Source organism: Trichomycterus rosablanca, chromosome 17 (genome assembly GCF_030014385.1).
Source record: "Trichomycterus rosablanca isolate fTriRos1 chromosome 17, fTriRos1.hap1, whole genome shotgun sequence".
NCBI classification, from domain to species: Eukaryota; Metazoa; Chordata; class Actinopteri; order Siluriformes; family Trichomycteridae; genus Trichomycterus; species Trichomycterus rosablanca.
In genome coordinates this window covers 20,740,842-21,029,199 of record NC_086004.1, presented here as the reverse complement: position 1 = coordinate 21,029,199, position 288,358 = coordinate 20,740,842, and the positions used below count along the sequence as shown (strand labels likewise).

Below are 288,358 nucleotides of genomic sequence, written 5' to 3'. Positions count from 1 at the left end.
TGTCTTTGGACTGTGGGAGGAAACCGGAGCACCCGGTGGAAACCCACGCAGACACAGGGAGAACATGCAAACTCCACACAGAAAGGACCCGGACCGCCCCCACCTGGGGATCGAACCCAGGACCTACTTGCTGTGAGGCGAGAGTGCTACCCACTCAGCCACCGTGCCGTCCACTTACTAGCCCGGTACCTTAACCGCTAGGCCCTAAAAGATTCTTTTACATTTACATTTTTGCCATTTAGCAGACACTTTTATCCAGAGCGACTTACAGCTGTGACTGTATACATTGCAAGCAATTGCGGGTTAAAGGCCTTGCTTAAGGGTCCAACAATGGCAACCGGGCAGATGTGGGGCTTAAACCAGCAACCTTCTGATTACTAGTTTTAGACCTTACTGCTGTGCCACCTCTGATTAAATAAATTATAGGCTTCCAACTCTGTGCCAACAGTTATTCCAGCATGACAGGGTCCTCTGTGCAAAGCCAGTACCATAATACATGGTTTAACCTCATGGAATGAGGAATGAATTACAAAGCTGATGAATTATAACCTTGACTGCTAGCCAGGCCAATATTAAGACCTGACCTCATATATGCTCTTTTGAACAGGCACAGATTCTCACAGATACACTTCAAAATCTTGTGAAAGCCTTACAAAAAAGGGAAGGCTGTTATTTAAATCTGACAACTTTTATTAAGGCATAATAATAATATTAACAATAAATTTAATATTAATAATAACAATAATAATTTATTATCATTATTACTGTAAGGTATATACTATATATTTATAATTATTATACTAATACTAATTCTACTACTACTACTAATAATAATAATATAATAATAATCAAATTTTATAATAGTAAAAAAAATTAAAATAAATCTTGTATTATTATTATTATACAAGAACAATGTTTTGGGGGCAGATTTATTTAATTACATTATGTATTTTATTTTCTATTTTATTCATGCTTTTTTTCCCCCATTTTCTCCCAATTTAATGTAGTCAATTTGTCTTCCCTTGCTGGGGGATCCCCGGTTGCAGTCGAGGTGGGTATATTGCTGCTCACACGTCCTCCGACCCACACGCAGCCGTTAGCGGAACCCTTTTTCACCTTTGCACTCTGCACAGACGCCTCTCTATCTGCCAATCAGGGTCCTTACACAGCGTTTGAAGACCCTACCCACATAGTCCGGTCATCCCGCTCTAGCAGAACCGCGCCCAGCCAACTGGTGGCAACAGCGAGTTTCGAACAGAGTTCAGAATCTTGGGGCTTGGATTGTAACCAGGGTTCTCCTATTTTGCATACCTTCAGCATAAGACAACAAATTGTAAAGAGCAGAAATTCTTAGCTCCTTTTACCTCCTAAGTGCCATACAGACCATGTGCAGCTAAATAACAAATAAAATAAATATTTAAATTATATATACCTAAAACGTCAACATGCAAACAAGATGGCATAAAGAATTCATTTATAATAGTGAGCACAACTGGGGATGCACAGTGGCAAAACAGGTAGTTTGGATACAGTACCAGATACCGGTACTGTCTGTGAGGAGTGTTTGATATTATGCTTCTATTATGTCTCCGTGTCTGCATGGATTAATTCGTATTTCCTTCTACCTGCCAATATCATGCAGAAGTGGGACTTGGTTGCGCTAAATTGCCCCTGTGTATGAGTAAATAAGTGAGTGTGTGTGAGTTGCCCTGAAATAGAGTAGTGTCCTGCTCTGCAATCAATGTTTTGGAATGGTGCCAGACCTTGTCTCGATGAGAAGCCCAATGCTCGGTTACCAATCTCATGAAATGGCCAATGTGAATGAATTTGTGCACTTCTTTGTGCACTGGCCTTTCCTAAAGGAAAAGGAAAATGTGGAGAGGGATAGATGAGGTGAAAAAAGTAAATTAGCAATCTGCTTTACATTTGAAGGTAATTAGAATTCTTCATTTCTTTTGTGCGGGCAGAGGCAGAAAGACGCTAGGCGCTTTGGGGTGACAGGTTAATTGAGGAATAATACCCTTCAGAATGATGGATTTTGGTGACTTGAGATGTCAGAATCCATTATGGGATATTTAAATTTGCAATTAAAGTAGGAGGCGGAGTGCGAGATGCCCCACATTTTAATTTTCCTCACTCCAGTCCCCCAGTCTAACTCATGTTATTAATGCTTTGCATTAAATATTCTGTCCCGTCTATTACACTATTCCCACTCCTTTACTTTTGGATAGAAAATAAGGTTTGATTAATAGTTTAACAAATAAGTACAACAGTGTCGGCAGAGCCACAACACCGGTCAGCAGAGGAATCACTGATTCAGTATTCAGATTCATTTTCCTTTCACACTTGGTTCTTTTTATGCATTGATTTACATCGATCAGGCATAACATTATGACCACCTCCTTGTTTCTACACTCACTGTCCATTTTATCAGCTTCACTTCACACCTTCACAGCCTTCTTTCACCCTGTTCTTCAATGCTCAGGACACCCACAGGACCACCCACACAGCAGGTATTATTTGGGTGGTGAATCATTCTCAGCACTGCATTGACACTGACATGGTGGTGGTGTGTTAGTGTGTGTTTGGCTGGTATGAGTGGATAAGACACAGCAGCGCTGCTGGAGTTTTTAAACACCCTACTGTCACTGCTGGACTGAGAATAGTCCACCAACCAAAAATATCCAGCCAACATTGCCCTGTGGGCAGCGTCCTGTGACCACTGATGAAGGTCTTGAAGATGACCAACTCAAACAGCAGCAATAGATGAGCGATCGTCTCTGACTTTACATCTACAAGGTGGACCAACTAGGTAGGAGTGTGTAATAGAGTGGACAGTGAGTGGACACGGTATTTAAAAACTCCAGCAGCACCACAGTGTCTGATCCACTCATACCAGCACAACACACACTAACACACCACCACCATGTCATTGTCACTGCAGTGCTGAGATCATCCACCACCTAAATAATACCTGCTCTGTAGTGGTCCTGTGGGGGTCCTGACCATTGTGGAACAGGGTGAAAACAGGCTAAAAAAGTATGTAGAGAAACAGATGGACTACAGTCAGTAATTGTAGAACTACAAAGTGCTTCTATATGGTAAGTGGAGCTGATAAAATGGACAGTGAGTGTACAAATAAGGAGGTGGTTTTAATGTTATGGCTGATTGGTGTATTTCTTCATGCATTTTTTCCTTAATTTCTCCCAGTTTGGGCAAGTCCAACTCCCATTACACTTGGATACACAGGGCTTCTACACAGGGCTCTCAGCTATGAAGGGTTTTTGCTATGTCCCTTGTGTCAGCATCTGAACAAGACAGTAGGCGTCTCTGTTGCAGAGGTGACTCCCAATTCAGCCTTTTATCCCTCAGACATGGTCAACAGTGACTGTAGCACACCCAGACAGCTCAGTGTAACTGCTGAGACTCAAGATGCAAATAATACGGCAAAGATAACTGGACCAATCAGTGAAATAACTCAACTGCCAGGAATTTACACCAATCAGGCATAACATTATGACCACCTTCCTAATATTGTGTTGGCTCCCCTTTTGCTGCCAAAACAGCCCTGACTCGTCGAGGCATGGACTCCAGTAGACCCCTGAAGGTGTGCTGTGGTATCTTGCACCAAAATGTTAGCAGCAGATCCTTTACTACTGTAAGTTGTGAGGTGGGGCCTCCATGCTTTTTTGCTTTGTGGCAGGGCGCATTATCCTGCTGAAAGAGGCCACAGTTATCAGGGAATAGCGTTTCCATGAATGGGTGTACATGGTCTGCAACAATGCTTAGGTAGGTGGTACGTGTCAAAGTAACATCCACATGGATGGCAGGACCCAAGGTTTCCCAGCAGAACATTGCCCAAAGCATCACACCGCCTCTGCCAGCTTGCCTTCTTCCCATAGTGCATCCTGGTGCCATGTGTTCCCCAAGTAAGCGACGCACATGCACCTGGCCGTCCACGTGATCTAAAAGAAAACGTGATTCATTAGACCAGGCCACCTTCTTCCCTTGTTCTGTGGTCCAGTTCTGATGCTCAGGTGCCCATTGTTGCCACTTTTGGCGGTGGGCAGGGGTCAGCATGGGCACTCTGACTGGTCTGCGGTTATGCAGCCCTATACGCAACAAACTGTGATGCACTGTGTATTCTGACACCTTTCTATCAGAACCAGCATTAACTTCTTCAGCAATTTGTGCTACAGTAGCTCGTCTGTTGGATCGGACCACACGGGCCAGCCTTCGCTCCCCACGTGCATCAATGAGCCTTGGCCGCCCATGACCCTGTCGCTGGTTTACCACTGTTCCTTCCTTGGACCACTTTTGATAGATACTGACCACTGCAGACCGGGAACACCCCACAAGAGCTGCAGTTTTGGAGATGCTCTGACCCAGTCGTCTAGCCATCACAATTTGGCCCTTGTCAAACCCGCTCAAATCCTTACGCTTGTCCATTAAAACAGACAATAAATGAATGAATGAAATAATTTTTTCAGTGTAAGCTAGTCTAAGGAGTCTATTTGTTTTTTTCTATTGCTTGACAGACACTTTCATCACAAGTCCATTTTTCTCTAGCTTTTTCTCATATCATGGTTTTGAGGAAAAAATAATACAGCTTTTTAAAAACCAGCATCAAATAGCTCCTACTTCTATTAAAAACAAGTCAAACTTGACCATTAACCTTAAACACATCGTCTTTGTACTGGAATTTCAGACAGCAGCTGAGGTGTCCATGCCAAACACTGTCTGTCTGCACATTTTTTCACGACTCACATGTAAGTGCAGAAACGTTGCGTGAACTGAACTCTGGCCTACGCATAATGGCTTAAGGGACGGAGGTGTAAGAAAGGTCGCTGACAGCAGAGGCCAGTCATGTGCTACAGACAAAAAGGTGACGTACGCGTAACACTATCGGCTGTTTTTAGGTCATCCTGTGCTGAGTGTTGAGCTCTCTGAACAAGTGGCTGATGACAACACTTGTGTCCATAAATTCTATCTATAAAACAGGAGCTCGTTTGACCATCTGATAGGCTATACCGACTTATTTTTAGACTGTGCTATTTCACTCATTTGATTGATGTGATTGGCTTGTACTCTTACTACAGGGATAGGCTTTACTCCATCGTATAATTTATTTCCAGCAGGGTGAAAAGAACACTTTGTGCAGTATTTGGGGCTAATGTAAATATGCCTTTAGGTTTTGATGCTGAGCTTGGTGACAATGGGAAGTCAAACTGCAAGCGTCGGGTATAAAAACTGAAATTCACAAATACAATTCTATCACTATGCTGTCAGAAATGTGACTTTTTCAAATGTAATAATTCTTTAAATAATTACAATTAGTGCATTATTTCAGCAATCAACTCTTAAACCAGATTTAAAAATGTGTACAGCTACTGTAATTATGCAGCTTCGTCCTGGATAATCCAACAAATAGTTCAGATTTTTAACATATAAACACTATACGGACAAAAGTATTGAGACACCCCTTTTTTTATATGCTGCTGGGGATCCCCGATTTTTTGCAGTTGAGGTGGGTACATTGCTGCTCACGCCTCCTCCGACCCTTGCGCAGCCCTTTAACGAAACCCTTTTCCACCCATGCACTCTACACAGGCGCCTCTATCCACCAATCAGGGTCCTTACACAGCGTTTGAAGACCCCACCCACGTATTCCGGGCATCCCTCCCTGCAGGCACTGCCAATTATGCCTGCTAGATGGTGCCCAGCCGATCAGTGGCAATGCAGAGTTTCGAACCGAGGAGTTCAGAATCTCGGCGCTGGTGTGCTAGCGGAATATCCTGCTGCGCCACCTGGGCGCCTGAGACACCCCTTTTAATGTTTGTTGCGTATAGGGCTGCATAGCCGCAGACCAGTCAGGGTGCCCATGCTGACCCCTGCCCACAGCCAAAAGCGGCAACAATGGGCACGTGAGCATCAGAACTGGACCACAGAACAACGGAAGAAGGTGGTCTGGTCTGATCAATCACGTTTTCTTTTGTTGGGCCACTGTTGGGCCCTTGAGCAATATATACGCTAAATTGGGAGAAAATGCATAAATAAAATAGAAAAAAATTACTTAATCTGGACATGAAAAAATGGTTTTATTAAAGAGTATGGTTGTACTGTTGTGTTTAAGCTTTACGTTTGGCATCCTTTGTTTCACAGAACTTCTTGACAACATCTTGCAATGGGATCAAGTTATGTTATGTAATGTGGCATTTCATAGATGCTTCATAGATGCTTTATATACTTTAGGTCTAAAACGTGAATTTTGGGGACCAAAAATTTAATGATTTGGATTAATTATCCTGCTAATAAAAAGCCAGAGTGCATTTTCCACACATTATCATGTTTTTTTTTTTTAGATTCATCACATTATTTTTTCTATTTTAATCACAATGATCCTGCCCAGTCTACTGGTGGTCTTCATTGTCTGCCTGTTGTCTAAACAAATTTTCTTTGCTTTATTTTAAACAGCTATGTTTTATTTTTTATACTTTAAAACCACCTTTTCTGGAAATATACCAAGTGTGGTTTAAGCACGCCAACACTTTTTGGGGGATTGCATTTGTATATATGAAGAAATTTTCTGTGAGTGTATTACTGTAAAGACAAAAGGCTAGCTAGGTATTTTCTTAAATAAGCCGGAGCATAGAACAATGTGTAACCCTCACCCTTCCAGATCGGTGGCTGTCGTGTGATAGGAGTGGAAAGCGACTACATGTCCACTCAGACACAACACTACGGATACGATTCTGAGAAGCAATCAGCACCTGTGTCATTGTCGGCTAATATATCACCAGTCAAGGTGACGGATGGCAGACAAACGCTTCTCAAATATTCAGACCATGGTGGTAGTGTTGGTGCTGGTGGAGGGGGGGGGGGGGGCTACAGGGTAGAGCTGAGGCTACAGATTCAGCATAGATGGCACTGTGAATGGATTGTTTGTGCAGTGTTTTTGCAGTTGCTACCTGCATGTAACAATGACAGCATAATGATCTGGAGCAACGACAGCCCCTCCCAAACCCATTTCTGTCCCTGCAATAAAAAAAAAAAAAAAAAAAGAAACCACCACCCCATGCTGCTCAGTCGGACAGCTGGAAACAGAAATCATCCGATTCGTTCAGCTGTTTTTCTCTCTCGACTCATTCCCCTCTCCTTGCTCCCTATCACCCCTTTCCTTTCCTCTGCTCTCATTGTCGTAATAAGACCTGCAGGAATCATTCAAAGGCTAGATATAATTTACCGCTCGGCGTGCGCGGCGCACCCGCACCCCGCCGCTGCCCCCTTTCTCAATCGCACAAGGTGCCCTGCGGATGAACTAATCATACTTGAAATATTATTTCTGCTTCTTATTCCTCAATTTCATGTACAGCCTCAGTTTTATGGAGCAATAGATTTAATCCTTGCCTATGCATGTGGCTGAGTGTGTAATAGTGCAGATGAGCTGTCAGGGACATTACGCTATGTTTATTACTTACATTTAAGTGTGTTGTGACAGGGACTGAGTCCTCACTAATTTTTGTTGCACCAACACCTTAATCTCCCTGGAGAATCCTCTGTAGGTGTAATGAACGTGATAGCATTAAGCTACAGCGTTCTCCAGGCGTGCGGTTATGAAACCATGGACACAGCTGATAACGCAAATCCTCAGAGCTTCTCTTCCCTCCAGCGCTCGCACATGTGCTCACGCCATTAAGCTTCCAGAAAAAGCAGCAAAGCTCTTGTTAAAGCAAGCAACTGTGCTGTTTTTAACAGAAATCGACCACTGGAATTAATAAAGCAGTAAGAAAATACATCCCAGCCTTTACAGTTGCAGTATACTGTAAACAGTGGATTCAGAAATCCACCTTGACATTCTCACGCACTTTCTTAACCGCTTATCCAATTAGGGTTGGGGGGGGATGGGGGGGGGGGGGGGGGTGCTGTAGCCTATCCCAGCTTTTCAATGGGCGCAAGGCACACAGTAACACCCTGGACACATACATACACCCATTCACCTATAGGGCAATTCAGCGTCTCCAATTAACCGGACTGCATGTTTTTGGACTGTGGGAGGAAACTGGAGCTCCCGGAGGAAACCCACCCAGACATGGGGAGAACATGCAAACTCCACCTTGACATTCTTGTAATCATAATACTGTTGATGTGATTATTAACTGAATATCACTGTCATTTTTGCCAATCAATCTACATGCAGTCGACCAATATGATTAAAAACTGAAATGTCTGATTCATGAAAGTATTTAGACCCCTTATTCAATTAAAGCTCCAAGATTTGGACAGATGTTCACACTACAAGATTTTTGCCCTGATTTTCGTTTGCTGACTGGTCACCAACAGATGCGCCAGTTCGGAGGCAAATCGGCATTCCTCCAGGCCTCGAAAATCGGCTTTCAATTGCTATGTTTGAACTGTTTAACGACCCGATCCGAGCGGCTCACCAATCGCTCACAGACTTAAGAGACATCTGGACCCGTCAGCGACTCCAAATCCTGTAGTGTTGTGATTGGCAGTGAGTGTGGAGTCGAGCTCCAGCCAATGAGAACGCAAGATACGAAGCAGGGGGAAACCCATGGGAGGAGTTGTAAATGTATTGGGTAGGGGCATAATATATTTTCTACCAGAATGCATTGGCACACACACAAGCTTTACAGTATTTGTGACCTTATCGTCCATGCCAAGATTTGCCCCAAAGTACAGGTAAGTCTGTCTTGCAATCAACCATACAACTCCCAAAGGAGTTTGATTTGGGTTGAGGTCAGGGTGCTGTCTAGGCCACTGGAGTTCCTTCACACCAAACTCATCAAAATATGTCTTTTTAGATGTTTACGCCAATCAGGCATAACATTACGATCACCTTCCTAATATTGTGTTGGTCCCCCTTTTGCTGCCAAAACAGCCCTGATCCGTTAAGGCATGGACTCCACTAGACCCCTGAAGGTGTGCTGTGGTATCTGGCACCAAGATGTTAGCAGCAGATCCTTTAACTCCTGTAAGTTGTGAGGTGGGGCCTCCATGGATCAGACTTGTTTGTCCAGCACATCCCCCAGATGCTCGTTTGAATTGAGATCTGGGGAATTTAAAGGCCAAGTCAACACCTCAAACTCGTTGTTGTGCTCCTTACACAATTCCTGGTCCAGTTCCGATGATCAGAAGTCCATTGTTGGCACTTTTGGTGGTAGACAGGGGTCAGCATAAGCACCCTGACTGGTCCCATACATGACAAACTGTGATGCACTGTGTATTCTGACACCTTTCTATCAGAACCAGCATTAACTTCTTCAGCGATTTGAGCTACAGTAGCTCGTCTGTTGGATCGGACCACACGGGCCAGCCTTCGCTCCCCACGTGCATCAATGAGCCTTGGCCGCCCATGACCCTGTCGCCGGTTTACAACTGTTGCTTCCTTGGACCACTTTTGATAGATACTGACCACTGCAGACTGGGAACACCCCACAAGAGCTGCAGTTTTGGAGATGCTCTGACCCAGTCGTCTAGCCATCACAATTTGGCCCTTGTCAAACTCGCTCAAATTCTTACACTTGCCCATTTTTCCTGCTTCTAACACATCAACTCACATCAACTTTGAGGATAAAATGTTCACTTGCTGCCTAATATATCCCACCCACCTACAGGTGCCGTGATAAAGAGATAATCAGTGTTATTCACTTCACCTGTCAGTGGTCATAATGTTATGCCTTGTCGGTGTACCTTCCTCACCTGAATATTGTTTCTCTTAAAAGTAGTCAATAAGTCTCTGTTTAAAATGGCAAAGCATCCATTGATAACTAATTTAACAAATCTTTGTGTTTAGGTTAACCTACTTATGTCCTGTTGGGTTGTTTATGCAGCGTTACAGAGCTTTAACAGAAGGAGAGAGTAAGAAAAAATAGATAGAGTGAGAGAAAGAGAGAGAGAGGGAAGTACTTGGCACTGAGACAGATCGTGTGCCAGCGCCGTTTGTGGGAAAGTGACAGAGATTTGTATGTAATTCTATTGATCAGGCACCACCCCCATTGATCTCCAGAGAGACAGCGGTGGTCTGGATTAAGAAAAAAGTCTTTTAAACCTGTATGGGGCATTACATCATCAAAGCGCTCTCGGGGCCTCATTGGCCAAACATGGTAAATGGATTTAGAGGGGGGAATTGACTCGATTACAGGAACATCATTTGGAGAGGTATAAATCAGCTTTATTGTTTTGAATCCGTCTGAATGCCGACTCGGCTCCCTCCAAACGACGCCCACACCTCCACTTCCTCCTTGCAATATCTCTCTGTTTTCTTTAAGAAGTGAAAGGTTCCCCGCTGCAAACCTGAGATGTTGTTTTTGAAAATAATTGGTTTAACTGTGGCTCCTGACTCCTCAGGGGGAGAGAGAAGCTATGAAAGCTTTCTCCTGGGCCCTACTCTTCCATCGTACTGAACATAAGTTACTGTGTTTGGATTGCACTCCATGTTGCATAATCCTGAGCTGTGGTTTCCTTTGGTATGGTTCTTAATGTTACACCAATGTCAGCGTCTACTGCTCGCTGGAAAATGATGCTAATCTTAGTTTTTAAAATAATGTTTGTCAAAAAAAACCTAATAATGTATTAAAATCTGCACCATAACATACTGCTTCTCCTTAAATAAAATTAAAATTGAATTCTACATACATTGAATTGATACATCGTCATCGCTTTGTTTGACACAATAAATCACAGCATTCTCCTATCTACTCTCGCCAACCTTGGAGTAACTGGTTCGGCATAGCAACGGATGGCCTCCTACCTGGAAGGGCGCTCCTACCAGGTGTCTATATCCCATCCATGCACTTTCTCAACTGGTGTTCCTCAGGGCTCTGTATCTGACCCAATTCTATTCTCTATCTATACCTGCTCTCTTGGTAAGGTCATAGCCTCCCATGGCTTCTCTTACCACTCCTATGCAAATGATACTCAGCTCATTCTGTCATTTCCTCCTTCAGACGCACAAGTCTCAGCTCGCATCTCAGAATGTCTGCGAGAAATCTCACAATGGATGTTGGCTCATCATCTAAAACTTAATCCCAGCAAGACAGAGCTGTTACTTATTCCTGGAGATCAATCTCCAACTCAGGACCTACTCATCTCTCTTGATGACTCCCAGATCAGACCATCTGATAATGTAAGGTGCCTTGGTGTTGTCCTGGATAACCAGCTGACCTTCTCTGCTCATGTAGCCAACATGACAAGATTGTGCCGGTTCCTCCTCTACAACATCAGGAAGATTCGGCCATTTCTCTCCATGGAAGGTGCTCCTATGTCCACTATTAAACCCTTGCAGCTCATTCAAAATGCAGCTTCCTGTCTGGTTTTTAACCAACTTAAACACTGCCACATCACCCCACTGCTGCGTTCTCTTCACTGGCTTCCTGTAGCTGCACGCATTCAGTTTAAAACACTGATGCTCGCCTACAAAGCCAAAAATGGACCAGCCCCAAGCTACCTTCGAGGTCTAATTAAATCCCGCTCTGTATCACGCAACATCCAAGCCACTAGTCATGCCCGACTTGATCCTACACCTAGGACTCGAGGAAGACGAGCATCAAGGCTCTTCTCTGTACTTGCACCCAAGTGGTGGAACGAACTTCCCTTGTCTGTCCGAACATCTGAGTCTTCAATGTTGTCATGTACTGTAAGTGCCTCGTCACATGCCTAAAGTAACAAAACTTGCAAGACTTCTGTTCTGGCTATCAGTGGTCATCATCTTCCTCCATAAGATTTTCACTGGTTTTCTGATGCACCTGAAGCTTCAATGCGTCTTTTTTCCACCCTCTCCAGTTTGTCCAGGCCTCACATCCATGTATGGCTACTGGCCAGACCAAGGCTTTCATCAATCGTAAATTGGTGATGGTGCGAATTGACTTGTTTTTCCTTACCATTGTCAATTTGATTATCACCACCTTGCCCATTGCTATTCTTGACGTTACTCCACCAGTACATTCTGCATTATTTAAAAATCTACTTTAATAATCCAAATATTGTTCTAATCTTGTACCTTTCACCATACTCTTCAGTACTTTGTACCTTAAATGTTTGCCATTGTTTTTGTTGTTGCTGCATTTATTAGCATGTTATATTCCTTTGCAGCCTTCTTGATACAAAACACCAGCTCCTGTAGTTCTTCTAAAGATGTGACCAATAACATAATAATAATAATAATATGATGTTATCAGCATACCTGAGATTGCCAATGGTCTTTCCACCAGTCCTTAATCCTCTGTCAAATCCTTGTTGCATCAAATCCTTGTCTCATAACTTGTATATGTGAGACGTTATATCCTTGTCAGAATCTTTTTTAACCCTGAACCATGTTGATGTGTGATTGGCTGTCCTGAAAGCAGCATGTTGTTGGCTATACGGGTTCCTCGGTGGCTGGACGGGGTTGCAGAAAATAACCCATCTCAAGCAAGGTGTCCATACAGTGCCTAGTTTCTTTCTCGTTTTCTCCATGATAACATAAAGGTTTATGATCTGATCCTGCGTGCCTCTTCTTGGCCTAAATCCAGGCTGTTCTTATTTTCAAACTTCGTTTGCATTAGTTTCAAGAATCCTTGTGACAGGATCTTGTTAGCATGTGAGACCAGTGCAGTGGTCCTCTAGTTGCTGCATTGGAGCATGTCGCCTTTCTTAGGCAATGGAATAAATACTAATTGTGTCCATTCTTCTGGTCAGACCGTATGCAGCTTGTTGAGAGTCATCTCAAACCTAAGCCAGACCTGAGCAGTTTAACCGCTATGTCATCTAGATCTGATGCATTCTGCCTAGCCAGTTCTAGCATGGTACACTTGTGTGTTACAGCAGTGGAATAGCTCAACAACAAGGAACAGAACTGTGGGCCTCCCTTTATACTGCTCTAGTTACATCACATTGGGTGTTGGACTTTGGAACCTCCATTCTGTGCTAACTGCTGTTTCTTATTTGCTTACAACGTTTTATAACAGCTTAATGTCAGACATGTTGCTCATCTTTGTACTTTAGGCTCCCAGCCACGTCACTGAGAGCGGTTAAGGTATTGGACTGGTAATTAGAAGATCGCTGGTTCAAGCCCCACCACTGCCAGGCTGCCTTAAACAAGCAAGGCCCTTAAACCTCAATTGCTTAGACTGTATGCAGTCACAGTATTGTAAGTTGCTTTGGATAAAAGCATCTGCTAAATGCCAAAACCTGGGTCTCAGAAGTGGCAGGCTAGCATAATAGTCTGCCATGTCACCCAAGCGCCTATTACACGTTTTTCAAGCTTATTCAATTATGCTTCAGATCCACATTCCTGTAACTGTGTATTTCAGCCAGAAATGTCCAATTACAGGCAGGTTAAGCTTACAATGAATTTGAATTAAATAATAAATCAAAACTTCATCTGTATTTGTGAGAACAGGATCAAATTATGATCAAGGCCTACACAGAGTGCACCAATCCAGCAACTCTCTCTCTCTCACACACAAACACACTTCTTCAACGTGAAGTTATCTGTATTTAGTGTTCCTTTGCTGGCCGGATATTGACCCAGACTACAGCCCAGAAAAGGAGAGAGGGAGAGCGAGAGAGTGCGAGGGAGAAAGAGAGAGAAACTGAGAATGAGGAGAAAGAGAGAGAAAAGAGACAGAAGGTAGCTCTCAGCTGTTCACTTGTACTTAAGGAGTGCATTTACTTGCCATTGATTTCCAATGCTTTAGTCAATTTCCTGTCACTTTTCATTGCGAGTACATGGGATCTCAGTTTAGCTGCTTACTGAAACACAGGAGAGGAAGTGTGCTGGGATTTCACTCAGTCCACAAAGGTTTGCCTGTTATTCCTCCGGAATCCGATACAGCACAAACATACAGCGGCAGTGAAGGGATGAATTATGCTCCCTAACAAGTCGCCGCTACCGTTATACTCAGAGCTTGTTAGGCCTGGTCCTAATAAATGGCCATTTGTCTAGATATTTGATTTAAGCTTTCAGACCACCACTTACCAACATAAACATGGAAATGGAAACGGAGAGGGGTCAGAACTATGAAAGAGTCACAGATCTCTTGACAAAACGTTTGCTAAAAGATTTTCTATACAACACGAGTATCTGAGAGCTCTTTGTATTTGTATAGGTCGATCTAACACAAACACCCTAATGGAAAGATGGACTTTCTGCAAGCTTCTGTTGCCGAGTTATGCCCAACAACATTGTTAGTTATTATCAGATGTGAACGGGAATATAAAATAAGTCAATTTTAATCTTATTTAGCATTTCTGATCAGTATCAGACTTGATACCAACACCAAAGCTGGTCCAATAACAACATACCATTAAAACCACACTCACTGTTCATGTTATCAGCTCCACTTACCATATAGAGGCACTTTGTAGTTCTACAGTTACTGACTGTGGTCCATCTGTTTCTCTACATACTTTTTTAGACTGCTTTCACCCTGTTCATCAATGATCAGGACCCCAACAGGACCACCAAAGAGCAGCTATTATTTAGGTGGTGGATCATTCTCAGCACTGCAGTGACACTGACATGGTGGTGGTGTGTTAGTGTGTGTTGTGCTGGTATGAGTGGATCAGACACAGCAGCTCTGCTGGAGTTTTTAAACACCGTGTCCACTCACTGTCCACTCTATTAGACACTCCTACCTAGTTGGTCCACCTTGTAGATGTAAAGTCTGAGATGATCGTTCGTCTATTGCTGCTGTTTGAGTTGGTCATCTTCTAGACCTTCATCAGTGGGCACAGGACGTTGACCACAGGGTGCTGTTGGCTGGAAATTTTTGGTTGGTGGACTATTCTCAGTCCAGCAGTGACAGTGAGTTGTTTAAAAACACCATCAGCGCTGCTGTGTCTGATCTGCTCATACCAGCACAACACACACTAACACACCACCACCATGTCAGTGTCAGTGCAGTGCTGAGAATGACCCACCACCCAAATAATACCTGCTCTGTAGTGGTACTGACAATTGAAGAACAGCATGAAAGGGGGCTAACAAATCATGCAGAGTAACAGATGGACTACAGTCAGTAATTGTAGAACTACAAAGTGCTTCTATATGGTAAGTGGAGCTGATAAAATGGACAGTGAGTGTAGAAACAAGGAGGTGGTTTTAATGTTATGGCTGATCAGTGTATATAAAAGCAACATTAATCCAGTTGAAAAGAAACCTGTTTTTTATATTATGGTGTTTTTCTCTTGGTTTCTGCAGCAGCTTTTCGCTCCTGTTGTCTGGATCTGAAAGTGGAGCGGCATTCCTTCTTGTCTTCTTTCAGAACATAATCTCCTTCTCACCCGAACATTAATCCTTACTTATTTCTCTCTCGCTCTTTCTCTGTTCTTCTTTATTACTTCCAGGTGTGAAAGCCGGCCTCGCTCACAGGCAGATGTGTGGAAGAAAAAAAAAAAAAGAAATAACCTTTGTTTGGTTTTGTGCTGTTTTTCAGAAGGAAATGTTCACAGGGGTTAGTTCTCAGAGGAGATGAGAGAAGTTGGGGGGGGGGGGGGGGGGTTTACAAGAATCAGGTAAATTGGGTTTAAAAACGAATGTATGGACAAAGATAAGTGTTTTTTGCTCTGTGATAGACTGGCGACCTGTCCAGAGTGGTCCCCACCTTCACCCAGTGTCTGCGTGGGTTTCCTCCGGGTGCTCCGGTTTCCTCCCACAGTCCAGAAATATGCTAGTGAGGTGAATTGCAGCTACTAAAATTGCCCTAGGTGTGAATGTGTGTGTGTGTGTGTGTTTGCTCTGTGATGGACTGGCGACCTGTCCAGTGTGGTCCTCACCTTCACTTGATGTCTGCATGGGTGAATGTGTGTGTGTAGGTGTGTTTGCTCTGTGATAGACTGGTGACCTGTCCAGAGTGGTTCCCACCTTCACCCAGTGTCTGCATGGATGGATGTGTGTGTGTGTGTAGGTGTGTTTGCTCTGTGATGGACTGGCGACCTGTCCAGAGTGGTCCTCACCTTCACCCGGTGTCTACATGGGTGAATGTTTGAATGTTTGTGTTGTCACCCAGTGTCTGCATGGATGGATGGATGTGTTTGTGTGTGTGTAGGTGTGTTTGCCCTGTGATGGACTGGCAACCTGTCCAGAGTGGTCCCCACCTTCATCCTGTGTCTGCGTAGGTTTCCTCCGGGTGCTCTGGTTTCCTCCCACAGTCCAAAGACTGAATTGGAGACACTAAATTGTCCAAGACTAATGAGTAACTACCGTTCCTGTCATGAATGTAACCAAAGTGTAAAACATGACGTTAAAATCCTAATAAACAAACAAACAAACTCACAGCAAGAAGGTCCTGGGTTTGATTCCCAGGTGGAGCAGTCCAGGTCCTTTCTGTGTGGAGTTTGAATGTTCTCCCTGTGTCTTGCTCCGGTTTCCTTCTACAGTCCAAAGACGTGCAAGTGAGGTGAATTGGAGATACTAAATTGTCCATGACTGTGTTCAACGTTAAAGACTCCAACTGATGAATCTTGTGTAACCCATAATTACCAGTCCTGTCATGAACGTAACTAAAATGGGTAAAACATGATGTTAAAATCCTAATCAAATAAATAAATACTTGATGATAAAAACTGATTTCATTTAGTTTTTCATGCCGAGTTTCCATTATTCTGTCCAACCCCTTGCACACACTTACTGGTTAATAGAAGAATGTAATACAAGTATGCAAATTTTATTATGTGCGCTCATGTCTTAGCGAGCCGTTTATCATGTTTATTGGTTTTGGCAAACCTGTGTTTATTATTAAGCCGGGTACGTCCATAGATAAAAGCTGAAAAGTAAACTAACACAAAAATATACATGGAGCAGCAGTCAGTAGATCACTAGTGCGTGCTGAGAGAGAGCGCCGAGGGAGCGTTTGCATGGAAAAGTTTCGGAGCGGACGCCTGTCCTCCGCTCTGTGTTCTACTTTTGATGACTTGTCTGTGATCACTCCCTGTACACTCCTGTTTTTACAGCCATTTCATCACCAGCGGGGCTACCCATAATTCACCTTCATTTCTCTCTCATTTCTTTCCGCAGCACATGGACACAGTTTAAAAAGTCACCGTTTCTTCCATTCTACACGTTACGAACGATAATAAACCGCGTTTACGCTGAAGGTAATTAAACAGCTCTCACTTGCGACTGTCGGGTCTTAATTACCGTCTCGAATTTCTTACATAAAACAGGAATGCTGTGCGTGCTTTTTAAAGAATGCATGAACATATTGCTTTGAAAAATGTCATTTGCTCATTTGAGCTAAAAAGGCTGATGCAAGCTCAACAGGTCAGGTCTGAGCAATTAGCCATCCGTGTGCAAATTACACAGCAATGCAGGTAAAAAAAAAAAAAAAGCTTCCTGTGCAGCAGACCACTTTATCTGGAATATATTACATTCCTTTCATATGTATCTTACAATGCAGCCTCGCTAAATCTATGTGATGCCCAAGGTTTTACATCAAAAGGTTTGCCATTCAGAAAGGCAATTTACTATACAGTACGTTTGATATATACACCTAATTAGCAATTTATTATCTACACAAAAAGTATACTTTCAATTCATGTAATGGGGTTGGTTGCGCCTCACAAGTGAACCTGCGAGAATAAGAAAGTACAGAAGTACAAAAATGTGTGACCAAGTTTGAACAATACTGTGGATAACAATACAATAATAGAAACAAAGTAACAAATGAAAAACACAAAAACAACTGAGAATGTGGATAGAAATGGAATAGTGCAGAACTAAGATCTGATGCCTGTCTGCAGTGGCGTAACTAGGAGCTCATGGGCCCCAGTGCAAAAAAAGAATTTTGGGCCCCCTCAACAAATTTTATATTTCATTTATATTTATATATACAGTGTATCACAACAGTGAGTACACCCCTCACATTTCTGCAAATATTTCATTATATCTTTTCATGGGACAACACTATAGACATGAAACTTGGATATAACTTAGAGTAGTCAGTGTACAACTTGTATAGCAGTGTAGATTTACTGTCTTCTGAAAATAACTCAACACACAGCCATTAATGTCTAAATAGCTGGCAACATAAGTGAGTACACCCCACAGTGAACATGTCCAAATTGTGCCCAAATGTGTCGTTGTCCCTCCCTGGTGTCATGTGTCAAGGTCCCAGGTGTAAATGGGGAGCAGGGCTGTTAAATTTGGTGTTTTGGGTACAATTCTCTCATACTGGCCACTGGATATTCAACATGGCACCTCATGGCAAAGAACTCTCTGAGGATGTGAGAAATAGAATTGTTGCTCTCCACAAAGATGGCCTGGGCTATAAGAAGATTGCTAACACCCTGAAACTGAGCTACAGCATGGTGGCCAAGGTCATACAGCGGTTTTCCAGGACAGGTTCCACTCGGAACAGGCTTCGCCAGGGTCGACCAAAGAAGTTGAGTCCACGTGTTCGGCGTCATATCCAGAGGTTGGCTTTAAAAAATAGACACATGAGTGCTGCCAGCATTGCTGCAGAGGTTGAAGACGTGGGAGGTCAGCCTGTCAGTGCTCAGACCATACGCCGCACACTGCATCCACTCGGTCTGCATGGTCGTCATCCCAGAAGGAAGCTGACGCACAAGAAAGCCCGCAAACAGTTTGCTGAAGACAAGCAGTCCAAGAACATGGATTACTGGAATGCCCTGTGGTCTGACAAGACCAAGATAAACTTGTTTGGCTCAGATGGTGTCCAGCATGTGTGGCGGCGCCCTGGTGAGAAGTACCAAGACAACTGTATCTTGCCTACAGTCAAGCATGGTGGTGGTAGCATCAAGGTCTTGGGCTGCATGAGTGCTGCTGGCACTGGGGAGCTGCAGTTCATTGAGGGAAACATGAATTCCAACATGTACTGTGACATTCTGAAACAGAGCATGATCCCCTCCCTTCAAAAACTGGGCCTCATGGCAGTTTTCCAACAGGATAACGACCCCAAACACAACCTCCAAGATGACAACTGCCTTGCTGAGGAAGCTGAAGGTAAAGGTGATGGACTAAACCCAATTGAGCACCTGTGGCGCATCCTCAAGTGGAAGGTGGAGGAGTTCAAGGTGTCTAACATCCACCAGCTCTGTGATGTCATCATGGAGGAGTGGAAGAGGATTCCAGTAGCAACCTGTGCAGCTTTGGTGAATTCCATGCCCAGGAGGGTTAAGGCAGTGCTGGATAATAATGGTGGTCACACAAAATATTGACACTTTGGGCACAATTTGGACATGTTCACTGTGGGGTGTACTCACTTATGTTGCCAGCCATTTAGACATTAATGGCTGTGTGTTGAGTTATTTTCAGAAGACAGTAAATCTACACTGCTATACAAGTTGTACACTGACTACTCTAAGTTATATCCAAGTTTTATTTCTATAGTGTTGTCCCATAAAAAGATATAATAAAATATTTGCAGAAATGTGAGGGGTGTACTCACTTTTGAGTGGTGGTTTAGACATTAATGGCTGTATATTGAGTTATTTTGAGGGAAGAATAAATTTACACTGTTATATAAGCTGCACACAGACTACTTTTCATTGTGTCAAAGTGTCATTTTGTCAGTGTTGTCCCATGAAAAGATATACTTAAATATCTGCAGAAATGTGAGGGGTGTACTCACTTTTGTGATACACTGTATGTAGAGTTCACTTTAACTGTTTAGTCTGAACTTTAATGAGCGTTACAACACTTTAGACTGCCTAGCTCCAGCTCCCGAACTACCTATTGGATTCAATGCTGGGGCCATACGGCGAGTCTCATATACAAGACTAACTAACTGCAGAATGTCCGAACGCACATGTATAAACCGGGTGCTGCATTCTGATTGGCTGAGCTGAATGTCACTCACATATCGGCGCTACCTGTCTGCAACAACCCAATTCTCAAAGAAAGCAAGAAAGATAGACACCGACAATGCAAGGGCGACACTCCAACCCCACCAACTCCCTATCCAGCGTAACATGGATTTACAGGTGGCGCTCGCTCCGGAAACTGGATGTCACTTCTTAAGCAAACAGCTCTTCCAGGGTGGTTCTGTCGGGAGGCACAAAAACGCTGCTGGTAATAACTGTGCATTCAAGGCACACCAGTGGAAAAACAAGGTTTGCCAGACAGACAGGTTTGACGAATCTGTGAAAGAGAAACCATGATACATAAAAGGCCTGTAAATTAAAAATGACTAACACATCAATATTATGTGCCTCAATGCCCCCTTTGCAGACCAAAAATGGCAATACAGAAGGACATGACTCCCAATGTGGCTCACTGCCAAACTAATACAATCCATTTTGAAAAACATATTGTTTATTTAAAAGTCATCCAACACCCATATCACTCTTATTAAAAGATCACTCAAATGTTAAAATTGAAAACAATTTACCTGATCAGTCAGCGTAAAGCACATATTATTAAACAAATTAAACATAGTGTTTTTTAGTTTGTCACCATTCTGGCCTATTAATAATAATAAAAAAATGAAGTAATTAATATTATTAAATTTTTCTTCTTATTATTAAATTCATTAAAAATGCAACCACTTACAATAACCACTTTATCCACATCAGCTTCTTCGTTTTTTTATTTGTTACAATTCTGACGTTTTAATCACTAAACAAAAACTTAGATTTTCATATAGTTACATTTTATTTAAATACATTAAATAATAAATTTCCTTAACATGTTAAAGTTAAACCTGAGTTAAAGTAGGTTTCAGTGTCAGGATTATCCCCTGTACAGGGTGCAAGTCCATCCCAGGGCAACACATGCTCAAACGTTCACTCACTCATTTAGTTATATGGGCAATTTAGGGCAGCCAATACACCTTCTGCATGTTGTTTGGAGAGGAGGGGAAAAAAACCCTGAAAGGAACTTATGCAGACATGTCCAAAACATGCAAAGCTCCTTAAATACTGTGAGCCAAAGCAGCACATTATTAAATAATAGCCAAACCCTTTAGTATGTTAACATGGAGTACCAGCAGTAAAATACAGGTGAAAATGACTTGAATTAGGGTTGAATAGGGGTGTCAGAAAATAAAGTTATTATTAAAAGACATGAAGCCCTAATTTTGCAATGTATCCACCTTAAACATGCCAATAACTTCAAAGATCCACCTTTAATCACTGAAATGGTAAGAAAAAGCAAGGAGGAGGCAGAAGGATGCAGGGAAGATCTACTAAGGAGGGGGGCACAGAGGAGGCAGAGCAGAAAATAAGCACGGATGATGCAGGGCAGAATCAGGGACGACGGAGAGAGGCAGCGCCTCTTTCTCAAACACTCTCGCACGTCCTAAAATCTCTCTTTGCACATGGGAATAGAACCGGCTGATTAGTCTTCCATTATTAAAACAACCAAATATTTTCAATTTCGAGTGTGTAACGAGTAGTGTTTCAGTGCATGCTGAGAGGGAAATATCTACACACACACACACACACACACACACACACACACATTCTCAGTGATGCCTCTCATGCAGAATGGAATGACATTAGATGCCTGTGCTTGTTTGTGCTCTAATGACAACTAACAGGGGACGGTGGTCTCCATGGCAACAGCCCAGGCTCAATACATCATACCTTGTTACAGTAGTCAAACGGGTATGTTTGGTCAAAAAAAATAATATATCTGGGGAGAAAGGGGGTCAGGGGGGGCATGGAGGAATTGGTTCACGTTTATTAACGGGAGCTGATAACACCAGCATTTAAAAAGGCAGCCTGATTAATTTCAGGCCACAATTGCACACCCAAGTGGAATTAATGTGCAATGACCTTGGTTTGATTGTCCTGCATGTGTGTGTGTGTGTGTGTGTGTGTTTATTCATCTAGAAAGCAAGAGACACAGGAGACACTCCCTTCTGATGTAATACCTTGGAGCATGGCCACACTGTGCGATTGACCCAGAACTGCTTGTTAGCCACCGAAGGTTCCGCTAAACAGCTCGTCTGTGTAAAGCTCTAAAATAATGAGACTTCCTCCCATCGTAAGGTCATCATCTCATTCTGAAAGGAAGCCGCGGTAGTTCTCCCCAGCTTCACACAGAGCTAGAGAGACAATCCGTGCTTAACACAGGCAAACGGTTAGATTCCACCTAGCAAGAGGCAATTTTCTTGTTACAAGATTATCATCAGATAAGTGGGGGGAACTAGATTAGTTCTGCTGAGCATTTATCTTTTTGAAATAGGAAACTTTTTTGTAATATTACTTGTTTCAGGTCAAAAGTGTTCCCTCGTGCTGGCAAATTTCACTAAGATGGAAAACGGGAGTCTTGGAACGGTAATGATTTGCAAATTTGATTGACTTTTAATAAACCGGTAGGCATTTGAGGCCCCTGGTGCTCTTGAAATAAGGCATATTTAAACAATGCCTCTAAGGTGCAATAAAGCAAAGCAAAAAAGGTTTCTTTGATTATGAAATCATTATTTGTAGGAACACATTGGGTTTATGCATGCACAGATCCAGCGTGTATCATTATGAGGTGTCTTGCATAAGTGCGCTCAATAAGATTCCTGCCACTTATTGATGCAGGGAAATCTTATTAAAATATTGTTTACACTTGTGAAAGAGGAAGAGGAGGCATGTCTTGTTTTTTTTGTACTGTGACAGGCAGCTAAAGGGAAAAATAATGCAACACACATACACTGATCAGCCATAACATTAAAACCACCTCCTTGTTTCTACACTCACTGTCCATTTTATCAGCTCCACTTACCACTTAGAAACACTTTGTAGTTCTACAGTTACTGACTGTAGTCCGTCTGTTTCTCTGGATGCTGTTCTTCAATGGTCAGGACCCCCCACAGAGTAGGTATTATTTGGGTGGTGGATCATTCTCAGTACTGCAGTGACACTGACATGGTGGTGGTGTTACTGTGTGTTGTGCTGGTTTGAGTGGATAAGACACTTTAAACACCTCACTGTCACTGCTGGACTGAGAGTAGTCCACCAACCAAAAACATCCAGCCAAAAGCGCCCCGTGGGCAGCGTCCTGTAACCACTGATGAAGGTCTAGAAGATGACCAACTCAAACAGCAGCAATAGATGAGCGACTGTCTCTGATTTTACATCTGCAAGGTGAACCAACTAGGTAGGAGTGTGTCAGTGAGTGGACACAGTATTTAAAAACTCCAGCAGCACTGCTGTGTCTGATCCACTCATACCAGCACAACACACACTAACACACCACCACCATGTCAGTGTCACTGCATTGCTGAGAATCATCCACCACCCAAATAATACCTACTCTGTAGTGGTCCTGACCATTAAAGAACAGCATGAAAGGATGCAGAGAAACAGACGGACTACAGTCAGTAATTGTAGAACTACAAAGTGCTTCTATATGGTAAGTGGAGCTGATAAATTGGACAGTGAGTGTAGAAACAAGGAGGTGGTTTTAATGTTATGGCTGATCGGTGTACATACACACACAGTGTAGGCCGTTACATCACTAAAGCAATGAAGCAAGATCAATATACAAAGCGACTTCTATAAAAACCACATAGCTTGGCAAGTTTGGTGTCAAGGAACCCTGGCGACCTACACAGAGCCCTGACCTCGACCCCAATGAACACCTTTAGGATGGCTTGGAATGATGATTAGGATCCAGGTGTTCTGGATTAACACTGACCTTACAAATGCTATTTTAACTGGATGTGCACAAATTTTGTGCAAAGTGGAGCTCTGGCCACTGTGTGTGAGGAAGCTTTGCATGTTCTGTACATGTCTGCAAAGGCTTCCTAGCTTCCTCTAAGCTTCCAGAATAAAAAAAGCCAATAGATGAATAGCTTTAAAATGTTACATTGTTCCAAATCCTCAATCCTTGTTATTGGTTATAGCTGATTTAACTTCTCTATGCCCAGGTAAATGGGCCCAGTTTGAAACCGGGAACACCCCACAAGAGCTGCAGTTTTGGAGATGCTCTGACCAAGTCGTCTAGCCATCACAATTTGGCCTTTGTTAAGCCACCGTAATGGCAACGTATTATTATTATTGTTGTTATTATCATTGTGTATTGGTCGCCATTGCCATCCGTGTGTGTTCTTGTGCCCTCCCACTGCCAGTCTGTTTCGCAGGATCAACAAATGGATCGCCGATCCGCGTAGAGGCTGGGTTTCTGCACCAGCGGCTGTTACACCAACCTATCAGCGCGGCCGATCTAGGAGCGGAGGCGGGACTTAGGGCTTATGACTGAAGCCGATCATTCACTCGGGAGCTCACTTAACCCCCCCCCCAAGTTGTGTGCTCGTAGGCTGCGGTTTTCTTGTAGTGACGTTTAGGAAGTAGTGTTTAGTGTTGTGAGGCTGTTTTGATCTGCGTTTTGTGTTTGTTCGTTATAGCAGTTGTTTGTGTTTGTCATCTGTTGTGAATGGCAATAAATTGTAAATAGACCTGTAAATAGTACACCTCTGTTTGTTCGTTTGCCACTTGTACATACCATTCTGCACGTGTCAATATAAACTTTTCAACTAAATTGCACAAGACTCTCCTTGTCCTATTTGTGTTGGTTATCCGAAAACATTTAGAGACTTCTCCATACGTTGTTACCTCCTTCACCCTATACTGGGTCGTAACTAGGGCTGGGTATCGCCACTAATTTCCTGGATCGATTCGATTCCGATTCACAAGGTCCCGATTCGATTCAATCTTCGATTTTCGATTCGATTTTCGATTCGATTTTCGATTCGATTTTCGATTCGATTTCGATTCAAGGCATATTTGAGTTACATTAACAGGTTTTGTTTAAATATGTACAGATGTTCAGAGAACGAATGTGATAATTGTACAAAGAACACTCATTATTAAAAATATTTGTGTATTTTGTTTACATAAATAATTAATCCAAAACAGAAAACAGTAACATTAATTTTTTATAATTATTTTATATGTCTGACACGCTACAACATTGTAAATGTAATGTAAACATACACCTGGCTGTTGAACAGCTTATGCCAAGTTTACACTACACGACACTCTGATTAACACCTGGTCGCTGTAATGTTCACACTACACGACTGATCGGCGATGGGGGGGTTTTACACTACACCATCTATCACCAGGGGGAATCACAGGCGAGCTTCTCTGGTCTCCAAAACTACGTTTTGTCACGAAAACACACGTGAGAAGTGATGAAAGGTTTAATGCTACCACGTCCAAACATGCACATCAACAAGTAGCGAGAGATCAAAGTTTGTGCACTGATGAAATAAATGAAAAATTTGGCAACACGAGCAGCATGGCTTGTTCTGTAGTGAGTTGGAGGTTAATAAATATTTTGTTTTGTAGAGAACGATCAGGTCAGAAATACTGTAAAACTCGCGTGTGCTGATGTATTCTGATAGAAACTATATTATCCCCCTGTACCACCTGTTTCCAACCTCTCCCCTGTGTTTCCCCTCGCTGTTTCACACATTGATTGAGAGCCGAGTTTTGATCGCAGAGCGAACACCGAGTTCCTCCCGAATCCAGCACCGACCCGTCGCCGAGCGAAAATCAGTGCAAAAAGTTGTGTAGTGGTCATAACTTGAGCTTCTGCCATGCTAAACTGATGTGCAGGTCAGATCTCGTTGCTTGAAAAAACACTGGCTGGTCACGCGAAATTAAAGGGGGTAACAGATTTCCGTGTGCACCGTAAAAAGGGGCGTATTTAAAAGATCAATCTCGCGTTTATATGAATCGATATCGGATCGTTCAAATAAAGATCGATTCGAATCGAAAAATCGATTTTATAAACCCACCCCTAGTCGTAACACCTTTGTCAAACTTGCTCAAATTGTTACACTTGCCCATTTTTCCTGCTTCTAACACATTAACTTTGAGGATAAAATGTTCACTTGCTGCCTAATATATCCCCCCCACTAACAGGTGCCGTGATGAAGAGATAATCAGTGATATTCGCTTCACATGTGGTCATAATGTTATGCCTCGTCGGTGTATAATGGTGTGGCCAAATACTTAATTGCTCATCATATCATTCCTGATGAGACTAGATGGACTAAATGAAAGCTCAGATGTTTCTAGAAGGTGAGGAGAATAAAAAGGAAGAGTGGTGCATCTCAATGCCGGTCGGTGACGTACAGAGACAGGAAGCTGACAGATGCTAAAGCAATCATATCAGAAGAATATGGGAATATTTCCGAGAGGCAGATTTGATTTACTTGGTCTGCCAATGAAATGCACAAAGAGCAGACACATGCATCACGTCCAAATACAGCATTAAAAACACTAAAATCTCGCTGAGTTCGGTTATTGAAAACTTGTTTGCGGTGGGAACAGTGCTTCGTTCAGTGCATTTTTCCCTTTTTAATTACAGGCCGGGCCTAGTGGAGAGAATCATTTTGACATACAATTGAGTAGCACTATCTAGAGTTATTGGCATAAAAAGTACCTCTGGCAGAAGCGAGCATGCTGAGAGTTTGAGCGGAAAGAAATAGGATTTCGAAGACAGATCCCTATTACTTTGTGAATTAGGTTGTTTGCGAAAGAAATGTGTGCCGTACCGTCAGCCAATTGACTGTCCTAGATCGCATTTTTGTGTCCATTCCTCTTGGACTGAAAGGCATGATGGAATAAGTATTGACTGGTGAGGAGGGATTCACAGGCTGAGGTCTGGGCGGCCAGTGTGTGTGTTAGGGTGTGTGTGCAAATGTTTACATACACTTCTAAAAAACAGCATTCTGTTTTTTTTTTTTTTTTTTGTTTTTTAATTATCTATTTTTTCCCACTTTTTCCCCCCAATTTTTATCCCTATTCTAGTCATGTCCAATTACCCTGATTGTTTCCTCTATACTGATTCGACCCTTTGCCGCTGACTGAGGACGCCACTCAACTGACTTGCGCCCCCTCCGGCACGCAATCAGTACAGACTTGCATTTTTCACCTGCACGAGCCGAGTTCATACACCGAGAGACACCGCGCACGGAGGGTCACACCCCCCTCAATGTTATTCCTCAGCCCTGTGCAGGCGCCGTCAGCCAACCAGCAGGGGCCGCAGTCGCACCAGTTATGAGGACCTACCCAGTCGGAAAGGTAGAGCTGAGTTTCGATACGATGTATCTAGAAACCCAACTCTGGTGCGCTAGCGTACTTTACCACTGCGTCACCTGAGCGGCACTCAGCATACTGTTTTTTGACAATATGCTGGGTCAAAAATATACAGCAACACATTATTTAGTTGGTGGAGTAAACCGTTCTATGTCGTCATTCCATTAGTAATTGGTTCTCTATTCCCATAGTAATAGGGCCAGGTTGTCTGCACAGTGGTATCTTGGTTTCTTGCCAAGATGGGGAAAATAACTTAAGATGACAACCTATGCTGCAAGAAAATGTGCCCAGATGGTTAGCTGGAATCCAAGAAATCCCCTCATCTGTGTTCCCGGTCTGCAGTGGTCAGTATCTTTACAATGTCGTCAAAGGAGGGAACAGTGGTAAACCGGCGACAGGGTCATTGGCGGCCAAGGCTCATTGATGCACGTGGGGGGAGCGAAGGCCGGTCCGTGTGGTCCGATCCAACAGACGACCTAATGTAGCTCAAATTGCTGAAGAAGTTAATGCTGGTTTTGATAGAAAGGTGTCAGAATACACAGTGCATCACAGTTTGATGCGTATGTGGCTGCATAGCCGCAGACCAGTCAGGGTGCCCATGCTGACCCCTGTCCACCACCAAAAGCGCCAACATTGGTCACATGAGCATCTGAACTGGACCACGGGGCAATGGAAGAAGGTGGCCTGGTCTGATGAATCACGTTTTCTTTTACATCACGTGGATAACCGGATGCGTGTGCGTTGCTTACCTGGGGAACACACGGCACCAGGATGCACTATGGGAAGAAGGCAAGCCGGCGGAGGCAGTGTGATGTTTGGAAACCTGGGGTCCTTCCATCCATGTAGATGTTACTTTGACATGTACCACCTACCTAAGCATTGTTGCAGACCATGCAACTGACATTCCAATTCATCCTAAAGGTGTTTAACAGAATTAAAGTACGGGTTTTTGCAATGTGCATGGGGTAAGCATATATAGGTGACAGCATATACTACTTTTATGATTGATTATATACACCTGTTAGCAATGGATGTGAGGAAACACCTGTCTGTAGGGTATAAGATCTACAGTATACTGAATGCATCAGAAGCTGAATTGTGGCCGCTTGTTACACATCTGACCTAAGCTTTGCAGTCTCAGCAGTCTCTCTCAATGTTTTTTTTTAAATCGAGCCTTTTAAGGGTTAAATTATTGATGCCAATGGCATGCTGGATTTCGTCTGGTGCCTGCTAATTAGATTGTAATTATGGTGGAGCTTTGCGAGCCTGTCTCCTCTGATTAGAAACACTTTTGCGGCCTGATCCGCTTGACCTTTCGTTTAAAACTTTAACTACTTCAGATTAACAGAAGCCACCAGGGGTAAACGCTTAACAAATAGAAGCCTTTTTGGATGAGAGATAAGATGATAGCTCGTCTGTGTTGGAACACACACACACACACTTATCAAAGAAGAAATAAATAAGAATATGAAAAACACAAATACAAAAAGTCTGAAAGACAGAGAATGTGAGAGAAAACATGTGTTCTCTCATAAACGATCGCACTAGCATTAAAATACACCGATCAGCCATAACATTAAAACCACCTCCTTGTGTTTACTATACTTATCATATAGAAGCACTTTGTAGTTCTACAATTACTGACTGTAGTCCATCTGTTTCTCTGCATGCTTTGTTAGCCCCCTTACATGCTGTTCTTCAATGGTCAGGACTCTCCCAGGACCACTACAGAGTAGGTATTATTTGGGTGTTGGATCATTCTCAGCACTGCAGTGACACTGACATGACTGTCACTGCTGGACTGAGAATAGTCCAACAACCAAAATATATCCAGCCAGCAGCGCCCCGTGGGCAGCGTCCTGTGACCACTGATGAAGGTCTAGAAGATGACCAACTCAAACAGCAGCAATAGACGAGTGATCGTGCCTGACTTTACATCTACAAGGTGGACCAACTAGGTAGGAGTGTCTAATAGAGTGGACAGTGAGTGGACACGGTATTTAACAACTCCAGAAGCGCTACTGCGTGTGATCCACTCATACCAGAACAACACACACTAACACACCACCACCATGTCAGTGTCACTGCAGTGCTGAGAATGATCCACCACCTAAATAACACCTGCTCTGTAGAGGTCCTGTGGGGGTACTGATTATTGAAGAACAGGGTGAAAGCAGGCTAAAAAAGTATGTTGAGAAACAGATGGACTACAGTCAGTAATTGTAGAACTACAAAGTGTTTCTATATGGTAAGTGGAGAAGGTAGAAACAAGGAGGTGGTTTTAATGTTATGGCTGATCAGTGTATGTATTCATGCAACATTACCTCAGACTCTGAGACAATCTGGTTACTGGTACATCAACGTAACATAGTCTCCAGGTGTTCAAAAGTAGCTCCAAAAAGTTGGGGGAGGTTGAACATAGACAGCCCTTCACTTTCACGTGAAAACTGCTGGGGAACACGCAACAAGAGACCCACAAAGTATGTGTAACTTAATACGTGGAGGACTATCCTTCTTCAAAGAAGTCAAATCTCATGTCAGATGTGTCATTTTCTAATACACTATGAGGCCAAAACTAGGTGGACCCCTGACCACAAGCTTGTTGGACTTCCCATTCCAGAACCGTAGGCATTGCTTTGGAGTTGAGCACTGTTCTTATAACAGACTTAACAGTTCTGAAAAGGCTTTTCCCAGGATTTTGGAGTCTGTCCTCACAATTAACGTTCTAATTCTTTACAAAGCAGCTTACAGCAGTAGAGTTCAGGACTAAGTTTCCCTACATCAAACTCGCCAAACCATGTCTTTATGGAACGCTCTTTGAGCACAGGCACACAGTAAGAATGTAACAATAGAAGGGCATTTCCAAACTGCTGACACAAAGCTAGAAGCATATCATTTTTCTTGATATAACTGAGGGGTGACCACATAATATGTGGTCAAAAAAGTAGAAACGTTCTATAGGTTATAGAATGTTTCTACTTAAATGAGTAAAGTACAGAGTTGGCAGAATGCAAATAGCTTTGTGTAGCAATTTATGAAGTGTGAAAAGTCATTTTGAAAGTGCTAATCTGATGCCCAATTTGCACAATGATGGCAGTTATTATAGTAGTAGACTAGAAGAAGGAAAAAGGTCAGGAATTGATTTTCTGTCATCATTTTTGCGTGTTAGACCAAAATAATAGAGATACACCGACCAGGCATAACATTATGACCACTGACAGGTGAAGTGAATAACACTGATTATCTCTTCATCACAGCACCTGTTAGTAGGTGAGATATATTAGGCAGCAAGTGAACATTTTATCCTCACAGTTGATGTGTTAGAAGCAGGAAAAATGAGCAAGCGTAAGGATTTGAGCCAGTTTGACAAGGGCCAAATTGTGATGGCTAGACGACTGGGTCAGAGCATCTCCAAAACTGCAGCTCTTGTGGGGTGTTTCCAGTCTGCAGTGGTCAGTATCTATTAAACGTGGTCCAAGGAAGGAACAGTGGTTAACCGGCGACAGGTTCATGAGTGGCCAAGGCATCCAACAAGCAAGCTACTGTAGCTCAGACTGCTGAAGAAGTTAATGCTGGTTCTGATAAAAACAATATTAGGAAGGTGGTCATAATGTTATGCCTGATCGGTGTATACTGTATGCCAAGTGTATGTAAACCTTTTCACTTCAACTGTACAAAGAAATTTAAACATTAAAACCAACACTGTTTAGAAAATATGAGGCCTTGTTCTCATTAAGAATCATGGTATCTTAGTGGTTAAGGTACTGGGCTAGTAATCTGAAGGTTGCCGGTTCAAGTGTTGGCCCTCAACTGCTTAAAAATTGTGTTCAGTCATAATTGTAAGTCGCTTTGGATAAAGGCATCTACTAAATGCCAAAAATGTAAATCATGATCATACACAAAACATTTACCATTTTATTTACTGTTGGAATTTCTGCAATAATTCTTAGTACATCAACCACAACTCAACTTGCAAGAAATTATGCAAGAATGTCGGGTCAAGCCACACTGTATGAGCTAAAACATATTTATCCAGCTTAGGCCATAAAGACATACTACAAAATAATAGAAAAATGTGGCGAGAACTGAATGATGGTCAGTCGTTGGTGTTGAGATGGTTGAGTGGGTGTCTGAAAGCAGCAGTGAAACTTCCTCCCTCTGAGCAACAGGAGCTCATAGCTGAGGAGTGTCTCTGGCACTCATACCACACCTGGTCTCCATTATCTCCCCATTTCACAGGCCTGCACCCCCAACAGGGCGGCCTGGGAACCGGCACAAACGCTTTTATCCTCCCATCATTAGAGCAGCCGGCCCAGGGTCAGCGCCCTGTCCCACAGGCCTTCCAGCAGCAACACACAACAACTGATTTTAGTTAAGAGGAGAAAAGAGCAGGAGGGAGGAGAGAGGAAAAAGATGAAGAAAGTTCAACCCAGAGCAAATATTAATAAGAGAAAGCTATGGAACTATTATTGTATTAAGTGTTCATTTCTGGCCCGGCTGTGTGAAACCTGAAGCCGCGCCTCAACCGTTCTGGGAGAGGAAGCTCTTCTGAAACCAAACCTGTTTTAGACCTCTTCACCCAGCGCAGTCGTAACCACTGGAGCTTCCCACAGAGATGCTGTTAAAGGCAATACTCCAGCATTTTTCAACCGTATCTGTAGCATATGTGTAATTACCATACACAGTTTCAACACAGATCCCTGGATTCAATAACCAGTGTAAAAGCTGTTTACTAGAACCCTATTTATAATGGAAATGACAATATTTTTTGTCTACGCTGTTCTTATGTCTTACGCTGCTAATGCAAAACCACAAATTATTCCTTCTGTAAAATATGAAGTACTATATTTTCAGACATCTCTCCCATGGTGCTGTTAAATCCTCTACTTTAAAGGGTCACAAAAATGAACCCCTAATATTTGTTTACATGCTCATTCTAACACTTTATTTAATTACTGTTTTCATTAAAAAACTACTTCCAAGCGCTAACTTCCAATAAACGAATGACCAAATGACCGTAACAGTAAGACGGACGGATGCTGTTTTATGTTAATTTAGTCCGTTCAAAGTAATGGCGGAGCTTGAGCAGTAAATTCTCCTGCAGTCTAACAGATCTAATGCATGTAGTGTCAGGTGCAAACTGCACATCCAAACCAGTAACATATAATATTGTATTATAAACATGCCAACAACATTGTGTTGATTTATGCACCGCTGCTAAAAAAAAAAGCTAAAGTAGGACTAGTTTCTGTCAAGGATGTTCTATATAAATGAATATAACTACTGTTAATTTGTGTGTAAAAAAGGAAAATGTGCAGTGGTATGAGGATCCTGTCATTAGAAAATAGTTAATGTATGGTGGTCAACCCAATGTGATTACTTTTTAATTACATCCATCCAGCTTTACACCGACCGGGCATAACATTGTGACCACTGACAGGTGAAGTGAATAACACTGATTATCTCTTCATCACGGCACCTGTTAGTGGGTGGGATATATTAGGCAGCAAGTGAACATTTTATCCTCAAAGTTGATGTGTTAGAAGCAGGAAAAACGAGCTACAGACGAGCTACTGTAGCTCAAATTGCTGAAGAAGTTAATGCTGGTTCTGATAGAAAGGCGTCAGTATACACAGTGCATCGCAGTCTGTTGCGTATGGGGCTGCATAGCCGCAGACCAATCAGAGTGCCCATGCCCATTCGCTAGCATTACACGAGCCGAACGTGCCTTCGCGAGCCTACAAACTGGCATACTTTCAGCGGTTTCGTTTTGCCTGTCACGTCTGATCCACAGCTGCAGGTGACGCTGTGACATTCATGATGTTCCATAACTAGCTCCATAACTAGTTCCATGACTACCACAAAACGATGATCACAGTTGAGACGCTCCTCAAAATCCTCCATGTTTGTTTTAATGGCACGCCTCTTTTTTAAGGACCAATCGTCGTCGTCCGCGGAGTTCGCCCAGCTTCCATGTGCGCGACAAGGCGAGCGAAGCCTCTGCGCGACGTCCGTGGTTGTTCGCTTTCTCCGCAATTACGTCACACTGGTGGCCGAAGCCAGGCGAACGTCGTCTCTGCATGAAGTATGCTGAGGCCTTTAGTGGCCACTTTTGTCTGCTGCAGGCACTGCCAATTGTGCCTGCTAGGGGGCGCCCAACCCTAACCCTACTTACTACAAGAAGACTAACAAAAATAGAATGCAAGCAGTAAGTGCGTCAACTGTATTTAAGCAACAAAGGTAGGTCTTTTGCTGTGCTGATTATTGCGTATCTGACTATACCAAACCATACCTTGAACCTTCAGCCCTACAGTAATAAAGTGGCCATAGTGGATTTAAATACAACCATAGCTGTGCAATGATGAGTGTTGGATTTATTCTGGTTATTTTGTGAGTTTATTCCCCTTTAAAGTGCTCCTCTGTGATGGCAGAGATATATGAATTTTCTTGCTTTTCCTCCAGATTTAACTGTTAAAATTGCTTTAGCAGACCGGCAATCTGAAAAGTCCATTCAGTAACACGGGCGGCAAACGGCGGAAGACCGTGCATGGTCTCGCCATTATCATTTTTGCATGGGAATAAAAACCAGCCATAATGAAGTGTAATGATCCACTCTCTCATGGCACCAAGTTCATTCCTGCCGTAAATCTGTGCAAACATATGGGGGGGGGTTTAAAACAAGTTCCTCCAACTCTCGGTGAGCTCACTACACAACATGGCTTTGAGGTAACCGCTATGACACCTAGTGCGAAACTTTGAAGTGATCTAAAACTACCCTTCATTTCTGCTGAAATGAATGATTTATCTGCCATTGGAGAAGAGAGAGAAATGAAGAAAAGGGCAGCCACATTCCCTGCACATATTCTCTTCATTACGGGGAGAGGGGGAGCCGATCACTCAATTATTGGCTGCCGTCACAGGCTAATATTCCTGCCTGTCAGGCCTGATTTTTGCTCAGTTTTGCTCAGACTCGTTCTGATGGAGCTCATTTCCTGTTAAGCAGAACCAGAAGGCGCTGTGAAAACTGTGACACCTGATCCTGTGTCCAAGAGACGCCGATTGCACTTCCAAGGGCCAGTGGCAGACAACACACCCTCTACAGACAACTTCCCCTGGGCTTCAGACTAGAATGAACAAAACACCAGGACATCTAGGGGACTAAACCGAAATGAATAAAACCCAAACAATTTGCACTTTATACGCACACTTAAAATCTGAAGTGTAGCGACTACTGTTTCCCAAAGGAAAAAAACACTGTAATGAAGTACTGATCACCCATAACATTAAAACCACCTCCTTGTTTCTACACTCACTGTCCATTTTATCAGCTCCACTTACCATATAGAAGCACTTTGTAGTTCTACAGTTACAGACTGTAGTTCATCTATTTCTCTAAATGCTTTGTTAGCCCCCTTTCATGCTGTTCTTCAATGGTCAGGACTCTCCCAGGACCACTACAGAGCAGGTATTATTTGGGTGGTGGATCATTCTCAGCACTGCAGTGGCACTGACATGGTGGTGGTGTGTTAGTGTGTGTTGTGCTGTATGAGTGGATCAGACAGCAATTCTGATGGAGTTTTTAAACACCTCACTGTCACTGCTGGACTGAGAATAGTCCAACAACCAAAAATATATTCAGCCAAGGGCGCCCCGTGGGCAGCGTCCTGTGACCACTGATGAAGGTCTATTAGATGACCAACTCAAACAGCAGCAATAGATGATCGATTATCTCTGACTTTACATCTACAAGGTGGACCAACTAGGTAGGAGTGTCTAATAGAGTGGACAGTGAGTTTTAAAACTCCAGAAGCATTGCTGTGTCTGATCCACTCATACCAGCACAACACACACTAACACACCACCACCATGTCAGTGTCATTGCAGTGCTGAGAATGATTCACCACCTAAAAATACCTGCTATGCAGTGGTCCTGTGGGGGTCCTGACCATTGAAGAACAGGGTGAAAGCAGGCTAAAAAGGTATGTAGAGAAACAGATGGACTACAGTCAGTAATTGTAGAACTACGAAGTGCTTCTACGTGGTAAGTGGAGCTGATAAAATGGACAGTGTGTGTAGAAACCAGGAGGTCGTTTTAATGTTATGCCTGATCAGTGTATGTGCATAGGTTTGTGTGTGTGTGTGCATGTGTGTGTTGCTCAGAACGAATGAGTTTGTCTTCTTCTGCCTGTGACATTCCAATTTGATCAGCCTCAACCGGCTGTAGCTGGTTCAAAGCAAGGCCTCGTCACTTCACCAATTCAAAACGGACTCGTCTCTCCTATTTAAATCTATCGAGTCTTTTGCCGAGCGTCTCTTCAGCCAAATCCGCCTCAGCCATCATTTCTACTGACAGATAAGATTGAATTAGCCTGACCTGTCCTCACAGCTAGAGCGTAATTTGGCTGTGACATTGATAGGGGAGCGTGACACAGTAGCACCGAAGCTGAGAGGTTCGAGAGACGAGCGAGAGAGACGCAAATCGGGATGCATGGCAATGAAACGCGACCCCCCCCCCCCCCCCCCCCCACTCCCCACTTTTCAATTCCATCCAAAATGCTCTCTGACCAAACAAAATAGTTCCCTTTATGCTTGATCTCATTATCACAGTGGACTGTCTGTTAGGGATTAGTCCTGTGCAATGAAGCAGCCAGTTCTGGAGCAAAACAGCACCGAGCGAGGCTTTCTGCAAATCCAGTAATTAAGCTTGTAGCAAACACACATCCCAAATAAAAATTATATGTGTGAGGTACAACACCGGCCTTACAACTATGGGTTCAGTTTAAAAAATAAGGAAAACCATTATAAATCATTCATTTGTTAATGCATTTAAAAGTGCGTTCATCTGCAATGAGTAAAAGAAGGTGGAAAGGTGAAAGAAAATCCAGGTTGTCATGAAAAGAACATGCCAAACATCTCAGATAGGGACTGAAGAAGAAAAGAAAAGAAAAGTGAACCCAGGTCACCAGAAAATTGGTCCTGTGATATTTCAGGGCAGTCTGCCATCTAAGAAGTGACCAAGCCAACCCTGTTAAGCTTCCCTATTCATTTTCTTATTCATAACTGCTTTATCCTGGTCAGGGTTGAGGTGGTTCCAGAGAAAAAACACAAAGCGCAATGCAGAAAAACAGCCAATCCATACAGACACGGGGAGAACATGCAAACTCCACACAGAAAGGACCCGGACCGCCCCACCTGGGGATCGAACCCAGGACCTTCTTGCTGTGAGGCGACAGTGCTACCCACTTAGCCACCGTGCCTTCCCATTTGTTAATGGTGGAAAGGTGAAAGAAAATCCAGGTTGTCATGGAAAGAACATGCTAAACATCTCAGATAGTGACTGAAGAAGAAGGTCACCAGGAAATTGGTCCCATCAAAGATCCACAAGTGTACATCGTGTGATATTTCAGGGCAGTCGGTCATCCAAGAAGTGACCAAGCCAACCCTGTTAAGCTTCCCTATTCATTTTCTTATTCATAACTGCTTTATCCTGGTCAGGGTCGAGGTGGTTCCAGAGAATAAACACAGGGCGCAATGCAGACGAAATACAGCCAATCCATCACAGGGCAACACATTTAATCACCAACTTACTTATGTCATTTAGACACTTTTTACCCTTTAAAAATGTTGGGGTTTGTTTGCAAGGAGAGAACATATCAAACCCCTCACAGACTGTGACTGAAGACGAGATGTAAACCCAGGTCCCCAGGACCCTGGTTCCATGTGCTAATGCTACCAACACAATCTGATCCAAGGTTACAGATTTTGGTATTACCAGGCAGTCACCAATTAAAGCAATTACCAAGCCTGACCCTAGTAGGCTTCCGAAATGAATGTGTTCTCCAGGTGTTCTCCGGGTGGTATGGCCACAGCTGGTTTCACAGAGGTACGCATTAAAGAGAAGAGAAATAAAAGCTAGCAGGAGTAAAACTGAGTACGTACAGTGTATCACGAAAGTGAGTACACCCCTCACATTTCTGCAAATATTTCATTATATCTTTTCATGGGACAACACTATAGACATGAAACTTGGATATAACTTAGAGTAGTCAGTGGACAGCTTGTATAGCAGTGTAGATTTACTGTCTTCTGAAAATAACTCAACACACAGCCATTAATGTCTAAATAGCTGGCAACATAAGTGAGTACACCCCACAGTGAACATGTCCAAATTGTGCCCAAATGTGTCGTTGTCCCTCCCTGGTGCCATGTGTCAAGGTCCCAGGTGTAAATGGGGAGCAGGGCTGTTAAATTTGGTGTTTTGGGTACAATTCTCTCATACTGGCCACTGGATATTCAACATGGCACCTCATGGCAAAGAACTCTCTGAGGATGTGAGAAATAGAATTGTTGCTCTCCACAAAGATGGCCTGGGCTATAAGAAGATTGCTAACACCCTGAAACTGAGCTACAGCATGGTGGCCAAGGTCATACAGCGGTTTTCCAGGACAGGTTCCACTCGGAACAGGCTTCGCCAGGGTCGACCAAAGAAGTTGAGTCCACGTGTTCGGCGTCATATCCAGAGGTTGGCTTTAAAAAATAGACACATGAGTGCTGCCAGCATTGCTGCAGAGGTTGAAGACGTGGGAGGTCAGCCTGTCAGTGCTCAGACCATACGCCGCACACTGCATCAACTCGGTCTGCATGGTCGTCATCCCAGAAGGAAGCTGACGCACAAGAAAGCCAGCAAACAGTTTGCTGAAGACAAGCAGTCCAAGAACATGGATTACTGGAATGCCCTGTGGTCTGACGAGACCAAGATAAACTTGTTTGGCTCAGATGGTGTCCAGCATGTGTGGCGGCGCCCTGGTGAGAAGTACCAAGACAACTGTATCTTGCCTACAGTCAAGCATGGTGGTGGTAGCATCATGGTCTTGGGCTGCATGAGTGTTGCTGGCACTGGGGAGCTGCAGTTCATTGAGGGAAACATGAATTCCAACATGTACTGTGACATTCTGAAACAGAGCATGATCCCCTCCCTTCGAAAACTGGGCCTCATGGCAGTTTTCCAACAGGATAACGACCCCAAACACAACCTCCAAGATGACAACTGCCTTGCTGAGGAAGCTGAAGGTAAAGGTGATGGACTAAACCCAATTGAGCACCTGTGGCGCATCCTCAAGTGGAAGGTGGAGGAGTTTAAGGTGTCTAACATCCACCAGCTCCGTGATGTCATCACAGAGGAGTGGAAGAGGATTCCAGTAGCAACCTGTGCAGCTCTGGTGAATTCCATGCCCAGGAGAGTTAAGGCAGTGATAATAATGGTGGTCACACAAAATATTGACACTTTAGGCACAATTTGGACATGTTCACTGTGGGGTGTACTCACTTATGTTGCCAGCTATTTAGACATTAATGGCTGTGTGTTGAGTTATTTTCAGAAGACAGTAAATCTACACTGCTATACAAGTTGTACACTGACTACTCTTAGTTATATCCAAGTTTCATGTCTATAGTGTTGTCCCATGAAAAGATATAATGAAATATTTGCAGAAATGTGAGGGGTGTACTCACTTTCGTGATACACTGTATGTGAAGGAGAGGGAAGGCGGAGGAAAGGTTAAGTTGCAAAGAGTTGAGGTGATGAAAGTTGACGAGCTTGAATACTTCGAGTCGAGTGTGTAAAGTAATGGAGAACGTGGTGGAGAGGTGAAGAAGAGAGTGCAAGCAGGGTTGAGTGGCTGGTGTAGAGTGGTGGGAGGGATTTGAGATAGAATAGTGTCTGCCAGAGTAAAAAGGGAAAGTTTACAAGACAGTAGTGAGGCCTGTGATGTTATATGGCTTGGCGATGGCACTGACTAAAAGACAGGAGAGGGAGCTGGAAGTGGCAGAAATGAAGAAGCTGTGATTCTCATTGGGAGTGATGAGGACGGACAGGATTGCATCTTACTCTCTCTGTACAATCTGGTCCCACTGTGATTTACAAGACGTAACATGAAGCCTCCACAAGAGGGTGTCTATGTACAAGTTTATTTAATTATTATTATTTTTCTCTGCAACCCATTTTTTCGGCTTCCAACCAACAGGGTTGAGTGGCTGGCGTTGAGTAGTGGGAGGGATTTGAGATAGAAGGTTGTCTGCCAGAATGAAAGGGAAAGTTTACAAGACAGTAGTGAGGTCTGCGATGTTATATGGCTTGGCGGTGGCACTGTACAATCTGGTCCCACTGTGATTCACAAGACGTAACAGAAAGCCTCCACAAGGGCGCATTTACGTACACGTTTATTTAATTATTATTATTTTTCTCTGTGACCCATTTATTTCGGCTCACAACCGACTCACAACCGACTTAAAACCCAGTATTAGAGGGACAGTGCAGCTGGGATATTTTGGAAACAAAGTTGGGATGGTTTGAGCATGTGCAGAGGAGGGATGAGAGAGGAAGGCCAAAGATGCGCTAAGGTTGACAAAGGAGGATCCTCAGGACAGGGCAAGATGGAGATGACTGATGTGTGGCAACACCTAACTGGAAAAGCCGTAAGAAGAAGAAGATTTTCACAAATAACTTTATCCTGGTGAGTGTCACGATGGGTACAGTGCCACCCAGAAATACTGGCCACAAGGAAGGAACACAAAGACCATAGATCCACCCTCTACATCTTTTTGAGATGTGTCAGAGACACAGAGGGAACAAGGAAAACTCCATGTTGCTGTGTGGCATCCACTTTTCCAGCCCCACCACATTGCCCCTCAAACTGCATCATACATTTCATAAACAGATGCAGCATAGCGGGTAAGAAATTGCACCAACATGCCTAAAATAACACCATAAAAAGGCAGACACTTGATCTTGCAGTAAAGTGGTGGGCAGATCATTGCAGCGCAGGCGTAAGTATCTGTGGGCTGTGGTTTTGCTCCAAGGTTTGTCCCTCATTTGCTGTGGCTGTAAACTTTGGTTTTAAGCGCCCAGTGGAACAACAGCATTTTCCATTGAAAACAATTCTCATGATTACAGACCTCCGTTCTATAAACCTTCACTGTAATCACACTGACATAACGTCAAACATAGAAATGGAAATGCTAAATATGGTTGGGTCATTTCGAGGCCATCAACACGTCATCCAGAACGTTGTTGGGATTTGCACTGGGATACGCTGAGATCCAAAACACATACGTTTTGTTACAATTGGTAAAAGAGTCAGGGATTTCACCAGTGCTTTTTCACCATGCACAGTGGTATGGCTTGGTGTCCTTAAAAACTTGTGATACAAAATTTGGTGGGTAATTTTACTACCAGGCCTAAGATTTAACTACCGGTGCTGATTTCGGCCACACTTTAAATTAATTAGTAGGGTTTGTTTGTTTAATTCTTAACACCATGACAGCTGCAATGGTTATTATCATTGCTAACTAATAAATTATGTAAACGTCAAGGTGGTGGGTCCATTTTTCCCCATGTACAGTGAAGGTCTAACTTATAAGGTGTTTGTAATTGCAAGTTATTCTTAGAATGGGGGGGGGGGGGGGGGGGGGGTACTGAGGTAAAGATTCCTTGTAGCTGTTTGCATTGTAGAATTGTGTTCTGATGGTGTTGATTTGTTGGCTTGAGTGGAGGATATGTTTAATAGAAGTTCTTGATTTACAGAGGGAGGGGGCAGGTGGGGACCTGTTCTCCTTTTAGCAGGTGTGTATGGGTCAGTTTGGTGTGTCCTGTGCAGCATCTTGTGTATATACATTGTTCCCATCATTTTTTGGGGTATTGAGCTGTACCATTGCCAAACTTCTGCGGTGTATGCTTTTACGGCTGGTCTGAGATCAGTGGGGTAAGGACATTGTTGGAGTGGGGTTGCTATCAAGTCTGCTTTTTCATTTCCTTTAAGGCCGCAGTGTCCAGGGATCCAGCAGAACTTCATGTCATGGCCACAGCTTTTCAGTTGCTTTAGTTTTTGGGTTATTATTGCTATTCAAAATTATCTGCAGATTAGATAGTTGAGCTGCTTGTTATCTTGAATGTGGTCCAAGGCTAGTTGTATTAATCAGTAGGGTGCATGACATGACAAAACAGGAACATGCAGAGCAAGACATGGTGTAGACTAATTTGAATAAAGCATTTTGACACAATGGCTTTGTACTTGTACGGGCAAAAATATGTATAAATAAGCATAAACAAAGAAGGAACAAAAGAATAGAAATACTAAATTTAGACACCACCAGAGGTGGAAAGTAACGAATTACATTTACTCGCGTTACTGTAATTGGGTAGTTTTTTTGTGTACTTGTACTTTTTAAAGTATTTTTCACAGCCTGTAATTTTACTTTTATTTAAGTATGTTTTGTATTAAAAATTGTAAGTCGCTACATTTTAAATAACATCCGTTACTTGATAGAAAAAAACGCTAAAAACAATCACGTCTGGAAAACTGCTGCAGTGAATTTTGCGATGGGGAGTCGGATCTTTTGGCTCGGTTCCTTTTAAAGAGCCGTATATATATATATAAAACAACTCCCAGAAGCGCGACTCGGTTCCTTTGTTTCATTTTAAAGGGCCGTTCAATAGAATCGAATCATTCTACAACACATCACTAGTGGTTATACAGTTTGAAAAAGTTTTATGGGACTAAAATGACACATTACACATCCCTAAATGTTTAAAATATTGTATCAACATGTTTTTTTCTATTATATTTTAATTAAAAACAACTATTGTGAGGTTTATATCCAATTGTCCTGTTTGCATTACACAGAAGAAACACGCCCTCCTGCTAAAAAAGTAACTAAGTAATGTTTACTCACGTGAGTACATTTTAAACGAGTTACTTTTTACTTGAGTAGATTTTTAGACTAGTAACTTTACTCGTACTTAAGTAAAAATTCATTAAAGTAATAGTACTTTTACTTGAGTACAATATTTTAGTACTCTTTCCACCTCTGGACACCACAAAGGAATAACACAACGTGTACAACTAGAGACGTCTGTGGTTATATGTCTAATTACAACTTAGATTACAAGTGTTCGTCTTAAGTCGTAATGGCTTAATGTTTGGGGTTCTCACCTTGTTAAATGATTCACATTAGTTTTTGGGCTTCTATGTATTTAATGTCCTACAAAAAATGCATTTTACATCCGTCTTGGGCTGCTCTCAAAAACACTGGTGAGAAAGCGTACCACACTCTTTCTCACTGGAAGTGGTTTGTCCATTGGCAACAGCAGATTGGCTCGTGAATAACAGTGGTGGCTCTTTCCTCTTCAGCCCACGAGAAGTAAAATTGAAAGCTCCTTTGCCCAATGTGAAAGTTTCACTCAGGCGTTAACCTAATTTCACACTCTAAAACTTGGCCCTGTCTCTGGCACCTGGCAGCAACTGAGAGTCGGTGCCATCTGGTCGAAGGCCGGGGGAGGAAGTGGCTTTTTCATGCTGATCCGATTAGGATGCTTTTAATTTATATGAGATGTACCGTTGCATGTTAATTGGCTCAGCAATGCTGGTGTATCTGGAGCCCATTGTGGTCAGGATGGTCACTGCGAGGTGGCAGGGTTGTTTAGACAATAGGAAGTAAAAAGACGTGACTTAGCAGTGCTTAAAACCACACGCTTATAAAGAAAGGCTTAGTGGGAGGCATCCGCTGGTATCTTAAAGAAGCACTTAAACTATTTACAAGACATACAGGCAAGACATACACCGATCAGCCATAACATTAAAACCACCTTGTTTCTACACTCACTGTCCATTTAATCAGCTCCACTTACCATATAGATGCACTTTGTAGTTCTACAATTACTGACTGTAGTCCATCTGTTTCTCTGGATGCTTTGTTAGCCCCCTTTCATGCTGTTCTTCAATGGTCAGGACTCTCCCAGGACCACCACAGAGCAGGTATTATTTGGGTGGTGGGTCATTCTCAGCAGTGACACTGACATAGTGGTGGTGTGTTAGTGTGTGTTGTGCTGGTATGAGTGGATAAGACACAGCAATGCTGATTGAGTTTTTATCTCAATCAGCACTGCTGTGTCTGATCCACTCATACCAGCACAACACACACTAACACACCACCACCATGTCAGTGTCACTGCAGTGCTGAGAATGATCCACCACCCAAATAATACCTGCTCTGTGGTGGTCCTGACCATTGAAAAACATGGTTAAAGCAGGCTAAAAAAATATGTAGAGAAACAGATGGACTACAGTCAGTAATTGTAGAACTACAAAGTGCTTCTATATGGTAAGTGGAGCTGATAAAATGGACAGTGAGTGTAGAAATCAGGAGGTGGTTTTAATGCTATGACTGATCAGTGTATTTGAAACATTTGTACTAGAAAAGTATGGACAGATGTTTTTCCCACTAGCCCAAACCCCTGCCTAGTGACTTAACTGTTCAACATGAAATATCACTTTGCTATATCACCTTTTCTAAACTTTGTACAACACACATCAGCCGCCAAGAAATGTCAGAGAGAAACGGGAACTAAAAAGAAATGTGGCTTAAGGTTAGTCTAACCCATCCAGACTGCAATTATAAACTGCTGGATCCCTATATCATAAATAGATAGTTATTATCCATGATCTCATGCATATCTACTTACTTAAGAGTTGCAAGGTAACCATTATGAAACATGTGTCATTTGGATACAGTCTGTATCTCTGCAGGAATTCCTCCTAAAAAGGTCTGATCCTCAGCTAAGTCATAAGAATAAATCTATTCTGACTAAACGAATACACAATTGCTTCTTGTCATGCAATCGACATTGTAATAGGTGTGTGAACCCATACTAGAAGAAGAGCCATCAAGCCACCCTTACAAACTCTTTTATGTTTCCTATACACCGACTAGGCATAACATTATGACCACTGACAGGTGAAGTGAATAACACAGATTATCTCTTCATCACGGCACCTGTAGGTGGGTGGGATATATTAGGCAGCAAGTGAACGTTTCATCCTCAAAGTTGATGTGTTAGAAGAAGGAAAAATGGACAAGCGTAAGGATTTGAGCAGGTTTGACAAGGGCCAAATTGTGATGGCTAGACGACTGGGTCAGAGCATCTCCAAAACTGCAGCTCTTGTGGGGTGTTCCCGGTCTGCAGTGGTCAGTATCTATCAAAGGTGGTCCAAGGAAGGAACAGTGGTAAACCCGGCAACAAGGCTCATGGATGCACATGGGGAGGGAAGGCTGGTCCGTGTGGTCCGATCCAACAGACGAGCTACTGTAGCTCAAATTGCTGAAGAAGTTAATGCTGGTTCTGATAGAAAGGTGTCAGAATACACAGTGCATCGCAGTTTGTTGCGTATGGGGCTGGATAGCCACAGACCGGTCAGTTAGGAAGGTGGTCATAATGTCATGCATGATCTGTGTAGGTGCTGTTCAGATTTACACAGCGAAGAACACAATGTTCCTGGACCATTAAAGAAGTTCTTGCATGAATAGCCCTCTTCAGATCATTTCAAAGCAAAGCTTCTCAAAACCACTGAGTTATAGTGTGAATTCTAATTTGGCAAAGAAAATAATATGCTTTCAACAATTTAGGGAAGGTCATTTCCTGTTTCAGCATGACAAAGCAAAATCTATAGAGACATTAAGACAGAGACCTGTTGTCAGCCCCACTGAACAGCTTGTGAATGAAGTGGAACATTAATTGAGGCTTTCTTGACCAACATCAGTGCTCTGCTATATAAATGCTCTTTTGACTGAATGGTCACAAATTCCCTCAGTTTTTTTAAGAAGCCTTCTCAGTAGACTGACTGTTGTTATAGCTGTACAAATCACACAGAGTTCACTTTAATTTAATACCATTTGTTTTTTAAATGGTATGTCCAACAAGCTCATGGTCAGGTGTCCGGATACTTTTGGCCATATAATGTATGTTTGGAGGAGCAGTCATACATAAAAACACTGTACCAGCTGTGAAACATGTAGTGTAGGTAGTTGTGTAATGTTCTGGTTCTGTTTCGCTGCAAGTGGAAATGATGCATTGCAAAAACAACCTTAAACCATCAGTCAAAAGGCTGAACCTTGGACGATTTCCGAACTACAGAATCAGGTTTAAATTAGGCTTTTAAAATATCTCAACCTTTTAAAGTAAAGGTGAACTGTATGAAAAAGTTAAGTCTGTCCCAAAAAATGAACAAATTCGGTTGAACGTCGAACAGTCATTCCACCTACAGTCAGAGATGTTCACAAGTCACAAAATACGAGTCTGAGTCGAGTCACGAGTCTTTAGGCTAGAGTCCGAGTCAAGTCACGAGTCTTTAGGCTAGAGTCCGGGTCAAGTCACGAGTCTTTAGGCTAGAGTTCGAGTCAAGTCACGAGTCTTTAGGCTAGAGTTCGAGTCAAGTCACGAGTCTTTAGGCTAGAGTTCGAGCCAAGTCACGAGTCTTTAGGCTAGAGTTCGAGTCAAGCCACGAGTCTTTAGGCTAGAGTTCGAGTCAAGTCACGAGTCTTTAGGCTAGAGTTCGAGTCAAGTCACGAGTCTTTAGGCTACAGTTCGAGTCAAGTCACGAGTCTTTAGGCTAGAGTCCAAGTCGAGTCACGAGTCTTTAGGCTAGAGTCCGAGTCAAGTCACGAGTCTTTAGGCTAGAGTCCGAGTCAAGTCACGAGTCTTTAGGCTAGAGTTCGAGTCAAGTCACGAGTCTTTAGGCTAGAGTTCGAGTCAAGCCACGAGTCTTTAGGCTAGAGTTCGAGTCAAGTCACGAGTCTTTAGGCTAGAGTTCGAGTCAAGTCACGAGTCTTTAGGCTACAGTTCGAGTCAAGTCACGAGTCTTTAGGCTAGAGTCCGAGTCAAGTCATGAGTCTTTAGGCTAGAGTTCGAGTCAAGTCACGAGTCTTTAGGCTAGCGTCCGAGCCAAGTCACAAGTCTTTAGGCTAGAGTTCGAGTCAAGTCATGAGTCTTTAGGCTAGAGTTCGAGTCAAGTCATGAGTCTTTAGGCTAGAGTTCGAGTCAAGTCACGAGTCTTTAGGCTAGAGTCAGAGTCAAGTCACAAGTCAATATAATCTACACAAAACATATATTGAAAGTGTAGCGTAGAAATAAACAAATAATATGTAAGTTCAGATAAAACAACAACAGATTAGCGACTGTATTTTGCAGTTTACTTAGTGCCTTTACTTACTAGGTACACGTTAAAAGCTTAAACTGACGTTCTGTTTTCATTGCAAATTACAGCACAGCGGCCAAAATCCAAAACACAGCAAAAAATCCATAACCACTGCTTACCTTAGCTTATGTTCTTCCAGATGCTATTAAATTTATAACCTTGTGTTGTCCCATTAGGAATATAATCCGTTATTTTGTAAATGTGCTTGTAATTAAAAACCTCCAAACTTTTCCTGGTTGTGAAGTAAAACACGAACACGTTAGAAAGCCAATCAAGAGTTTCGTTGACACATCATCTGTGTGACGCTGCAAACTAAATACATGCAAATAACAGTATTTCTTACTAACAATTAAAATCAGAAGGTCTGATTGGTTCAGAAAGCGGTTCTTACAATCATTAGCGCCAATTCCGTAGGAGTGTTCCATTCACATTATCTGTTACTGTGAAGTGCACTACGTAGGGTATTCCACCATTTTAAATAGGGAGCGACGCTTCATCACTACGCCGGAAGCTGGCTGGAATATTTACCCATTGCGTGCGTTGCGGGTTAAGACGGCCGGATCATTACTAGAGAGCAGAAAATGACACGATCAGAATGATGTCGGATAATATATATATATAATTGTCACACGTAACTAATGTTGCTGACTTTTGTTGTCCACAAGTCATTTTTTGCGAGTCACGAGTCGAGTCTGAGTCATTTGAAACAAGTCCGAGTCGAGTCTGAAGTCGCTGTGTGTGCATCGCAGACTCGAGTCCCCATCTCTGCCTACAGTGCCAGAAGCTTGCTGATAGCTAGCAAAAGCAGCTAATTAGATAAATGCTAATTTCCAGAAAACTTACAATGAACTCAATATTGTGAATGTTTTGTGAATACGGACAAAAAATACATGTTTCAATAAATAAGTCAAGTCAAATTTATTTATATAGCGCTTTCTACAATAGACATCATCTCAAAGTAACTTTACAGAATCCAGAACCGATACACCAAAAACCTCTGTTGAGCAAGCCAAGGGCAACAGTGGCAAGAAAAAACTCCCCTAAAACTACAGAGGAACCAGACTCAGCAGGGACCCGTCTTGCTTGGGTGGCCTAAAGAATAATTTAAATAAGTAGGATTTACACAAATCATACATACATAAAATAAATTTTAACTAAAGGTTAAAAATAGTGAAAAAATAAACAAGCAATTGGAGTTCTTCATTATTCAGTCTAGTCTGTGATAAAGTTTGTAGTAAGTCTGTGAAAACACGCCAGGTTACCATCATTTAAAGACTTCCACGACAGTATACCCTGTATTTGGTATTTACTGCAAACAACAGAGCAAACAACAGACAGAAATGACACATGAAATTACAAAATAAACTATGTTTATTTAACTACCAACAGAAATTCTACCAGGACAATTTCTAGAAACATGTAACCTGTTTATTGTTAATGTCGGGCACTTTGTAGTTCTACAATTACTGACTGTAGTCCATCTGTTTCTCTGCATGCTTTGTTAGCCTCCTTTCATGCTGTTCTTTAATGATCAGGACCCCCACATGACCACCACAAAGCAGGTATTATTTAGGTGGTGGATCATTCTCAGCACTGCAGTGACACTGACATGGTGGTGGTATGTTAGTGTGTGTTGTGCTGGTATGAGTGGATCAGACACAGCAACACTGCTGGAGTTTTTAAATACCGTGTCCACTCACTGTCCACTCTATTAGACACTCCTACCTAGTTGGTCCATCTTGTAGATGTAAAGTCAGAGACGATCGCTCGTCGATTGCTGCTGTTTGAGTTTGGTCATCTTCTACACCTTCATCAGTGGTCACAGGACACTGCCCACAGGGAGCTGTTGGCTGGATGGTTTTGGTTGGTGGACTATTCTCAGTCCAGCAGTGACAGTGAGGTGTTTAAAAACTCCATCAGCGCTGCTGTGTCTGATCCACTCATACCAGCACAGCACAACACACACTAACACACCACCACCATGTCAGTGTCACTGCAGTGCTGAGAATGATCCACCACCCAAATAATACCTGCTCTGTGGTGGTCCTGTGGGGGTCCTACCTATTGAAGAACAGGGTGAAAGGGGGCGAACAAAGCATGCAGAGAAACAGATGTACTACAGTCAGTAATTGTAGAACTACAAATGCTTCTATATGGTAAGTGGAGCTGATAAAATGAACAGTGAGTGTAGAAACAAGGAGGTGGTTTTAATGTTATTGCTGATCAGTGTAGAAGCACAGTTGGGCGTGTGCTTAGCATTAAGCATTCATGGGTATGTATGAATGAAACTTATTTAGAAATCCATTTTATTCATTGGTCAAAAGCACCATGTGGGTGAATTCTAGTCAGTTTGTCAGATATGTAAAGATAAAGCACAGAAATGTGAAGTGAGCAGTATGGTGGTGCAGCTGGTTAAATGGGTGCTGCACACCAGCATGTGCCCTAGGGACCTTGGTTCAGCAATTGTCTCTGGTCACTGTTGGCTTTGTCCTTTCTGTGTGGAGTTTGCATGTTCTCCCTGTGTCTTTGTGGGTTTCCTCCGGGAGCTCCGGTTTCCTTCCACAGTCCAAAGACATGCAAGTGAGGTGAACTGGAGATACTAAATTGTCCATGACTGTGTTTGACATTAAACTTGTAAACTGAGGAATCTTGTGTAATGAGTAACTACCGTTTTTGTCATAAACGTAACAAAAGTGTAAAACATGACGTTAAAATCCTAATAAACTAACAAACAAACAAACAAACATGTTATCCAGCTGTCTACATGAGTAAGAGAGTGTTTAGGTGAGTCTGAAGGCAATGTTTCCTATGTATTGCTGCCTTGTGCCCAGCATTACTGACTGGTGCTGAACCCACCATGACCCTGACCAGAATAAAGCAGTTATTAAAGTGAATAATTGAAGAAAAAAACTTAAAATGTTTCATACAAATAATTCAGGTTCACAAACCTTTCTTTCAACAATAATGATACTCATTAAAACAGAACTAAGTATTCTACAAATACCTGCCAGGCATTCTGTTCTCAGTAACCCACTGAGCCGTTTCTAATAAAGCTAAAGTGCTTCAGTTAGTACAAGAATAAAGTTTGGTTAATGTCAAAAAGTAATAATAACAGACCTGCCCTTTACTGAAGGAAACTTCAAACGAAGAAAGCATGGCCTACAGGTCCCTCAGCGTCTCTCCTTGGTTAGTAGTAAAGTTAGTCCACCGATTTCCCCCCGGAGGTATTCCAGTTTTGTTTTTCAAAGAGCATCTAATTTCATTCAGTCTCCCTGCATTAGCATCAAACTGTTATTATGCAACTGTGTAACATTCCTCACAGGATCATACTGGCTGGTGATTTTGTAATGAGGGAAAAAAAATATCAGTACCTGCTAAGCACTCGTATAACAGTAGGTATAACAGACATACAACGATGAGCCAAAACATTAAAACCACTAGGAACAAATGTGCATCATGATGCTGGTCAGTGAAACGATTATATTAAGTGTTTGGCTTATGGTAGTTACTTAAAGTACTGCACTGGTTAAAGTACCTACAAAACAGCAAGGAGTGCTCACATGCAGCTGTGGTGAGTATCCACAAGCATTGGTCCATAAATGCACAAGCCAGAAACCGCCAACAGGTTGTTGGGCGACCAATACTCATTGAAGCCAGACCACATGAAAATAACGTCGCCTGGAACAGAGCAACAAAAGAACTACTGGTGATGAAGTATGGAGAATGATGTTCTTGGTATCAACCAAACAAGCTAGATTATTACCAAAGTTTTTTATATATATTATTTCCTTTGACTATTGTTTTGATTTGTCTGAATAATTGTAAGCAAATTTTAGATGCACATCTTTGTGCTTTATTGTTAGCATGGGAATGAGGTGAAAGGAAGATGCCTGCAATGCAACTTATTGCTATTGAAGTCTGCAAGCTTATTGGGAAATCTTGTGTGGCATACTTGTGTGGTTACATGAACTTTTAACTAGTAAATCATTTACCTCCCTGTAATTGGCTACTTGTTACAATTCTTTCCAGTCATTAACATCTGTTTGGATAAAACACATCAATAAATGAATACAGTGGTACCTTGTAACTCAACGTCCCCTAAACTCAAAACAATTTGTACCCTTAAACTCAATGTTTTCCTTAAACTCAAAGTGTTCAGTTTTTTTTTTTAAATTATTTATGTAATTTTAAATTAACAATGAACAGTCGCTTTGTTCAGCGCTCAGCTTGAGCTGTGCAGTAATACGTCATCAAAGTGTGCATATGAGACAAAACTAATGTAGCGTCACCGCTAGGGGGCCGCCACGGGCTTTACCCAGAAAGCCTTGCGGCAGTGGTGTCTAAGCTCACCGTAGCCGTGTATCCCGTTGTTGGGAGTGGGGTGGCTGCGGTGAGGGTTGGGTAAGTAGCTTAAATGTTTGTCTGTTGTATGATTGTATGTGTGTATGAATGGGTGTTTGTCCCTAAACCACTGAATGAACTGCCAAAGGCAGCTCACTCGTGGCCCTGACACTATCCTTCCTGCTCGCTGGTGCCACATTGGTGTCAGAAGTGGGATCGTGGTGTTTGGGTGGCTCTGATGGTTTGGTGAGCCAATATGCCCGATCTGTCTGAGTGCACTAGCCCAGGTGGCTGTAGGGGCAGGGTGCCCGATCCAGCAGTGGGTGGAAGAGCGGTTCGGCAGTGTAATGGGGTGTGGTCTGGCCGAGGAGCCACCCAGTGAACGCTGGCGAGTTGGTCACCGGGTCGGTTGACCATTAGGGAGGAGGCAATGTAGCGTCACCGCTAGGGGGCCGCCACGGGCTTTACCCAGAAAGCCTTGCGGCAGTGGTGTCTAAGCTCACCGTAGCCGTGTATCCCGTTGTTGGGAGTGGGGTGGCTGCGGTGAGGTTTGGGTAAGTAGCTTAAATGTTTGTCTGTTGTATGATTGTATGTGTGTATGAATGGGTGTCTGTTCCTAAACCACTGAATGAACTGCCAAAGGCAGCTCACTCGCGGCCCTGATGCTATCCTTCCTGCTCGCCGGCGCCACACTACATTTGAGTGTAATAACGTCAGATTCCCTCTGAAAGCTCCACATGTATCAGTGTTTAGCTGGATTTTCCTCACTGTTTCACTTTTAAACTTGTGTTACAGCTCGGGGTTCTGAGAAATTGTAAGAATCAGCTTTTTATTTCAGCGTTTTTATATTATATATGTGTTATTTTTCGGTGTATAAGTGTGAAAAACAAGGCCGCTCAGGTGGCGCAGCGGTAAAGAACGCTAGCTCACCAGAGTTGGGGTTTCGAATACATCGTATTGAACCTCAGAACTGCCTTTCCGACTGGGCTGGGCGGCAGTATGAACAACGATTGGCTGTTGTTCAGGGTTGTTAGGGGTAAGAAAGTCGGATCATAGGTCCTCATAACTGGTGCGACTGTGGCCCCTGCTGGCTGACTGATGGTGCCTGCACAGGGTTGAGGAATAATGCTGATGGGGGTGTGGCCCTCCGTGCACAGTGCCCGTCAAGTATATAAACTCGACTCGTGCAGGTGAAAAATCTGTACTGACTGTACGTGCCGGAGGGGGCGCATGTCAGTTGAGAGGCGTCCTCAGTCAGCGATGAAAGGTCGAATCAGTATAGAGGAAGCATTCAGGGTAATTGGACACGACTAGACTGGGGGATAAAAATTGGGGGAAAAAATATAAATTTAAAAAACAAAAAGTGTCCAAAACAACACCATTAGTTTGCATAAGCCTAAAATATATGCAAGTCCACGGGACCATGGAACGCATTAACAGGTTTCCCATACATCCTTATGGGAAAAAATACCTTGAAACTCAACACCTTTTAAACGCAGTGCCAGTCCCAGATCCAACTGACGTTGAGTTTCAAGGTACCACTGTATATGAGACTTAAATTCTGATGTTTGGTGGGCAGGTGAAGCTACAAATTCAACACAACTTAAGGCTGTCACCAAAGCAAAATTTTGTTGTTTGTGTTGTTATGAACATTTAAATGACCAAATCAGAATTTACAACTAACAGCTAACCACAGAGCTTTGTAGCAGAGAGATGACAAGTTTGCATGTGAGATGTGGAAATGTAATCTTTTAACTGATTTTATGTGCACTTCAAAATGTGCACAGTCAAAATAAAGCCATGCTGAAACACAAACCCACATATTCTTAAGAAAAACTGAATAAAACATAAATTCTTTCGTTAAATTCCCTCTTTCCCATCATCCTTTCTCCTCCAAATAAACGTAGTATTTTAGTAGTATTCGGTTGTTTACATACCTTAATAAACGACATTAAACACGTCCGTATGCACGACCACTCCCAAATAACATCCACACCGCTGCCTCTACCCACTACATAGTGTTTAATAAACCTGCAGTCTGTACCCTAGATAGTGCACTCTAACTTGCACAGAACAACTTGTGAAATTCAGCCACCGAAAAAAACGGCATTAACGTGTCAAACGTAACCGAGCACAAACAACAGAAAAATAGAGTCAAACCGCATTTACATGTACATATTATTATAATTTTACTTTATTTAATGAATAAAGTTTATTGTAAAGAGTTGTTCTCACCTTTAAACCTGAGCAACTTTACCTCAGTCAGGTCGCTTCTCCAAACTAAAATCATTCTGGTTCATTGATTCTATTAGCTATTTATCTCAGTCAGGGTCGCGTCAATCGGGCTTTTTCCATTATAATTTCATGAATCTTTATTATTTTATTTATTTTAACTATTGACTTCATATTGGTCAGGGTTGCGGTGGGTAAAGTGCCGCCAGGTCACATTTTTATGTACTACTTTATTTTAACTCAAACTAGTCAGGGTCCCTGTGAGTCCAGTGCCACTCAGAAACACAAGTGCAATGCAGGAACGAACCCTGAACATGGCAGGAATGCATTGGAAGGCATTACATACTCGTTCTCACTTATAGGGCTTTTCCACCAAAAGAACCATGGTTCTTGAACCGGTTCTGTTCAGGTTTCTTAGAACCTTGGTGTTCTGTAGAGAACCGACTCGCGTTTTCACCAGTTTTTGAGAACCAAGCCTGCGTCATCAACGGTGGGCGTTGCTTGATGAAAGTTAAGAGTAGTAATATTATGGCGGAGCGTGTAGATTATGTGCGAGCATTTTGTGCTGCTGTTACAGATGTTCGTTGTTATGTAAAAGCATTGATCAGCTGTTGGTGATAAAGAAGACGTAGACGTGTCTGTCGCAGTTGTTTTCTTTAGTTCGTTGACATGAGAAGCGTTTTGTGCTTCGCTCACAAATAGCCGATTTGCTCAGCACTCGACTCGAGCGATAAAACATCACTAAAGTTCCACAACACGAACATCCATTTGTGTGAAATAACCATCAAATCTACTCTAAATTACAATACATACAGTATATCTGTGTTAGCTGGATTTACTTCACGTGTGGTGTTTATGCAGCTCGGGGTTCTGAATGTGCTTGGGAGAAAATAAAGCGTAACGGGGCTAAATGTACAAAAACTTAGACATAGAAACACCAAATTTCTTTCCGTTATTACAGGTTATAAGTGCTCTGTACTGCCTAAATTCATCAGTCATTGTTTTAGTACAATAAGCCACGTTACACTTTAATCAGGTGATTTAAAAAAGATAAAAAATGCAGCAGCAAGCTCCATACGAGACACCAGCACAGTGGTTTAGCAAAGCACCCAACCCTCTACAGTCTGACACGCCCACCGATTACGTCACGGTTCGCTCTGAAAAACCAAGTATTCTGTGGTGCCAGATTGGCCCGCTAGTTCGCTGTCTGGAACCTCTTTTTTTTGGTGGAAACACGCGGAACCGGTTCAAAATCAAGTTCGCGAACCAGAACCTGAACCGTTCCGCGTCAGTGGAAAAGGGGTATTAGAGTAGCTATTCTACCAGCTGGTGTATTTCTGGGTGAATGGAGAAAACAAGAATACCTGGTGGAAAACACGTCAACGAAGAGAGTATAACATATTTCTTAGACAGTGTGTCCCCCTGTTTGATCACTAGAAGAAAGGACTAAACCTAAAGCCCCTGGTACCTGGATCTGTGTTCCACATGGTGCTGCATTATCACACATTCCTGGTTTAAGCATTATTCCACCTTTTTATTCCCTTACATATGTTTTTTCTTTTTGTTCCATTAAGCCTTTTGGTTTTTCTTTCCATGTCCACACTAGTTGTTTTTTCTGGCTCTCTGAGCAGCAGTAATCTCTGTTTTACACTTTAATCTTTATTAAACTGAGAGTTTGACTAGACATGCTTATGTTTGGCATGACTGCAATGCTTTGTAAAAACACAGTACTACATTAACCATGTCTACTGTAATAAATACTTTAAGGATCAGAATGAATGTTATAAAATATTTGTTGACCATAGTTATAAAATTCTATAAAAGTATGTATTAATTGAGGTCTAGACTTTATTAAGGGTCATATGGGGCTCCTTATTGATTGATAAATAGAGTACATGGAGGTGACAAAGTGTACAGAGCAACATATGAGCAACTGTCAATAGTCATTACTATACCCACAAAGTTCAAAGTTTGGTATGTGTAGAAAATACATAATATCAGCCATAACATTAAAACCGCCTCCTTGTTTCTACTCACTGTCCATTTTATCAGCTCCACTTACCATATAGAAGCACTTTGTAGTCCTACAATTACTGACTGTAGTCCATCTGTTTCTCTACATACCTTTTTAACCTTCTTTTACCCTGTTCTTTAATGGTCAGGACTCTCCCAGGACCACCACAGAGCAGGTATTATTTAGGTGGTGGATTATTCTCAGTACTGCAGTGACACTGACATGGTGGTGGTGTGTTAGTGTGTGTTGTGCTGGTATGAGTGGATCAGACTCAGCAATGCTGCTGGAGTTTTTAAACACCGCACTGTCACTGCTGGACTGAGAATAGTCCACCAACCAAAAATATATCCAGCCAACAGCACCCCGTGGGCAGTGTCCTGTGACCACTGATAAAGGTCTAGAAGATGACCAACTCAAACCGCAGCAATAGATGAACGATCGTCTCTGACTTTACATCTACAAAGTGGACCAACTATGTAGGAGTGTCTAATAGAGTGGACAGTGAGTGGACATGGTATTTAAAAACTCCAGCAGCACTGCTGTGTCTGATCCACTCATATCAGCACAACACAACACCAGTGGCGATTTCTCTAAGACTGCAAGGGAAGCTCAGCTTCCCCTAAAATGTCAAAAATTAAATGGTCAAATATGTACAGTTGTGTAACATTTTATTGACTACAAATGCGTTAGAACACGTTCATCTTGAAGACGAGTTCGTTCAGAATCAGCTACTTATCACAAATCGACTGACTCGAACTTCTCATACATTCCCGGAGCGTCAATGCATTTGCCCGCAGAAGCTGAGCGTCTCTGGGGGTGAATGGAGCTGTGGGCGGGTCTGGACGCTGAGCTTTTTTTTCATCGCCGCTCATTGGATAAATGCTACGATTTTGTCCCGCCCCCGGACGCTGAGCGAGACGCTCCAGAGAATGGAGGTGAATGAGCTGTGGGCGGGTCTGGACGCTGAGCTTCTGCAAGATGATTGGAGGATCAGTCAAAAGGCTGAATCCCGTTTTGATTGACAGCTATCACTTAGAGCTTCAGTCCCATCGCGGATTTTGCGAGTGAAGTCAGAAGACAAACTGCAACCCATTTCAGGCCATTTTCTTGAAAAGGAACAGAGGGTAGAATTTATATATAAATAAATTGACAAATTTTATGATGTAAACCGACAATGAGCTTCCCCTCTTTGAAAGACCAGCAGCCGCCACTGCACAACACACACTAACACACCACCACCATGTCATTGTCACTGCAGAGCTGAGAATGATCCACCACCTAAATAACACCTGCTCTGTAGTGGTCCTGTGGGGGTCCTGACCATTGAAGAACAGGGTGAAAGAAGAACAGGGTGAAAAAAAGTATGTAGAGAAACAGATGGACCACAGTCAATAAATGTAAAACTACAAGGTGCTTCTATATGGTAAGTGGAGCTGATAAAATGGACAGTGAGTGTAGAAACAAGGAGGAGGTTTTAATGTTATGGCTGATCAGTGTATATATTATCTGAATAGATATACAGTGGGGACCAAGATTCTGAGACCTCTTGTGAAAATGCTTTAAGTATTTAAGTTTTTAAATGCTTTAAGTTTTTTTAAAAGATCATGCTTTTTAATGAAATGGTTATGCTGATTATATGACAACATGTTTTTATTTAATTTGAGAAAAATACAAAATACAGTGGTATTTTTAACTTGTAACTCAATGTCCCCTAAACTTGAAATCTTTAAAAATCAACGCCCTTCGTCAGGAAATTTGTACCCTTAAACTGTGTTCAGTTTCTTAAAATTTTTTTATTTATTTATTTAATTTAAAATTAACAATGAACAGTCGCTTTGTTCAGCGCTCGGCTTGAGCGGTGCAATAATACGTCACAAAAGTGTGCATATGAGACGAAACTGCATTTATGTGGAATAACCGTCAAATTCACTCTAAAAGTGTTCACATGTATCTGTGTTTAGCTGGATTGTCCTCCTGTTTCACTTTTAAACTTGTGTTACATCTCTGGGTTCTGAGACATTGTAAGAATCAGCTTTTTTATTCCAATGTTTTTATATTATATGTGTGTCAATGTGTAAGTGTCAAAAACAACCCCATTATTTTACGTTAGCCTAAAATACATGCAGTTCCACGGGACCATGGAACGTATTAACAGGTTTCACATACATCTTTATGGGAAAAAATACTTTGAAACTCAACGCTTTTTAAACTCGACGCCAGTCCCAGAACCAATTGACGTTGAGTTTTAAGGTACTACTGTACAAGCTTTTGGCTCCCACTGTAAAGATAAAAAATTATTTAAAATGTTCCATGGAGCTAAAATATAACCAGTGTAAAATTAATGTGTATATAAATGATCGAAATGCATTAAATGTCAAAGATAAATAAAGTAACAGGCCACAGCTGTACTGCATTTATGCTCATACTTTTTAATGTATCACAATGAGCAAGAAACATACTTGATGAAATATTTTCAAAGGAGTATATTCAATTACCATCTACAATCAACTTAACTAGGACAACAAGGTTTTTTGTGACAAAAGTTTTTCTTTAAAAGTCTGAAGTTCCATGTGGTTTATGTATGTTAGTCTCCATGTAATTTGGTACAGTTTGGAAATCTTCATCATATAATTACAGTAACAAAAAAAGCTAACAAGACTACAGTATAGAAAAGACATCAAGAACAACATTTTTGGTTTAACTTGCTCTTTTTTTGTACATTGCAAGGCTGTTTTTCTACCCTCAGGTGGGCTACCTGGAGCCACTGAGCCATTCTTGAGAGGCTCGAAGGAGGAATAGTTCAAGAAAAACAAAACAAAACACAAAAATCGTTTAAAAAAAACATGTGGCACCAGGAGTCACGAAAGGAACAGGGAGCTCCAGTAGAAGTTCATCTTTGAAACTGGAGCACATGGTTTTTGTTTGGTTGCTTGTTAGTTTGGTTGTTAATTTTGGTTGATTTGCTTTTTCATGTTTAACTGCTTCCTCAGGAACGGCAGCCAAGAAAACCCCTCTCCTTGAACAGTTTTTTCACTTTACAATGGCTGACTCCACGATTCAAGTGGAGGACAGCGTTCGGCCATCCTTGAGACGAGCAAGAAGAGATGAAAACAGGTAGCAACACCATGAACTGGGAGAAAAATAGGCATGTGAAAGTGTCCATCCTGTTTAGCGTGGATTAGGTCCACGTTGATGCGGCGCGTAAGAGCAAAGAGGTGGCTGGTCCAGCCATTGTAGTTCAGTGTAACCCAGATTTATTCCTCTCTGTGTCACATGTCTGTTGGTTGCAGAGTCTGTTTCCATATTGTCAGTAATTAAATAATGATTTTTATATCAGCGGTGCCTTTGGCTCCCATTCCCAGTTTTGGTGTGCCAACAGCCTTTAAACATTTTAATGACATTTCCAAAGCTTCCCAGAGTTCAGTTCTCTTTGTTTTCCTTCTTTGTCATTTAGAATGAAAAAATGATGTCTTCTTTAAATATATCTATATCTGTATACATGTTTTTTCACAGTGGGCAAAAGGATGACCTCTACAGTAAAAATCTGCCTTCTTTCTCTCAGCAGAATGTCCACAAAAATCAAGTATCCCAATGAGAGTTGATGTATTTCAGTCGTGTGTCATGTTGTGCCAAAATAAATATACATTTACCAGGGGAATCAGCTGATTTTTTTCAGTTTTTAACTGCATTAGGCTTTGGCCACATTCATATACATAAAGAAAACATTAAAACTGTTTAGTGCTTCAGTATCAATTCCTCCACATTACCCCATCTTATGACCTTCCAAATATTTCACCCTTGTACTGAAGATACAGCTTTTCAGTTCTGAATGTTTTTGTGTGAAATGTACGTGGAAATCAGAATATAAAATAAAAAATATAATAATAATAATAAAAAAAACTGATGTGGCTCTTAAGAAACACATACACAGTCCATGCTGGCTGAATTGATTGTGAGGAACTTTGTCCCTCACAAGAGCCCAGAAATGTAAGAAAACACTTTGGAAGCAAGAGATCAAGCAATGTCAAAAAGACAAACATAGAAACATTGGTACCCCATAAAGTGGCCAGTTCATAGAATAAGACAAAAACAAAAAATCTTGATTGAAATTTAAAGCTGGTGTTAAAACATTAATTTATATGATGTAAAAATAATATACAGAAAATAAAATAACATACAAATAGTTATATGAAAATAATAAATGTCTGACATGATCTAAACTGAAAGTCGACACAAAAGCTTTAAAAAATAAACTATACAAAAACAAAATTCTCCCAAAAAATAATTATGAACAATATCTTAACAGGATTTAAGAGAAGTGGCGAGCTTGCAGACCAAATCAACCAAATTTCATCAACATGCGTAACTTTTAACACCAATCCACATTGCTCTGCTTGAACTAACACTCTTTAACACAATTTCAGCTATGTCTCATCTGGGCCAAATCCATTTGCTATAAAGTGGCGGCCAAAAACGTGATTTTAAAAGAATCCTTTTTGGTAAGGAGGAAAAAAAAACAAGATTAAAAAAGTGTAGGGCACATTTGGATTGAACAGAACCATTCCCATTGCAATGAGTTGGAGTGAGTGACCTCTTTGGACACAAAGGCAGATTTCTGTCTTATCACTATCTAAAATAAACAACATTAAAAAGGAAACAAAATAATAAAAACACTGCTGCTTGTATAATGCTTTGGAATGAAGGTGTTCTAAAACCTGTAATAGACTTAATATGCACAAATGGCTTCACACCCTGCAGAAACCTGGGCCGTGTCCCTACTGATCTTTCATAGAGGGAGACCACCATTCCAGATCTTCCAAAGACAGCCTTTATTTCATTCTAACATGGAAAGGTATGATGACACTAGACCAGTGAGACGTGTTAGGACCAGATGCATTACAATATGTACATTTTTGGTTAACTACATACTTACAGGATGACCTATTTCAAATGAGCAAAAAGTCTTAACTGGCCATGGGGACTTTTTAACTCCCTAACTTTAAAATAAGAGAAATAAAAATGATTTTCAGTAATCGATGAGGGCAGAGTTCCACAATTGTACTAAAATCCGATAAAAACAAACTTCTCCTTTCATTAGAAATTATCTATGGTATTTGGAATGCACTGTTCTTTACAAACATAATAGATCATTGGCTTTTGATATTGGTCTGTTCAAACAAAAAGAAAATAGCCAAAATGTCCTTTGGAACATATATTCACAGTCTTCAAAGTTCCGTTTTTGCAACAAGAAGGAAAACGTTGCGGAGGCAGGGAAATGGTTTACTTGGTTGTTTCTTTTTAAAGCTTAGCCAAGAAGTAAAATTAGCATGCATCTAGGTATTCTTATTTTCAAACTCTACATTAGCAGCAAAACGTATGTCCTTAAAGACCAGACCTTATACATTTTTTAAATTAAAAACAACAAAAAAGTGACAGAAGAGTTAAACAAAGAGATTCTCCACTTCTATCTTACAAACTGCAATGGCTCTGTAATGGTGCTACTCCACAATGCAAGGACAAACGTCCTTTTTTGGTTTTTGGTATTCTTGGTATTTTACGTAAAAAAGCCACCTGTCTGCTCGCAACGAAGCAACGAAGGTAACTCTGATGCGTACTCCTCTTATTTTAAAACTTTGTTTTCTTTTCTTAAAAACTGCAACAAATTCTCAAGTATAAAGAAGCCTCTTTTCTCATCTTTATGCACCAATGGTGAAAAGTGTTCAGTCTTTGGATTTTCTTTTTAGTTTTAAAGCGTGAGAATTATTATTATTCTTTTTCATGTATGACAACAACGAAAGAGCAGAACTAAAAACGAAGCCTGTAACAGACTGCAGCCACACTGCATAAAGTACAAATATTTGCTTTGTAGTGCTTAAAGAGAAGGATCTCTGAACCCACAAATGCAGTGGAAGCAGAAAATGAAGGAGCGCGGAACACAAAGACAAAGTAAGTCGAGACAGTTGTAAGTGCACAATAGGTAACACATATCCAAGTGAATCTTAGTTTGTTTGTTTTTCCAACATCTCGGATCTCTTTTCCTTTTTGGTCAGAGCTGCACCAACCAACAAAGAAGAGAAAACCCTTGTGATAAAGGGATTCCACCAAGTCTGTTGGTAGCAGTTGGGTAAACAAAATCCAAGACGTGTGATTTAACAGAAAATATAGATCAATATCTGCTCCTTATCCTAGTCTATCGGAAAGACCGAGACAACAAATGAAGCGCCTTAAGATTGGACAATACAAAAGCTAAATGTACACAAAGATTATCTACGATAGTGTTTAAATGCATTTCCAATGCAACAATCTACTTAACACAAAAAAGTTTATATTAATTATAAATACAGAGGTTTTTTTGCTTAAAAAATCTTTTTTCTCTTTTATCCCACACTGATCTTTGTGTTTGGGTAAAGTGGAATTATTTATATCCCATTTAACAGAATTTGAATTCCCAGAAAGCTATGTCTCAGACAAATATCAGTCGTTAGAAACAAAATAATTAAAATAATGATTTTTGTTGTAACATAAGAAGAAGGTTGTGAGCTGCTGACCTGAGAATAAAATAGACATTACATCATTCTTTTTTCATTAGTAAGCCATTGGTATTTGAATGCTTAGAAAGCAAGAAAACTGTGAGACTATTCTCCCATACAGTACATACTGGCTTTGTGTGACTGTGCTATTAAGTGGACATTACCTTATAGAAAACAAGGTATGCATTGGTATCTCGTTCTTGGTATAGATAGAATCTGGGGCCATTTGGTTTTGAGGCAATCCATTGCAATACAGCGTTCCCCTAGCGTGATTGGCCAGTTAGTTGCAGTGTTTTCTTTATTCATTTATATAAAATGTATACATATAGCTATATACTTAAGTTGAAACAAATTAAAACCAGCATGTTCATATGGGAAAACAATTCACGTACATTAAAATTTTTGGTTACAAGCTTTGGAATTGCAGTTAGTCTTTACACATCTTTTTTTCTGAAATTGGTTTGTATACGTCTAAACATTTTAAACATTGCCGCTTTTTTATCTTTTGTGTTTTATTATTTTTTTTTTCCTTTTTGTTAATTAAATATCACTGAAAGCTGTTTCACAATCTGATGGAGTCTGTTCCTACACTAGCCATATTACTACTACAACTATCACTGTTTTTGAGACAGCTGGGCTGTTGTGGCTCTTCCGCTAACCTGCCCAACCTGTCTGCAGATTTCTGACTGCTGTCAGAGTCAGACTCATCGGTAAAGACGTCTGTTGGTATCGAGGTCTGAACCCCTGAGGTGCTCAATGAACTTGAGGTAACCGTTGACGGTGAAGATACTGAAGGAAAAGAGGATGATGTGGATGCAGTGGCATTGGGCTTTCCAGCTAAAGTTTTAGAGAAGGGGGCCTGGGACCAGGGCTCGCTGGCAGCTGATGTGTTAAGTGGGGTAGCAGTGGAGGAACTCGATGATGCAGACACAGATGACGATGGCATGGTGGTTGGCAAAGTCGATGGGGTGTTGTTGGGATGAGTGACGGACTGCGAGGTAGATGCGGTGTTAGGATCTGGGAAGCAGGTTGAAGAGTGAGGTAATAAACTAGTAGCTTGCTCTTTGGCATTTCTGGCTGATCTCGTGATTGTTCTGTGTTTGTGCAAGGATGAATCCAGGTGTTGACTAAGTGCTTTTTCCCCATCCAGAGTAACATTACAAACCAGGCAGTCATAGAGGCCACCCTCAGCTGAACTGCCACTACTGGGGACCCGAAGCAACATCTCTTGCAGGTTTGCCACAGACTGACCAAAAAAGCACACTGACTTTAGGTGGCTAACAGCTGCATCCTCCTTGCTAAAAACAGCTTGACATTTTCGGCACGCCAACCGATACTGAACTTTGGGAACTATGTATTTGTCAAGGAGGGTGTCTGCACCTTTACCATCCACTTCATGCTGCTCAGGGGCTAAATTGTTATGAGAAGATGTATCGACTGGGAGAGAGCCTTTTTTCTCCTCTGCTTTTACTGAATCTTTGGCAGAATGTTTACGGTCCACAGAGGGCTTGGTAGGGACTGAAGTCTTGCTTGCTTTGGGTTGCTGGATCTGCTGCAGCTGCCGCTGCTGCTGCTGCAGTGCTTCCTGTAGGCTCTGCTGATATTGCTGGTAATGCTGGAGCAAGGACCCTGGTGACAGTCCCATTAAAGCTTGTGATAACGCTGGGTTATAGGGGAAAAGACTTTCCATACCATACATTGGCTGAAGGTATCCACCTTGAAGAGCACCTGGAATCTGAGGGGCATAATATGGAGAAAAACCTGGCATGAAATAGGGCAGAAACTGGCTGGTAAGCAGAGCTGTTGGATCTGATGCTAAAGCTGCCTGCAAAGCTTGGAGCTGAGCAGGATCAATCACATATTCCATGCCAGGGGTTGGCATCGAAGTTGCAGGAACAGCTGGGTCGTTTTTTTCTTTCTTGGCACTGGCAGCAGAAGTGGAGGGAGCCGGGGTGCCCCCAGTTGAGGATGGTGTAGGGGACTTTTCAACCTTTTCTTTAGGCTTTTCTTTCACCCTGGCTTTTTCAGCTTCACGCTGAAGAGGATCAGCCCGAGTTCCTAGTTTAGTGGTCAGGGAGTTTGATGAGGATGTGGTAGTGGTACTTGAATGGGCAACAGAAGTGCTGGCCTGGGCGGGATTGGGTGAGGCCATAGAGGAAGAAGAGGAAATCTTGTTGGGTAAACCAGACGTTGGGAGACTGGGTGAAGGTACACTGGCACCAGGCATGTTTAGGATGTTTGGAGGTTTTGGAGGGGTTAAAGCTAGAAAGAAACAGGAATAAATAAAGAAGTTAAAATAGAAACCAATCAAGATGACAAAGAACTTTATTCAAATACACAAAGGTAACAGTTACTGTATATTGTTTCATAATGTAGTATACTTTAGACATTTTCTACTGGGATCTTGACATACCTGTGTTGGATGAATTAAAGCCTGGAATAGAAGAGCTTCCAACCCCTGGCAGGAGAACTGGAGACATCCCTTGCAGATTTGGATAAGCCGACTGTAGATTCAAAGCTTGCAGGGCAGGACCGTCAAACATCCCTTGTTGTTGCATGACTTGTTGTTGTGCTAGCCCAAGGACCTCATTGGCTTTCTTTATGCGATCCATCTCTTGCTGGGCCATCAGCTGACGAACAGTGGCCGGGTCAAAGTACTCTTTTTCTTTGTCGAGTTGGTTCCCAATGGTTTCCTTCACCTTGCAGATGTGTTGCTGAGAGAAGATGTGGTCCCTCACTGAGATGCGTGTACTGTATTTGACACCACACAAGGTGCACTCTGTCTTCGGTCCCTCGTAGGATGTTTGGTTGATTCCGAAGTGCTTAGCCATACTGAGTTTAGCCTTCTTTTCTTTAGCACGGGCATTCTGGAACCACACTTGCACAACTCTTTTTGGAAGTCCAATATCATTGCCAAGTACCTCACACTCCAACATTGTAGGGGTCCTATAATCAATGAAGCAGGATTTTAGCACTTTCAGCTGAAGGTTAGTCATCTGAGTTCGGAAGCGCTTTTGACCAGGCCTGTCTCCACTATCGATACTTTTACTACCAGATGCCCCAGGGCTTGGTGAACAAGGATCTGCTAGACTGGATGTTTCACTGTAATCCAATATATGTTCATTTTCAAAGTCTTTCGTATAATAGCTTGTTGCAGGGCTTACTAGTCCAGATGACATCTGGTCATCATTCTCAAGAGATGGGATCGTTCCAGCAGCCTTGGACAAGAAATCTGCACAGTTTTGGCTGTGCTTCACATCTGTGTTGTCATTTTCTGCGTTTGCCTCATCGCCTGTGGTGGTATCAGTAATTGCAGTGTTAACAGAGGAACAATCATCATTATCAAGTTTGGTCGGATCAAAACTCATGTTTACTGATGACATAGTTGGGCTTTCAAACTCCTCCATTCCTTCGACCTTGATTGATGTTGGACTTAAAAGTGCCCTGGGAGACAAGTCCATGTTTTTACTCATAGGTGACAAAGATGAGCAATGGGCATCACTGATAGAAGAACCCATATGAGAGAAGTTCATAAGATCTTGAGGATCTATCTTAAAGTGTATGCCATCTTGTTCAGACAGCAAACCAGTAAGTGTCAAGTTGTACCCAGCACGCTTTGCCTCATGCCAATGACGTGAACGGATGTGGGCTTCCAGGGCGGTTTTAGCTTTAAAAAGTGCTCGACAGAAGGGGCAACGACGATGGGCCTGAGCTGGCCCAACAGCACGAAATTGCCCTTTTCTTTCCCTAGCTCTGGTGTTTTGGAACCATACTTGGACCACTCGTTTTTTGAGCCCCACCTCATGAGCAATATGGTCAAGCATCTTTCGAGTGGGATTCGAGTCCAGTAAATATTTTTGATACAGGATCTCAAGCTGCTCAGGTGTAATAGTGGTTCGAAGGCGTTTGTCTCTATGTGGTTCTTCTCCACTATTGGTACTATCATTTTCCCCTGGACTTGTCCCTGCTTTCTCCTCCAGCTTCCTTTTCAGGGAGTTCATCGTGGACGTGGGTGTAGACGGGGAAGTGGCAGAGTTGCCTGGAATCTGTGGAAGTGCTCCAGCAAGAAGCTGACTAGCCAGCAAAGGATTGCTGGGGTCAAATAACATGAAGGGCATGTCCATTGGGCGATCCAAGAACTGGGGATGAATAAATTGGTTCTGAACACTCAAGAAATGAAGCTGCTGGTGTTCTTGCCAGTGTTCAAAGGAGGGAAAGGCAAGCTTACATTGCTCACACTGGTAGGGAATAATTTGCTGGGCCAGCTGCTGCTGTGAGGCTAAATGGGGATTAAGAGACATGAGGGAACTTTGAGAGGGGTTTTGGTTGGTGTGAGAGGCTGACGCTGAAGCTTCACTATGTTGCTGTTGGGAAAGGGAAGGGGAAGAAAGCTTTGTGTTCTTTGAGGGTACGTGAACCTTTTCATCTCTTGATGGTTTCTGTTGTAGCATCTCAGGACTCTGGCTGTTTTCCTGCTTCATAGACGACTGACTCAGTGATAACTCTGCAGTGCTTTTAAATTTATCATCGAAAGGGTTTGAAGTGTTAGCGGATGCAGCTTCAATCTTTTCTGATAATGTAATTTGAGAGAACGCCGAGGATGAAGGTGGAAGAGGGCATAGGCTTGAAGATGATGGATTTGGTGTGTGGCCCGATGACCCAGAAGATGTATAGTATTCATGTGAGAGATCAACAGAGTCCTCGTTTTGACTGTCATATTGTCCTTCCTCATCCTCATCTTTGTAGCACAGCTTCTTTTGATGTTTGATGAGGTCAAATATGCGCTGGAAGACCAGGCTGCATTTCTTGCACTGATAGTTTAGGTTGGTAGTGCGAATATAACGATCGTTGGACAGCTCCCGCCGCTCGCCTTCTTTCGCTCCTTCTCCTTGGTTTTCATAATTTTTACGAGCTTTCTGTCTTGCATTTTGGAACCATACAACAATGACCCGAGTTGGTAAGCTTAGAAGGTTAGACAGCTGCTCAAATTCATCATCTTTAGGGTAGGCATTAGCGTCAAAAAAGTCTTGCAGTACTCTGAGCTGGTAGTCAGTAAAACGTGTCCTTGAGGACCTTTTGCTTCCATAAGATTCTGACCTCTGAGGTTCAGGTGAAGGTGGTTTAGAATCAATTTTGATATCCTCTAGAGTGGTAATGGGTGGATTGTTGAAGTTATAAGGGGAGTCTTTGTTTCTTTGTCTCTCTTTGAATAGAGTATTACGGAACCAGTGCTTGATGACTTTCTGTGGAAGTCCCGATTTGTCGGCCATTTCCTTTATTTGTTCCTCATTTGGTGAGTTATTTATGTCAAAGTACTGCCTTAGCACCCTTAATTGGTCATCTGTAATACGGGTGCGGGGTCTTTTATTCTGCTGCAGCATAGCAGGTGTGAGCTGCTGCTGATACAGCTGTGCAAGATCTGAAGCCAGACCAGGTTCAACAGCTTGTAACTGAGCGGGAATTTGTGAGGGTAACGACTGTAGTGACATGGGCTGCATCATCAGCGGAGAGAACAGAGAGAGGTCCATTGGCATTGTAATTTGAGGTAGTGGAGCTGGGGGCTGTGGGGTTGAAGCAGCTGGTGGAGTAAGCGCAGGGGCAGAAACTGGTATATTTGGTGTTGGTGCCCTTTGTGGAACCGGTGGTGGTGGAGGTGGTGGAGGAGGGGGTGGTGGAGCAGGAGCAGCTTCAGGGGTTTGCGGTCTAAGCGGGTATAGCTTGTCATACTGTTCCCTGTACTCTTTAGCAAACCTTTCTAGCGATCTGAAGGGGAAAAAGGCCTGATGGATGTGTTCCTGGTGACTCTTCAAAATTAGTATGTTGGAGAAGAGCTTTCCACAGGCCTCGCATTCCAGTTTTTCCAGTCCCTCAACAGGGTCCACCACTTTTGTGATGCCTCCTGGTGCAGTTGATCCAGATCCTGTGGGCTTTTTTTGGGCTTTTTGTTTGTTCTCATTGTACTGAATAACCAATTCAAATCCAAAATTCTCCAGCAGCACTTTGGTGGCATTTCCACGGGCATCTGATGCAATTCTTGGTGGAAGGAATCCATTGTCTTGGTTTAAATTGGTTATAGCCTGTGAAACATCCTTCTTCTCTTTGGACTTATCTGAAAGATCCTTTGAAGTATGATCTTCACTTTTTTCATTCATTTCTTTTTCCTTTGGCAGCTCTCTGTCTTTCTCACTATGAGAAACAATCTGCTTTGGCTTTTTTTCCACTGGGTGAGAAAGAGATGCACTTTGCTGAAGTAAAGCCATTTGGCTTGATGCCTGGGAGTGGGTATGCGCCTGGTGCTGTTGCTGAAGGTGATGGTGCATCAGCTGCTGTTGTAGACAGCTCTGCTGGGCCTGGTTCTTTTGTTCCTCCAACAAAGAAGCGACAGATCCACTCAGGTTCAGTACAGAACTGTTTAGGTTCATTTCTGGATTCAACTGAAACTCTGCTCCAGGAATATAGAAAGGAAATAGCAGCTGCTGCTGTTGAAGGGGCAGAATGGCATCTGCTGTCATTGGGAAGTGCTGGAGTAGAGGGTTGAAGAGCTGGGACTGAATGAGGGCGGCTTGCTGCTGGAGTTCTTGCTGGAGCTGGGCCTGAGCTTGTGCTTGAGCCTGGGCTAACTGCTGCTGCTGGAGCTGCTGGTGACCTCTTGAGGACAACATATCAACAAATTTTCTTTTCTTTACATCTTGGTTTTCAGAAGGAGAAGGATAAGTGGTTGAATTTGAAGTGCTCTCTAGGCTATGTGACTGATTTGGGTGGTTACCTCCCAGGATGCTCTGTGCTGTTGTCTGAACCCCTGCTGGAGAGCTACTGTTGAGGCTTGAGCTGCTTGTTGAGTTTGTCGATGGGATAGGGCTGGGGGTAGAAGTGCTGTTTGAGGTGGCTCCACTTACACCACCACTGCTGGCAGAGCTGGAGCTGCCACCAGCTGCTTCAAGCTTGGCTGCTCTGGCTTTGGTCTGGTGCAGGACAGAGCGCATATGAATTTCCAGTGTAGAGCTCTGACTATACGCAACATTGCAAGTGCTGCACTTGAAGGGCTTATTATCAGGGCTGCTGGTCGTTTCTGGTTGACCTGTGGTGGATTCTTGCAGAGCCCGTTTGACCTTATGCAAGTGTGACACAGAGTTATAATGTACGAGTAAAATATTCTTCTGGGTAAAAGACTCTTTGCAGACCGTACACTTGAACGGACGAGAAGGGTCTAGGAATTTCTCCATGGTGAAATTGGGACCTTTTCTAAATGGCAGAGCTCTCTTGGGCTCTGATCCAGAATCGTCTTGTAATGACCCTGAGTCGCTGCCTGTTGGACTCTGTTTTTCCTCAGGATCACTCTCCTCTCCATCTTTCTCATCGTCAATGAGACCCCCTTGGTCCTCTCCAAGTGAGGGGTCTCCAATAACCATTAAGTCTCCATTCATTAGGAGGCCTCCATAGAGTTGCTGAATATCAGATTCACTCAGTTCAAGGTGACTGGTCTCCAGGTGTTTCTTTAAAGCCTGCAGGGTCCTAAAACTCCTCTGGCATAGACAACACATGGTAGCAGCTCTAATAACATGGTACTGGGAATGCAACTGCAGCTTCTCAATGGTCTTGAATGCCAGGCTACACTGGTTGCAACGGTACTTGTAAACGTGACGATCCGAGACAGGCAGCTGTGGCCTTTTGTTGTGGACCTCGTTGAAGTGCATCTGTAGAGCACTGGATGATTTAAATACTTGATTACAGCCTTTCTTCCAGCATAGAAAACCGGTCGGGTCTTCTTTTACAGGATGCTGGTCTTCAAGAGGTGACTTGCGGGATTCAGCAACGTCTGAGACCGGAGGAATTCCTTTATCGTTCTCAACATCTGTAGAATCTACAATGATGAACAAGTCATGTTAGTAGAGTAGAGTTTTTCTACAAATACAGACTATTTATACACGTAACATTCATATGAATAACAAACACAACAAATAAATTCACACCTGTTTGCTTCTTTGACTCTTCAGATGTTGAGTTAGACAAGGACTGGGGTGTATTTTGAGTCTCTTTCTCTGGTCCAGGGATTGGTATGAACATGCTTGCTGGCAGTACCTCTGATGATGCCACCTGGAAAATAATGTGCCACACATTAATTATAATTATTTACCGACAGCCTATATACTGGAATGCGATTACCAATACTATCATAATTAGATAAATTTAACCGATCGTATTACAGGCAATAAGTTCAAATTTTACTACTTTATTTGCCATCCTAAAAACTTGAACTTTGATCACTGATTTTGTTAGTCAAAAGCTAGATAAGCCAATTAGTGTGATGGGGATAAGACATCTACCCTGGGCAGCTAAAAATATTGTTAGGGGCCTAATTAAATATTTCCATCACTTCATAAAAGTGTATCACATTCCAGAGTACAAAGAAATAAAGAAATCCCCAATCCTTTCAAGCAGCTGCTCTATTTCTGTACTTGCATCTTGATGCCCTCTCTCATTTCTCTCACCCGCTCTCCCATCTCACTCTCATCCCCTGCTTCCAGAGGGAAAAGATAACAATTCATCAAAATCACTCATTAACCAGCCCTTATTAAACAATAATCAGTGGATGAGATTGGAAGAGCCTGGGAGACGAAGCAGTCTCTGCTTCACCTTTCTTCAATTAAGAGAACAATCAGCCTCACCACCCATGCAGCATTTCAATTCTTCACAACTTCCCATCCTCCTCCTTTCCTTTTCCTCACCTCTATTTCTAAGTCCTGCTCTTACTAAATGTTTATAATGTCCGTATGTCTTCATTTACTTCAGACAACCTGCAGCTCAAACTCTTTTATAAGAGCTAAACTAAACCGCCACAATAAAGCATCGTTCTCAGAACAAATTATACTGCATGAAGGACAGAGTGCCCAGCAGTTAGCTTGCTTGGCTGAAGATGAAATTGTTAAAATGAATTGGTAAAATAGTGCTATCTGTTACAATCTTATTAGTGCATACAGAGCCACACTGGGGGGGGCTACAATTACTGACTGTAGTCCATCTGTATCTCTGCACGCTTTGTTAGCCCCCTTTCATGATGTTCTTCAATGGTCAGGACTCTCCCAGGACCCCCACAGAGCAGGTATTATTTGGGTGGTGGATCATTCTCAGCACTGCAGTGACACTGACATGGTGGTGGTGTGTTAGTGTGTGTTGTTCTGGTATGAGTGGCTCAGACACAGCAGCGCTTCTGGAGTTGTTAAACACCTCACTGTCACTGCTGGACTGAGAATAGTCTACCAACCAAAAATAAATCCAGCCAACGGCGCCACCGTGGGCAGCGTCCTATGACCACTGATGAAGATCTAGAAGATGACCAACTCAAACAGCAGCAATAGATGAGCGATCGTCTCTGACTTTACATTGACGAGGTGGACCAACTAGGTAGGAGTGTCTAATAGAGTGGACAGTGAGTGGACATGATATTTAAAAACTCCAGCAGTGCTGCTGTGTCTGATCCACTCGTACCAGCACAACACACACTAACACACCACCACCATGTCAGTGTCACTGCAGTGCTGAGAATGACCCATCACCTAAATAATACCTGCTCTATGGTGGTCCTGTGGGGGTCCTGATCATTGAAGAACAGGGTGAAAGCAGGCTAAAAATGTATGCAGAGAAACAGATGGACTACAGTCAGTAACTGTAGAACTACAAAGTGCTTCTATATGGTAAGTGAAGCTGATAAAATGGACAGTGAGTGTAGAAACAAGGTGGTTTTAGTGTTATGGATGATGAGTGTAATCGTCATTTAAATAAAGATGATAGAGAATTAACAAATCACAGGTCCTTCTTTTTATTTCATTTTGCAAAATGTTCCAACTTTTCTGGAAATGTGGTTTATAAATCACTGTCGCATTTTCCTTCTTACTGGGTTTGTACATTACATAGTGGAATATTTCTAGACAAGTGCTTCATTAAGCAATGACAGCCCAGCTCAGTCAGTATCCCAAGGTCATTTTTAATTTGGACTGTCTAATTCACAAACACAGCTCCAAATGGCTATCATCTAGCCAGACTGAGAATTAATGAAGCACAATTATTTTCATTATCCTTATCCAAGACAGACAGAAAATGATATTCGAAGAGAGAAGTATGTATTCCGGAGAGGAAGTGCAGCGAAATAAAGACAAAGCATGCGTGGCTTTATGTACTGTCTACAAGAAATAAGTCACCTGTTTCAGAGTTCATTAAGAGTGCCTGAGTGGCGTGCGGGGATGAATTACCTTTCCGCGTCTCCATTTACTCGTTAAAGGGTGTGACTTTTAATGCACGTTGTATTGCTCCATTTAATAATGTGCCAGTCTTGTCGCAAGCCAGTGCATTATCATCTCTATAAAAGAAAAAATATTGCTACCTGGCCCTTATAATGTGTTCAGTGTTTGTTTCTTGGCTAAGGAGTAAAAACAGCATGACTACATGCAGAGGAGCCGTCTCACCACCACAAGATTCTCCATCAACTCTGCAATAATGCTCCTCTGCAGAGATGATGAAGGGGAATGAAGTACAAGGTGAGGTTCATTCAAGGCAAAGCTGTAGCCATGAACTGAACATTGTGGGGGTTATTCCTGCCACCAATAACTGCTGGGAACACTGATGGATCCTAACTTTATGCAAAGCTAGTAAGTGGAATATGTTTATTTACCATTTTACATCAGTATACACTGATCAGTCATAACATTAAAACCACCTCATTGTTTCTACACTCACTGTCCATTTTATCAGCTCCACTTACCATATAGAAGCACTTTGTAGTTCTACAATTACTGACTGTAGTTCATCTGTTTCTCTGCATGCTTTGTTAGCCCCCTTTCATGCTGTTCTTCAATGGTCAGGACTCTCCCAGGACCACTACAGAGCAGGTATTATTTGGGTCGTGGGTCATTCTCAGCACTGCAGTGACACTGACATGGTGCTGGTGTGTTTGTGTGTGTTGTGCTGGTATGAGTGGATCAGACACAGCAGCGCTGCTAGAGTTTTTAAACACCTCACTGTCACTGCTGGACTGCTGGAGAATAGTCCACCAACCAAAAATATATCCAGCCAACAGCACCCTGTGGGCAACATCCTGTGACCACTGATGAAGGTCTAGAAGATGACCAACTCAAACCGCAGCAATTGATGAGCGATCGTCTCTGACTTTACCATCTACAAGGTGGACCAACTAGGTAGGAGTGGACAGTGATGTGTCTGATCCACTCGTAACAGCACAACACACACCAACACACCACCACCATGTCATTGTCACTGCAGTGCTGAGAATGATCCACCACCTAAATAGTACCTGCTCTGTGGTGGTCCCGTGGGGGTCCTGACCCTTGAAGAACAGTCAGTAACTGTAGAACTACAAAGTGCTCCTATATGGTAAGTGGAGCTGATAAAATGGACAGCAAGTGCAGAAACAAGGAGGCGGTTTTAATGTTATGGCTGACTGTAGAATAAATACTGAAACAAAAGGGATGTGAATAGTAGTCTGCATAAAGCAGAGTAAGATTTGCCTCTTATGTGTAGTGAGCAGCATGTCAGGTTTAATATCGTATTGATTTTTCACCTGGTCCTTAATTGGTGATGCTACGTTGGCAAAAAGGAAGAAAATGACCTTCAAGATATGCATGCACGATGCACAATTTCATTTAAAATTCTATTTAAATGTTGCAAAAATGCTTTTTGTAAATTGCTGTGTGTTCTTCTGCAGGTCTGTACTATTCTCCTACAGTATGAGCATCAACATTTTCTTGGCAACATTAATGACTGGAAACTTGTCAAGTATAACTCTAGGATAATTACTGGAACAGAAGGAATGGGAAGACTGTCTGGGGAGCGACTGGGGTTGAAGGAAAGCCAGAAGAACGGCATATCAGCCAACAGTGGAATTCTATCTGTTGTTGACCATACTATCTTTTTGATTTATTTGCCTTTCTTTGTATTAAATGTCACAATGGGAATGTCACAATAGCCAATTGGCCAGAGAATCAACCAGCCAGTCATGGATTTTTCACCCAACATGATGTCTTTGGGCTTTAATTAACAGTTTCCAAACATAGTGAGCCTGAGGTGCGTTCAAAATGGCAAAAGATTAAGCTAGCTCTGTATTAATAAGGTACAGCTAGTAAGAGGCAATGACTCACTCTCTTTCAGCTGGACTCTACCTCTCATGCCATTACCACAGGTGGCCAGGCCACAGTGGGTCTTATGTATAAGCAGCTTTCTTACAAGCAGGTACACAAAAGAGTAGGATAAGAAGGTCATGTACTCTCATGCTCTTCCTATTTATGCCAGCCCACAGTGGATTCTAAAGAGAACTGGCTTTTTTAATTAAAAAAATTACTCTCAATGTTGGCGAGATGAAAGCTAATGCCATGACATTTGCCCCAGCACAGTGAAGCCAGGGTACTTGTGTCCATTGAAAAATAATATGCATTTCTGTTTGGATGCAACACTGGGTCAGGAGGTCAAAAACATAACAGTGCAAGAAATAACATGTTTCTTATAGAAAGTGCAGTGGCAGGATTGAATACCTTCCTGCTTCAGAGAAGGACACTGTGGGCAACAGATCATCATGTACTTGTATAAGATATGCGCCTTCTCTAAACTCAAACCTATTCTATTTTTTGAACCTATTGAACTCATCCACACATACACACACAACCTACCCCTCCAGCAGGAAACAGGGCACTCACCGTGGCTATTAGCTTATCGACGCAATCCGGGGCGACGCTGTGGAGGTGCGTGAGGTGGAACTGCAGGTGGACCTTGTTGTTAAGCGTGTCCTGGCACAGCGGGCATCGCAGCATGGGCTGCACCGAATGCTGCGTCATCACGTGCATCCTCAGTCGGTTCAGATCCGTATTTGTGAACTTACAGTAGGGGCACTGGTACATCTGTCCATACAGAAGAAAAAACAGAAGGAGGATTGTTAGCCCCTTTAAACATTAGTTTGCACAAGGCACAGTAAGACTCGCCTCCTCTGTGAAGCGAGCGGCACGTCAGGTTGAATATCGTATTGATTTTTTTACCTTTTGCTTAATTGGTGAGGCTAGGTCAGCAAAAAAGGAGAAAAATGACCTTCAGGATATTCATGCATAATGCAAAATTGCATTTCCCCTCTGATATTGCATATAGCTGCATTCTATATGTTCTTAATTAACAGGAAAGAAAAAAAAGGCCATGGTTTGACCTCAAAATGCTTCTCTTTAATGCTCAGAGCTTGTGTTTGGGTGAATCAAATTTTTCAGATGGTAACCAATCAGATTGTGCTATTATTGTGTACACTGTGTGTTAATCATTCTGTATGGCTCATGTTGGAATGCTTTGGTGTGTCAATGAGGTTTACTCTGAGCTCTTTTACATTTCCTATATGGAAATAGATTGAGATATGGTAATGATAGGGCTCTACTACACAAATGTTATAAATAATTTTAAAGAAATTAATACATTGGGGGACCAAATCAGGTCCTATTTGTACACAAAGCTTTGAACATTGGTAGATGGCTGGCATTCTGCCTAAGGTACTAGCTAGTCAAAAAATACACACAGTCGTTTTAAAGCTGGGGTCAGAGCGCAGGGTCAGCCATTGTATGGCATCCCTGGATCAGTGAGGGTTAGGAGCTTTGCTCAAGGGCCCAACAGTGGCTGCTTGGCATAGCTGGGATTCAAACCCACAACCTACCACTTTAGTAAATGTTGCATTCATTAAAGCACAAACATAAAAGGCATTTACACCACCAATATAATCCAGTCTTTAGAATAATTGTGAACCATGTCAGAACCTAGTGGAAGATTATAATTTGTGCAGGTACCCAGTTATAGTTAGTCAGTTATAGTTAGGCAGTTAGTCAGTTATAGTTAGTCAGTTATAGTTAGCATTTCCTCTGTTTTACATTTACTGTCTTGCAGTCTGAAGCACCGCCCTTCAAAGGTTAATGCTGTAAAGCAAATTTACTACTCACTAGTGCAAAACTGCTGATCGCTGTCAATCCCACTCAAATTAATGTAATTTTGCATGTCAAATGTTGCGTACAAACATCTGGGGAACCCGAATTTTTCCAGCTGGTTTACACAGTATTCTCACCTGTTCTTCAGTGCTCTTCTCCGACGTCCTGGGCCTCTTGGAAGAGAGGGGGCTCTCCGAAGCCCCGGACCCTGAGGGGGGCCGTTTTGAGGGTATCGGCGAATCAGCCTGATTTCTCTCTGACAGGCTGGATCCTGCTGCTAAACACAGAAAAGAAAGAGCGCCCTTGAGTTATGAACAAGACCAAGGGTATGATTTGATCATATAACAAACATGTTCAGGAAGTTCAGTCACAAATCAGACAGCCCTTTTTATTCTATCCTTGCACTGGCTTCCATGTTGGCTCAGCTGTTGTTAGCTTTAGTTTTTAGTGTTTGAACTGTTAAAATGTAAACAAGTTTTTACTTTATTGTGCTAAGAGATGGACGCTTCCTTGTGAATATGTAATATGTGAATAAAATGATAGTCTTCTAGTTCAGACCAGTGCATTATTAACTGGTTATTAAGGGCAAGGCAGGCAGAAGGTATGCCCTGTAATCTAAACTGAAGAGTAGCTAGCAAGAGAAGTTAACATAATAAAAGCTCAACTCAACTCAACACTACTATTAGCATACAGCAGTCTAGCAAAGTATAATAGGAATAAGGTATAAGGCCAGTAATAGGACGGCTCATCTTAAAGAGAACTGTTTATTGTGTTAGCCACTGATGACTGAAGACTCTATGTTGTCTGCTAGCTGTCAGAACTGAAAGTCGGCTAATCCTTTAAATGAAACCTGCACAGTCGTTAACCATGCTCTGCGCCACTCTTCTTCTTCATCTCCATAGGCCGAAGCTAAATGACAAGAAATTCAAAGTTCAGCTAACCAGCAAGCTCAACACAGCATATTTCAAAGAGACTCTGAGCAACACAACAGAGCGGCATGAAAGAGCTGAGTAAAACTACTGAGTTAATCCGGGGCTCGTAAAGATGCTAAATCCACTCAGAGCCAGACAGGAACCGTGTAGAGTTGCCCAGGCCTGCACTGTAAAAAAAAATCCAATGAAATTTAAGATACCCTCTCTTTAGCTGGCTCCTAAAGAGGCCATAAAGAGTTAAATTTGGCCTGATTTGTCCACTCCTGAAAGGGCAAATTGAGAACACGGGAAGAGTGAGTGTGTAAGTAAGGGGTGGGGGGTCAGGTTAAGCAGGGCTGACCAACTCCTTCTACAGACATTAAAGTGTCAGCTTCAATCAAGGCAGGGGCAGCTGAGTACTGGACTCTGCTTTTGGGAAAGTGGCCTGCTGCAGCCCCTTTACAAAGCCGGTACACAAGCCGGCGCGCCCCTATTAGCATCCAGTCACAGCGAATCCCATTAGACGCATCCACCGAGATAAAAAGGAAACGTTAAACAAAGGAACCTCCCATTTACTGCCATTAACCTCGGCGCTCTTTTACAGCACTGTGGTGGCTACTTGCCCTGCTTCTTTGATGCACTCTATAGCTTCCTCTTTGTCTACCCCTCGTCTACCTCTTCTCCCACTTCTCCAGTGTTCACCGAGCACCTTTAGGAGATCGCGTTTCCACTGTAGCTCCCTTTCTACTCCTCAGTTGGGAGAGAACGGACTGCCGATGACTGCCAGGGCTAGTCAGATTCAGCAGAACTAACAAGGGGCCCAGAACGAAGCAAGTGTCATCATCTGCCAGGCCAAAGGGGCAAACAGCAGATGTTAGATGTTAAGTCCTTAGGCTAAAATATATCAAGGGCACACACTTGCTCTGACGCAAAGCACATTAAACACTGCCGCTAGCTCCCCCTTTTGGAGTCATTTAGCCTGCAAAACATCTAAGTATGTGAGTGAGGAACTTGGCTATGGATCTTGAAATAGAGCTAAAATTAAAAATTACAATTAAAGCAAATGCAAATACAAAAATAAACATATAGCAATAGAAAAAAGTCTATAAGCTACAAGCAAGCTGCAGCACTGACGCTGGTCAGGTCTACAAATTGAGAGCAATACACATTTTGACCACCTACCATTGCACAAGCTTGTAAATTTGGGACTGACTGAAGCTTTCTGATTGACAGAAAAGACAGAAATGACACCCAACTCACCGAAAAAGTATCACCAATCAGCTTCTGGACCCAGAATGGCTTCTGACCCCACAGTCCCCAATGGCAAAAGTTTGTTTTTCTTCTAAAAGCATCAAACCACAGCAGCAGCTACCTGCCCCAAGGCCTCGTTCAGGAGGAGGAGGAGGGAGCTGACTATCTTTGGACACTGCCTCACCTCGTAAAGCCCAGTAAAGACTCTATAAAACTCATCAATTGCTTACTCAAAAAAACCCACACTTCTTTTTTTCAAACACCCGTGACTAAAATCCGGCTCTTGTGTCCAGTTTTCCAGCTTTCCAGTTTTCGTCGTTACGAAACAAGGACGAACAAAGTCACAATCATGTGGCGCACCGGAACAAAAGAGGCAGCAATACAAAGAGAAAAGAGAAGATTGATGGTTCATGCAATGTGTGTGTAGTGTGTGCGAGTCACGGTTGAGTTGGCACAAGAACATAGCTGAACAGGTCAGATCCATTAACCAAGACCATGACCAGAACAGAAGCTTTTAACAGAAGGGTCTGTGTCTCCCTCGCCTCCCTCAGGAGCAAAGGGTGCGAGTGTGGGCCGGGTTCAAAATAGGGCGACGTGCAGGCATTAAATGTGCCTGTGTTTAGTATGTAAAAAAGAATACACATAAAAGGACATCAATACTCTGATAGAATTTATTCTGCCCATATTTTTTAAATCCACCATGGCAAAATGTGCTCTTCAGGAAGGGCATTCCGTTCGCTCTTTAAATCCTGTGCTCGCCGTACACGAACCTACCCGAAGAACAACAGCAAGACTTCCTTCTGACAGAGCAAAAGCCAAGTGTAAAAAGAAAGTCTCCAGAGTCAATTAGGTGATTATTAATTCATGGGCCTTTTCCGTAAACGGACTGCTGCTGAGTCCCGTAAGTGAATTGGACTTTGGCACCTTCTCTAACCTCCTGGAGATGGACTGCATTTCTCAGCCAGGCTAAGCTGCTAAAGGGGGAGTTTGTTGGCAAAAAAAGTCTATTTTTTTCTTCTGAACCACTAAAAGTGTGTTGCCCTTTTAGGGTGGGTTGTGAGATAAGAAAAGAGACTTTAACATGTACAAGTGTACAAGTGTTGGCTGACATTAACACAGCATAGCCGGTAAAAATGAAATAAACCAGAACTGCACAGCTGCTTTAACCCACTTGTATCCAAATCCCACATATCTGTAGGAAGCCCTATTTTAAGGATTGGGGCAAAGTGGATGGTGCAAAAAAAAAAATTTAGGATGGAAAAAAATTCTAGCATGTCAGATAGGCGTTCCAGTGATAAACAAGCCTGAAAGTATAATATCACACAGGAATTGTCACATAGATGTATTTATCACTCCCTCAGCCACCCTGAACAAAATAGCTCCCCTATTCTGTCCCCTGATTCTAAAACAAGGGCCGGTCTACCCTCAGTCCCCTTGTAATTACTCATTTAGAGAAGCAGGTTTAACTGCCCCTGCTTCCAATCCTTCGCTTTTAATATGCATGTTTTCCTCCTCCTAAAAATAATTTAATCTTCCTCTCTCGTCCTCCCCTCCTTCTCTTTTCTCTACTTGTCATTTTAATCTACAGGCTGCTCTGGTGCCCTGAGCGACAGAAGGCTATATTCCATTCCAATTCATATTTCTCAGGTAATTACTCGGAATCAATTAATTTAAAATAATAATAAAAAAACAGTAGCAACTAAAGGCTTGTGCAATAGCAATTTTGTCATATTCAGGCTCATCATATCGCACTATCCTTGGTGTAACAGGCTTAATGAAAGACCCACCTCTGCTGCTTCAAGTAGCAATGTAGGCCTACAGGCACAACTGCTACAAAGCCGAATTTGCAAACTACGAATTAAATTGGGATTATTAATTAGTGGACATGTTATTAATCCGTTGACGTGTCTAAAGAAACTAAAAAACTCACAGAATGGTGTATTCATTTATTCATTCATTGTGTGTTTTACCACCGCTTTATTAAGATTAAGATATCCTTTATTTGTCATATATACATATACAAAGACGTACAGTGCAATGAAATTCTTTCTTTGCATATACCAGCTTGTTTGAAAGCTGTACGGCGCCCCTGGAGCAGACAGGGTTAAGGGCCTTGCTCAAGGACCCAACAGTGGCTGCATAGCAGAGCCTGGATTTGAACCGCCAATCTTTCGGTTGATAGCCCAAAACTCTACCCACTAGGCTACCACTGTCCCTTACCAATGTCCCCTAACCTGGTCAGTCCATTATAGTGCAATTGGCCTGACTACATTTCTTTGCATCCAGAGAAAACCTACACTGACACAGGGAAAACATGCAAACTAGACAGATATAGGACCCTGGGTGTCTAGGTGGGGAATCAAACCCAGGCACTTCTTGCTGTAAGGGAACAGTGTTACCCACTGTCCCATCAAGCCACTAAAGTGAACTTAGTGACTAGATCTGTTGGAAATTTGGCCTACGAGGGAAGGTTTTTGGACGACACAACAGTCTGCTCATTATACAAATGGGTTATAGATAAAAAGACAATGGATTTCAAGGACAATGCTGATACCATAGCTCTGGGTATTGGTCATTACTGTTAGCAAGTAATTTAATACTATGGATTATCTGTGTCATATATGTAAAATCACACAGGTTTACACAATAGACTGTGCCAGTAAAGTAAAAACAACCCTAAAACGTACACCTCTCTCCTTAATGCACAGGCTTTGTTATTTCTATATGCTTATAAAAATAGAACTTATTTTTGACAGCAACAAAACTTCACGTTCAACAACACTACAGCGAATTCTGTACTTTCGTTCCACTATCGCAAACAGAAATTAATCAGGCATGAAATACTTTGATATGATACAATAAAAAATGCAATCATCTTGACAGATTCCATCACTATGAATGATTTAAAATGCCATATTGATAAAGCAGACTGACTACTTTGACAGCAGGTACATTTACTATGATTATAACTCACCACTACACGCTATCACACGTCCTAACAATAGCTCCTATAAAACCTAGTGATGGACATCTGAGCCATGCAGTGCGTTTGATAGACTGTGCAGCATGCAGTAGCAGCCCTCTACATCCAGGGGGTGCTAATGCACATCTGTGGAGTAAAAGAACCAGTCACTGTCTATTCTCTATTCTGCCACATTTCTCTACACCACTCTATTTTGATGCTTCCCTCCCCACACCCAGAGCCCCATGTGTATCCATTCAGCATGATTCATGCATTTAAGTAAATATATAAGAGAAATGAGATGGGCCCAATTTGGCTGGGTGCTGTGTTAGATGTCAGAATCCAGATGACCTGCTTGGCGAAATTACTTTTTTTTTCCTCGCTTACTCCAGCTCTGGTAATTTAAAAGTCAGGGATGCTGGGTGGAGGTGGGGGTTGTTTTGGGGTTATTCATAAACCTCAGTTGCTGAGGACGGCAACCCCAACCCCCTTTCCTCCCCCCCATATAGAACCCCTCCTTACATATAGTTATGTTAAACACGTCAAATCATTTCGTGACAGCTCCTTCGAGCCCTTTAGTATATTAATAATTCCACTCGTCTTTTTTTTTTCTGCTCCACCTCATTTATTCCCTCACTTGCTCACTCTCCCCATCCTCCATCAACTCAGATGTATTGTTAGCTTTAATATAGGTAAGGTCTGTGTCAGACCCGGAGACATCCATTTTCCTAATGCCGCATCTGCTAGGTGAGCAGGATGTTTGGAGGCAGGGGTGGGAAAGGCTGGTCTTTTATAAATATTTTATACCTAGCACTAGATGCCTCCCGGTTATTGGGAAGGTGGCTGAATTGCTGCATTTTCTAGTGTTGTATTGAATAAAAATACAAGCAACTTTGATTGTGATTGTTTCATAAAATATTCAATCCATTACTGATATTTTTACACCGATCAGCCATAACATTAAAACCACCTCCTTGTTTCTACACTCACTGTCCATTTTATCAGCTCCACTTACCATATAGAAGCACTTTGAAGTTCTACAATTACTAACTGTAGTCCATCTGTTTCTCTGCATGCTTTGTTAGCCCCCTTTCATGCTGTTCGTCAGTGACACTAACATAGTGGTGGTGTGTTAGTGTGTGTTGTGCTGGTATGAGTGGATAAGACACAGCAGCGCTGCTGGAGTTTTTAAACACCTCACTGTCACTGCTGGACTGAGAATAGTCCACCAACCAAAAACATCCAGCCAACAGCGCCCCGTGGGCAGCATCCTGTGACCACTGATGAAGGTCTAGAAGATGACCAACTCAAACAGCAGCAATAGATGAGCGACCGTCTCTGACTTTACATCTACAAGGTGGACCAACAGAGTGGACAGTGAGTGGACACAGTATTCAAAAACTCCAGCAGCGCTGCTGTGTCTGATTCACTCATACCAGCACAACACACACTAACACACCACCACCATGTCAGTGTCACTGCAGTGCTGAGATCATCCAGCACCTAAATAATACCTGCTCTGTGGGAATATACCATTGAAGAACAGCATGAAAGGGGGCTAACAAAGCATGCAGAGAAACAGATGGACTACAGTCAGTAATTGTGGAACTACAAAGTGCTCCTACATGGTAAGTGGAGCTGATAAAATGGACAGTGAGTATAGAAACAAGGAGGTGGTTTTAATGTTATGGCTGATTGACGTATAATAATAACAATAAAAACAAATAACCAAACTGTGTGTTCAAATATTATACAGGCATATCATTCAAATTAATTAGAATTGATTCAAATAAACGCAGTTGATTCTGAATCTTCAAACTGATGAATCATCAGCACGTTTTTACCCCGTATAAAATCAATTTTTGACGTACAGAATAATATCACGTAGCGTTCCCTTGTCTCTTCTGTATGTCTGTCTTGTTCTCTAACCGAAATAATTATAAGCCTTTTTTTTTTTATCCTTTTCTGTCTGGGTGTTTGAAAGCATCTGTGTGTTTGATGACAAACAAATCCAGTCTCTTAGCAGATGACACGCTTATAACACATGCAAGCAGACTCTCTCGTGTCTTTCTAAATGCATTTAATGAATTGTGAGTCGCACTGACAGATTAAAAAAGAGAAAGCCATCAGATTGACGGTAGCTTTAAAAAAAAAGACGTCGCGTTTTACAGCCCCCCCTTCCCCCGGCCGGCACTAATGCTCTCTATCTGACAGTGACTGTCATTCGCGAAAGCAGCCGTGTGTTTCGTCAGCCAGGTTCCAGCGCTGAGGCGACAAGAAGGAGAGAAGAAACTCCAATAACGTTAATGACGGGCCGTACGGCGTGCCTTAGATACTGAGACTCAGATGTCCAGACATGCCTCTAAATAACGAGTTAGTTACACACTATACGGCTTCAAGTATGTGGACACCTGACCATGAGCTTGTTGGACATGCCGTTCCAAAATCACATGCATTAATGACAAGTTGGTTACCCCCTTTTGCGGCTATAACGTAATTTTTTTTTCTATTTTTATTTAGGCATTTTCTCCCAATTTAGTGTAGTCAATTTGTCTTCCGCTGCTGGTGGATCCCTGATTGCAGTTACGGTGGGTATACTGCTGCTCACGCCCCCTCCGACCCGCACGCAGCCCATAGCGGAACCCTTTTTCACCTATACATTCTGCACAGGCGCCTCTCTATCTGCCAATCAGGGTCCTTACACAGCGTTTGAAGACCCAACCCACATAGTCCGGTCATCCCGCCCTAACAGAACCGTGTCTGCTGCAGGCATTGCCAATTATGCCAGCTAGATGGCGCCCAGCCGACCGGTGGCAACGGCGAGTTTCGAACCGAGGAGTACAGAATCTCGGCGCTGGTGTGCTAGTGGAATATCCTGCTGCGCCACATGACAAGGAGACTTGGCTCACAATTAAAGTTCCAATTCATCCCAGATAGGTGTTGTGGGCTTGGAGTCAATCAAACCATTAAGACGTTGCTTTGTGCAAAGAGAAATGTATTCAGTATCATTGATTCAGTTGAAGGGTGGCACTGTCGCCTCACAGCAAGAAGGTACTGGGTTCCTTTTGGTGTGAAGTTTGCATGTTCTGTCTGTATGTGTCCAAAGACATGCAGTCCAAAGACATGCAGTCAGGTTAATTGGAGAAACTAAATTTGCCTAGGTGTGAATGTGAAGTGTTTCCTGCATTTCGCCCAGTGAATTGTACCCACTGTGACCCTGATTGTAATAACAGGGACGAATCTTCTACATTTGGCCATATATTCAAGTCCAGACGGGATTTGTTGGAGACTCGGGACAATGATATAAGACATGTAAGACACAGCCCCATCCAAAACCAAAGCATCTCTGTGTACTGTATGCATCAACACCATCCAGGTGTAGATCTTTCCCCTTCACAGCTAAGGTTCTTACTGACTGTCACACACAAGTAGATTATAAATAGAAAAACTAGAGGAAACAACGACTTCCATTAAACAGTACCTACTGTATATGTGTGATCAAAACATCGTCAGATTTCTCACCTCCACCTTCAGCTCCTCATCACCCCCTCCCCTTTCCACCTTTCTTCAGACATCAAACAGCACCCTAGACCCGGCTCCTTAATGCATGAGCTATTTTTAACTAAGTGTTTCTAATAAGCTGCTGGGAAGCCGGTGAATTTTTCATACGCAAGCACATGGTTCGTTTGTGAAAACACAGAAACACACTTATTTGATGATTAGCGACTGACAGGGGGCAGGAAAGGAATCGAATATTCCCGTCTCAAATCGCAGGCGTTTCAGAAACAGATGCACGAATCCTAATTTGAAGAGTCATCTACCGCCGCACCACAGGTATGACTGAATTATTAATCGAGCGGCTCGTTTCAATGCTTTTTCGCAGCACTTTATTCTGAAGAGTTAAAATATTTTCAGCATTTGCAGGCGAATATGCACGTCCTTATTTCCGCCCGTCAAAGACAGGCGCAACCCGTTCAAAGCTCACAAACAGCTCAGCCTCATTTAAAATAAAAGCTGAAATATCAAAGACATTTTTTAACCAAGATTCAACTTCAGATTTGCCATTAAATCTGTTTTTAAAAGCTTTTTTTTAATTATTATTTTATATCCTCTTTTATTTTCATATTAAAGGTTTTTAATATAATATAATTATGGGCAATCGAGCCATCCTTTTCAGGATCTTTATTTTGTGCATTTTCAGTTTCTCCACTGTAGAAGAGCTTGAATTATGATACATTACTGCTCATGAACTTTTTGTTTTACCATCCTTTTATCCGACTCACTGGGTGTAATGCAGTAACACATCCCAAACAGGACGCCAATCCATCACAGGGCCTCGATCATCCCTCCCATCAGACTGTATGCAGACGCCCGACTGGCCGATAGCACCTTTAGGGATTCGAACCCTGGATCCCAGTGGAAGTGGGCTAGTGTAATTTACCACTGTGCCACATGAGCACCCTGCTCAGGGAATTATGGAAATAATCTTATGTGTCCTAGAATTCATTTACTGAATTTGTTACTGAGATATCATCTCATCTTAGACCCCACACACACCATCCGCTGCCATCTGAGAGGGGATAAATACATATAAACCACTGTATTGCCAGTTTGATGACATTTGGGATAAAACAAAGTCAGACAAACTGGAGCTGAGAGGGAAATGTCAATAAAACAATAAAGTTTTAATGGTTTCATTAATTATAGTTTAAATATACATATCTATTATTTGTGTGTCTAAGTTTATCAACCTGCTACACTAGGCCACACATTGGGACACTTTCAGCACCATTAGAGCACATCAGCAGCATATCAGCCAATTAAAAACAAGGCATCATGGTACAAAAATGAGAAGGTCTTATCAAAAGACATGGATCACTAATTAAAATAAGTCACGTATCAAAATGCTAAACTTAAATGAGGCAGAATAAAGGTTTGTGTTGCTGTGATCACATAAAAATGGTCAAAATGATGTCAATTAATTATTATTGTCCTTGACTAGATACCCTGGGCCTTCATGGCAGTGCATACACAGATCGAGGACATGGTGCATGGTATGTTCACTCCTCCACAGGCCTTCTCCTGCAAGCCCAGCTACCCTGCACAGCCTTTCTCAAATCCCAGGCCTCCCTCCACCTCCAGCACTTCATACAGAGAAAAACAGATTTACTGCCTGACCTGCCCTTTTACCCCTAACACACCTCTGTACGCAACCTGACACCTGCACCTGCCACCCCCCAACGCCCCCACCCCTTCCTTGCCTGACAAATAGCCCTATCTTCAGTTTAAGTGTGGGTGGACGGCAGAGCGGTCACATGTGCTGAAACACATGGCAGTGCTGTAACTCTGCCCACGGGCCCTACGGAGACCAAATGTGTTTTTGTCACTTCATCAGATTAGCCAAATCAGGGCTAATTTGTCGGGGAATTCCAATGAACGAAATCCTCATGAGTAAAAACTGGAAGCCTATTAAATTAAGTCTGATTCCAGGAATTTGAAAGTCAGAGACACTTCTAGTTAAAGAGCTCTGAAAGACTAGAGCTAAAAAAGGTGTAATTAGTTAATGAGCAGCAACACATGAATATGGGCCAAGAATAAAAAGGGCTACAGAGTACTCTGGAGAAATAAACACCCCCCCCCCCCCCCCCCCCCTCCTGTACACCCCCCCCCCCCCCCCCCTTCCCTACTGAGTTGGAAAGATAGCCTTACCTGTCCCTGTGGTGAGCTCCTTCTCCCCCCCACTCTCTCTGTCTTTGGTTTGGTCCTCCTGGTCTGTGATGGTCTCACTGGCAGCCTCCACATCCTCACTCAGCTCTCCTAAAGGGGGAGGAGAGGATGGGATATGTAAATCAGCAAACCATCAGAATTGGTGGAAGCACTTAAAGGGACGGCGACGTTTTTTTTCTATAGGGGCGCGTGCCGATTGCATTCGCTTTCGTGCATGTACTGAGAGACAAAGCAGTAAGGTGTCGATTTCTCACCCTACTTGATGCATAAATAACACCCAAAAGTGTTTAATATAATAATAATGTTATATTGCATTATATTATATAATATATATTATTTATTATTAATAATAATAATAATAATAATATTGTATTACAATATTTAATTATAATAATAATAATATATTGTATTACATTATTTAATAATAACAATAATATATTGTATTACAATATTTAATAATAATAATAATAATATATTGTATACAGTATTTAATAATAATAGTAATATAGTATTACAATATTTAATTATAATAATAGTAATAATACTAATAATATATTGTATTACATTATTACATTATATAATAATAATAATAATAATAAAAATAATATACATATTATTGTATTACTTTATTTAATAATAATAATAATATATTGTATTTCATTATTTAATAATTATAATGGCAATAATAATAAAATGAATACTATATTATTGCCATTGTTATCATTTTATGGCTCTCTATATAAGTTATAATTCTTTCTTTATTTAGGACTATGACACAAACGTCTTTATGGCTTCCTTAGTTTAATACATACATAAAACTGCACAAAAACCGCACACATGCGGTCTAGACATACACACTTTTTCCAGCGTGGTCCAAACTATGCAGACAGGAAAAAGAACCATGTGAAGATTCCGCTTCAACAACGACCAGTTCCCTTCTTTCCCTCCCCCGGTACCTCTCTCTACAATCATAATTGCTGTCCCAAGCTGCTTTCTACTGGGCTCCTTACCAATATTGGGCTCAGGTCATTTCAAAAACCCACGGTAATGCAATTTATATATAAATCATAAATATTTAAAAACCAAGCCTACAATTCATTCTGTTTTGCCAAGTCAAATGCACAAATCCCCTGTAACCATCTTAAAAGCCCCAGTTCGATATATCAGCCCACTTAAAAGCAGTGAACTCCTAACAATGGATCTCCAATAATACCATGTGTAAGTAAGAGAATACGCTGGAAAACAGATAATAAAGTGGGCATCAATCTTTTTTTTTTATTCCTCCCCCGTGCCCCCCCAAGCGCCCCCTTTTCCTGCCCCAGGTTTGTTTAAAAGCAGTGTGGCGGGCACGCTACCGCCATTGATTCAACAGCACTAAAGTCCGGTCAATATACCTTATCAGTTATTACACAAGTCAGCTAATTCTCAGCAAATGTACTTAAAATGTTCTTTTGAAAACGCCCCTCCACTTTCCACTCTATCTGGTGGGCTATTGATAAATCGACAGGGCAACAAACGCTTCCGAAATCTCCTGCTCAAATATTCATCCCTTGCGGTTTAGTGCAGCTGGCACACTGCATGGCTGCACTCAAACCACAAATTTAAATCAGTTTTTACTGTCCAGTAATGTTCCAGCCGCTTGAAGACTCGCCTGGGTCTTCTAGCCTAAACATGAAACCCGAATCGCATGCTTGGGCTCCGAGGCCGCCGTGTAATCCGTTAAACTTTATACTCTTACGTCTCACCTCAGGACGGATTCCACAGCTTCCAAAATGGAGCCCCTGATTCATTAGGGTCGGAGTTCCGGCATCAACTCACGTTCCTAAATCTGGAGCTGCATTTTTCTTGTAAAGTAACGGGTCTTCATATCATATCAGAAAACATGTTTTTTTTTCTTATTAATTATTGATGTGATTGATGTTAGCCCATGTTTCATCACTGCTACAGTGGTTCAGTGGTTTCATAAACAGTCTTTAGAAAAGAAGCTCCATTCACACTACAATATGTAGCTACTAGACGGACAGCATAACTGACCTGAAACGAGACCAGGTATGAAAGCATCAATCTCTGTGTTTTATAAATGCTGTTGCCCACCTTCACTTCAACGTCAATAGCTAGCAGCTAGTCAGGTTGTGTGGACGATACTTAGCAAATGATGCTAAGATGCTAGGTGCAGAGCAATCCGTGTGTACGAAAAAAAAGTATCTCACTAAATGATTTGCACATCATATAATATAACAATATAAGTGATCTCAACACCTTGCTAGATTATACTAGGTATGTATAGCCTTTTTCTTTCAAAAATGACTAGATTTTTTTATGTTTCCAAGGCAACCTGTAATTTCCGCTTCGCTCGGTCCAACCTCGGCTGCTGAGGCAGGTCTAAGCCATGAAAAGGATGAGAGGCACGAGCCAGACTCGTCACAAACCTCCAGAATACTACAGCCTGAAGAAATCCAGCTCAGCTGGGTGCAACATTAGCATCCACTTCTGACAGGAGCATCCAGATTACACAATAATCCTCAGGTACATTTTCACCTTTAGAAGAGCTAACCATGTGTCTAATTCCTACTTTGCACACGTACATGCTCTCTCTCTTTCTCTCACTCCGTACCTCCGTACAGATTCAAGTCTATAAAACCTGGGAAATATCATCTGTCGCTGTTACACGTACTGGTGAACCCTTCTCTCTCCCCACCGTCCTCTCTTCTTCATACACCGCTTCCTCATTTAGTTTTTTAATCAAGATATATGACACCCTCTCGCCGCACCTCTTCCACTTAAACCCCCATAATGTATGCAGAAATGTAGACGTTTAATTCCAGCCGCGCACCACATCTTTAAGTGCCAAACGGTCTGCCTATCCCTCATCTCATCTGCCACGGTACTACACAGTGATTAAACCCGGGCCAGATATAATTAATGAAAGGTCACAAGAGTAGGTCGCAAATGGTGGGACGTGTCCGCGGCTGCAGCTGATTAGGGCTGGAAGGATACTGGGAGGAAACTGAACTATTGCATCAGGTCATTCTGTGATCCAAATCCTGACGTTAATAATAAAAATATTAAAAAAAAAACGTTAAGTATAACAGTTTGAAGGTTGGAATTTCTAATTAATCATCCTCATTAACCCTCCTTGTTCAATAATATTAAACTTTTGCTCTGATCTAATCATGCAAATTAAATAAGTCTGACACAGTGGAAGAGAGATACAGCGCTCAACGGTTCAGCTCAACTGAGGGAAAAAGTAAAGAAAATGAGAGAAAATACAACCATCACATCTTCCTAATTTTTTTATTTAGGTATTTTAGCCACACCCATTGCAACAGGTGTTAAATCAGTTATATAAAATAAATAATATGCTTCCACCTTTTGCATGGCTGTTCTCCTGAACACCTTTGAGATGAATTGGAATGCCTACAGTGCTTCGTATTTATTGCCTGACCTTTCAAATGCTATTGGGCACATATGTCCACAAACATACTTCAAAACCATGTGGCTGCTGTAATAGGTATACATACCAATTCCATATTAATGCCCATGGTTTTGGTATAAGCTTATGGTTATGTGTCCACATACTTTTGGTCATACAGTGTATGTACATGCAGAAGGTAGATTGGTCCTCCCAGGTGGGAGGAAGTAAGTAGGTGGATTCGCAGTGATAAACTGAAGCTCTGACCAGAATGTATTTCTGCCTTGTGATCAGTGTTTCCTGGGTGCCACCAGACCCAACGCAACCCTGACCAGGCTTGAGTGGTGAAAAATAAGTGAATACGGGCGCGCGCACACGTGCACACGCACACACACACACACACTTCTGTATGCCACCTATTACAGTAAATCGTCTTTCTTGAGAATGTAGGGGCACAGACAGACCTATAGGTGTCACCCTATACAAGCTGAGAAGAAGTAAAGCACACACACACACACACACACACACACATTATGGATGGAGGAAGGGTTAGAAAGACACAGACAGATACAGTACATGGCTGGAAAAGGAAAAAATGCAAAAGAAATATGTGCAGATGACAAAAGCAGATGCTGGGCAGGAAGTGAGCGGAGGAGATGAGACTCAGAAGACGGTGCGATTACCTTCAGATGATGCCGAGCGGCCTCCCCCCAACCAGGAGGAGCGGTGATTACACACATACTGATCCTACTGACAAGCACAAACCACCGAATAAATAATACACAGCACCCAATGCTCTCCCTAGCACCGACTAGTTCAACCGAATGACCAGTGCGTACACTACACTGCAATCCTTCACAAAGGTCAACCAAAAAAATAGTACCTTCTAGAACCCTCCACAAACTCAGCGGCTGTGATCTGAGTAGCTTCTAGCCTGGCTAGGATCCCTCCATCCTGCTTTTTCTCCTGTCCTGGCCCACAGTGTCCGCAAGTCCGGCCTCCGGTCGCTCGTATTAGGATCATCGAGGTGCTGCTTAGCATTTGTACCAGGTGCCCCCTGTGCACTTGAATGTACCCCACTCCACCCCTCTCCTAACCACTAAGCATCTCTTCGTGGTCCTCCTCAGACAGCTTCCTTTTCTTAAAGACGATGCTGTCGGATAAAAATCGCGATCGCATTTCACACCTCCCAGACTCTATCTCTCTTCCTTCTATTTTCCTTTCTCTTTTTATTTTGACACCCCCTATACTCGGACCCTACCGCCCCGCTCTCGCACCCCCCCCTTCCATATATCAAAGCCGGGCCTGACTTCGGACCGGCCGGTGGAAAATGAAAATGACAGAAGGGGTCCGCGAGACAATGGGACACAAGCCCCCATGCTGGGGGATTTCATGCATTGCCCACTCTTCATATCAACACCCTGGCCAACCATCCACATGACCCCCCTCCCCGCAACACACACACACACTACACAAAATCCTTCTCAAAACCAAAAGTCAGTAATGTGCCGAAATGTCCCTGGTTATCCTCCTAGGCTTCTGATCTCTGGAATACATGGAGTGGAAAACCAGGACAGCCTCCACTGATGGCATTGTCCTAGTGTCTCTCAAAAATGAACCAACCAAACAAGTGGACAAAATCTCAGCTGATGGCCTTGTCCTAATGTCTCTGACAAAAAAGAACCAACCAAACAAGTGGACATCTCAGATGATTCCCTTGTCCTGGTGTCTCTCAAAAAAGAACCATCCAAACAAGTAGACAACATCTCCGCTAATAGCTCTGCCCTAGTGTCTCACAAAAAGAGAACAAACCAAACAATTGGACAACATATCAGATGATGCTTTTGTCCAAGTGTCTCACAAAAAGAGAACAAACCAAACAAGTGGACAAAATCTCCACTGATGGCCTTGTCCTAGTGTCTCACAAAAAAGAATCAACCAAACAAGTGGACAACATGACAGATGATGCCCTTGTCCAAGTGTCTCACAAAAAAGAACCCTAAATAATTATATAACCAGGATTTAAAAGCATATGCAAATCATTAAGCCACAAAATATTTACGCCGTGCTCCAGTGCTACTTGTAAATACAGGCAAGCAAAGTTCACACACACTAAAGACCGTGGTGTGCATTAGGCAAAGCCTTCTGTCACCATAAACACAGAGCATGAGTCATGCTTAGAGACCTGGACGTCACAGAGCAACACAGTCCACATGCTGACCACACTCACCAACACCACACACTCTCCTCCCCCCTCCGCATCACACACACACACACACACACACACACAGACACACACAAACACACACACAAACACACACACAAACCTCTCAAACACTGCAAGCAAAGCCAGTACCTTTTCTGTTGGGAAGGCCGCGGCTCCGTGGCCGTACGGGGCCGGGTAATGTGCTGCCTCCCCGATCCGGCTGCTTAAAGCCATGCTACTGGTTCATCCCTGGCCCTACCATGACCCCTTGATCTAAATGTGAATGAATATTTTGTGCCTTCACAGGACTGAGCAGAGAGGGAGGAGGTGGGGGCAGGAGTAGGAGGAGGAGGAGAAGGAAAAGGAGGTGGAGGTGGAGGTGGAGGCTGGAGGAGAGATAGAGGCAGGAGTAGAGAGAGCGAGAGGAATAGGGGGGCGAAGCTAATAACTAAAAACTTAACAGCAAGTTAATCACAAACAGGAGGGAAAGCTCACGCTGCCCTAAAAGAATTTGGATGATCGTGTACACCCTCCCCCGTCTTCTGAAGCTCCTGTTTTTTAGCCGATTCCCAAAGTTTTAGGCTAAATTTGACCTCTCAAGGCTTTCAGAGTCACTGGCCTTTTCAGAGGAAAGCAGATCATACGCAGACGGGATTTATTTTCGTCAACCACAGTGATTCCTAATAAGGGGATGCAGTTAACACAACATCAGACTTTTTGGGGAAAACCCATCACTGGTTTAGGATGAAGCTTAATCATGGAAAATGTTTATATGTAAAAATAATGTTTAAATGTAGTAAAACTAACTCCCCAGTAACAGTTTAGTCCTTAGAAATACTATACTACCCAAAATTCCAAAGTGAAAATCAAAGCAGAGGCTATGTTTTAACCAGCCAAGCTTCACTTAGCTGACTAGCTAGCACATTTGCTAGCACACTGGAAAATCCAAACAGAAACATAATATAAAAGAAACACTACATAAAAATAACACTATAATTATAAAATGTATTAAAAAGCTCTGTATGGGAGCTTTGTATTGCCTGGATGTTTAAAAAAATCCCCTTTGTGAGATCAGGAACCACCTGCCTAATGCTAAGTTTGTTTTAATATTTTAAGCTCTTATTTCCGAAAAAATGAACGACGTTGAGCTCTATAATCAAGTCACGTCTTGATAATGTCACGTCTTGATGTTTAAATCTAGTAAAACTAACTTACTAGTAGTAGTTTAGTCCTCAGAAAAACTACACTACCCAAAATTCCACAGTAAAAAGCTTCACTTAGCTGACTAGCTAGCACATTTGCTAGCAAACTGGACAAGCTGGACTTAAAAAGATCTAATTGTTATAACAGTAATAATAATATAATATTGACATGAATTAAAAAGCTCTGTATGGGAGCTTTGTATTGTCTTGATGTTTAAAAAATCCCCTTTGTGAGATCAGGAACCACCTGCCTAATGCTAAGTTTGTTTTAATATTTTAAGGTCTTATTTCCGAAAAAGTGGACGGTCACTGTTGAGCTCTATTGATAATGTCACATTATGATGTTTAAACCTAGTAAAACTAACTTACCAGTAATAGTTTAGTTCTCAGAAATACCCAAAATTCCACAGTATAAATTAAAGTAGAGGCTACGTTTTAACAAGTTAAGCTGACTAGCTAGCACACTTGCTAGCAAACTGGACAATCCAAACAAAAACATAATATAAAACAAACACTACATAAAAATAATACTATAATTATAAAATGTATTAAAATGCTCTATGTGAGAGCTTTGTATTGTCAGGATGTTTAAAAAAAATCCCCTTAATGAGATCAGGAACCACCTGCCTAATGCTAAGTTTGATTTAATGTTTTAAGCTCTTATTTAGATTCTCTTCTCCAGAACTTAAGGTGCTGAAAAAAGTGGACGGTGGTTGTTAAGCTCTATTATTAAGAATAGTAACACAGAACCACAACAAGACAATCATACTGCCAACTCAACTCCGACACTATAGAAATGATCTATCAGGTACAACAAAAGAGGGTTTTCTAACTGCACAAATTAATTGAGTCAACTCCATTAAATAAAATCATTAAACCAATTAGTTTGAAATAAAAATGGCTTCTATATTATCACAGTGTTTTATATATTCTATTAGTGTTTTTAAATAAATGAAACCTGTTCATGTAGCAAGACTTAATAGTAGACGTGGTTCAAAACGCTGCAGACGCGCTAATTAATAAATCATAACGGATGACTGTCATTCTCAGGTTTGAAATGGATTGGTTGCTGAAAAGTGGGTTAATGTCAGAACCATTACTCCTCCTGGGCCGTTTGACAATGCTGTGCGTGTGTGTGTGTGTGGCTGTGCTTTTCACTGCCATGCTCTGTGCTGGCCTGGAAGGGTGCTTCAATGCCTGGAGGACATATCCACACACAAAGACGGGCCAGATGGACTTAGCCCCGGTCTTAATAAATGCACTGGCCTCTCATTTTCATTTGCGCATTATGTATATATATACCTGGGAAACACACCCGTCTCCTTCTCCTGCCTGCTATACCCTTGGTCTGTCTTTGTTTCTCTCTCTGACACTGCCTCTTTATAGATATTAGGTTTAGGGGGGTGAGGAAGAGGTGGATGAGAGGCAAGAAAGGGGGGGTGACGTTGGGGGGAAAACATCACTGCTGTCACAAAGGGCAATCGCATCAAATTTGAAATATTCACCAGTGGCTCGGAAAATGCAATGGTACAGTTGTGACAGCCGTGCGAGTTCCCCTACGACCCTTCAGCTCTCACCCGTACCCATCAGGACCTGAAATACGCTTGAATATGTACGGCCCGGGAAAAAAAGTATTGATTTTTTATTTGCTAAAAAAAGTCGCAATAGTCTAACCTGAAATGATCTCTGCTCTTTCGCGCATAGCTCCTTCATGTTCAGCTGTGGACGCACATCTGTCTGATTCACACAAGAAAAGTATTAGAACATATATACAAGCCAGGCTATTAGGGCTTGACTTTATAATAAAGCTTGTTTTTACTGAATGTGCACAAATTCCCACAGACACACTCCAAAATGTTGGGGAAAACCTTGTGAATTGTGTATTTGACACAACGTCCACCCCTACACACATATATTAACCAATACTGATAAATTAGAACACAGATGTAAGTTAGGCTATTAGGGCTTGACTTTATAATAAAGCTCTTTTTTACTGAATGTGCACAAATTCCCACAGACACACTGCAATGTCCACCCCTACACTCATATGCTCAAATCAAAGCAAACTCATAGGAATATGGTACATGAATAAATGACAGTTGAATATAAAGACTAAATCCCCAAAAGTACACTCATCACTCATCGTAATATTCATTTTGTTCATACTACTTCGGCCTATACACTTTGAAATCAAATAAAACCACTAGCGCAGGCATGCACGTATGCATGCATAAAGCCAAACCTGTCCATTAACAGCTCCTTATCGGTTTGCATTTGTCTCTGGATACCACAGGACCACGTGGCGAGGCGTGTAAAAAGAAACCGCCGCCTGTTGATTTATCGAGTGCAAGTATTTGCATATCTTTGTAGTACATTCATCTGCCCGCTGACCACTCTCTAGTAGGTGCTGGCTCAGTAAATCGATGCAGTCACGTCCGAAAGTGTGTAGCATGTAAGTGGAAGTAAAACCCAACACACACAAGCTAAGCAGTTTTTTTGTAAAATCGCCGCACACCTACGGCCTTATCCCAGCGTCCGCAGGCTGTGCGGTTCCTGCCCCCGGAGTTGACCCTCGCCGGGCCTGGCCAGGGTGCAAATCGGCCCGACGCACGCTTGTTTATAAAAACGCATCGGGGGATAAAACAGAATTTTCAAGGTTTATGAATATCAGTATGGTTAATCGATGACTTCTTAAGAAATCTTCGAGTGGGGCTGATATCGACGTGTTTACGTGTTTACTCGTGCTTGCTCGGACCCGAAAAACGCACGGCTCCCGCTTATAATCGCGAAGGCCTGTAGACTCTCTAGACGTATCTGCTGGCTGTGACGGCGTAACGTTTGCACATCTAAACAGACCCGAATAAGAAATGAGCGGCTCGAAACTTGCAAGTACGCAGTGCAGCTAGTGGCTTCCCCAGCACACGCAGCCCATCATTACAGTTCCACCCTTGCCTGCCTCTAATAGCAATCCACTAAGGAAATCCAATGATTACATTGTGCAGCCACTCTAAAGCATGGTTGCGACGGCCACCGGTTATTGAAAAAACGAGTCTCAAGTCATCCGTCCCACTCTTCGGGAACTTTCTAATACAAATCAAATATTCGCTCCTATCTTTCTCCATTTGTCTTTCTTCCCGGTCCTTTTTGCATAACCCATCCATTACTTCCACATGAAATATGAAAAGGCAATATCCTTTCCCTGTTTGTAGTGAAGCGTAATACATTTATGTTGTCATTTATAGGAAATAATCGCAAACCTCTCTTTCATTTTCCAGTTCAAATAACCATAAAAAATTAGCCCGCAATGTCAGGGGGAACAAAAAAAAAAGGGACATGCTTAGACTATTGCGCGAGACACCGCACTTGACATTTTTCCTTAATAGGAAAAAAAAAACAATGCTTGTTTCCAGCTTCACCCCCCCACTAACTTTCCTTTAATTTCCTTTAATTTTTAATTAAAAACAAAACCAAAAATGTTCAAAAATGTTTTGTTTTTTTGTTTGTTTTTTTACAATTGGACTGACAGAAAACACCACAGAGGTCACCATAACTAGCTTTGTTTCTCCTATCATGTACTAGTGCCAGAGATGGGGATTCGAGTCTGCACACACAGCAACTTCAAACTCGGACTCGACTCATGACTCGTAAACAACAAGTCCCTAGCGTCAGCATGTGTTATCATTACTTACGTGTGACAATTATATACGTTTTCTTAACCCGCAACGCACGCAATGGGTAACAAAAAAAGTTACAGCCAGCTTCCGGAGTAGTGATGAAGCGTCGCTCCCCACTTTCTACAAAGTTTGAAGTTCACTTCATTTGAACATTTTCGTTACCGTTGGATTGGAATCTGACTTAAAATGGTGGAATACCCTACGTAGAGCACTTCACAGAAACAACTGGGGTGAATGGAACGCTCCTACAGAATTGGCGCTAATGGTTGAAAGAATCAGACCTTCTAATTTAAATTTTTAGTAAGAAATGCTGTTATTTGCATTCACTCAGTTTGCGTCACACAGATGATTGTCAATGAAACGCTTGATTGGCTTTGGAGGTTTTTAATTATAAGCACATGTACAAAATAATGGATTATATTCCTAATGGGACACACGGTTATAAATTTAATAGCATCTGGAAGAACATAAGCTAAGGTAAGCAGTGATTATGATTTATTTTGCTGTGTTTTGGATTTTGGCCGCTGTGCCGTGATTTATCGTATCAGTTTAAGCTTTTTACTGGTACCTTCTTGTTATGGAAATTACATTCATTTGCACAATGACTAGGAAAGTAAAGGCACTAAGTAAAACGGCAAAATACAGTTGCTAATCTGTTGTTGTTTTTTATCTGAACTTAAATATTATTTGTTTATTTCTACGCTACATTTCCAATATATGTTTTGTGTATATTATATTGACTCGTGACTTGACTCGGACTCTAGCCTAAAGACTTGTGACTTGACTCGGACTCTAGCCTAAAGACTTGTGACTTGACTCGGACTCTAGTCTAAAGACTTGTGACTTGACTCGGACTCTAGCCTAAAGACTTGTGACTTGACTCGGACTCTAGTCTAAAGACTTGTGACTTGTCTCGGACTCTAGTCTAAAGACTTGTGACATGACTTGGACTCTAGACTAAAGACTTGTGACTTGACTCGGACTCTAGTCTAAAGACTTGTGACTTGACTCGGACTCTAGCCTAAAGACTTGTGACTTGACTCGGACTCTAGCCTAAAGACTTGTGACTTGACTCGGACTCTAGCCTAAAGACTTGTGACTTGACTCAGACTTGTATTTTGTGACTTGTGAACATCTCTGACTAGCGCACACAGACAGCTGGTAGTCTGGTAGTTGGAATAAATAATCAAGCAGCTATCACATGCCCCTAATCTCCAAACCCTCAGCGCCTTCGATCAACTCAGAGAGCATCAGGCAAAGCGTAGATCAGCTCAGGTAAAACAGAGCAGGTCTGAGATGTTAGAACTCCACTGGGCCACTTTGAATAAGAAATACAGCTACTAAAGAACGTCCCAGTTTCCCTGATCTGCCTATTTACAGTAATATACAAACTAGCAGTAATTGGATTGCTAGCCGTGGAAGGTCCATAATGAGGCTTAATAGACATGCGTTGTTTCTCTGCAGTAATTATGTACAACATGATCATGCCCTATCTCTATTTTCTGGATTTAATTACTACAGATGTGTTTATCTGGCTTACAATTAATATTTGTTTATTTGCATGGTTATATATACGAGAATTTTTATGAGCTTTGACAGCCATCCTGAAAATGTACTTTTGAAATCCTGCCAAATGAACAGACGAGTCAAATTTATTTCATAATTAAAATCGTTTCTCATTGCTGCTCTTTTTTCATCACAGAGTTGCAGAAGACATTCTGTCAGAAAGAAATGGTGTTGTAACGTGTGCAAACAGAGCAATGAAAGCAAGGGTTTTTTGGGTGAATGAAGCTGAATGAATGAGCAGAGAAACAAAATGTGTGCTGCTGCTTTTAGACAGGTGTACAACATGACTGATTCGAGAAATGATCTTGCTAACAGGTTGAGTACACAGTGATGTTAAGACAAGATAGCAGAAAGGAAATATCTTATTGTAATTGGGGTAGAGATGATAGAAGCTTCGGTCAAAAAGACTGCTCCGTGAACCAGTGTATACTGTGTTTTTGCCAGGTGTGGCATACACCAAGAGAATGGTACAGGTCCAAAAGCTTGACTTCCATAATAAGTGGGTCTGGTTGCTACGTTATTTTTTTATTATTATATAGTTTATGCATTTTCTCCCCTTTCTCTCCCAACTGTTTAGCGCGTCCAATTGCCTAATTGCGTCACGCTTCCTCTCCACCAATTCCGACCCCCGCTCTGATTTGAGGAGAACGAAGCTGACGCACGCCCCCTCCGACACGTGGGCAGCAGCCGTATGCATCTTTTCACCCACACTAGGCGAGTGCATATATGCAAATCAGCCTTGTGTACGGAGAGACACACCCTGATCAATGCACTTCTTCCCTGCCTCATCATCAATCAGCCAGCAGAGGTCGCAGTCACATCAGTCACGAGGAGTCCCTATCCGGCTAAGTAACCCACCCCTATATGAACAACAGGCCAATCGTCGTTCTTGTGGCAGCTCGGCCCAGCCGGGTGGCAGAGCCGAGATTCGATGCGATGTATTCGAGATCCCAGCATTGGTCTGCTGGTTCAATTCTACACTGCGATAATCGAGTCCGTCATCACAGCTTCTATCACCGTCTGGTTTGGCTCGGCGTCTCTGCACACCAAACGTAAGCTACAGCGTACAGTGAGATGTGCAGAGAAAATCATCGGCTGTCGTCTTCCCACCCTAAAAGAGGGCAAGGAAGCTTATGGCAGACTCTTCTCACCCCGGTCACTCATTTTTTCAGAGGTTCTCATCTCAGCGGAGACAGAGAGTGAGAGCATTAAAGACTCGTACAAACCGCCACCTCCACAGCTTCTTTCCCCAGGCAATCAGCTTACTCAACAAGGACTACTCCCACATCCCTCCGTTTTAATAAATGCTCGTGGGTTTCACACAAGCTTCCCGCATTTTAATAGTTAATGCACATATGCACCTTATGTGTAAATAATCTCTATTGCACAATTTTTTATCACTACTATATTGTTTATTTTATTCTATGTATATATATACCATTGTTTATTGTTTATTATACGTTTAGATATAGTGTACCTTTTACTATTTAACTTGTATGTATGTTGACACCTGCACCTAAAGAAATTCCTTGTACATCTGCTACTTGGCGAATAAAAAGATTCTGATTCTGATTCTGATTCTAAAGTGTGTTTTTACCGCTGTGCTACCTGAGCAGCGTTGGTATGTTATTTAGTATGTTATTCTGAAATGTACAGCAAATCAATAAAAAGTTATTTGATTGATCACCTGATCAATATAATGGAACGTTTATGATCAGATTTATGTTCTGACGCATTAGGGAACTCTCATTACTCAGCCTAACGTTTAAAAAGAATGGTCTTCTATTCCTGTCCTGTGATGGACTGGCGACCTGTCCAAGGTGTTTCCTACCATAGAATTGGTAAAACAAACAAACGAACAAATGTTTTACACTGATTAGCCATAACATTAAAACCACCTCCTTGTTTCTACACTTACTGTCCATTTTACCGTATCCACTCTATTAGACACTCCTACCTAGTTGGTCCACCTTGTAGACGTTAAGTCAGAGACGATCGCTCGTCTATTGCTGCTGTTTGAGTTGGTCATCTTTGAGATCTTCATCAATGGGCCCAGGACGCTGCCCATGGGGCGCTGTTGGCAGGATATTTTTGGTTGGTGGACCATTCTCAGTCCAGCAGTGACAGTGAGGGGTTTTAAAACTCCACCAGCATTGCTGTGTCTTATCCACTCATATCAGCACAACACACACTAACACACCACCACCATGTCAGTGTCACTGCAGTGCTGAGAATCATCCACCACCCAAATAATACCTGCTCTGTAGTGGTCCTGGGAGAGCCCTGACCATTGAAGAACAGCATGAAAGGGGGCTAACAAAGCATGCAGAGAAACAGATGGACTACAGTCAGTAATTATAGAACTACAAAGTGCTTCTATATGGTAAGTGGAGCTGATAAAATGGACAATGAGTGTAGAAACAAAGAGGTGGTTTTAATGTTATGGCTGATCAGTGTATGTATCTACACAGCGCATTTAGGCTGTGGCGGCCCAACAATTTTCCTTTAATTTGTCACCCTTCTGTACATGTGAAACGTCTTTATTCATTATAACTCACTGTGCAGTTTTAATTCATTAAGCTTATGGAAAAGTGTTGAGAATTGTTGTCACGGCTCAGACAAATGAGGTGGCCACTAAAGCAAAATGCAAACATGACAAAATGCTATTCGGAAGCACTGGCGCCTTCCCGCGTACTCGATTTTTCCCCCCTCTGTTTGGAAATTTACATATTTCTAAAGAAGGATTATAGTTTGTGATGCATATAATGAGATTTCCACTGAAAAAGCTAATGAAAAAGACTCATCTTGCGCAATTAGCTAGAGCTTATTTATTCCTTTCTTGTAATATATTAATTCATTATCGTATCACTCCGCCATTATTTATTTATTTGATTTTGCACATACCTTACAGCCTTAATTACAACAGGGACCGGAGGAAGAGATGCAACGGCACTCCTCTATCAGTTGATCTAGTTATCCTTTTAATCTCAATAGTATATCCATCCAATCTCTTATCAGCATGCACTAATCTCAGTCTAATCAGTTTACCAATTTGCTTTATGCTGGCCGGCTCAGTGGAGGGAAAGAGAGTCAAAACGTTCTCAACATGACAGTCCTGTCAATGTCGGCTGGATTTAGCCGGATCAAAAACGAAGCTGAGAAAAAAAAAATAATAATAAAACCCTTGATGTCCTTTCCGGCTGCTAAGTTTGCAATTAGCTATTAATGCATCTGTTAGGAGTCCACACCCTTCAGGGATGCTGCAGTCCAAAACCACAGCTGTTCACCCTGGGAAATTAAACGCACCTCTGTTCGGTGCGGAACAGACTTAGGGACTGAACCTGACTCCCCTTAGGTTCAGATTGGTTCAAACAGACAGTGGGATGCAGTGTAGTTTCATACTAAATATAAAGAGTATGAAGTGTGCTGCAGCCCTCCTCTCTCATCAGCTAGTTTTCTTTGGCTCGGTGATGTGTGAGAGCCGGGCGCAAATGCGATGCCACCGCAACAGCTGCCTTGAAATAATGGGGCATTCAAATATCCCCCTGCCTTCATCTTGGTCATGCTGGATTTACTGTACGACATAAAGGCACGGTGCTGCCTGCAGTTCCCTTGTCCATCAACATGTCAGAGTCCATTTCATCAGCACACACTTAACTAAAGCTTTAGGTCAAATACACTCGGTAATGGTGGTCTAAATTGACACTTTACAGGCTGCCCAAAAAAAAAAGTTACAGACGATGTAATCAACAGAACTATACCAATTTTCAGTCTGGCGCAAAGCATTGATGTGAAAACAGATCCAAGTCCACGACTGCCAAGCCTTCTGAATTGATACAGTGTGAAGGAAATGCATCTTCACTTCATTAATATTATTAAATATTAATATTAATATTAAAATGATCAACATCCACTAAAATACATGCCCAAGTTGGTCCTTCAAAGTGTGCTTGGTGTATCATGAACACTTGTACATAATGACACTTTTAATGTAGATAAAGTTTGTCATTTTGGCAGCATTGTAGAGAAGCAGGTGTTGGTGCTGCACACCTCTCAATATCTAGTTACTGTCTGCAAAGAGTTTGTGTTTCATTTGAGTACTCCAGTTTCCCCCCACATGCCAAAATATGTCAAAGGGTGGCCTGGCTACCTTAAATCGACACCTAGGTGTTAGTGGCTGTAGAAGTGTGCGAAAGCATACATTCTTTCAGTAATTGGTTTGTTGATTGTGGCATATCTTCAGTGCTACTGGATGTACACCGATCAACCATAACATTAAAACCACCTCCTTGTTTCTACACTCACTGTCCATTTTATCAGCTTCACTTATCATATAGAAGCACTTTGTAGTTCTACAATTACTAACTGTAGTCCATTCTGTTCTTCAATGGTCAGGACTCTCCCAGGACCACTACAGGTGTAGGTGTAGGTATTATTTGGGTGGTGGATCATTCTCAGCATTGCAGTAACACTGACATGGTGGTGGTGTGTTAGTGTGTGTTGTGCTGGCATTAGTGGATCAGACACAGCAGCGCTGCTGGAGTTTTTAAACACCTCACTGTCACTGCTGGATTCAGAATAGTCCACCAACCAAAAACATATCTAGCCAACAGCACCCCGTGGGCAGTGTCCTGTGACCACTGATGAAGGTCTAGTAGATGACCAACTCAAACAGCAGCAATAGATGAGCGATCGTCTCTGACTTTACATCTACTAGGTGGACCAACTAGGTAGGAGTGTCTAATAGAGTGGACAGTGAGTGGACACGGTATTTAAAAACTCCAGCAGGGCTGCTGTGTCTGATCCACTCATACCAGCACAACACACACTAACACACCACCACCATGTCAGTGTCACTGCAGTGCAGAGAATAATCCACCACCTAAATAATACCTACTCTGACCATTGAAGAACAGAGTGAAAGCAGGCCAAAAAAGTATGTAGAGAAACAGATAGACTACAGTCAGTTATTGTAGAACTACAAAGTGCTTCTATATGGTAAGTGGAGCTGATAACATGGACAGTGAGTGTAGAAACAAGGAGGTGGTTTTAATGTTATGGCTGATCGGTGTATGTGGACACCAATTTATAATCACGGTCATTATTATGAAGTTGTCCGCCTCTTCGCATCTATAACAGCCTCCACTCTTTTGGGAAGGTTCCTATAGTAGATTTATATGCCTATTAGCAATAAGTGTAGCTCATATTAAACAATAATTAAAACTTTCGGCCATTTGGAATAAATTACCAAATGAAAAGTGTATCCTACATGTCAGTGCCATTGTGTGGAATAAAAGATGGAAAGTGCGTTTATGCTTCGTCTAAATATGTTTTTTGTGTTGACTACGCAAAGACAAACATAGAAATGAGCAAGAGATGCATGAGAGCTAGTCATTAGCCCCCCTCTGGGAAGCCTAGGATTAATAATCGCCCAGCCCCTTCGAGACTAACGCTGGGCCTAAATTAGTTTGCCGCATCTTCGCCAGCCGACGCACACTGCCATAACGTGCTATAAGGTGAGCTGTGCGACACTGCGCGCCTTGATTCTGTAAACTTTTTTTTCTTTTGCCGCCGCCGCCGTTGCTGTTTTGGTTGTTGTTGTCTCCTGTGCAGGTTGGGAGAGAACAGATTCTCTCTAATTAGCCTGAGGTCTGTCTCATTGAGATGAGAGAGCAGGTATAACACATTAATTATTCATCCCGCAGGTAAACACTGGGGCAGCCATGCCTGATGAGGGGACTGAAACAACGAGCTAGGCGAAGACACTAACTAACACAGGCGACTCCCCAGGGGGGGTCTTCTGTGAAGCTAACAAACAGAGAGCCTTAAAGGCTCGAGAATGCTCGGCTTGCTCTGTTGAAACAAAACAACCGCTTTCTGAGGTCACTAATAGAATAAGAGTAATTAAACAGGTGACGCAGCAGGTTAACAGTTATCAAGGGTTTATATCGAACGGTCATGCCACCTTATTGTACCTAAATGCAAACTTGACCTCTTCTTTCCATTCTGGCTCATCTCCCTTTTTGGGAAAGGTAACTTCTGTTAGGGCAGGCTTGCCCAGACTACAGGCCTTATGAGAAAGCTGTGATACGAATTCATTTCTTTCAATTATGTGCTCTTGTCCACTGCCTCAGTTCATCAGTTCAGTGCAGCCAAGTCAATGAAAAGCCCTGTAATGAAGTAATCAGATGCAGCTCAGCTCCCGGGGCCCTGCTCTCAGCTCCCCACTCGCTGAGCGAGGCTCCTAAAGCGGGTGCTCCTGATGGGGTGTCCATGTGTGTGTGTGTTAGCAATGTAGCGGCCAGAAAACAGCCCGACACTGGCTCTCAAAATGTAAGAAATCCTATATTCAACTATATGCTGAAGGTAGACCGAGGCAGGTTTTACTCTGAGATAATATTACACCCTTCTTAACGTATTCTGTTTGTCTTAGTTGTTTTCTTTTCTCGTTGTTACCTCTATTTCTTGTGTTCCTGTCCAACATGTGGAAGGAATTATAGGGAGTCTGGGAGAGGAATGCATGTGTTGAATCCTAATGTAGGCATTACATTTAGGTGGAACAATCATGTCATTACAAGACAGAAAAAAAGCTGTTCTCTTTTGTCTCTTATTGCCTTGAATTTTCCATCTAAAACTGAAAAATACCCTAATGTCGCACTACTGGCTGTCTGGAGAGATGGAAAAAGTTGAAGTAATTGAGTTACCTGTCTTTCAAAAACCTATACAGAGTGTTCTTACAAAAAAATCGACTCTTAGTTCCGAAAGTTGTGGCGTGTTTGTCTTGCATTCATTCATCAGCCCTGTTGACCAATACCCTCTGATGCAATAAAATTCTGACACTTGTTCATCTCTTGCCCTAAAGAGATGGGCACCATGGGCAGCTCGGGTCCTGGCCGCTTAAGCCCCCGCGGCTGTATTCCGCCTGACAAGAGCTCCTTAACGAGCGGCAGTCATTAACCTCAGGAGCAGGCAGCTGCCACGTCACGTGGTACGCTCGGCCTGCTGCAGAAGGGCCCTATTGATCCCGTGTACTTGGTGCCTTCCTGGATGTTTATAATCAATATGCAAATGGCTCGCGGCATTGATTCGATATTAATTTTCAATTAGGGAATCCTCCAGGGTCCCATCAGGGTCAATACACTACCATTCAGAGTGCAGGCTTGAGCAAGTTGCAGGCATTGACGTTCCTCTACCACCAAGACAACTTACTTACTGTTTATTTAGCATGGTCCTGCTGTAAGCACTCATTAGGACTATGGGCGTCAGCCAGAGAGATGAATGTAGCTGATCCTATGCCTTTTTCTCGGCTCGTCTCAGGTGAGTTTTTGCAATGATTTGTACGATTTTGCACCTCTTTAAGCTAGCTTGCCCTAATTACTTCGCTCATTTGGGTCAGCTTTGGTGGGTAAAGACTTTTTGAGGTGGTATTCGATCTATCCGAGGAGGACTTCATTTATCTGCCATTTGACAAGTGGAACCACATCAGCGAGTCGGGGGCTGAACACGCATCTCCCCATACCCCATAAATAAGCTAGAAATCAGTCGTTTTACACCAATCTCATGATGTTGTGCAGGCCTTACAACAGCAAAACAAATAAATAATTAAGGACGGAATCCATAATTTATGAAAGACGATTACAAACTCGGCCCATCGTCCTGGCCGTTCTCACATTCGCTTAAAGCGTGCAAATTCATTACCAGCAGAAAGCATCCCACACCGCAAGAGAAAATAAAACGGGATGACAGTCCATTCTGAGAACTATCTTACCACTAATCTAAGTGTGCATTCATCCCTCTTCCAAGCTTTAGAGACATACACCAAAGTATCCTAAGTATATCTACTCCTGAGCTAATAAAATTTTCTCTGAACATAAAAACCATGTCCACTTTCTCCACTAAAAGTCACGATTGGAAGAAGAGCTAGGAAAAATGTCCTTTGTTCGAATGGTTTTGTCTGATAAGTGAGGTAATGGATTCCAGGCAGTCCTGCTCCTGCTCTTCAATGTGAAAACAATAGTATTGATTTATAAGCGTGTTGTATTTCCTGTACAGACTGGGTGTCTATCAGAGGCCATTTGATGGAGTGCTCGGTCTTGTCACTGCACTCTCAGCCTCTGCTCTTGCTTTATAAAGAGCTGCCGTTGACACAGCTGCGGCCAAGGAGAGACATCGAGAAGACGGAGGGGAAGAAAAAAAAAAGACCAATAGGAGGGATATTATTTATATTCTCCATCACCCCATACAGTGGACAGGTGAGAAGTGCTGTCATAACATTGGAATGCAAACCACATTAAGCGCAGTAACCAAATCCCCGTGTAAGGACAGACATGGTGCTCGTGAGAGAACATCAGGCATGAACAGGAAGCCACAACAGTCATTTAGAGGCAATTATAATCAGGAGTGGTGTAATGGAAATAGCCATAAAAAGTGACAATATTACAATAGCATGCAACAAAAAATGAACTTACATGTTTTAATAATGTTGGTAAATATATATATATATATATATATATATATTCCGCTGCTGGGGAATCCCTGTTTGCAGTCGAGGTGGGTATATTGCTCCTCACACCTTTTCCAACCCGCATGCAGCCCTTTGAAGAACCCTTTTTCACCTATGCACTCTGCACAAGCGCTTCTCTATCTGCTAATCAGAGTCCTTACACAGCGTTTGAAGACCCCACCCACATAGTCCGGTCATTCCGCCCTAGCAGAAACGTGTCTGCTGCAGGCACTGCCAATTATGCACGCTAGATGGCGCCCAGTCGACCGGTGGCAACGACGAGTTTCGAACCGAGGAGTTTACCTGTTTTTATGTATAAGTGGGTCAGTGTGTAAAACCCAGCAATGGACTGGTGTCCAAAATCTAGGGGCGGCACAGTGGCTTGGTGGGTAGCACTGTCCTCTCCATTCCCAGGTGGAGCAGTCTGGGTCTTTTCTGTGTGGAGTTTGCATGTTGCAAAGACAAGCACTTAGCTTAATTGGAGATACTAAAACTGCCCTAAACTGGTGTGAACGTGTGTCATTCTGGGGTCAGAATACAGGGTCAGCCACTGTACGGCGCCCTTGGAGCCGAGAGGGTTGAGGGCCTTGCTCAAGAACCCAACAATGGCTGCATAAGAGCTGGGCCATTGAAAGCCCAAAGTTTTACCCACTATGCTACCAGAAAAATGCAGTACAAGTAAGTTTGTTCTATAATGCCACTGACCCCCTCTTTAAGGTCTTTTGGATCAACCCAAAGTTATACCCTTTGCTACATTAATTAGAAAAAGCCTGGCTGGGAAAATAAATAAAATGGTCAGGCCTGCTTGCTATGTTGGCCAGCTAAAGCAGCACCAGCTCTAATTGGTTTAGGGATAACATTAATTACCACATTGCTCATTAATGGATGAAGCCTTTATTGGATCCATTGATCAGCAGGACTTGTTAGCCATCATCCTAAGCAATGGTGGATGTAACAAGCTTACATATTGGCATATCAATTAATGCAATCAATTCCTGCCTAGCAGCTGCCAGTCCCCCCTCGCCAGCTCGCTGCTCACAGCTCTCTGCTCACTCCCTATTCCTCTGGACACACCAGACAACAGACTGAAATCATTGAACTTTTTAATGAGGATGTCTTCTAATTTCTGCTTTAAACTAAGGTACAGAAGATTCATAAGGCCAAGAGATTTTAATAAAGTGGGGGAAGGAACAGTGGTAAAAAGAGGACAAATAAGACCACTCACTAGTGTTAGGAACTTGACTATGCAGCACACTGGTGTTATTCCCTACACATCAGGAACCAGGGTCAGCTTCACCTTTTCCTCTGAACCAGCCAGAGTAAAAGAGACCAGCACTCAGATGTAGTTCTTATAAACAGACAAGCCATTGAAAATACAACATGCTGCCAAAAATTCTACACACTAATTCGAGACTTCACAGGACCCCTCGAAAATTTTTAACAGGACTGACCAAACACTAAGTCATCCCCAACGACAAACCCCACACACACCCCCTACCCGCTCCGAACAGCTTGGGCTGTGACTCTTTTTTTAAACTTCACCTTCCTCTCCTTTCTAATTGAGATCAATGCTGCACTTTAAGACTCATTGATTAGCACTTAAGAATCTTCTCTGTGTCGCAGAAGGCTGTGAGAAGAAGGCAGTCAACTTTAAATATTACATGAAGAGGAATCCCGCTTAACACCAGGACGCGGTTATCCGAACCAAAGCGCTGGAGCCGAGCTGAGGGATTTAAAGTTCGTACTCGATTTGCTTAATAACAAACTAGAGAAACGAGAGAGCTATCGGCTCCGCAAGATGGCTCACGCGGAGCGATTACATTTAAAAGCAACACCTTGTACATAATCGTCGGCTGCGACGTGGAGGCCAATAAGCATGTGTAACGGGCCTTATTAGCTTAAAGCCGCACATAACGTTGGTGCGTCTTTTAAGCATGCAAGTACATATAAACGTGTCTTAGTCTGAAGAAATTCATTTGAGAGTTTGTCAACAGCTCTACGCCCACTGCACAGTGGAACAGTGGATAGTGCTACTGCCTTACAGCATAAAGGACCTGGGTTCGATTCCCAGCTGTATAGCCAGTTTGCATGTTCTCCCTGTATCAGCGTGGGTTTCCTTTGGGGGCTCTGGTTTCCTCCCACAAGTCAAAAGTCATGCAGTCACGTCAACTAAAGCTACTAAAAAGTGGCTTAAGTGTGAGTGTTTGCCTTGTGATGGACATGCACCCTGTCTGGGATGTTTCCTGCCTTTTTACCAGTGAATTACACCCCCCTGACCCTAACCGGGATTAAATAATAGTAAACAAACAGTGAATGAATCAATGGATGAATTTATTTGGCGAGTAGAGAATCTGTGCTAGTGATGGGCAGTGGTAGCTCAGCGGTTAAAGTACTGAACTAGTAATTAGAAGGTTGCCGGTTCAAGCCCCATAACTGCCAGGTTGCCACTGTAGGGCCCCTGAGCAAGGCCCTTAACCCTCCATTGCTCAAATCATGTTCAGTCATAACTGTAAGTCGCTTTGGATAAAAGCATCTGCTAAATGGCACAAATGTAAATGTAAATGATGGACCTAATCGGCTCTTGATTGCGTAGTCTGCGCTACCCTCGTTTAAGGCTCTGCACAGATCAAGATTATTTTATTCTTTGTCTCAGTCATCTAAACAAATTTCATGCAATAAAACGAAAACGTATTAAAAATAGAATCGAACAGAAAAGTCAGGTTGAAGCTCGAGCCAGCGACTCCTAGCTTTTTACATACGGCTCGGCTTCTTATCAGCCCGTAGCGGGGTTACAGAGACCGCGTGGGATGCCTCTGTGTTGTGACATTTGCAAGCGCAGAGTGAAAAAAAACTACAAGGCTTAAGTTAAAAACTCAGCTTTTTTGTAAAATAAATGTCAGAGATGAACCGAGAGAAGAGAATGAGCGAGCGCTTGATTGGAACTGGTTTGGCTGGGAAAACAGACACGCTCAGGAAAGCGGTTTGGCGAACACCCAGTTACTCGCTCTGGGTCCTACGGGCTGCTTTACCAGGCTCTGTCCCCTGGGCGATGCACAAGTGGGCTGAGCAATTAACAATTTCATGCTGATTGCCTGAAGCCTGCTTTTGCTATGCCATTGAGATAATGGCATGGAAGGTGATGCGCCTCATCTTTCTCTTCCCAAACAGTCCCTCACTAGCTCCTTCTCCTGCGTGGTTAATATTCTTGCTCAATTCTGCTTTCCTCGCTGCCTTCTGCCCTCATTACTGCTTCTCTGTACGAACGGGGGGCATTTAGGAAAGACAGAATAAAGGCTTCCTGACGGGTAAACATGTATAATTATCTAAGTATGTGGAGGAGGTGAAAAATAAACACCATGATATTCTGTCCCCCAATGGTTTTGGTTATTTGAAAGTCTAATGTAGAACCAACACAACAGGTGTACAGGATAGACTAAACACACAGCTCTTGTTGTCCTAGCATGCCGAGCATGCTCCGTGCAGGGGGTTGTGGTCGTCCGTTACCCTCAGCTGAAGACAATGGGTATGTAAAACTTTTAGGGCTGTTATATAAGCAACTGCTGTACTACTGCTAACGCTGTGGTGTGCATCGAAAGGTAGAATAAGGACAGAGGCCTGGTCTGAACCTACCTGGTCTGTACACACCAAAACCAGAGCTCGCTCTAAATCTGACGGTGTCTCTATTAAGCTAAACTAGCTGTGAACAGTCATTAAAATTAGTTTATTTTCAACAGATTTACTTGAATAGCCTGTATTGAGTTGCTGTTAATGCACACTACATTCTGTATGTCGATACAAATGAAGGGATTACTGAAAGGACAAAGAGAAAAACTAAAATATAGTCACGCGTGTGCACTCGCACACACACACACACACACACACACACACACATGCAGAGCACTGCTAATGAACAGATATGCCTAGGAAAACTGTCCCTGCACCACCGTTCCTGTGCCACATATATCCACTCATTGAACTCTAAAGTGCTGTCTGTGCTTCGCTAATGATATTTTTGTGTTAATGACTGCCTGTTCTTAATGCAGCAGCAGACTGACTCACGCCGGCAAGCCGAGGATTGATTTAGCTCTCGTTTAATGTTATGGCCAGAAGAAGGAAATTAGTGATCTTGAGATACAGTAAAACAAAAAATCGGAACAGTGCTAACAGAACGGTTTTAGTCAAGGTTAATGAGGTACATGATAACAAATGTCAACAAAACCCGAAGACGGACGATTCTCCCAGCTCACAGTCGAAACGATTATGTAAGAATCAAATTCAAGACCAGGGGAAATGCTAAAATGGTCAGGAGAGACAGAGTGCAGTTCGGTGATGTGCAAAGACCTCTACATCTCTGGCCCCTGGCCCCGAATACCGCGTGTGCGGCCGTTCATCTGCATCGCTCTCCCACACATCCCTCCCCTACACTCCACTTATTGGTTATGATATGTTCCTGCCACTAATACAGATTAAGATGATCATGGATTTTGAAAAGAAGAAAAATTCAAATTGAATTACCGCCCCCTGCGAACCGGGTAGCGGCTCTTCACTCGCACCCTTCGGTCCACCATCTAAATTGCAGTCACATCCCCCCCGCTTGTAGGGGATGATAATTGTGGAAGGCCAATAAATTACTACTGCCTCAGCATCAATTATAAGCATCACGTCTGGCAATGAGGAAAATGAGATCTTGTGACAAATTTCATGAGGCTTGACTGCCCAGCAGTCTTTCTTAACATGCTACAGATAGCAATCCCTTATCTAGCCTCTGTAATGGGGAGCCACGGATAGAGAGATGGAACAGCAGCCATTTAATTAAAAAGCCAGGGAGGAGGGTGGAGGGTAGGGGGTGCAGGGTAATTCATTGAAGAGACCCAGGAAAGGGACAAAGCCTTTGTCTACAATACAAAATACTGATGGGGAATAGACCAACAACATTTTCATCCTCTATTTTAGGCGTGTACTTTGTCAACATCAATTTGTTTTACTATATCTAGTAAAATGTTACATGGTGCTGGTACTTTTGGCTAATAAGACTCGAGGTGACCAATGTCCAAGCAAGTTTCAAAGCCTCAAAACTTGGTTTCCTGTGAATTCTATAAGGCAGAAAGATGGCTGCATTCGCCATCTGCTCCACTGTATTATTATGACCTTTAATCTCTCAGGACATTTGTAAATGTCCAAAAAAAATGGTCAGTCCCTTTCTCTTGTTTGGTCTAAAGATGCAAGTACTTGAAACAGGGCATCGTCGTAGCCGAGTTTGTTTTCACACTGGCGCATTTCTTCTCAGACTAATTAAACAACTCAACACCTGAAAAAAATGGCTTTTTAATTTAATCATTTTGTTGCCTAAGTCAGTTCGGGCAACATTTGTCTGCATAGACATCCATAGACTCAATGTTATAACAATAGGAGTTCAGTACAGGACGTAGCGGGCATAACCGGAACTGCCAAAATCAAGTATGTACACTAATCAGCCATAACATTAAAAATACCTCCTTGTTTCTACACTCACTGTCCATTTTATCAGCTCCACTTACCATATAGAAACACTTTGTAGTTCTACAATAACTGACTGTAATCCATCTGTTTCTCTACATACTTTTTTAGCCTCCTTTTACCCTGTTTTTCAATGGTCAGGACCCCCACAGGACCACCGCAGAGTAGATATTATTTAGGTGGTGGATCATTCTCAGCATTGCACTGACACTGACATGGTGGTTGTGTGTTAGTGTGTGTTGTGCTGGTATGAGTGGATCAGACACAGCAGCACTGCTGGAGTTTTTAAATACTGTGTCCACTCACTGTCCACTCTATTAGACACTCCTACCTAGTTGGTTCACCTTGTAGATGTAAAGTCAAAGACGATCGCTCATCTATTGCTGTTGTTTGCGTTGGTCATCTTCTAGACAGGACAATGCCCACAGGGAGCTGTTGGCTGGATATAGTTTTGGTTAATGGACTATTTTCAGTCCAGCAGAGACAGTGAGGTGTTTAAAAACTCCATCAGCATTTCTGTGTCTTATCCACTCATACCAGCACAACACACACTAACACACCACCACCATGTCAGTGTCACTGCAGTGCTGAGAATGATCCACCACCCAAGTACATCTGCTCTGTAGTGGTCCTGACTATTGAAGAACAGCATGAAAGGGGGCTAACAAAGTATGTAGCCCCTATATTCATTTAAACAATAAAATTGGTACCTGGGATGCACTCAGACTTAGAAAACACTTTTTCACACATCAAACCAAATGTGGGCCAGGAAAAGTGCAAGTGTGAAAAAACATTCAAGTTCATTGGCAGGAAAACAAAATTGATGCTTATACAGTGTAAGACAATTACACTAACAGCTGAATACATAAGACTGCTGAATTACTGGTGCTAATGTTTACATATGGTGTTTTATTCCTGTGTTTTTTATTTACATCCTTCATATTATGGAAAGACAATAAAATTGGAATTTCAATATAATTGATTTATATTTTTTATTTTTCCTTCCATCTTTTTTCTTAGGGCTAATAAGGTGTTTGCTTCACTAATCCTGCCTACAGGAGGCATTTTTCCCATGGATTGGCTAGTGAATAAACACAGGCAATCCTCTGTATAAAATCATATTTTCTACCTGGAGAGCGTGAGTAAGGGTGGACGCTTCTATAGAAAATGAGAACGAGAGAGCTGATGAGGATTTATGGCAGATGGGAAGACGGCAAAATAAAACACCAAAAGGGATGGCCCTTAAATCTCATTTCCCAGTGCAATATTCATTGCTGTTGCAATGGGGCACTCTGATAGAGCATCACAAAAATGACTGCTGCGTTCAAATTATGGCTGCACTCTCTACTAATATTTAACATCATTAGAAAATCATTAGAAAACCATCATAAAACCTGGGATTATGACTAGAGCATTAAACACAATGATTATTCAGTGTGTTCCTTTCCCGTGCATTTGCCTTGAAAATGAGATTTGCCTCGCCTGTGCCCGTGTGGAAAGAAAGTAAGAATATTTCTCATAATTACTATAACATTTGAAAAACATTGGCCGGCAGGAATTACTACACCATTATACGATTGTGTTTTCTTCCCCCAAAGCAAAGTTCTTCAAGATGTGCTTTTGGGGAATGACAGTTCCAAGGAGCATTAATGTAATTTCACTCAGAGCTTAAGCAAGTTAATTCAGATATTGCTTTCCTGCCTGCGCTGTTGAACAGGCGTCTGTTGTTAATAAGTTTCAGTCTGCGTTTAAGTGGACCTGCATTTTTGCAGTAAGTATGATGGGTGTTCCACAAGAGGAAAACAGTCTTATTAGTCTTAAAATAATTTACAGCATCGTACATATTACTATTAGAATGTAAGACTATGTGTGGTAGTCTACACTGTCAAGTCACATATTGTGACCACTTCCTACTGTCGACGGCTGTGGCAGCATTATGGTCTGGGGAATGTTTTTGTGGCATTCTCTAGGCCCATGCATCCATGTGGAATGCACTCCCAACCGATTTGGGTATGAATCACATATACATGCTGATCATCTTTCCTGGGGTGGATGATCTTTCAACAAGACAATGAGACAGGTCACACAGCTGGAAATGTCCAACATTGGTTGGAAGAGCATGAACAAGACTTTCCAGTACTACCTGGCCCCCTAAATCCCCGGACTTAAATCCAATTGAGCATCTGTGGGACCACCTTGATTGCCGTGTTCACTCTATGGAGCAGCAGCTGTGGGATGCACTGCAGTCAGCATGGCTCCAGATACCTCTAGGCCAATGCATCCATGTAAAATGCACTCTCAACCGATTTGGGTATGAATCACGTACACCCATACATGCTGATCGTCTTCTCTGGGGTGGATGGGATCTTCCAACAAGAAATGCGACAGGTCACACAGCTAGAAATGTCCAAGAGCATGAACAAGACTTCCACGTACTACGTGGCCCCCTAAATCCCCGGACTTAAACCCAATTGAACATCTGTAGGACCACCTCGATTGCCGTGTTCACTCTATGGAGCATCAGTTGTGGGATGCACTGCTCCAGATACCTGTGACAACCTGCCAGGACCTTACTGAGTCACTCCCAGCCCGTCTAGCTGCTGTCCTTGCTGCACACAGTGGTTACTCTGTTTTATACAATGTTGAGTCACATTATTATGACAACCAGCTAATATCCAGTCACAGAACACCACTGGAAGTCACAGAACATTTTTCCAGAAGTCCCTCAATTGGTGTTGATGATCCGATGACGCATTATCATCCTGAAATGTTGCAACATCTGGTAATCGGTCTCCGTACTGCATACACCTGCCTTCAAGCATCTGCGCTTACTATACTTCTTCACCCGTTTATTAGGTTTAGACTGCTTCTTTAATTTGACAGCCATCTGTAAATGTGTGAATTATTATTTCCACATAAAGAGCAGGTATGTAGTAAATTATGGGCTGGATTTTGTATCCAAAACACAAGGTAACTCTCGGCTTCCCTTATTAAACCTCATGTTAGGTTGCCATGGAGTGGAGCGCCAAGCTACCAACCTTGATTTCTGACTAAAAAGCACTTCCGCTTGAGCTTGGGAAAGTCAAGTCAGTGCTTGGAGAAGTGAACATCCAGATAAATCACACAGCCGTGGCAAAGCATAAATCCCTGAGCTGACAAATACATACAGGATGCAGAATGATGCAAGTTGTATTAGCACCATCACAATTGATAATGCTAAAGCAGGATGTTCCCAATATGTGGGAATATTTTATCGGTCATCATGACGCCAGTGAAATTTCTGCTCTTCATTATGAAAGATTTACTGCTCAGGCAAGATGAGATGTGTTAAAGTGCACAGTAATGAAGAAAAGAACACCTTGTCCAAAAAATGGAGTATTTGTTTTGGAGGGTCAGAATGAAAACCCTTACCTCTCTTGTTAGTGAGCTGTAAATTATTTCTAAGACAAGAAAAAGTAGGAGGTTAATATAAGAGTCAAAGCTTTGAGAGTAATTCAACTGACACTGATGAGAATCAATGTTCCTTTGAATGCATTACTTGGCTGAAACAGCCCTTTTGTCCCTTAAACCCAGTCGGCGAAAAATGATGCCCGTCAAACAATGGAGAGAGGTGAAAATATAGAGAGCGAGAGAGCGAGCATGAGAGAGAGAGAACAAGAGCGACGCAAGCCTTGTCTCCATTCCCACTCGCTGGAGCCAAATGGATTCCGAGCACTTTATGCATTAATCAATCAATATCTCTCACTGTACATCAACGGCGCAACCAAGTTATGAATGACCTTTCTGGTAAAAAAAAAAAAAAAAAGAAAAGGACATTTTAATGTGCATAAGGCTGAGCGGCAGCTTAGTAACTTTGGCCCGGTTTTCATCACGCACGATTACACTTGCATAAGGCATGTGGGTCATTAATAGTGCTCTAAATATGATGAGGTTCGTCGTTATTCACTTGGCACGTGGGGAGGAGACGGGGAGCTTTTGATGGAGCAGGATGAAAGGACGTCACTCTGACAGCGTGGAAGTCCGGCTGTCGTGTGTTAGACGGCAACGAGTAAACGATTCTGTTCGCGCTACTGAATCGTTTTGCATGTGTGCTGCTTAGTATTTGCAGAAATACTATACAGTATAATTACAATTCTTATTGAGCTGTACTTCATAGTCAGGGTCAGGTGATGGTGATGGCTCTGAGGTTATAACGCAACTTGTGATCAGTTTGTTTGTTTATTAGGATTTTAACGTCATGTTTTACACTTTGGTTACATTCATGACAGAAACAGTAGTTACACAAGGTGCATCAGTTCACACACACACAATTTTGTATCTCCAATTCACCTCACTTGCATGTCTTTGGACTGTGGGAGGAAACCGGAGCTCCCGGACGAAACCCACGCAGACACGGGGAGAACATGCAAACTCCACACAGAAAGAACCCAGGACCTTCTTGCTGTGAGGCGACAGTGCTACCCACTGAGCCACCGTGCCGCCCGGTTCACTTGTGATCAGAACCAATTACAAGCTGCTGTAGGTGAGACCACTGTATAAAACTTGAACGGATATCAAAGCAGATGCTTAGCTGGTTCGAACTTAGCACACTGGCTCGAGGAACCAAAAGAACCCTGGCTGTGGCCCTCAAAAGGTCTAACTGTACTCTGGGACAAACTGGCAAAATGAATCTGTGCTTTCTTTGGTAGGGTGGCACTGGAATATATACACTGATCAGCCATAACATTAAAACCACCCCATTTCTACACCCACTGTCCATTTTATCAGCTCCACTTACCATATAGAAGCACTTTGTAGTTCTACAGTTACTGACTGTAGTCCATCTGTTTCTCTACATACTTTTAGCCTGCTTTCATCTTGTTCTTCAAAAGTCAGGACCACCACAGAGCAGGTATTATTTAGGTGGTGGATCATTCTCAGCACTGCAGTGACACTGACATAGTGGTGGTGTGTTAGTGTGTGTTGTGCTGATATGAGTGGATCAGACACAGCAGCGCTGCTGGAGTTTTTAAATACCGTGTCCACTCACTGTCCACTCTATTAGACACTCCTACCTAGTTGGTCCACCTTGTAGAAACAAGGAGGTGGTTTTAATGTTATAGCTGATCAGTGTATCTTAATACACATTTGACTGATATTAACCACTGTAAAAAAACTGCTTTTTATTAATGTTGAATAGCTCTTAGCTTTGATTATTCTCGCGACATTATTATCATTTCCTCAGATAATACAGTAGGCTAACGTACCAGTTCAAAACACACAGCATCTCAAGTGCTGCATGTGCTAATATTCACTCATGTAAAAGTAAAGCATTAGAGCTACAATTTATACAATACACCCAGGAAAGGATGCCATAAGCATTGCTTCAAGTGCCCACCTCTTGTAGCGATGCCTAAGTGCTGAGATGAAAAACGATATGACAGATCGCTGGAGCGGTCTGTTTGCGATCGAGCAACGTAACTCTGCCCGACGACTGTGATCCACTCCGGACTTTTTGGAGGGCAGCCATTAGGACAAACAAGACGTGGCAGTCTTCTGCTACTTTGCCAAAAGGTTTCTCATCAGGGTGGCTGTAAAGAACTGCTTCCTTCTGTACTTTATCTCATGGCTTTATGAAATGAGCAGCAGGTTGTATTTAGTGTAAGACTTATTACCAGTTAGTTCCATTGCAATGTGATGCTAGATTTAGCTTTGTGGCAGGAACTTGACACTGAAATGTAAAATTCTCAGCTTTTTAAAATAAAATTGAATAATTCTTCATTAAATATCTAATTCCTAATATGAATATAGGTAAATATAAGCATATTTTTGAGACTACTACAGAGAAAAGACAGAAAAGTGATAAAGTAAAAAGGAATGCATACTTGTCCTAAAGTAGGGAATGCTAGGCAGACAAAGCACTAAAGAATTTGCCTTTTTCTTTCTTGTTAATAGGGAGGAATAAGAAATGGGCTGGGGAGCTCATAGTATTGAGAAAATAGAGCTTCCACTTTGCTGCCCCTTTCACCCCCCATCCTTTTCCCTGTGAGCTCTGCTGGAGCGTGGAGGTGAACCATGGAGACGGAGTGGAACGGACAGGAGCTGACTGCAAGGAGAGGCTGAGAAAGGAAGAACCCGAGTCCATGGGTACAAATTAATGCCATTGTGGGTCCAGGCACAATGGGGTCTGTAAAGTGACTGTGGAAGACCCTTAAACAAAGGAGACATCAGTCTTCCCCTCCGAATTAGATTTTTTTTTTACATAACAAAAAATGAACTGAGCCGGTTTTGCCTAATTCCACCCCGCTGTATTATGCGTCCTTGACACGGGTGCCTCCGAGAGCTAAGCGAGTGGCAGATTAATGGGGTCGCGGGCTTGATTGACAATGACCTGCGTGCACGGTTTGGACGACACATCTGCTGTAACTTTGTTTCACCTCTGACATGCAATGCCTTCGCCAACACACCTCCTCTTTTACAAGAGCCTGACATATTCAGCAAATACATGAGAAAAAGAAATGAGACACATTTAAAAAATCCTCATGCCTGTTTTTCTCAAAAAGTGCATTGAAATATTTAATGAAATATTTAATTAACTGGTCGCACAGATGCTAAATGTTGACCTGTGGATCTATAGCAACAAATATACAGTAGACCCTTGACTTACAAATGTAATTGGTTCCGAAGGGCTGTTCTTAAGTCAAAATGTTCGTTAGTTAAACCTATTTTTCCCATAAGAAATAATGTAAATAGAATTAATCCGTGCCAGACCTCCCAAACCCCTTACCTAACCTTTCTAATGTCTTAAATGTCTTTTTTTGTTATAAATACAAGTATATTTTCCCTTAAATCTTAAATAATAGAAGACATTACTGTAATAAACAATAATAAAACAATACACAGTAGTACTGTACATAAAAAAAAAAACACATTTCAATACACTACGTGTTCTGTACCAAACACCATAATACATTTCCTTCTTTATTTTATAAAATGTATCTACCAGAAACAACAATAACGCTCATATTTCTCTGTTATTTCCTTTATTATTTCAATAGTGTTGTATTTTGTAGGGTCAATTGCACGAAAGAAAGAATACTTTACTCAGCAAATTCCTTCTTCTCTCTCACCCACTGTCCCCTCTGCCTGATACACAGTGACACCTACTGGCAGGAGTAATTACACAACAACAACGTTTTCTCTGCAGCTTCTTTTTGGCCATTTTAATATTGAATTTTATGAAAACACCGAAAAAAACACTGTCCACTGTCTGAATGTTCGCTCACTGTATATATATATATATATATATATATATATATATATATATAGAGAGAGAGAGAGAGAGAGAGAGAGAGAGACGGTCGGAGTGAACGTGTTCTTGACGTCACGTGTTTCGCGAATTTCGGTTCGTAATCTGAAATTTGTTCGTACGTCAAGTTGAAAAAGATCGTTCGTAACCCGAAATGTTCGTATGGTAAACTGTTCGTAACTCAAGGGTCTACTGTATTTATTTACACATCTATTGGATGTACTGTATGTAATATCAGCAAGCATGGGGTAGCTTGTCATCTCAGTGGCAGCTTCCTAGCAATGGCTCATTATGGGCAAGGAGTAAAGCGACACCGGAGCTTCCTGCTAATTTCTGCCCACGTTCCTTCAAGATGCTGGTTTCTCTTTGCATATTCAGTTGACTGGTAACCAAAGATTAAAGCATGTTTTTTTTTCTGCTTTAAGGTACAAGCAAGGCTTCATTAGAGTAGAAAGAGAAGGAAAAAAAGAGAAAAGAACAAGCCTAGAATCTTTTACAGTGTGTTTGGCATTAGAAGGGTACTTGAAAAAGAATTACGAGATATATATGTGGACATAATAAAACTCTTAACTGCTCGTGCTAAAAACTAATGCATTTTTGAGAGCCCATTTTTTGCAAGAAAAAAAATGATCTTGATGGTCCTTTTACATGAATTGTAATGAGAAAAGCTCAATAAAACTACAAAAACAAGTGCAGAAAACCCTGATTGGAACGAGAGGCCAGAGCGAATCTTTTTACGGCGGTACTTTCTCTAATGTAATCGTACACAGCGGTAAAATACAGGCCGGAATCGTGTGTCCTTTCCTCTTGACTGTGTAACACGCCTGAATCGACTGAATACACATGCCTCTCCTGTTCGCTTATGGAGCAGTTACCGTGAAAATTGACCTTTGCTTGCTTTCTAAACAGCAAATTATTCATCTTAATGCTTTCGACTGGTAAGAGCAGGTTTATTTGGAACCTTCCATCATACACCGATCAGGGATAACATTATGACCACCTTCTTAATATTGTGTTGGTCTCCCTTTTGCTGCCAAAACAGCCCTGACCCGTCGAGACATGGAGTCTGACACCTTTCTATCAGAACCAGCATTAACTTCTTCAGCAATTTGAGCTACAGTAGCTCGTCTGTTGGATCGGACCACACGGGCCAGCCTTTGCTCCCCATGTGCATCAATGAGCCTTGGCCGCCCATGACCCTGTCGCCGGTTTACCACTGTTCCTTCCTTGGACCACTGCAGACCGGGAACACCCCACAAGAGCTGCAGTTTTGGAGATGCTCTGACCCAGTCTTCTAGCCATCACAATTTGGCCCTTGTCAAACTCGCTCAATTCTTACACTTGCCCATTTTTCCTGCTTCTAACACATCAACTTTGAGGATAAAATGTTCACTGATGCTAATATATCCCACCCACTAACAGGTGCCATGATGAAGAGATAATCTGTGTTATTCACGTCACCTGTCAGTGGTCATAATGTTATGCCTGGTTGGTGTATATGCCACCTTATATCCAACTTTTTGTCTAGCAGTGTAAAAAGGATCTATAGCAAATTTAATAAAAAATCGGACCTAGTGGGCGCCCAGGTGGTGCAGTGGGATATTCCGAACTCCCAGAGTTCAAATCTCAGCTCTGCTACCGGTTGGCTGGACACCCCTCCCTAGCTGGCCCAATTGGCCACTAAAGTCTGCTGTGTGGGAAAAGACAGGACAGAAAAGGGGGTGGGGTCTTCGAAGCTGTGAGAGGACCCTAGTTAGTAGCCCAAGGCACTTGTACAGAGGTGGATGAACACGGCTAGTTTCGTGCGTGAATCCACCAAAGTATGGGCGAATAAGAAGGGGTCAGTGGATTGCGCAACTTTCAGAGGGAGCTGTGTCATGCAAATATACCCTCCTAAGAAGGACCCCCGGAAGACAAATTGGCTATGTCAAAATTGGGAAAAAAAAGGGGAAAAATGTATATATAAAACAGACCTGGCTTGTAAATGGTACCGTGAGTAAGTCTCTTCCAGAATGGATCCATTATTGGTGTTGGGTGTTTCCCATCATATCAATCCCTAAGTAGCATCGCAGCATGGTAAGCAATGACCAAGACATACAACACAACACAACATGTGTGAAAGCAGGTCTAATCCACCTGATGAGAGGTGCGTCCTTTGATGTAGGACTTCAGCTCTAATGAGCAAAAAACTGCACCCCTGTTGAATATTCCTGGCTCTAAAGACAAGACGTAGGGTTCGGATAAATATGCAACATCTCGTCAAGACTGTACTTAAAAGAACATCAATCAAGCATGTAAGACGTGTCAGTCAGCTTCAGCTAAACAGGCCGGAGGGAGGATGTGCCTGCTTGCATCGAATTAAAAAAAAGCAGTGACAAGGAGGAACATCCAGACAGACAAAAGAGACAGTGTAAGGGCACGGGCCGTCCACCCGAGCAGGAGGCACATCGTAAATCTGACTCGGTCAAACAGCAGGAATGTCCCGGTTTGTCAAAAACAAACAGCAGCTTGTCTCTGAATGTCGCTGGGCAGAAGAGTCCTCACATCTGGTTAAACAGAGCATGCCATCAGTCAGGAAGCTTAGTCTGAACAAACAGGGTCTCTGCTGGGCTTCATGCTGCCACTACAGGGCAAGAAATTGCAACCACCAAGATGTTCCTATAGTAGAATGTCTGTAGCTAAAAGTGAAGCCCACCTAGTGTTCCTCCCCTCCAAATTAGAGGAAACTCACTCCTCTTCAGCCACCCTTGAGAAAACACACGGTCACATTGATCCTCTCCACCTCTAGCCCTTTCCTCACACCTTTCTGCTTCCTCTCGCCAAAAGGCCGCGTGTGAATAAGCAAACGCAGGACGAATCAATGGCGGCGGAGCGCGTCCGCAGGTAAATGTTAGCAGAGTTGACTATTGAATAATTCCTGCTCTCCTCATCAGTGCCATCTGCCTGGCCGCCTCTAATTGACAGAGAGCAGGGGCAGACGAGGTCTCTCCTGCATTTGTGCACAAGAGTGCACGTGTCTGCATAAAAGTGTGTCCAGGCTCATCTTCCACATTAAAACCACGAAATGACAGCAGCCTCCCGCACTGCCAGTCAGTCAAATCAGAGCTATAATGAGAGCTAGCTCGTCTTTCTGAGTGGTATTGTTTCATATGCCAGTGTCAGAGTGAATGAAAAAGTACATTTTTATTTAATCTCTTGTCTTTTTTTGGAGTGAGATGAACCAATTGTATTTAAAAATGAACCAAAACTTCTGCTTCTACAAGAGCTTAGGGACATATCACTTTTTCTTCATCTATTCTGGCTGTTGTCAGAGAATCTGTCTTGAGAAACTGAACTCTGAGTTTGAATCTCAGCTCTGCTACCGGTCGGCTGGGCGCCCTCTAGCAGGCACGATTGGGAGTGCCTGCAGCAGACAAATTGGCCACTAGTCTGCTGGGTGGGAAAAGACTTAAAAGGGGGTGGGGTTTTCAAAGCTACACTATATTGCCAAAAGTATTCGCTTGTCTGCCTTCACACACATATGAACTTGAGTGACATCCCATTCTTAATCCATAGGGTTTAATATGATGTGGGCCCACCCTTTGCAGCTATAACTGCTTCAACTCTTCTGTGAAGGCTTTCCACAAGGTTTAGGAGTGTGTTTATGGGAATTTTTGACCATTCTGCCAGAAGCGCATTTATGAGGTCAGACACTGATGTTGGACGAGAAAGCCTGGCTCGCAGTCTCCGCTCTAATTCATCCCAAAGGTGTTCTATCGGGTTGAGGTCAGGACTATGTGCAGGCCAGTCAAGGTTTTCCACACCAAACTCGTGTCATGTCTTTATGGACCTTGCTTTGTGCACTGGTGTGCAGCCATGTTGGAACAGGAAGGGGTCATCCCCAAACTGTTCTCACAAAGTTGGGAGAATAAAATTGTTGCTGAAGCATTAAGAGTTCCTTTCACTTGAACTAAGGGGCTGAGCCCAACTCCTGAAAAACACCCCCACACCATAATCCCCCCTCCACCAAACTTTACACTTGGCACAATGCAGTCAGACAAGTACCGTTCTCCTGGCAACCGCCAAACCCAGACTCGTTTATGGGATTGCCAGATGGAGAAGCGTGATTCATCACTCCAGAGAACACGTCTCCACTGCTCTAGAGTCCAGTGGTGGCGTGCTTTACACCACTGCATCCGACGCTTTGCATTGCGCTTGGTGATGTAAGGCTTGGATGCAGCTGCTCGGCCATGAAAACCCACTCGTGCTTGGTTTTATACACCTGTGGCCATGGAGGTAATTGGAACACCTGAATTCAATGATTTGGATGGGTGAGTGAATACTTGTGACAATATAGTGTATGTAGGGACTCTGGTAATTAGCCAGAGGTGCCTATACAGAAGTAGAGGAACGTGGGGATCACTGTGTGACTCTCTTGCGTGAGACTGGCATCACGTGCAAATCCACCAAAGTATGGGGCAAATATACCCCCCTCCAACACATTCGAGGTTCCCAAGAGCAGAAAACTAATTGGCTACACTAAACTGAGAGAGAAAAGGAAAAAATTAATAATACAATAGTAAAAATAGAAGTTAAAAACTGCCTATAAAGACAACACAGCATCAATCATAATCATTCGATTGTGCTCAGGAATTTATTGTCCATTGTTGCCAGAATACCTGACGTTCACAAACAAAATGATCAATGACAGATCTATAAGATGTTAGATCATAATGAGGTACTTGAAGAGAATCCAAGTCAGTTAAGGGAAACGTTCTTGCAAATCGGTGAAACAGGGTTATATAATGGCCACCCAGGTCCTGCTGACTTGCCTCTATACCTTTAAAAGCGTCTCTAAAAAAGCTAAACTATCTGATAAAGTGCTAACATCTAGTCACTCAAAGCTCACTTGATTCTCTGCATGTATCTGCTGAGCTCCACTAAGTATGGCAGCATGAGTGACAGCTCCTGTCCTCTGTAGCTATTAAACCTCCGTTAGAGGGAAAGCGTAAGGCCGCAAAGCTGCCACCTGAAACCCTGCTGCCCCTGCTCACGCTCTAAAATCTCCCACCACAGCCTGCCATACCCTAGAATAGAACTTATTAGCACATTTGGAAAGCACAAATGAGATGACTAGCTTCTGATGGCATGTCAGACTTATAGATCAGCTTACACAGAGTGTCTTGTAAGTGATTGAAGGTTGAGTCGAAGGATGGGTGTAATATACTGCTAATATAACACCTCAGCAGGGTTGGACATGGAAAACCACGGAAGAAGGTTTGATAAGTGAGGAAGCCTGTGCCATCTACATGTGGGATACTCTGCATGTTCACCCGCTTAACACAACACATCCTGCAAAGTCTGGCGTATGACCCTAGCCTTTTGTTGTTTTTATCTTTCTGCTGGGCAGCTGGTGGACACTGGCATCCAGGTCTGGCTCTTAAAACAAGCTGACAGAATGTAGACACAAACTGGTCTGATTCGCAGACAATCCCGGAAACGTAGTCGGCTTTTCGCTCCATTTGCAGCAGCGGGATGAGCCAACGCTGGAATTTAAACAGCGGCTGTCCATAAACCGAGGGGCGAAGAAAAGACTTCCTTGTGTGAGGCAGAATGAGACAGCTGTGTGAGTCTCCACCGTGATATGTCCTGAGTGGAAACTCCATAAAGCCATCACTTTGGCTTTTTAATAAAAGGCATAGATTAGTTTAAATATCTTTCAAAATGAACAGTAACGTATTTATAAGAATCACGCCACGTTCCATGGACCGCAAACAATTTCCTTTGCATGGCGACATGCTTTAGCTCGAGATTATGGAAAGGCTCGCCGACCTGGGGCCATCCTCTACCTCTAATATTCTTCCAATCTTAACCTGTATTGAAGTGACTCCAGAGTTTATTAAAAAGAACCCTGGATGCTTTTTGAGGCTGGTCTGGTGTTGCCAGGCTTAGTGTGGTACAATGAGCTGGAGCAGACAACTGGAGAGCAGAGAGGTCACTAAGCAGGCGCTATAATATCTAGTTACTGGGAAGGTTTCTTCTGCATCTTAACAAGTGTGTAAAGACAAGAGGACATTCCAGACTCAAGTCTTATTTACACGTCCCACCAGGGGCCAGGAGAAGGGACTGTAAATGGTTTTACTAAATCCACATCTTCTATAGGCTTCTCTGTTCAGATATTTATCACATATGTGTGGTAAATATCTATCTATATGCTCATACTCATGGCTCTTTTCTCCACGTTCACTATATTGACATATCATGTCTTCTTTCCAAACGCTTAAACAGGTTCCCGGAACAAGCACGTGTCCATATTTGCCTCAAAATACCTTAATTCATGGTTTAAAAATGTTTCCAGTATATATAATTTGGATGGACAGAAGATCGTTCTGCATTTAGAGATCCGTGTTATTAAGTAAGTGACCCAGGAAATGCATCCCTTTTAACAGAACAAGTACTTCGCTACAAATTGGATTTTGCTCAATTCAGCCGTTCAGTGCATCCTTTGGCCTGTTTCTTATCTGCCGATTTAAAGGACTACGGTGGTTACCCATAACCACACTGTTACCACAGGTTGTTGGTGCCAGCAGCCAAAAACTGGTATTAAAGCTTAGCCACGGGAAAATATTTCCTCACAGGTCAGTGATCAAAAGCCTTGTGCAAAAGATTTGCAACGGAAAATTACACATATTCTGAGTGTTAGCACAACTATACACACATACACCGATCAGCCATAACATTAAAACCACCTCTTTGTTTCTACACTCACTGTTCATTTTATCAGCTCCACTTACCATATAGAAACACTTTGTAGTTCTACAATTACTGACTGTAGTCCATCTGTTTCTCTGCATGCTTTGTTAGCCCCCTTTCATGCTGTTCTTCAATAGTCAGGACCCCCACAGGACCACCACAGAGTAGGTATTATTTAGGTGGTGGGTCATTCTCAGCACTGCAGTGACACTGACATGGTGGTGGTGTGTTAGTGTGTGTTGTGCTGGTATGAGTGGATAAGACACAGCAGTGCTGCTGGAGTTTTTAAATACCGTGTCCACTCACTGTCCACTCTATTACACACTCATACCTACAGTAGTTGTTCCACCTTGTAGATGTAAAGTCAGAGACGATCGCTCATCTATTGCTGCTGTTTGAGTTGATCATCTTCTAGACCTTCATCAGTGGTCACAGGACGCTGCCCATGGGGCGCTGTTGGCTGGATATGTTTTTGGTTGGTGGACTATTCTCAGTCCAGAGGTGACAGTGAGGTGTTTTAAAACTACATCAGCATTGCTGTGTCTGATCCACTCATACCAGCACAGCACACACTAACACACCACCACCATGTCAATGTCACTGTAGTGGGGAGGATGATCCACCACCTAAATAATACCTACTCTGTAGTGGTACTGGAAGAGTCCTGACTATTGAAGAATAGGGTGAAAGGGGGCTAACAAAGCATGCAGAGAAACAGACGGACTACAGTCAGTAATTGTAGAACTACAAAGTGCTTCTATATGGTAAGTGGAGCAATGTGTGTAGAAACAAGGAGGTGGTTTTAATGTTATGGCTGATTGGTGTATGTATGCATACGTAAATACCATTCTATAACAAGTGGTGACCAACACCAGCACTTCAAACCCTTGGTTTATTTTCACACCACACTGATACATCTCTGTGTGTCTTTGAGGATGTGTTTATGTTTCTTATTGGCAAGCAAAAACATATGTTCATGGAATTTGGTTATTACTGAAGAAAAAGCAAAGCGAGGCGGAAAATATGGATCAAAACCGAAAACAAAGCAATCAATACGACCGCAATCGATCGTTTTCATCAGCAGCGTCTGCTATGACACACTTTCTCAGAATTAGAGGTATGGATCTTTTTTTAAAAATGATCCTCACCGGTGGTGCTAACAAATGACCAGAAAATGGGATTTGACAGTTGCAGAGGCCATCCAGGAAGAGCCACACTAACCGTCCCTGAGGGGTGGCCGGCGAGCCTTAATGCAGGGCTTTTACAGCTCAGAAGCTGGTGGTTAATGCGCGCTAATGTGTGCTGTCAGGATTCTTAGCTTCTTCTGTACTAATTGTTTTGTAAAGGATCCTGGGGGTTGAGAGGTGTTACTGCACATGGGGGGTGGGAGTTAAGGTGCTACCTTACAAAGCTATGGATATACACCGACCAGGCATAACATTATGACCACTGACAGGTGAAGTGAATAACACTGATTATCTCCATCACGGCACATGTTATATATAATAGGGATATATTACGCAGCAAGTGAACATTTTATCCTCAAAGTTGATGTGTTAGAAGCAGGAAAAATGACAAGAGCCAAATTGTGATGGCTAGAAGTTAATGCTGGTTCTGACAGAAAGGTGTCAGACTCCATGCCTTGACGGGTCAGGGCTGTTTTGGCAGCAAAAACCTAGCTATTTAAAGCACAGAGGAACGAGGTACACTAACGCCAGGACAACGTAGCTTAGGTCGGCTGTTTTTAAAACACAGTGGCAGGGTAGCTGAGTAGGGAAAACTGACTTTGGCTGGGAAAGTGGGGCAGCATCTACCACCAACTAAGCTGTATCAGCTACGGGAGTTCCTGCCTTGCTGACCCAGAAATCCAGGGCCAGCTTTGTTTTAACAAGTGGGAAAACCTTTCACCACTTTAGCGACTGGCCCTTGACCACAAGAGAGAGTGGAGCGCCTCAGAAGGGCTAGAAAGAAGGAAATTAAATGTTACACCAGAAGGGAATGGTTGCGCTCTGGGTAACTGGGTGTGTGTGAGAGAAGACGGGGTGTTAATTTAGGAACAGGGTAAGACTTTTAGAGGTGAACTGAAAGTTTTTGGAGGTACAGAAATTGGTGCTACACTACGTGGACAAAAATACAGGAGCAGCTAAATGTTACACCTACAGGAGCTTTGATGACATCCCATTCTAAATCCATAGTCATTAATATGGAGTTGTGCCCCCTATTGCAGTTATAACAGTCCTCAATTTTTTGGTAAGGGGTTTACATTTACATTATCGGCATTTAGCAGACGCCTTTATTTAAAGCGACTTACATTACAGTTACAGTACACAGTCTGAGCAATTGAGAGTCAAGGGTTTTGCTCAAAGGCCCAACAGGAGCAACCTGACAGTAGTGAGGCTTGACACAGCAACCTTCTGATTACTAGTCCAGTACCTTAACTACTAGGCTATGGCTTGCTTTTTTTAACAGGATTTTGTGTACCTGTTGGCATCATTGCCCATTTACCACAAAAAGCATTTGTGAGTTCAGAAACTGATGTTGGATAATAAGGTCTGGCTCACAATCTCTGTTCTAGTTCATCCCAAAGGTGGCTGAAGTCAGGGCTCTGTACAGGCCGGTCAAGTTCCTCCACACCAAACTCACCCAACCATACCTTTATGGTCATGCGGGTACAGAAAAGGACCATTGGAAGCATACAAATGTCTAAAATAACTCTGTCTCTGTATGCTTCCCTTCACTGGAACTAAGGGGCTTGGGCACTCGTCAAACCCAGACTCAGACTCATCAGACTGTCAGATAGAAAAGTGCTTTCACTGCTCCAGAGTCCAGTCCAGTGCTTTACATCACTCCAGCCAACGCTTGGCATAGTGCATGGAGATGTAAGGCTTGCATGCAGCTGCTCGGCCATGGAAACCCATGCCATGAAGCTCCTGGTGCACAGTTTTGTGCTGACATTAATGCCAGAGGAGGTTTGGAACTTGCGACTTTTACGCACTATACACCTCAGCAGTTGCCCACTCTTGATTTTACACATCCGTGGCAAAGGAACTGAATGCAACACATGAATTCAATGATTAAGACGTGTGTCTCTATACTTTCGTCCACATATTGTACATTTATAACCAAATGAACTCAATACTTAACAAGCCAAGAAGGTCCACATTCTTCATTACACACTTAGTTTCATTTAACAGACCTCTAAAAATATAAATATAAGAAGTGTTGGAAGGGAAAAAGGTGAGCTCAAGCCAGACCAAGTGAAGCGAAACAGTCGCCCCGCACTTTAAAGGGACCGGGCTAGCTGTGCGGTGGAGCTGTGGGCGCAGACCCAGGCTGTTCCTGGCACTAAGTAGGAAAGAGAGCCGTCCTGTACGGTACGAGCTGGAGCCTGATCCTACATCTGTAGGGCAATCAATCAGGCCTTCAGCGTTCACACTGCCTCCGACTCGGCTTGGTAAACAGCACGTCACAGGCTATTAACAGAGCAGTTCCTCTAGAGAGGCCAAGCGGTACTGACTGGCTGCTCCCCGCCTTGAATATGAAGTCAGTTAACAGGTATCAACTTCTTGGCATTATTGGCATATTGTTGTTATAGGAGTCAAATTAATTTCTACTGGAGTTCTGAATAAATGATACTAATTAAGCACATATAAGCAATTCTACTAATAATCTTCATTAAGCAAATACACCGATCAGGCATATCATTATGACTACTTTCCTAATATTGTGTTTGTCCCTCTTTTGCTGCCAAAACAGCCCTGCAACAGTGATGCACTGTGTAGTCTGACACCTTTATATCAGAACCAGCATTAACTTCTTCAGCAATTTGAGCTACAGTAGCTCGTCTGTTGGATCAAACCACACGGGCCAGCCTTCGCTTCCCACGTGCATCAGTGAGCCTTGGCCGCCCATGACCCTTGGACCACTTTTGATAGATACTGACCACTGCAGACCGCGAACACCTAGCCATCACAATTTGGCCCTTGTCAAACTGGCTCAAATCCTTACGCTTGTCCATTTATCCTGCTTCTAACACATCAACTTTGAGGATAAAATAAATAAAATTCACTTGCTGCCTAATATATCCCACCCACTAACAGGTGCCTTGATGAAGAGATAATCAGTGTTATTCACTTCACCTGTCAGTGGTCATAATGTTATGCCTCGTCAGTGTATGTTTGCTGTTCATTTGATATTCAAAACTGTAATCCTGGATTTTATGGATTTGGTGCAACTTTGAGTTAATATGAAAGATATTTGCTCATATGTGTGCTTGCACATTTGCATGCAAGTGTGTAAATGTGTGTGTGTGTGTTCTACCCACACAACCCCACTGCAGGAGCCATTACCTAACCTCTAGCCAGCCTTACAAACAAGGGAATCCATTAATGTACATCAAAGGTTAGCCAAGAAAATATATAAATAAATACATCAACCAAAGAGCGAATGAGCAAGAGAGAGAGAGGGAGAGAGAGAGGGAGAAGAAAACCAGACTTGTTTGTGAACTCCACCATAACCCTCCACCCACCTCCATACCTCCCTCCCCAGCAACAAACTTGCTAAATCCCCAACCCCCACCCTTTTAACCTAAGTGGGCCTTCCTCTTGCCTTCGCATGTTCACTTGTCCACTGTACTGTAGTCATTAACATATTTGGAGTGCAGTGAGCAGAAAGCTTAATTGTCCTTAATTGCTTGGCTAAATATGTTCTCTAATGATTTGCCTCAGATCTGTGACTGCCTTTTGCGCAATTTCCCGGCCGCTGGATTCATTATCCCTGCCTCCTAAGAACAAAGCGTCTTCAGAGGCCGACTCGCCTCCCCCCCTTCTCTTTTACTCTCTCTTTACCAGTACAGAAAACGTCTGTGTGCAGGCTGGGCCGCCTGACTGGCAAAAGTAAAAGGGAGGTGGAAAGCACAATGGACCCCCTTTGTCAGGGGTGCTGGAGTTAGAGTGATTAGAAAGCAAAATCTGAGCTGGGACAGAGTGTTAATTGACCACAGTTCTGCTTCTAATTCACTGTCTAATGCAGGGACCCCCACTTTTAACCCCTATCTTTTGTTCTTTGTTCCCTTCTACAGCTCTTTGCGGCCTTTGCCAAGTGGTGCCAACGTACGGTTAATGCGCAGGCAGTTACATGGCCTGGTTGCTGCTCAGGGCATACAAGCTGATGTGCTTTAAGTCTAGTGTGCAAAACATGACTTAAAAAAGCATATATTAGTGCATAATCAATCACTGATCAGCAGGTCCGAACTACATGATTAGACACGAGGACAAGGACAGGCTGTGTTTCAAACCACAGTAAATTAAACTAAATCAAGTGCACAGTCCTAGTGGACCCCTTCTTTACACCGGTCTGCTAACCAGGGTCCTTGCACAGAGTTTGCAAGACCCCACCCACTTGCACTCGGTCCGGTCATTTCCCCACCCAGCAGACACGGTGGCCAATTTGTGTCTGCCCCAGGCACTGCCAATTGTGCCCGCTAGATGGCGCCCAGCCGACCGGTAGCAGATCCGAGATCCGAACCAGGGTGTTCAGAATCTCTGCATTGATGTGATAAAAAAACAGACATGCAAATTATTCCTACCTATGTCTGCAGAGGGACACTTGCGAATGGTGAAGATAGCACTCAGGTCCTCCTCCTCTTCAGGCAGGCCTTTCTGCAGACGTTGCAGCTTACGCAGGCTCTCGCTGCGCTGGTGCTTCATGGAGCGCACGTGCTGGATGAGGTTCAGCTTGGCCTTTGTGGAGTAGTTACATAATACACAGTGATAGTAGCACGCCTCACCCTCCACTGCACTTTCATGCTGCTGCAAATGCTACACAAACAGAGAGAAGAGATGAAACGTTAGCACTCAACTTCAGACCGCTGGCTTGACACTGTAGTCTCACTTTAACTCATGTTGAACATAGAAGGACAAATCAATTACTAAAATGTAATGTAATCTAGTGTTAGCTTTGGACCAGGCTACGCGTGAGAACGTTGGTGCTAATAGGAAAGAAGAGGTATCGGGACGTTTAGATGGGCCGCATATCAGCCTTTCCCCCCGGAGGAAGAGCAAAGGGACATTGAGAGAAAAAGGAAGCATTGATCTGCTTCACTCAAGAAAAGCCTCTTGTCTCTGAAAAGGAAACCTCCAAACAGCTGCCTGTTTTACGCATGGGATGCTAAATATTGATCTCCAGTGACTCAAGCCCTCCCTGACAGAGAGAGACAAAGAGATACAAAACCACACTCCGAAAGCATCCAGAACATTCCTCAACATGGGAATGGGTCTGCGGGGTGGGGCTGGGAATGACTGACAATCCACAAAGCCGCAACAAGCCCGACCACATAACACAGCCTACAGTGACAAAACACTTCCATCTGCTTCTCCCACTGATCACTGAGCACACTCTCACCTCAATCAATGAGACAAGGCCAGAAGTGGATAGCACGGCTTTACAGCTACGTCTGACCGCCACTCATCCTCTACCCCATCAGCAACTCCTGAAAGCTGCCTTGCTCATGCATAGTATTACCACTTTTATATAGTTCTGCAACGGGTGCTTCATACACAACTCGAAGGCCTATCAATGGATTTTTATGGTCGAAATCAATGTCAATCTCGGGTAATTCTTTCTCTTCCTTTAATCTTCATGGCCATCGTCTCTCTGGTGGGATTTAACGTTCGTAGACCGAATTAGATGGAAGGCAACAAACATTTCTCCACAGCTGGGAAATCAAGGCCGATAAAATATCCAAGTTGGAAAAAAGTGCTGTATGGCTGTATGTCATTAATGTTTCATTAAGATCTTTAAGCCATAGTATTAAAAATGAAATTTCCTCAGTGTGTGGAAAGCATATTTTATATTATCTTGTGTGTGAAAACTTTGCAGATTTGCAACTTATCTATCTATCTTTAAACCCACATCCTAAGTAAACACGATGAGCTTTCAGAGCCCGATCAATTATCTTTATTTTGTTCTAGATTGGTTTACTAATGACAAATCATGGTTTAATTCCTGAGGAGAATCAGACCACACATAGGACCATGTAAAATATATTCAATGTTTGGAAAACATGTCCATTCCTTCGAATGGAAAAAAAGCTTAATCTTCCGCGCAGAACAAAACCAAACTCTAACAAAGGTCAGGGAAAACAAATTGATTCATTAAGACGGGGCTGAGCTTGCCCCGCAGTACAGAGATGATGCTATTCTACTAGGTTTGGACACAGAAAGCATTTTTAACTCAGTTAATGACACATGAGGTGTTGACAGAGAAGACAGCAGGGAAAAATATTATCCTCCCTAAATGTGCTCACTCATGCTCTGGTAATATTTTATTTTCTGGTAATATCCTAATATTGCCGTAAAGGTTTTTTTTCTGGGCAATTATATTCCATCGGCTCAGGTATCGTATGTCTCAATTGTACACCTAAGCTGTACATTAGGGCCACAGCTTCCAGGAATGAGCTTTTGCTTTTTCTGTGTGCCCCCACAGCTTCATGTAATGGAGTTATTAGGTAATTGTAAAAGGCTTTGCTGTCTCCCTGCTTACTCTATTCCTTTTTTTCTTCTCTATCCTTCCTGATTAAAGTGAGTGATGTCATTGAGTAGATGCTAGATGTTTGGGCTTTGTGTAAGGTGAGTTTTTACTGACCCAGCCTGAGATTTAGGCAACATACGAAGGGTATAAGTATTGGGGCGATATTCTACGTAATGGAATACCGGTTGTTCTAAACAGATGAAGCAAAACAAGAAAAATATAAGGAAAGGAAAAGCAAACCATGACATGTAAGCAGAAAGAAGCAAGAAGAAAGCTGAAAGAAATTAAATACATGTTTGCAGCAAGTGCATAAAAAGTACTAAAGGTTAAAAAGCAGGTGTCCAAAGTGCCATATTATAATTATAAAGATCTGTACAGCAGATTGGTCTAGACAATCTAGGGGCTTTATTACAGCTCCCTTCTTTACACACTTCTACCCACATATTTTACACAACATTTCACTGAATGTTATCTACATGAGCAATCTTTGGCAACGTTGATCTCCTTGTAATCTCCCACCCTACCCCAAACACAAATAACAAACACACGAACACCTCAAGGTCTGGATATGAAACACAGTGGCGTATATAAAAGAAGAACTATGCGCGTGTTGTGTCTGTTTCCTATGATCCTGAAATCAAACTGTGTGCAGATAAATCACCAAATGGAGTGCAGGAATTTAGCCGCTTAATAAAAAAGTCATGTTTAAGAAGCAGGGAGGGGTAGAAGACCGACTGCTGCTGACAGTGCTGCCCTCCATCTAGGCCCCTAAGCAGGGTCTGCTTGAGCCCCCTCTAGAGCGTTCATAAAACCTTTTTGTTGGAAGATTTTAACCCACTTTTTAACTTAGTAGTATTTTAATAGTATTAGAAGTATTAAGACTCCAGTGGTGATGTACATTAGCCCTGTGATGGACTGGCAACCTGTCCAAGGTGTTTCCTACCCTTCACCCAGTGAATTGTACCCCCCGTGACCCCAAATCAGCAGTGGTATAATAAATGAATGAATGAATGTAGTACAATACAATGTAACATAAAAGTACTGGCATAAATACCCCAAAATAAAAGTCATAGTAGGAGGTAGTTTTTAGTAAATTCTCACTCACTGTCTTAACCGCTTATATTTGGAAAACATAAGGTGCTGGAGCCCAGCTTTTCAAAGGGTGCAAGGCACACAGTAACACCCTGGACGGGGCGCCAGTCCATCGCAGGGCAGACAAACACACACTCACACATACACATACACACACCCATTCACCTATAGGGCAATTCAGCGTCTTCAATTAACCTGACTGCATAGTTTTGGACTGTGGGAGGAAACCTGAGCACCCGGAGTAAACCCACGCAGACACGGGGAGAACATGCAAACTCCACACAGAAAGGACCCGGACCGCCCCACCTGGGGATCGAACCCAGGACCTTCTTGCTGTGAGGCGACAGTGCTACCCACTTTGTAAAGTAAAAACACATTTTAGTGCTGGATTGGGCAGTTTCCAATGAGATCTAAAAGCTGCCATTGCTCGTTTCTCTTTTATCTCCTTCACTGACACGAACGACTGAAGCACCACCACTGGCTGATGCATAATTCTACTTGGATATTTTACTTTTGCAGTTTTAATCCTGGAGAACTTTTTGAATCATTGGTGCAGCGCCCCTTTTTTCAGATGGCCATGAGCCTATGCTTACCGTCCCTCAATGCATCAAGTGCGGTGCTGAAAATATTCTCATGAACACGGTCATACTTTCATATAACTGCTGCGGGCACCACCTCATCCACTTCTCTGCAACAAAAACCCTTACTCTGTGTGCATTATCCGCAGGTATCACTTTCCCCACCTACCTGCTGCTGTGAATGGATCTGCATTAACATCCATTTTAATGGTCTGTAAAAATTCACCTTTCGCACCGGGCAGTGCTTCAGATGCTGGAGAGCGCTCCAAATGCAGAGCGGAGGCACGGTGCATTTACGGTTGAGGATAATCAGCCGAGCGAACACCCCACAGCAAAGCAGCACTAAGCATACCTGTGCGCCGACCACAGCCATGTGCACCCAACTCACTTTTTAATCGGAATTTCCTGTATTAAATTGTGTTAATATAACATTAGTGCATAAAAACAGAGGACTAACTGGTGGGTAAAGTGGCTAAATAGCTATCAATTCTTCCAAAAGCTGGCCTATTCCCACTGAGACGAAGTCAGAGAGGTTCTGGATGTGTATTGCTTTGTAATTATCCCCATGATTATCTGCACTAAGTGGTGAAGACGACTAAGTTCATACACACACACACACACAGTTCCTATCCTCAGTCTCAGTCTGTAAGACGAGTTCAGAGCTAAACAGGAGCCAGACAAACCAAAAAGTCAATAAAGCGGAACTGTAAGTCCACAACCTGGTAACAATTATCATGTACACTGATCAGCCATAACATTAAAACCACCTCCTTGTCTCTACACTCACTGTCCATTTTATCAGCTCCACTTACCATATAGAAGCACTTTGAAGTTCTACAATTACTGAATGTAGTCCATCTATTTCTCTACATACTGTTTTTAGACTGCTTTCACCATGTTCTTCAATGGTCAGGACCCCCACAGGAACATCACAGAGCAGGTATTATTTAGGTGATGGGTCATTCTCAGCACTGCAGTGACACTGACATGGTGGTGGTGTGTTAGTGTGTGTTGTGCTGGTATGAGTGGATCAGACACAGCAGCGCTGCTGGAGTTTTTAAATACCGTGTCCACTCACTGTCCACTCTATTAGACACTCCTACCTAGTTGGTACACCTTGTAGATGTAAAGTCAGAGACGATCACTCATCTATTGCTGCTGTTTGAGTTGGTCATCTTTTAGACCTTCATCAGTGGTCACAGGATGCTACCCATTGGGCGCTGTTGGATGGATATTTTTGGTTGGTGGACTATTCTCAGTCCAGCAGTGACAGTGAGGTCTCCATCAGCGCTGCTGTGTCTGATCCACTCATACCAGCACAACACACACTAACACACCACCACCATGTCAGTGTCACTGCAGTGCTGAGAATGACCCATCACCCAAATAATACCTACTCTGTAGTGGTCCTGGGAGAGTCCTGACCATTGAAGAACAGCATGACAGGGTGCTAACAAAGCATGCAGAGAAACAGATGGACTACAGTCAGTAATTGTAGAACTACAAAAAGCTTCTTCGAGTGTAGAAACAAGGAGATGGTTTTAATGTTATGGATGATCGGTGTATATGCCTGATTTTATGGTTTCTGTGGTCATACCAGTCTAAAGAGAGACATGGCAAAGCAGTTCAAACTAAAGGGTCATTTTGATGGATAATGCCAATTGAATTGAACATCTTTGTTAGAACCTAATGATGTCGTGACTAAAACCATAACCGATGCGTTCATGGCTTTGAATCTTGAATACAGACAAAAGGGATTCACATAATGGAGGGGGTGGGGAGAGAAAAAAATCCAAAAACAAAAGCTTCACATTGTCTCTTATCTCCACATATGTATCTGTGGGTGAATTGAGAAATGGCTTTTTAGTTCTAGATGTGGTAAAGGTGTGTGAATGTCCCCCTTTATGTGAAGTATAGCTGATTAGCTGTGTTCAGTGAAAGAAGTAAAGTTCACGTCGGGCACTGTTTTGTCTGCCTCTTTCACTTTTTGTTTGTTGCTTTCTTTCCCTTTGAGCAGCAGCAGTAGTAGGAGCAGAAGCCGTGACCACAGAAGTTGCGCTCCGTGCCAAATGCCGCGGCTGGTTCGAATTAGCCACTGCGAGCGGCGACATGCCCAGACGTGGTGTTGTAGCTGGGGGAACGGCGTGTACCCGCCCCCAAGCTACATACCTAGCGCTTCCCAACTCCTTTCCACACGCTAAGCCTTTAATTTCCCATGGCCATTCTTAACACTCAAGCCCTTCCTTTAGCCTCTGAAATCATGTGACGGTGTCTTCTTGGTCACAGCTGGTCCTGTTTGTCAAGTAAAAGTGTACATGATCTTTGTGATCTTCCATAGAGGTTTTATTCACAGGTTAAAGCAATGAAGTGGGCATGAATTACCTTATATATGCACAATCACAGGTATTACAAGGGTAGAGAAAGAGAAAGACAGTGAAAAAAGATGCAGAAAGATGATGGTGAAGACCCTCATCCTTTCTTGAAGCACCCTATACCACTCTACCTCACTTTAGCACTAAGTAAAACAATAATTATTGAATTCCTTTGGAATAAATAAGCTGCTGGAAGGTAAACAATGGGGACATAATTGCAGAGGGAAGGCAATCAATGCCAGCAGTCATTTGGCCTGTGTTTATTATGTACCCAGTCGTTTGTGTATATTTCTTAGGGTGTCAGAGTAACAGGTTTTGCGGCGATAGGGAGGGTGCAGTGACAATAAGTTAAATAATACCTTCTCACATTTACTAGGGCAAAACAAGGGCTGAGTAATCCCTCCTCCAATAATGCCTCCATGCTCTCAAACAATAGCTCTCCATCGGCTGATCAATGCAACCACATAAGTCAGCGCCGGCAGGGCAGAATTCAATAAAAAATGCTTGTATTGGGCGAGGGGAGATCAATGACTTGTGTTGGGGTAACTAGTAAGTGCCAAGAGTGACCCTCCTACTTCTGGCTGTACCCCAGAATAAGTCATTAGGAATATTTGAATAAGCATGGGCATGCAAGCATAATATGAGGTACTAATCCCAGCCAGCCATATAAACACATTTCCCTTATTTAATGATTTGCCTCTATGCTCATTGTGTATGAGAAGTGACATTAAATACTGGCAGTAAATGATGTCAAAACCAGGACGGGGGAAAAAAAAGAACAGAAGAAAACCATTAATTGGTAGATGTCGTTCCAAGCAGCTAATTAACATCTCAGCCTCGTGGTGGTTTTATAAATGTAGCCCTGCAGCGCCAAAGCCCAGCAGTTTCAAAAACTCTGCCTGCAGGAGGCGACAGCTGTGCGGAGCTTCAGGGGCATCGGGTGCAGCTGTTCCAACCGTCTACCGACATCTGCAGCCATCCTGTGCCATCTGGAAGTTTAAGTGGGAAGTTCAGGACCTGCTCCAGCTCTCTTAGTCCTGCAACCTCCTGCCTGCGTCTGACTGCAATCCCTTCCATTTCATGTCAAGATGATTGAGTAATAAATGGGACAGTGGAGGAATGCACTGTACACCTCATGGCAGGCAGACAGGAGGCAGACACAATCAATCGAGAGACAGTCAGATGCCCACAGAGTGTTTAATGATGTCTTATATTTGTCTGAGTAAAAGCCGGGCATTAAGGAGCCGCCTTGCTGAAACAGCCCTATCGGAGAAGCAGCGGTAGTGATGCTCACCAGATGTCTATGGCTCTGTGGTTTACTGAGAACACAGCAGAGTGGTGGCATCAGCTGAGGTTTTGATTAAACTTAGCATCGTGTTATGGGTATGACAAAGAAGCTTCTTGCAAAACATACTGTAATGGATCTGAGGTGAAAACTAAAGCTTTGAGACAAAGTTCTAGTTAAAAGAGAGATCAATTTTCTATCCAAAAATGGAAATCACGTACAACCAATGACCAGGTCTAAAGCATTAACAGTGTCAGATATAACAGCACACCAACAACTGCAGCCAGGCGTTGTGGTATATCGTGGTGAGCCTTAGCTCCTAGCTTGAGCTGCCAAAGGGGTCTGGGAATGCCACAAAGATAGGGGATGAGAGGGACTAAGGAGCCTGCAGTAGCAGAGTGAGGGGTTCCAAGACAAACTGCACTTTGATGATGATTAATATGGCCAGGGAAAATTAAATTCAGCGAGGGAACATTACCAAAAACGTCATTAGTCTCTGACAACAAACATCCCTCTCTCCCGCTGCACTCCTCATGGGAGCTGCTTTTATTACGGAATAGATGACATCTGCTCTAGAGGACACGCGCCTGAACCCTGCGTCAAGCCGAGTCAGCAAAGCAGTATGATCAGAACTAATGTATTACAGGTGAATAGTCAGTGAACAGAAAATAAATCCTTCATGGAACGAGCTAGGTTGCACGTTCAACAATCTCCATCAATTCTCTCCTTTTGGAGGCCTATTACCATCAGCATCTTGGGCGTGTATTCTCTAGCCTTCACCTCTGGTGTTTCCCTGTTTGGCTGCATAAATATTTCATTAACACATAATTGGTTGCTTCTTCGGGCTACGTAATGAGGCGGGCAATGAAGTAATGCTGTAAGGATTTTGTTTCCCTTAGCTCTTTTTTTTTTTTTTTTTTACATAAAATTTACAAAGCCATGTCGAAGTTGGAGTCCATCATGGTATCGGATGATTTCAGGCTGCCAGACTCCAGTCTCTACACCCTCTTGCTTAACGAAAGACTAAAAGCATTATTCTATGCAATCGTAAATTTTTAAGCTGTGCCTAAATGACCGAACTTTTATTAGCTCTCTATTCTGCACACAGAAGAGCAACAGGGTCTTGAAGTACACCGGTTAACATGCAGATTTGTAGCTGTGGGTGTAGTGAGGGCAGATACACTGCTCGTAAAATCAGCACATTTGCATGTTTCTTTTCTATATTGTTTACATACATACAAATAAAAGCGCAGTATTCAGCTATGATTTACACAGACCATAACATTAAAACACCTTCTTGTTTCTACACTCACTATTTTATCAGCTCCACTTACCATATAGAAGCACTTTGTGGTTCTACAATTACTGATTATAGTCCATCTGTTTCTCTGGATGCTTTGTTAGCCCCCTTTCATGCTGTTCTTCAATAGTCAGGACTCTCCCAGGACCACTAGAGAGCAGGTATTATTTGGGTGGTGGATCATTCTCAGCACTGCAGTGACACTGACATGGTTGTGTATTAGTGTGTGTTGTGCTGGTATGAGTGGTGTGCTGGTATGAGTGGATAAGACACAGCAGCGCTGCTGGAGTTTTTAAACACCTCACTGTCCCTGCTGGACTGAGAATAGTCCACCAACCAAAAATATCCAGCCAACAGCGTCCCGTGGGCAGCGGCCTGTGACCACTGATGAAGGTCTAGAAGATGACCAACTCAAACAGCAGCAATAGATGAGCGATTGTCTCTGACTTTACATCTACAAGGTGGACCAACTAGGTAGGAGTGGACAGTGAGTGGACACAGTGTTTAAAAATTCCAGCAGCGATGCTGTGTCACAACACCACCATGTCACTGTCACTGCTGAGCTGAGAATGATCCACTACAAGAATAATACCTGGTCTGTGGTGGTAATTCGTAATTTTGCCCCCTAAATTTGGGAAGCTCCAGAGCTTTAAAGCTCTGGTCTCTATCCTATACCTAGTGTAATTTGTGTGGTTCTGCTAAAAACAGTGAAGCTCTCTGAGCAAAGCTTACTCCTGCTTTCCATACATTATGCCCCGCAAGGAGTCTATGGACACATCGCTTTGTAGGATCATAAAGCATAACCTGCAAAATACAGAATTTTCATTTTTTTAAAAACAAATAAAACACCAAGTGCTTATGGATCAGTGGAATCAATGGTGGATCAATAACCCAAACCCTCATCATTTCTAGTGTAGCATAATTACAGCTGAGATACGATCGTCATCACAAAAATCAAACGCGGCACAGGCTAATTGGAGGCAGATCCATTACTTTACTCACATAAGAGCTAAATAAATGCTTTCCAGTGTCCTCTGAAAGAACTCGCTAGCTGTGCACTAGAGCTTCCTAAAATAACCCACTCACACCATTACACCCCATCGTAAAGGTTGCAGTGCTGGGGTCCATTTAAGGATATTTAATACTTGTCACAACACTAAATGGCAGACACAGCAACGCTCTGTGTAACCTTTCAATGTAAACCGCTCATATACCTTGTTAGATTGCATTTATTGTTTTTATAAAATAACTTGGGATTTTGATGCAAGGGAAATTGAATGCAAGCAATTTGCAGTTGAGTAACTGTATTGGGGGAAACACTGTGGCAAACAGCGACAGAGGCCTTGGGTTTGATCCTCACCTTAATGTCACCTCTTTGAGTAGATCGCATGTTCATTATGTGGGTCATTTCCCAAGTACTTTAGTTTCATTCTACATTTTAATACCTAAAATGAGTAAATCTGTATGAGTGTGTGGTACCCTGTGATGGATTGGTACCAGGGTGTCTTGCTATAAGTTTTTCCAAGTGATTTTACACCCAGAACCCTGGACAGGTTAAAATTAAATGAACAAATAAGCTCACTGGTTACGTTTGGATTTGAAGGAGGCAGTCAGGTAAGAACAACAACAAATTAAACTGGCATTAAACATTCTGATTTACGATACTAAGCGATAGTTTATATTACAGTAGAAAATGTTGAATATTTTAAAAGGTACATAACCAAACCAGTAAGATGCTATCATTCCTTTAGCTCAGGTTTCAGTGTCTCTGTACTTTGGCCTGCAAGTCCACAAAGGGTAAAGGCACAAGCAGGTTTGGTACTAAACCCTAGAGTAGCATATACAGTTTCTAACTATCTCTACGTCTACTTTCTTCATTCATTCTCACTTCACTTTCTGCCCTCCCTCTCTTTTTTCATTGCTCTCTCTCCCTCTCTCACCCCTGTATTCTCCAAGTGCCGGGGGGCACAATGCTTGTAAAAGTAACCACAGCTCTTTTAGAGCTGCATGTATTTACAAACACAGGTATGTCAGAATCAAAGGAATTACCACATGACATAACACATTAAACAGACAGCAGACAGAGAATTTATAGAGTGGAGCTGGCAAGGGTGGGGCACCCAGGAACTACAGCGTACCATTGTTCAATCTTGCACAGCCATAAGCAGGTAGAACTCACTCACCCCCGACTCACCTCTGGAGGAACTAAGAAGAAACATCCACTGCTGCCATCCGTAGTGTCTGGTAGTTCTATGTGTTAAGTTCCTATCCTTAACTCATTCATTCCTCACATCATGTCAGCTTCACTTGTTTAATCACTCTCGTCTACTCATTCTTTATCGTTTTAGCAAATCAAAAGCTCCAGCGCTGCCCTTGTGCATTAAAATGGGAGCACACTCTCTCTAATATGCTACACCTTCTTTAAAATCAGGTGAGTAAATCTTCAATAGACTGTTTACGTCCGACCTAGTCCAACTGTCTGATTCAAGCTTTCCCCCTTGTTCTCTTCTCTCCCTGCCTCAACCTACTGCCCTTTGCTTTAGTTTCATCTAATCTGACCAGTTTTTATTTCGCCCTCATCAGCAGGGGACTAAAAATAAATGATAAATGGAACATGATATTTTAAAGCCTTATCTCTTCTTAGAAGGGAATAATAGGGTAGTTAATCCTGCAGATCTCCTTCAAATTGATTAATCAGCACATGTGGACAATCAAATAAATGATGAATACTCTCCAGACCTGTGGTTGGACAGTTACCCTGAAAGAATCAGTAATAATTCAGTAACCCTTGCCAGACCAAAGCTGGATATTACTTGCTACATTTCAGATCTTTGATAGGGAGGGTGGAGCTAGGTGCATAAACTGATCATCTCTCTTTTCTGCTTTCCCAGTGCAGTTTAGTTTCCCCAGACTTAACCAGACCAATATCTTCCTAAGTGGTTATCCAGATGTTATCTTGGATTTAAGACTGCTAGGCAAACTGGTTTGTCTATAGAAATTCATTGAAAAGCTATATGTGTTTGATATTTTGATTATTAATTATGTAAATATGGTTCACAGACTGGCTGTTCAGCACCAGCTTTTGTAGCTTCTTTCCCTGGGCATTGCCTTTACTATTGATACAAAAGAACAATGGCTTTCCTTCCATTCGCTATCATTATCCACTGAGGTCAGCAAATAAACACACTCTTTGGACCCCCTGAATTTGACAGCTTAGAGTTATTAATGTAAGAATAAGTCAGGACCAAGTGATGGGCAATCAGACTCTCTCCCACCCTTCACTCACTATTGCGTCTTGAGTAGAAGTAAAAGCATATCTGTATTTGAGGCAGTGCTTTGTGTCTGCTTAGCTTGTAATACACAAAGCAACCTTATGCCAACACTGACCATAAATTCTCGAACATTTCCATGGTCTTCATGCAGATGTTAAATGTCTTTCTGGCTGCGGCTGACTGGCTCCAGATTGTCCTCAGCACAACCAAACACAACAATACACTCCACACAACAACACCCGAGTCCTGCCTTTCACCTCAGAGACCAGGATAGGCCACAAACCTATATAACTTAACCATACGCAAAAAGTCTCAGAGCCCCACCAGCACCCTGCCAAATAAGTCTGGTAATATATGACTTTGTCTTTAACAAGCATAAGCACAACTTGTAGAGCCGTGCTGCAAGAAGCCCTGCAATTCTATAACCAATAAAGCTCACTTTGATCTTGTCTTTGGCCAGAGCTGTTTATAAATCAGCCAGACAAATATTTACGAGTTGGACAAGGGATTTTCGGGGAGGGGAGATGTCTGGTCTGGTTTGTATCTCTACCCCTTTCTTTTCTCGTCTTTGTTTATAGCTTTCTTCACTCCTCCTCTTTGTCTCCCCCCCACCCAGTCGATGCATCGATGAGGCCACCATAGCAATCGGAAGAAGGAGCAAAGGCCAGGAGCTAAATTGGTCATAGCTTTTCTGACAAACTTTATTGCCTGGCCATGTATAATGGACCTCACAGGCACCATCTTTATAGAGAATTGAAGGAAGAGAAAAACAAATGACTAGCGAAAGTGATGGTCATATTCATACACCCTTTAAAATGACTAAACACAACCAAATGACAGCAGGGTAACAATAACAAATTGCGTAATTCTACCTTGTATAGAGTTATAATAACGAAACTTTTTTGGGGGCTCAATAAATTAATAAAAGGGCATTTTAATATCCATCGCCTTCTGCTAACCGCTCTTCCCATCTCAAGTGCTCACAATGGGACGGCCCGCCTCAGGCAGATCCATCGTCTTTAATTGCTCCCCCTAACCCTGACCTCCGCTCCCGATCTCATTCTGATATACAGCACCTCTATTAAGTTGGGAAGTAGGTATATATTCTTTTAATGACCCCTTAGTCCTAACGATGCAGTTAAAAATGAGAGAGAGAAAAAATCAATTGCGATCTTTTTCCTTCGTCCTTTGCCGACTCTATTAGTTTTCTCTTTTTATCTGATGTGTAGAGCCTAAAAACATGAAAAGAAACAAGCGGAAGAAGAGCAAGCAGGGCAGATAGTAGTCTTTTAAGTGATGTGTATCACAGTCCTTATCCTTTGATAGAAGTGGAAATGTGTTTAATTAAAATACAATTCAAATGTTTTAATGACGGCTTCTCGAATACAGACTAAGAGGATACATAATAGAGCAGAACTTTTCCTTGTGGCAAGTAAAGGAGCAATGATTCAGTCTACAGATGTGTGAAATAACATGGGGGGGATTGCATGGGGCTGTTTCTGAAGCAAGAGAAGATGCCCACGTTCATCCACTTTTCACAGTTGTACTTATAAAAATACTGTCCAGTGAATACATCATCACAGATGAAAAAGTGGACTTTGTACTGAACATGTTAGGGAGTACGGAGGGGGCAGTGGTGACGCTGGTGGTGTGCTGGCTTGTCGATCGATGCAGTGATTGGCAGTTAATGGCTTTTCCTGTTCTGCCTCCGTAACCCCACTCTGATGGCTGTTGCCTCTGATCAGAGATGGCAGATGGCATTTGACTTTCGTACATAAAGCCCTGACTTTGCGGAGATGGCTTCATCATGTTTAATGATTTAAAAGTTAAGTTATATTGGGAATTCTGGACTACAACTAGGCCAAGGTGGATTTCAAGCTTTAAAAGCATTTGATTTGCTTCCAAACGTCAGTTTTATTGCAGTCCCTTTCAATAAAAGCCCAACTTTATCAACTACCTAGGAAGTTATAAAATTAATCAGGTGACTTTGAAATTGCCTGCATTGGGGGACTTTTAAATGGAGTGCATGCACTATGCTAAAATCAATCTGAAAGAAAAAAAATCAGTACACTTTGTTCATCATTGTCAAATCTGTTTTAGGTTAAATGATGAAAGAGAACTGTTTTATAACGTCAAAAACTACAATAACCTTGACTAAATTACCCCTAGGTGAAAGAAATATCTTACAATGTAGTAAAAAGAACTAAAATACTCAATAAAACATTAAATCCTAAGATTTTACTCTGCAAGCTGAGGTCATTTTTGAAGAGATTTGCACCAAACCCCTTTAAATAATTAAGCGTAACCAAACTCCACAGTTTAAAGACTACATTAGTAAAACAAGAATGGAACAATGCAACTCAAAATAAAAAAGGAGTTGGGCTGTATTTCCTTTTACTAAATAAAGGGCAGGTGGGTCATTTTTTTTAAAAGACTGATAAAGGCAATGCTGGCTTTAACACTGGAGAGCCACTTAAACCTGGAACAAAACAAAAGCCTGGACCCACTGGGACCCGTCACTGCTGAATTAATATATACACAGACCGGTTCCCTCTGCAACATCAACAAAAAATTAATAAAGTCTGCTTCATATAACTCATTAACAGACTGCTCCCTCCTCTTTTAGTGCTTAATTTAATATTACACAATTTGAATAATCATTTGCATAACAGATCTTGCTATCTACTTGTGGGGCAAAAATGTAATGTCTCCCATAGAGAGTAGCACACGCTGGCGTTCCAGTCCAAATTGGCAGAACAATACAGATGAAGAACAAATTAAGGAAATTCTAAGCAGCAACATAGAGATAGAGATATAACCCATTCATGTTACTAATCTCGTTGCAGAAATCACTTTAGACCTGTGGGTAATCAAAGTGGTGATGATGCAAGAGTGATGAAATAGGTGTCAGAAGGGGAGTTATGAGAGTGTAGTGTAGTGTAAGTTAGGAAGAAGTTGAGTACGTGTATCCGGTGTGTCGAAGACTCTGCATCCTCGGGCCTGCAGGGCTAAGCGCTCGACTCTATAAATCAACCTGGCCTTTTTAAAAATGCTTCATAAACCACCAATGTGTGAAACCGCTTAAAAACAGAACAAAAGCGCTCTCCCTTACTTTAGCAGCTGCGACTAATAAAAAAGGCACCTTGAAGAGGTTAACATCAGAGTTCATCACACCAGCAAGGAGTCTAAATAGGAGGGAAGGGGGATTAGGGGGGCGAGAGATTACTAAACTTACTATGACATTGGACATGTTTTGCTCTTTCGCAGTTATGAACGTGTGAGCTGTAAAGTTGCAAGAAATTTTGCCCTTGAATAAAAGTGCTGCATATCACTCAACCTTAATCAATCTTCGCTCTGTGTACGCATCTCTCACCACCCTAAAAGGCATCAAGTGGAACACAGGTGGACAGAAAACCAATGACAAAGAGAGAAGTGAGACAGAATTGTGGTGAAACATTTGTGCAGCATCTGACTTCTTTGAGTAATGTTACGCGCCCATGCCCTTCTGACCATTACTCTATAAATCAATAGATCATATTTCTATTATACAGCCATTTTTATCACATTTTTCTTTTCTTTTTAAAATTCCTAGATTTATTTTATCTCTTTTGTTTCAGGATAAAAGAGCCTGATGAGAAAACAAGGTGCGAAACGATTTTTTTTTCAAAGGGGCAGCAATAAAAACCATATGACACCCCAGGCTGAACTGTTTAATTACAAAGGGATGAAAATCTGCACTCTACATCTGGCGAGATCATTGCCCCCATAACGCTGATAGATTTATGGCTCCCAGTTTTAACCCTGTACTGTGATGCATGGCAATTCGTCTGTACATAAGACACTTCATTGGGCATCCATCACAGCAGGGGAGGCCGGGCTGAATAGCAGAGGCCTGCAACATCTATAAGGCTGACCGATAGTTGATACCAGTTGGTGAAATTGGGCTTTTTCCTTGCCCTTGCCTAGGGAAAAAGCTATTCTGTTTGTTCTTTGTAGGCCAAGGTTCCGCGCCCTATAGGCAGAAAGGGCCAGATAAGGTCCAGAGGGAAGTGATGGATCACACTATTGCTGACCTCACACTCTAGATCTTAAAACAAAGGAAAACCCCTAACATAAATCTGAAATTTCATATATCAATATCATTACTATTTTAATTACATTATTTTAATGATCACTATAAACATACATTCTGTTCTACTTTCTGAAAGCAGTCAAGGTAGACAAAAGGTCATGCTGTATTTAGTTTATTTTACAGACCCTGAAAATGTGAATGGGTTGTGCATTTAAACCTAAAACCAATCCTGTTGTAAATTGACTCATAAATGAGGCTCAGGGTGAAAAGGTAAATAAGACACTGGGGCCTGTATGCTCATTTCCTAGCCTGGATTTATCTGTCCCTGGACTCTCCTGAGCAGCCTAAACCCAAACAGCATATACAGTACGTTCTACCCCTCTTCCCTTCACTGAGCGCCACGATCAGAACAGCGCTGAGGACCTGGCCACTCACTGGCCGTTAATCTGCCCGCTCAGTCACTGATGTATTGATGGAATTGAGTCAGCCCTTTCTCTCTCTTACTCAATCACTATCTCTTCAAAGGGACATTTACCAATTGGCTACTGGGTTTCCACGGTGACCTGCTTTTATCAAAAGCTCAGACACAGGCTAGTTAGTCAGGTCCCTTGTACAATTTGCCTTGAAATTTGACTGACAAATACATGCAAAGACAACATTAAATCATAGAGTAGTGTGATTAAACATGGCCCTTATCAAGACTCTCTGAACACACGGCACTCGTCCGTGGTTAGTCTTGGCATCTGGTAGTTCTGCCAATACCAGAGGTTTTGTCTTTGCTAATAGAAATGTGTTTGTTTGTTCTATTTTATTTCACTTCCTCTGTTTATGCTTTATAAGGTGTTTAATGAGACACAGATCTAGCACTGAGTAAATACATTAGCCGACTTATAAACAACTCTAAATCACACCACAAGGAAACTAAAATCAGGAAAAAAACATATAAAAAGAGAGAGACACTTAGTGAGACGAGAGAAGGAAAGAGAAATGTTGATGTGAGAAAAAAATATAGATAAAAAAAAAAGACAGAGAGGAATGGGAATGAAGGCTGGGGAAAATTTGGCTAAGGAAAATGTTTAGTTTTTCAGGCTTGTTGGATTAAAGCTATTTAACCTTAAGTAGAGCATAGCACAGGACCACCCACTGCCTGCAAACCATGCTGCTCCGTTGTGGTGGTGTGTGACGGTTAGCTGCCTTGTTTATTAATTTTTAGGAGGCACAGTATGGATGAGGGGAACACACATAAGCAGAATAAATTACAAAGTAAAAAGAAACATTCAAACTTTGGCTTTTGGTATTTGACAAGTCAGGCAGAGAATCCCAACCCTAATACAGACAAAAAGGTGTTTATTTAATTTGCCCTAAATTTAATGTAAATCTGTCCAACCACCACAGTTGTACTTGTTACGCAGCTGCTTCCATCATGTGTTATCCACTTGCTAAAACACTGGGTACAACCCTAACAAATAAATAGCAAAACATAATAAGATTGACCTATCAAAGTGTGGCTGGGTGCCTGGTTTGCACACTCTATCCACACACAGACTTTCACACTCAGTAAGCCAGTCGCACTGCAAACCAGTTTGACTGCTGCAGCTCAGCCACGGGTCACTGGCTGCTGGCCTTTTTCAAGGTGGGAGCTGCAGGAGTTGTGAAACAGCAGCCGACTGCCAAAGACATGAAACCTTAAGCCCTCCCACTCTGTTACAGACCACTAACATGTCTGTCCGTACCCCTAAGCATTGACTGAAAGCATGCATGGCCAATTCCTCGCCCTTGCCTAGGAAAAAAGCTATTCTGTTTGTTCTTTGTAGGCCAAGGTTCCGCGCCCTACAGGCAGAAAGAGCCAGATAAGGTCCAGAGGGAGGTGATGGATCACACTATTGCTGACCTCACACTCTAAGTTTTGCCATGAACATTTGAAGCAACCCAACCCTTAAACAAACCTATTCTAAATAAATTATTTAATAACACAGATACTTTATATTAGATTAACTGTACGTTTTCAAAACAAAGGAAAACCCCTAATATAAATCTGAAATGTCTTATCATTACTATTTTTGTTTGTTTGTTTTTGTTTATGCATTTGTTCCCCCTTTTCTCCCGACTTTTTTAGCACATCCAAATACCCGACTGCATCACGCTTCCTCTCCACCAATGCCGACCCCTGCTCTGATTTGAGGAGATCGAAGCTAACCCACGCCCCATCCGACACATGGGCAGCAGCTGTATGCATCTTTTCACCCACACTAGGCAAGTGCATGTATATATATGCAAATCAACCTTGTGTACGGAGAGACACACCCTGATCAACGCACTTCTTCCCCGCTTAGGCGAGTGCATATATATGCGAATCAACCTTGTGTACTGAGACACACCCTGATCAACATACTTCTTCCCCGCGTAGGCGAGTGCATATATATGCGAATCAACCTTGTGTACTGAGACACACCCTGATCAACATACTTCTGCCCCGCCTCTGTTCAGGCGCCATCAATCAGCCAGCAGAGGTCGCGGTCGCACCAGTCACAAGGAGTCCCTATCCGGCTTAATACCCCACCCCTATATGAACAACAGGCCAATTGTTGTTCATGTGGCCACTCAGCCAAGCCGGATGGCTAAGCCGAGATTCGATACGATGTATTCAAGATCCCAGCTCTGGTGTGCTAGCATGGGTTTTTACCACTGTGCCACCTGAGTGGCAGTTTATCTGATTATTAATATTAACATAATAAGCATTACTGGTTTAAAGCTGCGCTTAAAGTTACGATATCACACAAATGATTTATATGAAGCATTAAACACTTTAAACAAGCATAAATAGGGTATATAAAATAAAACAATACTAATGTCACCTTTAACTTTACTAGAATTAAAGATGCTCTTCATGTGACACAAAAGGCTGGTTTCTTCTGTATGGATTGAGCCTTGGTCCATTTAACCCAGCATAATGTGTTTGGATTCTGTGGGTAAAAAGTTAAGGAACACTAGGCTAATGCTTCCAGTAAATACATACAGTACAGTACATATTCAGCTAACATGCTTAATATTCGAATAAATCTAATATATTTCTAATATTAAACTGTGTTGTAACTTCTAACTGAAAGGAGTCTGTGGCTCCAAAAAGTTTGATGACCCTGAAAATACTAGTTCTTTATCTGTGAACGACGGGGGTGAACAGAGTCTAAATGGTGGCGGTGTGGACACAGAACAAGTGCTTTATTAGCGCTGTACTACCAGTAAATCAGAGCTCTGCTCTTCCTGGAAGAGCAGCAACCTTTTTTGCCCACTGAGCACTATTACTGAACAATCACAGGCTAGCCATGATAATTAGCAGAGTATCTCCGTCTAAATGTCTCTCTCCCTCTTTCTATCGCTCTCAGACCTGACGCCTCCCCTCACCCCATCCTCTCTCAACCTCCACTCCTAACTGATGTCTGGAGAGTTTGTGTATATAGATGGAATTTATTTCTTTCTCCCTGTCTCCGTGTCCTGTTGGGGTTGAATTCCAGTGGAAGAAGTTTCCATCATAACTTTTAACATTAGCTTGGAGTAATGACATAACAAGAAAGACAATATTTCTTGAAGCGGTGTGTTTGTTTTTATGACCAGCTAAAAGCTAAACTACATAGCTATTTGTGTATACTTGTGGTGGGGGCTAAGTTCTAGAGACTAAGGCAGTTACTGAGGCTAACGTCACTGTGTTTCATTGTTACTCTCGATTTTGTTTTATTGTGTTTCTTCTTTGCTCTCTGTCGAGCGTGGACACTCTCCCTTCATACCACTAAACTGCTCCAGTTGGATTGCACTGAAGGGGAAAATAAGGAGAAGGGAGGCTTTCCAAAAATGCAAAAGCACCAGAATGTAAGCATAGCCAATGCATGACAACATATGATCTGGAGACCTATTTGAACATGCCTAAGCAAGTAAGTTTGTATAGTTCCCTTTGCTTGTATAGGTGTGTTGACCAAGTTGGGGCTGTAGGTGTGTCTGGGGGTGTCAGGCACAGTTGAGGAGCGGTTTATAGGGGGTTTCTTGGATAAAGATTCCCCAAGTCATAGTGGCGGCATTTTCATCCACTTTCCACAGCCAAAAGGCATCTGGAGTGGATTTTGTGCAAGCAGACACTGAGGAACATGATTACATTCAGTTAACTGTGGCCTAAACTGATTATGCATGTGCCAAGCTAATGGACTACATTTGCAAGAGGAAAAATAACATCCAATCAATCTCAATTACTGCAGATAGCAGTGGCCCCTGAGACAAAGAAGGTAGCCAAGGAAGCTAACCCCCATAGTCCTCCTGTTTCCCTGAAGGGTCTGATTCAGATCTCAGGTCTGGCCCTGCCTGCAGCAGTGATGTTGGACCATAGAGGTACAGTCCACACTTATGACCAACTCCAGAAACTCTCCAGAAAGACCTGCCCCGATAAAACACACATGATCACATGTACTACAGTTGTGCTGTAGACTTGTTTTAGTTATATGTTAGTTATACACAATGTGGACAAATGTATTGTGTCAACCCTTCTGTGTTTTGAATGATAAATCCAAATACACTATATTGCCAAAAGTATTCACTCGTCTGTCTTCACACGTGACATCCCATTCTTAATCCATAGTGTTTAATATGATGACGGCCCACCCTTCACAGCTATAACAGCTTCAACTCTTCTGATAAGGCTTTCCACAAGGTTTAGGAGTATGGTTATGGGAATTTTTGACCATTCTTCCAGAAGTGCATTTGTGAGGTCAGACACTGATGTTGGATGAGAAGGCCTGGCTCACGGTCTCCGCTCTAATTCAACCCAAAGGTGGTCTAACGGGTGCAGGCCAGTCAAGTTCTTCCACACCAAACTCACTCATACATGTCTTTATGGACCTTGCTTCATGTTGGAACAGAAAGGGGCCATGTCGTTCCCAATCGCTTCCACTTTGTTATAATACCACTGACAGTTGACTGTGGAATATTTAGTAGCGAGGAAATTTCACGACTGGACTTGTTGCACAGGTGGCATCCTATCACGGTACCACGCTGGAATTCACTGAGCTCCTAAGAGCGACCTATTCTTTTACAAATGTTTGTAGAAGCAGTCTGCATGCCTAGGTGCTTGGTTTTATAGACCTGTAGCCATGGAAGTGATTGGAACACCTGAATTCAATTATTTGGATGGGTGAGTGAATACTTTTGGCAATATAGTGTATGTTTGGTCAAATTATCTATTATTGCTAATATATAATCAGACTAATACTTCGTATACCAGGTTTTATCCAATTTTACACTATATTTTGTGTAGTTATCTTTTTATATATATTTCAATAATGTATATAATGTGTGTATACTGTGATAATGTGTCCTTTGTAATATGTAATGCTAGTTTGTAATTTTACTGCATATATTTCCCTTCTGAAGACTCGCTGGCCCTACACAATCATTACTGAATTAAGAAAATGTTGATACATTTCAGTCACATTAATCTTACTTCAAAGAAATAGAAAATAAAACACATTAGGGATATCATTATTATTTCCCCAGAGGACTTAAACATTAGCAATCGTACTAACCTTTCTGTTTATATAGGAATGTTTGATGTCTGAACAAAGTTATGCAAATTAGACTATACTCTAGAAGAAAGTCTACTGATCCGATCATTGTTGTGTGGTCAGTCTGCAAATCTTATGGTTGGACATCATGACAGCACGCAGGAGCTAGAAAGGATCAAGTAAAGGTCAATGTTTATCATTAAGGAAGATGACCGACTAAGAGGTGCATCTACAAAGTGACTAGATCTCCTCCCTGGACTGGGTTTTATGGTGGTCCATGTGGTTCGGACAATCTGCCAAAGCTTTCCAGGCCCTTTTAGAATTTTCCGGAATGTGGAATGGTCTGTGTATTTTTAGAAAGTTCTAATATGGGCTGCATACCACAGACTCTCAAATTATCCTATCACTCTTAGCCCTCAGTTTAAACCTTGCTTTTTAATTCCAGTAATTACAGGCTTCCATTTATATGGAGCTGTGCACACAAAGGGCCTGTTTAATGTAAACCAGTTTGATTTGGGTGAAGTGTCCCAATAATCTCCCACATCTAACAGTCTGTTTATGCTGACTAGATTTATTTTCTACCAAGAAAGTCCAAAAAATATGCATTTTTTGTGCATAAGATTTCACTCCAGTTAGGCTGGCAAGCCATCATAGAGCACTGACTGCTTTCCTAAGCCATAAATGTAATGCAACATAAAGTCTGTGATGCCATCTGTACAGAGCCAAATCAGCAGCTTCATGTATTTACCATTTACTGAGATAATGTAATAACTTGTCAAATCATTAATGTCTTCATTAGCAGACTGGTTCCTTAGAGCTGATAGGGCCAGTTTTGTGTTTACTTACTTTGAATCCCTTCCTGAGGCTCTAAGACTTGAGGAACGGTTTTACGCAGCTTATATCTGCACTGTAAAGCTCATTTAAGTCATCAGTATAGAAAGTACAGGCTAATGTTGTCTCACTTGGGGGTGACAGGAGACAGTGGTGTCTTTAGAAAATGAACTTGAATTGTAATTTAGGTTAACAGATAAAGGCTATGCTGCTTTCCTTTTTTAATCACCTTTACTGCTTGTTCAGGCTTGAGTAGGTGGAGGCAGCTGAACAGCTTCCTGAAATCTTAAACTTTCAGAGCAAGGTGCTGCCCCTGCCCGTCACCAACCAGTGGCCAGAGTTAAGGTCACAATAAGAGCTCAATGATTTTGTTTTAATAGGGTGGTGAGAAACAAGTTCTCTCTGTTAGTATGTTGGATGCTCTTGTAAATGTGTGAAGAATGTTCTCACAAGTCGCCAACAATAAGGCCAAAAGCTGCTTGGAAGGAACATATTCATTAAGATCCCACTGCTCTCTGACAATGAATATAGTGCTGAACGCCAGAGATGGGGACTCGAGTCCGAGTCGCATGTAAGTCGCACACAGCGACTTCAGACTTTAGTTATGTGTGATAATTATACATATAGCGTTGCTCCCTACTCCCTACTTTGAATTCGAATCTCACTTAAAATGGTGAAATACGTAGTGCCCTTCACAGTAACAGATAATGTGAATGGAACGCTCCTACAGGATTGGCACTAATGATTGAAAAAAACGCTTTCTGAGCCAATCAGACCTTCTGATCTTAATTGTTAGTAAGAAATGCTGATATTTGCATTTCTTTAGTTTGCAGCGTCTCTAGCCTAAAGACTCGTGACTTGACTCGGACTCTAGCCTAGAGACTTGTGACTCTATTCGGACTCGTATTTTGTGACTTGCGAACATCTCGGCTGAATGCTGGTCTATGTTGTTCTAACTCCGTTTCCAAAGTAAATAAAATTTACGGCGCTGTAGAGTGTAAAATATGCAAATAATCAAAATCTGGTAATATATATGATAGAGAGTACCATGATCTCAAAGTGAGTGCACTCTATCCTACATACAGTATGCAGTATGACTCTATGTGGGCTTAAATTATTATAATAAATAAGAGTATTTGCGTAGGGAAGAAAGTGGAAATGAATATGTGGGACCCAAAAATTAATAGAGAAAGGAAAGAAGACCTTCTGTGCCTTGATGCCAGTTTGGGTTAACCATGGAATGCGCCTGGGCTGTAGACACACAGGATAGGTGCCTAAGTGGATTCAGGCCTGTTAGATTTATAGCCATTTGTTCAGAGAGTGTTCATCCATTGGCTATTACGGAATGATTAGAGGAGAAGGTGAAGCTCCAACTCCGGCAAAAATCAATACAGCTGTCGAGAACGATCCTGCCTTTCCCGCTCCAACGAGTATTAGCACCGAACCTTTCTCCCTCTCTTTTCTCTCTCACTTCACACTTCTTCATCCTCTCTTCCAGCAATTTCACCCTCCAACCTCTCACCCTGCTGACCTGCCAGGTCCCTCTGTCTCCTACTACTTCTGCTTCTACTGTCTCCACTGTTTCAGCTTAAGGCTTGATAATACAACGTAGTTTCATCACCCAGTGTGGGAGGACAGCTAGGGAGCATTTGGGACGGTAGGCTCCAAATGTTCTCTGGATGAGCCGAGGATGGATCACCACGAGGAATATGAAAGGAGGTCTGTTTCGAGTGTGAAACAGCCACAGTGTATACACAGCTATTTCTGGAATCATCACTCACCTTGTACAGCTTCAGGCTGGCCTCATGACGTGAATTTACAGTATGCATGCGCAGCTTCTCTAGGCTGTTGGTGTAGTAATCGCAGGCATTGCACTTGAGGTGCACAGGGTTGCCAATGGCCACGCATTTAAGGCGCCACTCGTTGCTTTTGCCTCCCTCCTTAATGTGGGCCACCAGCTGGTATTTCTGCACGTGTTTGTCAGTCTTGCAATGCAGCTGAAAATTGGCCTTCAGTTGCGTGGTGTAACGACACAGCTTGCACTGGTGAGAGTCGCCAACCACCGCTTTCCACTCGTCCTCGGGCAGCGCGCGCTCCGTGCCCATGTGCAGGCCCAGCATGTCCAGGTTATCGGTGGTGAAGCGGTTGCACACGGCACACTGAAAGAGTTTCAGCGACGGGTCAGTGGTCTGTGACAGACTCTCGCCCAGAGTCATCAGCTCCTCAGACACCAGCTGCCCTCCGCCGAGCCGGACGTCCATAGGGATGTCCCCTCCTACTGAAGATTCAGAATACACAGAACAGAGAAATACTATTAATAATTTCAATCACTTCCAGATGTTACCTATTTGTTACAGATTTAATATAATTAACATATAATCTAGTTAAAAGGTAAATACAGAAATATTGTCAAATTTAGCCTTTTATTTAGACCCTAGTCTAAAAGACAAGCCTGTCCATGTTGTCAAGGAGGATTTGCACAGCATCTCTGAAATGGTAACATCTATCAATATATGCTGAATTTCTGTTCCATCGTGCCTTCTTTTTAACTAAAAATGCCAGAAGGAGGCCACACCTCCTCCAAACGGAGGGAACCCTTTTTCACCTATGCACTCTGCACAGGCGCCTCTCTATCTGCTAACCAGGGTTCTTACACAGCGTTTGAAGACCCCAACCACATAATCCGGCCATCCCGCCCTACTTGAAACATGTCTGCCGCAGGCACTGCCAATTATGCTCGCTAGATGGTGCCCAGCCGCCTGGTGGCAACACCGAGTTTCGAACCGAGGAGCTGGTGTGCTAGCGGAATATCCCGCTGCCAAATTAGGCTTTTAATTTGTTTTTCCAGAATAACTATCTGCACTTTCATAGCAGAAAGAAGATCTACAGGAAGCCCCCGAAATCGTTCGAAGAAACAACAATTGTGGTACAGAACTTGTCATTAATTTCTGTTTTCTCTCGTTTATATTTTTTGTCGCTCTTTTACTTTCTATGGTACCAGGGCCCAGCTATATGGGTTTAATTGTGTGATAGGTCTGCTCTACACATGTAAAAGATGCATGCTGTTTAGGAACATAAACTAAAGGCTAATCATTTTAGGCATAAGATGGAGAAAAAAAAATGGCTAAATAAACAGTTGTATCCATATTTTTCTATTCGTATGACTGCAGAGTTTGAAGCAGGTCAGTGGAATTGCAACTGACAAATTCAAACCTCTGCTTCACTACTGCACTACCCTCCTTAAGCCCTTTCATTGATCCTATAATCAACTAAAATGCAAAGCTACAATTATAAGTTTCACATTTATTTTTACAGTAGGGGTGATGAGGGTGGTGAAGTCGGTTAGGGCAGCAATTTGGTAATAATATGGAAAAATAATTTAGGGTTTAAGGGTGTGGAGATTTCCCGATCAGTTCACAATAGATACCACGGACATGTTGAGACTTATATGTGTAAAGGCTTTTTTTTCTTTATAAATTTAACACAAATCTACATGAAAGCTATTAAACTTGAGGTATGGCTTTTATCTATACCTCAACCATTTAGTGTTGAGTTGCAGTTTTAATACATGAATGCATGATATGTCAGTTCAGGCAAAATACAAAATCCGTATATCACCAAATGGCAATCTAGAACAGCAAACAGCAAGTATGTTCCTTTCAAGGCTAACCTTTAGATTATAAATGTGCTTACTGCTTACTACAGTATCTAATTACTATTAAAGTGGTTTTATTTAACTGTAGTCCTCAAGTGTCATTCAGTTCTGTTATTTCCTTTTACTCTCATGCTTGAAGCTGCATCATCATCATTTTTATTCTATTCATTTATTCTTGATAACTGCTACATCCTTATCAGGATTGTTGTGGATCCGGTGCCACCCGAGAACCAGTGGGCATAGAGCAGAAATTTAGAATGGACAAGGTGCCAGTCCATTACAGGGCCATGTATTTACTTGCATTCACCACAGGAAGGTTTAGAGTAGCCAATCCATTTAGAACGAAGAAGAAGAAGAATGCCTTTATTTGTCATATATACGTATACAGATGTACAGTACTATTGATATTGCTGTGCATATCCCAGTTTGTTAGGAAGCTGGGGTCAGAGCGCAGGGTCAGTCAGTGTACATGCCCCTGGAGAAGGGAGGGTTAAGGCCTTGATCAAAGGCCCAACAGTGGCTGCATAGCAGAGCCGGGATTCGAACTCTCAACCTTTCAGTTGATAGCCCAAAGCCCTACCCACGAGGCTACCACTGTCTCCATCTTTGTTGGGAGAAAGAACAAAACAAATTGAAGCTTCTTAGTGGTGCAGTAAGAATCACCTTACAAATATCTGCCTCAGTCAACTTACCCAGTGCTGGGGCCAAGGAGGCCATATTAGGATCCAGGTGGAATCCACCAAGCAGGAATTGAGCATCTGCTCCAGTAGGATCCATCTTCAAGCCTGGGGGCAGGCTCATGTTTTGTGTCAGGTAATACTGGTAAAGCTCTGCCTCAGAGGGCGAGTGCATGGCCCCCAGACTCATGCGACCATGCTGCATTTGTGTCACATTCTGCTGGAGCAGCATCATGTTGTGCATGTGCTTTTCACTGGTCATGTGAATGCGCAGATTGCGGGCCACGTTAGTCTCATAGTCGCAGACCTCACAGCGCCAGGTGGGCTTGCTTTTGGGCTTGGTGGGCGAAGGTGCACCACAGGGCCCAGCTATATGGGTGGAGGACTGGACTGGGTGGTGGTGGTGGTGGTGGCTAGGGTGGTGGCTGCTGGTCTGAGGGGCTGAAGGGACAGTCACAACACCACCAGGTGTATGCCCAAACACTTGTTCACCAGCTGTGGGGATGGAGCCACCATTTTGCAGGGTCTGCATGTTGTTGAGGTGCTTGTCAGACTGCATGTGGATGCTCAGATTGCCCTTTGTTGTGGTAGAATAGTTACAGACCTCGCATCGGAAGGGCTTGTAGCCGCAGGTATAACTCTCACCACGAGCCAGCCGCGGGTGACTCTGCCCGTTGCTGCAGTACACACAGGAGTTTCCAGAGTCCGGGTGTTTCTCCTTCATGTGGGCCTCTAGGGTCTGCTGGTACTTGTAATGCCAGTTGCATTTAGGACACTTCAGTGTCTTGCAAGAGTTACGTGAGTGCATCATCGTCATGTGGCCACCCAGTGAGCGTGATGAGCCCAGGACAGTGTCACATTTTGGGCACTCAACCCCATTTCCTCCACTTGCCCCAGTTCCATGGTTCTGGGCACACTCCCCTACCCCAGTCATGTCGCAGGACCCGGGATGCTGAGAGTTAGAGTGGGAGTGTGGTGAAGGGTGTAGGTGATGATGATGATGATGGTGGAGGTGGTGCAGGTGGGCAGCACTGTCATCATCTCCCTCTGATGGGCATTCATTTGGTTCAGGAGCTGTGGCACTATCTCGATTGGCACTTTCATCAGCGGCAGTGTTAGAGGTAAGAGGAGAGGAAGTCCCAACTGTGGAGCATGTGGCTCCGTCTTCCTCACCCTCTCTTCTTGTGGCTGCCGCCATTGCCTTAGGGACAGTGAGCCCCTGGCAGTTAAAGCTCAGAGGATGCTCTAAAGACTTCCCCCCACCGTCAGCAGCTGCTCTTTCTTCTGATCCCCTGACAGAAGAAGAGCGCATGGAAGCTGAGGCTTTGCTGTTGGGCATGGGGCTGGCTGCAGATGAAAATGCAGAAGGCTGAAGAGCGCTACTAGGCATTAATAAAGGGGATTTGGATATACTTTGGTTAGAGACAAATGGTTCCCCGACTTGTCCACCACTGCTGCTTCTGCCACCACAGGTCACTGCAATACCTTCGTCTTCCACCTCATCATCCTCTTCTTCTAGAAGAAGTTCTTCCTCATCCTCTGAGGCCACCTCCTCTCCAAGAAGTAAAGTCTGGCTTTTACAGGTATCCATGTCCTGCTCCTGCCGTCTTAGAGTCCCCTCATTTCCCACAGGCCCATCTGTTCTCCTTTCCTGAACCTTAGGTAGAGGACTAGAGTCTTTGGCAGCGCCTGGGATTAGGGAAAGAGAGGGTGGCTTTGGACTGCCAAGACCTCCCAAGTTTAGGAGACCCGAATCAGAGTCTTTGCTGAGGAGACCATCGCCTCCGTCACTATTGCTCCCTGCCTCTAAATGGACCCCACTAAATGTGCCATAGAAGCTTTGGCCTGAATTAATGGGCACTAAGTTGGGTGGTGAAGGAGAACTTTTGTTTTTTGGTTCCAGGAAACTAATAAGGGGCTCTTTGTCTTTACCAATGCCCTGGATAATGGCAGATGCATGCTTGTGGCCCAAAATTTGACGCTCATCCTCACACAGAGTCATGCGATGGTCATGGACAGCATGAGTGGCAAAGGATCGAGCATAACCAAAGGACAGCTTGCAGAGAAAGCACATAAGGATGGGCTTGCCCTTGCCATAAAGAGCCAGCCCGTCAAATTTGGAAAAATCCACATTGTTGGGAACATCTTTGGATACACAGGACTTCTTGGCAGACCCGTCACTATTAAGGTAATCCTTGTTGCTTTTGTGCCGCACATCAAAAACACGGAAACTGTGCAGTAAGGGGCTGTGGCCTGCTGGGGTTAAGGTATTGGGAAAAGATTGGTCTGAGGAGCCAAACCACTTCCCAAAAGATGAGGCTATGTGGAAAGTGTTGATGATCTGAGGGTATACTGATGATGATGTTCCGGCAGTTTCCCCTGGCTTACCACCACCAGGAAGAAAATTTGAAGAAAGCAGGCCAGATGACAAGCTCCCTTCACTTTGGATCAGCTGGCTCAGATTCTCCACAATGTAGGCTGAGCCATCAGGCTGGTAGACGATTTCCCCAGCTAGGTTCTCGACATCGCTGGTATCTTCGTCGTCATCCTCACCTTCTTCACTTCCACTTTCCATAGCGTCTCTCCGCCGCGTGGGTTGCTGCCGAATCAGCGTTGGCATAGCCCCTCCAACAGGACCTATGGACATGCCTGGAAAGGGCTGAAGATTTGGAAAACAGTTGTCAATCTCCATCTCGTCCAAGTCCTCAAAATCTTCGTCCTCCTCTCCACAACTCCCTTCCTCCCCTTCTTCTAACAAACCCTCTCGTCTGGGGTGCAGTTGGCTGCCGGCCGAGCTGTCGTTGGAAGTCTGGGGTGGAGTCCGTGTTTGCTGTCGTTTCTGTTCTTTTACAGCCTCGCAATATTTGTTAGGGTTTTGGAGCTGGGCCGAGAGGGAAATGGGCTCCAAAGAAGGTGGCTGGTTGCTGGGAGTGACCTGTGCACTAGGATGATCGTTCCAGGGTTGAGAAGGATGCTGCTGAGGCTGTTGCTGGGAGGCTGTTGAGGAGCTGAGCCCATCGTTTGTCCCAGAAATCACGGGAGACTCACAGCTTTCCATGCTGATGCCTACATGAGGCGTTCATCGCATCCAGGCCTGAAGGAAAAACACAAAAAAGAGGAAGATGGGTAAGACTATGGACTATAGAACTGCTGCTGTCGAAAGAATTGAGACAATATTAAAAACAGCTAGCTCTTTAACATTCAGTGTGAGGTACGAATAATCTTGATAAACTGGAAAAAAGATACATAGAGAGCTGTGAACAGGCTTGATGTATAGTGCATTAGACGAGAGACTAAAGTGCGAGATCTAATAGTGGAAAATGACAGAGTGCTCATTACGGTAGATTAGGTACTTAAATACAATACCTCAGACATGCATTAATAAGTTGGCTCAGATGGCTCTTCCTGTCATATCAGCAAGTTAACATCTTTTATCTTCATCTTCCAAACAACACTCAGAGTCTACCATGCTCCAAATTCCCGCATACATCCGTTTTTAATTAACGCTCAGTCTGAGAAACAGTAACAGAATAACTTAATGGATAAAGAAGCTCCATTGTCCCACTAATTAGACACAGTAAAACAAGCCATCAGCACATGATCCATCTCCCACACCCAGACAGTGGAAGCTGAGGCTTGCGAAATTCATCAGGCAGCCTAGTTTAGGACATCCACAATAGACAAAGGACAAACTTTAGCTAATGACTTTTAACTGTTAACCTACTTTTACTGGTTGCCAATTGCCCATTACCCAGCAAGCCTAAATACATCAAGCGAGTATTAGCAAGGTTTTCATTAGATACAAAAATAAATTACAATCTGTGTTGAAGCTAGCAATATTTATGTCTTACTTTCTCCTATATTTAGACTAACTAAGCTGTAAATTAAAATGCAGTCACAGTTTGACCTGGAGTTACCTTAAACCTAGGAACCCTAGCTAATTTTTGGTTACCTTATTATCTAAGCCTCTAATTTTGTATTTATTTATTTAATTGGGATTTTAACGTCATGTTTTACACTTTGGTTTTATTTATGACAGGAACGGTAGTTACTCATTACACAAGATTCATCAGTTCACAAGTCATAGACAATTTAGTGTCTCCAGTTCACCTCACTTGCATGTCTTTGGACTGTAGGTGGAAACCGGAGCACCCGGAGGAAACCCACGCGGACACGGGGAGAACATGCAAACTCCACACAGAAAGGACCTGGACCGCCCCACCTGGAGATCGAACCCAGGACCTTCTTGCTGTGAGGCGACAGTGCTACCCACCTAGCCACCGTGCTGCCCTCCTCTAATTTTGTAACTCAGAAGAAAAGCCTTACAAACTACATGTTATTTTGTATATCACTGCATTTATGGTAACTAAAGATTTTTGATATTAACATTGTTATGAATTATGCATAATTTTCCACATTCTTAAGTAAACAGACTTTTACTTTCAATTATATATTAAATACTTTTAATTTACTCCAGAAATCTCTTCAGGAATAGTTAGGGTAGCATGTTTGTGGTCTAATCATATAAAAATGCGCTATTGAGATGCAATATATATATATATATATATATATATATATATATATATATACAGTGTATCACAAAAGTGAGTACACCCCTCACATTTCTGCAGATATTTAAGTATATCTTTTCATGGGACAACACTGACAAAATGACACTTTGACACAATGAAAAGTAGTCTGTGTGCAGCTTATATAACAGTGTAAATTTATTCTTCCCTCAAAATAACTCAATATACAGCCATTAATGTCTAAACCACCGGCAACAAAAGTGAGTACACCCCTTAGTGAAAGTTCCTGAAGTGTCAATATTTTGTGTGGCCACCATTATTTCCCAGAACTGCCTTAACTCTCCTGGGCATGGAGTTTACCAGAGCTTCACAGGTTGCCACTGGAATGCTTTTCCACTCCTCCATGACGACATCACGGAGCTGGCGGATATTCGATACTTTGCGCTCCTCCACCTTCCGCTTGAGGATGCCCCAAAGATGTTCTATTGGGTTTAGGTCTGGAGACATGCTTGGCCAGTCCATCACCTTTACCCTCAGCCTCTTCAATAAAGCAGTGGTCGTCTTAGAGGTGTGTTTGGGGTCATTATCATGCTGGAACACTGCCCTGCGACCCAGTTTCCGGAGGGAGGGGATCATGCTCTGCTTCAGTATTTCACAGTACATATTGGAGTTCATGTGTCCCTCAATGAAATGTAACTCCCCAACACCTGCTGCACTCATGCAGCCCCAGACCATGGCATTCCCACCACCATGCTTGACTGTAGGCATGACACACTTATCTTTGTACTCCTCACCTGATTGCCACCACACATGCTTGAGACCATCTGAACCAAACAAATTAATCTTGGTCTCATCAGACCATAGGACATGGTTCCAGTAATCCATGTCCTTTGTTGACGTCTTCAGCAAACTGTTTGCGGGCTTTCTTGTGTAGAGACTTCAGAAGAGGCTTCCTTCTGGGGTGACAGCCATGCAGACCAATTTGATGTAGTGTGCGGCGTATGGTCTGAGCACTGACAGGCTGACCCCCCACCTTTTCAATCTCTGCAGCAATGCTGACAGCACTCCTGCGCCTATCTTTCAAAGACAGCAGTTGGATGTGAAGCTGAGCACGTGCACTCAGCTTCTTTGGACGACCAACGCGAGGTCTGTTCTGAGTGGACCCTGCTCTTTTAAAACGCTGGATGATCTTGGCCACTGTGCTGCAGCTCAGTTTCAGGGTGTTGGCAATCTTCTTGTAGCCTTGGCCATCTTCATGTAGCTCAACAATTCGTCTTTTAAGATCCTCAGAGAGTTCTTTGCCATGAGGTGCCATGTTGGAACTTTCAGTGACCAGTATGAGAGAGTGTGAGAGCTGTACTACTAAATTGAACACACCTGCTCCCTATGCACACCTGAGACCTAGTAACACTAACAAATCACATGACATTTTGGAGGGAAAATGACAAGCAGTGCTCAATTTGGACATTTAGGGGTGTAGTCTCTTAGGGGTGTACTCACTTTTGTTGCCGGTGGTTTAGACATTAATGGCTGTATATTGAGTTATTTTGAGGAAAGAATAAATTTACACTGTTATATAAGCTGCACACAGACTACTTTTCATTGTGTCAAAGTGTCATTTTGTCAGTGTTGTCCCATGAAAAGCTATACTTAAATATCTGCAGAAATGTGAGGGGTGTACTCACTTTTGTGATACACTGTATATATATATATATATATATATATATATATAGTCTTCCACTGCTGGGGGGATCCCTGGTTGCAGTAAAGGTGGGTGGGTATCTTGCTGCTCACGCCTCCTCCGACCTGCACGCAGCCCTTAGCCAACCCTTTTTACCCATGCATTCTGCACAGGCTCCTCTCTATCTGCTAACCAGGGTCCTTACAGAGCGTTTGAAGACCCCTTCCACGTAGTCCGGTCATTACGCCCTAGCAGAAACGTGTCTACTGCAGGCACTGTCAATTATGCCTGCTAGATAGTGCCCAATCGTGCGGGGGCAAAGTCGAGTTTTGAACCGAGGAGTTCAGAATCTCGGTGCTGGTGTGCTAGCGGAATATCCCGCCATTTTTGCTTTTTGTCCACAGGCAATTTGGCTACTTCTATTTGAGTTTTTATATTTCTTATTTTCAATGCTTTAACATAAGTAATTAACATGTTATTTAAAATGTATTTAATAAATATGCAATAATTTTTCTTATGGTGTTTAATGCAATAAGCTAAATATTACAAACACTTTAGCAATCCTCATTAAACAGAGGTCGCACATTCAAGAGCTATAGGTGTCCTAAGCAGAGAAGAGGTTTAGACACAGACCGCAATTTAGAGCGAGCCGGTGACATGAAATGATAACAAGAGATACTGCTGAGCTAATAATTTTATTTAAAGGATAGAGGCAGCATTGATTAAAGGGGGCAACCAGACTGAAACCAATAAATCCAGCGTGCCCTTTCACCCTCCTATGCTGAATATTACATGAGCAAACTTTCCCGGCAGCATGCTAACTGCCATGTCCTGCCTGATTAGCACATTTGCTGCGTGCACTTGATTTATTTACTTATTTACTAAGAGATGCAAATTTCACTGCTGATCAGACAATGTGTCTGCAGCCCCTGATCCCCAAATATATTAACAACAGAGGGCTTGGCCAGGGAGATTGATAATGTCTGACTCCCTCTCCATGAATATCTGATGAAAGTGCCCTACCACCTCCAGCACCACCCACTTCTATATTCAACCCCCGTCACCTCAGTCCAGCATATAGAACCAACCAAAAGCACTGGATTCAGCTTCTAGCACATTCTGCATTTTCATTAGGTCAGTTTTGCGTACATTAAAGTAAATTCTCTTTAACTGAATAAACATTATTGGGACCGTTAAATTCTATAATTCATATCCAGTGACTCCCAATTTGGTGATCTCCAATAACATCCCACTAAACAGGCTGCTGGATTACTCTTCTACTAGTACATATGCAGACAGCTTCCACTAGCAAACCAGTCAAAAACTGAACCTTCTTGCAGATTAAATTTTTAAATTAAATTCTGCACAGGCGCCTCTCTATCTGCTAACCAGGGTCCTTACACAGCGTTTGAAGACCCCACCCAAATAGTTCAATCATCCCGCCATAGCAGAAACGTGTCTGCTAGATGGTGCCCAGCCGACCGGTGGCAACAAGTTCAGGAGTTCAGAATCTTGGTGCGGGTGTGCTAGCGGAATATCCCACTGATGAAAGTGCCCTACCACATGGGTGGGTAGATATTACGTTGATGGCCAGTAAAGGTCTGCTTCCAAAGCGGCACCTGGGTAAATCATGAGACCAGCAGTAATAAGGGCACAGGCAGATGCACAGGTGCTTTTAGAAAGAGAATTGCATAGATGGCCTTCTTGTTCAGACTGTACAGTAGCCATCAACCACAAATTACAGTCCACTGTGATAGCTGTGAGAATAACAATACCTGTAATCCTGATCTTGCAGGATTGTATAGGAGTCTTTAAACCTTATATTTAAACAAACACGGTCAAAGAGTTAGCCTGGTTGTCATCTGAAAAGGATGAAAAACAATAAATAAAAGTGATTTTTTTAATGGGACTTTTCATTAGACAGGATTTTCCGGATGAATAAAAGGGGAATTACAGGTTTGGATATCTGATATGCATATTCACCTTCCTAGGGGGCAGGCCTCTAGAGTCCTGGCACCCTCCAGAATCTCCTGGGGAATTAACCTCCACTCAAGTCCAGATGGGAACCACTACATGGTACAGCGCCGGGTCCACCGCCCCTCCCATCCCACTCCAGTCTCTCAAGCTGTTCCTAGAGAACGATCCTCTCTCATTCATTCCTGCCCTGCAATGGGTCTTGCTCTGAAGCAAAAATGGCCTAAAGACTACTTTCAGTGACAGGGCTTTTCTCTTAGATCCAGCTATCACGTTGGCTAGCCAACAAAGGGTTAGGGTGCTTATTGAAAAATCAATGCAATAAATTCTAAGAAAGTTAGAGGAAGATGTGTGAGGAAAAGGCTTCCATTGATAGAGCAGGTAAGCTCTTTGATGCTGCACTAGAGACCTGTTCATTGATGTGTGTGTGTGTGTGTGTGTGTGTGTGTGTTGCCTCTTAAGGTAAAAGAGGAAGAGTAGTTTCTCCATGCATGTGGGATTATTAAAGCTAAGCAGTTGTACCCTGCTGCAGCTTAAGTCCATTCTAATGCCCAACAAAATACACTGATCAGCCATAACATTAAAACCACCTCCTTGTTTCTACACTCACTGTCCATTTTATCAGCTCCACTTATCAAATAGAAGCACTTTAAAGTTCTACAATTACTGACTGTAGCCCATCTGTTTCTCTACATACATTTTTAACCTGCTTTCACCCAGTTCTTCAATGATCAGGACCACCACAGAGCAGGTATTACTTAGGTGGTGTGTTAGTGTGAGTTTTGAAATACCGTGTTCACTCACTGTCCACTCTATTAGACACTCCTACCTAGTTGGTCCACCTTGTAGATGTAAAGTCAGAGACATTCGCTCATCTATTGCTGCTGTTTGAGTTGGTCATCTTCTAGACCTTCATCAGTGGTCACAGGACTCTGCCCACGGGCGCTGTTGGTTGGATATATTTTTGGTTGGTGGACTATTCTCAGTCCAGCAGTGACAGTGAGGTGTTTAAAAACTCCAGCAGCGCTGCTGTGTCTGATCCACTCATACCAGCACCATGTCACTGCAGTGCTGAGAATGATCCACCACCCAAATGATACCTACTCTGTGGTGGTCCTGTGGGGGTCCTGACTATTGAAGAACAGCATGAAAGTGGGCTAACAAAGCATGCAGAGAAATAGATGGACTACAGTACTTCTAAGTAAGTGGAGCTGATAAAATGGACAGTGAGTGTAGAAACAAGGAGGTGATTTTAATGTTATGGCTGATCTGTGTATCTTGCTTGCCCTAATCCTAGGTTCTGACATCCCATGCTGACCTGTTATCATAAGGTATTTGTGTTAAGGTGCTGAGTGTTAATGTAGTTTAATATAAGTTCTTAATATCTCACGCAAGCAGGCTCACAACGTTCTCCTCAAACACACCCAACGATCATAACATGACATAAAATGGCGGTAAAATTGCTAAATTGATAAATGACTGTAAGAGAACCTGGCAGCATAGCATACAGTAGCACTGTGGCTGGCACCAGAGCTTTATGCAATAAAATTCACTCAATAACGCAATCATTAATATGTGGTAAACAGAGAACCCTGAACTCTCCCTTCCCTCCGCTCATGCTCATTCTCCTGGGTGTTTAATGTAGACACAGGAAAGCTTCAGCGCTGCTCTTGCTCCAAGAGGAAAAAAGTCACCTCAGGTCGATGGCACTCAGGCTGTAAACACGGTTTCCCGTAAAATCAATGATCTTCAGTCCTAGCTATCAGTCTAAGCTACAGAAATAGAAATAGCAGTGGCTGCAATGAGGCTGAGCTTGGGGCAGGGTAGCGAGGTGCAGGACAGAGGGAATCAGTGCTTTACACCAACTGCACACTCGCATACCGCTAATTGCTCCCAGGACATTATTATTAGCTGTTTCTGCTCTAGGACGTAAACCCCAATTTTGGTGATAAATCTTTTGTTTTTAAAAAAATACGCAGTACTTTTCATAGGTGTAAATTGTTTTTACAGCAGTGAAGCTATGATGCCACACTAACAATTAGTTAACAGGAGCCGTACAAGCAAAAGTTATCATGGCAGTACAAGCAAAAACAGGTTCAAGGCAGAAAATAGGGATTTCCATGTAAAAACAGAGTGTCTCTTTACTTTCGGAGAGTGTGTTGGAAAGGCCTCCTCGGTGTAATTAGAAGCAGTTAATTAGCTGTGGGTTAATTACCCGTTTCGAAAAAAAAATGTAAAGCTGGTAAAGAAAGAAGATGAGCTGGTGGGGTGGCAAGGCACAGGAAAAGGAGGTAGGCACGCAGCAGGAAGCTACCCGTCTCCTGCCAATTAGCAAGCAGCATGGGGGGCCGGTGAAGAAGCAAGGTTTGGACTACAAATGAAGCGCTGACTCAAATTAGCTTTCACACAGTCTGCAGAATTAACATCATAATCAACGCAGCTTCATCCGCCATATAAAAACGCATTCCATTAGACGTTCAGCGCTCACTGTTGTTTTTGCTAAGCGATCCTATTTGCCTGAAAGCGACTCCTTTTTTATTTTAAAATTACATAAAAACTATATGATACAGCTTCTAAAAAGGCATTTTTGTCACCACCTTGATCCAATAAATCCAAAGGTATAATTAGGCCATCCCCTCATTGAAGTAACCCTTCTAGCCTAGCAGATCCACAGTGTCAGCATGTGCTAGAAGTAGAATACAGAAGTAAACTGCAGATGTGTGTGTCTGATTCAGTGTGAGTGTGTGTGTGTGTGTGTGTGTGTGTGTGTGTGTGTGCACTCTTATGTAGCCAAACCGACACGCCTCCCGCTTTCTGATATGCCATACAAAGATTTGCTTATCAGGCCTCATGTAAATGACTACAACTGTTGAACTTTAGATGACCCTCCGTGCCGACTTTTAAGACGCTGCCCAGGTCACCGCAGCCAGAAATGTCTGCGATACACATCCAGTTTAAGTCTGTGTGTCTAAAAGCACACTACAAATGGAGGAAACTTACTTTGGTAAATATCTGCCATATCTCAGTTCAGCTTCACTGTAATAAATCTTAAGCAATGCCTGCCCTCTTTTCCAGCATCCCAACACAACATAACTGAATATGTAAAAATATAAGTCAATCTACAATGTTTCATCCATGGACATTCCAGTTTATAAGGTATTACCAAGGTAAACCTCTGATGTTAAATAATAAAGCCTGGCTTGTCAACACAGGAGACCTTATATATTTATGGACCTCGCTTTGCAAACAGGATACATATACACCTATCAGGCATAACATCAACTCCACTCCATGTTGGAGCACTTTGTAGTTCTACAATTACTGACTGTAGTCCATCTGTTTCTCTACATACCTTTTTAGCTTGCTTTCACCCTGTTCTTCAATGGCCAAGACCCCCACAGGACCACCACAGAGCAGGTATTGTTTAGGTGGTGGATCATTCTCAGCACTGCAGTGACTGGTATGAGTGGATCAGACACAGCAGCACTGCTGGAGTTTTTAAACACTGTGTCCACTCACTGTTCACTCTATTAGACACTCCTACCTAGTTGGTCCACCTTGTAGATGTAAAGTCAGAGACGATCGCTCATCTATTGCTGCTGTTTGAGTTGATCATCTTTGAGATCTTCATCAGTGGTCACAGGACGCCATCCACAGGGCGCTGTTGGCTGGATATTTTTGGTTGGTAGACTATTCTCAGTCCAGCAGGGATAGTGATGTGTTTAAAAAACTCCAGCAGCGCTGCTGTGTCTTATCTACTCATACAAGCACAACACAGGGTGAAAGCAGACTAAAAAGGTATATAGAGAAACAGATGGACTACAGTCAGTAATTGTACTAGAACTACAAAGTGCTCCCATATGGTAAGTGGAGCTCATAAAATGGACAGTGCATGTAGAAACAAGGAGGTGGTTCTAATGTTATGCCTGATCGGTGTAGTTTGAGACATATATATTTTATTTTATATAATTGAGTTGGTACATCTGTCAGCAATGAGTGCTGCTAAAACACCTGACCTCAGTAATTAATTACAAGGGGTGTACACAAACTTTTGACCATAAAATGCATTCTTAGCTATAGATAAAAAGGAAAAGAACACTGTTTGTTGACTCAGATGGAAACATAGACGCAGAAACCAAACACAAAGATCAGTTTGTTCCTTATCTATGCTTAAAAAGACAGAAGGAGCTCTACGTGGCATGGCACTCAACACCAGACATTCACCACTCTTTACTAACCTCACCTTTATAATCTGGCTTGGTCTCTTTTTCTTACTCTCTCTCACTCCCTTACTCACTCACTGACTTACTTACTCACTTACACACACATACACACACCCCAGTCTGCAGTTAAGGCAACCGCAAACACTGTTGTTAAAATGATCAATACCATTGAAATATTAAACCGAAGCCACATTATTGATTGCAAGGCAGATGATAAAACTGTTTATTATCATAATCACTAAAGCTCTATGTGAGCATTTTAGAGAGGGATTTAGGGTGTACCTGGTGCCACGGGATACCCCAACCTATCACTCTTTATGCAGCCTATTTAGGCTTCCTTCTGGACGTGTGTAAAAACAAATACACATACAAGTCCAAAGACAAAAGTAAGGTACTCAAATATGACCTGGTCTTACACCAGGACATGCCTTTAATCATGGTTCTTTTTCTTTTTTTAACAAATCTGTAAACGAAATATCTCAGTAATGACCCAGGTCCACACCTGGTAAAATACAGCCAAGAATAAGAGCACCTGGAATTAGCCGAATTATCCAGGAAGCTTGTTCTTAAAGGATCGTGTATCCATCCTTTTTTTTTTTTTTTAATTATGTCCTGGGGCGAACACTAACACATTGTAAGAATGTAGGTGTGGGCAAGTTGTAACACAAGAGAGGACAAGTTTAAAAGTTGACTTAAGAGGACACGTCAAATAGTACAGAATGCACAGTCACCCTATTAAACGAGTGGCGACGAGTCTGCCGGAAGAGCCAGGCATTAAGTAAAGGCCACTGAGGCCGGTAAAGTGGCAGTGTACAAACAGACACTGAGATGTCTTGGTACTTCCAGAGAGGGCAGAAAGGGGAAAGCAATTAGCCCAGGTGTGTTGTTGAGTGTTAAAACCTAGGCTGAAATATGATATGATGATAAGATGGTACGGCATGAGCATGATGAGAGATAGGAAAGAGCACAACCAGGTGAATGAGTGCAGTGTGATTAAAAGACTATAAGCTTTGACTACACCGATCAGCCATAACATTAAAACCACCTCCTTGTTTCTACACTCACTGTCCATTTTATCAGCTCCACTTACCATATAGAAGTACTTTGTAGTTCTACAATTACTATAGTTTTTTTTAACCTGCTTTCACCCTGTTCCTCAATGGTCAGGACCTCCACAGGACCACTACAGAGTAGGTATTATGTAGGTGGTGGATCATTCTCAGCACTGCAGTAATACTGACATGGTGGTGGTGTGTTAGTGTGTGTTGTGCCACAGCAATGCTGATGGAGTTTATAAACACCTCACTGTCACTGCTGGACTGAGAATAGTCCGCCAACCAAAAACATCCAGCCAACAGCGCCCCATGGGCAGCGTCCTGTGACCACTGATGAAGGTCTAGAAGATGACCAACTCAAACAGCAGCAATAGATGAGCGATCGTCTCTGACTTTACGTCTACAAGGTGGACCAACTAGGTAGGAGTGTCTAATAGAGTGGACAGTGAGTGGACACGGTATTTAAAAACTCCAGCAGCGCTGCTGTGTCTGATCCACTCATACCAGCACAACACACACTCACTGCAGTGCTGAGAATGATCCACCACCTACATAATACCTGCTCTGTGGTGATCCTGTTGAGGTCCTGACCATTGAGGAACAGGGTGAAAGCAGGTTAAAAAAAACTATAGTAATTGTAGAACTACAAAGTGCTTCTATATGGTAAGTGGAGCTGATAAAATGGACAGTGAGTGTAGAAACAAGGAGGTGGTTTTAATGTTATGGCTGATTAGTGTATTTACCCCATGCTTCCATTCTTCCTAGACTTCATTGCATAAAGGAAAAGAAGTTGAAGACAATTTGACATAGCCTTAATTCTGGGGTGCAGATTTCTCAGATAAATGATTACTCGGCTTCTTTAAAGACCCGCGCTGCCCTCGTTCACTCTACACTGGACATGTGTTAAAGTCATTAATGACAAAGACGTAGAAAAAATAAAAAATCTTTCTGGTACACAAATATTTCTTTTATGGGTCCTGGCTCAGTCCAAACCCTTATCCTGGGAAAGAACTGAGCAGCACTTTAATACATAAACCTCGAGGGACGACCACTGCTTTCTGCAGTTTCCTTTTCACATCCTTTAAGGAATTATGGCATGTTAATAAAGTAAAGGAAACAATATGGCCTGCGTAGAAAAATGGGGGAGTGTTATTGCCGTGAATGTTCAAACTATTCAGAAAAAAACGGTGACCGAGGTAGGAAAAGAGGCCTAAACCCAGTCCTTTTGTGGTTCGCTTCATTTATAAGAATCGCCCAGGAGTTAGCAGTACTGCCAGGAAAAATGAAAGGGATATTAAATGATTTCTTTTAATGCCTGGCTATTCTTGTACAGAGGTGGAGTATTTCTGCAATTAGTAACTCATGCTCACACGTACAGGCAGACTATTGCTGTAGACGCACATGCCAGACGAACCAGTCTCCTCGGCTATGGGAACATAAACAAAACGAAGCTGACACACGTAATGACATTGATTATATTCATTCTTCTGTAATTTGCAACAGCTCCATGTTTTTTTTTTGGTTTCAACAGGGTTCTGTGTTTCAAATTTAAAATTCAGGCCTGAGAAAAGCACAGATTTGTTTAATTATTAGCAATTTAATAAAGTGGTTTTTCGCTCTGGTTGACAGTCGACATTACCACCATAAAACCTTACGACGGGAGCGTATTGGGACGGCACGTGTACATTAGTCGAACGAGAGTTCGTTCCAACAGCCGTTTTTTAGGGACTCAGCCAAGACATCTAGTGATGTGACACACATTCGTTTGGAGCAACAAGAAACTGTCAACAGCGGAAGACCGGGAAGGAAAATCCAAAGAGAAAACAAGTTGTTAAGAGTGTAACAAGGTAGCCCAGAGGGTAATGCTGAAAGATGCCTGGGATCTGAGAGTAAAGGAAAGAACAAAACATCAAACATATCCTTACTGACTGCGAGCATGTTGAGGCCTGCATAAGGAAAACCTAATTTAGCTAAGTTGGGGAGGAAAACAAGTCAAGTGCCAAACTTCTGCTGCCAAGTATGTGCAGCTTATTTAATTATAAGGTCGTATTGTATGTCCTACCTGTCCCAAGGTGTTTGGAACTAGTTTTTTTTTTCAATGTCCTAAGCAAACGTGACGAAAATGGTTCCATATGCACCTGTAGGTTATCTGTTCAACATCATTATGGGTCATTCTCTCTGGTGGTGGTGTGTTAGTGTGTGTTGTGCTGGTGTGAGTGGATAAGACACAGCAATGCTGATGAAGTTTTTAAACACCTCACTGTCCCTGCTAGACTAAGAATAGTCCACCAACCAAAAACATCCAGCCAACAGCGCCCCGTGGGCAGCGTCCTGTGACCACTGATGAAGATCTCAAAGATGACCAACTCAAACAGCAGCAATAGATGAGCGATCGTCTCTAACTTTTCGTCTACAAGGTGGACCAACTAGGTAGGAGTTCCCAATAGAGTGGACAGTGAGTGGACACGGTGTTTAAAAACTCCAGCAGCGTTGCTGTGTCTGATCCACTCATACCAACACAACACACACTAACACACCACCACCATGTCAGTGTCACTGCAGTGCTGAGAATGATCCACCACCTAAATAATACCTGCTCTTTGGTGGTCTTGTGGGGGTCCTGACCATTGATGAACAGGGTGAAAGCAGGTTAAAAAGGTATGTAGAGAAACAGATAGACTACAGTCAGTAATTGTAGAACTACAAAGTGCTCCTATATGGTAGGTGAAGCTGATCAAATGGACAGTGAGTGTAGAAACAAGGAGGAGGTTTTGATGTTATAGCATCATTTCATGTGGCATCTACAGCTTAGTTGTAAGGGTAGATGGGTAGACGTACAGACAAAGATACGAAACTCATGAAAAGCAAACACACTGGAATGGGAGCTCAACATGATGAAAATCCAAGGTAGATAAGTAGATCTTCACTGCACCGATTTCCATCTCTGTCATGCTGTAGAAGTGAGGTCAACAGGTCACAGCCGGGACGAGAACCTGTGCATTCCACAGAGGACAGAAACATTTTCTCGGGGTGTTTTTGTGTGTGTGTGTTTTTCTTCACTCCTTTACTTCAGAATCTGGCAGTTAAATATTAACCAGAAATGTTTTCCCTCACAACTGCACATAGAGAGAGATAATCTACTAGGGATTTGTCCAGGTGTAACAACAGTCAAGGGCTCCAGCTAAGATGTGGTGTAGTATGTTGTGTTTCGCTGTAAGCTTGGATCGAGCAGGGTGGAGAAAAGGGCCAAGCATGGGGCCAGAACTGCCTCAGTGTAATTTACATTGCTGCATAATTAGCCGCAGGATCAGGGGCTCCACCTCGATAAAAAAGCTTATTTTTGGCAGTGTGGGTCAAAGAATATTATAAACGTAGACAAGAACACACATCTACACCACCTACAAGCCTACTGTACTGGTCCTGGACCTCTGAGGCTGGCTCGATGTCCAATATTGCCCATTCCAAGAATACACCATGTATGTCCCAGTATGGGGCATAAGGCAACAGTGCTGAGTCAGACAAATGTGATATTTTCAGCTATGACTATATCCACTTGTCAGTCTTCTTACAACACTTTATATATATTATATTGTTTATGCATTTTCTCCCTTTTAACGCGTCCAATTGCCCGATTGCGTCATGCTTCCTCTCCACCAATGCCGATCCCCGCTCTGATTGAGGAGAACAAAGCTAACCCACGGCCCCTCCGACACGTAGGCAGCAGCTGTATGCATTTTGTCACCTACACTTCGACGAGTGCAATGCGGATCAGCACTGTGTACGGAGAGACACACCCTGACATAACTCTTTTCCCCGTCTCTGTGCAGGCACCATCAATCAGCCAGCAGAGGTCGTAGTTGCATCAGTTATGAGGAGACCCTATCCGGCTTACTACTACCCCACCCGTCTGAACAACAGGCCAATCGTTGATCATGTGGCCGCTCAGCCCAGCCGATACGATGTATTCGAGATCCTAGCTCTGGTGTTTTTACCACTGTGCCACCTGAGCGGCCTTCTTACAACACTTTTTATGGGAATTTGTGCCCATTTAGTCTGCTGGGCACTGATGTCAGCCAAGAAAGCCTCAATTAATGTTCCAGTTCATTCCAAAGCTGTTAAGTAGGGATGGAGTTTCTTTAAACCAAGTTTTTCTTCATGTCTTTATAGATTTTAATTGTGCACAGGGGCACAGTCATGCCGGAGGGCCTTCCCTAAACTGCTGCTGCAAAGTTAGAAGCATCAAATTTCCTTTATGTAATTGATTTAGTAAACATGTTAGCAATTGTTATTACTTCTGTCCATATAGTGTTTCTTTGCCATAGCTAAATCATATTTGGGCCCTTTAAGAGCACACACGTCGCATTATTAATGGCCCGTTTATATATACACCTGTCGATCATTTCTAATCAAGATGGGAGTGGGGACAGGAAGCGAGGTGGATTAGCACCTGTATGATTCCCTGTGACATACAAGACAGACCTGAATGGCTTGCTGAGCACCAGTTAAGCTAAAATCATAATACAAAAGACTGTTGTGTTACATGTGTGTATAGTGCATTGTTTAAGATGCTGTTAATAAACTGAGGGAACAGCTTTTGGCCCCATTTGCCTATCTGCAATGCATTCACAGCCACAGTCTCACAACGGTTGTGGACAAAGCCGAGCTGAACTGGGACAAGACTAGCAAAACAGCATACATGACAACAACAGTCACGCAAAAGCAAGTCAGTTCGGGGTTTTCACTCAGACTAATTCCTCCATCAGACTATAGCCCTGATCTTTGTGTAGAGCTCCGCAGAGGGATCTCCAGATTAAATTGGCGGCTTTAATTAATTTAAATAAACAATGTCATTGTTTTGTCATTGAGAAAGCATGTCAGTGGCCAAAATTAGCACACGGTCTGTAAAACGAAGGCGGTTACAATCTTGATCTGAGCCTTTGAATCATAAGAGATAGTAGCACATGCCGACCGTCTGCGCTCGTGCCAGATATACTGTAAATAAAACTGCTGAGCTTCTAACTTTGGATAGGCGCTGATGCCAGCAGGCTGGGCATGCAAGGGTGGCCTGAAGTACAGCAAGACATCATGGGAAACAAGACACATGGCTTACAGTGTAAAACACACACACACACTAAGCACTACAGCAAGCGTACGCGCAACTTCACGGTCAGTCAAGTCAGCATTTTCCTAAGCTTTATCAAATCTTCCACTTTATCCAATAATGAACCAATAACACTGCTCACACCGGCTCTGGAATAATATCTCTTCAATATTCTACGCGACAGGTCGGCCAGCTGGAATTTTGGAGGCCAGGTTTCAGGGATTAGTCCAGCACTACTTATCTTCTATGCAAATAGTGCTTTTAAAACGGCAAGCACAGGTCAGCAGATGCATACATTTGCATAAGCTATACAGTTGGGTAAAGGTGTCATTCCACTCCAAACCTCAAAGTGCATGTGAGGTCGACAACGACCTTGTGTCCAGCCCTGACAGATGCCTTGTTTTGAATGAGGGACTGTGTAAGGGACTGTATAATTGGCCCAGGACCCTTAATTGGGGAGGTCTAATTGGTGTGGACTCCACTGTGGCAGGTGTACCCGTTTGCAGAGGGGGCAGGGAAGTTAGTGGCTGGACCATGTTACAACCATACAAGGACAAGACCTCTCGAAAACTACAGTGGAGGACGATATTGGACTTGATATGACAAATAGATCAATATGTGACCTCTAATAAAAATATCTCTAAATAAATACAAATATTTATTTTTATAATTAATTAATTTTTGTATAGTTTATAATTATATAAAATAGAATGAATGTTTATTTATAAATTTATATAAATAGGCAATATTTCTATAATAAATGATAAATAATTTTATAATAAATATTTTTAATAAAAATAAATACAAAGAAGGCAAGAATAAATACAAAACAAAATTAAAATAAGCAAAAATAATACAAAACAAAAACAAAAATAAAAAACAGGCAAATCTAAATATAAAGAATGAAATAAAAATAGGCAAAAATAAATACATAAAATAAAAATAGGCAAAAGTAAATACAAAACAAATAAAAATAGGCAAACATAAAATCAAAACAAAAATAAAAACAGGCAAATATAAAGAATAAAATAAAAAAATCGGCTAAAATAAATACAAAAAATACAATTAGGCAAAAATAAATACAAACAAATTGAAATAAGCAAAAAAAAAAACATTAATAAATAAATAAAAATCGGCAAAATTAAATACAAAAAATAAAAATAGACAAAAATAAATACAAAACAAAAATAAAAACAGGCAAACAAATATAAAGAATGAAATAAAAATAAGCAAAAATAAATATATTAATAAATAAATAAAAATCGGCAAAATTAAATACAAAAAATAAAAAGACAAAAATAAATTCAAAACAAAAATAAAAAACAGGCAAATATAAAGAATAAAATAAACATCGGCAAAAATAAATACAAGAAATAAATAAAAATAGGCAAAAATAAATACAAACAAATAAATAAATAAAAATAGGCAAAAAGTGGTTGTTGCAGTTGTGACGGCAGCTGACCCCACCGGTGCCAACTAATTTCCATCGTGTACATTACATTTTCTGTAGTGCTAATGTGACTGGGCAGTTATAAAAAGCATTTCACTGCTAGTTGTACCATGTTTGACCTGTATGTGACAAACTTGAAAAATGATTTGGATGATACATGACACTGTGAAGGCTGGAGGATTGATGTGCATTTTGTAATATATCTATATCATGATCTATTTTTTGTAGGTATTATTATAAAAGTTCTTGATAATATGGCTTTAGTGTTAGTGTTTTCTATGCCATATCAATAAATGCAGAGTTTTGCGTTCACGCAGGTGTGGGCTATAGCAAAATATGTCAGTCTTGCTATTGCCACAGAAGAGGCTCACGGATTACGCTCTTATCGCCAATGCAATATAATTTTAAAGAAAAGGGATAATGACAGAGTGAGGAATACTAAAAGCGACGGAGGTGTGGAGGCGTTGTTTGGCACCACGAGTAGCATAAGCAACACCTGTTGGTCTTGTTGCCACCTTGTCATTAAGGTAGCTGTAATTAGGGGCATGGCAGAGGTGTTGCTGGGTGGGGGGGGGGGGCATAGTTGTGCATTTGCCTTCCTGGACAGGTATGTTCAGAGTACCAATAGAACAATGTTCTGGCTCAGACGCCCACATACACGTATGCATTGAACACAATACTAGCACAAGCAACCCCCTCGGCGGGTATAAGATCACTAATATGAATCATTTTCTATTAAGTGTAATTCAAAGAACTGTAAGTACCTGCTGTGTGATACAGGTGGCTCAGGCGGGGTCTCCAATGAACTGAGCGTTCTCAGGAAAAATCATGCAGTAAAACCACCCCCATGCAAACACCCCCGTGCAACCACCCCCGTGCAACCACCCACTACTAAAAAGTATAGTCTTTAAATAATGGTAAAGAAATGGTCAAATAAAATAAAGGTAATAGTGTGGTAATACAGGAAAGACATGAAGAATATGATGCTTGTGTTGTGTTTCTTGGGTGGTGCAGTGGTAAAAAAACGCTAGCCCACTAAAACTGGGGTTCAAATCTCAATGGTGGTACCCACCAATCGAGCATCTACACAGACATGATTGGCTAAATCTGAAAGTGGAAATAGTTGAACAGCTTAGTAACTGCCCCTTAGTTCTACTCCCAGGCCTAGATAAGTAAGGAGGGTTATCCCAGGAAGGGCATTCGACGTAAAAACTAGGCTAAATCAGGTATGCAGACCAAAATGATTCGCTGTGGCGGCCCATCAATATAGGATGTTCAGAGCATGTTATCGCCCTGCTAGCTGCTTATCTGTTAGTCTTGATCAGAATGATGAAGTGAGTTGTGCACATGAAGAGCACATGAGGGTTTGCATGTCAAAATAATACACGTCTTACAGTCTCATCAACCAAAATGAGAAAAATAATGCCCTATTGTGCAGCATTCTTTAAATGTTACTTCTAAAGACCTAAATTATGGCCTAAACTAATCTTAGGTCTTTACAGCTCATCCGTTCATATTGCTAGATAAATGATGAACATTACTGCTAACTCATATTCAAATGTGTATTCATTTAGGTTGAACTCCTAGTCTTCATCAAAGAGCCCATCTCCCATGATCAATAACATTATGAACACCTCGCTGAGCAACCAATATTACGAATCCATTTCTTCTTCAGCTCTGGAGCTGTAATTTGAAGAAGATTAACATTCTGCCCCTCCTACTCCTTTTTATTCTAGCTGACATGATGAACACCTTCAGAGCCATGTGCAGGGTCAAGACCCTTCCTGAATGTGAGGCTCTGAAATAGTCTAGCAGTCTGTAAATTATAACCTGAGTCAGAGGGAAGATGACGGGTAGAATGTTGCATGTCAAGCCTTCCCCCATTAAAGAGCAGGTCAAAGTCACATGACTCCTCCTCTAAGGTTAAGGTCACTGAGATACTTCAGGTCAACTCCAGGTCTCTGGCCACTGAGGTTCATGGCAATACAATACAGCAATCAATCGTGGTGCTGGACCTTGGTCAATAATATAGTCCGAGACCATGGTGGGTCACCACCTGTTCTTTGGTCTCTTCCTGGGGAAGAAAAAGTGGCCTCTGTTGGTGAACCATTGCTTTGTGAGGGTTGTAATAATATCCCCAGGTCACCTCTGCTTAGGTGTCATAATTGGATCCTTTAATTAATCAGAATAATAAAATTCACAAAGTCAGCTACTGGGAGTTGCTAGACAGTTTTATGAACCATCTCACAAACAAGACCTAACACTGACATGTAGCCAAACACAGTCACACACATGTAGGCTCTTTTTCCAGCGCCAAAGACAACATCAAAAGCAACATTCCAATACTGGTATCCAACCATTTGATACCTAACACTAGTAACCCCAGTAAATATAGAGCTGGAATTTATTTTGTCCCAGTAAAAGACAATGCATCTGTCGGTGCAAATCTATCCCATTTATAAAACATCAACATAATAAGGTGTTAACAAAGGCAGAGCACACGGGTAGGCCAGAATATCTTCTCCGTATTCCTTTTCCTCTTATTTCTATGCTGTCTCGCTAAGTTCAGGTCCACAGAGGTACACAACGTCCTGTGTAGCTGCCAGGATGAGGCAGCAGTTAATTCTTGGCTGGCCATCTTACCATGCTGGATACAATGGAGAGCTTAGACCTTAGCAGGCCATGTTCCAAGCTGATCAAATGTACCCACAACATTCAATTTTTATTGAAGTGACTTACAACTGTGAGTAAACAAAATGTGTCCAGCAGTGGCAACTTGGCATTGGTGGGGCTTGAACCTATGACCTGAATCCTAGTCAGACAACTTCTTTAAATATGTTCTGTATTCTTACGAAAGCAAAACAAACCCTCATAGTGGTTGATGATTTGGCAGAAATTGTCCACATACTTCAATGTTTTCTCAATGCTCAAGCATTATGGCATTTCTTACATGGCACGTGAGAAAAAACAGATATCTGGAGTGTTGCCAATACCGATACTATTAAAGTCTGCAAAGTAACCAAGCAACTCTGAGACTGACAAAAATGAATATGGCGTATTATGTAAATAAATCCATAAAAATATGTTTCCCTCCTCTATAAAACCTGCTAAACCAGTATGTGATTATATATACATATGTGTGTGTGAGTGTGTGAATGTGTGTGTGTGTGGAAAATAACAGATACTCAGTTATTTCTCCTCCTTACCCTCACCTTGTAGTCTGAGCTATGGCCTTCTTCAGCAGGTGTCATTAGGCAGCGTAATCAGCGGCCTGTTTGCATACATATGCCAATGCTATCAATCCCTATTCATTCATTACTGCTTGAAGCTATATAATTAACACACATGCCCCCCCCGCCCACCTTGCCCAGGGGAAGGCTAATTCCTTTGCATTTCAGCAGAGGGCACAAGCAGGCTCGGTGTAGTGGGCACGGAGCCAGGAGCGCACCCTATCCCCATGGCAGGCATCTCAATCTCCGCCCCCGGCTGTCATCAACCCCGGACGAGCTCTCCTAACAAGAAGAGCCTTCCCCTTCGCCCTGCGTTAACTAAAAGCACAATTATCCAGAGAACAATGACGCTTTTTAGAGGGCCTTGTGTTGCCATTAAGGCAGTGTATCTGGTTACAGCAGCCCCCTGCTTAAGCTAATTACGGAATGCTATCTCTGCACTTCTCATTGCTTCTTAATTAAGTAGGATTCATTTAAAAAACTGGGACAAACACGTACATTTTTTTCTCTTTTTTTCTTTTTTGTTTTCCTGCCATTCCATATAAAGGCTGTTGAAAGTGACTCCATGGAACTGGCAACGCTATAACTAATCCACTCTTAACATGGAGATCCTACAGATCTAACCTGCACATTCCAGATCTCAATCCCACAAAAAATCTCAATGAAAGATGCCAAAAGATGTCCACAAACTTGCCCTATCTAAGCCTTTTTAGTCCAACTGACTCTTGGAAGAGCACATTGTTGAAGGGATTAGTCGTGGCATTTAGATATGAGGCAGACAGTAAGTGTGCTTACTGCCAGGCTAAGCATGGTTCTCAGGCCAGACAGGGTAACAGAACACCAGGTCTGTCTGCTGCCCCTTTGTGCCTGCAAACAGAGCTCAGGGCCTCTCACCAGCCCCACCATCAATAACACATTTCTATTAGGGCCGATTAAGCCACTCTTATTTCCTACCGCATCACCCCAGTGAAAGACCAAAAAAAGACAGACAGACAGACAGACAGAGATAGCGCATAGGCGGCTATCATCAGTCATCAGAAAGTGAAAAATGGGGCAGCTGAAGAAAGGTGGATGTTTGAGGGAGTTATCAAGATTTTTCATGTCTTGGCCTTGCAATTATATGCAATTAGAATTCCTGTGATCTTGTGGCTACATAAGGAATACTAAAAATATATATATTTAATGGAGAGAGTTATTGGGAGGGTGGGGAGGGTCATATAGCATGCACTGTTTCTTTTGTAGTCCAAAATGAACAGCAAATTCCAGAAGCTGCAGCAGTGCCAATCTTCGACAGGACTTGGAACGTCCTGAGCCGTTCCTAGAAGGAGGGGCTCTGTAACGAGTTGATTACCTGCGACCATTTTCGCATGCAGTCGGATGCGCAAGTCAACCTGTTGTAGTCCAAAATGAGCTGCAAATCCCAGGAGCTGCAGTTGGACTACAACGGGTCGACTTGCGCTTCTGACTGTACTCGGAAATGGCCGCAGGTAATCAACCCGTTACATTTAAGGCATTGTGACGGGCTACCTGCATGAAGATCGGCAGCTGGACATGGTTACAGAATTATGTCCTCTTGGCTTGCCATTTACAGCTTCTATATGATCTTTGGAGCGATACGATGAGTTTTGGAAACCATGCTTAAGAAACACTCATTGCCCACGAGCAGTTTTGATGGGCATAAAGCTTAGCCATTATTCAAGAGGAAGCTCTGGAACTTCTCCAAAATTTGGTGGTGACTGAGAAATTCAGCTTAAAGAGACTCATAGAGAGCTCATAGAATGCCAGGGCGAAATAAAAGAGAAAAAGCCCGGCAAGCAGGAATTGTTGGAACATTATATAAAATGCAATGAAAATAATTTGAATTTAAGAATTCTCTTAATCTTAAACCTTCTTGAAAGAAAAGATTTCCAATGTTTTCACTGATCAAAGTCACTGATATTCTGTAAATATAAACACATTTAGAATTTGCTGCCTGTAACATCCTAAAAAAGTTTGGACACAGGCGTGTTTGCCCCTGAATTCCATCACCTTTCTTAATGATGAGACTTTATAATGGTATGGGAACTGAGGACACTAATTGCTGCAGTTGTGCAAGTGGAATTTTTCAGCTGCTTAACAGTCCGTGGTCGCCGTTGTCTGATTCTCCTCTTCATGCTGCACCATACATTTTCAGTAAGACACAGATCTGGACTGCAGGCAGTGGACTGTTTTAGATAATCATGGTTTTTCAAAGTACTCCCAAGCCAAGTAGCTATTTAACACAACAGCTTGACGGATTCCTATGCAACGTTGTCTGAAGGCTCAGCGGTCTTAACAGTGCTTTCCTGCTTTTGCACTAAACAGTCTTGAGATTTTACTGGATTCCCTGAATGTTTCCACAATATTATGTACAGTAGATGGTGAAAAACTTGAGAAATGTTCTTTTTTAAGTGATTAACAAATCTCTTATGATCTTCGGCACCAAGTGATAAGGCCACAACTCATCGTTTCTTGTAAAGTAAAGTTCTTGTAACTAACTTTTTACTCTCATTTAGCTTCTGTTCCAACTTTTTTTTAATGCATTTTCTCTCCATTTTCCTCCCAATTTAGCTCAGTCAATTTGTCTTCCGCTGCTGAGGGACACCCGATTGCATCCGAGAAGAGAATGTCGCTGTCCACACCTCTTCCGACATGTGCACAGCCCTCCTCTTCTCACCCCTGGGTTCTGCACAGGCGTCTCTTCTGCCACAGCATATGAAGATCCCACCCACACATAGTCCGGTCGTCCCGCTCTAGCAGATACAGCAGACAATTAGTATCTGCTGCAGGCACTGCCAATTATGCCTGCCAGATGGCACCCAGCCAAGCGGTGGCAATGCCGAGTTTCAAACCGAGGAGCTTAGAATCTCAGTGCTGGTGTGCTAGCGGAATATCCCAACTTTTTTAATGTAAATTCTAAAAGAAGCTGATCAGTAAAAAGTCTGTTCTTTCTACTTTTGTCAGTAAAATAAATATTCAATCGAATAAACGAAACACGATTCTTCTTTTTACTGCTTTTTACAAATGTCCCAACTTTTCAGGAAACAGAAGGATTTACTGTAAATGTACAAAGTATGTTACCGTTCACCGAGAGGTGAGAATAATTAAATGTACACGTACAACATGTACACACAGTTATGTACACACATAGAGCTGGTTTGGTAAGAATGTGTCTATACTTGCTTCACATTGTTTGGCAGGGCCCAGGCTGCTAATTGAGATTAAAAAAGTAAACATACATAGTGTCAAGCCATGTCTGTATATTTTCAGAGGTGGGGCAGGAGCAGCACACGTACACACACATACATATGTTCACGCACACACCCTTCAGATTAAGTTCCGGGAAGGTCACAACCAGAACTCTCTTTAAATAAACACATTCTTTTTTTGTTCCGTATCCAAATGACTTGTATCTTTTCATGCTTTCCTGCACTGAACAAATAACACTGTTACTGCTAGGACGTGTTTCTTAATTCAAATATCAATAAATGAACACAATCTGTATAAATACGCTCGGTGGGTAGCACTGTCGCCTCACAGCAAGAAGGTCCTGGGTTTGATTCCCAGGTGGGAGTTTTCATGTTCTCTCTGTGTCTGTGTGGGCTTCCTCCGGGTGCTCCGGTTTCCTCCCACAGTCCAAAGACATGCAAGTAGATACAAAATTGTCCATGACTGTGTTTAAACTTAAAGTAATTACCTGTCTTGTCATAAATGTAACCAAAGTGTGTAAAACATCACATTAAAATCCTAATAAATAAATAAATAAATAACTCAAGTGGCCACTGGTTCAGATATGCACCGGCCCTGCTTTGCAAGACCTTGTAAGGTTTTCTGTAAAAACAGGGACTATCCAAAGATCTGGAGATAACCACCTTCTTGTTTCTACACTCACTGTCCATGTTATCAGCTCCACTTACCATATAGAAGCAATTTGTAGTTCTACAAGTACTGACTGTAGTCCATCTGTTTCTCTGCATGCTTTGTTACCCCTCTTTTATGCTGTTCCTCAATGGTCAGGACCTCTACAGAGTAGGTATTATTTGGGTGGTGGATCATTCTCAGCACTGCAGTGACACTGACATGGTGGTGGTGTGTTAGTGTGTGTTGTGCTGGTATGAGTGGATCAGACACAGCAGCGCTGCTGGAGTTTTTAAACACCTCACTGTCACTGCTGGACTGAGAATAGTCCACCAACCAAAAGTATCCAGCCAACAGCGCCCCTTGTGCAGCGTCCTGTGACCACTGATGAAGATCTCAAAGATGACCAACTCAAACAGCAGCAATAGATGAGCGATCGTCTCTGACTTTACATCTACAAGGTGAACCAACTAGGTAGGAGTGTCTAATAGAGTGGACAGTGAGTGGACACAGAATTTAAAAACTCCAGCAGCACTGTTGTGTCTGACCCACTCGTACCAGCACAACACACACTAACACACCACCACCATGTCATTGTCACTGCAGTGCTGAGAATGATCCACCACCTAAATAATACCTGCTCTGTGGTGGTCCTGACCATTGAAGAACAGGGTGAAAGCAGGCTAAAAAAGTATGTAGTCAGTAATTGTAAAACTTCAAAGATAAAATGTATAGTGAGTGTAGAAACAAGGAGGTGGTTTTAATGTTATGGCTTATCAGTGTATATCCTGATCACAAGCCCATAACACAGCACTAGCAACCCTATCATGCACCACTTTTGCCAAGGGTCCTCGGACCAGGAATTGCTGCTTCCTCAGCGTCTGCGCATTTGCTTCATTTGCCCCGCCGGAAGAAAAATGTAGTGTTTTAAGTAATCTCTGTTTGTACTGACCATAATTGATTAGGTAATCCGGTTTTAACATACACTAAAGCAAGTGCTTAAGAAGCTATTAGGAAAGCTAACATCTTAAAGGGGAAGATCCTTCTCTCTAGCTCAGCTGCGTCCAGCGAAGCTCCGTTTACTTTGGACCATAAGCGCCTGGAGCATCACGATGTTCTTCGAGCTTTTGTTTTTACTGTGGGTAAACAAATCTAACATGTATGAGACAGCAGCAGGACAGAGTCTGGAATACCTCTGCGAGCTTGGTACTGGCGGCACCTGGGGGTCTGACGCCATGCCGAAGGGCCCGCTGTCAGCTGGACACAAGCAAGACAGCATAGTCATAATCATCATAGATCTTCAGCTACAGCACATACAAAGGAAAGATGTTAGCAGGCTGATGAATAGAGTGAAGGATGAACAGGGAGGAAGGATGAAGAGGGAGGTGCTGAGAGAGTAGGCGGCTCACGCTCTATCACATTCCCAACCAGGAAGTGAGCGGCATGTTTTCCTTACGATGACAAACAGCGGCCTTGACTCGGCCAACCAGCTCAACCCTCCGAGCGCTCCGGCCAATCAGAAACGCACATAAAGCATGCCATCGTTACACACACACACACACACACACAGAGTCCATAATCCCCCTTATCTAAAGACTTTCTGCCCTAATACGGGCCCTGTACTGTAAGTACAAGGCACAGATTTGGGATCAGGCATCCAAAAGTGCCCCTGAAAACAAAATCCAGCTGTGACTTGGGTTACCTGTCATGCCAGCATATCTTTCTCAGTGTGTGCTCTGTGTTTCGGATTCTGCTACAAATCCAAGGCTGGAAGCAGCGCCGGTGAAGAGCTGACAGAACGTCGGCATCGGCGAGCGAGAAGCATATTTCAGCTGGCAGAGGCTCGGTGACGACACAGCACACAAAGATAGCAGAAACATGAGTAGCCACTTGCTGCCCTGCTCGCACATGAATGCATTTTTTTAACAAGGGGAGGGAGACAGAGAAGGGAGGGCATTCATTTTGCACTACACAAAAAGCTTCTTTGTGCCAACGAAACTTTATATACATATTAGAAACTTGAAACCGCGTAGGCCTCTCTGAGCCGGATTCTTGTAACTGTGAACAAGATAACGTTACCTATCAGTCCCCCTCACTTTCCACACAGAGGAAGAAAGCCTTCAATCCTATTGTTTTACACACCATAACATTAAAACCACCTCCTTGTTTCTACACTTACTGTCCATTCTATCAGCTCCACTTACCACATAGAAGCACTTTGTATTTCTACAATTACTGACTGTACTCCATCTGTTTCTCTGCATGCTTTGTTAGCCCCCTTTCATGCTGTTCCTCAATGGTCAGGACCCACACAGGACCCTGGATCATTCTCAGCACTGCAGTGACACTGTCATGGTGGTGGTGTGTTAGTGTGTGTTGTGCTGGTATGAGTGGATAAGACACAGCAGCGCTGCTGGAGTTTTTAAACACCTCAATGTCACCGCTGGACTGAGAATAGTCCACCAACCAAAAGTAATCCAGCCAACATCCTGTGACCACTGATGAATGACCAACTCGAACAGCAGCAACAGATGAGCGATCGTCTCTGACTTTACATCTACAAGGTAGGAGTGTCTAATAGAGTGGACAGTAAGTGGACACGGTATTTAAAAACTCCAGCAGCGCTGCTGGGTCTGATCCACTCGTACCAGCACAACACACACTAACACACCACCACCATGTCAGTGTCACTGCAGTATTGAGAATCATCCACCACTTAAATAATACCTGCTCTGTGGTGGTCTTGTGGGGGTCCTGACCGACCATTGAAGAACAGGGTAAAAGCAGGCTAAAAAGGTATGTAGAGAAATAGATGGACTACAGTCAGTAATTGTAGAACTACAAAGTGTTTCTATATGGTAAGTGGAGCTGATAAAATGGACAGTGTGTGTAGAAACAAGGAGGCGGTTTTAATGTTATGGCTGATCGGTGTATATATACATCATTATTTTTACTCTTGTCTGTCACTGACAGTACACTCAGAACTCAATGGTGTTCTGAAATTACGTCGGTACGGCTACGTGTGACTCCCCCGTCCCATCTCTCTGATTCTTGATGCAGAGTTCGATCCCTCTCTAGATAACGTGGAACCCTGGCTCTTGTGTCCGATAAACAGACATTTCAAATGATTCAATTTCATCTGAAGTGGAGTCGAGGACTAAACAAGAATACAACGACGACAAGCACGAGCACACGTTGTTGTTTCTTTTCCTCCTCCCTCCCCTCCTCCACTGCTTTTTGGCACAAGTTCCTTCTTGTCAAAACAGTTGTCAGGCCTCCTTATCTGCTGCTTAAAAAGGAAAGCTAAATAACCACAGCTCTCTGAGCAAACGATCGAGGATGACAGTTTCGGGCCCTGGCTGAAGCCCGGGGACTGGAAGAAGGGCCCAGCGGCCGGAGCTTGAGACAGGTATAAGGGGGTATAAGCGCATGCCTGTGTGCAGAACAGGGAGGGGATGGATTAATAGCGGCAGACGCCACGGTACTGACATCACTCTCAGACCTATAATTAAAGAACAGTCTTTCACACAAAAGCTGCAGCAGGGTATGAAGGGGAGAAGGAGTGGACAGGCATTTTCATAATAACAGCTTAGCTAGCCTAGCAGCCGGAGAACAGACTAGCATGAAGTCCCTGGGGCTACTAATTATTACAGTAAATAAGAAATGCACACACACACACAAACCGTACAATGCTAATAATCATATACACACATGTTAAAACATTATAAACACATGGGCACCAGCTGTGTTAAAGCAAAACTCGTTTGGCTAAAAAAAGTGGACACATTTTGGATCTAACAGTGTGAACTAAATCTAAATGAACCCTGAACTTCCTTTCCCAAGTTTAAAAGATGTGGTTGGAAAAAAATGGTGCTGATAGTTATTAGAAGCTGATTAGTTATTGACACTGTTGGGCCCTTGAGCAAAGCCCTCAACAAATTCGTAAAATATACATGTAACAGTGATGAACTTTGTCCCACAAGTCTTGGACATGGGTCCCAGATTAAGAATATCTTGGCCCTAAATAACGTCTAGACGTAATCTTCAGACACTGGCTTATTCAAATTCAAAATGAGCAACTCTTGGAATAAAATTGTGACGATTATGTTTAGTCATTGGAAACTCAGGTGGATATCTCTAGGGTTAGGTTAATATTACTATCAGCAAGTCGGGCGTCTACATTCAGACATGATTGGATGCTCGCAGATGGAATGCTGTCTTGTCTGGGATGCGCTACTGCATCACACCCAGTGATTCTGGAAAACCAGACCCACTGCGTCCCTAAACTGGATAAAGCCGATGATAATAAATATGATGATATAATACGGTATATCAGAGCATCTCCAAAACTGCAGCTGTTGTGAGGTCTTCCTGGTCTGCAGTGGTCAGTATCTATCAAAAATGGTCCAAGGAAGGAACAGTGGTAAACCGGCGACAGGGTCATGGGCAGCCAAGGCTCATTGATGCACGTGGGGAGCGAAGGCTGGCCCGTGTGGTCCGATCCAACAGACGAGCTACTGTAGCTCAAATTGCTGAAGAAGTTAATGCTGGTTCTGATACAAAGGTGTCAGAATACACAGTGCATCACAGTTTGTTGCAGTCAGGGTGCCCATGCTGACCCCTGTCCACCGCCAAAAGTGTCAACAATGGACACGTGAGCATTGGAACTGGACCACGGAGCAATGGATGAATCACGTTTTCTTTTACATCACGTGGATGGCCGGGTGCGTGTGCGTCGCTTACCTGGGGAACACATGACACCAGGATGCACTATGAGGTGGGGTGCTTTCAGTTATGGGGACTTTCTTTCAAACAATAGGAGCCGGCAACTCTGAGAGGAAGAAACCGTCATATATAGAGGAACTTCCACCTGGAGCGAATCAGCGCTCGAAAGGTGCAGGTGATTGTCAAGCAGGAGAAACTGACGCAAGCCGGTGGAGGCAGTGTGATGCTTTGGGAAATGTTCTGCTGGCAAAGCTTGCGTCCTGCCATCCATGTGGATGTTACTTTGACACGTACCACCTACCTAAGCATTGTTACAGATCATGTACACCCTTTCAAGGAAACGGTATTCCCTGATGGCTGTGACCTCTTTCAGCCACAAAGCAAAAATGCTTCAGGAATGGAATGGAAGGAGCACAACGAGTTTGAGGTGTTGACTTGGCCTCCAAATTCCCCAGTTCTCAATCTAATCGAGCATCTGTGTGATGTGCTGGACTAACAAGTCCGATCCATGCAGGCCCCACCTCACAACTTACAGGAGTTAAAGGATCTGCTGCTAACATCTTGGTGCCAGATACTACAGCACACTTTCAGGGGTCACGTGGAGTCCATGCCTCAATGGGTTAGAGCTGTTTTAGCAGCAAAAGGGGGACCAACAGTATATTAGGAAGGTGGACATAATGTTATGCCTGATGTGATATATATATATCACCAACCAGTCTGCAATTCTGTAGCATAAAGGACATGAGTGATGTGATTGCTATGCACTAATTGTAGCTTCCTGCAACAACGTGTCCATAAATGAAACAAGCCTGAAGCTAGTCTAAAACAACATATTGGCTATTGTGTTAGTAAGTCACGAAAGAACAAAACACATGTCGGTGCCAGGTACGCGAGCATTCCTTGTTAGACAGAAGGGTAGACTGGCACGGCAACTTTAAGCACGAACTCGTATGTAGGAAGATCACCTACATCTCCGGCTTTTTCTTTCCTGCTCGCTTGGCTTCGAGTCTGTAAATGCAGCAGTGAGTCGCAGAAGCCATGGAGGGGTTTAAGTATGTTTTAATAGACACATTATATTCCCCCTCTCCTCTCGAGCGGCGTTTCTTTTGAAGTCAGTAACAGCTGTAGTGTTCCAGGCCTCGTTTAAAGGTCAAGCTAACTTAAAAGCGGAGAGAAAGAAAGCAGCAGAAGGGAAGTTAAAAGTTTGCCGAGTTGTATCTGGCATCGGGCCTACTCCCTGTTTATTGCCCCAGGCTCCGGGTTCTGCTGCCAGTAGTAACCACACCTGAACTACACACACCGCATTTAATGAGACAACAATCACGGCACCTGGAATGAGTTTTTGTGAATGTAGGACTGACTGTGTGCCTAGCGTTGGTTCGTAACGTCATCTACATACGTTACGGACCAATCATCTCTCAGTATTTTTGTGGACGTCTTGATTCGAACGCGTTTATTGGTGGTTTTTATTTCTATCTAGTCAGTTATACCATATTTTCGGTTATAACCGTGGACTTATACAGACAAATACATGTGGCCAAAAGTATTTGGACACCTGACCATGAGCTTGTTGGAAATCCGAGTTCAAAACAAATAGTATTAAAACAGAATGACCTCTATGTGGTCTTTTTAATTATAACACCACCACTCCTCTGAGTGGGGCTTCTCACAAGATTTTGAAGTACAGTATGTCTGAGGGATTTGTGCCTATTTACTCAGAGCATTTGTATTAAAAAAAAGCCTCAATTGATGTTCCAGTTCATTCCAAAGCTGTTCAGTGACCCCTGTCCACATGGCACCAGGATGCACTATGGGAAGAAGGCAAGCTGGCGGAGGCAGTGTGATGCTTTGGGCAATGATCTGCTGGAAAACCTTGGGTCCTGCCATCCATGTGGATGTTACTTTGACACGTACCACCTACCTAAGCATTGTTGCAGACCATGTACACCTGGAGCCTATCCCAGCTTTCCAATGGGCACAAGGCACACAGTAACACCCTGGACGGGGCAGACACGCATACACACACATCCATTCACCTATAGGGAAATTCAGTGTCTCCAATTAACCTGACTGCGTGTTTTTGGACTGTGGGAGGAAACCGGAGCTCCCAGAGGAAACCCACGCATACACGGGGAGAACATGCAAACTCCGCAATCGAACCCAAGAACAGCTCTTTTGGAATGAATTTAAGTAAAGAACGTCTTCAATTGGCGCCGTGTTTGTCTAAAAACAAAAGAAATCCTTCAGAAGTGGACGTTCACGATAAATAGATGACAGCAGGAAACATAGTTCATTCCCTCTTATCTCAAAGACAGTGTTACTGTATGTGGGAATTCAGAGATGCCACCCACCAGCAGACTGAGGACACAAACCTCCCTCTGTTCCCTCGCTCTTCTACGATGGAAAACCCCTCACGACGTACTTTTGCTCTATTTACACACACACAAACACACATACACACAGAGCCCGATGGAAGACATGGGAAGGAAACGTGAAGCATTCGTGACGTGAGTGCGTCATGGTTTATGACAAGCAGGCAGCCGTTTGCCTCGAGCGTTCGAGGCTTATAGATAGTACATTGGTAGCTGGTTGGGTAAACCCAGACTCGATCAGCCTTACATCCAATCAGTGTGACTGTGCAAGAAGCCAAGACTAGTGAAAGAGCAGGAATTACATTTCCTCTCATGTGCTGCAAACATCCAGTATCTCCTCACAGCTTGGCCCTGGCCTTCCCCTCCGCTTGTGGAAGTAATACCAGATTACAGAGCGACTGTTGTCAAATGTTTCTATAATATGTTTTTCTAGCTTTTTTCCCTCCAGGCCTGTTGTTTGGACAGCTGTCCTTTAACAGCTGGGAGTTTTAAGATGCTGCTCTCGCATGACTCCTTGGATTTTTCTGTTACACACGGGATTACCGATTTATTTCAACTTCATAAACGAGAAATACATTTTCATCTTAATGATGCGCCGGCCCCCAGGTGCTAACGGGGATTCGTGCGAGAAGGGAAGGTGTGTGAGCCTTCGCTCTTTTCTTTTAGCGCAGCCCGATGAAACGAGCCGATACGAGCGGTAGATGTCTACTGATTAGTCCGAAGTTTTGATCTCTTAGCGCTTGTGAGTCTATAAAGCAGGCCAGCATGAGTAAATCTATCTGTGTGATTCAGGTACAGCAGACGTGCCCCGACAGGCCGCTAACACCCGATCCGAAACTCCGGAGAGCACTCGACCCATAGAAAGAGAGAGAGAGAAAGAGAGAGCTCTGAGAGTTTAAAGAAAACAAAAGCAGACGGATAGAAGAAGAAGAGAAAGCCCCTTTTGTTTGTTGAATCAAAGCACATCGGCAAATATGAACTACCCATCAAAACAGGTCTTCACAAAGAAGGTTAAGGCTTTGGCCGAGCAATAGAGTGGTGGAGGGACCTCGGAGGGCGCGAGGGGTGCGAAACAGGGTGTGACGACTGGATGGGAAGCCACGCAGGCTCGGCATGCAGTCATCGAGGTCAGTCTCACACAGACGCCCAGTTTGTATATGGTCACGTAATTATACTTGCTATCGACTATGGCTGCTGTGCGTATCCTGCTTGTGCACGTCCTTGAAAGAATGTGAAGCATCTGCACACTGCTATACATGCACAACGGGCAGTGTGACATTGTTTACCCAAAGTGCATTTCCCTAGAAATATGTAGGTATAGATTAAATACTAGGGTTTTGTATTACAGTTTATATGAGGAATCTTTTCCACACTTGGAAACGGTGAGGGCGGGAGGAGTAGTAATTGGTCGTTTCTGATAGCTGAGAGAGAGCTTATAGTCCGGCTTTAGCGCCGTCTGATTTCCACCCTTTTGGACCACTCAAGGAAGCTTTAAGGGGAAGAAGATTTTCATGTGATGATCACGTGAAAGCAGCACTGCATCAGTGGCTATGTGCTCAACCAAAAACATGTTTTCCTGGTGGCATTAAAAACTTGGTATGAAGTGGCGAAAAATGCATCAGAAGGCGACATGACTATGTAGACAAGTGATGTCATTTGTTTTGGAAATTCTTAATAGATAGAGTTTAAAAAAGTGTGGAAACTTTTTGAAGAACCCTCGTATTATAGGTGTCTGGAATAACAAATGCCTTTTTTTAAGCAGGGCCACACTTTACCTAGAGAACAGATTTTATTCTTATTATACCTTATTATTATATACAACAATAAGACATAACATTATGACCACCTTCCTAATATTGTGTTGGTCCCGCTTTTGATTAGCTAGATAGATAGATAGATAGATAGATAGATAGATAGATAGATAGATAGATAGATAGATAGATAGATAGATAGATAGATAGATAGATAGATAGATAGATAGATAGATAGATACTTTATTGATCCCGAAGGAAATTAAAGAACACCCAATTTTTGCTGACAAAATTTTTTGTTAAAGAACACCCTGTTTTGCTGACAAAACAGCCCTGTAACTGCCATACACTGTGTATTCTGATACCTTTCTATCAGAACCAGCATTAACTTCTTCAGCAATTTGAGCTACAGCAGCTCGTCTGTTGGATCGGACCACACGGGCCAGCCTTTGCTCCCCACGTGCATCAGTGAGCCTTGGCCGCCCATGACCCTGTCGCCGGTTTACTACTGTTCCTTCCTTGGACCACTTTTGATAGATACTGATCACTGCAGAGCTGCAGTTTTGGAGATGCTCTGATCCAGTCATCTAGTCTTCACAATTTGGCCCTTGTCAGACTCGCTCAAATTCTTACGCTTGCCCATTTATCCTGGGCAAAAGGAACTTTCTGCCTAATATATCCCACCCACTAACAGGTGCCGTGATGAGATAATCAGTGTTATTCACTTTACCTGTCAGTGGTCATAATGTTATACCTGATCAGTGTATAATTATTCAGGTGGGACCTTGAACTTCTCCTAAACACAAAGATTTAACGACTTGATTTGAAATCTGGTCAGTTAGGAGGCCATGCGAAGGTTTTAATTGCGTCCTGGTGTTCGACAAATCGTTCTGTAAAGTCTAGAGGAACATCCTCAGGAAAGACTGTTTGCACCATAGGATGCACCTGATCTAGTAAAATCACCTCTGAGGGTTCAGGTCCAGTTTTTGTCCCATGTACACCAGTTGCGGACCCCTGATACTACTCTGACATAGCTTATTTTTTTAAGCATATGGTGTTTGGAATCATTTCTGGCCCGAATGCAAAATCATGTCACCAGTTGTAGAATTGTTTTGTAAATGGGTTGATGGAAACCAGTACAAGAAGTAATAAGCTTGCTGTTAACACACAGATTGCATAAAGAAAGCAGGACTATACTCAACTCCAAAAGCGCCAAACTACCTGGGCTTACACACAATGTAAACACTGTGTACTTTCACAAAAACTAGTCCCAGATGTGTTATTACAAATGCATGAGCTAACAACCTATACTGCTATGGTCTAAAGATTCTTTTCTACAATTCATACCCTATCTAACATAAACCTGGTTTGAATTAGATGTAGCACCTGAGCTTAGTCCGGAGCACCTTTACAAAAAAAAACAGAGAGGAAGAGACTTAATTCCATAGACTGAGCCTGTGAACTGTTTCTCTTTCATGTCTGGACGTAAATACCTATTGGATGCTTAATAAGTGGCTCCAGTACTTGAAGTGTCGGGCCTTTTTTTCCCCCTCAGTTCTTCCCAGCCTTGACGAGCAGCTATTGACAGAGCGGTTACACACTTGCCTGCTGAGGGAAATCCTCCACACTGCACTCCGGGTGGCTGATAAACAAGACCTGTATGCTACCTGGGGTGCAGAGACCAGAGGTTTTTGTATATGCAGATGCAAATGTTATAGTTATAGTTTCTAATCTGTTGGTTATGCACCGCTCAGAGCTTGGGACTCATGGTGGTGCAGCCTGTACTTCTATACTTTAAGCGTATTATATCCATACGATCATACAGTACCTGTGTTGGTTGAGAAGCATTGGTAAAGAATATACAGTACTGAAGCAGATGAGTAGTGTGGCTTTGGTTAATTTTACTGACCATATTATTTATGGGAATTAAAAAAAAAGAGAGAGAGAATCCAAGGTCTTTAAAAGTTTAAGGTTGTTAACGTTTCACTAGAGATAGACACTCGTAGGACACGCCTTGACTTTGATTCAATATCCTCGACCGTGATCAAAACACGATTTAATATATAAAAGCATTAAGTAGGCAATTAAAGGCGTTGGAAATAGCTCTCCTTGCCCAAACACATCACCGTTATTGACTTGAAAGGGATAGGAGAGGGAAAAGAAGACGTAGCCACGGAAGGCAGCGGGAGGGAAACAATTTCTGTAGCTGTCTCTCTGGAACTAAATAGAACATTAGTGTTGATGGTCCAGACCTCCACCAGAGGCATCTACAGATCTCATATGCACACCGTCAGGAAGTCACGGTCACCCGGGAGGAGGGAAAGAAAGGAAAATAAGAGCTGTCACACTCTCCCTTTCCTTGATCTGATACTTGGCTGATGAAGAGACCGTGGTAATGCTTTGATTTTCACTTTGCAATATGATGGGAGTAACATACATTGATCCACGGGCAGCCAGCTGGGCCTTATCAACAGCTCCTTCCTTATGATATACTAGGATCTGGATTTTGGCAAGGGTGTCAAATGCTAACTCCTTACCCATAGCAAACACTCTAAGGCAAGGCTCAACTGCATTGTCTTGCAGTAACACATTTACAGCAAAATGCTCAAACAAGTCACGTCCTTATGTTAGAAACAGATGTGCTACATCTGATAAGAATCGCTCAGTCCTCAGGTCAGGTGAAGCCATGTTTTCCCTCCGGCTTAGGTGACACGCCATGAAAGAAGGCAAGCGAGGGCCTTCCCTTAGTCACCTGACTTCTGAGAACATAAATATACACAGAGTCACACATTCAGGCTGATTCTCCTCCCCAAAAAGTTCCAGCCAGGTCATCGGAGCCGAGCTGATCTGTGCATTCTACTCAATGCCGAGCACACCCGTACGCTGGCACCCTTCCAGGGCCTCCAGGGAATGAAAGATCTTAGAGGACACCTATTCAACACACACCCGTTCCAATATATGTGACTTGAGGCAGGGCAAGATAAAGGAGACCGGACGACTAGAGGCAGCATTATCCTGTCTATTGATTTTAGCTGTTGGGTATTACAGAGGGAAACAGTGGGTTTATCAGGGCATGATCTCCCTGCACTTTTACTAACTAAACGAGTCTTTCCACAGCTTATCTGACAAATAGCCTATTACGAACTCCCTCTGCACCTTTTCCACATTGTTGCCTTACTGGTAGCTTGAAACTAGGATAATTCCAATGCCCTGGGAACATGTGATAATCCTTATATAAGCTTTTTCCATATGCCCAGATGTAAATCTGAGCTATAATTATTATAATGTATGATTTGGGCAATCAGTGCTGACATTTTAAGCTCTCGAATTCGAATCTTAACTCTGCTATCAGCCGGTTGGGCGTCTACACGGACATGACTGGATGTCTGGGGGATGGCGAGTTGAAGGGATTCCTAAGTGCTGCTGCAATTGCAGCCTCTCCTGGCTGGTCGATGGTACCCAGAGATGGAGAACAATGTAGATCAGTGTGTGACTCTCCATACACGATACTGATCCCTGTATGAACCCGCTTTACACTGGTGAAAAGAAGAGGTTGGCAATAGCACACATCAGAAGGGCTGTGTGCAGCAGTAAAGGCGTGATACAACCGGGTAAATTGGATACGACTACATTAAGAGAAAAAGGGTATTTTATGTGGGTAATTATTTATTTACGGCATTTAGCAGATGCCTTTTATCCAAAGTGAGTAACATTACAGTTACAGTATAAAGTCTGAGCAATTGAGGGTTAAGAGCTTTGCTGAAGGGCCCAACAGCAGCAACCTGGCAGTGGTGGGGATTAAACCAGCGACCTTCTGATTACTGGTCCAGTATCCTAACCACTAGGCTACGGCTTGCTTTGCAATGTCATATTTATTTACATTTAGGTATTTAGCACATGCTTTTATCCAAAGTCTTATTACAAATTAAGGGGTTAAGGGCCCTGCTCAGATGCAAAAGAGTGGCGGTGGTGGGATTTGAACCAGCAACCTTCTGTAAATTGTAAAGCCTGAACTCCTGAAAATTGACGTAATTTAGATACATGGGTGCCTCCAGAAAGTCTCATGTTAGTATGGCCTAAGCATAACTGGGTGAGCTAATGTCGGGACGCCAATCTTTCCCTCTCTCCTCCGTGCCCTCGCCTTAATGTGTGCAATAGAATGAAGGAAAGATAATGAGTGTGGCATAATCCCACAGAGGAGCCTAATTCATGCTCTAATCACAGACTAAATGTTGCTTTTAATTAAAACGAATGGAAAAGATCTGAGAAGCATGGCGCTACCGAAGCTAGCAGACCACTACCAAACCCTTCCTCTTATGAACAAACACCAAATCTGCACGAGTTCGCTTCCTTTATGCGCCGTTATATTTCATTCGGATGCATTTCCCATTTCCCAATATTAATAATGAGCACAGGTCGACACGGAGAAAATTTCCCCACAGCAATTAAGGTAAAAATCCATAATCAAATCAATGCAATTCAGAGAGATTGCCTTAATGCACATGAAATATGGAACTCTGAGCAAATGTGCATCATAATACTGTGCATAAATAGATAAAGAATTTCTCTTACGAAAAGGGCCAGTGTGAGATTTATACTGAAGAAATTATATGGGGCAAAAGTTTAACAATTTAAATATTTCATCAGAGGCTCTGCGGCAGATTTGAGAGTATGAAAATTTAGTTGAAGGGGCGAAGATTGCAACACAGCTTAATCTAGGAAGCAAAAAAAAAATCAATTCTTTCAAAGCCAATCTGGATTGCTCCATCGTCTGACAATGTAACCCACTATTTCAAATATCTTTAGCACACTCTTGGGTTTGAATGCAAAAGATAGAGATAGCGTGTCCATCAGACACAAAGAGAGACACTGTGGACCATTGGTTCTCAATCTTCCTTCTCCAATACCCCCAGTGTTAAAAGAATTAGAAAAGTTCTGGTTACCATATAGAAGCACTTTGTGCTTTGTTAACCCCCTTACATGCTGTTCTTCAATGGTCAGGACTCTCCCAGGACCACTACAGAGTAGGTATTATTTGGGTGGTGGATCATTCTCAGCACTGCAGTGACACTGACATGGTGGTGGTGTGTTAGTGTGTGTTGTGCTGGTATGAGTGGATAAGACACAGCAGCGCTGATAGAGTTTATAAACACCTCACGGTCACTGCTGGACTGATAATAGTCCACCAACCAAAAATATCCAGCCAACAGCGCCCAGTGGACAGCATCTTGTCACCGCTAATAAAGGTCTAGAAGATGACCAGCTCAAACAGCAGCAATAGATGAGCGATCGTCTCTGACTTCACATCTACAAGGTGGACCAACTAGGTAGGAGTGTCTAATAGAGTGGACAGTGAGTGGACACTGATCCACTCATACCAGCACAACACACACTAACACACCACCACCATTTCATTGTCATTGCAGTGCTGAGAATGATCCACCACCTAAATAATACCTGCTCTGTGGTGGTCCTGACCATTGAAAAACAGGGTGAAAGCAGGTTAAAAAAGTATGTAGAGAAACAGATGGACTACAGTCAGTAATTGTAGAACTATAAAGTGCTCCTATATCATAAGTGGAGCTGATAAAATGGACAGTGAGAGTAGAAACAAGGAGGTGGTTTTAATGTTACGGCTGATCAGTGTATTATCTTGATATTTTCTGATTTTGGTTGATGTAGTGGGTTTACATCTAGTGAACTTTTGGTCTAACCTTCCTCTTTGGTCTAACATTGGTCTTCTTCACTGGGCTCTGAATCACCAACTGAATTGGAATCTTCCATAGTCGCCGTCTGTTGACTTTTGCACTTGTGTGGTGGGCAAATCAAATATTTGTTCATTCTCAATGACCCAATGTAGGCTATAGGCATTAAAAATAAATCCATATGACATCAATAGAGATGTCCCATATGTCAATACCCTACTGATGTGTAATACAGGTCGAGGTAGGAACTCAGTAGTTGCTCAAACTTTGGGTAGGCATCCTCTCAATGGGTAGCACTCCATCTGCCTTTACCCATCTCTAGAACAACACTGGAAAAGATCATTCACATCACAGGGACCTGATTAAGTTTTTAATTTACATTCCAATCAATAGCCCAAGTCTATTGACAATGCGTCTAAAACTCTATTTACCGAAGGATGCCTTGCTATCAATTGATCAATTGATGAGGGATCCAGCAGCCAAACATATGCATATATATAGAAAAGAGAGGATTTTGTAGGTGAAAATAAAATGACAGGAGAGTTTTGACCCAGACAGCTCATCAATACCCAAAGCAGAGCTGGTCACCTTACACCAACCTACCCCCAGTGGCATAAAAAGCTCAGATTGCTTCTGCTAACACCACCGATGTCAACAACAGGAATGCAGGGTGTACGTCAAGTGTCGGTTTAAATTCACAATTCGTGAATTTCATGAGTCTGGTACCGGGGTGACCAGTTTTGCTCTTGAGGTAAGAGCCGGACCTAAGGCCTTGTACAACTGGACACATTTTGTACAGCATCATTACCCATTTTAAATAGAACTCTTCATGAGGAATGTGTTCTGGGCTCCACTGTCTGCGCTGAATACTTTAAGGTAGTTCCTACGCCTGTATGAGATGCCGATGCTGCCCGGGAAACATAGAGAGGGATTGTTCGGGCCCAAGTTAGCACCACCATGACAGCCAGGAAGAGGTCCAGAAGATATTTTAAGCCTACCTAATGTTTGTTTGGGACTTTAGGGTTTGCAGTGTGAGTGTGAGACGGACCGTGCAAGAAGGACTGTGAAGGGGATGGGGGTGATACTGTCGATATGTCTACATTACTGTTTATCAACGTCCCAGCAACAAGTTACTTGACGTTGAAAATGAAAATAATTCCCAGTATAATTGCTTTCGACTTTGGGACAAGACATGTTCCTGTTCCGGCATGACTCTGCCCTCTCTGTACAAAGCAATAACCAAAGCTATGGTTTGGTGTAAAGGAATTTCAGTGGACTGCACAGAGCCCTGACCTTAATAAACCACTAAATTTCCCTAAACGTTGATTGCAAGTTGAGCCTTCCGATCCAGTATCAGTGTCTAGCCTTGCATTTGCTCTTCTGACTGACTGTAAACTGTAAATCCTCTCAGGATAGTGGAGACTATTACACTATTACATTAATGCTTATGTTTTGGAAAACTCATAGTCAGATACCTACATACTTTTGACCATGCAGTGTATAAAGTTAAATAAAAGTCCATAGAGAGTCTAGACCCTGACTGTTGATGAAGCGATATCTCATGCCCCAACTTTTGTTTTGCCGGTCAGGTAATAGCCAGTCTCCTGGTCACTCCACCTTCTGTTTCCCAGGCAGGTTAAAGAAAGGAGGACAAGTCCTTGTTGGCCAGTAGAAAGTGTCATCATGGCATTTCTGTAACGACTCTGCTGACTTGTTCATTCCTTCACATGAGATCATTTCGGACAGCTGACCTCAATATCAGCACAGCGCAAAATCCAGTTCTATTCTTTTGCTTTGTATGTACCCTTACACATGGCATAGGTAGTGTTTGTATTTGAAAACTAGATACTGTTCCTAGTCTCTCTCTTGCTTTAGAAATACACCGATCAGCCATAACATTAAAACCACCTCCTTGTTTCTACACTCACTGTCCATTTTATCAGCTCCACTTACCATATAGAATCACTTTGTAGTTCTACAATTACTGACTGCAGTCCATCTGTTTCTCTGCATGCTTTGTTAGCCCCTTTTCATGCTGTTCTTCATTTATCAGGACCCTCACAGGACTGCCACAGAGTAGGTATTATTTCGGTGGTGGGTCATTCTCTGCACTGCAGTGACACTGACGCTGGTATGAGTGGATAAGACACGGCAATGCTGATGGAGTTTTTAAACACCTTACTGTCACTTATGGACTGAGAATAGTCCACCAATCAAAAACATCCAGCCAACAGCGCCCCGTGGGCAGCGTCCTGTGACCACTGATGAAGGTCTAGAAGATGACCAACTTAAACAGCAGCAATAGATGAGCGATCGTCTCTGACTTTACATCTACATGGTGGACCAACTAGGTAGGAGTGTCTAATAGAGTAGACAGTGAGTGAACACGGTATTTAAATCCACTCATACCAGCACAACACACACTAACACACCACCACCATGTCAGTGTCACTGCAGTGCTGAGAATGATCCACCACCTAAATAATACCTGCTCTGTGGTGGTTTTGTGGGGGTCATGACTATTAAACAACAGGGTGAAAGCAGGCTAAAAAAGTATGTAGAGAAACAGATGGACTACAGTCAGTAATTGTAGAACTACAAGTGCTTCTATATCATAAGTGGAGCTGATAAAATGGACAGTGAGTGTAGAAACAAGGAGGTTTTAATGTTATGGCTGATCAGTGTACATAGCACTGAGATGTGGACAATCGTCACACAGAAGATGTTGTGCCCTTTCACCACCTGTTTCTGACAGTGAGTGACCGGAAAAAGACCAGGAGAAAGAAAATAATGCCCTGATAAATGTTTTGGGAGGAATTTTAAGTGCTACTTTGTCAGAGAGTGAGCTCAGCTTTGCCAGAGCCTAGCATAAACATATGTCAGGACTACATGCAATTACAGTAGAAAAACTTCCTCTCATACTGTGTATATGAATCACCACTAATACCTATACGCATTTGTGTGTGTGTGATGATGGATATTAAGACTTCATCTTTATACTATACGTACCAAACAAAATGGGTTAACAACTGCTGATGTCTCTCAGGCATTGCTCCCCCTTACACCCGGAGAGCATATACCACCCAAGCTGAGTGGACAAAGCAAGTCAATGACACCTGGCACCAACTCCATGTGCACTCTGTCGCTCACAAACGACTTAGCTCCAGGAGCAACTTCTTGGATGCCCCAGGGTCAGCGAATGGCTTAAACAGTGGAACAGCCTAGGCAATCAGACAGCCCAATGGATGGAGAGAAGGATCACCCCAAATGAACGCCTTGCCTCCGGCCATGACCAACAATGGACTGTCTGGAAAACCCTGAACCGCCTGCGAGTCGGCGAAAGACGCTGCAAGGCATCCCTGAAGAAATGGAACATAATAACATGTGATTCCCGCATGTGCAGTGAACTCCAAACCATTGAACATCTCATGAGATGCAGGTCTGCCGCGCTCGTCTGTGTTAACTACTGGAAGGACACGATATAGATGACGGCTGGACACGAGGAAGAAGAAGCAACTGTAAAATATAAGAAACCAGGCCAAATCTGGCCTTGCCATTCAAATAACTGTTGGCTATCAAAAGTGTGTACCTATATACAGTATGTCTGTGTAAAAAAAAACAAGCAAGAAATAACTCCAGGCCAACTTACTCTCACAACAACAGAACATTGCCGCCACTACCAGCACTAAACTTGCTCTATTTATGACTATGACACTAGTAAAGGATTAAAAATGGGGGCGTAGAACTACTTTTGGGTAAGTAAAAAAGGGCAATTATCACACTGGTCCTTGTAAAGCCTTCTTCTTATGTCTCAAGCCATAGCAATGCCAGGCGTATAATGGCAGTAAATATACTCTCTATAATATGGCGTTAGTCCAACATCCAAATCACATCCCATCCTATTTTGGCAGGACAAACTGTAGACGTTAAGCAACACTTGCATATTAAAAAGTGTGTCTAATCAGGCATTCAAATAGCAAATCCAAGCAGAGTATCATTTCAACCAAACAAATAAGTTTTCCTAGATCAGACATTCAAGCTTTGGTTAGCACGATGCCAAGGAACAATAAAATCCATAGTATTTAGGTGAGCAAACCCAGGTCAAGCAATAAACTGACCTGTTGTTTATCAACACTGTTATTAATCCTTGACAGATAGACAACACAACATGCACCATACAGGTTGTGCTCTAATTTAGTCCCATCCAGACAAAAAGGAACACTTTATTAACACAGTTGAGGTTGGACGTAGAGAGCATAGGAGTGTTGTTTGTTTATTGTTTATTAGGATTTTAACGCCATGTTCCACACCCTGGTTACATTCATGACAGGACAGGTAGCCACTCATTACACAAGGTTCATCAGTTCACAAGGTTACATCAAACACAGTCATGGACAATTTAGTGTCTCCAATTCGCCTCACTTGCATGTCTTTGGACCGTGGGAGGAAACCGGAGCACCCGGGGGAAAACTACGCGGACACACGGGGAGAACATGTAAACTCCACAGAGAAAGGACCCGGACCGCCCCACCTGGGGATCGAACCCAGGACCTTCTTGCTGTGAGGCAACAGTGCTACCAACTTAGCCACCGTGCCGCCCCCTTTAGTTGGACTAAATCGAACCCTGGTGTGATTGCTTAGGGTGTGAACACCTGTTTTTGAACTGGTGTGTACCAAATAAGTGAACCAAGAATGCTTGAGCACTGAGGAATGGGGACTTGGTTCGATTCTAAACAAATTCTGGTGCGATTTATTTAAGGTATGAGCACAATATGAATCAAAGGCATCTAAACAAACCAAACACAGATGCGGCACTAAACACTCCATAAGGAAACAGAGTGCATTGAAAACAATCATTATTATAAAGGTAAATGTGCAGCGGAGGAATTTGCTTAGCTGTTTTGACTCCTTTATTCATTTTGCCACCTCTTGCTGTGTTTCCAGTTGGTACAAATACCACCAGGTATGCACAACAATGTATTATAACAATGTATTATTTAATTGGTTGATCCAGACCAAGGGAACTGAACTATGTTTGATAACCTAAATGTTTCATATGTGCTACAGGCCACAAAAATAAGACTTTCCATGCTTGTGGTAATCCTTCATCTTCTACAGTTGTAGTAAGGACCCAGTTAAACCACGTCCCATGCTGGTGCATTAACAGTTAAACAGTATACACCAGCGTAGACTCGTATACCACACAGCCATGCCCATCCAGATGTGTTAGGAGTCAATGGGGCCTCCCTGGGCAGGTCAGGGCATGATCCCTGAGAATGAACATTCCAGAGGCCTCAGTAAGTAGACAGCACAACCATGGCTGGAATTAACCCTCATCGTCTGGGCAGCTATTTCCAAGCGTGGCCAGATCTCTGTGTCTCACACACACGTCCCCGATTACTCCAGCATTAGGTGATGTAATGCAACCTATTACCAAACAGATGTGCTGCTTTTCATCAAACACAGATCTTAAGTAGAACGGCGTTTATATCCCCTTCACCCAAGCCGAAAAAACAACACCAGGCCAAACGAATAATCTGAATGACTTTTTAAGTGGGTTGGGTTTGGACAGCTAATCATTTCTTTTGTGTTCACACGGGTTTTCGGCAGGGCTTAAACGTTAAAGTCATCTCAGTGGAAAGGACTATTTGGAGGACTATTTGTACACTACATCCAAGGTGAGGGAAAAGGAAGAAAGAGAGGGAAGGACGGGCCTGCTGGTTTCAGTTGAGGGCTCCGCCTTCCTCGGCCGCGATTGTAAACTTTTCTGTTGATATGCAAAGCAGTGTGGGTCACTTGGGTCCCCATGGCAACAGCGCCCCTGCTTTGCACAAATGTAATGATTAATCACGTTTTTTCTAACAATGGCCAGCGTCTGTGTTTCGACATAAACGCAATAAGGAAGTGTGCGCATGTTTGCAAGGGGGGGGCATACACACTTACAAACTCCCCTGCTGTTGCCTGTCCCTTGAACATGAGTGGCTTCATATTTACGGACATACACCATGTGCAGGTAGTGTGCTTAAAGGCAAGGGAGGGAGCCAATGAATGCTAAACAATTCTTGAATTAACCTAACGTACGATGATTGGCTTTATTTGCTGGTCTTGCTCCTATTTACCCAATTTACTCTTTAATTCATTTTAATAAAATGCTTTATCAAGGTGTGTCCAGAGCCCTTATGTGCATGGGTGGTGCATTGGGTGGTGCATTGGATAGTGCTGTCGCCTCACAGCAAAAAGGATCTTGGTTTGATTCCCCAGCTAGCTAGCCAAGGTCCTTTCCATGTAGAGTATGTTCTGTATGTAGTGTGTGTGTGTGCCCTGTGATGGACTGGTGACCTGTCCAGGGGTATTCCCTGCTTTTCGCCCGATGAATCGGACCCACAGCAACCCTTACCAGGATAAAGCGTTGGCAAAACAGATGACAAATGACAATAAATGCTATGTGATGGTGTACGAAGAAATGTGGTTTGATCCGAGTGCTTGGAAACTGTAATTGAATCAGTACCCGAGCTACTTTGACGCAGATTCACTTTGTCAGTTGAGCAGTACCATTAATTCATCATTGGGAATCAAAACAATCAGCTCTTTCAACTGACATACCTGAGACTGGAGGGGCGGGTGCAAATCTAATCAGCGGATTTTATTGGCTGGCTTCACTGCCACCCATCTACCCACTGTGTATCTCCGACGGGCGCCGAGTTCCTCCAACAAATTACAAAAGTGTGTCCTACAGCCAAATACGGAGAATAAATCATTCACTTAAAGCCCCGAATCGGAATTATCTACACGAGAACCAACAGTCGGCCGTCCCTCACTCTAAGTTAACAAATACCCCCATATGCGGGGTGTTATGTCTGTCAGCGGGTCCAGATGGGCAGGCGCGGCTAGTGGTCTGGCCTGGGAAAAAGGCCCTGCCCAAGACGGGAGCACAGGGTTCACTATGTCATGAAGTGAAACAATAAAATCCCAGCAGCCAGCAAGGGTGAGCGAGCGCTGAAAAGACAGGAGGGGAGCGCATGTGTTTGTATGTTGGGGAAGGGGGGCTCTTCTTGCAGATGTTGCCAGGCCGCAGTGGGTCACATAATCACACGCATTTGCATTCCTGATGGAGGGAGTTGGGATTAAGTGCCCTGAATGCCTTTCTCAACCTTGCCAGAGTTTGCAAACTCCAAAGAGAGACGGAATGAGAGAGAGGGAAGCAGAAAAACACAATAAAAGGGAAAAGGGGGATAGGAAAAGCAGAATAAAAGCACATTGGGATGGGAAATTGACAGACAGACATGTTAAAGGGGAGACGGAAGGAGCACGAGAGGAAAAAAATCGAACCTTGATGCGAATTGAAGCATTAATAAAGAGTAAAGAAGAAGAATGAGAAATCATGCATACCATATGCCTATTAAATCTATAGACATCTGTGTGAGCATGTGTGTGTGTGTGTGTGTGTGTGTGTGTGTGTGTGTGTGTGTGTGTGTGTGTGTGTGTGTGTGTGCGGGTGTGTGTCCACAGCTTGTCCCCTTTCCCAGGACAGAGGTCTAGGGGGCCTCGTATTTCTCTGTGCTGTCAGCCAGGCCTGCTAGAGAGACAGTGCTGAGCAGCTGTGTTCTACGAGGTGCTCTGGTTCTGAACACACATGTGCACATACACACACACACACAGCTTTTTGATCCATCTGTTTCAACCAATTCAAGACATTGTCATTCTCACACGCTGTGGATACATATACACTGATCAGCCATAACATTAAAACCACCTCCTTGTTTCTACACTCACTGTCCATTTTATCAGCTCCACTTACCATATAGAAGCACTTTGTAGTTCTACAATTACTTACTGTAGTCCATCTGTCTTTCTACATACCTTTTTATCCTGGTTTCACCCTGTTCTTCAATGGTCAGGACCCCCACAGGACCACCACAGAGCAGGTATTATTTGGGTGGTGGATCATTCTCAGCACTGCAGTGACACTGACATGGTGGTGGTGTGTTGTGCTGGTATGAGTGGATAAGACACAGCAGCGCTGCTGGAGTTTTTAAACACCTCACTGTCACTGCTGGACTGAGAATAGTCCACCAACCAAAAATATCCAGCCAACAGTGCCCCATGGGCAGCGTCCTGTGACCACTGATGAAGGTCTAGAAGATGACCAACTCAAACAGCAGCAATAGTTGAGCGATCGTCTCTGACTTCACATCTACAAGGTGGACCAACTAGGTAGGAGTGTCTAATAGAGTGGACAGTGAATGGACAAGGTATTTAAAAACTCCAGCAGCACCACAGTGTCTGATCCACTCATACCAGCACAACACACACTAACACACCACCACCATGTCAGTGTCACTGCACTGCTGAGAATCATCCACCACCCAAATAATACCTGCTCTGTAGGGGTCCTGACCATTGAAGAACAGGGTGAAAGCAGGCTAAAAAAGTATGTAGAGAGACCGATGGACTACAGTCAGTAATTGTATAACTACAAAGTGCTTCTACATGTGTTATTTTTCCCATAATATGTCACATTTCCGCTCTTCTAAAAAGCCTTGCTACAATATTTCAGAATGTGTATAGTGAATTTGTGACCATTGAGTCAAACGTGAATTTGTAAGGTCAAGCACTGATGTTGGATTGCTGTTGATCTTAAGAGTTCCTTATACCAAATTTAAACAAACCACATCATTTTGGACCTTGCTTTGTGCACAGGGGAAGATTTATGCTGGAATAGGAAAGGACCTTTCTGAAATTGCTGCCACAAAGTTGAACATCAGACATAATGATTCTATACACCTAACTTATTAAAATAGAACTGTTGTCCAAATACTTTTGGCAATATAGTTCAGCATAAAATCATGCCAGCCTTGCTGTAAGATAAAAGAAAGTCCAGAAAATCCTGATGAAACCGACAGCACTTCCTCTGTCTCTTGCTGCCGCCTCTCTCTAGCCTTTGTCCAGATCATTAGAGTGGAATGTGGCTGAATTGTTCAGAAATGTCTCCGGGTGCTGATGGATGGTAATAAGAGAGTGCAAAAGCATGCAGTCACACACATTCAATCATTGCAACACACACTCGCAAAACACACACTCGCACATGCATACAATAGTCGCTTATTCATGATAAGTAAAGCGACGGTACAACTAATTAGTTTTACTGCTGGAGAAACAACTGCTAAGGGATGACCTGTGCTGAGAGGAAGGGAGGGGAAAAAAGTGGACGAGGAGTAAATGCTACTAAGTCCAGCCAGCTGCTTTATCTTAATAGAGGTCAAACCTAAACTCTAAACCAGGGGGGATCTGGCTAGTCTCAACCTTGGTCACGAAGCACTTCCTCACTATCGGATCCCTTCCTACTCGAAATGTAGGTGCTGCATTATCTTTTCTCACTCGCGTTCGTTCTTTTTCACTGTCTCATTCGGTGCTATTAGCCTTTGTCATAATTCTATCCATGCTAATGACTTTCAGCACTGCTGTCATCTCTGCCGGAGACACATCTCAATCAAACAGGCCGCCTATTCTATAGAGTGCCAGACCTACTTATCAGCAGAACTAAATCCTCACAGTGTCAAGGGTTTTAGCTAAAAATGACACTGACTGGTCCTTCAAAACACTGGAAGAACTATAGAAACCTGGACTGCAAAAAAGTCAACTGAGTATGTATTAAGGGGACAGTGGTAGCCTAGTGGGTAGAGTTTTGGGCTACATTTCAGCTTTTCTAAAAAGATTGGTGGTTTAGATTGGCGATTCAAATCCAGGCTCTGCTATGCAGCCACTGTTGGGTCCTTGAGCAAGGCCCTTAACCCTGTCTGCTCCAGGGGCGCGTATGATGGCTGACCCTGCGCTCTGACCTCAGCTTCCAAACAAGCTGGGATATGCGAAGAAAGAATTTCATTGTACTGTACATCTGTGTATATGTATATATGACAAATAAGGTATATCTTCTTCTATCTTCTTATTAAAAATTGGTTAATTTGGCCACAAGTCATGTTATTTTTTTTTACTTTTTGTAGGTACATCATATTTAACCAACATTTTCTTCCAATTTAGCGTAGTCAACATGTCTTCCGCTGCTGGGGATCCCCGAATTTTTGCAGTTGAGGAGGGTAGATTGCTGCTCACGGCTCGTCTGACCTGCGCGCAGCCCTTAGCGGAACACTCTTTCATCTTTGCACGCTGCACAGGCGCTTCTCTATCTGCCAATCAGGGTCCTTACACAGCGTCTGAAGACCCCACCCACATAGTCCGGTCATCCCGCCCTAGCAGAAACGTGTCTGCTGCAGGCACTGCCGATTATGCTCGCTAGATGGCGCCCAGCCGTGCGGTGGCAATGCCGAGTTTCGAACCGCTTAATGTTTTACACTAATTACTCTTAAATGTGTGTTAATGAAGAAGTAAATGTGTGTTGCCCTTTAAAAAAAACTGATGCCTTGTTAAGGGGGATTCTTGCATTGATCCCACTGTTTATGGGTGACGCAGGAACCATAATTTTACATTACATTTTCAGCATTTAGCAGACGCTTTTATCCAAAGCGACTTACACAGTGAGCGGAACACAATGAGCAATTGAGGGTTAAGGGCCTTGCTCAGGGACCCAACAGTGGCAACTTGGTGGTGGCGGGGCTTGAACCGGCAACCTTCTGTTTACTAGTCCAGTACCTTAACCACTGAGCTATCATTGGCCCCACCATCACGAGCCTGGCCAACCAGAGTCCTTACACAGCGTCTGAAGACCCCACCCACATAGTCCGGTCATCCCACCATAGCAGAAACGTGTCTGATGCAGGCACTGCCGATTATGCCTGCTAGATGGCGCCCAGCCACCGGTGGCAATGCCGAGTTTCAAACCGAGGAGTTCAGAATCTCGGCGCTGGTGTGCTAGCAGAATATCACGGTGCACCACCTGGGCACCCGCAATGCATTTTTGATTAAACAGCAAGTCTCATGTGAGCAGAGGGTGTCTTTAGGTCAGTCCATAAGTGTTTTGCATATGTTTTCTCCCTCTCCCTCTCTCTTTCTGTGTGTGTGTGTGTGTATGGATTTCCTCTTGGTACCCTGGTGCCTTCTCACCAGAGCAGGAGTGAGTGGCTGTGCATGTGGCACTAATAGCTCAATGGTTAGTGTACTGGACTAGTAAGGTTGCTGGTATCAGCCCCACTACCGCCAGGTTGGAAATGTTGGGCCCTTGAGCAAGACCCTTAATCCTTAAAAATTTGAATTGCATTTAGCCACAACTGTAAGTCGCTTTGAATAAAAGTGCCTGCTAAATGCCAACACCCCGTCAATCTCTCGAGGGTGTTGCGACCCACCATGAGCCTGACTAGGATAAAGGTGAAGGGTAAAAAACTATGATTGACAAAGTCTCTAGATTTAGTGTTTAAATCATAAAACTAGTGTCCTTCCAAGGGTACTTGATTGCTTAATGTTATTAATGTTGTTAATAAAGGAGTAAATGTGTGTTGCCATTTGAAAAACTGATGCCCTTTTAAGGGTGGATTCCTGCATTGATTCCACTGTTTATGGGTAACGCAAGAACCATCACGAGCCTGGCCAGGTTTAAGAAAGACCCTGCAAAAGAAAGTGTACAGCTCAAGTACATAATAAACTCAAAGCACAAAGTTCGAACTGCATATTTAATCGACAACCGGTATTGCCGTAATAATGTAAGGATGCCTCTGACGATTCCCACTTTTAAAGTCAAATCCCCCTCGCCTCCTTGTGTCCTTGTGTCCTCATCTGACAACACCAGCTCCATGAGTTAATATTTGCTTCTCTGCTCATAAATTTGCATTTCATTAAACAAATCTGACCTAAATGCATTTTGAACACCCTAAGTCATTAGCGAAGCAATCTTCGGAGGAGGGCGCCGGCTAATAGGAGCTTGTTTTATCCTGGTGACCTGTGTGAAAGTGAGGAGGGATAAAATGTGATTTTGAAGAGGACCCCGGGACTCTCGCTCCTTAATCAAGCCCATTAGAGGCAGCTTGACGCTGGGCGGAGAGCATCCTATAAACAACACCCTCCTGCCACCTCCAAACACAGGGGGGAGTGTCAATGAGTGGGTAATAAGGAAAGACAATGAGTAAACAAGCCAGGGGGAGGCCAACCCCCTCTGTATAGGAATCTCCCCGGCCCTCTCCAAACTTGGCACGGGTGCAATAGCAATTAGCAACCGCGGCTGGTTGTTTTGCATTTGCATATAAATGCTCTAAACACGCAGGCATGAGCCGTGCCAAAAAAACAGACGGCTGCGACGGAACGGGCGAACTCCCGGGAGCCTCGCGTCGACACGGGCCCCTATGTCCCAGCTGATGCCCCCCCTCCTCGTTTGCCCACCGTGTTCAACAGGCTGCCATCCAGCAGCGAACCCAGCCTGGTCTCAGTTCCTGTTTCGAGGCAGATTGCAAAAGACACCAGGCAGGCTTCCTGTTGCTCAGATCATGTCACAAGAGTGCTTCTGGCCTCTCCAATGCTGGCACAAACACTCGCAGAGTATCTACAGGAAGTCAGGGTGTGAGAAATGCTTCTCTACTCACGAGCTGTAAAGTAGAGGTGCACTTTTCACAGGTTGTAAAAAGGGGTGAGCCTTCGGTAAGGAATGATAATAAGCACCGCCTGACGCTGTCCTATCTCGGCTAACAAAGCCTCTTCACTCATCGTGTGCAACATGAGCATGTCAGCTAGCCTTGGGAAAGCAGCTATTGTTCTTGTTCTGTACATGTAACAATGCTTTTCCTTTGCATGTCTATTCTTGATTTTCTCTGTCTCTCGATCTGTTTCCTCCTCAGTCCTGGCAGTTGTTATGACAGAGGCGATTCATAAAAAAAGAAGGAACGGAAGGAAACTATGAAGCAAGGGTCTGTGCTGCCCCCTTCCCCCATCCATTTAACTGTAAACAGTGTATGTGTGTGTGTCACCTAAAAGACAGAAACCCAAAGACAGGACAAAACACACACACACACACCCACACAGACATACAAAGGCTTACCCTACTAAGCTAACTAAGAGGGAAGTTCCAGGCTAGCAATAACTAACTAAATGGACACTGATGCTTTTTTTCCACTAAGCTCCAACTTGCAGCTTCACTCCAGCTTCGGTTCGCCAGGTAAACTTGGCTCCAGTGCAAGAGACTTTCACCTACAAGTTTACAGACAAAACCTGACACCTTGTCATGCAAGCTTTTAAGACTTCAGATGCTCCTGCCAATTTAATGACTCAGATGAAGCATTGTACAAATTAGCTTTAGATCTGCGGCGACTTCCAGCAACCGCAGGCGGTTAAGAGCTCGGGCTCGACAAGCCTGGTTCATTACAGGCCTTAGGTTGTGCTGCATAGAGAAAGAAAAAAAAGAGAGATGAGTGTGAGAGAATATTATCTAGTTTCATACCGGCAACAAAGGGTAGAAAGCACAGAAACAAAAGACTAGCACCTTACAGTAAGCAATCCACGAATGTTGCATGTGAGAGTCCAGCCTTTCACCTCTCCGTGACCCTTTCCTCCACATACTCAGTCTCTATTTTTGCTGGTTTTTTTCACTTGAGGCTGGTTTGCCCGATGAGGAGAAATGATGCATTGTGTAAACCGGTTGCAAAACAACAAACAGATGAAGCGGCTGCTTCTGTAGCGTGTCGTAAAAAAACAAAAAACTAGCCCACAAACTAGCTCATTTTATTAAAGAGCAGGCACTTGACAATACTTACGCTACAAATAAAAGTGTTTATACACTGACCAGGCATAACATTATGACCCAACATGACAACATTATGATAACAGCACCCGTTAGTGAGTGGGATATACCAGGCAGCAAGAGAACATTTTATCCTCAAAGTTGATGTCAGAAGCAGGAAAAATGGGCAAGCGCAAGGATTTGAGCGAGTTTGACAAGGGCCAAATTGTGATGGCTAGACGACTGGGTCAGAGCATCTCCAACACTGCAGCTCTTGTGGGGTGGTCTCGGTGTGCAGTGGTCAGAATCTATCAAAAGTGATCCAAGGAAGGAACAGTGGTAAACCAGCGACAGGGTCATGGGCGGCCAAGGCTCACTGATGCACGTGGTGAGGGAAGGCTGGTCCGTGTGGTCCGATCCAACAGACGAGCTACTGTAGCTCAAATTGCTGAAGAAGTTAATGCTGGTTCTGATAGAAAGGTGTCAGAATACACAGTGCATCGCAGTTTGTTGCGTATGGGGCTACAAAAGGGGGACCAACACAATATTAGAAAGATGGTCATAATGTTATGCCTGATATTATTGATAACATTTCAACGTATTGTTTGCATGTTAAAACTGCAAGATACAAGCTAATATAAAAGTGCAAGACTGACATCTGTACACACTTGTCAGAGTACAAGTTTTGCACAATTATGGGGTTTTTCTTTAAAAAAAAAAAAAAAAAAAAGAAGAAAAACACCTTTTTATCTCAATATAATGTGTGCTTGTGTCTGCGTGCATGCATGCAGACGATCAGCCAGACGTCTTTGTATACCCAAAGAAGGTGTAATAACCAGATACAGACAGGAGTGATTTAATTGTGGTCCTATATAACACTTAATACCAAGTAAAGAGCACCTGGCAAAAACAGGTTACACCCTTGAGGGGGGGAGGAGGGTGTCCGACGGTGCCAATTAAACACCTCGGCCAATCAGCCAGCATCTCTTAGGGCCTCCAGGATCCGCGAACCAATCGGCGCTGTCCCTCTTGCACCTCATTAAATGCGTCTGCGATAGGAAGGCGACAGAGAGAGACGAGATTTTTTTTTCGATTTTAATTATAATGTCTGGGAGGAAGAGAACACTGTGTGGTAAACAATCATCGTTACAATTAAGAACAATGCCACCTACACTGAGACAGGAGACTCGAGCCCTGGAGCCATTAAATCTTTCACCGCTACTGTTTTGCTCATTATATTTATCTCATATAGGTGATTCAAACGTACATGTCCATCTATGCATTGCTGACAGAACTGCATCACTTTAGCAAAAGTGTGAGGTGAAAACACAAACAGACATAAAAATGACATAAAAACTGGCTTTGGGAGGTCAAACACGTATATTGAGGCACCAAATGGCTGCTCTTTTTCAGATTAATTTGTCCACATACACCGATCAGCCATAACATTAAAACCACATCCTTGTTTCTACACTCACTGTCTATTTTATCAGCTCCACTTAACATATAGAAGCAATTTGTAGTTCTACAATTACTGACTCTAGTCCATCTGTTTCTCTGCATGCTGTTAGCCCCCTTTCACGCTGTTCTTCAATGGTCAGGACCCCCACAGAGTAGATATTATTTGGGTGGTGGGTCATTCTCAGCACTGTAGTGACACTGACATGGTGGTGTGTTAGTGTGTGTTGTGCTGGTATGAGTGGATAAGACACAGCAGTGCTGATGGAGTTTTTAAACACCTCACTGTCACTGCTGGACTGAGAATAGTCCACCAACCAAAAATATATCCAAAAATATGTCCTGTGACCACTGATGAACTCAGACAGCAGCAATAGATGAGTGACCGTCTCTGACTTTACATCTTCAAGGTGGACCAACTAAGTAGGAGTGTCTAGTAGATTGGACAGTGAGTGGTCACGGTATTTAAAAACTCCAGCAGCGCTGCTGTGCCTGATCCACTCATACCACCACAACACACACTAACACCCCACCATGTCAGTGTCACTGCAGTGCTGAGAATGATCCACCACCTAAATAATACCTGCTCTGTGGACTCAGTCAGATGGACAGATGGACTACAATCAGTAATTGTAGAACTACAAAGTGATTCTATGTGGTAAGTGGAGCTGATAAAATGGACAGTGAGTATAGAAACAAGGAGGCGGTTTTAATGTTATGGCTGATCTGTGTATTTATGCCAGTATTGTGATAGCAAGAAATTGGCCTTGTACAGATACACAGACACACACATATAATGAAGTGTGTCTGAACTATTTCGAGAACGGATAAAAAAACATCACACAAGCAACAAAGAAAATGTAATCATCTTTGTAAATGTACACAAGGAGAGAAAAATACATCGTATGTGCGGTGGCTTAATTATATTTTCAATTATTCCAGGTTAACAAACTGCAGAATCTTTTTCTTCCGTGTTTAATTGCTCTTTTTTCAATGTCACAATGTCGAAGGGTGTTCATTTGTAGGCTTTACGTGTCTTATTTGTGTTTAACAAAGAATGAGATATTGAATACATAGTTGAATGAATAGGGGGAGTTTAAATTAATATCCTCTCACTGACTGGCTTTTATTATGGCTGGTCAGAATACAAGTTTTATGGATCATTGTGTATGAAGAAAATTGAAAAGACAAAAACAATTCTGTAATCTACGTGTAGCCTCTATTAAAGAATATACCATGTACTGGTAAGATAATGCATGATAAATAAAGTTGGAAAAATCAGGTATTTGTGTGTGTGTGCACTTCAAGACAAAATCCAGTAGAGAGGTGTTGTCATATGGAGAGAGACGCTCAAGCATTTAGAAGACATTTGACTGCTTTGCTGTGGTCAAGTGAGTTGCACTGAGCTTCCAGCGAAACAATGGCAACGAGCGCCACACACACAAAGGGTCTATCCCCCAGCTCTTAACCCCTTCCCTACCGACGCACACATCCTCGGCCACAAGAGGTTTAGTTGTAATAGGTGCTCTCATCCATTCACGTTCACGTGCCCACTCCACCACAGTTCATAAATCCCCTGTAACATTTCAGACCAAAGTAATAGATATCCGAGCTGAAGAGGTGCGAGGCCTGGAGCTGATATTGAACGAATTCTCCGTCCCCTCTCTTTTGCTCTTGTCCCTCCTCTCTCCGACCACCGCGGGGGACCCGACAAGCCGCCGCACGTTTGCGAATGGATCGTGCTTTTTTTGTGAGGACCAAAACCGTAAAAAAAAAAAAAAAGCTGAGAGGGGACGGAGTAAGTAAGGGGAAAGTAGCGGGGACCTCTGTTACCCCTCTTTTCTTTTGCTCTAATCCTAAGGAGGATAAGCTGAACGGTACACAGAGAGGAAGTGCCAGGGTCTAACCCATCCCTGTTCTGCATTCCTACAACACCAACACACACACACACACACACACACACAGAACCTGTCTATCATCCCCTCGAATATGTACATTTAGCAAGAAACACAAACATTGCAGAGCAACACACTTAAATTCACGCTACATCCTGTACGTAAACACTTACATTTCCATGCACTGTCTTTATTCTAGACGTAATAAAGAATAAAAACAATAATTTATAATATACTTTGACTATGGCATTCAAAAAAAGACATGCAGTCTAATAATGCTGCTCTATTACACAACATTAAATACAGACACAATGTAAGCTCTGTAATAAAAAATAATAATCAAACATCTTAATATTTGCACAATTCCTTGTGCATTTGATAGTTTCATCTAAAGCAAATATAATTGCTTTGCTAATAAGATTTTTCACAGATCTGTCTTAGAAAACAAGGTTGCAACAAGATAAAGACTGCAAAATAATTACAAAGGTACCGTAGGACATGATCATGTACTGGCAAAGAAACATTCACGTTAGTTATTTAAACTTCCAGACTATTAAACCAACTCAAATACGAGTATTTTACACTCAGTGTGTCACAAACATACATTCGGATATAAATCCTGATGATACAAATGATCTTTCTGATCAATGATCAGTAGTAAAGCATGACACAGAGCTGCTACATCATGCTACAACCTACACGGTCAATCTAAATATTAAATCTTTAAATATTTCTTCAGTGGTATGAGTACTTAAAAATACAGTATTATTTAAATATATATATATATATATATATATAGTAATAAATTATTATATGAATAGATAGGCCAATAGATTTTAATATACAAAATATAGTAAATAATATTTTGAGTTAATACATTTATTAATTTAGATAACATTTGTTAATATATAAAATATTATTACTGATAATATCAAGCAGAGATTGAACTCCTTTTAGAAAATACATTCTGCTTTTTAATAAAACCTAGTAATGTGGGGCATGCTTATCTCAAAGCCTGTACCATATGTCTGGACAGACTGTTGATTTTAACATGTGCACACACACACTTATTTCTCTGCATGCAGAATAGCGCTGCTTCAATTACATAACGCACATGTCGGTATGACTAGTAGGGTGGCAGCTTGCCTTATTTAAAACACATGCAGAAAATGTCGAATGCGGCATCAAAAGAGGGCAGAAGGGGAGAGAGAGAAAAAGAGAGATAAAGAGTTCAGGTCAAAGTCACAGGCCACAGGGCCCCATGCGGCGTCATTTTAATGCGTTCTAGCCTTTTGTGATGGTAAGAGGCGGTCGAGAGCTGGACGCTGGTACGCTGATGCAGAGCAGAAGGCTGAGGAGCAGAATGGGACTCGGTCGTGCACCATGTCAGCCGGCCAAGAATCCAAACAGATGCCACGGCAAGGCCGAAACACAGCTGGTTTACTAGCATTAATGGGAAAGGGCAAATTTAGACACTCACGGATATAAATATAATATACGACTATCACTTTCTTGGTGAAATTCATTTGATAGATGGACAGAGGTTGTAATATTATACACCTTAGATTTGCTTTAATTACATTATTATATGCATGTGTTTTTTACAAGGTAGGCACAGTGCTTCTCTGTCGCAATATTTGTAGATATGTAAGATAAAACTCAACAGCTTAGATAATGTGTGTGTGTGTGTGTGTGTCTGTTGTTGTAATGGAGAGGTGAGTACAGTTTGCAATTCCTTTTTATTTTAAAAATGTAATCCTTATGCACATCTTTCCAACCCTATGAAAAAAACATTTATTAATAAATTAAAATGCAGGTGTACAATGCACAAAACCCATACCCTGCCTATCATGAATAAAACCTGTGAGACGATTAACATGATAACATATTGTCAAACATTAAACCGCAGAAAGCTCTGCCAAATAAAATAAAAGCAGGAGCAAAAGCAAAACACTAAAAATGGTAGCATACGAAAGAAAAAGGATCTGCAAAGTGTACTCGGTTGTGGTTGAGGCTGTGCTTGGACAGGTAAAGTGTCAGTACCCCCACCCACACGAGCTCGTCCTTTTAGCGATGCCACTGATATGGACGGCATTGTGCTCAGCCTCTCTGCGGGGAGACTGGAAGAACTGGTCCTGACTGCACGTTCTTACATATTCAAAACCATCATGTGTAATCGGACCCACTGCTCCTGCTAACCTAATTTACACACATACACAGCGCTCGGCAAATGGAGGTGGCGCTACATTTTCTTTTCCCTGGCCCCTCAGCACGACTGGATTAATGGGAAACTCATGACAAGGATCGGCTTATCCATACACACACGCGCACACACACACACACACACACACACACACATATATATATATATATATATATATATATATATATATATATATACATATATATATATATACTAATATATATATATGTATATATACTAATACCCACAGACCTCATTTACAGTGCAGAAACAAACATGGCAACCATTAGGTAAAATATGATTTACATTTTTGGAAACTGAAAAAATACATGCCTAATCTATATAAAACAACATAACTGTATAATATACTTCAGAAATTTAATAATAAAAAAATTAATAACATGATAATAGCATCTTGAATAGCCACACTTGAATCACAGCTATTAATGGCAAATACAATCCAGTGAGCAGGCCACCATCGGCCCAAAGAGGGCTCTCTACCACTGAAGACATGACTGGAGCTTTCCCTGAGGGTGCCAGCCTTCAGAGATTATAGAGAAAGGATAGGGAGGGGTAGAAAGACACACACCGTCTCCCCCTTTTCTATATTCCTATGACAATGTCCATTCGCATACACCCACGGACATACACCCCATCACTCAGACCAATAACGCTAAGCATGCCACCTCATTATCCTGTGGTCTTCATTCTTACACCATACATAACCGGGACAAGATACAAAGCCGCGAAAAAGGCCTCAGGTAGACGGGGAGGAAAAAAGAAAGCAGCAGTGAACATTTCTACTGCTGCTCAAAAATAAAAAATAATTCAAATCCTGTATCTTTTTTGACATGTTAAAAATATGGTCATATCAATGCTGCAAAGACCAAAATGAGACAGCTGTTACTTGATTGGTAAATTATTGTTACTACTAGTGTATAATAATAATAATAATAATAATAATAATAAATGTGGTGTTACTGTTAATATATTTTACCTATTTTATTATTATTGTTATTATTATTATTATGGCAATTTTAATTACAGCTATTAAAACACTGAATTTTCTCAAATATAAATATATTCCAACTTCAGAACTGCACATAGAAAACAAATATTCTTAACAGCAGTATGTATCCTTTAAGAGAAAACTGTCAAAGGGGGCTATGTATCTATGTCACATGAATAATACATAAGATCATCTTTGCCTCCACAGACGCATATTTTTAAAAAAGCGAATAGTCTGAAGTAGAAAGAAAATATGTCAACATAATTATGTATATACAAAAATACTGGTTAAAACATATAAATATATGCATACTAAAAAACATGACAAAAGTCGAATTTAAAAAATCACCTTTTCAGTCAGGAATCAGGTCTACAACCTACTTACAAAAACAAATCCAACCAAGACTGAACATGTTGTATTTTAAAACGTCCTTCTACGCTTATTCAGTGGTTTGCAGGAAACGAAAAACGGCTAACTAAAAAGGGAATAAGTGATAGTGACACCTTGTAAAACCACAATTCAAACACATCCTCTGCTCAGACAGAGATTTTTTGTAGCCCGGAATTGCACTGCATACAGTCAACAACAGAGAATCTTTTTTTATACCAATATGTCATTTAACAAATCAAAATAATAAAAATTCAGTCGTTACATATTTACTACAAATCCAAAAGTAACATTTCTAACAAGGAAGCCGTATTGAATGTCAAGCTGCCAGTCGATTGTTGAAATGAACTAAATCTACCATCGCAGTATCCACAGTAAGTGCGAATAACAGATAAATATCATATGCACAAGGGTCTCAGAAACAAGAAAGATGGCATGGCACATCTTTGTTTTGTACAGCTTGATAAAGGAGGGAGAGGAAGAGGAAGCAAAAGGGAGGGAGAGTGTGTGCAGCACCTGTAATATGCTATAGATCCTTTTCGGTGTGACGCTTGTAATTATTGCCACCCCTCAACCACGGAGCTGGGAGCCACAAAAATCCTGACTTATCTGTCCTTCTCTTCACTCCCTCCTTCTCATTTTTTTTTCTCTAAAAAAGGAGGGGGCTGCGTAAAAAGGGAAGAACACTATGGCCCACTATGCCCCCTATGAAAATTAAGGGGGAAAAAAACACAAATGAAAAAAAAAACACCCACACTCATACAAGCCTGAACACTCCTTTTTAAATAATCTTAAACAGATGTAGTACATGGCTTAAAATGTTTACACAGGTAGACTTGTTGTGATTGCTCATTTGCAATAAAAACGAATGTATTTTATGAATAATAATAGTGTTATTATTAGTTTTATAATAATAATAATAATATATTTTTTATTCAGCTCACTGTTACTTTAGAGGTTGTAAGCCTCCTACAAGCTCTGTAAGCTTTTTCTAGCTAAGACAAGTCGGGAGGGATGAAAGGTCTCAGAATTTGTTTTTCTGACCCCTTCCCTGATTCCTTCCACATGACCCATGGCTATTTGACCTGTCCTATCCTGTCCCTCTAGGTTGCGCTTTTCTGCCCTATTCGACATGCGTGCCTTTCTCCATGTTAATAAACACTTTCAAACTGAGGACGTAACACATTACGAATGTAGTCAGTTCGATATTTTAACATCAGGCAAATTTCTAGCTCTCTGAAACACATGACTACACACCTCTAGGCTTTGTACGACCCTTGTACACAAGTCAAACTCACTGTCACTCTTTCCCAGTCCTTGCAGACCTTTCCTTTTCTGTTTCCTTTATCTTACAGTGACTTAGTGACCCCTTTGCTCCTTTCTTTTTGCAGTGTGACCCCAGTCCCTGAGCCTCCCCCTCTCTCCAGCCTCCCCAACCCCAGACTCCACTGGCAAAAAAAAAAAACACATTCTCTCTAACTCTCAGTCGCCAAAACTCATGGCTCTGGTTTCTTTCTATCTCCCCGCATATAGTCTAGCCTTTCATTTTTGTGTCCATGTGTTTCTGCTCTGTTTTTTTTTCGGATCTCATCGATGTGTCGGCGTCGTCGCAGAGCTGCGTCGCGTTTCTGCTTTTTACTGTCTTAATGAGGGAACTCACCTATGTTTTCCTTTACGCTAATTTAGGCTCCCGTCTCACCTTTTCCCCATTTTATTAACGCCACACCTGTTCCTTTTTAACGAGTTATAATATATCTATACACGTTTCTTCGCGTTTCGTCCATTTTTCGTGTTTTTATTTAGCTACACGCCAGCTTTAAACGCTGAAATACGCTAGGTTGTGAAAAACCGTTAAAATTTGAAATTCAAGTTGCCTTTGAACTTTGCCGACGGTGCACGCGATGGCAGGTTTTGTATCGCTCGCGCTCGTATTCTGACAGAAATGCGTTGATTTAGATGTTTTAATAATTAACATTCTTTTTTTTAATCCTTTAATACGCATAAATGTTGTTTTGTCTCGTCTTTATACTGTTCCTGTATCCTCCAGTACAACCCTATGCTGGGTGTGTTTATAAGGAAAAAGGTTTTTTTTCCCGAGCTGGGGCTTAAGCTTCGTGCGTTCCCCGGAGCAGAGCTCGACCTGAGCCGCTGATATGATGAAAGGAGACCCGGGGCTCCCTCCATCTTTATATCCTACACACACACACACACACTCCTAAACATCCTCACACACACGCACACACACTACCACCATCGATCTGTACGCAAGTCTGTCTGGGATTCAACAAAAATAAACTCGACAAAGCCATCGGTAAAAGAATGTATACAAGAAAACAGGCGAAAACAAAGTGACGCTAAGTAGAGAGGAACTGAAATGCAAAGCAGGGCGGAGAGAAAACGGCACTTTAAGTGACTGGTGGAAAAGTAAAGATGTGTCCAAATACACGGATATTCGACTCGTGGAAAAGCAGGAGAACGATACAAGACATGCAGGGGATTCTGAATGAAATGGAGCCGCGCTTGACGCTTCCCGGTCACCAGACACGGACGGAGCCACTGCCCGGACGAACGTGCTCCTCTCCAGGCTGCGAGCGGTCGCAGCTCCCGCTGAACACCTGGCTGCTCCACGGACACGCTTTTTTCATTACCAACACGCTAAAAGCACCTCACTTTACACTGTTTACTCTTTTCTGAATACTGCAAATGAATCGAAAGGCGGAAATGTGTTGTAAATCCGTGGTTTGTGGGCAACTGTTTGGAAAAGGAACCGCTGTCTTGCCACTTTCTTTCCTTCCATTGGCGAGAAGAACGAGGACGAAGGACCAGATGTAAACACAGGTAACGATATCATTAAAAGGCGAACAAATAAAAAAAGCACTTGCATCATGAAAATACCCAGCGATTGCCTGCTCTTTGTCACACCTAAAGCGGGCACGATCGAGTAAAAAGCTCGGTAAAAGCTTGCCGTAGACCGCTACTGGAAGTGAAAAGCACCGTAGCTCGGCGTAAAGATAGAAAAGAGAAACGGGGAGAGAGAAAGCAAAGTTGAAACTTACAATTTTTTTGCTGCCGCTTTGAGATCCTCGCTTTTTAATCCAGTATTGAGTCGGTTTGGCTAAAGATCCCATCAAGGCAGTCCGTTTTTGGTCAGTTTGCGTTTAGGATGCTAAAAGAAAGATCATTGTTGTTGCGGGCGAGCAGAGAGAGGGGAAAAGCCGAAGTATTAGTTGTAAAGGCAATATAAAAATAATTTGGATGCAAAGCGGACGATGAGTCTCGTGTTAGAGGGAGAGAGGAAGAGGTGAAAGTGAGATCTGATGATTGAAAAGAAAAAAACTCTTTGGATCTTTATTCCTGCTAATTAGTTTCCTGCAAAAAAATGGCTGTGATTAATTCAGTGCGCATGTGCTTCATTACACAGGCACGACGGGAAGGGCTAATTAGCCACCTTCTGGATCAATAAGATTCAGCAAAGGAGAGCGCCAGGGAGAGAGAGGGAGGGAGGGAGAAAGAGGAGGAGGGAGCGACGGATGGAGAGATAGATAGATAGATAGATGAAGAAATAGAAGAAAGTAATGATCAGGAATTGAAAATATGGAATTAAGTACGGTAAAAAAGTAAGGGTTTGGATTAGAAGCGAGGCAGCCAAAGTGCCGAGAAAACCAACCGCACACAGCAGTTTTACCTCTGATTTCGGTCGCGTCTTTAAAAAAAGCATTAAAGACGTTACATTCTATTTTGTATCGTTTCATATGCATATTTACATTTATAGATGAATCATTCTTATTAATAGTTTACAGTTAATTTACTTTAATCACTATTTTTTTAGGGTGCATGTGTAATCATAGTGTTGACACACTTCTGATACAGTAACTCAATATCAGAATTATTTTTGCATAAACAAGTATGTACATTTTCTTTCTCTTTAATTATAAAAAAAAACAAGATTAAAAACAACTGGACAATATTGATAAAGCAACACGGAATTAGAGCTGATGTTAACTTTTGAAGGCGTTTTAAAGCAATAACATCTGGATAAGAAAATACACTTGAACACGCACACTAAACGCGAAGTAAGTTAGTTCAAGTTAACAGCATCATGTATTTCTTTATTTATTTTTTATTTATTTTTACAAAACAAATTATTTACAATACCATATTTATTATTATTTTCCCAAGAAAGTTTATATATGTAATATCTGTACGTATAATGACACAGTTATTATAAAGACAAATCGACATGTTGTTTTTAATACAATTATGTGTGAAATAATAATAGCAATAATAATAATAATAATAATAATACAGAATGCATGTCTACAAGACTACCTATTATTTCGAGTGTGTGATATCTTATGTTGAACCTGAACTCAGTTTAGCTATGGAATGGCATCTGCACCCTGCATGCCATAAACAACCGTAGTCATGAGTTATTTTTTTTAACATCTGTGCAATCATAAATAAAAATAAATAAAAATGAAAAAACAGCAAGCACTTATGCATGCTGTGGGTATAGAGAGACGACCGAGCAATTACAACCATTAACATTACATTAAAGCATTACAATCCACCAAAAAAAAACGTATCCTAATAATCTTTAAAATTTAATTCTAATTCTAATTAAAAAACAATTATTAGGAAAAAAAGGAATTCAGGGATAAACTGACCTGACCTGCTTTCATTTAAATATTGTGTAAAAAGTGTAAAGCAGCATACATCAATTTGGATTTTTAAGAAATACTTTCAAGAAGTGCAAAATAAAGCTAAATATTTTATTTAATAAAAATGATTTAAAAATCACGATGTGGTCTTTGCAAAACACAAGACGACAAGCGCACGCACACACACACACACACACCCGCACACACACACACACACACACACGCAAAAGCCAGAGCGCGCGTGCACACACACACAAGCGCGCACACGCACACCAGACAGTGTAAAAGACAACAGGGACAGGATACCTTTAAAAGTTTGTACTTACACAGAGGTGGACTACAATTACAAAATCGCCTAGGCTTGTAAAATGTATATTGACATATCTGTATTCATATGTATTGGCTTGTTGTGGCTTTTTGATTTAATTTTGTATTAAGTACAGAAATACATTCCTAACAATTTGAATTGGATTTTAAAATATGGGCTTTATATTTTGAATTGAAGGTTAGGCTAAATTATGTATTATAGAAATCATGAACACCAGATAAAATACACTGGCAATAAAACCCAATTTTTAAATAATAACCCAACCGTGTATTTCAGGACCTTCCTTTTAGGACTGCAGTGGCTGATCTGTTTCTCCACAGGTTCCACTCTTTCTTCAGGATAGAACAGGTCAGGTCTATGTTCTCCAAAACATGTGCTAGACTTCTGAACCTAAAACTCACTTGTCTTTGTCATGATAATTCTATTGTTGATTCTCTTAAAAGACTCAATGCTCTCCTCGTTTCCATGCACTTTTACTGCTAACAGCTCCAAGGGACCCTAATACTCAAAAAGGCAGATTTAACAAGGACTCTAATCGATTATTTAACATTTACTGGAAAAGAAGCAGACAATTGTTTTACGTGGTCTGTCATATCAATGCAAAAAATAAATAAATCAACAAATCAGTACGTTGTCTTTTGAATGGTAAATTTCATCAGGTTATATTACTGATGGCTAATGCTGTCTGGGTCTGCAGGTAAATTTCATTTCGATGCTTTCTGAATCATGCATTTTTATAAACCAACTGGAAAATTATTGCCACGGTAGTCCATACAATGTCTTTTTATTGATTTTGCACACTTTTTGCAACACCTTAATGTGAGGACGTATCATTTGCATCAATGGTCTCAGACCGACAGAGGGTCTTACGTGCATTTAAGACCTTATGTGTTTCATTTAAGCAATTTAATAAAAAATAAATAAAAATACAGTTTTATGGAATACTGGTATTGTTTATTTATTCAGCACTGGTTGATCTGTCCTATGTGAAGATCTTATTTTAAAACGACCCCCTATACTGTTTACTGCTCAGAGATGCTCCCTCTGTATTTTCTAAAATTAGTTGAGCAAATGCGAATGATTTGGCTTTTAAGAGATGGGAACCAAATAATGCATAATACATAATTTGTATTTATTATTATTATTATTTGATTGTATATCTATTTTAAAATACATTGATGTAGGCCAATTGTATGGAAAATATACTGAATTTAGAGCTATAGTAATAAGACGCTTATAAGATGTGTCACATTAAGACGCACAAATAATAGGCTATTTATATATTTAAAAAAAACTGATAATACATGTCAGTAATAATATCTACAGCATAGCATACTTATGCAAACTGTGTTCATTTGTGTCCTGCCATGTAATGACCAGCAGCCCTGAGGAGCCCCGTGCTGGGACTTGGCACACATACGTCAGATCACAAAGACGCGTATCTCCATATGAAACGCCCTGCATTATGGACTTTGACATTAATAAACATTATATAGTTGTGCTATTAGATGGTAACCTGCATGCAAAATCTGAACACTGCGCATTGGAGACTTGATAAAACCCCCATAAAGTGACGCTCGTATTTTTGCGCTGCGGAAGACAGACAGAAGGGAACTCCAGGATTTGCGGCGTGTCTGCTCTCTTGGGAAGACGACATTGTAAAAATGAATGGATAGAAAATAGAGTGCAAGAGGAGTTGGAGGGGCAGTGGGATAATAACAAGGCCGGAGATCATTGTATCCCTCAGTCTAAACTTAGCTGACTTGGAATACAGTGGGATATATCCAGCACTACATTGTCAGCTCACGAATCATGGCCGTGTGGTCAGTAAAAGCAAAAAATCTTGTGGTCTATCTAAAAAAAAATCTAAATGTTTTTTAGGCTACAATGATAAAAATGACACATCTTCAACACTAGTTGGAAAAACATACTGAATGATCTCTGTACCAGGAATTTACCAGGCTGATCATTTATAGGCGTAAACCATAACATCTACTCACGTTCAGTGATGAAGCCGACCTTAATCCGAACGGGGAAAGAAGATGTAGCATACACAAACCTGTGTGTGTGTGTGTGTGTGTGTGTGTGTGTTAACCTCAGCGCGTGCCATCCTCAAATAATAAAGCTCAAAAACGCATTCACGGTGAGGAAATGAGACCGGGTAAAAGCATTCAAAGATAAAAGCATCAGTCTGCAATATTCCCTCTACTTTATTAAAGAATGATGACCATTTCGGTTCGGCACGCAAGTTACACTGCCAGAAAAACTATACCCAGGAGATTCTAACACGGTTTGGAGAAATTTGTTTAAAGAAATAAAAATAAAATCCTTCATAAAGAAAAAAAAACATACAGCCTTTGTAATACTGAGGAACTGACATATGTCTACATATACGCATTTTCCAATCGGACCTGTACAGCAAACTATCAGAAACGGTTATTATGTTTAGATAATGCAGGTATGCTTTGTAATTTCCATGTGAGGTAGAGATTTTTTACAAACAGGACCCAAAATGAACACTACTGGATCAAATTTAGTATATGGATGGCATGATGTCTACTGTTACCATAAGAACATTTCAGAAATGTCATAAAATTGCATAAAAAAAACCCACTTTGGTTCTAACAGGTTTTAGCAGATTTGTGTTCTTGGACTGTTGTCTACTTAAACTAGAGTAATGAAATGTTTACTATGGAAGCACTTCTGTAAGTCGCTCTGGATAATGTAAAATGTAAAATGTAAATATACTGTAATGGAATGAAAGATTTTCACTATCACCTATGCCTGCTGGAATCTATATCCCAATTAGTATGAATATCACCTACAGTAGCCCAAAGAAAGTCAGCGATTTGGCTTTGAATGCTTCAGCAGAGCTACAACAGAACCTGAAGTTCATTACTGGCTTGGCAGGCCGGCAGTAGAAGCCACTGTCCGGCCGTTTGCAGGGGCAGTACGCATTACCAGGTGCAATGGCAGCGCCCTCTTATGTTCACTCTGACCAAGGGATGGACCTGCTCGGCCAGAGCTCTCTGCCCCGCTATACCCGCTATACCCTCACCCTCACCCTCACGCAGCCTGCACTGCACACATTTCCATACATACAAATGAGTTGAAATGGTGCTGCAGAACCGCTGCCGGCACAAGCTCAAATATTTCCTCAACTTTATGCAAACCAAAGCTTTATGCTTTAATTTAAACCAAAGCGCGTTATAATTCATCTTCCATCTGTCCTGCCTTCAGTTTCAGCTTCACTGAGATCTGCGCAGCTTTTAGACCTTTCATACACACTCACATATTGATTTTACCACAATCAAAGATTGTCATTTATTATATATTTAGAATATTTTCATATCCAAAGCGGAGATGGCTCATTTAATGTAATTTGATATTTCTATGCTTCAAATATAAGGAATATTTTTATAAACTTTCATATTTATGGGTACATGTTCGAAATACTGTAACGTGGTTTTTAAAAAGCAAGCATATAAACATGTTTGTAATGTTTAAAAAAAAAAGTATGTTTTTTTTTTAAAATAATACTTGTTTTAATCTTCACAATGAGGAGAATAAAATTTTGGAAAATGGGTAGTTTACATCATAAACACATCCTGTTTTTGTTTCAGAATATTACAGGTAAAAACAACAGGTTTAAAGAATGCATAAGCAAAAAATGTTATTTTTTAAAAAAGGTTTCGCATTAAATGCGTCATATTATAAAGCCTCTTGGTGCTTTATATGTACTGTCAACATATGCTATATATCCATGTTTTCGACACTAGTCGAAACTAGTGTTTTTATTAAAATTTTAATGTATAAACGGGCTATAATACACATAGATTCGTCCACTAAAAGCTTGTCTTTTTTATTTTAAAGAATGAAGGTGATTGAAATGCAAAAAGGCACATTTTATAATTATGTACGCAAAACATATGCGAACATTTTGCTAACTTACTGAATTATTACTAATTATTACTTTTAAATATATTTTGATTTTGCCTGAAAATTTGTTACACATTGGTGTTTTGTATTTTTGTGTCTGATGTATTTTTCTTGTTAAAGTGCTTTTCGAAAATACGACTTTTTTTGATGTTTGAATGTGAACTTGATGTATAATAAAGAAAACCATTAACATAAGATTTGACTTGTTAATTATTCAAACAAAAAATAAAATGACCTGTGGAATGCCGATTGAAAACAATAAATAATTAAAAAAATTGGAATAATAAAATAAAATTACATTGTATAATTAATTGACATAATTAATCAGGTGTAATTGGTCATTAATTAACGCTCGAAAGTTTGTTCTTGTTTCAAATGCGATGCCATTGCGCGCACAATTTTCTGTTATTTACATATTAATTATTGAAACAAATACGATTAAAAATTACGCATTATAGATGTAAATTTGCCTGTATCTTATTTAGAGAAAGATTGAACCATTTTAGATGTAACTATTATTAATGTATGAAATTAATGTATTTTAAGGACTTTTTAAACCGAAAACAATAAAACACGGTTAAAATAAAGAAAACACAAAACAAAACATCGAAGCCAAAAAAAAAACAGCTGTCGAAATTTTTCAGTCATTTATAAAGAAAATGTTTCGTATTCATTTCTATTATTCGAGATTCGCTCCATTTCCTTCAATCTATCTAAATAGCCTACTTAAACAGATTTCCAGAAACCTTTTGATTGAAATTGGAATTTTATACATTGTTTCCAACAAGTCATTGAATGATTTTATGATATAAACCATTATCAAAATAAAGGATTAAACATGTGGCATAGTTCATAGTGCGTGCGCTTTTCAGACCTCTCTCTCTCTGTGTGTGTGTGTGTGTGTGTGTGTGTGTGTGTGTGTGTGTGAGAGAGAGAGAGAGAGAGAGAGAGACCTTAACGCACGGTGCACTTGAGACTGTAGTCCTGAAGCTTGCCCATGTACGTTATGCCATTCACTTCTTTCTATTTTCTAGTTTTGATATAGGCTAACTAACCGCATTATATTAAAATATTAGTGTCCATATACATGTTGCTTTGAATTTTGCATTGTAGAAATCACACTTTACTTGATTGTTAGTCCAATATCTAACACCAGAACGAATTACAGTGAGTGCACCACCTTTTAAACAAGTAAAAAAAAAAGGTATTTCTCTGCGTCTGTTGTGCCCAAATCTGAGGCAGGATAAAGGAGAGTCGCAGCTTGGGGCAAAACACCTAGTCCTAAACCATCATTATTATTTTACTTCAGACAACGGTATGGATAAAATCAAACCGTGGAGCATTAATGTGCAACAAATAAACAAACAAACAAATAAATAAACAAATGTTTTTTTCCAAGTTTTATTAAACTGCAAACTGTATAATCAATTGTTTTGTATACTAACTCAAATATTCAAACACTAAACAGTCAGGCTATAGATATAAATTTTTTTAAAGAACACACACACACACACACACACACACACACACACACTTGCTATATTCTTTTTATTATTTATATTATTTATATATTTATATATTTATTTATTATATTATTTATATATTTATTATATATATTATGATTTTCTTCCTTTTTTATTTTTTTTTATCTTTTAGAGTGTAAATAATTTTTCTGTGATTACTACTATACTCGAAATTTCATTGTACTTGTGTATAGTGACAATAAAGATTCTATTCTATTCTACTCTATTCTGGTTATATTTAAAAATTCAAAGTCTTCAAAAACCACATCCTACTAACAATATACCTGCTATATAACGACTGTTCTGATGGATCTATAGTTTGAAATCAAACCAAATAGAACTTTTAAAATCCAACAACGCACCTCAAAGCCATGAAAGAGTGGGGGACAACTTCGGAAACATCCTAATGTATTTATTATCTACAGAAATAAAACGTGGGTTACAACACCACTCACACTACATACATAATTAAAAGTATATTAAAACAATACTCTCATGAATACATATGATGCACAATTTTATGTATTGTCTATACACTATATAATATATTATATATAGATATAGACAGACACACTGGGCCTGCGTTAAGGGATATTTTCCTTGCAAAACTATTTCTCCCGAATTTAAACTATAACACCATGACTTCCAAGAGCCTACTAAAATCATGCAAAATAGACCAATGTTCACGATGCGCATCCCAAAGCAGGTTTAAACAGAACCGAACGCACCGTTTGCGCAGATTTTTGCGCATCATATAGCGGGATGAGATGTGACAGGTGAAGGCAGGCGCGGAGAGGACAAAGCGAGAATGAAAGAGTCAAAATGCGCAAATCCTTCAGCGCACCTCTTCACACACACACACACACACACACACCTCTTCACACACACACCTCTTCACACACACACCTCTTCACACACACACACACACACACACACACACACACACACACACACACACACACTCCCAACATTCAACAACGAAGCCTAAATAGAACAAATAAATACATAGTTTTTATTTAAATGGATTTGTAAGCATTATTCTTGATTAAATTTCTGTTGTCTGTGAATTTGTAGGTTTTATCTGCTTATATTTTAATATCCAACATATATAACATGAATTCATTAAACAATATATAAATAAATATATTTTAAGTCACATACAGGGTTGCACTAAATGTACTTGATTTAAATATGTGCATCAATTTAAAACAAATCAAATTAATATTATTAACATAAGACAACACTATTTAACTATGACGTAAAACATGACAGTAAATCACAATTTGCTGTTGTAGTAGAAGTGCAAATAAATAGTTGATTATAGTAATTCCGGAGAAACAACAACAACAAGAAATTTAGATGTCTTTTAGACGTGGTCTAATCCCAATTAGCATAAATTTTCAAGTAGAAACTGCCCTGTGGCCAAACCCTGCCAGCCAAAAACACTGAGCCAGAGCTGCACAGGGTTGAGTATCCCATTCTCACATCCTCACTCCTGACCATGAGGCTTGGTCAGGGCCAGGGCTCTTCTCCTGCAGCGAGCGGCACAGCTGATGCACATGTGCTGTAATTGTTGGGGACTGCACAGTGAGTTATGGGATGCTTAACCTCACATCTCTTCTTACCCCAGTGACCTCTGGGGCTGCATGCCAGGTGGGCTGGTAAAGAAATGGGGAGCAGGAGGAGGCTGAACATTCGTTCTTGCAGTATGTGGCCTGTGACGGCCAGAGGGGGATTGGCCCAAGCCGTGTGAGAGGCTATTCTGCAGCAAGGTGTGAGCTCGTTAGAGCAATTAACAGGATAAGCGTTTACCTCGGCACTATATTAACACGGCAGGAGGGTGTTTTGCAAAAAGGCCCGAAAAAAAAAAATCACCAAAGAAGATTGGGTGTGTCCCCAACCCACCCTACACACACATACACACAAACACCTTTAATCAGTACCACACACACGTACACTCCAATGTCAAATAAATGAAACTGGTTCTTCTGGAAGTAATTCAGTTTCACAGTGACCAGGTTACCACAGACACAGGTGTGCATACATAGTCATGCTTTGCATGAATTGATAGCAAAACCCCTTTGCCTAATCACCTAGCTGCTATTAAAATGAGAATAAAAATGGCCAAGAGTCACCCACAAACATTTGTCTCAATTTATGCTCTGCGCTGTGCATATCATAGGTCACAAAAACATATTCAGCGCTAGTAAATCAACTCTAATAAGCAATATCATCACGTCTAAATAAAACTCCTCTACAAAAATGTAGACCACTAATCTACATGGAGTATTTTCCTGTTTTTAACCATACAGATAAACCCTAAAAAAGACAAACAAACAACAAAGCAGTGTTTAGGATGTACAAAACAGCTACATAATGCATAGAAAATTTTTGTGATAATGTATGATTTGCTTTTTTCCCCCCTCACAGACCATCGCCTGATATGTGCAAATGCATTTTCCGCCGAAAAAAGGAAAGCAAAGTAGGACCAAGGGAGATTTGCCTTTTACCGTATCTGTTTAGAATTGTAAATGCAGTGTATAGGCGCTGCTGTCCAATTACATATATCTTTCATGTATGAAATCATGCACGGCTTTTTTTTTCCAGGAGGCCAAAGTGGGCTGGCACAAAGGGAGCGACCCAGGCTGCAACACAAAGTGCATCCCATATGCAGAGCGGGGCCTGGTGCCGAAGCCCAGGGCTACGAGCACTGTTCCATTAGCACTCCCGGATGGTGTGAGGGAGGAAGGGAGGAAAGGGGATAGAAAAAGGTGGGGAGCGGGATACTTGTTCTCCTGACGGAGGCATACTCTGGACGTGACTCCTGCAGCATTATCTTTGGCATATTGTAAGCCAGCTGACCCTTTTAGGCTCAGTGTTTGTTGAAACTTTTCAGAAGGTTAGCCTTTTGCTGACTATATCTTTAATTAGCAGTGATGCATAGCATTTTGGGGTAATGCGTTCAAGGGTTTTATATTTTCTATGCTAAGCAGCAAAAATAACACAGTCAGCTCTTAAAGATACACGCGAGAGCTTAGAACTCAGCCTGTTAGGTTTTTTATTTATTTGCTTTCTCTTTTTCTCACAAATGACGGCGCCCCGCTGCGTATTCATAATTTGCACTGACCTAAATTTGGCAAAATTACTTTGAACTTTTCCAACAAAAGCCTGTGCGCTCCTTGGAGCCCGGCTGATACCAAGCCATTTTTCTGTTCTGCCTGTTTACTTTTTATTCACTTAATTCCATAAACACCATTTACTTCTATTCAGAATTGTACAGGGAGCAGAGGATAGTATTATTCAAATGAGTTAATAAGCTAGCATGCTGGCCATGTTGCAGAAACAAAAAATATAGCATGGAGAATAAGCTAATTCATTATAAAATGGACTAGATCTACGCTGTAGCCTTGGCACAGCTTACTGCACAGTAACAGTGCCATCTGAAGTCCACAAGTTTGTCTCCATATTGTAGAACCTTTAGACAATATTATATGAGCACTGCCAGTCTGTGCCCTTTGGATCCGGCATCCTGGCACAAGTCTTCCAGCTCATGCCCTTGTATCTCCACAACCATCACGTCTCTGAATGCAATTTATCATAAGCACCCTACAAGAGCTTACCAAACAACCTAACACACGTCTCATCTCAAAGGACCAAACCAGGTTCCAATCTTTTAGATCTACGCTGTAGCCTTGGCACAGCTTACTGCACAGTAACAGTGCCATCTGAAGTCCACAAATTTGTCTCCATATTGTAGAACCTTTAGATAATTTTATATGACCACTGCCAGTCTGTGCCCTTTGGATCCGGCATCCTGGCACAAGTCTTCCAGCTCATGCCCCTGTATCTCCACAGCCATCACGTCTCTGAATGCGATTCGACATAAGCACCCTACAAGAGCTTACCAAACAACCTAACACACATGTCTAATCTTAAAGGACCAAACCAGGTCCCAAGCCTTAAAACCCAGCTGCTTATCTGCAGCCTCTTGAGAAGGCCCAGTGTAAAGTAAGGCCATGCTGTGCACCATTAAAAGCAACAGATTTGCTCAGTATCAGGGTATCTAGCCAGCAGGAAGCAAAGGTGATATTACAGCCTTACCTGTTTTGGTTTTTGGTTTGATTTGCCGTCGCTCGGAAGTCCCTCTCTGACCGTGTCCTCCTTTTTCAAGTGCTTGTTTGAAGCGGGCACCAGAAAGGTCACAACCTTCGCAGTCACAACAGGTTTCGGTGCAAAGGCCAGTTGAAGCTATCACAACCGTTAAAGCTACAGTGTTTTGGGTTTTTTCTATTGGTATAAGTAAAGGTAAAGCTTTCAGATCCAGTGCTTGGGCACTGAAGGGTGTCCTTTGGCTGGGGCTTGAAGAGATGATGCAGAATTCCAAATTGCTGGTATTTCCAGGGCTCAGCAAAGCTAAGAGGCCCGGTAATGGGCTTTGGTTTGAAGAATCCACAGTCTGTGAAGATTTTCAAGATCTTTCAAAGTGATAGTGCCACCTGTGTAAAGAAAACAAAAACACAACTGTATTAAAAATAGATTTAATTAACCTTAAGCAAAACAAAGATAGAATTCATTGTGATAAATGGAAGCATAAAGGCATTTCTTTACAAAGGAGGAAGGATGAGAAAAGCCAGTGTTAGTTATGTATCATAAGTGACTGCAGATTTTAGTGTGCCTTGCTATTTTCCCCTGAGACAGAACAAAGTAAATCTTTTAAAGCAGGCAGCACAACACAATATGGGTTCTATCAGGCCTTTCGGATCCTCTAATAAGCTGTCTTAGTAAAGGCATCATTAATGTATAATTATTTCTATTACAGCTGCAGGACAAAACCCTATTTTCCAGATACCATCAAGCAATAAATGTATTGCTTTGAGTAATTTCTCTTCTTGTGCCATAGCAGGCTTTAAAAAAGATGAAATTTCAGGCAAAATTTAATTTCCTCCATAACCAGAACAAGACATATTCCTGTAATAATGCACATAATTGCACATTCTGCTGAAGATCTTTCATACACAACAACAAAGTCGCTTAGACAATACATATTTATTCACATGTCAGTTCCTTCTCTGAAAGAGAAAAAAAATAAAATAAAGAAAGAAAATAAAACAAAGGGTAAAGGGAGGGACATGGGATGCCACAAGGGGCTGCAAAAGAAAGCTGAGTAAATGTGTCTGTCACAGGCTGCAACTCTGTCAGCTTTCGCCCGCGCCCCAGTTGAGGGAATACAGGACAGAGCAAAAGACGGTTTGTGATTTCTGAACGCTTCCCTCTGAGCCCCCTCTATTTGGCAACATTTTTACGATTATTTTTACCTCCGTGGTTAGAACAGAGTTAAAGACGGTGTTTAATTGTTCCCAAGAGCTCTTATTAAGTTGCTGATGAGGGGCTCCTGGGAGAGGCACTTAAAACTAGCTACAAAAACAAGCAGCCAAGGCAGGCAGGCAGGCAGGAATGCAAGGGGAAGTGAACGCGCCAGCAGGGGTACAGATGAAGGAAAGTGAATTTAGTGAGTATGGGTTCAGGAATGGGTTATACTTGGTGGCACTGTATGGAAAAATGTTTTATTATTATTATTTTTAAACTGATCTTTTTTTTTATTTTTGAATAATCATTTATGAAAATGCACACTGATCAGTAATAACATTAAAACCACCTCCTTGTTTCTACAAACACTGCCCATGTTATCAGCTCCACTTACCATATAGGAGCACTTTGTAGTTTTACAATTACTGACTGTAGTCCATCTGTTTCTCTGCATGCTTTGTTAGCCCCCTTTCATGCTGCTCTTCAATGGTCAGGACTCTCCCAGGACCACCACAGAGCAGGTATTATTTAGGTGGTGGATCATTCTCAGCACTGCAGTGACACTGACATGGTGGTGGTGTGTTAGTGTGTGTTGTGCTGGTATGAGTGGATAAGACACAGCAGTGCTGCTGGAGTTTTTAAACACCTCACTGTCACTGCTGGACTGAGAATAGTCCACCAACCAAAAATAATCCAACCAACAGCACCCTGTGGGCAGCGTCCTGTGACCACTGATGAAGGTCTAGAAGATGACCAACTCAAACAGCAGCAATAGATGAGCGATCGTCTCTGGCTTTACATCTACAAGGTGGACCAACTAGGTAGGAGCGTCTAATAGAGTGGACAGTGAGTGGACACGGTATTTAAAAACTCCAGCAGCGCTGCTGTGTCTGATCCACTCATACCAGCACAGCACACACTAACACACCACCACCATGTCAGTGTCACTGCAGTGCTGAGAATGATCCACCCCCCAAATAATACCTACTATGTGGTGGTCCTGTGGGGGTCCTGACCATTGAAGAACAGAGTTAAAGGAGATTAAAAAAGCATGCAGAGAAACAGATGGACTACAGTCAGTAATTGTAGAACTACAAATTGCTTCTGTATGGTAAGTGGAGCTGATAAAATGGACAGTGAGTGTAGAAACAAGGAGGTGGTTTCATGATTCCAACATACGACTTTTCAAATATTTGCCAACTCAGACCTTTAACTTGAAGCAGCCAGTTAACTTAGAAAGCTGATAAACCACCCTACCATTCCAACTGTACATTTAGGTGATTGACATTAAGTGTAAAACATATATTTCTAATAAAATCTGTACAATCTGACTATACATTCAGTTAGAGAGCTCCGTACAGACAACAAAGAAGACCTGTTAGCACACAGCGCTTCATTCCTGCGCCCCACGATGCCCTGTTGTCCTCACTCCGGCTGTGGCTGCACACTGGGGCTAACAGCACAATGTAAGACACTAGGGTCAGAATCAATAGCCCAGCCTGCAGCGCTGCAGGGCTACTGGCCATTGCTGACCTAATCTATTGATCAGCCATGCCTCATCTGCCAATAGCAATGTGCTAGATGTGACACAGGGCCTGCGAACAGACAGCAGGCAGAAGGAAACAAGGGGCAAAGATATGTAGCGCCTGTAGCAATCCCACAGCACAGCACAGATAAAAGTCAATCCCACTTAACCAAATCACTGACAACTAAATAGTTAGTGGACGGGGGAATACGCAAGGTAGGAGAGGGGGTGGTCGAGTGAAACAGTTGTTGCCGAAATCTCCACATGACCTGCACTTTAAAGCTTCTTTATGGGCATTACAAAAATGTAAGATCTGGATTTGTAAAAAAAATTTTCATTAATTTATTTAATTTATGTAATTAATTTATTAATTTATTAGGATTTTAACATTATGTTTTATACACTTTGGTTACATTCATGACAGAACAGTTTACACAAGATTCATGAGTTCAAGTCTTTAACGTCAAACAGTCATGGACAATTTTGTATCTCACATTTACCTCAGATGCATGTCTTCGGACTGTGGGAGGAAACCGGAGCTCCTGGAGGAAACCCACACAGACACGGGGAGAACATGCACACTCTACACAGAAAGGACCCACATGGGGATCGAACCTAGGACCTTCTTGCTATGAGACGACAGTGCTACCCACTGAACCTTAATAACTGTATTAAGGTCAGGTGTTTCAACCACATTTAGTATCTAACAGTTATATAAAATCAATTTTTTAAAGACCTTCATTTGCTTGCATAAGTGCCAACAGTTTGGGGAAGGTCCTTTTTCTGTTCTAGAATGAGTGTACCCTTGAACACAAAGCAAGGTCCATAAAGACATGGTGTGATGAGTTTGTTAAGGAAAAATTCCAGTATCCTACACAGAGCCCTTACCTGAACCCCACAGTGCCTAAACTTTTGACTGGGCACAAATTCCCACATACACTTCGAAACCTTGCCAAAATGTTTTTTAAATATTGAAAATGCAACGTATTAATACACATGGTTTTGAAATAGGATGGCCAATCAGCTCACTTTCAGGTGTCCACGTACTTTTGCACATGTAACATACATTCATTCAGTTTCTTATCCGCTTATCCAATTAGGGTCGCGGGGGGGCTATCCTAGCTTTTCAATGGGCGCAAGGCACACAGTTACACCCTGGATGGGACGCCAGTCCATCGCAGGGCAGACACACATACACACACATGCACACCCATTCACTTATAGGGCAATTCAGTGTCTCCAATTAACCTCACTTGCATGTCTTTGGACTTTGGGAGAAAACCGAAGCACCCAGAGGAAACCCACGCGGACATGGGGAGAAGATGCAAACTCCACAAAGAAAGGACCAGTACCGCCCCACCTGGGGATTGAACCAAGGACCTTCTTGCTGTGAGGCGACAGTGCTACCCACTAAGCCACCGTGCCACCCCCACATATAACATATTTGAATGAATTTATTTAAGACTTCCTCTCATGTATTAACCAATTTCTGGATGCAATTTGGTACTTTATTGAGCAGTTCATGTTGTAGTAAGTTTCCACGTCACTTCACTGCTCCCCTGTCTGCTCATTGCCATTTTCAACCATCAGTCCTACTTTCCATTCACCACCTTTCTATGGCACCATATCTCTCCCACTAATCACTAAGTGACAGAAAAGCAATACTGACCACTTCATTATGAAACGGGCATAGTGACCAGTCCCTGTTCCTTCCACATGTTGGACAGTCTGACCCACACTGCCCAGGTCATGAAGGTCAATCCTATTGAATTTATCAGTCAAAATGTGACCTGCTCCTTACCGGTACATTTAGCTCATCCTGTGGAGGGGTCAGAGACCCCCGGCAGACTGCTTACAGGTATTGATCAGCGTCCGTCTGCCTGCCTTGAACTCTAAAAGCTGCTGGTTCAAGGTGAACTGCAGCTCTGATAGTACAGGGTCAAAACCTTTACATGTGCTAACTAAGTACATATAAACAAGCTGAGGTACAATATGGTTGGAATACAACTGAGAACCTGAAGAAGGCTGGAAATTTATGTAAAATAGATTTTTATGGCAACCAAATAATTCAGTATATTAGTATAGCATAGTAGTGCAGCAGGCGCTCTGGGTGTTGCAAAGCCTGGGTTTGAATCCTGGATCCAGTCAATGTCTGTGGATTTTCTGGTTTCCAGTTACATTTCAAGACCAATCAGAGGTTGGACTGGCAACTCCATAAATGGGCTTAATTTCATTTTATGTTCATGTTTTACGTGTCGTGGTTGGCCTGGTTCACTGGAATCACTGGATGCAGAGAGGTTACACAACCCAGAAAGGACACCAATATATCACAGGGCTTTGGTTATCACCCTCTCAGACACAGCCAATTATGTGTGTAGGCAGATGCCCGACCATCTGATAGCACAGCATTTTGGGTTGGGGGGCTAAGCTGGGAATTGAAACTCTATAGGATAGAGGAATAATGGCATAGACAGTGACAATGTAAAGTACTGTAAAAGTGGCATATCAGGCAGCATGGGTGACACACTGTTCCAGGGTCCGGAGAATGTGGAATTAAAAACGTCTTCGGTCACTGTCTGGTTGAAGTGTGGCATTTTCTCAAGGGTTTCCCTCAGGTAGCTTGGTTCCTTTCTTTTAAATCTGCCAGTAGGTGACACAAATATTCTAATACATGCAGGGCAGCACTCATTCATCCATTCACTCAGTCAAATCCAAACAAAATATAGGCTCTGATAGTTCTAAGCAGAGATGGGGACTCGAGTCCGAGTCGCACGTAAGTCGCACGCAAGTCAGACTCGCCTCGGACTCATTTCAAATGACTCGGACAAAAATGACTCATACACAACAAGAGTCCCTAGGGTCAGCATGTGTTAATATTAGTTATGTGTGACAATTAAAAAAAAATATATATATATATATATTCTGATTTTAATTATTAGTAAGAAATGCTGCTATTTGCATTTATTCAGTTTGCGTCACACAGATGATGTGTCAATGAAACGTTTGATTGGCTTTCTAACGAGTTCGTGTTTTACTTCACAACCGGGAAACGTTTGGAGGTTTTTAATTATAAGCACATTTACAAAATAATATTATATTCCTAATGGGACAACATACGGTTATAAATTTGGAAGAACATAAGCTATGCGTTTTGGATTTTGGCCGCTGTGCCGTGATTTATCGTGCGCTTTTGATTTGCAATGAAACCAAACGAATCAGTTTAAACTTTTAACTGGTACCTTCTTGTTATGGACATTACATTCATTTGCACAATGACTAGGAAAGTAAAGGCACTAAGTAAAACGGCAAAATACAGTTGCTATTCTGTTGTTGTTTTTTATCTGAACTTACGTATTATTTGTTTATTTTTATGCTACATTTCCAATATATATTTTGTGTAGATTATATTGACTCGCGACTTGACTCAAACTCTAGTCTAGTACTTGTGACCTGACTTGGACTCTAACCTAAAGACTCGTGACTTGACTCAGACTCGTATTTTGTGACTTGTGAACATCTCTGGTACAATCCCACAAATTGACGGTTTTATTTAATCGAAGGCAATGATGTTATTTTAAGCCCTCTGTGTCGCCGTCCTTCCCTCTGCAACCAGTAAAGTTAAAGAGTGCATGGCAGTGATCAATATTTGTACAAGTCAGTATTAGTTACTCCCCAGCTCCCACAGGGTTAATCCATTTGCAAAATCAAGTAGCTGTCAGTCGAGTGTGTCAACTTACTACAACTGGGGACAGATGGCAGGGCGGAGCACTACGAAGGGAGACCGTGATTCTGAACGCGATTGTCAGAGTCGGTGAAGGCGTCGTGTTAGAACACATCCCTGCACATTAGAGTAACGCAGAGCCAGATGCTCGTCAGATCTTCCCTATGCTTTCCGCTCGACACTGTACGCATTAAGTGACAATAAAGGCAGCGGAACAGCAACACAGGAGAAAAGAGCATCCATTTCAATCCTCCGGTTTTCTGGGTTTATTAAACTTTGTTTCTTTTAATCAAAAAGTGAAGGGCAAAGCTAACCTGTTTTTAAAATCTCAGACAAACAATGCCGATTGCGTTTTTAAATAATAAATGATATCCCGGCTTCACAGAGGTACACACATGAGGGGAAAATAATTGAAGACAACAACGTGTTATAAGAGACCCACTTTAGCTGTGCTGATTCAGAAAGCTTTCAGACATCAAACGTTCATCATAAAGTATGGATAATCTCTTAAAGAAAGTCATGTGACTGTACAATTTCTCTTCGAGTTAAAGCTACACAATAATAGGCTACCTTTGTTCAGATTGAGTCGTTGCTTGGAGTTCGGAAGAAACTGTACCACCGGCAAATTAGGGAGCAGAGTGAACAATGCAAAACAAAGCAGAGGGAAACATTTGAATATGATCAACAGGCTCTGAATAAATACTGTAGTATCTCTCTAGATTTGACATGCTTTCAGACAAAACAAATGCTTTCAAAATAACAAATTAACCAAGCTTGCTTTTAAACAGTCACCTGAATGACCTTTAATGCCTGAAGCTTAGTGGATGTTTTAAAATGGAATTTGAAACATCAGCTGCACTCTCAATTTGTCCCGACTGTTCCAAAAAAGCTGGGCATTTCTTCAGCACCGTTGTTTTTTGTTTTTTTTCCCAAACTAAACCAGTTATGGAACAAATCAATCAGCACAACAAACATGAAAACAGTCCAAAAAATAAGCCGCAGGGGCAGAATGGGACACAATTAAGTTTGGACACGTCCCTCATGATGTTCTCTTGAAAGGGCATGTCATGTGTGTGTGTAGCTGGGTATCAACAGCAGGCTGAAAAACCATGTGCCAGGCATGCCATTGAGCTGATAGCCGAACGAAGGCTGGGAAACAAATCAAGCCCCCCAGTGACTTTTAAGTTCTGCTAGGCCCTCTGGTCAAGGTCACGGTCAGTCCGGATAGGCCTGGACATCAGAACAGAACTCAGAATGGCATTTAGCAGACCCTTTTATCCAAAGCGACTTACAGTACTGTGAGAGTATACAATCTAAGCAATTGCTCAAGGGCCCAACAGTGGCAACCTGTCATTGGTGGGGTTTGAACCAGCAACCTTCTGCTTACTAGTCTAGTACCTTAACCACTAGGCTACAACTGCTTCTGCAGGCAATTCTAAGTGGCAAAGATTTTCCTTCTGCAAGTTTGTAGTGGTAACAGGAAACCAGAGCATGGTAAACACGATACACTCCTAAACTAGGAGTATGTCCAGAGGTATGTAGACGCCTTTACTAATTATTGCATTTGCAACTATTTAAGACCCACACCAACTGCTAACATTATTTTAAGATAACTTATGTGTTTCCAACTGTGCCAAGGTTGGAAGTGACATTTCGACGTTTCAGAATTACAGTGCTCCTGTACACCAAGTAGGACCCATAAAGACCTTCTTTAACTAGTTCGGTGCAGATGATTTTCAGTCTCCAGTACAGAACCCTGACCCTCACCCTATTTAACACCACTGGGATGAAATATATCGTGAACATACACCGATCAGCCTCCTTGTTTCTACACTCACTGTCCATTTTATCAGCTCCACTTGCCATATAGAAGCACTTTTTAGTTCTACAATTACTGACTGTAGTCCATCTGTTTCTCTGCATGCTTTGTTAGCCCCCTTGCATGCTGTTCTTCAATGGTCAGGACCCCCACAGGACCACCACATGGTGGTGGTGTGTTAGTGTGTGTTGTGCTGGTATGAGTGGATAAGACACAGCAGCGCTGATAGAGTTTTTTTTTTTTTTTTTTTTTTTACCCCTTTTTCTCCCCTTTTTTAGCGCATCCAATTGTTCAATTAGCATCGTGCTTCCTCTCAGTCTATGCCAAACCCTGCCCTGACGGAGGTGATTGAAGCTAACCCGTATCCCCTCCGAAACACGAGCAGCAGCCAGATGCATCTTTGCCACCCACACATTGACGAGTTTGGCGCCACCTAGCGTTGCATGCGGAGAGACACACCCTAAGGGCACCCTCTCCCATCTCTGTGTAAGCGCCTCCAATCAGCCGGCAGAGAACGCAATCGCATTCTGACAGAGAGAGACCCACATCCGGTTCTTTGTCCCACCCCCCACATGAGCAACCGGCCAATCGTTGCTCATATAGCCACTCAGCTTCGAACCGGTAAAGCAAGGCTGTATTCGATACCACGCTTCTCAGAATCCAGCCCTGGTTGCAGCGCGTTTCTTTTTACCGCTGCGCCACCTGAGCGGCACTGATGGAGTTTTTAAATACCGTGTCCACTTACTGTCCACTCTATTAGACACTCCTACCTAGTTGGTGCACCTTGTAGATGTAAAGTCAGAAACGATCGCTCATCTATTGCTGCTGTTTGAGTTGGTCATCTTCTAGACCTTCATCAGTGGTCACTGGACGCTGCCCACAGGATATATATATATATGGTTATAATTTTGGTTGGTGGACTATTCTCAGTCCAGCAGTGACAGTGAGGTGTTTAAAACTCCATCAGCGCTGCTGTGTCTTATCCACTCATACCAGTACAACACACACTAACACACCACCACCACGTCAGTGTCACTGCAGTGCTGAAAACCATCCACCACCCAAATAATACCTGCTCTGTAGTGGTCCTGGGAGAGTCCTGACCATTGAAGAACAGCATGAAAGGGGGCTAAAAAAGCATGCAGAGAAACAGATGGACTACAGTCAGTAATTGTAGAACTACTAAGTGCTTCAATATGGTAAGTGGAGCTGATAAAATGGACAGTGAGTGTAGAAACAAGGAGGTGGTTTTAATGCTATGCCTGATCGGTGTATATTGTGAGTCAGGCCTTCTCATCTTTCATCAGTGCCAGAAATGGGATCCAACTCCTTATTAAATGCCTATGGTTATAAAATAGCCAGAACTAAGAGGCCTGGACCAAATCATGACAGCCTCAGATAAAATTTGCAATCCTAAACTAAGCAAATAAGCAAAGAGGAAGCTGTACATCAATTCATGCAGAAATGCTGTCAGGATCTCTGGGTCTAGGCTCATCTAAGATGGACCAAACGACAGTAGATATGTGTGCTATGGTATGATGAGTTCATCCAAAAGATAAACAGGACCATTCAGATCAGTAAAATATGAATAAAACACATCTGTCATGGCACGGAGGTGCATTAGTGCCCATGGCATTGACATGTTGATTGGGTGTGAAGGTACCACTGACACAGAGGTGTACATTGGGATTAGAGAAACACAGGCACCGTGTTTTCCCAGTAAGTGTACGTTTATTTCAAGCTACGAAAAAAACAGAGTGCATGTGCTTGATTGGCCTGCCTGCAATCCATATCTGCCGCATGTAAGACACATCATGAAGAGTAGAATCAGAAAACAGCGACATTTTTACTTTTCTCAGTTAAATAAAAACTCAATTAAATAAAAACTCTATTTTTATGATCAAGCAACACAAAACCAAGGCAGCTCACCATGTATGCATGCTTAAATAATGCCATTTTTCATTCAACCTGTCAATACATGGCTGTACACCTCCTTTACCCTGGTTTTACCTGGCTCACATTGATTTCTGTGGAACAGCCTCCAAGGCTGAACTGACACATCACAGGCCAGGGAGAATTTGTACCCTGCCAGCATTTAAGCAGCATGATCTGTGCCAGATTCACACAACCTTGTGAAATGGCCATCAGGAGGGCACAGCCGTTAAACTGACTCTGCCATTGCAGTCTCTCCATGGTGTCTATGAATGCAATATTGAGAGACATGACTTTGTAGACAGTGGATATATTTTGCAGCGACAATCCTGTTCCATACACCTAATAAATTAGTAGCTGAAAAGTAAAAACTCTCAGGAGTTAGGAGACCCTTTAAATGCTGGTTATTATTTCAAAACTATGCCATAGGATACCGTAAATATTCTAATTCTCAATACATGGAAGGAAAAAAAAACCAATGTGCTGCTTAACTAGGCAAAATAACTCAAACACAAAATAAATAAAGCCTCATTAATAAAAATAAAACCAGCAAACCCTGCACCAACAGACAAGCAAAATCTGTCCTCCAAGATCATTGTCTTTGTTGTTGATCCATTTTGTTTGTGAACAAGTAGGGTTTAAAAACCTTTTACTGTAAATTTGCACTCCCTATAGCTCACACTTTTTAGTTCATGAAAGAACACAACATGGTTATTCAGGTGCTCATGTACATTCAAACCTGGATCTCAGGGGTGCTATAGGCCTATCGGGCATCCACACAGACATATTGACTATGTATGTTGAGGGTGCAGGGTGGCCAAAGGTCTGTGATGGATTCGCGCCATAGACAGGGTATTCCAAAAAAGTTGGGACGGAGGCAATTTAGGGCTTGTAATGAGGTGAAAAAACTAAATAATTATGTGATTCCAAACAGGTGATGTCAACAGGTGATTGTAATCATGGTTTGGTACAAAACAGCATCCAGGAAAGAGTCTTTGATGGGCAAAGATGACCAGATGATCTCCAGTTTGTCAACAACAATGCATGAGAAAATGATTGAAATGTTTAAAAACCATGAACCTCAAAGAAAGATTGGAAGCGATTTGCATATTTCTCCCTCTACAGTGCATAATATCATTAAACGATTCGATAAAGCAGAAGGAATTTCAGTGCGTAAATGCCAAGGGCGCAAGCTTAAGCTGAACGACCGTGATCTTCCATCCTTCAGACAGGAACTGCATCAAGAACTGCCACTCAACAATAGCTGATATAACCACATGGGTGAGGGATTACTTTGGCAAACCTTTGTCAAGCACTACAATACAGAGTTACATGCACAAATGTCACTTAAACTTTACTGTGCAAAAAAAGAATCCTTATGTTAACCATGTCCAGAAGCGGCGTCGACTTCTCTGGGCTCGGAGGCATCTAGGATGGACCATCACACAGTGGAAACGTGTATTGTGGTCAGATGAATCAGCATTCCAGGTCTTATTTTTTTCAGACCAAAGACGAAAAGGACCATCCAGACTGTTATGAAGTCAAAAAGTCCAAAAGCCAGGGTCTGTCATGGTATGGGGCTGTGGCAGTGCCCTTGGCAAAGGTCATTTACACTGTGATGGCAGCATTAATGCAGAAAAGTACATTGACATCTTAGAGCAACATATGCTGCCTTTAAGACGTCATCTTTTCCAGGGACGTCCATTCATTTTTCAACAAGACAATGAAAAACCACTTTTTATTATCTCTTAAAAGGTCCTACTGTGACGTTAGAGATTGGATGAAGTTACACCTTAGCGTTGCAGCTATAAAAGTGTTCGTCCAGTGTTGAAAGAAGCGTGACAGAAAGAGACCAGGACAACAAAGTAAAAATGGGCAACAACCAAACTGTAAAGAAGTTAGATAAAACATGATATCAGAAACATAGCTGAAACAAGGAGTAAATATGACCCAGACCCCAGAGTCATGACCAGACCGAATGCATGGCTAATCAATGAGATGGGTGTCTGCATGTCTAAATACAAACATCCTCCCAGTCTGTATGGGGTTAATAGAAAATCAATAATGGACGGATATGGTTGTGAATGAATGAAGGGAAAGCTGATAGAGAGAGCTGAGACAGACACTGAGGACATGGGGACCTTGTATCCTGTGATATCTACAGATTTCCCAGATGTTATCTGTCACTCAGTAGAAGACTCTGTTGGCCAGATGTTAGGCTGGTGCATAAAAGGTCTCATTAGAACAGGTCGTATTATTAGTATTGAGTGGCTTCAAGTTGATTTCAAGTTCTGGCAACCATAGAGATAATGATTGTCCAGAACATTCCGTCTTCTCTTGGGTCATCAAGCTTCTTAATGGCTCGTTCATTGCTCCTCTAATTGTATCCATCCATCTTGTTGTTGCCTGTTCTCTTCCTCTTTTTGCAAAAAAAAAAATGTAAAAAAGAAAAAAAAATCCTATTCCAGTCAAAAAAAGAAATAATAAATCAAATTAAATAAAAAAAATAATAAACTACAAACGTTAAAATAACAAAAAAAACCATTAATTGTACCTAAATGTTTTCTTTTTTACACAGATGCACCAGGCACAACGACAAATGACAATAGTCACATATTTGTGCTTCTATTCCAATTTCCGCCCTCAACCTGACTTGACATGCTTTCCATTCCAGCTAAGGCTTAGGATACACTAATCAGGCATAACATTATCACCACCTCCTTGTTTCTAAACTCACTGTTTACTGTATCAGCTCCATGTACCGTATAGGAGCAGTTTATAATTGTACAATTACTGACTGCAGTCCATCCCTTTCTGCTTTTCTTCAATGGTCAGGACCACCACAGAGCAGGTATTGATGATTCTCAGCACTGCAATAACACTGACATGGTGGTGGTGTGTTAGTGTGTGTTGTGCTGGTATGAGAGGGTAAGACACAGCAGCGCTGATGGAGTTTTTATACACCTCACTGTCACTGCTGGACTGAGAATAGTCCACCAACCTAAAAAATATCCAGCCAACAGCGTCCCGTTGGCAGCGTCCTGTGGCCACTGATGAAGATCTCAAAGATGACCAACTCAAACAGCATCAATAGATGAGCGATCGTCTCTGACTTTACATCTACAAGGTGGACCAACAGAGTGAACAGTGACCAGACAAGGTATTTAAAAACTCCAGCAGCGCTGCTGTGTCTGATCCACTCATACCAGCACAACACACACTAACACACCACCACCATGTCAGTGTCATTGCAGTGCTGGGAATGATCCACAACCCAAATAATACCTGCTCTGTGGTGGTCCTGTGGGGGTCCTGACCATTAAAGAACAGGGTCAAAGCAGGCTAAAAAAGCATGCAGAGAAACAGATGGACCACAGTCAGTAATTGTAGATCTACAAAGTGCTTCTATATGGTAAGTGGAGCTGATAAAACGGACAGTGAGTGTAGAAACAAGGAGGTGGTTTTAATGTTATGACTGATCAGTGTATAGTGTTTTGAGCACAAGCACATGACTATTACAGGAAGACTAAGGACCAAAACATACTCTTTTAAGCAGCTTGAATATTGATATTTTAATAAAGCAATGGGTTTTATGTGTCTGTTGCACTTGAGTAATTAGTTCTGACTGCTAGCAAATGCAATAATGCCACAATTTGAGCACTGATATCTCGCATGTCACATTAATTACATTCCGACAAACAATATTGCTGATTGTTTTGAAGAATATAAAAAAATACAACAGAAATAACATGTTAAAAAAGGCAATTTCAGCAAAAAAAATGGTGGAAACGGTGGCACAGTGATGTATTAGGCTAGATCACATGATTTAAACCCAGATCTTGGTGCTGCAATCAACCTGGCCGAGCTTCTACACAGACCTCATTGGCTTTAACCCTAGAAGTGGTTTGTGGTCAAACTGTGTTGGATTGGTGCCCTGTCCAGGGTATTCCTGTCTTGTGCTTGAGAAAAATGGAATGACGTGCATTGCCTATTAGCTCTCTTACTAATATTTCTAGCAATTCAGCTACAGGGAGCACAATTATGAATCAAGTGTGGCTATTAATAGTTTATAATGGCATTCAATGTCACACAAAAGTTAAAAAAGCACATGCTCTATGAGATGCTGGAGAACACAATGCATCTAATTTGTGCATAGCTACTCCGGGCCTCCATTCTAGTGAAAACAAGCTAAATGGATTGTGCATAGACTTAGTCACTTTTATCATTTGCTAAAAAGACAAATCTGCTTTGCTTGTGTATTTTCTTTTAAATGCATGTTCTGTTTCTCCTCGATAAGTTGTGTTGTTTAAAAAGCTTCCCAAGCTCCTCCGGCGCTTTGTTCAGTTGGGGAACTTCATGCCCAGGTATTTACTAAACACAATTCATCATCGTGCTATCCTAATCCTTTTTTTTTTGCTCACAGATGAGAGATTTGCTGTTCAGACTCATTAAGATTAGCGCACTGGAGTTATTTAACAATGCAAAGTTCCTTCTGAGACCTCCTTGACTTCACAGTAGAAGAAATCTCATAGATACACTGTCCTTTTTATGACAGCCACTGTAGCCCGTATTACCGTTCTGTGTGTCAGTGATTGAGTGATAGCGTGTATAATGGCTGCTACAGCAGTACGCTCATTAAGGGCGACCATCACTAATCAGTGTCTGATAGTAAGGGTTGCATCATACAGTTCAAGAAAAAATAACAACCTCAGCAATACTGCAACTATAACTGGATCATTAGAACTTAAATGATGGCAACATTTGTCTCATTTCTTTATCCATAGAACGAGTGTAGATGAAAGAAATACTTCAAGGAGGCTTTGTTTTGATTGGGTAGGTGTCTGAGTTTTGGCTGCGAGAGGTGATGTTTTGTTTAGTAAATGTGGGGTTCTTTGAGGGAGTAGTTTGTCTTGGGAGGCTGTCGTCCTCTGACTGGAGAAGCAAGAGGTCATTGGTATGAAAAGCTTGAATCGTTTTTGGCAGGAGCTCCGCTCTTTAACGTGAACAGACAGGACATGTGGGAGGAATGGGATATTGGCAGTGATAGCTGAGGCCTTTAGACTAGGATCGAGTCTTCTGGCTAGAAGTAGGCCAAATCAGAGGTCTCCAGGCTGTGTGATAATTTTTGAGTAAAGGAAACAGAGTTTTTCAGGGTCAGGGAAGAAATGTTTTTCCAGCTGGGTATGCAGCAGTCTCTGAGAGCCTGTTCACTGATTTGGGTAATAGGAGCTAATATCTTGGTTGATATTAGGTGTCGTTTTTTTTCTTTCCCTGACAAAAGTGCTTACAAACTGTTTGCAAGAATGGTCAAAGTCAATAAACTGTGGAAATATACATTTTGGATTCAGTCGTCTTGGGGCTTTACATTTCCCTTTGAGCAAGGGTCATTTAGCTTTTCTGCCAGGGGACTAGTAGCTGTTTCTAGGGTTTCAGTAGTCTTTTGGCTAAGTGTAGGTTCACTGTTTTGGCTTGGACGGTAGTTCACTGGCTGTGAAGACCAGTAGTCTTTTGGCGGAAGCTAGTAGAAGTTTTTTTTTTCCTTCTGGCTGAGAGGAACTCAGATCTCAGAGCCTTGGTCTCGGCACCTTTCCCAAACTTTTCAATTCCAAGTGTCGCAATCTGGTTCCATTTTGCAGCTGGCCTTGAGATTGAAACAGAGCTCCGTTTTTCCCCCTCCCAAACCACATATTTAATCCCTGTGCTTATGTCAAACTTAATTACGGGACCTTGTACAAAGGAATAACAAGTGTGTCTTGTAGGGGAAGGAGAAAGGAAACGAGAGGGTTAGAATGAAAGAGAGAAAGGTGAGAGAGAGTGAAGAAAAAAGGCAAATGAAAGGACCAAAGGAAGCACTGAAAATCTATTAAGACATTAAACAGAGGAGTGGTTAAGAGAAATATGTGAAGTTGAAGATTTTAATATAAATAGACTGTGATGTTATAAATTGAAGCCAAAAGAGGAGAGAGGATCAGTACCTGCATTTTTTTAAATGAAAAGATTATGTTTTGAACAAAGAACAAAGAATTTTGTCTTTGTAACATAACTAGTCTGACATCTGTCCACACATGTTGTGGTCTGAAACGTCTTTAGCACAAAGAAAGACTAATTAATTTAGCATGTTTACCACAGACTACACCAATCAACCATAACATTAAAACCACCTCCTTGTTTCTACACTCACTGTCCATTTTATCAGCTCCACTTACCATATAGAAGCACTTTGTAGTTCTACAATTACTGACTGTAGTCCATTTGTTTATCTGCATGCTTTGTTAGCCTCATTTCATGCTGTTCTTCAATGGTCAGGACCCCCACAGGACCACTACAGAGCAGGTATTATTTGGGTGGTGGAAGATTCTCAGCACTGCAGTGACACTGACATGGTGGTGGTGTGTTAGTGTGTGTTGTGCTGGTATGAGTGGATAAGACACAGCAGCGCTGCTGGAGTTTTTAAACACCTCACTGTCACTGCTGGACTGAGAATAGTCCACTAACCAAAAACGTCCAGCCAACAGTGCTTCGTGGGCAGCGTCCTGTGACCACTGATGAAGATCTCAAAGATGACCAACTAAAACAGCAGCAATAGATGAGCGATTGTCTCTGACTTTACATCTACAAAGTGGACCAACTAGGTAGGAGTGTCTAATATGTGGACAGTGAGTGGACATGGTATTTAAAAACTCCAGCAGCGCTGCTGTGTCTGATCCACTCATACCAGCACAACACACACTAACACACAACCACCATGTCAGTGTCACCAAATAATACCTACTCTGTGGTGGTCCTGACCATTGAAGAACAGTATGAAAGTGGGCTAACAAAGGATGCAGAGAATCAGATGGACTACAGTCAGTAATTGTAGAACTACAAAGTGCTCCTATATGGTAAGTGCGGCTGCTAAAATGGACAGTGAGTGTAGAAACAAGGAGGTGGTCGGTGTATAATAAAACCATTTAAGTTTATGATTTTTTTGCCCCACAGTGAGAGCGGCTGAGTACTCGTTTGTGCATGTGCGCATGTATTTTATTATTCACAAGTGGAAGAACAGTCAAGAAAAGTGATGTTTAGCCTGTCAGTTAAAACTATTACTTCAAATTCCAAAACTGTGAGCTCAACCTATCTCACGCGGACAGAAGGAGACGGCGCAGTAAGGAACGAACCTTTGAAAGTCAAAATCAATTTTCGTGGGTGCAGCAAAACAAATGCTTCATGCGAGCTCCACAAAGCGGCTTCTTTCTACTTTGAAAAGCACGTATTCAATTCATACAATCTGACTAAATGCAGTGTGTACAAACTCTTTTGAAAAGCAAGGATGCGCTGCGGAGGCTGAGACAAAGAGCAATGAAACAGGAAGAGACTTCTGCTACGTAGAAGACAATTAAGCAAAAAGGGAATGTGAGCAAGAGAGAGCAACTTTCTACTCTCTGCTCAGATTAGTTCTGCCTTCTCCTCAACATGTACCCTCCACCCTCTTTCTCACCCTCTGTGGCCTGGCCATGATTTTCCCAGAGAGGGTCTAGAAAAGAGAGGCCATGGTTCCCATGCCATAGGCGATGGGGCTGCTTTGCCACCCAAAGGTATTTATAGCAGCTTTTTTTCAAAAGGCTGAGAGTAAGGGCATGATTGTTTTCTTTCTATTCCCCTAATGCACTCGCCAGGTCCACAAGGACTAGTAGATACAGTGTATCACAAAAGTGAGTACACCCCTCACATTTCTGCAAATATTTCATTATATCTTTTCATGGGACAACACTATAGACATGAAACTTGGATATAACTTAGAGTAGTCAGTGTACAGCTTGTATAGCAGTGTAGATTTACTGTCTTCTGAAAATAACTCAACACACAGCCATTAATGTCTAAATAGCTGGCAACATAAGTGAGTACACCCCACAGTGAACATGTCCAAATTGTGCCCAAATGTGTCGTTGTCCCTCCGTGGTGTCATGTGTCAAGGTCCCAGGTGTAAATGGGGAGCAGGGCTGTTAAATTTGGTGTTTTGGGTACAATTCTCTCATACTGGCATCTGGATATTCAACATGGCACCTCATGGCGAAGAACCCTCTGAGGATGTGAGAAATAGAATTGTTGCTCTCCACAAAGATGGCCTGGGCTATAAGAAGATTGCTAACACCCTGAAACTGAGCTACAGCATGGTGGCCAAGGTCATACAGCGGTTTTCCAGGACAGGTTCCACTCGGAACAGGCTTCGCCAGGGTCGACCAAAGAAGTTGAGTCCACGTGTTCGGCGTCATATCCAGAGGTTGGCTTTAAAAAATAGACACATGAGTGCTGCCAGCATTGCTGCAGAGGTTGAAGACGTGGGAGGTCAGCCTGTCAGTGCTCAGACCATACGCCGCACACTGCATCAACTCGGTCTGCATGGTCGTCATCCCAGAAGGAAGCTGACGCACAAGAAAGCCAGCAAACAGTTTGCTGAAGACAAGCAGTCCAAGAACATGGATTACTGGAATGTCCTGTGGTCTGACGAGACCAAGATAAACTTGTTTGGCTCAGATGGTGTCCAGCATGTGTGGCGGCGCCCTGGTGAGAAGTACCAAGACAACTGTATCTTGCCTACAGTCAAGCATGGTGGTGGTAGCATCATGGTCTTGGGCTGCATGAGTGTTGCTGGCACTGGGGAGCTGCAGTTCATTGAGGGAAACATGAATTCCAACATGTACTGTGACATTCTGAAACAGAGCATGATCCCCTCCCTTCGAAAACTGGGCCTCATGGCAGTTTTCCAACAGGATAACGACCCCAAACACAACCTCCAAGATGACAACTGCCTTGCTGAGGAAGCTGAAGGTAAAGGTGATGGACTAAACCCAATTGAGCACCTGTGGCGCATCCTCAAGTGGAAGGTGGAGGAGTTCAAGGTGTCTAACATCCACCAGCTCCGTGATGTCATCATGGAGGAGTGTAAGAGGATTCCAGTAGCAACCTGTGCAGCTCTGGTGAATTCCATGCCCAGGAGGGTTAAGGCAGTGCTGGATAATAATGGTGGTCACACAAAATATTGACACTTTGGGCACAATTTGGACATGTTCACTGTGGGGTGTACTCACTTATGTTGCCAGCCATTTAGACATTAATGGCTGTGTGTTGAGTTATTTTCAGAAGACAGTAAATCTACACTGCTATACAAGTTGTACACTGACTACTCTAAGTTATATCCAAGTTTCATGTCTATAGTGTTGTCCCATGAAAAGATATAATAAAATATTTGCAGAAATGTGAGGGGTGTACTCACTTTTGTGATACACTGTAAATATTCAGCATTGGCAGTACCAATACAGGAATTTACCACTCTTTACCGTCTTCACACACAGTGACAGTCAAAGAAAAAATGAATCTGTATTGTTTTGTTCATATAATTGTTATTAAAACCACCACCTTGTTTCTACACTCACTATTCATTTTTTCAGCTCCACTTACCATATAGACACACTTTGTAGTTCTACAATTACTGACTGTAGTCCAACTGTTTCTCTGCATGCTTTGATAGCCCTCTTTCATGCTGTACTTCAATGGTCAGGACTCTCCCAGGACCACCACAGAGCAGGTATTATTTAGGTGGTGGATCATTCTCAGCACTGCAGTGACACTGCCCGCCTGGACAAACTGAGCGATCGGGGAAGACTAGCCTTGGCCAGGGTCACTTGAGCAGGAACCCAAGGGTCACTCTGACAGAACTCCAGCGTATACTTGTGGAGATGGGAGAAGATTAACCATCCAGGCAGCACTCCACAAATCACACCTTTATGGTAGAGTGGCCAGACAGAAGCCACTCCTTAGTAAAAGGCACACGACAGCCCGTCTGGAGGCACCTAGAGGACTCTCAAATGATGAGAAACAAGATTCTCTAATGCCATCCCTACAGTGAAGCATGGCTGTGGCAGCATCATTATGTGGAGATGTTTTTCAGCAGCTGGACCGGGACGACTAGTATTGATAGAGGGAAAGATGAATGCAGCTAAGTACACCGAGATCCTTGATAAAAAAAACCTGCTCCAGAGTGCTCTGGACCTCAGACTAGGGCGAAGGTTTACCTTCCAACAGGACAACAAAGTCAAGAGAACAAAGGAGTGGCATAGGAGAAAGTCTGTGAATGTCCTTGAGTGGCCCAGCCAGAGCCCAGACCTGAATCCAATAGAACATCTGTGGAAGGAGCTGAAAATGGCTGTGTACCAACGCCCCCCATCAACCTGACAGGGCTTGCAAGGATATGCCAAGAGAAATGGGCAAAAATGTCCAGAAGCAAGTGTGCCAAACTTGTAGCTTCTTTCCCAAGATGGCCAAAGGTGCATCAACCAAGCATCAACCAATTTTTGTCAGTAAATAAAATTGCATATTTTCTAAACTCTTTCACTTTGTAAGTATTGGTGATTGTGTGTAGATGTTTGAGGAACTTAAAAAAAGAACTCAGTCTATTATAGAATGAGTCTATAACGTAATAAAATGTGGAGAAGGTGAAAGGGGTGTGCAGACTTTCCGGCTTGACTGTATAAGGTAGTTTGAGGGAAGAACCCATGAGGTTAAAACAACCAGAATATTCTGAATCAGCAGCCTCCAGCACCTACTCTGCCAAGTTTTTGTCCTCCTCTGGTTCATGGGAATTCCAGAGCAATGTTATTACTATGATGAAAACAGACACTATAAATACCAAAAGCTATGATGAATATAACAGCGATTACGCTGGCACCCATAATTAGAATAGAAAGAGAGAAAGAGCAATAGGAGAAAGGAAAGAGAGGGAGAAAAAAGGGGAAAGTGATTGAAGTTTGATATGTTTTTGCATTCTGCAAGATTTCTTTCAAGAAAAAGCATTAATGCATGAGGAAGTGCAAAGAGTTTGAAAGTTTCAAGCTTTTGGGAGCGTGCTGCAGAACTTTCTTTTTTCTTAACCTATCCCAGTTTTTCCTTTCTCATACAACCTTTAATTGGGTGTAATTTTAACAGACTACAACTAATTAATAGCTTTTAATAACAGCAACAGAAACACAGGCTAGGGATCTGTGAACAGCCGTCTTTTCTGATGCAGGCTATTTTGTGGTACAAACTTTTTTAAACCAAGTCTTTAAATAGCTGGACAGGCTTTTTTGGACTGAGACACTTTGGCTATCCATAATCCTCAAATTTTGGTAAGTAAAGACACACAGGGACAGTGGTATCCTAGTGGGTAGAGCTTTGAGTTATCAATCAGAAGACTGTCAGTTCAAATCCAGACTTTTGGGTCGCTGTACACATGGCTGACCCTGCGCTCTGACCCCAGCTTCCAAATAAGCTGGGATATATGGGAAGATCATTCAATTGTACTGCACATGTGTGTATGTATACACTGATCAGCCATAACATTAAAACTGGACTGTAGTCCATCTGTTTCTCTACATACTTTGTTTTAGCCTGCTTTCACCCTGTTTTTCAATGGTCAGGACCCCCACAGGACCACTACAGAGCAGGTATTATTTAGGTGGTGGGTCATTCTCAGCACTGCAGTGACACTGACATGGTGGTGGTGTGTTAGAGTGTGTTGTGCTGGTATGAGTGGATCAGACACAGCAGCGCTGCTGGAGTTTTTAAATACCGTGTCCACTCACTGTCCACTCTATTAGACACTCCTACCTAGTTGGTCCACCTTGTAGATGTAAAATCTATTGCTGCTGTTTGAGTTGGTCATCTTTTAGACCTTCATCAGTGGTCATAGGATGCTGCCCACGGGGCGCTGTTGGCTGGATATTTTATAGGTTGGCGGACTATTCTCAATCCAGCAGTAACAGTGGGAACTCCAACAGCATTACAGTGTCTGATCCAGCACAACACACACTAACATACCACCGCAGTCACTGCAGTGCTGAGAATCATCCAACACCCAAATAATACCTACTCTGTAGTGGTCCTGGGAGAATCCTGACCATTAAAGAACATCATGAAAGGAGGCTAACAAAGCATGCAGAGAAACATATGGACTACAGTCAGTAATTGTAGAACTCCAAAGTGCTTCTATATGGTAAGTGAAGCTAATAAAATGGACAGTGAGTGTAGAAACAATGAGGTGGTTTTAATGTTATGGCTGATCGGTGTACTCTCGTGCAATGATATCACTGTATGTTTCTTCACAGATTCCATTTCAGCCTTGGGAGACTGGGTCTCTCTCTGTCTCTATATATTCTTCTCTTTGTTTCTGGATATATTGCATCACCAGGATTCCACAGACCTGGCTTCTGCTTTTCATGGATGTGGGAAAATAGCAGCTCATGTTTCTGAAGATGCTTAACACATTCCTCATTCTATCTACAGTTCGAACAGGCACATTAAATCTGGACATGGCTCAATGTAGGAATATGGGATTACTTATGGACATACAGTACATATGGGCTAAGTACAGAAATATTATTATTATTATTATATTACCTTATTATTAAGTTTAGGTGATTTTAGTTACACCCATTACAACTATTACAAATTATTGCCTATGCTTTTGAATGGGATGGACAACAAGCTCAAGTGTCCATAGTACTGTAAACTAATAGTTTTTATCTGTACAAAAGTTTATAATTGGACATTCAGTAACAAAACATACTAAAATTTCATTTCTCACCTCTTGATCAAAGAACTCTGGGGCTGGCTTATCCGGCTGCCAGACCAGATCACTGGCAAACCTGAAGCCAGGAGCCAGAGCCATTTTAAAAACAACAATAAAACTTTATTGCGCCTGTAGCAGCTGGTCTATTCAAAGCTTTACACTCATTTACAACTGTACAATTTGAAATAAATGTACAAACAAACATAAGAAATTCAAGGCACGGTTTCATGAAAAAGACTTCTCATCAGGGTAGAAAATCTGACACGGACATCTCGTATCAATAAATCAGCAGGTTGTCCAGGTTCTGCTGCATGCACTGACTGGTAACATTACATTCCCACACTGCCACCACATTAAACATTTTAGTACTCGCGCACACATTTACTCACTGTACATAATGTATCATTATCACAACATAAGCACCGGCTGCACGAGTTTCATTTGCCTATACGCTTAGTGAATTAAAATCAAACGTTTATATTTATAAAACTGAAAAGGATAAATACAGACTGGTGTCAGATATTCAGCTCTGAACAAGTAGATTTTTACTGAATATTTTACTGGATTAATGTCAAAAATAATCACACTGTTACATAATCATGTAGCAAAGGTAGAATATATTTCCAAAGTAAAGTAGGGTTGCCATGTGTTTGGTTTTAAACTGGACTGCCTTGGTGTAAGCTTTGTTACTTGATATGCAGTTGGTTGGTCAACTAGATGATTAAATTATCTGTTGTTTTTCTATTTACTAACCCAGGGATTTAGTTCTGTTTTGCATTATTCAAGCCCACTGTATATATAAACATATCCCTATGTAAATGATCTATATTTTCTTTTTATCTTATATTACAACCCTAAATCAGAAAAAGTTGAGACAGTATGAAAAATGCTAACAAAATAAAAATGTTCCTTACATTTAATTTGACTTTTATTTGATTGCAGACAGTTTGAACCCAAAATCTTTCATGTTTTGTCTGCTCAACTTCATTTCATTTGTTAATATACCTCCATTCCTGCATTTCAGGCCTACAACACATTCCAAAAAAATGGCACTGCATCAAGAACCGCTACTCAACAATAGCCGATATAACCACATGGGTGAGGGATTACTTTGGCAAACCTTTGTCAAGCACTACAATACGGAGTCACATGCACAAATACCACTTAAAACTTTACTGTGCAAAAAGAAGCCTTATGTTAACCATGTCCAGAAGCGGCGTCAACTTCTCTGGGCTCGGAGGCATCTAGGATGGACCATTACACAGTGGAAACGTGTATTGTGGTCAGATGAATCAGCATTCCTGGTCTTTTTGGAAAAACTGGACGCCATGTGCTCTGGACCAAAGATGAAAAGGACCATCCAGACTGTTATCAGCAACAAGTCTAAAGGCCAGGGTCTGTCATGGTATGGGGCTGTGTCAGTTCCCTTGGCAAAGGTCTTTTACACTTCTGTGATGGCAGCATTAATACAGAAAAGTACATTGAGATCCTAGATCCTTGCCTTCAAGACGTCATCTTTTCCAGGGATGTCCATGCATTTTTTTAACAAGACAATGCAAAACCACATACTGTGAAAGAAGATGGTGCGGGTCCTGGACTGGCCTGCCTGCAGTCCTGACCTGTCCCCAATAAAGAATGTGTGGAGAATTCTGAAATGAAAAATGTCACAACAACGACCCCGTACTGTTGCACATCTTAAGACGTGTTTGCAGGAAGAATGAGACAAAATAAAAGCTGAAACACTAAATCACTTGGTATCCTCGGTGCCAAAACGTTTTTTAAGTGTGGTGAAAAGGAATAGCAACATTACAGAGTGGTAAATGCTTTACTGTCCCAACTTTTTTTGGAATGTGTTGCAGGCCTGAAATGCAGGAATGGATGTTTATTAATAAATGAAATAAAGTTGACCAGATAAAACATAAAATAGCTCAGGTTCATCCTGTCTGCAATGAAATAAGTAAATGTAAGAAACTCTGTGTTTTGTTTTGTTTTTTAATTATTTGCATTTTCCATGCTGACCCAACTTTTTCTGATTTGAGGTTGTATGTCTAAACCTGTTAAAATGCCATGCCATTTACTCAACATTATGATCCTAGGTTGTTTTTACACAGAACCTACCTTTAAAACTGCCTGTAAATACATGGGTAAACAAGCATATGTAAAAGGTTTCTGAGAGGGCAGACTTCACTGAGGGGAACTGTGGGTGAACCACATCAACCAGCCGAAAACCCACCCACCAACCCTCATCTGCACAGCTGAGTGAGACCCATTACCACAACTAAGTGCCACAAATTCAGCATTTTACAAGCGCTGTTCGTTCTAAATCTTTAATGGCCGGAGGTCGAGCAGGGCCAATTAGGAATTTCAGTCTGCAGAGTCTTAGGACCAAAGGGTTCAAGGCTGGCACCCAGCGGTTTTCCTGGCCACAGGAAGAGAGAAGAGAAAGAAAAGTCATCAAATTAGCAACTTCAATTCTTAACAGCTCTAATGAGTGATTTTGGGTCTGGAAGGCCATGAGTGGGATTGTATGTGTGTGTGTGTGTGTGGGTGTAATATGGGGTTGGGAGGTGGTCTTCATACATGTCTCTAACCCTAGATTGTGCAGCCTAGCCCAGGGCAATATGCTAAGTCCCCCTCATCATCATCATCATCTCACACACAGACGCACACACACACACACACATAATCATTTACCCCCCGTCACCACTGCAACTAGAAAAAGGGGGTTTGAAGTGCCACGCATTGAGATTCCACACACACCCGTCCCTACAAGAAACATTATTTCATTACATATATTATGCATTCGGCTTGTATGCGAATGTGCGTGTGGGTGTGGGAGAGAGTATCCCTGTCTTAATCCAATATCTTGTGAACATGTGGCAGGACCACTTTTTTAAAAGATGGATTGCCAAAAACAGACAAGCTGTAGAAATATATTCAGATATATTCAGTTCATGTTCATGTTGGAACAATGATGTGTAGGCCCGTACACTACAACCTTAAATAGTACAAACCCACTGAAGCTCATTCATGCGAGTGGGAGTCAGGACTACATATACGTAGATTGAGGGCGACTAGTCTGGAATGTATTTTGTGCACATAATGACAATGTGCTTTGTTTGTGTATGTGTGGTTTGATTCTAAAAGAGCATAGTGATAGGGTTCTTGGTTTTCAGTTGCCATCAACCAGTCCTGGATAACTCCCCTTATGCCCTGTTGGCACATGTTGGTCAGTCTGAGCAAACATAATTCTTAAAGCACATACAGAGAGTCTGACATTTTAAAGTTCTGCTCATCTGTTGTAGCCAACTATATTTTTTGCAATCAAATGACCAAACATTTAGAAGAAGAATGCTTTCAGTTGCCGTATATACACCGATCAGCCATAACATTAAAACCACCTTCTTGTTTCTACACTCACTGTCCATTTTATCAGCTTCACTCACCACATAGAAGCACTTTGCAGTTCTACAATTACTGCCTGTAGTCCATCTGTTTCTCTGCATGCTTTGTTAACCCCCTTTCATGCTGTTCTTCAGTGGTCAGGACCCCCACAGGACCACTACAGAATAGGTATTATTTGGGTGGTGGATCATTCTCAGCACTGCAATGACACTGTGGTGGTGTGTTAGTGTGTGTTGTGCTGGTATGAGTGGATCAGACACAGCAGTGCTGATGGAGTTTTTAAACACCTCACTGTCATTGCTGGACTGAGAATAGTCCACCAACCAAAAATATCCAGCCAACAGCGCCCCGTGGGCAGCGTCCTGTGACCACTGATGAGGGTCTAGAAGATGACCAACTCAAACAGCAGCAATAGATGAGCGATTGTCTCTGACTTTACATCTACAGTACAAGGTGAACCAACGAGGTAGGAGTGTCTAATAGAGTGGACAGTGAGTGGACATGATCCACTTATACCAGCACAACACACACTAACACACCACCACAGTGTCACTGCAGTGCTGAGAATGTCCTGACCATTGAAGGACAGGGTGAAAACAGGCTAAAAAAGTATGTAGAGAAACTGATGGACTACAGTCAGTGATTGTACAACTACAAAGTGCTTCTATATGGTAAGTGGGGCTGATAGAATGGTCAATGTGTGTAGAAACAAGGAGCTGGTTTTAATGTTATGGCTGATCAGTGTACATATACAGTACACGTGTATAGTAAAATTAAATCCTGCATATCCCAGCTGTTTGGAAGCTGGGGTCAGAGAACAGGATCAGCCGTATTACAGCACTACTTGAGCAGACAGGGTTAAGGGCCTTGCTCAAGGGCCCAACAGTGGCTGCACAGAAGAGCCTTCCGAATGATAGCTCAAAGCTCTACCAACTAGGCTACCAAATGGTTTGTTCTGGCTAATTCCTGCACTACAGACAGCTGTACTGAAATGTACAAAAGATGACAACTTGTAACATTATACTCCTCAAAGTCAAAGTATGTTGGTGCCCACGTGGCGGCAGTGGATGGAGACAGCTGATGACGTAATCACTGTCTGAATAGTGCGTCTAAAAAATCTGCCTTCTAAAGTTTGATGTCAGAAGCCTCTCTACTTAGGTAGCTGCCTAGGCAGGCTGCAAGGCAGTACACTAGCATTTCAGACAGACCCCTAGATTCTTCCCTGTGTCAGTTCTTCTGTCAGTTTGGTTCATTAAGGCCTTACTGTTGCATGCACTTTGGTAAGAATGTTGTTAAGGTAATGCATTTTGGTACCTCTATAAACGCCCACATGAACCACCCCAACAGATTGTCAGATGCCAGCAGAGCAACTTTGCTGCTAATGTGTCCTGTTTTATGAAGCTTTCATGAAAGAGCACAGCCCCCTCACATCCACCAAACTGTTAAGTAGCTCAATTAGAAAACAAGAAAGTCTTTGTGTGGGACAGACCAGAATTCAATTTAGAAAAGAAACCATTTCACATCGGCTTGAGCCTCGCTCTGTCTCCGTACTGGAATGTTGACCTTTATTAGACGCTGTGCTTGTGCTGGGTGGACGGAGTGGCCAGTTGATGGCCCTTCCTAATTAAAGTCTTGACGTCATACCACAAAAGAATGACTTATAGTTGAACTTCAGCCCGTCTTTATCTATTTGACGAACATGGAAAACCCAATTTCACAGCAAATTTTCCCCCTAAATTTCTCTTTCAGTAATCAGACCTAGCGTACACATTCTTACATACATGTTTACTTTGTTCACTTCCTGTTTGACATCACAGAAAAGTCACACATACCCTGCTGCTGCTAGACACTAAAAGCTGAAACCAGTTCAGTGCCTGGACAGAGTCGCTCGACTCTCACATACAAGAAACAGACTGTTTTACTGATCATAGCAGGGAAAAAGATCTAAAAGATTATAAAGGACTGAAAGTAGATCTTTCTTCTTGAGAAAAGGCAAGAGAAAGAAGAAAAGAACAAGAGAATTAGCGATATAGATAGCACAGAGAGCGATTACCAAACATCCAGAGCATCATGAGTCTCTAATAGACTGGGCAACCGATGAGGAGGCACTTTTAAAAGTTCAACTGATTCTTTTGGCCTTTTATATGGGCTTGTTTGGCAGCAGCAGGAATGCACTCCAGCCTGACCCGGGGGCACTCATCCAATCAGTTCGCTATCTTCTGAAAGGCCCTCCATAATAGTGACATTTTTCCACCTCGTCAATAAGCGGTGAAAACCACCCTCCACTTGCTACTTGACCATTTAACTTCTTCCTGAAAAGGCCCTTTCTTTATTCTTCCGTCTATTTTTCACTGAAATCAATAAAAGTAGTGTGAGAAATAAGGCTGAAGCGAGAGGCGCATTAACAGGAGAACCTGGCACCGGCTCACAGGCGGCCGAAGCAAAACGTGTTGAAAGACTCTGAAGCCTGAGTCTCCAAAGTAACGTGGAGGTTATCGTTAATAGTCATTAATGATTGTATGGTTGTTTCTGATTCTGAGTGCTGGATTATACAGAAGTATAAAGCTAAAATCTGGGTGGAGAAGCAACTCTCTACATGCTCTTTACCTGTTGGTGCCTGGTATCAGGATGAAGCAATTACTAAAGAAAAATTAATTAACAAATGAATGAATGATTAATGACCAGTCTTAATTGAAAACAAAGATGTATATGTTAAAAGATCAGCAGTGGAAGCTCAGGATTTAATGTACATAACTAGTAATGACAACTTGCCACTGTTAGGTCCTTGAGCGAAGCTTTTAACCCTCAATCTCTTGAATTGTACAACCCCAAATCAGAAAAACTTGGGACAGCATAAAAAATGCAAATAATAATAATAATAAAAAAAACACAGAGTTTCTTTAACTTTTATTTGATTGCAGACAGGATGAACCTGAGATATTTCATGTTTTATCTGCTCAACTTTATTTCATTTATTAATAAACATCCATTCCTGCATTTCAGGCCTGCAACATATTCCAAAAAAAGTTGGGACAGTAAAGCATTTACCACTTTGTAATGTTGCCATTCCTTTTCACCACACTTAAAGGACGTTTTGGCAACGAGGATACCAAACGATTTAGTGTTTCAACTTTTATTTTGTCTCATTCTTCCTGCAAACACGTCTTAAGATGTGCAACAGTACGGGGTCGTCGTTGTCGCTTTAGAATTCTCCACACATTCTCTATTGGGGACAGGTCAGGACTGCAGGAAGGATATTATGCACTGTAGAGGGAGAAATATGCAAATCCCTGCCAATCTTTCTTTGAGGTAAATTGTTTTTAAACATTTCAATCATTTTCTCACGCATTTGTTGACAAACTGGAGATCCTCTGTCCATCTATGCTCATCAAAGACTCAGCCTTTTCTGGATGCTGCTTTTGTACCAAACCATGATGACAATCCCCTGTTGACATCACCTGTTTGGAATCACAACTTTATTTAGTTTTTCACCTCAGTACTAGCCCTAATTTCCCCCGTCCCAACTTTTTTTGGAATGTGTTGCAGGTCTGAAATGCAGGAATGGAGGTATATTAACAAATGAAATTAAGTTGAGCAGACAAAACATGAAATATCTTGGGTTCAAACTGTCTGCAATCAAATAAAAGTCAAAGTAAATGTAAGGAACACTGCGTTTGTATTTTATTTGCATTTTCCATGCTGTCCCAACTTTTTCTGATTTGGGGTTGTATTTAGTTTAGTTATGTCTGTAAGTTGCTTTAGCTAAAATCATCTTCTAAACGCGAAAAAATGTAGAAAATGTGAAATTTACATACAATTAAAATGCATACAGAGATTTTGATATAAATGATCACAGACGTATGACAGCTCCTTAAGTTGTTTATTAGGTAAGGTGGGCAAGGGTTTGGCTAAAATCATGACGCTAGTTATAATGAAAATGCTCCAAATCTCTGCCATGCAGCTTTTAATGCAAATAAATAAAACATGCTACTCTGACAGACAAACCTGTACGATCTCTTGCATTCAACTGCACAAACCCTGATGAATATATCTGGACTATATTTGTTATTCATTTATTTGTATGTTATGAACTTATATTCATAAGTGGCATCTTTTCATCCTAATGATGGTCACTTGGTTGTGTTCTGTTTGCCAGTTGTATTCACACTTCATCACTTGAGCTTGGTGATTGGCAATAATGAAAGTAGAACAAAATATCTTCTGCGCAGGGAGGGTAAGATAGGTTGTGATGCTGGAAGCTGCTGACATGCTCACAGCATTGTTTTGGGTCCACTGGCTGATCTGAATTTGATTCCTGAATTAGGTGAGTGTCTATTGCACTCACAGAATAAATACAATTATTTGTGTGTGGCTCTGATCAATTAAGGAAAAACAGGGGACAGGAGAAGAAAGGAGGAATGTATAGAAAAAGAAGCAGACAGGGTAATTGATAAATGGGAAAAGATCCTGATTAGGTGTGTCTACCATCGTAACATTGGATGCAGGGCAGAAAATGGGCGTTAAGCACTAGGTCAAATTTAAAGTAGCCAGTCCATCTTCTGGTGGCACGGTGGCTAAGTGGGTAGCACTGTCGCCTCACAGCAAGAAGGTTCTGGGTTCGATCCCCGGGTGGGGCGGTCCAGGTCCTTTCTATGCAGAGTTTGCATGTTCTCCCCGTGTCTCTGAGTGGTTTTCCTCCGGGAGCTCCGGTTTCCTCCAACAGTCCAAAAACATGCAGTCAGGTTAACTGGAGACACAGAATTGCCCAATAGATGAATGAGTGTGTGTGTGTGTATGTGTGTCTGCCCTGCGATGGACTGGTGTCTTGTCCAGGGTATGTGCCTTGCCCCCATTGAAAAGCTGGGATAGGCGTTTAGTGAGTCCATCTTCTGACTGTTTTGAAGGTCACAGGAAACTAGAGTATTAAGAAGAACCCTGCAATGCACTAAGAAATTATTCACATAATTTTTAAGACGAGTACCCAAACTCTGATGCCTGTTCTGAAAATAAACCCTGTACAAGGTCTGTTGTCTATACTGCCTCCTAAAATCAAAGTCAGCGCAGGACTGCAAACACGACTGATGACTTCAGTTTTACTAAGCCAAAAAGGCAGTGGTTAATTAAGACTACAGCAGTAATGAGCCAGGCTCCCTGGCTAGCCCTGGAACATGTAACATGCCTGCGGTTGCAAGACTCATTATGGTTTTTTGGCTGGCGTCACTGCTAAGAAAGAAGAAACAGCAGTCGAAGAGGAGACAAGGTCAGTGCCAGGGCACTGGAGCACAGGGGTACTACCGGTGGTTCACGGCTGACCGAAGTGTGGTAAAACCCACATTTATTGGAAGCCGTTGCCTGTTAATGCTATGTTTAGTGGTCACAATAAAATGGGGAAGTTTTTTGACCCTCTGTAAACAGAGCACTTTGAGAAATTATAGAAACGGCTGAGCAAGAATTTGAGGTAAGGTTTTAGCATTAGCACTGCAGCTCCAAATCAATTTATTAATCAATGTATTATTTTTTGTTAACAATAACCCCAAACACTTACATGTTTATTTATTTTTAATGGTGAAGAGAGAAGTGACTCCAAGAGCCATTGGAATCACCCAATTCTAATGTCTTACATTAATGCTTTTTAATGTTAGATCAGCAGCATTCTGAAGATGGAACCAAACCAATTTGGCCACTCCAGAATGAACTTTTCTACTGTATAAAGGTTAAAAAGGTTATAAAGAAACCCTCTGCATGATTAGGCCCTAGGATAGGTTTCCTGAAGAGAGCAATGCTAAGATCTGGTGTGCCTAGGTATGTGAGGTTAAAAAAATCCTCCTGAAGATCACTCTAGGCTAAAGCAAGGTAGTAGAAAGGAAAACTTGGATGTTTTTGGGTAAAGAACCTTCCACATAGCAGAGAAAGCAGGTTCCCAGAGGGGAATGTGAGCAGGCCTGCTGGGTATTGTAGTGCTGAACACCAAAGTACCACATAGGCCAACAGCGCTAGCACCAGCAGGAGTGTGTGTAGCATCGACAACAGCAGCAACAGCAGTAGGGAAGAGATGACATGACAGTGACTCGTTAAGAACCCGCCACTGTCTGCCGCCTGCTAATTCATGCAAATGAACAGTTTATGCTTGTGGGAAGGTGGGGGTGGAGGTGGAGGGTAGATATTGGCTGGCAGCCAAAAAGCGAGCATCGAAAAGGTTAAACCGCCGTGTCGTGCCACCAGTATCGCTTGCCCGCCTGCCAAGTTTGGCACAGTCGCTCGAGAGAAGGAAGCCATGCTGGAACAAAGCTTGCTGCCTGGCAAGACGGGCACTTGGGCAGCCAATCAGAACCGGGGTGCCTTCTCAACCCTTGGCTGAGTGGCATCGGCCCTCCCCTCGCTCTGGTTTGCCGCTTTTTCTCCGCCACCACGCCGCAGCTGCTCGGGATGATTTTATAAACATTTTGCCAGCGGATCAATAGCCGTATTGATCAAGCATTGTGAGAGTGATCTGTCTGAACCCCCCCCCCCCCCCACCCAGCAGCCTGCAGCTCCATGAGAGGGAGGAGCGAAAAAGAGAGAGAGGCTGCAGAGAGGACGAAGAAAAGGAAAGAGTCAGAAAGAGCGAGAGAGGAAAAGAGAGAGAGGCTGTAGCCACAGATAGAGAAAGAGGTAGAGGGGAGAGAAGGGGAGAACCAGATGGAAGGAGAAAGCTGAAGGTGAGCAAGTGGACGCAAGGAGCCGGATCGGCGGTAGAAACCGCGTTCGCGCCGCAATGCATTCTAATCGCTTTCTCGTTAAGGGAAAGGAGGGAGGGGCGGCTAATGAGTTTCGCTGTAAGTATGCGAGGTAATTGATGGAAAGAGAGAAAGTGAGTGGGCGAGAGAGCTAATGTATAAGCTAATGGAGACGACCACAAGTCTGGCCTGGTAAGTTAATGTGCATGTGTGTGTACGTGAATGCATGTACATGGGGGAGGAGCAGGTGAGTAACATGCAATGCTAAGCAGGCGATGGCGGGAAGCGATTAATTCTGATTGCTTTGTAATTATAATTACAATCTATTCTTTTTAGGAAAACGTCTGCGGTTGGCGGAGACATCCCCGTCTTATCCCAGAAAATGTCAGACGATGATGGCTTGCATATGAGAAGGCCTACTACACATAGAAATTACTACTTTCAACTTACGACACTGCATGTGTTGGGCATCTTTAAGGATATAAGGATACGCAGGCCACATTTTTTAAGCTTTTTGCCATGAACTTTGGGGGAACCAAAACTGGATATCAATATCAGGATATCCATACCCATGGAGTATTGTACTGCAAAGGAGCCTTTTTGTTCAGTTTGGATATGTGGGGGCAATTTCAAGGAAAACCTTTCGATATGCTGGATACGAGCTGTAGGAGATGGGCAAAAAGGTGGAAAACAATAGATTTCAAGATCAACGAGATCAAGTCTGGCCTGCCACTCTTAGCATCACATGGTCGAGTGGAGGGAGGAGTGAGGCCGGAGAGCCCAGGGGAGGCCTGTATTGATTCAGATCTTGGAGTGGTCCTGCTCTACTGTGCTTTGTAAAGAGTGCCAGCATGCTGGGGTGATGTGGGACCATGTCTGCTGTCCTGGCTTGACCGGCATTGATGATGAGGATTGATACAAGACTTTAGACTCATAATGCAATGATTCTGGCTTGCTAGGTCTACCACATGAAGTGTGGCCTGGTGTTATGACCTGCAGAGTGTGATGCAAATGTTGATACACCTGTTTACTGAAGGTGCATTGTAAATATTGTTAAATAAATGTCTCATAATTTGCACCATAAATGTGCACTTTAAATTAAGAATTAAAATACAAATGGTCAGTGAAAGGTGCAATTTACTGGAATAATTATTTAACAAGAAATACAGCAAAGAACCAACTTACTGGTGCCCCATGTGAGGACTCGCACATACAGCATTGACAACATATCAAAATTTTTAAATACTAACATAAAAATACTTTTTTCCAAATGTTTGAGGTGTCATATGTCACAGCTTCTATTGTTTTTAATTGTAAGAAGCTATAAATACTTATTACTGACTGTAATAAGTATTGAATATTTAACTTTCCAGCCTTATCAAATACTTAAAAGTTAGATATAAAATGTTAAAAATGATATATTTTTATTGTTTTGATGAGGGTTTTTAAAGAAATTGTAGCAAAACTACATGTTTTAATATATTAATCCTGCTCTGCCAGAATGTGACTGTTACAATGTTACAAATGAATGTAGGGGGTATCCTTGTCAGTACTTTATCTACCTGTGGAAAATTAATTAAACCACAAATCTTTCATACACTGGTAATTATTCAAAACTTCACAACATGCTCTCTTCCATAATGAGGAAGGTCAAATAGATACTAGTAACTTAAAAGACCTGTATATTGACTGCGCAGCAATCATCTCCATCAAAAAACACAATCAAATCAAGACACAACTCTTTGGAGAGAAAAGTGTTGTTGCTATCACCTTAAGAACACCATTCCCGCAGTAAAAGAAAACGATGTGAATTGGGGTAAAGGTGGGAGCATCATAATATAGGGATGCTTCTGTGCAAATGATCCTGAGGCATTACAATATATGGCCAGAAGTATTTGGACACCTGACCATCAGGTATTAAAATAGAGTGACCTCTATGTGATCTTTTCAGCCATAACAACAGTCACTCTTCTGAGAAGTCTGTCGTGGGAACAGTGCCACAATATGTCTGTGGGAATTTGTGCCCATTCAGTCAAAAATGGTATGGTTTTTGTTTGTGGACGAATGTCAGCACTCAGTCTGTTTCCCTCTTTCTGTGATTGGGCCTCGCTTGTTGCCTGTCTTGGGAAGACAGAATGCCGCAAGTCGCACTGAAACATTACGGTTCCTGATGCCCTGTAAATGCACCACCCATGGCACAAGGGGGACGCTGTGGTCAGGGAAGTTCACCCAGGGCCAAACCAGGAGGTCCTGAGAGGTCCCCTATACTGATTTAAAGAGCCTGGTCTTGCGTGCGTTAACGGCAGCAGATTGTTAGCCTGTCACCAAAATACGGGATCCACCTATCAATCCTGCACTATCCCTGTTCTATGGATTAATATATTCAGTATCATTATTTAATTTTTTACTTTGTATTTATTACTTAATTGTTTCACTTCCTAAATTAATCAGCCACAGTATTATTCTACCATGACTTGAAATTCTGCGTCATGGGTTCAATTTCCTCTCTACCAGGTATGTGGGGATTTGCCTTACTCTCTCTTTAGCAAGGTGCGTCCTTCCCTGTTTACACTGTCACTTAACACAGACAGCTGCTGCATGATAAAATGCAACCCTTAACTGTTATTATGCAAAAAGAAAGCCCTGTATTAATAGATTCATATTTCAAGTTCTCTAGGCCCAAAGTCATCTAAGATGGACCAAAAGACTGTGTTCTGTGGTTAGACAAGTCCACGTTTTAGCTTGTTTTTGGAGCCAAAAATGAAAAAAGCAAAAACTAGGATCTGTAATGGCATGGGGGTGTATCAGTGCCCACGGCGTTGGTGACCTACATATATGTGAAGGTACCATGGATGCAGAGGCTTATATTGGTGTATTAAAGGGAAATATGCTGCAGTGTGATGTCTTTTCCCTGGAACTCCATGTTTATTACAGCAGGACAATGCCAGGCCTCATTCTGCACAAGTTACAACGGCATCGTAGACATAGAGTGCATGTGTTTGTCTGCCTGTCTGCAGTCCAGATCTGTCTTCTATTTAAATATATGGGGAATCAATTAGGCAACAGTGACCACGGATTGTTGAACAGTTTTGTAAGTCTTGTATACAGCAAGAATGGACAAAAAGTCCACTAGCAAAACTGCAACAATTAGTGTCCTCAATTCCCAAACAATTGAAAAGGTACTGTGACCCAGTGGTGAACATGTCTCTGTCCCAGCTTTTTTGAGACTTAAGTTTGTTTCCCTTTATCCTTTTGTCTGTTAGATACATATTCAAGTAAATTAACAAATTAGAAAGTGTCCCAATTTTTTTGGAAAAAGGATTTGTAATTGTGATTAGGTGAAGGTTGAGTAATGGCTGGCTAATTGTAATCATTATACACCGATCAGTCATAACATTAAAACCACCTCCTTGTTTCTACACTCACTGTCCATTTTATCAGCTCCACTTACCATATGGAAGCACTTTGTAGTTCTACAATTACTGACTGTAGTCCATCTGTTTCTCTGCATGCTTTGTTAGCCCCCGTTTATGCTGTTCTTCAATGGTCAGGACCCCCACAGGACCATTACAGAGTAGGTATTATTTGGGTGGTGGGTCATTCTCAGCACTGCAGTGACAATGACATGGTGGTGGTGTGTTAGTGTGTGTTGTGCTGGTATGAGTGGATCAGACACAGCAGTGCTGATGGAGTTTTTAAACACCTCATTGTCACTGCTGGACTGAGAATTGTCCACCAACCTAAAACATCCAGCCAACAGCACCCCGTGGGCAGCGTCCTGTGACCACAAAGATGACCAACTCAAACAGCAGCAATAGATGAGCAATTATCTCTGACTTTACATCTACAAAGTGGACCAACTAGGTAGGAGTGTCTAATAGAGTGAACAGTGAGTGGACACGATATTTAAAAACTCCAGCAACGCTGCTGTGTCTGATCCACTCATACCAGCACAACACACACTAACACACCACCACCATGTCAGTGTCACTGCAGTGCTGAGAATGATCCAACACCTAAATAATACCTGCTCTGTGGTGTTCCTGGGAGAGTCCTGACTATTGAATGATGGACTACATACAGTCAGTAATTTTGGAACTACAAAGTGCTTCTATATGGTAAGTGGAGCTGATAAAATGGACAGTGAGTGTAGAAACAAGGAGGTGCTTTTAATGTTATGGCTGATCAGTGTATATAGCCATGTTTAAAATGATTATTTATTTAAAGTCTATAGATTATATTTAAAGCAGAATGAATTACAATTCCTAATGTGGTTTTGATTGTGTTTCTTCTGTTGTCTAAATATGCTAAACTCCTCTTTGTTACAGATATGTTGAGAGATCATTAATATTCCTTCTAAAAACGAACCACGGCAGATTTAGTATCTAACGGCTAAATAATGAGTGCAGGGAAAATCAATTAATTGTTTTATAAACCTTAACTAGTCAATAAATTAGGGCAATTAGTATGAACAAAAAGGAGAAGACAACATGAAGATCCCTCGAGACATGAATGCATACATGCTTCAAAAGACAACGGCTGTTAGCAAGCTGGGCTCGTGCCATAGCCACTTAGTAGAGGAAAAAAATCACACAAAAAAACTAGGAGAGCTAGTACAGAACACAATATACACAGAGTGCTGAATTAAATAAACAAGGAGGTAAGTTTTCATTTAAGTAAGCAATACTACAGGGTCATGTTGGAGATTTTCCTAAGGTGTGTGTTTATATTTTAGGAAAAATCAAGACTGTGGTCCAAAAAAAATGATTTTTGCAGTATCTCACTCTTATGTGTGTTTCATTTTGTCATTTTGTACTGACACTGTACTGTCTGAGAAATTAAAAGTGAAACACATTATATATATATATATATATATATATATCAGGCATAACATTATGACCACCTTGCTAATATTGTGTTGATCCCCCTTTTGCTGCCAAAACAGCCCTGACCTGTCGAGGCTTGGACTCCACTAGACTCCTGAAGGTGTGCTGTGGTCTCTGGCACCAAAATGTTAGCAGCAGATCCTTTAACTCCTGTAAGTTGCGAGATGGGGCCTCCATGAATCGGACTTGTTTGTCCAGCACATCCCACAGATGCTCAGGTGGACAGGGGTCAGCATGGGCCCCCAGACTGGTCTGTGGCTATGCAGCCCCATACTGAACAAACTGCGATGCAGAACCAGCATTAACTTCTTTAGCAATTTGAGCTACAGTAACTCGTCTGTTGGATCGGACCACACGGGCCTTCGCTCCCCACGTGCATCAATGAGCCTTTGCCACCCATGACTCTGTCGCCGGTTTACCACTGTTCCTTTCTTGGGCCACTTTTGATAGGTACTGACCACTGCAGACTGGGAACACCCCACAAGAGCTGCAGTTTTTGGTGATGCTCTGACCCACTAACAGGTGCCGTGATGAAAAGATAACCAGTGTTATTCACTTCACCTGTCAGTGGTCATAAAGGTATGTCTTGTAGGTTTACATATATACTGTATATAAACCAACGAGACATACCTTTATATATAAAGGTATATATATATATATATATATACAAGCGCTTATGATAAGTAGATCTACTCCACATGCCACATGTCATCTGAGCATGTGCTAAGAATAAGACTCAGGAAAATATGACTCTTTGATCAAAAAATAAACACTTTAACAGATGTGCTTATTTGCTTTTCAGTAGGGCCAAAAAATTATAAACCCAGATTATAAACCCATGAGCCAAAACATTATGACCAATAAGCCGGTAAAACAGCTCTGACTCACTAAGACATGGACTTTTGAAGGAGTTGGGTGGTATCTGGACTTTACAGTGAACTATGGTGACATCTTATCATCTTACTGTCAGTTGGCACTCACCATGGCTGCCTGTAAGGACCCCTTGCTGTTCTAGAGATAGTTCAAACCAATCATCTTTATGCTTGACTATATCCACTGCATTCATCAGTTTTATTAAAAGTTACTACTGTTAGCTTAACATTTACTTTTAAGGGATGGTACTAATGTTTTGTGTTGTCAGTGTATGATTTGTAATAAAAACAATTTGTATTAAATTTCAGAAGCATGTTCATTAGCAGCCATAGTCTTTTGTCCTCAACAACTTCTATAATAATATTAGTGGACAATTTTGAACTTGAATAAAATGGACATTTTAACTAATACCCTTGTGTTGACATATATCTGATGATATCCTGAATCTGATCATATCTATCATGTCAGAGTGTATGCAGGGGTGTACTCCAAAATCAAATTGTACGTACCGGCAGGCCACGGGATAGCCGTAAGCAGGCGCCACCCAAACCTCTTCTCTATCAGAGCATTTCCAATCCTAAAAAACACACAGACACACACAAAAAAGGAAAATGAAAGATCATGTTTTTTGGTTTTCAGGAATATACCAGCATACATCTTATAGCCCAAACTATGTAGACACCCCTCTTAATAGTAAAATAAATAAATCAATAAATAAATAAATTAATTAATTAAAGATAATAATAATGCATCCAAATGTGTGGCAGCAGTATAGGGAAGGCTAGTTTTGTCCCATAATAAATGCACTTGTGCACAAATCAAGCTTTTTGAGCAAAAACTCCAGTTGGATTCTTTGTCAAATGGGCACAAATTACAGACACTTTACAATTTTGTAGAATGCCTTCTCAAAACAGTGGAGGCTGATTTACTCATAAAGGGGATATACGTAACTTTATATTATTGGCCATGATTTTGAAATAAAATGTTAAACGAGCTCATGGTCAGGCGTCTATATACTTTTGACCACATAGTGTAAGCGACAGAGGCTTTTCTTTAGCTGCATGTGTTTAAAACATGTCTCGCTTTTAACGTATCCATCATTTCCATGTTCAAGATAACAATGCAAGCAATCGTACCTGCCCCAGGTCTTAATTGCACTATTAACAATGTATGTTTTTAAAGCACTGACGGATGAAGATGAATTACGATTTACGATTCGGTTTGGGGTCTGTGGGCACCACATATGCTACGCAGCACACTGATGGAAGCATGGCAAAGGCGTAGTAGATTTGACTGATTGCCATGTTGCCTGCCGTTGGACCTGTGCCAGGGCCCGGAGCCAGTCACGCTTGCCCCCCCCCCCCCCCCCCCCCCCCCCCCCCCTTCCCCTTCCTCATCCTTTACAGGACGCCCCAGGCCATATGCTGAGAGTTATTGTTTTCACTGCCACGCAATTAGCAGCACTACAGATTTATTTAGTCCTGCTCTAATGCGCCATAATTACCTCCAGGCCTCAAACGAGCTCCGCCCACTCTCCTCATCGTGCACACACACACACACGAGCTCTCACGCTCTGTGCCAGTCTGGCGTGATTCAGCAGAAGCGAGCGAATGCTGGAGAAAGGGATGGAGAGAGTTAAGCGGGAGGACAGAAAGAGAATTACTAGAGGGGCTGGCAGGGCCAGGCTTGTGTGTGGATCAGCACTTTTTAAGAGATCTTCAGGGGCCTGTTGGCTGAGCGGTGCATGTGTATGGGGAGGAAAGGGCAAACACTGGGCTGTTACACTTTTATAGAAATGCTTTGTGGAAAAACACCCCTGACACATACCTCAGCATCGCAGCCTTGTTTGTCATCAGGCTCAGGGGGCCGAGCCGGCCCCTTGTCTGACGGTGAGCAACGACCTTAGAGGGTGCCTGTTAGAGACAGAGCCGCAGGCCTACCTCCACTGTCGCCGCAGTGCTTTCTGGGTATCAGGGTACTGTTCTTTTCTACCTGACAGTTCTCAAAATCTGTATTTGTCCCATACACTATATGGCCAAAAGTATTTAGACACCTGACCATGAGCTAGGTATTAAATGGTATAGATAGATAGATGGATGGATGGGTGGATGGATGGGTGGGTGGATGGGTGGGGAAATGGATGGATGGGTGGGTGGGTGGATGGATGGGTGGATGGATGGATGGGTGGGTAGATGGATGGATGGATGGATGGATGGGTTAGATGGATGGATGGGTGGGTAGATGGATGGATGGATGGATGGATGGATGGGTAGGTGGGTGGGTGGATGGAATGAACTGGAACATCAGTGGAGGCTTTCTTGGCCAATATCAGTGTCCAGCCATACAAATGCTTTTTTAACTGAAAGGGCACAAATTCCCACAGGTGGATGGATGAATGTATGGATGAATGGATGGACAGACAGACAGACAGACAGACAGACAGACAGACAGACAGACAGACAGACAGACAGACAAACAGATAGATAGATAGACAGATACTTTACTTAAAACAGAGTGACTGCTATGTGATCTTTTTTCAGCCATAACAGCAGCCACTCCTCTGAGAAGGCTTCTCAAAAGACTTTGAAGTACAGTATGCCTGTGGGAATTTGTGCCCTTTCAGTTAAACAAAAAGCATTTGTATGTATGGACACTGATGTTGGCCAAGAAAGCCTCCATTGATGTTTATTCCAAAGCTGTTTAGTAGGGATGAGGACCACTGGAGCTTCTTTAAACCAAGCTTAACATCATGTCTTTATAGACCTTTCTTTGTTCACAGGGGCACAGTCCGGCTGAAACAGGAAAATACCTTCCCTAAACTGTTGTTGCAAAGTTAGAAGCATGTAATTTCCATTATATAATTGATTTATTACACCTGTTAGCATATGTTGTAACTGAAACACATTCAAAATGTAAAAATACAAGGGGTGTCCCGATACTTATGTCCATATCATGTATTTCAAATACACCATGAAACAATGTGGACACATTTACAAATGGACAATCAATAGTAGCCAATTTAGATTTGGAAAACTTGTAAGGACATGCAGAGTCCATCCAAAACTCTCCACAGGTGTTGACCAGGGTAAAGGATGTAGATATGCAACACCCACTCTTCCCTTCCTGGATTTCCAGAATGTATTTACTGTACTTACTGTATGTGCTCTGTTTTTTTTGCTATCCAAGTTATAATAAATGCAAACAATAATACTTTCCATAAGCGCTTGAGTGATAAAGTGGTCTATTATGCCAACCAACCACCGGTGAGATCTAAGTTTGGTTAAGCATCTACAAGACATTATTGTATATGTCTGAAGGGGGAATGGTCGAAGCCCTGCAATGGATTGAGCCATGTGCAAGATTCCTGCCTTGCACATAGTGTTTCCTGGTGAAATTGGACCTCCCACAACCCTGACTATGATAAAGCGGTTGATGCCAATAAAATGAACCACCTTCTTGTTTCTACACTCACTGTCCATTTTGTCAGCTCCACTTACCATATAGAAGCACTTTGTAGTTCTACAATTACTTACGGTAGTCCATCTATTACTCTGCATGCTTTGTTAGCCCCCATTCATGCTGTTCTTTAATGGTCAGGAACACTACAGACCAGGTATTATTTGGGTGGTGGATCATTCTCAGCACTGCAGTGACACTGACATGATGGTGGTGTGTTAGTGTGTGTTGTGCTGGATATGAGTAGATCAGACACAGAAGCGCTGCTGGAGTTTTTAAACACCTCACTGTCACTGCTGAATGAGAATAGTCCACCAACCAAAAATATCCAGCCAACAGCATCGGGTGGGCAGCATCCTGTGACCACTGATGAAGGTCTAGAAGAATACCAACTCAAGCAGCAGCAATAGTTGAGCGATCGTCTTTGACTTTACATCTACTAGGTGAACCAACTAGGTAGGAGTGTCTAACAGAGTGGACAGTGAGTGGACACGGTATTTAAAAACTCCAGCAGCACTGCTGTGTTTCATCCACTAATACCAGCACAACACACACTAACACACCACCACCATTTCATTGTAACTGCAGTGCTGAAAATCATCCACCACCTAAATTATACCTGCTCTGTGGTGGCCCTGTGGGGGTCCTGACCATTAAAGAACAGGATGAAAGCAGTCTAAAAAAGTATGTAGAGAAACAGATCACTACAGTCAGTAATTGTAGAACTACAAAGTGCTTCTATATGGTAAGTGGAGCTGATAAAATGGACAGTGAGTGTAGAAACAAGGTGGTGGTTGTAATGTTATGGCTGATCCGTGTATATGTATTAATGACAACAAATGATTTGTTGCTACTTATTTGTACAGCTGGATGCAATTCCAAATTTGACTCGAAATGTGCAAGTCAGGGACTTTTCAGGAACTATGTTTAAAGGGAGACAATCTGTGGTGTAGAAAAAATATAGCAAAATGTTTTGTTCGTATACAACAACTATCATGTTCATGACTTTAAGGTGCATCGAGGTGACTGGAAATTTAAGGACATGGACAGATTTTTACCCTCAGCTCTTCTGCTCTATTAAATATGTGCTTATGAACACAAGGTCAAAGGCAAGTTCAGGAGCATGTGCACATCTTATTAATATTCATCCAGCAGCCACACCAATCTTTTTAATCCGGACCAAGTGGGAGGAGACCAGTTAAAGGGTCAGAAAGGACAAAAGCAATATAAGACATACAAAAAATGTATATCAGCAAGAGAGTTCATTTGTAAAATGTGGGTTTCTTTCATTTGCCTGGTGTGTGTTAAATACATATTTTGTTCACCACTTTTTTTCTAAAAGTGAATTAGATTTGGCAATCTTTCAATATTGTGATTTTATATTCATAAGCTATTAAATAAACTGGAATATTCTTCAGCTGTCTGCCTGAACCGCGTAAGAAGGCTGGTATTCAGAAGAATCAAATTAAAGCCTCTGCAAAGCCTCAATTTTATCTAAAAGAGAGACGCCACTGCCCCAGCCAATCGTGAGCACCACAACTCACCTTTGACCTGTTTCATCTCAATATGACTGCCATTATCCTGCTGAAAATTAGAATTGTCCCACTATTGTCAGGCTCGGTAGGGGGGACGAAGGTTATTTAAAGATAAATGCTTCTGTGTCCGTGCAGAGACCAGCAATCAGACTCGACACAAGGGTCCAACTGAGGCGCAACACTCGACATCTTACAGATCCTTGACTGGGGCGGCTTGTGGTTTATAATGTACGCTATGTGACCAAAAGTATGTGGACGCCCCTGCTAATTACTGAGGTGTATTTATTTGTTTGTCACGCGGATGCAAATCTAAATTTGACAACAAAGGTACAAGTCAGGGATTATAAACGGATGAGGCTGCCGATGGTGTAGAAGAAAAATAGTAAAATGCTTTGTTTGTACACTATTAACTATCTGGTCACATGACTCACTGCAATGACTGAAAATAAGGGGAAATAGACTTACTACAGTCAGTAATTGTAAAAAACTCCAGCATATATATATATATATATATATATATATATATATATATATATATGGTGGGGAGGAACTCCAATGGTCTGCAAGCCTTGACCTTAACCCCATCAAAGACCTTTGGGATGAACGTCGAGTCAGTCAGTCTGACTACAAATGCTTTTTTGACTCAATCGGCACAAATTTGAACAGACAAATCTGAGTGTGTGTGTGTGTGTGTGTGTGTGTGGGGGGGGGGTGTAAGTTTATATTATGCCAATGATTTTGGAATGGAATGTCAAGCTTACGATCAGGTGTCCATATACTTTTGTCCACAGAGAATGTATAAATCACTATATCTCATATACATTCATTCATTGTTGTCCATTATGTATGCATTGTGTATGCATTGTGTTAGCGCGAGGACATGGGGTGCTGGCTGCTTCAAATGTTATATTTCCATGATTGCTTCTTTCTCCCAATTTCCTGTCCATTGTGCCGACGCAAGAAGCATTGTGCTCAGCGTCTCTGTAGGGGGAGGGCGCTCAGAAAGGCCACCCCTGTGGGACTTCAGCGCGACCCCATCTTTTATTAATCAGGGGTCCCCACGCCACGCTGCACGCTTATCACTTTTAACAGCTAGCCTCGCATGGAGATGGGGCCCAAACCGTGAAGGAGGGGTGCATCTCTGTCCCGCTTCACTGGCAAACCAGACTTTACGGGGCACGCGTCTGCTTGTGTTTCGAGGAGGGGGGGGCTTAGACCTATCAAAGGTCCCTCTTGTCACAGAGCTTTCGGCTCGAATCACAATATAGCGAATTACTTTCTGCTGACAAGAAAAAATGAGAGATGCCCCTGTATGGAAAGGAAGAGAAAACGATCAGGACTGTCAGGGACGAGGTGACACATTGACTGCTTAGTATGCGCATCCTGCAGGCTGCTCGCCGTGCTCTTCCTGTGTATGTAGACGAGAAGCGGGCCAGCACAGAGTAAAAAAAAAGATGAGAAATTGAAATGCCATGTTATATTGGGGGTTCTCCTTCTCAAACCAAGCATGTGTACACACACCTGCACACATACAAAGCACATATTTGAATATACAATGTAACCTTGGTTTTCGAATGACTCCCATATCCATACTTATATTTCCATACCAGTTCGTTTCTGTGATTGGCCAGTTTGCCACTTTCACTAAAATGTGCTTTGTAAATTTGCTTGTTTTTCCACTTTTTGGCTGTTGTTTTTCTTTTAATATTCCTAAATAAGAATGAAAAATGCATGGTGGCTCGGTGGGTAGCACAGCTGCCTCAAAGCAACAAGGTCCTGGGTTTGATTCCCAGACAAAGCGGTCCAGGTCCTTCCTGTGTGGAGTTTGCATGTTCTCCTTGTGTCTTTGTGGGTTTCCTCCGGAGCTCCGGTTGCCTCCCACAGTTCAAAGACATGCAAGTGAGGTGAATTGGAGATACTAAATTGTCCATGACTGTGTTTGACAGTGAGTTTCTACACTCACTGTCCATTTAATCAGCTCCACTTACCATATGGAAGCACTTTGTAGTTCTACAATTACTGACTGTAGTTCAACTGTTTCTCTACATGCTTTGTTAGCCCCCTTTCATGCTGTTCTTCAATGGTCAGGACTCTCCCAGGACCACTACAGAGCAGGTATAATTTAGGTGGTGGATCATTCTCAGCACTGCAGTGACACTTACATGGTGGTGGTGTGTTAGTGTGTGTTGTGCTGGTATGAGTGGATAAGACACAGCAGCGCTGCTGGAGTTTTTTTAAACACCTTACTGTCACTGCTGGACTGAGAATAGTCCACCAACCAAAAATATCCAGCCTAAAGTGCCCCGTGGGCAGCGTCCTGTGACCACTGATGAAGATCTCAAAGATGACCAACTCAAACAGCAGCAATAGATGAGCGATCTTCTCAGGCTTTACATCTACAACGTGGACCACCTAGGTAGGAGTGTCTAATAGAGTGGACAGTGAGTGGACACGGTATTTAAAAACTCCAGTAGCGCTGCTGTGTCTGATCCACTCATACCAGCACAACACACACTAACACACCACCACCATGTCAGTGTCACTGCAGTGCTGAGAATGATCCACCACCTAAATAATACCTGCTCTGTGGTGGTCTTGTGGGGGTCCTGATCATTGAAGAACAGGGTGAAAGTAGGCCAAAAAAGTATGTAGAGAAACACATGGACTACAGTCAGTAATTGTAGAACTACAAAGTGCTTCTATATGGTAAGTGGAGCTGATAAAATGGAGAGTGAGTGTAGAAACAAGGAGGTGGTTTTAATGTTATGGCTGATCAGTGTGTATCGGTGTCCACAGTACTGTTATGTGCATGTGAAAAACAGACGCCTTTTCCATTTGGCTTATTTCTAGTTCCCCCCATTCTATTCTTGTCATTCATATTGTTTTGTCATTTTATTGTCTTCTCTTTTATTGTGTCCTCTCTCCGGTACCTTCACCCCTCCTCCCCTCACTCATGTATGTCACGGCTCAGATGAATCAGCGTCAGCGATGTTGAGAGCACTTACTGTCAACCCCAGCACTCTGGGCCATGCCACTGATGGACACAAACTATAAAATATCACCCCTCTGGGGAGACATCGCTCAAGTACTGCCCCACAGCCCCGAGGTGAGGAGCCAACTCCCTCTCCATCTCTTGCTCGCTCGCTCGCTCACTTGCTCTCTGTCTGTCTGTGCATCTTTCTTTCCACTCCTGTGTGCAGACCTCGTGTGGGACCCTTCAAAGGCGTGACTGGGGGTGTCTGTGAAACAAAAGTCTAGCTGAATGTCAAAGGATAACTGTTTCCTTTTCTTTCCCTTATGTGCCCTCAAGGAGATAGATTGGGTAAAGAAAAAGCCTCGCGGAGCATTCTGGAAATAAATCTCTGGTGCAGCTCAACACTCCTCCAGATCTGTAATTGTTCTGCACAGTATTAACGAGGAATCAGAGCACCAAGAGTCCCAGACAGTTTCGATTAACCACTGTATAATAACAACAGAACACCAAAATTTTTTTTATATTGTTAATATTGCTGGTATCATTGATTAGCATTTTACTTCTATCTTGGACTTTTGGGGCCTTCTTTTGGCTTGGCACCCATTTGTTAGGCTTGCTGCTATTTAACCTAATACATGTGCACTGGAATTAAAAAGTATGCATTTGATTGCAAAAATCAAGGCCCTGACCCATCAAGGCATGGACTCCACTAGACCCCTGAAGGTGTGCTGTGGTATCTGGCACCAAGATGTTAGCAGCAGATCCTTTAACTCCTGTAAGTTGTGAGGTGGGCCTCCGTGGATCGGACTTGTTTGTCCAGCACATCCCACAGATGCTTGAATGGATTGAGATCTGAGGACTCAAGGTTTCCCAGCAGAACATTGCCCAAAGCATCACACTGCCTCCACTGGCTTGCCTTCTTCCCATAGTGCATCCTGGTGCCATGTGTTCCCCAGATAAGCGACGCACACGTACCCGGGCATCCACGTGATGTAAAAGAAAACGTGATTCATCCATCAGACCAGGTCACCTTCTTCCATTGCTCCACGGCGGTGGACAGGGGTCAGCATGGGCACCCTGACTGGTCTGCGGCTATGCAGCCCTATACGCAACAAACTGTGATGCACTGTATATTCTGACAACTTTCTACCAGAACCAGCATTAACTTGAGCTACAGTAGTTCGTCTGTTGAATAAGACCACATGGGCCAGCCTTCGTGCATCCCCACGTGCATCAGTGAGCCTTGGCCACCCATGACCCTGTCGCCGGTTTACCACAGTTTCTTCCTTGGATCACTTTTAATAGATACTGACCACTGCAGACCGGGAACAGCCCACAAGAGCTGCAGTTTTGGAGATGCTCTGACCCAGTTGTCTAGCCATCACAATTTGGCCCCTTGTCTTGAACTGAGTTGCAAGACAACCTGAATGCAGCAGGAACAACAGTTAAACAAGAGCAGTAAGCACTGCAGTGCAGTATAATCATCTCAGGTTCCTACTGTTCATTTATTTCTTGGTAAAATTGCCTGTAAATTTAAATAGCTAAGTAAAAGGTGAGTGTGTGATGCCCTCATCACACACTCAGGGTGTATTTCTGCACTGCCTCTAGTGTCTCTTCATGATGCCAGGCTCACCATGACCCTGACTAGACTAAAATGTTTACCAAATGATACAATATTAACAAATAAAGGGTCTAGTGGATTATGGTTGATTTAGTTAATATCAAGTGATAGGCCATGAGGAAAAGCAACACAGCACTGAAGCTAAAAGTGTGGCACAGTGGGATATTCCGCTAGCACACCAGCACCGAGATTCTAAACTCCTCGGTTAGAAACTTGGTGTTGCCACTGGTCGACTGGGCACCATATAGCGGGCATGACATGGTTCTGCTAGGGTGGGATGACCGAACTATGTGGGTGGGGTCTTCAAACGCTGTGTAAGGACCCTGATTGGCAGATAGAGAGGCGCCTGTGCAGAGTGCATAAGTGAAAAATGGTTCTGCTGAGGGTTAGCGCAGGTCAGAGAAGGCATGAGCAGCAACATACCCACCTCGACTGCAATCAGGGATCCCCCAGCAGTGGAAGACAAATTGACTATGCTAAATTGGGAGGAAATGGGGGAAAATGCATAAATAAATTAAATTAAAAAATGTTAATAATATTATTAAAGAATAGTATTTAATTAATATATATTCATACCACTAGTGATATATTTTATAATAACTAATTTTAATAGGACATTTTTGCCATTTTAGCTATTCCTACTCCTAGATCACTAAAGCAGCAATTTTTACCCAGTACCTTTAAATAATGCAAGAGACGGCATGCACTGACAGTTTTCAATCTTAGCCTGATAAGTGGACTGGAAAGAAAGGTGTCTACAGAGAGAAGATAGGAAGGTGAAGGGGGATGGAGAAGACAGAAGACCTCTAGTCTTAATGGGTCACTGAGCTACAGGCCTTCATGTTACATTCACAAGGTCAACAAAGTCCCTAGCAGACTGATTGCATGAATGTGTTTATGCCTGTGTCAATGCGTATGTGTGTCCATGCACTAGATGGAGTTGGTAGAAGGTCACCTCACTGTAATAATAAAGTGTTCCAGGTATGGCTTAGACAGTAGATGCATATGTCACCTCTATTCACACTAGTGGCGAGCAGCATGGAGAAAATAATATGTAACATAATGGTAGGTATGGAAATATTTACTCATCGGTTACAAAAGAAATAAAAACAATAGTTAGGAAAAAGTACATGAGTACAAAATAAAAAAAATAAAAAAAGTAAAATACATTTTATATTAAATAATTTTTTTCTGACACCTTACAATATTCCTGGTGCATGTATAATATAATGATGAAATACTGTATTATCCAGCCCTAATTGTAAAAAAAATGAAATAAAATAAATAAATTAATTAATTAATTAAATTAAAAAGGGCACCAGTGTGCTGATTCTGCATTGTAAATATTAAGTACAATATTTTGGCAGATAAACAATATGTTTATAAAAAAACGAGTTTTTCATATAATAATAGTAATAATAATAATAATAATAATAATAATAATAATAATAATAAATAATAATAATAAATAATAATAACAACTATAATAATAATAATAATAATAATACAATCATCATCATAATTATTATTACAGTTATTATTATTTTTATTGTTATTATTATTATTATTATAGTTATTATTATCATTATTATTATTATTAATATTATAGTTACTGTTATTATTACTGTTATTATTTATAAATGTTATAAATAAAAATATTATTTTATTAATAGTTATTATTATTTTATTATTATTATTAGCTTTTTCTATCTTCTTCTATTTATTTTTTACATTACTATTATTGTTATTATTATTGCTGCTTAACTGTAAACTGTGTTACCCCACTACTGCTGGGATCTAGTGTTTGATTACTTACATAAAAAGCAGTGGGGCAATTTTTAAGTCTGACGTTTACAACTACTATTTATAAATTCACATGACATCGTGCACATCACCATCTTTTTTGTTAAATTTATGCTAATCATGTAATTGTTGCACTAAAAAAGACATTTGATGTAAGTATGGATTCATTTTATTTTTTAACTGTTTTTTTATGTATAATTTTTTTTTGCTTTACTAATAATTTTGTTTTGTTTTTTCAATTGTACCTTCTATTATAAGCTTAAACATTCGCAGGACATCACCGAGGTTTAAAGTGCTGATTGTACACATCTCTTTCTGAAAGCTTGGTACAGGAGCAGCTTAATTGGGATAAGGTCAGGTGACTTCTCAGATCATTTGGTTATACTTAGAGTGCTTCGATCCCCTTCAAATGCCTCTTGCAGTGTTTGAAGGTGTGTTCGGGATCAGTGATATTCAAATATCAGTAGAAGAATTTCACAAGGCCAAGTTGTCTAACACTTGACTGGCTGTGAATGCTTGAACTATTGCTTATACCAGCTTATAAAGCTTTTTAAATCTGGATTTTTAGTCCAAAATCTGCACAAAAAACACCATATTATAGCTGCTTAAACCACAAACTGTGCTTAGAGAATGACTCATTCACTGCTATCTGACTTAAGTACTACAAGTCTGCTTGACGCATCTAATGAAGCTACAGTGGTAGGCAGTAAAAGAGAGGTGTATGTATGGTTATGTATATATGTGTATCTGTGTGCACCAGGGGTACGTGGTCTTGTTTACTCAGCAGGCTCACAGTGTGTTCTTGGCTGCCTGGAGTGGATGGTACTCTGAAAATGGACTGAATCTGTGCATGTCACTGACTGCATTTCTGCTCTTGTGTTTATCCTGTATTTCTTTCTTCTAATCCTTTCTGATTAGTCTGGTTTCAACAAGAGCCGGTGTTCTTAATCATGGATTAAAGAAAGTTATTTTCAGCAGCGTAGAGCGTTCACAAACAAATCCGGAACAGGTTACGCTGAACAACGACTGTATAATAAATCTTGATTTTCTATACAGCCCATAAATGTAATACCTGCATGACCAATTAGATTAGATGTATTTATTTATTATTAATAATAACTAAAACACTGACACTTGCAGAATGCTGCAGCTTGGGTCCATACCAGAAGAAGAACATCAGTACTAGTTAACTTCGTTAATTTTCACAAATTCATAACAAGGATTATGACATACAAGACTTACATTGTTAAGTTCTGGCATTTCTTGCTGATCCTTTAGAGCAATATAGACCACCTAAGCACTTCCCTCAGCTTAGACAGGCCTTGTATCACAAATACTTACAGTTTTGTGGGTTAAAAATGGTCGCCTACTTTCAAACAGGGTTCCAAAAATATTCGAAATGCATGAATTGTTTCATCATTATCTTATAATAATTTATTCATTATTTTAATTTGTAGCCTCTCAGATGGCGCAGCGGTAAAATATATTAGCACACCAGAGCTGGTATTTCAAATACATCGTATCGAATCATAGCTCTGCCATCCATCTGCCATTTTTAAAATTTTTTTTTTTGCTGGTATTTTTTATATATATATAAAAAATACCAGCAGAAGATGAAGCATAGTGCTGAGACTGTCCCAACTATGGCAGGCACATTATGACTTTGGCTGCATAAACCTGCATTGACTTTATGCTTGATTGCCTGATCCATAATTCCTAATATTTATGCCCTCTACACTTAATAATTATGAGCTGTTCCTCCATCACCGGCTCAGCCAATGAGACCAGCGGCTGTACATGTGGTGCTGCAGAGTTCAGGATAGGGGCAATGCAGAGAAAAAGATCAGAAGAGAGAGAATAATAAAAAAAGGAAGGGGAGAGAGAATAATTGAAAAGCTGAAAAAAAAGAAAACTGGGAAGAGGTTCAGGTTGCCTGAGCTATAAAGCGGCAGGACATAAAGATGATAAATATAGCCTAACTTTAACCGTCATCGTTTCTGGCTGCATTATTAGTCATGTTTTGAACCTTTCTGCAGAAAGTAAGAAGCAAAGCAAAAATAAGTTAAGATTGTGAGAGCAGAGGCCGAGCTGGAGAGACGCTTCTTCTAGTGGCCCAATGAAAACGAAGTGAAAGCCAGTGAAATCAGGGTGGCTAATAAAGACGTAAATACTAAAAAGTAATACAGTGGTACCTTGTAACTCAATGTCCCCTAAACTCAAAATCTTTGAAACTCAGCGCTCTTCGTTGAGAAATTTGTACCCTTGCACTCAACGTGTTCACCTATTTATTTTGGTATAAGTCACGTTAGGCTTTGTGCAACAGCTATTTTATCTGTTTTCAATTGAATTTCAGTGTTTTTATATTACATTTGTGTTGTTTTTAGTGTATACATGTCAAAAACAACCTTATTATTTTACATGAGCCTAAAAAATATGCAGTTCCAAGGGACCATGAAACACATTAAAGGGTTTCCCATACAGTACATCCTTATGGAAAAAAATACCTTGAAACTCAATGCCTTTAAAACTCAACGCCACTCCCAGAACCAATTGATGTTAAGTTTCAAGGTACCACTGTAGATGGTGAACAATGCAGGTGCCCACATTGTTCCTTGCAATTTGTTGCAATGCTATTTTATGCCAACGTGAGAGGTCCCAGTTTAGTCCTGAAGTTGGGCAATTAGGAAACTGGTAGTTAGTGGAGGCTTACTGTTATTGAAATGTCAGTCTTTTATTTAACTGAGGAATGAATAATAATAGCTGTCCTGAATGAGCTGACATAGTGGATTGGAAATTTTTTCTTTCTCTGTTTTTTCTTTCCTAATTCCTAATTTGATTTGATTTCTGGTGGATTAAGACAATATAATGGGATCTGGTAAGTGGACATGGGGCATAGCTTCACTTCTTGCCCATTGTTGGCTTGGCCATAAACTCAGGACTGCCCAATTTCCAGTTAATTCTGTAGTTTTAATCACAATGGCATGGAAATAAACATTTTGAGGAAAGATAAATACATGTATAAATATCAATTCTGGTCAGAGGTGTCCAGAACTCGATTGGAGTCCACCTGTTGCAATTTAAATTGATTGGACTTAGTTTGGACGTAGGTACACACTTGGGTCTATGAGGGTCAACAATTTACACTGCATTTCTAGGATAGTAATGCAGTGGCGCAGCGGTAAAAGTATGCTAGCATCCAGGATTTGAATCTCAGCAGTGCTATC

At 42.2% G+C, this 288,358-nt stretch overlaps 1 protein-coding gene across 2 annotated transcripts; it reads right to left on the bottom strand.

The window, feature by feature from the left end:
• Positions 1-61,666: 61,666 nt before the first annotated feature.
• zfhx3b (zinc finger homeobox 3b) lies at positions 61,667-235,163 on the bottom strand. 2 transcript variants are annotated; one of them, XM_063012347.1, is made up of 10 exons: positions 235,074-235,163; positions 158,259-161,337; positions 155,693-156,189; positions 131,624-131,855; positions 85,940-86,047; positions 75,244-75,383; positions 73,853-74,053; positions 69,122-69,245; positions 63,565-69,012; positions 61,667-63,413 (listed from the first exon to the last, which is right to left on the bottom strand). In XM_063012347.1, the coding sequence occupies exons 2-10, from the start codon at positions 161,299-161,301 to the stop codon at positions 61,714-61,716; spliced, it is 11,493 nt and encodes a 3,830-aa protein (XP_062868417.1). In that variant the 5' UTR covers positions 161,302-161,337; positions 235,074-235,163; the 3' UTR covers positions 61,667-61,713. The 2 variants fall into 2 exon arrangements, with proteins under 2 accessions (XP_062868417.1, XP_062868415.1); XM_063012345.1 differs by lacking the exon at positions 235,074-235,163 and adding an exon at positions 223,578-223,883.
• Between the last annotated feature and the right edge of the window lie 53,195 nt (positions 235,164-288,358).

Bases quoted from the DNA above. Each gene is read 5' to 3' on its own strand.
- zfhx3b (XM_063012347.1), bottom strand. From the start codon at position 161,301: ATGGAAAGCTGTGAGTCTCCCGTGATTTCTGGGACAAACGATGGGCTC. The intron at 156,190-158,258 runs GTAAGTTGACTG...CTGAATCTTCAG, and splicing joins CTCCTTGGCCCCAGCACTGG to TAGGAGGGGACATCCCTATG. The intron at 86,048-131,623 runs GTAGGAATAATT...CTCCCCCTTTAG, and splicing joins GTGTCCCTCTGCAGACATAG to GAGAGCTGAGTGAGGATGTG.